We start from the raw sequence: 288,358 nt of genomic DNA on the forward strand, positions 1-288,358 counted from the left end.
GGAAGCAACAGGAATAAAGAAAGGATAAAGATTAAAGAGAAACAAGAACTCAATAGTGTGGATGCCCTATGAGGGCATCCACACAATAATAAAGTATAAAGAGAAACAGGAACTCAATGGTGTGGATGCCCTTTCAGGCATCCACACAATAAAGAGAAACAGGAACTCAATAGTGTGGATGCCTTTGAGGGCATCCACACAATAAAGAGAAACAGGAAAACAATAGTGTGGATGCCTTAAAGCATCCACACAATAATAAAGAATAAAGAAAAAAAGGAACTCAATAGTGTGGATGCCTTTGAAGGCATCCACACAATAAAGAATAAAGAGAAACAGGAAAACAATAGTGTGGATGCCTTAAAGCATCCACACAACTAGAAAAATTTGCATTTCCTGCGAAAATGCAGTGTGGATGCTTTAAAGCTGAAGCTGTCTGCAAAAACTAGCTGAAAAAGCTGAAAAGTTGCAGAAATTGTAAAAACTTTGCAGAAGCAAAAGAACTTTGCTAAAATGCAATAACTTAGCAGAACTGCAATATTTTAGAGGAAACATAATACTTGGCAGAAATACAATAGCATAGCAGAACTTTGCAGAAATATTGTAACTTACCAGAAACATGATAACTTCTCAAATATACAAGAATTTAGGAGAAATAGTATAAGATAACAGAAAGAATATATTTAGCCAAAAATACTTAAACATTACAGAAACACTATGATTTAGAAAAATAGTACAACATAGCAGAAATACTGTGATTTACCAGAGACACTGTGATGAACTATGAATATTGTAATTTTAAATTAATACTATGTTTTAGCACAAATACTATAATTTGACAGAAATACTATCATTTGGCAGAAATACTATGTTTCAGGCACAAATACTCTGGTTTAGCACAAATATTATAACATAGCAGAAATACAATTATATAGCAGAAATGCTATATTTAGAAAGAAAAATATAATATAGTAGAAATAATATGATTTAGCAGAAATACTGTAATCAGCACATATACTGTAACATGACAGAAATTCCTCCACTTAGTAGTAATACTATAACATAACACAAATGTTATGATTTGGCACAAAAACCATGATTTGGCAAAAATACTATGATTTAGCAGAAATACTATGATTGAGCAGAAGTACTAAGATGTAGTAAAAGTACTTTGATTTAACAGAAATACAATTATGGAGGAGTAATACTTTAAAATGGGAGAAATATTGATACACACACACATACACAGAGCCTAAGGGAACAGTATTTGTGCCATGGAGTGTTAACAAGAATGTGAGGTCCATATTAGAAAAGCTGGTAAAATCATAAAAGTTTGCAGAATTGTAATAAATGATGAATATGAATTACTGGTCTGTGATAGTGTATTAATTTGTAGGGAGAAAAAACATGTTGACCAAGGTGGAATTGAACCCACGACCTTTTGGTCTGCAGATCCCGTGTCATTACCAACTGCGCCACTGGGAAAGAGAGCACGGCGCCTGGAAAACAGGGTGATGAGCAGTCAGAATTAGATCGCGGTGAGAGGCGAAAAACGGCGTCTTTTGGTGTTACAAAATGTCGTGTAACTCAAAAACTAGGAGGACTAGAAACATAATGTACTGGGAGAATCAGCGGACATTGGTGTACTTTGACTGCGATTTTCATTGCTCTTTGTACAACCGTCGCTGAGATATGACGAGAGAAGAAACGGCAGAGCTCAGATATGATTGGCTGGCTGGGAAGCCGTGCAGGCCCTAATATGTAAATTTCAGGGCTAAGTGTCTGAGTCCTCACAGAGGATTGGGTGCCTGGGGACCTGGCAGTAATATATAGAAATAGTATGATTAAGCAGAAATACTATAATTTAGCAGAAATACTATAAAAAGCAGAAATACTATATTGTCACGGTATGGCATGGCAAACCGTGGGGGGTGTGGGGAAGGAGGACCCAGGCGCGGTGCTCTGTGTATAAACAGTGCGTTTATTTACAGTGTGTGGAAATAACAACAATAAATTCCCGTGCTTTCCCCAGACTCCCGTGTCGTGTCTTCTCCCAGTGTTTGTGCTCTCCGCTCCCGTGTCTCAGCACTCCCCGTGCTGGCTGCGGTCTGGCACTCACCCCTCTCCTGGGACACAATAGAAGCAGCCGTCAGGACACATACAATCGCGGGCATACACACACACTAACCAAGCACAACTGGATGAACTGACCGTGGAGTCTCACGTAATGATCCCCGCGTCGGTGGGAGCTCCAAGACTCTCTTAAGTAGCTTAAGGCTTAAGTAGCCAGAACAAAACAGCAAAAAACAACAACAACAACCCTCCCAGGTCACAGTCCCAAAGTCAGACGAGCGCATCCCGCAGCGGCGCAAAAAAAGCGCCGCTCTCCTGCTCGCCGCTCTCCTGCTCGCCGCTCTCCTCCGGCTGCGGCGCGGGCTCCTCCCGCTCGCCGATCTCCCCCGGCTGCGGCGCGGGCTCCTCCCGCTCGCCGAGCTCCCCCGGCTGCGGCGCGGGCTCCTCCCGCTCGCCGAGCTCCGGCGCGGGCTCCTCCTGCTCGCTGAGCTCCGGCGCGGGCTTCACCCGCTCGCCGAGCTCCGGCGCGGGCTCCACCCCCGCTCGCTTGAGTTCCCGCTCGGGCAGTGCGAGCTCCACCGGATCGCCGAGCTCCCGCTCGGGCAGTGCGAGCTCCGCCGGCTCGCCGAGCTCCCGCTCGGGCAGTGCGAGCTCCGCCGGCACGCCGAGCTCCTGCGGCAGCGACGCTGGCTCCACCGGCTCGCCGAGCTCCTGCTCGGGCAGTGCGAGCTCCTGCTCGGGCAGTGCGAGCTCCTCCGGCTCGCCGAGCTCCTGCTCGGGCGAGGCAGGTCCGGGTGGCGACGTAGCAGCCGGTGAAGAAGATGGCAGAAGGGTGACTGCAGGCGGATGAGATGACAGCGGTGCCACAGCTGCAGATGTTGAAGCAAGCGAGTGGTGTGGAGACCTCTGACCGAGGTGATGTTACCTGCGCTGTCGGCTCGTCCACTGCAGACACAAACACAGATGGTGAGGGAACTGGAAATTGTCCAGTACTACTCACCACAGCCGACTCTTGAGAAGTTCGTGGATTAGGCTGCGGTGAGGAAAGCCGGCGGCACGAACGTCGTTTCCCGTGTAGACGTCGGGGCCGGCATCTCAGGCTGTGAATCCACCAGCGGTCCGGGCCGGTGAGCAGCCTGAGGCAGGAGAGTGGAGGTGGAGGGTGGAAAGCAGGAAGTCCAGGACAACGGATTGAGGGAGTCCACCAGCCAGGGGAATTAACAAGCGTCTCCACATATGTACAAGCATAGAGCAAAAGGGGAAGCAACACCAAAAATACATAAGATATAACTAGTCCATAACTGCATTCATATATATTCATATATAGATATATATATCTGATATAAATAGATATATATATATATATATATATATATATATATATATATATATATATATCTATATATATATATATATATATATGAATATAAATATATATATATATATATGAATATATATATATATATATATATATATATATATATATATATATATATATATATATGAATATAAAATTCCCCACTTGGCCCTGTGGGCGGTTTATCCTTCAAGGTCCGGTCCTCTACCAGAGGCCTGGGAGCTTGAGGGTCCTGCGCAGTATCTTAGCCTTTCCTAGGACTGCGCTCTTCTGGACAGAGATCTCCGATGTTGTTCCCAGGATCTGCTGGGAGCCACTCGCCTAGCTTGGGAGTCACTGCACCTAGTGCTCCGATTACCACTGGGACCACCGTCACCTTCACCCTCCACATCCTCTCAAGCTCTTCTCTGAGCCCTTGGTATTTCTCCAGCTCTCTCGTGTTCCTTCTTCCTGATGTTGCTGTCATTCGGAACCGCTACATCGATCACTACGGCCGTCTTCTCACGTTTGTCTACTACCCACTATGTTCTGGTTGGTTAGCCACCACCATTTTGTCCATCTGTATCTTGAAGTCCCACAGGATCTTAGCTCGGTCATTCTCCATCACCCTTGGGGGTGTCTCCCATTTTGACCTCGGCCATATTCGGCACAGATGTTTCTGTATACTATGCTGGCCACTTGGTTATGGCGTTCCATGTATGCCCTGCCTGCTAGCATCTTGCACCCTGCTGTTATGTGCTGGATTGTCTCTGGGGCATCTTTACACAGCCTGCACCTGGGGTCCTGCCTGGTGTGATAGACCCCAGCCTTTATGGATATTGTGCTCAGAGCTTGTTCCTGTGCTCCATGATTAGTGCCTCTGTGCTGTCTTTCAGTCCAGCTTTGTCCAGCCACTGGTAGGATTTCTGGATATCAGCCACCTCCTCTATCTGCCGGTGGTACATACCGTGCAGGGGCCTGTCCTTCAATGATGGTTCCTCGCCTTCCTCCTCTTTCTTGGGTTTCTGCTGCCTCTCCCAGAGCCTGGTTCTGCTCTAGATTTCTTCCTGTTAAAAGGGTGTTTTTCCTTTCCACTGTTGCCAAAGTGCTTGCTCATAGGGGGTCATATGATTGTTGGGTTTTTCTCTGTATGTATTATTGTAGGGTCTACCTTACAATACAAAGCGCCTTGAGGTGAATGTTGTGATTTGGCGCTGTATAAATAAAACTGAATTGAATTGGTGTGGCTCAGGTGGTTGACAGGTCGTCTACCAACTGGAAGCTTGTGGATCAATCTCTGGCCTTGGGTTACAATCCTGAGTTTCTCCGAATGTGTCCATTGGCACGTCATTTAGCATGACAATGCTAAACAGTGTTTATGCATACATAAAGGGCTGTATGAATGTTTGTGTCACTGGCTTTGAGAGCTCAATTTGCGTATGTCATTGTTAACACCTTTAAACAAATACAGACTGCTTCATACATCTTGTTATTGAAAGAATAAATCCACCATCAAGTCATACAATAAGGAGACAGTGCAATACTAACAATGTGGAGCTTGAAATGAGCACAATAGGTCCACTTTAGTCCACAGATATTTTCTTTAACCATCTTATTTCAGTTTTGATCTTTCCGTTTTGCAGGGGTTCTTTGAGGATGAGGATGGAAAAGAATACATCTACAAGGAGCCAAAGTTCACTCCACTGTCTGAAATTTCCCAGAGGCTCCTGAAGCTATACTCTGACAAATTTGGCCAAGAAAAATGTCAAGATTATTCAGGACTCTGCAAGGTGTGATCACATTCTTGTATGTTTGGATGACAGTATGATAGTAAATGGTAGACCTTAGTAACTGTGCAATAATCTTGAGAAAACGTTATTGTAGGTTTGACGTACACATTGCATTCAGAGAATTCACAATGAATATATGAAGTTTTTTTAAAATTTTGGCTTCACATAGGAGACAAACCTCGTTCTCCTGCATGAATACATTTTCCCCTATTCATCCACTACAATGTACTTTGTTGCTGTTTATGCTATATCTCCTGGTAACCTAAGCCCCAAAGGCAACCCCCCCTCCCCTCTCCACCACTGTGAATGTTTGTATTCAAAGCCCATAACTATGACAACTGTTGATGAGCCTCAATCTGATTTTGGGTCACATACCACATGCTTAGGGTTACTTTTGAAGTGCTGAAATGACTAGACCCATCTTGCTTAAGAATTATATGAATTCTAAAAAGAAATCTCAATTTTTTAAAGTTAACCTTTTGATTTATTTTCAGCTTGCACTAACTTGACTTGTGAATGTTATTTTTTTTTTGCCAGTATAACCTGTAACCTCAAAAAAAATGAAGTTGTGTAGCTGCAAATACCTTTGTTAAAATGTTAACATGAGAACATACAAAGCCAGTTGGGAAGAAATCAAATGTAATATATACCTTTTATATGTCAACTGCTATTGGGAAATACCGTTACTGGTTGGTTAACACACTAATTTATTTTCATGTAAGCTTATATAAATATTATGGATTGAACACAAAAAAATATGTTGAAAAACTTCTTCTGCATCCACAGGTGAATCCGAAAGATCTGGACTCAAAGTACGCCTATATCCAGGTAACTCACGTCACGCCCTACCTCGACGAAAAGGAGCTGGAGGACAGGAGGACAGACTTTGAGAAGAGTCACAAGATCTGGCGCTTTGTGTTTGAAACACCGTTCACAATGTCAGGCAAAAAAGCAGGGCGGGGTGGAAGAGCAATGTAAACGGCGGACTGTTCTCACCAGTATGTCATACAATCATGGAAACTATTTGTAAATGTAGAGTAGATTAACCAAAGTTTAATTATATCTTCCTGATTGTCAGCTGTTATTGTTGATTACAATCGCCTGTGTCTCACTTTAGTGCAAATCACTTAAAAAATTATGTAGATGAATTTAGTTCTGTTTCATTAGTGTACCAGTAAGTTCAGCTCTTACTGTGCCTTATTAATAATTATGCTAACCGACTTGGCTATAGCGGAGACTCCGCTGTGGCCATTTACAGTGTTTAATATCCTGGTTACCAGCATTACTGCGGAATCTACTGTTCCTGTGTTCAAATCACATTTGTATGTTGCTGCTAAAAAACAGATATTTTTCTCTTCCAATCCTATGTTCACTCAGCCACCCACTGTTTCCCATACGTAAAGAAGCGTATAGCAGTCCATGTACCAACACCAAACTGACCTGAGCCCCATAGAAGTGGCCATAGATGAGATGAGTGCCAAGGTGAATGAGTTGCGACAGCTGTGCTCGGCCTCTGAAGTGGACATGATACGCCTGCAGCTCAAGCTCCAAGGCAGCATCAGTGTTCAGGTAGAGTCAAAATCACAAGGTTATAATCATTTTTACTTTATCATTAATTATTTTATTCCTTTAATCTAGAATTAACAGTCTTTGATTTTGATTTTTCAGGTAAATGCTGGTCCTCTTGCTTATGCCAAAGCCTTCCTAGACAGCAGCAGTGCCAAGAAATATCCAGACAACAAAGTCAAACAGCTCAAAGAGGTCTTTAGGTACTCACAGAAAACCTTCTTCCCACACACTATAACATGCCCAATATTACTATGATTACATTGTGCCTTAGTGAGCTTGGCTACAGAGGTTGGATGCTCGTCTTTCTGTATTGCATATTACTATTTTGCGCTTGTTGCTTTGCTTTGAGTTTTTTCATGCCTCTCTTTTCAGGCAGTTTGTGGACGCCTGCGGTCAAGCGCTTAGCGTTAATGAGCGGCTGATTAAAGAAGACCAGCAAGAGTATCATGATGAGATGAAAGCCAACTACAGGAATCTGACGAGGGAGCTGTCGAACATCATGCACGAACAGGTGGAAACACTGAAGAATGATGAATAATCACAGCATGTGATGGCTCTGAGATACCTCATAACTGCTAAATATTTTATTTATAAAGTTTTGTTCCGTGTGAAGAATCAAGTTGCACCTGGTCTGTCAGATTTTACTTGTATTCACATCTGCACGCTTCATCTACACTTATCTACACATATATTTTGTTATGAGGGTGTTTGTCAATGTGTAATTTTATATTTAATTGCATGACAAAAAGTCCTGTCCTGTGCTGCAGTTCTTTTACTCTAACCTTTACTAACCATGTTTCCTATCTCCTTTATTTATGCTGTCCTGAGCAGCTTGGATGGTAATAATGATTGTGTCATTGAATAAAGTAACTATTTACACTGTAAAAGATTTATAGACAGCAACTGACTAACAGCTTCATGGACATAGTATTTGCACCCAATTCTGCCTTCCCAAAGATGAAATGTAATGCCCTCTTGAATCAGCTTCATGTGTAGCCTGATATTTATGATTTTCCATGGATTAAGGAAAATTTTAAAAGACCATTCCTCACTAATTCCATCCCCCACCTCCTTTTAAACATAAAACAAACCAAACAGTATATTTTAAGCTTCCTAACAGTCCATTTCTTCCAGATAAACCCAGTGGATGATGGTCCAAGGAGCAATCTGTCTGCTTCTATGGGCATCTTCAACACCATCACTGGCACACCAACCAGTGCCAACCTACAGTACATGGCTCGACCACCATATTCTGACAGAGATATTTGACATCAAAATTGCTGCTCCATCACTACTAATGACTGTTCAAACTACCTGAAGGATCAGCTGAAAAACCTTCAAAGAATGTAACACTACCTAAAAACATAATTTGTTACCGTTTTTTCCTCCTATTTTATCTGATTTCAAAATTTTCCAGGTCATAACCTGAAAAATCAATTCAATGTTATTCTGTTTTATTTATATAGCGCCAAATCACTACAAGGTGCTTTATATTGTAAAGCAGAGACCATAAAATAATACAGAGGAAAAACCCAACCCCACTGAGCAAACACTTGGTGACAGTGGGAAGGAAAAACCTCTGACAAAACCAAGCTCAGGGAGGGGCACCCACCTGCTGCGACCATAAAGTGAAGTCACGTGTGCCCCCCATTATTCTTGTTTCCTATGGAGACTCCATTAAATACAGATGGTTTTCAAACCTTTACAACAATTGTAATATCATCATCTGTCTACATTTTCATGTGTTGTTTATTCTTTTCTGTGTTCTAAGAGGGTTAAACCACATGTAACTTAACAAGCATGTATTAGTACTTCAGTTTACAACATGGTCTTATCTTGTTCTTCTGTCCAGAGCCCAACCCAAAGGATACTATCATGGGGTTAAAACTACAGACAAGGAAGTTAAGTGTTTTTGTATTTGACTACTTGATCTGTTTTTAACTGTGGGGATCTCATTCACATAGTGTGTTTGTAAAAGAGTGTTTAAGACAGTGAGACATCAGTGCCGCTGTAACCATTCATACATTCCTATGGTGCACAGTATTCTTTCTTCATTTTCCCCCCATGTCTAGCTATAGCAGGAGCTTTTTTTGTAAAGTGCAGAAGCATCAGAGTTTATCTTTGATCTTTTCAAAGAATTATTCACTCTATTTTAGGCCATTGGGCATTTATAGAAACTATTTATAAAGCCAGATGAACCAAAATGTTTTAACCTATTTTCTGTAACAACATTATGTGCAATATTTTTTTTTACAGTTACCAAGTCTATCCCCTCTTGCCAAAGACATGAGAGAAAAAGACAATGCAATGCAAGCCAAGAGTGTAACAATTTGTAAGCTACCCCTTTGTTTCTTTGTCATGACGCCTTTTATTATCTGTGAATTCAAATTTAAAAAGAAACACAAGACTTTTACTAGATGATGATTCATCCATTCATTCATATGTTTAAGACAAATAAATAAAACATGTAATAATAATAATGCCTACTTCCTTGCTTTGCCTTTAATTGTTTTTTTATTGTATGAAAAAAAGATCAGTGCTGAAATACCACACTCCTGTATCTGCAGCATATCAAATTTCATCAAAGTTTACAGCTGTTAAGAAAATAATTACCTAAATAATTCCATCTGTATCTGATGTGATGACTTAGCACCAGTGTTGCTGGAACTCTTTTGCTGTCTGATTGCAAAGGTCACATCTGAGATATTTGCCAACAAGATGTTAAGGCTGTCACAACCTGTGTTTTGTCCTATCATGACTATTACTGAATAAAGAAGCAAAAAATGCAACAATGGTTCAACTTTATTCTAGACACACACACACACACACACACACACACACACACACACACACACACATATATATATATATATATATATATATATATATATATATATATATATATATATATATATATATACCCACCCCTATACTTCTATCTTGGGGATGTAACATCGCTCTACAGTTACAGTAGTTTTTCTACTCCGTTGTATTTTGGCTAGATAAGAAAACACTATATATTAACCATATTTGTGAAATTCTTTTGTTACAGCGGTGGAAGTAAGTGTTGTAGTCGGGTACTAATAAAATATAATTGAATTTCATAGGGTCATTACTTAAGCAATGAAACTGACACTTCTTATTTTCATGCCTTCACCCTTTAAATTTTCTTCCAGGTTTTTCCAGTGTGAAAGTGAATGGATGCCTGTGCTGCAGTTGGTGGCACGCTCATTGAAGAGTTCATAGTGAATTTAGGATGCGACTCTGGTAAAATCCACACTGCCCTGTAAAAGGCCAACTAATCCTACCTGTAATCACTACTATCCCCCATCCCCTCAACAACACTACCACCACACCAAAAAAACCCCCAAAAAAACCCCCGCCCCCCACAAAAACAACCTCTCATTTGTTTGCTGAACAAACTCCTCATGGTGTCATTCAGAGATTTGGGCAGCTGAGCATCATGTGTCTGCTGTGAGTCCTGCTAATGTTTCATGCTGTGTGTGATTGTCTTTAATGAAGTGCAGGGATTCATACTTCTTTGTCCTTTCTATATGCTTTTTGTTGTTTTTACTTTTATACAGAAATGGTAACTTTGTGCTTCTAATTTATTGTTTAGCAGGTTTGTAATATAACAAAACATCCTGTCCTGCAGTTTTAGCTAGCAGAATCATGGTCTGAATGCTTTGCTGTACCAAACATTTGCTTTGCCAAGAGGCGTGTTAATGACTCCTTATAGGGTCCACTTATTAGTCCTTTTTATTACGTTTATTTTAGTGTTATTCTATTGTTCACATTAGTATATGTGGTTGTACAATACCGGAGCTGACAGGAGAAGACAAAACTATCCAACTTTTGCATCTGTAATAAAGCGCACTGAAAAACAATGAGACACATGATGACAAAAATTGCTGTGTGCGAAGAGAGCGAAAGTGTCTGAGTGTTTGCCACAAAACATGCAGGATAATGAGGTTTAGAATCTCCAATCTTTCCACATGGAAGCTCTAGCACACCTGGCCCATCCATGTACTGAAGACCTGAGGTCACGCATCTCAATGTCAACCAAATACCTACCAGAAGGACGCTAGATACAAACTAGGGATCTGTGATTTCCCCCACAAAACAACATTAAAGCAAACTAGTTTAAAGCAATAGCAGGAAGTCAAGTGGCTACTGTAATGGCAGTAGAATCCAATCATTTTTAAGATACTTCATCAGCCCAAAGATAATTCACAGAATGAATAACATTCATGACAGTATCTTATTTATCTGATAATTTTACTGTTCTACACATACAAAGGGTAATTTATATCCCTGACCCATATGTAACTCTGTCTGTGAAGATGGATTTAAGAAATAAGTGTTTTCAGTTTTAAAATGACCTCATGTGGTTGGTTGCGGCTATAATAGACTGGTGACACAAGAGAACTCGGAGAGAAATAACAGTAAAACTAAATAGTTTGAGGGGATCACTGCCCATGGCTGCTATCCAAACAACCTACAGCTACTTATTGCTAAAGACAGTAAAGTGGAGAGTATGGCTAATGTTGCAGCCCAATAAGTGATTCCCTCAAACTGATCTTCTGTTTTAGTGTCGTTATTTTCCTTTGAGTTATTGATTCAGTCTCTAGTTAGCTAACATAAACTAATTTAAGGCTATGACCTGCAACTACAGGTTGCCACAGCAGTTTTTGGGCCTCCATCTTACCCTATCCTCTTGTACATCAAACCAAGCTACATGCCCTCTTCTACTGTATCTATTAACTTTCTCTTTGATTTTCTTCTTTTCCTCTTGGCAGCTTAGTCTGCAACATCCATCTCCTGATATACCACTATCTGTCCTCTGCAGCTCTTTCATTCATCTCCAAATCCTCCAAACCTAAGCTATGCCTCTTATTCATTTCTAATCCTGTCCGTCCCAGGAAAAAGGAGTCTTCAAAAAGTCTACCTGTTGCAGATTGAAACGTTTCAACTGTATTCCCTCTCTAGGTGGCAAACACCATCACCAGTTTAGAAATCGTGATAAAAACCTGTACACATGATCAATCAGACATTGACAGGTTGTCTTTGGTCTGCAAAAATGTGTAGCTGGGTGAATGCCTGGACAACGCTTTCCCAGCAGGTCACTGCATCATAATGACACAATCGCTTGTTATTTGCTCCACCTGTATTCACTTTACCTGCCTGTTTTAATGTTGTGGTTGATTGATGTGAAGCTAAACAGGGCTAATGAGGTTTTAAGAGAATGCAATGCCCGAATGTGCAGTTTCTAAGAACTAGTAGTGATAATGGAACCTGAAAGCAAAAAGGAAAAGCATTGTACAGTATTGTCCCCGTTATCAGCTGTTCTAACCGTGCCTCTTATTGCACCTGAGTTCTTTGAGTCATCAGATAATTAGGGGTTGGCACAGTCACTTGTGATAACAATGATGCTGAGAAGGGCAAATTGGGAGATGGTACTTGGTTTCACAGTCTAGCATCAGTGGGCGTCGCAGAATTGTTGATAGGAGGTTACATAAGGACCTGGTCATGTTGACTTAGTCTTAGTGTCGAGGATCTAGACAGGAGTCACTAGTCTCTCTCTGTCTTTTGTTCAAAGATTCAGTCAGAGAATTTGGGACCCAAGGTCGACACAGAGCACAGCAGCCATGGCAGGTGAGTCTCAATCTGGAGTATAGAGCTATGTGAGCGGGATTTCTTTATTTTTTTAAAGAAATATTTCCTGACACACAGATTATTCTTTTTTCCGTATTTGGTTTCTACTTTGTTTCCATAAGTATATAAGTTATATGGGACTTATGATAACTTCTTTCCGCAGTTGAAAAGATAACGAAGCCCAAGAAAAGAAGTGTAAGTTCAAGTTGCACCGCAGTTCATCCTTTTGTACTGACAATACACAGTGCTTTGATCTTGTTGCAATATCCGTGAGGATTAAACGCTGCAGACCTTCTCCTTTCCCCTTTAACAGGTCACAATCTTCGGCTACCCACTGAGCATCTTTTTCATCGTAGTTAATGAGTTCTGTGAGCGGTTTTCCTATTATGGGATGCGAAGTGAGTGGCTTCATTGGGTTCTGATGTTATTTTTCTTCACCTGAAAGTTGATTTAATCAAGTATTTACTGTATGCTGTTTAAGGATGTTTTTATGCTACTGTGCATGTATAACTTTCCACTAGATTTTTGACACTTATAATTACTTTATTTTTTTTACTTAACACGCAGAATGGATTTTTATAATGTAGAGTAAGCTTCAACTCAATTAACTTTTTCCTTTGTGCTCCCCCCTCTCCCTGCCTTCCTCTCTTCTTGCTGTCTGCAGCCGTGCTGGTGTTGTACTTCAAGTACTTCCTTAGGTGGGATGAAGACTTTGCCACCACCATCTACCACACATTTGTGGCTCTTTGCTACCTAACGCCCATCCTGGGAGCTATTGTGGCAGACTCATGGCTCGGGAAGTTCAAGTGAGCTTCTCAATAAAATCAAATCAATACATGAAAAGACACCAACCTATAATTTGCTTGTATTCAGTTTCAGTATTTGCATGAAGACTCAGTTTAAATGTTTAAAGTGTTTAACCTTGGAGTTTTGATCCTTGTCTATCTTACCTTTATCTGCTCAGTGCCTCACACATCCCTTGTCCTCTTTCCTCTGTGTAGGACGATTGTCTACCTGTCCATTGTTTATGCAGTGGGACAGGTCGTCATGGCTGTAAGTGCTATCCAGGACATCACAGATGCTAACAAGGATGGCACCCCTGACAACATGACCTTACACGTGTGAGCTAAACACACCCAGAAATGACTGGCATAATAGAAATGCACTGGATCCACACTGTCAGACAAATGAACATCTGTCTGTACTTTGTTTTGCCCCCAGAGCTTTGTCCATGCTGGGTCTCTTCCTTATTGCCTTGGGAACAGGAGGCATCAAACCCTGTGTGGCTGCTTTTGGAGGGGACCAGTTTGAAGATCATCAGGTCAGACGGTGCTCAAAGATACGTGTTACTTACTGCAGAGAGTGGAACTTGCCAGAAACACCTCTTTTTTTTCAAAGAGTCCAGGAGTTTTACACGTTCATTACAGACTGTATATAAAAGACGGACATAGCCACCTTGACGTGAATCTCAGTCTCGACATCTGTGACCATATATGTTATTATAAAACAACACGACAACCAAAACCACACACAAATTCATGCAGCAACAAAGAGATGTACTTTTACATGTAATTATACACACACCAAATATATACATGACAACATACACTGACTGTCCTTTGCACACAGCAGTTAAAGCTACACCTCCCTAAGTTATCAGCTGTACTCGGTCAGCACTTTGTTTATCTGTGTTTTTTCGTTCCTGCTAGCTTTTTATTAACTACTTGATCGCAAGCACAAGTGCCCCCGTAATTTTATTACACTCTTCAAGGCCGGGGACAAAGATTAATCCATAATGTTAATGACATGGCTAAATTATCTAAGGAAATAAGTGTGCAATATAATGCTGTGCCCCACAGGAGAAACAGAGAAGCACCTTTTTCTCCATCTTTTACCTGTCCATTAATGCTGGAAGTCTCATCTCCACTCTGATTACTCCCATTCTCAGAGGTAGAGCCACAACACTCAAACTGATCACAGAAAATAAAATATACCGCTGGGTCACAAACAGATTTTTGTGTCCTTACATCTTCAGCTCAGACATGTGGTATTCACATCCAGCAAGAGTGCTATCCGCTGGCCTTCGGTGTCCCTGCTGCGCTCATGGTGGTAGCTCTGAGTAAGGATTTTATTATAAAAAATTCTTGTTTGCTGTAATAAGCAAATTAATGCTTCTTTTCGATGACGTATCCTTCATTAAGTGTTGACAAATTGTAGCTAAGTAGTGAGTGCTTGTTACAGAAATTCTAACCAAGCCGCTAAAAAAACCTAGTAGTTACCATAAACTGTGTTTTCTAAGAAAGTTGCACCATAAAGAGATAACTAGTGAAACAATATTGTCATTTATAATTTCCTGTTACTTTTGTAACACCTGTATGTGTCGTGTGTGTGTGTGTTTGCAGTTGTGTTCATTGTTGGAAGTCCCATGTACAATAGGAACCCCCCGCAGGGCAACATCATTGTGAAAGTTTGCAAGTGCATCGGGGTAGGTGGTTCCAGTGTCTTTCTAGCTTAAAAGTGAATCCCATTTGAATCTCCTGCTGTACAGTTACAGTCATTATTTTGCAATTGTCTTTCTGCTGTTTGTAGTTTGCCGTCAAAAACCGTTTCAGGCATCGTTCTTCTCAGTATCCTAAGAGAGAACACTGGATGGACTGGGCTGAGGAGAAATATAATGTAAGTGGAGCACAGGCACATGCAAATACAAACAGCATGGCCGTAGATTTATCATTTTCTTATTTTTGGTGTAGAAACTCCTGATTGCTCAGGTGAAGATGGCATTGAAGGTGCTGTTCCTCTACATCCCTCTGCCTATGTTCTGGGCTCTCTTTGACCAGCAGGTATGTGTGCATGCGTGAGACTATGAATAACTAGCACCTGAATCCAGTGTTAGGAACATACTGTCTTGAGTGAATGAGTTACTTTTACCTTATAATATAGGTAAATCCCACATTTACCGTATTTTCCGAACTATAAGGCACACTTAAAACACTTTAATTTTCTCAAAAATCGACAGTGCACCTTATAATCCGGTGCGCCTTATGGTCTGAAAAATACGGTATATGGCCTTGAGATGGCTTAAAACTGAAATGAAGGATTGAAGCAAAATCCGGTGACAGGAAAAAAATGACAACTGTGTTTGTTTCACAGGGTTCAAGATGGACCTTCCAGGCGACCACAATGAACGGCAACTTTGCAAGTGTTATGTTTTAATGTTTTGATGCAAAAACCCAGTTAAATACAGGTATAACACCTTGTGACCTCAAACCACAGAAATGGATGATATTAATGAGACTCTGTTTCTCTTCTTTTCCCAATAGGGAGCGATTACAATCCAGCCTGATCAGATGCAGGTGAGATACTGGGCTTGATTACATCTGACTTTGACCTGATTAAATTAAGCATTTTTCATGCATGAAGAGCTGACAGCATTGGGAGAGTCTGGGATTGTCAACAAATCCTTGTAAGAATCAGCCAGTGGTTTAGATGATGGTGCTGGTTTAGCATAATGTCCTGAATGCATGATTGTGATATAAAGCAATGCTCAAAACCACACTGTGTGTGTGAACATGGCTTAAGCATCACTCTCTTCCCACCAGACTGTCAATCCTATCTTGATCCTGATTCTGGTGCCAGTCATGGACACTTTGATCTACCCTCTGATTTCCAAGTGCTTTAACTTCACGTGAGTGTTTTGTTCCGTCTTCATTTTGTTTAATCGATACCATTTTACATTCTAGAATGAAAACAAAATTCATATTTACTATCCATTAGTCATCTTATAATTTATATTAATGTATATTGTTATACTGTGTAAGAAAATAGTTGTTTGATGAATTAGCACAATTAATATTTTTTGTTAATATATATATTTTAGGGTCTTTATTTCTTTACAGTAACCTTTTAAATAATTGGTTCACATGGCAACTAATTAATGTACTACATCGTAGCTTGTTATCTTTATTTAATTATAATTTATTTTTTGTAATAAAAGAAAACAAAGCAAACTAACAAAAACAACTGTTTAATTAGTTGCATAAACAGTCTGTAGATTACATAACTGTAAACAAATCACATCACCAAATTATAAAATGTGTTCAAACTGTAGAAATCTTTAAATAAGCAATTACTTTAAGCCTTCAAAAAGACAAATAGAATAAAGTAAATGCCTCCTATAAAATAACTTCCTGTAAACACTGTTCCATGTGGCTGAATATAGGATAGTGATATAAAGAGGATATCAAGTGTGTGTGTTCTGCAGTCCTTTAAGGAGGATAACAGTGGGGATGTTCCTAGCTGCTCTCGCGTTTGTGGCTGCTGCCCTGCTCCAGATACAGATTGATGTGAGTGTAACACAAAAAAAAACCCCAAGCACACTTTTGGCAACTTATTAAACATGCATCGTATGATGCAAAATTCCATTTTTCTTTTAGGAAACCCTGCCTGACTTCCCATCAAGTACTGAAAGCCAAGTGAAGTTCATCAACATGGTTAACAGGGATCTACAGATTCAAGCTGATAACGAAACTATTTCCTTGAAAGGTTTTGGGGTATACTAGCCAACACAAGAAACTATTCCAGACACTATGAACAGATGCAAGTTTGAAAAATTTTCTGATATTGGCAATTGTTTTCTCTTACAGGCTAATGAGGATTATCTAACCTTTCATAACCAGTTTACACTGGTTCTGGAGTCTGGGCAACAAAATACCGTCAATTTGGCTAATGGCACTCGGAATACCATTGCTATCATTCAGGGATCCAAGCTTGGGTTTGAAAAGGTAAAAACACCTGGCCAACCCTGAAGCAAAGCTGGGAAAATTTTACTGTAAAATTCTTAATATTGGGAGCATGAACTTGGCCTTTTTTCCTCCAATCTCCTTGGTATAATTCCTAAAGATTTTTCAGATTAAAGCTCTTGCAGCCTTTACTTAACATGTAGACTTTCAAGGTAAAAGCACAGAGGAATGAAGCATTTTGTTGATGGAAGAATAACATATTTGTAAAAACTTACATGTACGTTGAGACAGCTGAGATGAAAACGATACAGTGAATGTGAGATGCTAAAATATTTTTTTTTTCTCCAGTTCGACGACATAACTTCAAAGCCAGAAAAGGGTGAAAATGCTATAAGGCAAGTGTTTTGTTGTTTTTGTTTTTTTAAAGTTACTCATACATTTTACATTACTGCCGGAGGTTTCTTCCTGTTAAAACAGTTTCCTTCCCACTGTTTTATCGTGTATGATGAGTTAGACCTTGGTATTAAATTCTTTTGTTTATAATTTGATCTTTTCTGTTTTTGAACTGTCCTTCCGCAGAGTTTTGAATGGTTTTGGCTCAGTTTTGAATGTAACCGTGCGTGACAAGGTGTTCAACTTTACCAGCAACATGTCAGAATATCTCAGTGTTTCACATGGAAAGTAAGACTGATTTCTCATTCATATGAAAATTCTATATGGTTATACTATACTGTTTTGACTGGTGGTTTTCTTTAATATGGCAGAGCTGAGTTCATGATCAAGGATAATAGAGAAAGCTGCGTCTACACTCAGGAGCTGGGCTTTGGCAGCTCTTATACACTGATCATCCCATCCACTTTCACATTTGGAGAAAGGGTAACATGTAAATCCACCCTGAGTCACATCATGGTTTCAGTGTTTGTTGGAAGCAGCTAATACATGCATACCTTTCTGTATGCTCCAGTGCTCAGAGAACATCAAGGCAGTGATGGACATGAAGCCTAACTCTGTGCACATGGCCTGGCAGATCATTCAGTATTTCCTCATGACTACAGGAGAGGTCGTCTTCTCTGTGACAGGCCTCGAGTTCTCCTACTCACAGGTAGAGGGTGCTCTCCTTAACTTTTCTCATTTGATAATAAGGTCTGTGCCAGCTGCCTAGAGAATGCAACATGCAACCCGAGGACTGATGATGTCATTCTTGATGTTACTTATAATTTGGGATACTGCTTTTTGCTATCCAGGCACCCAGCAACATGAAGTCTGTGCTGCAGGCTGGCTGGCTGTTAACCGTTGCCGTAGGTAACATCATTGTGCTTATTGTTGCTGAGGCTGCAACGCTAGAAGATCAGGTGAGTGGATGCATATGCATACTGTGCTCACTGACCTTGGGCAGGTTTATTTTAACTGATATAAATGTCTGAAAGTTGCTGTACTTGCGTTTCATGGACAAGAACAACACAGGTTGAGTTCAATAAGGTACACCAGAAGTACAGTGAAGAATTTCAGAACAACCTATGACTGGTGATGCAGTCTCTCACCCTTTATACCAAGCTCCAAATGAACACTTTTTTGTGTTTCTCTTCACCAGTGGGCCGAGTACATTCTCTTTGCCTCCTTGCTGGTGTTGGTGTGTATCACCTTTGCCATCATGGCCTATTTTTACACCTACACTGACCCAACCAAGATAGAGGCCCAGTTTGATGAAATGGAGCCTGAAGAGAAGGAGAAGAGGAAAAACTTCGACATGCCCAGGAAAGGCTCAGCTGAGAGCCACAAAGAGGACAGGGGGAGTTCTGATTCCAGCTCTGATGACGAGTGCACCAAACAGACAAAGATCTAAAGCAACTCCCTCACTATGGCTTTCCCCTCTCTTCTGCTGGATTTTGTCTTTCATGTCTCAGAGTGCCTGTGCCATTTTGGTCAATTTGTCAGAGAAATCAGCTCACAGTTGGACATGTAGCAGCTAGAGTGACCCGAGTGAAATGGCACTGAATAGCACAGAAGCTGATTATCCGCATATCAGCTCATATAATTAAAATCCATTCATAGGTTTGTCATCTATAGTTGAACTGTTGTAAATTTGACATGATTTATTTTGCACTGAGCTTTATTATCTTCAACTAATTTTGTCTTTCATGTTTTTACACATGCATAATTACAGAGAAATCATCCCAATATTTGTATTTATTTCAAAGTGCAGTGATGTATGTATTGTAATATGCTGTTGGTATTTTATACATAAACAATATTAACAGGAGATAATCTGACACCACACACAGCTTCCTCAGTAAGAAATCTTTGTTATTGAAAGTCTGAATTAATTTTGGGCTAGAAGAACACTGTCATGTTGTGGCTATTCAATGTTCCAATGCTCTGACACTAAACATCTATGTCAGCGGTGGTTTCTTCCACATATGCAATGACATCATTTAAAATCAGTGTCTACGTTCTTACAATTCTGTAACTGAATATGCCTTCAAATACAAATGATTGCAGCTAGTTTGATGACTGGGTGGATTTGTCTTTCAGTGCAAGAAGGTAGTGTTCACCATTCTTGCCCAAAGTGTTTACCACAAAAAAACATACAAGTTATTGTGATTACAATAAATCATACTCTTGAACTATTAGAAATGGTATATCATATCTGGGTAATTACTTGGTGCTAATTATTTAGCTTTAAAAAGAGGACACTGACTGTAGTAAATATAGCTCAGTTTGTCATTTCTCTGGTCTCACTGACATTTAATGTCAGTAAATAAAATACTGCCTCAGCCTCCTAGTAGATGCACTTGCCAGATCTGGTGATCAAGAACAAACCTATTGTTGCATTAACAGGTTTATGTTGTGTAGTGTCTCTACTGCAGTTTTAATTATCTTTCACTGTAGCTGTCGACCAACGTGCTCCAGTCACTGTGGCTATTTTGAGGCAGTTACTATCCCATACTGCCAGGAGCTCCCCTTCTGTGTTCTGGGAATTTTGAATAAGAACAGCACTTTTTCTTTCCTACCTAAAAACAAACAAGCAAATGTATACTTTACCATGCTGGGGAATTGCTTTAGCATCCTTTAGAAACACTTGTGAATGTGGCACAATGGTAGGGGAAGTGGAGTAACTAAATTCCTGTATGGTGTTGAAGGAGTTTCCAGTCTACAAACACCAACTCCTGAAAAGTAAATGTGGCCATTATGTTCTCAGTTAGATTAGATCTTTATTTCTCATGTCACTTTGAAAGCTTATAAGGAGCTTAAATTTAACTTGGGGATTCTCAAATGACACAAGCAAAGATTATATACAGTATTATAAACTGTCAGCTATGATAAAGGAGACCAAATGTACACATTTTGTTATTTTCGTAGCATATGTTTTTCTGTAAGTTACAGATTTTTTTTTGTTGTTGCCAGAGGCAGGTGCTGATATCCATAAAGCATTCCATATTTCCATACTCAACTCTTTGCAGTTATAAAAATATCACATATTTCTTAATTTCTTTCAGTCCCTGTGTTGACAAGTGCGTCTTGATGCAACTCACCAACATTATTGCTGCATTAGCACAGTAGTAAATTCTGGAACTCTTAAGTAAACATATATAGTAAAACATGGCTATTAGCAATTTTTTTTTTTTTTTTTTTACAGGTTTCTTTAAATACTTGACACACTTTCAAAGTGCAAAAAAACTGATCTGAAAATTAGAAAAAAAAGGTGCAAATCATACTACAAATATCTGGTGAAAGCATAAAAGAAGACATGGCACTTCTATAGCACGGTGTGGAGGTGAGAACAGAAATGTGTGAGGATAATAAAGATGGCATTGGATTCTGCAGCTTGGCTTGTGCTGATCAATAGTTTAATTTGGCCATGAGCAAAGTTTTGTGTGGATTGATTGCCTTCTTGGGGCCTTGCCATTTTTTCCTCATCTCCATGTTGAGTTTCTAAACACTGCTAAGGAGAAATTACAAGCCGAGGAATAATAATACTTCACATATCAGCATTCGATCACCCCTAAAGGTTCCTCTTTGTAATTGTCCTAACTTCATCTTGACCTACAAAATTTCAAGACTGACTTTAATTGTCTAAACGTAAGTACAGGTAGCAGTTTTCCTCCTGACTAAAGAAACAAAGGAAATTCTTCTGCCACTAAACAAAGTCAGCTTAGTAACAAAGTTAGTTTGATTCAGCAAGTGATTGAAATGTGAGACTGAAACCAAGTCACTTTGGAAAAAAACCCAAAAACACTGATGAATCTCACTCACTGATAAGTCAAAGAAAACTGTGATGTAATGCCAGAACACAGATTTGTGTGTATCTGTAAAGGCAAGGCATTTTCTGTTCTTACTGTTGGAGTAACTTTAAATATCTGCTTTTAAACATTATCAGTATCTACAAAATGCGCATGACCATTTTGTACACAGTGATTCAATTCCCGTAATGACAACTTGTATTCATGTACAGCATGGCCCCCCACCCCCCGCGCCATTGGAGGACAAATTCCACTTAAAGCACTTTACCTGAGGTTTCCTTATGAATGCTGCAATTTGCCTAAGCAGGGAGTCTTACTTACGTGAGAGAACACATGAACACGCAGTCACAGGTACACGCGCACGCACGCACACACAGCTTGCACACTAAGATAATAACCCTGCAGGTTCATCAAGCATGCTTTCAGAAGTTTGGGGGGATATGATTCCTACTTTGGGAGGGGGGGAGGGGTGGGGTGGCTGAAGTCTTGTTGTGGATTTTGGGGAGATTTTTTGGCTCCTTGTGGACTCTGCTGTGTGAGGCTGGAGGAGTCTCCTCGACACAGAGCCCAGCATCGCTGACATCACTCTGACTGAGTTTGTCCCATCAAAGCCTTTCCAGTGGGTCTTGCTGCCCCCTTAACTTCTCCTTATTACTGAATAAAAGAAGCTCTCCAGAGGTTCCTTCTTTTCCTCTGCTTTGGAGTTCAGTCATTTTTATAGGCCAGGTTAGCACCCCGCCTACACAAAGAGGTCACATGTGGTCAGCTGGTATTGAATGACATCACCCCTGACTTTGAACCCTCTGATCTGGCTGTGGTGTTGGATGGGGGGGTAGGGGCTTGGGAGAGCAGGGCTGGGACAGAACCAATCACTAAGTGGAGGAAGTGGATGTCTTGCTTGTGGAGAAACTGGAAGAAAGAAGAGACAAGTATAAAACAGATTAATGGCATCTTCTGCTTTGTACAGTTACTGACTTCTGAGCACTAAATCTGAGGGAAGCTGTTACCTCTGGAGCCTGTGCACCATGTGAGCAACCAATGAATCAGAGATGCCAGGGTAGGCCTCCTCAGCCAGCAGAATAGCCTCTTTCAGCTCATCCAGGACCAAGGGGTTCCCGTTCACCTGTTCCTGTCGTGCCTTCAGCTGGGAGGTAGAACACAGGGAAGGAGCCACACACTTTGTTAATCTAATGACACAAAGATACAATACAAAACTACACATCTAAGGAGCTAGAAATGGTTGAGCATTAATTTTGCACAACAGGAAGAAGTGGTGACATGTTGTTTATCTTTATATACCGCGTATGTTCTGAAAACGCAGTCACTCAAAATGTAAAAACAAAATAAAACTGCTTGTTTGATTGAGTTTAGTCAATTAATTTGAATGTTTAGATGAGTGAAACAGACAAAGGGAAATTACTCAATGGAAGCCCCGCTTGAAAACCATGGAAACGCAGCAAAGTTCATTTGGACAACACCAAAAACTATGTGAGCGAAAGAATGAGTCACACACAAATTACAGTTCCCAAAATATTCAGTGTGAAAAACAAGTCTCGTCTATAGTTTGCAGAAATCCACCACAGCTACACGAGTCAGACCGAGTGAGAAGTGATGGCTGTGGAGGAGAACAACTACTCAGCTGATCGTCCACATGAAGCTGCTTACCTCAGATAATGCAGGAGAGATAACAGTGGCCAGGCTCTGTGAATAAGGCCTCTTTGGAATGTCTTTTTTCTGTGTTAAAAGAAAATAAAGAAGTGCACTTACAGGGGATTAAAAAACAAAAAATTCTCAATTTCCCCAAATAAAATCACAACTTTTTATCACAGTAAAGTGCGCATAAGCTGCAGATACGCTACGTCAAAGTAGGAAAATGGAGCTGGCTAAGGAGCCAGATGAAGTGTCAAATTAAAAAATTTTAAAAACTAAACAAAAATCCATTCATGGCTGACCTGATCTGTTGTTCCTGACTGGCCATCCCCATTCTGCAGCTTCTTGGGGTCCTTCTCTCGGATGGTGAAGATCCAATCATCACTACCAAAGTCGTTCCCACCTGAGGCCTGGCCATCCTGCTCTCTGATTGGACAGATATTAAAGAGGATTTTGGACATTTATCAGGATGAGTGATAAAGTCATGCATGTTAAGTGCTTCCAGCTCATCAGAACAAAGCAGCACAGAGATGAATGCATTTTTTCGTTAATGAAAATTCACTTCACAGTTAAAGACATTTTGGACTTACGAGTCGGACTCGTCAGAACTGGATTCTGTGGTTCTAGACTGCTCTGCCTTCCACCTTTTGTACTTGTCCACCAGTTCGGTCAGGTAGGACGTCTTCTTCGCATGACGGACGATCAGTTTATGCTTCAGCAGCTCTTTGGCAGTTGGTCTCTGTAAAAACAAAGCTTTGAGATGAGCATGTGATGCAGTCTGAAAACTCTGTACAGGCAGCAAAACAAAACTTTTAATATTACTTACAAAACTGGGCTCTTTGTTGAGGCAGGCCTCGACAAATTCCTTGAGTGGTTTACTGTAGTTGCCCTCCAGTGTGGGCGGATTGTTCTTTGGGATGAGGAATAAAACCTTCATTGGATGGAGATCTGAATGGGGCGGCTCACCCTTTGCCAACTCGATAGCAGTGATGCCCAGAGACCAGATATCAGCCTGGAACACACAGAAGATAAACATAAGATAAACTAAATGTCAGAGTTCTTGTTATACCTTGGAGCAGGGCTCGCAAAATCGCTAGCCCGACGTCCCGGGGCTAGCAATATTTCCAGTCGGGCTACCAGAATCTATCTCAGCCCTGCCTGTCGGGCTATCATAGGAAGTAAAAATATATGTCAATGCCTTTGCTTTCTTTTGCAAATGTAGCTGAGTAATTATGTCATAGGCATCGATGAGCCTCTGTCAATATGTGCCATATTGAAATCGCGTTTGAATTTGTGCTCGTTTTTTACCTTATGTTTCACTTTGCGATCGCGCAAACTGTGTATAGAGAGTGGCAGTACTGATTGGTGAGTGATGATTAATTGCGCACCAATTCCTCTGCAATCCTGTTATCATTTGTAGCAGCGACAGGTAATAAACCAGTCCTCATCAAAGAACAGTGCTCTTTAATAAATGCAGCACATAACTTTAGATCGTAGAGGTAACAGGGAGACACATCGAGTTATCAGTTAGCCGTCTTAACTATATTCTAACTCTACAATTTCCCGACTGCACTTTCCTCTTATTTCACGACACCACCCTCTAGTGGTGCAATATGGTATAGTCAGACAGGACACAACATCACTCACTAGCTTACTTTTCAAACGTGGCAAGCTTAAACGTGCTAGAGGTTGATTGCGCAGAGAATTAAAAAAATAATAATAATAAATCGCTGGCATGTGTAAAAACAGATGGATTTACGCAGGTATTTTAGTTCTGCTGAGCCAAAAAAGACAGGTCAGGATGAAGAAGGGACAGGCAAAGAAAGGCTTACCACAAAGCGGAAAAGTTACGACAAATCAGACTACGAGGCAAAAAGAAAGCGCAGTTTTTTGGTTTCATGGACAAAAGAATTTCTGTGGCTGGAATATGACAAGGTAAATAACATGATGTTCTGCCGGGTGTGTCGTGAGTTTCCCTCGATTTCTGAGTCGACAAGCGCCTTTGTTACTGGGACCAGTAATTTTAGGAAAGACCCCATCAGAACTCATGAGAAATCTCTGCATCACAAGAAATGCATTGGTGCTCAGTCAGCAGCATCTGTCCCAGAACAAACACCAATCGCAAAAACCATACTAAAAATAAACCAAGCACAACAAGAAGTCCTGAAAAAGTTGTTTAGAACTGCGTACTACCACTGGCAAAATTTAGCAGTCTTTGCAAACTACAGAAAGCAAATGGCCTAGATCTTGGTTCCACTTACCTCAATGACCATGCTTGCAGAGAGTTTATTGGAGCAATAGCACAAACTTCAAGAGACCAGATTGAAAAGGAAATTCAAGAGAGCAGGTTCTTATCTATTCTTGCAGATGGCAGTACAGACACTGGTATAATAGAACAGGAGCTGGTTCACGTCAGGTATGTGAGGGATAATGGTGACATATCCACATACATGATCAAATGTCAGCCAGTCAAGAGTGCAAATGCTGAGGGATTTTAGAGGCTATTGATGAAGCAGTGAACACCATGGGTATCAGAGAAGACACATGGAAAAAGAAAGTAGTTTGTGCAAATTTTGATGGTGCTGCAGTGATGATGGTGAGAAAACAGGAGTAGCTGGGAGACTGAAACAGAGGATACCCCACATCATAACAATCCACTGTGTGGCACACAAACTAGGATAGCGTGAAAGGCTGTGAGTACCTGGTGAAATTTGAAGATACACTGAAAACTATCTTTAAGATGTACTACTATTCCCCAAAGAAGCGAAGAGAGCTGACAGAAATAAGTGAACTGCTAAATGAGAAGCTGGCACATTTCAGTGGCCTGAAGAGCACACAGTGGGTTCCAAGCCGACTGAGATGTCTAAAGGCTGTAAAAAAATTACACTCCCACTGTTGTTCATATGGAGAACATGGCAGAAGGAAGTGATGTCAAAGCCGAGGATGCAGCCAAGGCTAAGGAGGTGGTGCAGGAGATGAAGACTGAGAAATTTGTTCGCTTCCTGCATTTCATGTTGGACTACAGTACCATCTTATCCAAGTGCTGTACTGATTTTCAGCATGATAACCTGAACATCACACGAACAAATCAGTTAGTTGAGAGCACAACATCACGCTTACTCAGCCTAAAAACAAAACCAGGAGAATATCAGAAAACCTTGGACACAAAGTTCACAGCGAACCAGGATGGTAGCATTTGCTACTGTGGAACTCGAACATGGACAACAGATTTAAAAATCTCCATGAAAAGCCTCGCTCTTGTTTCAAGGTTTTTGACCCTTCCACTCTTCCCTACCCCAGAGAAGAACTAGCAAATTATGGGGATGAAGAGGTGGATTACCTTGTCACACATTTTGCCTGTTTGCTAGATGCAGAAGAGAAAGAGAAAATTCCACAAGAATGGATGGATCTAAAAATGTGGCTTGCAGAACGCCGGGGTCGCAAAGTAGATTGCTTGTACAGAGATCTCCTCTCTGAGAATCCAGAACACCTCTCTCATATCTTGTTGCTGGTGAAATTAATGCTGACACTTAGTCCATCAACAGCCATCTGCGAGAGAGGATTTTCTTGCATGAACCGAGTGAAGACAACACATCGTACCTCTCTACACCCTGAAACACTGAATGACTGCATGCAACTCTCCATTAATGGGGAAACACTTGAATCTTTTTGCCCTGACAAGTCGATTCGTTTCTGGATGTTTTCTGGAAAAGGTTCAAGACACCTGGATCATAAAACCCCGACAAGAACAAAGCGCAGTGAAATGGAGGGCAATGCACAGGAAGAGAAAGCTGATGAAGGAGATGCTATGCCCTCAACGTTGAGTGCCATTTTCTCATCCGTGACTTCAGTGGAAATTTCAGATTCAGGATCTGACACAGACTAATTCATGTTCTACACAGTTCTAACAAGTTCACAGAAATTTCTGTTTAATTAGAACCAGATATTTGAGTTGATTGTAATGTTTATACAGTTGTTGTAATTTGTGTTTTAAAAATGTTTTGATTGATGTTTTGTTTCCTTTAATATATTATACAATAAAAATAATATTTTTTATTCGGGCTACTTAAATTTATTTTGGGCTACCAAAAACCAAAGAGTGCCTGCCCGAAGGGCTACCAGGGATTTTGAAATTTTGTGAGCCCTGTTGGAGTGACTGACCGATGACTGTGGAGCTGTGGACATCCTTTACTTTGTGACAAAGAAGCTAAAAACAACTAAAAACAACTAAATTCCACAAAGCTAGATAAAGAAAAAGATCATTTGTGGTCAAGTAGTGAAAATAACAACTAAAAAAAGTTCATTTTAAGGCCACACATGTACTTTGTTATCCACTAAAAGACTAATTATAGACAACCAAGGCTCTTCTTCCGAGTTTATATGTGCCGGCTGGACGAACCATTACTGATGTCCTTTTGGTTACAAGTCACTCTGGTAACTCACATCTTTCCTCTGCTGCTCATAGGGAGCCAGCGCCCACTTCAGAAAGTTACTCCTGTTCTATGTGGCATTTACCATCCTTTTAAGAAACGCACAGAGCAGTCACCAACAACAATAATAATTAATAATCAATTACTTAACACCCATTTCCACAAACAGTTAATGGATGAAACGAAGGACCAGTTTGCAGGACTGTTATTCCATTTCTTAAGGAGATGACTTTCAGATACTGTTCATCTGCTGCAGAAAGTGGACATGAAATGCAGCACAATCTCAATGAAGTGGGCACCAGTTCGACATGGTAGCTGTCACTTTGAAAGCAGCTGAAAGCACATGTGCTGCTGCAGGCTGCTCTTCCTACGCTGTGTGCATCAGCCTAAGCTGACATAACTATAACACTATTACAACCACATGACTGGTAATGACGCTATTTTCATTGTCACCGGTCTTTCATAGTGTCTGTTAAAAAAATATATGTAATGGATTTATACTGACCATGTTTTCAATTGCTGTCGAGGAAAGCTTTTAGACAGCTCTATGTACAAGTTATTCACAGTTTTCTTTTTTGTGTCATTTTAGCATCGTGAAAACTTTGAAGTTTACATTTACAGCAGAGTGTAGCCTGAAAGATTGCCAGAGGAATGTAAGTCAACGTAGCTGTGTACACTATGTAACTGGTTCTGAACTCACCTTGGAATCATAGGCCGACTGTTTGATGACCTCAGGGGCCATCCAAAAGGGGGTGCCCACAAAAGTGTTGCGTTTGATCTGGGTGTCTGTGAGCTGCCCGGCAACACCAAAATCAGCCAACTTTACTTCTCCTTGCTCAGACAGCAGAACGTTGGCAGCTGCGGAAGGAACAAGAAGGATAGCTGATGTGATCCAGCCTTGCTACCGCTTCAGACAATTCTCTTAATGCCATTTATCTACATCACCAATTTCTATAATAAAGAGGGAACGGTCAGATAGCTTTCAGAGAACTGCTGCAATGTTCATCTCAAGTCTCAAGTGAACAACATCATAATGAAAGAAACTAAGTGGGTGTCAAAACCATGATATTTGTGTTCACTCCTGAAGCCCAAACAGCTGAAACATGTGTCCTCTAATTATAGCACTCAAAGTCAGTCGGCTACCTTTGATATCCCTGTGGATCTTTTTCTCAGAGTGCAGGTACTCCAGGCCCTTGAGGATCTCTCTTAGGATCGTGGCGATCTGGGTCTCATCCAGAGCTCCAGGCTCCATCTTTGGAAAAAAACCAAACAAACAAACAAAAACTATGAGCTGTGGATTTCAGCAGAGTTGTCTTCACGGAGATGACTGCTCATTTTCTGTGAGAAACATGTACAAACCAGAAATAACGACTGAGCACACATACTACTATAGCCAGCACATTTATATCCTTTACATGGTCTTGGGTCAGGTTGACATGTCTATACAGACATGTCACAGATACAAACACACAAATAATGTTACATTATTATAATCTGAGCACAGGGAAGTCTTCTACCCTCAACATGACCAAACGTTTTAGCTGTTAGAGGACTTTAGAGTTCATATTTGTTAATTGTATTCGAACAGAGACTAATTGCAATCAGTAAACATACATGTTTTCTCTACTGTTTGAAACTGAGATGAAGACAATAACTGTTAATAGTTCTATGTCAGACTAGGTTTTAAAACCCCAAATACATCCTCAGTCAGTGTGACCTGGGGAATACCAAATGGTCCTAAAGGTGAAGACAATACAGGTTTTGTGTACAGTGATAAACAGTGATAGTGACACTTGTGTTGTTTACTACTATTGCAATACAATGTTGTTTCAGTAGATGTACATTTTGAATTATGTAGTGTGCCATCAATCCCAGCAGTTCCTGGGAAAAAACAGACTCATTTTACTGCTTCTAAGCTCCAAGCGCTGATAAAATGTTGTTCAGTCTCATTAACACAAATTTACAGAAATTTTCTATGGACAACATACAACATTTTGACCCATATAAACACTGGGCTTGAGATGTGAACAAACACTGTCAATACTATATAAAGGAAAGAGTGTCAGAGGTTTTGTTTTGACAACCATTGTACTGGGTTGAGAGAACCACTTACCAAATCTAATGCTGAACCGCCACCTAAATATTCCATAATGATCCATAGCTTTGTGTCCTGGAATGGTAAACAGGAAGAATGAAAAGAGAAGACATTGAGTACTTTGGCATATTTGTGGGTGAAAGATATACAGTTGCTTTTTTTAAGTTTAGTTTACTTTTTGCATAGTGACAAGTATGTTACAGGATCCAGAGAACACACCACTGCATTTATAGCTTCAGCTAGTTTGCAATGATATTTAGATTCGGACCATAATGTGATACTTAGGCCATGTCCAAACATACGGGTATTTTTGAGAACAGAGAAAAAAAAATCCCGTCCACACGTAAACGCAAAAACGAAGGAAAACGCTGCTAGGAACATGCCATGGTGATATATTCCTAACCGTGTAGAAATGTTGGCCAATCAGAAGTATAGAAGCCTGGGTGGGAAAGAGTAAACAAAGATGGTGCATAGAACGGAGTCCTATGTATGGAGGGAGTGTAACTGTGTGTGTATATGTAAGCATTTAAACACTGCAGAGAGTAAAATTAACAGTAACAGTATTTTGTCTAAAGTCCGCCATTGTAAAAATTAATTTCACCAAAACAATAACGTGGCGCACAGTGTGACGTGAAAAAAGGCGCACACCTTTGACGCTGCGTTTTCTCTGTTTTTCTCGTCCACACGTAAATGCAAAAATGGAGTTTTAGAAAATATCCACCCTGGCCGGAGTTTTTAAAAATCTCTGTTTTCAGTGACCGAAAACGCAGTTTACATGTGGATGAAAGGTGCAAACGCATAGAAAAATCTGCATTTTCAAAAATACCCGGGTACGTGTGGACGTAGCCTTAGAATCCCCGTTGTCATGCACACACATACAAATGCAACTAAAAACACATCTCTGGTGGGTGTCTCGAGTCATTTTCAGGCTAATCCCCATTAAATTTTGGATTATTTGTTGGAAACGTGGGCAGCAGAAGGAAGTTCATTGTATATCTCATCAAATTTGCTCAATGTCAAGTTCGACTAAACATCTTGTGTTAATGCAGGAGGAACTTGGAATACATGTAATCAGGTACTTAAGTTGCACAGACACACATGTAAGAAGTAACTAAAGTCGACCTCAGTAAAGGCCTGGCAGAGCATCTCATGTGTTCCAGATTCCAGAATTCTCATTCCAGTAATAATGGTGGTCAAATGCTTATATACACCAAGCACGGGAATAAATATCGCTGTAATTTGGGTTTTTTAATGATTTGTTTGCCTGTTTTTTTTCCCCAGGCTGGACTGATTGTACAGCATACAGATTTAATGACTTTAAAAGAAACAAGATGACCAAAGCAGGGTCAAAAGTACACATGAAGGCTCAACGGTATATACACTCTCTTAAAATCATTTAAAACCACTTTTAATAACTGGTGCTATACCATTTGGTTAAATGTCTCTTAGCAAGCTGCACCTCAACTAGATGCTTTTGCAGAAAAGCTTTGATGTCCTCATTCTTCATTATTTAATCCATCTTGTGCGATGTACCAGCAGAACTGGCAGCAAAACAGCCTTAGCACGATGGTACTGTTACCATGCTTGACAGCTGGTACAGAGGCTTTAGGTTTGAAAGCCTCATCTCCACTCCTCTAATTATACCTCTTTTCATTGTAGACAAGCAGCTTAATCTTTGTCTTGTCTGAGACGAACACGAAAAACATATCTCCGGAAGGTATTTGTTTGTCCATGTGGACGACTATAAATTTCAGTCAAATCTAAAGATGTCGATTTTGGAGCAGGGCCTTTTTTCTTGATCTGCAACCTCTCAGACCACGGCGGTGTCAAACTCGCTTCACTGTGGGCAGTGAGGCTGGTGTTCCAGGAGTTTTCTTAACAGACTTGGTCTTTGTGTCATCCCTGAACATGGTAACCAAATTCCTCTCATCTGGAGCTGACTTTTTGAGTATTCCTCAAGATCAAACTGGTGAAAACATCTGAATAACTTGTACTTGTGTAGTTTCAGCTGATGGTTTCTGAATCTGCAGTTGTTTAGAAATGGCTCCAAGAGACCTCCCAACTTGTGTAAATCTACAATTATCCTTCTTAAGATCCTCACAGAGTTCCTTGAATTTTTCAAGACATTTTTTCTTATAAGAACTGGTCAATCTAATGAGTGCTGTCAAACAAATCCTTTTGATGCTGGCAAAGACAAATTACCAGTAGTCAATCATTTTCACTAACAAGACGTCAACAGGCCTTGACCATATCAAGTTAAAATACACTATAAAACCTTCAGGACTATTAATTAAAGTGGTTTTAAACCATTGAATTAAATGATTAAAGAGAGTGTATGTATAAACCTCCATGTACAGTTTTGACGCCAAGTGATGAGAAAATCCAAAATGGATTTAGATTTGACTTGTGCACATTAAAGCTGTATGTTGTATAATCATTCCACCCTGGCAAAACCCACCAAAAGAAATAACCCCCCCACAAAATATCATGACATTTATGCCCGTGACAAGCATATGTACACTTCTTACCATAATTGTATACAAATATTAAATGTTTTGCCAGCATGCACAGTCATCTTTGATTCTCTGAAAAGAGAATACTAAAGCTAAGTCTACAATTAAATCAGATCTTGACTGTTTGATGTCAAATCCACTGCAGTGGTGTAAAGAACCAAAATTAGACCAAATGTTTATAAATACGTATGAACCTGAAAGTATGCTGCTGATTGCAACCTTGCTTTTGTGTGAGAAACAAACATCACCTTCAGGTATGAGCCATAGTACTTGGTGATAAAGGGGCTGTCGCACTGGCTCAGCACAGTGATCTCTTGCTGGATGTCTTCGATCTCGTCCTCTGCTTCCTCTAGATCTATGATCTTGATGGCCACGACCTTCTGTGTACGGTTGTCGATGCCTTTGAATACCTCACCAAATGAACCCTTGCCAATGCGCTCAAGCTTGGTGAACAGCTCCTCTGGGTCCACTCTAGCATTCTGATGTTTGACAGGCAGGGGAAACAAAACAAAGGCGGAAAGGGAAGATGGATTGAAAAAACAAAACACAAAACAAACAAACAAAAAAACATAAAAGAAAGGAATGTTTAAAAAGAAATCAGTCTTGGGGAGCAAACAGGAAACACCAGCAGGGTGCCATTCTTACAGGACACATTAATTCACTCATTGCAACACCTTTTGTTTGTGTACACAAAAAGAAAGACACAGGAGAATGAAAGGGAAAAGTGTAAAAATTGGACAGCATGCAGGTTAAGAAAGCATTAAAAAAAAATCAAAAACAAACAAACAAAAAACAAAAACCCAAAATGTAAATGGAAGGCAACATTTTAGTCGAGCTACCCCTTTGGGGTTTACTGTGCGCTCATCATTTTCTTCATTAATTATTTTGAAACGAAACAAGCAAACAACAAAAGAACCCCCCCCCCCCAAAACATGTAGAAGAGAAAAATGATGACCAAATTAAACTTTCAAAAAGGGTGAGTTACTGTTCTCATGATTATTAGTAAATGAAACATTTTGGCTCTGCTTTGGACTCTCTAGACCTGAGGCAGCATGTATAAACACACACTAAAAATCTTAATACGCTGAGGACTTAAGTCTGACTGCAGTAAAAACATCTAAGATTATGTCTACAAAAAAGCCCTTCCTCAAGAAGTCAATCAACCCGTATGAGGCTTTCAAGGGGACTTGGAGATCAGGGCTACTTAACATGAATCATACATTCATGTCATTACTCATATATCATATACAGTATATAAGCATACAGCTACATACACTATATGGACAAACCTATTGGGCCACACCACTCTGAATTCAAATGTTTTCAGTCACATATGCACGGGTGTATACAAATCAAGCACCTAGCCAAGCAGCCTGCCTTTATAAACAGTTGTGAGAGAATGGCCTGTTCTAAAGAGCTCAATGAATTTGAGTGTGATTAACAGGATGATACCTTTGTAACACATTAGTTTGTGAAATATCTAGGCACGAAGAAATTTCACAATCAACTCTAAGAGCTATTATTAAAAGATGTAAGCCTTTAGGAACCACAGCAACTGATTGACAAAGTGACAGAGCATGTAATGTTGCACAGCAGGGTCGCCAAGTGCTGAGGCTTAGTTACTAACACTCTGCTGACTCAGTAAGTTCAACATCAGCACAAAAAATGTGCATTGGGAGCTTCTTGACATGGGTTGCCATGACTGAGCAGCTCGAGCAGTTGTAAGTGTAGGTGGTAGAGGGTGTGATATAGCTCATGATACAAGAAAATTTGTGTAATACTTTAAAAATACTTTCTATCTAGAATGTTGTATCTTGCAGCTTTTTAACCAGCTACTTAAAGTCCTGCTTTTCAAACATATAACCGCATCTGTAATGACTATCCATGGTTTGCTCTTACTATCATAGAAAGTGTACAAGCCAGTGCTCAGTGGAGTCATTTGTTTACATTTAGGTCACACGTCACCACCTGCTAGCATCTCCTCCTTCATAGCCTGGTTGCACTTAACACTGTTTCTGCCTCACGTGGTGAAACACATTTGTCATTTCCAGCTTTTGTGGTAACACTGTTCTTACATATTTTACAAAGTACTGTGCTTTGTTAGAGACAGTTTAAGTAGCTCCTTTTTAGGTACTAACCCGTTGTCAGAGACTGACACATGGTTCTCAGACAAGACCACAGTAGGGAATGTAAACGCATAGCATTACTATATTAATGATATCACCATATGACATATTTATCTCATGTAAAAATTTGTACAGGTATTTTTGTGATCATACACAGCTCTTGTACGTCTTATTTCCTTTGACAAGTTTTACATGCTGCCTGTTTAACACTGAGTAACTGCTTTTGCCTGATTTTAAACCGTTTGAGCAGTCACACAGAAAAGCTTAACACTCTGAAGTGCTTATGATGGAAAAACTGAAAGTGTGCTCAGTGAATTCACTGAAAACTGTATCGGTGGGGCCGGTGGATAGTAACACTGAGTGTATCTGAGTGGGGTATGAAAAAACCTTTAACACCACAGGAAGTGAACTAAAATTACTGAATTCTCAAGAGGCTGTTATGTGGGAAACACAGGACTAGGCACCAACAAAAAAACTTCCTTTTTTGACCTCTCTGAGCACAGGCAGGGTCAATGTGTCCATTTTGAGATTACTAAAATATGAAGCCACTGGTTTATACAAGGACCCTTCTGTCAAAGGGTGCCTTTAAATACAATTTTCCAAGGAAAAACCATTGACTCTGCGAGTAAAATGTGTTACAATTTCTCCAAATTGTGGACTGGCAGGCAACAACCATGATTTAGCATGCTTTAGTGTTGTGCAGACTCATATAACATAAATCTAACCTTTGTATACTTTCAGTATGAGTTACTATGTATTAACTGAGGTAGCCGTTGGCTAATCCCAAAAGCTTCTCTACTTCTGATATGCATCTTGTGTTTACTAACAAGCCTGCAAAGACAGCATAATCTGGTGCGTGAGGCAGTTTACATTAGGAACAGTTATCTGCTCTAGTCATCTGCCCAACACAAGCTCTACAGGCGCAGCAAGGATACGTGAGATGCAGGAAGAAAGTTCCAGCTTGCACGTCTCTGCACAACGGCGCATGAGAGCTCAATATTTCCTTCAAGTCATGACTGAAATATCCGAATTTTACCTCTTGCAATTCAAAATATGTGTCATTAAGTAGAAGACTTGTTGTCAGTGATACTAACAATGAAAACACATTGAGCAGAGAGGTTAATTAACTTACCCTCGACACACGCAAGTCTATGTGTTTTGGTAGCTTTTAGAGAATATGTACCTCCGATTTATTCTGCCCAGTTCACTAATAATGGCATGTCCTACCTCAAGCATGAGGCGAATTGACGCGATGTACCAGAGTACTTAAACGCTTCACTTCACTGAGCCGAGTGGGAGTACAAACTCACAGCAGGGAGGCAAACGATTTATATTCTGTTCTGACAGTCATCTCGACTACCTATTGCGGACAGACTCCACAGACATTTAACTTACCTGCATCCCCGGCAGGTTACCCTGAACGGGAGAATGGGCCATGGTGATGCTGACTGGTTCTGTAGTGCAGGGCTGAGGTCTGATCGGTTTCACTTGTGTTTACAGTCCCGGCTGTGGTGCCGTTAATGCCCCACAGCGCTCCTGCAGCACACCTAGCTACCCAGATCTGCTCAGAATACCCCCGGTTACTCTCAAACAGGACAATAAAATGTCCTTCCTGTACACGAACTAATGCACCTTTTCTGTATCCGAACAACCTAAGACACCCAAAACAGCTGAGCACGCTAACCAACGTTTGCTAACGCTAACTCTGAAGAAATCCGCAATGTTAGCTTACTAACCAGAAGGCTAAGTGTTAACTAGTGTGTTAAATTAAATTTCTCACTCGTAGAAGTAATACCGTTGGCGAAAAAATGATATCTGTAATAAAGTAGCAGCGACGACTGTGCATTTCAAATTTAACCTGATGTCACTTTCTCAAAGCGTATTCTCTAGCTAACGGTGTCGTCAGCTAGCTAACATGATTAGCGGGTTAGCTCCCTGGCCAACGCAGACGACCTGCCAAACGTTCCGTCAGCTTGGACTACAATTCGTCTGCATACGGCAAATGTCACCCACAGAACAGAAACTCTAAGCAACCCAGCTTATATCTTTGCACTAACTCGTCACCCGCTGCTCTACAGGTCTGGCATCCACAGCAAGGATAGTGTCACCAGTGTTTTTGTTTCCTCCCTCATTTTCGTCCTGTACTCTCGGCCATCTTGTCGGTGCCGTGACGCCTGACTGGGCGGATCCGGATCCGAATCAGCAGCAGCATCTTTACTTCTCTCCCACCTAGCAGGTGTTGATGGCAGCTGGATTGATCCTGGGCCTCCAGACTTTATTTGTCTTTTCTTTTTTGAATGACTGAGTGCGAGTTTAATACTAATAAAAAGGATCCATATTTAAACCACAGAATCTCATCTAAGAAGTTCTGTTTGGCCTGTTCTGGTAACACCGCTTTACGGCAAAGAACAAAAACTGTCATTAATTCATAAACGTAGCGTTTTTAAAAAAGACCAAATAGCAGTAGCTTGTCTTAAAATGCCTTAAAGTGCAAACATATTACTTATTTTAATGTTCCCATTAAGGCGTTACGTCAAAATTCAGACATGTTAAGTCCTAATAAGTTTTTTCGGCATTGAATGCATAATCTGTGTAATGACAAATATACTCACTATTCACTATTACTATTTATTCATCACGCGATCATATGTTAAGATAACGGTAAGATAAAAGTAATATGCCCCTTATTTGGAAGGATCACTGAATACGAGAAAAAATGAATATGTCGTCTTTTCAAGTACAAGTCTTGGAACAATCTTTCATTGTTTTTTTTCTTCTTAAATTATTATTTTCATTTAATCATTTATTATAAACAAAACCAGCTTGGTAGACCTGACCTTTTACTATGAAACTCAAAGTTTTCCATATTAATACATTTTATTTAAAACCGCCTTTCAAGACACCCAAGGACGCTTAATAGAATTAAAAACATAGTAGAAGATAAAATAAACAAACAATAAGTTTACAGTGAATATGCAGACGTGAACAGAACCGCTGTTTATTATATCTGGGGGAAGAGAGTTCCACATATTCCATATTCAACCTATATCAGCCTATAGAATTTATTTCATTTTCTGCCATATTTATGCATGATCAAACCCCATCATAGCCTAAAGAACTCATAATATCCCAAATAATAGATTTCGGTCTCAGACTGCAGGCTTGCTTACTTGTAGTTCAAAGAGTTGCAAAAGTTAAAATAAAAAGGCGGTGGCAATTTCCCCCCTGCTTCAAGCAAAAGTTTGACAAGGAATTCAAGAGTTGATGTGTTTGACCTTAGAAAGCACTTCACTGTAGCCTGATCATCATTAAATGCCACCATCAACTTAAATATTGATTACTTAGGTAAGTACTTAAGTACTGACGTTCATGCTATTGTCTAGTGTTACTCTTAAGTGAGATTAAACAGTTGCATTATGAATATAGGCTAAATCCAATTGCAACGGTTTTCTATGGCCACCAGAGGAGGGCACCCCGGTATAAACTTCACTGCAGCGGCATCCTGGTCAAACGTGAATTCCGGCACAGGCACAGCGTGGCGTGCTGCAGCTAGAAATAATGATGGAATGACCGGAGCATTTCTGTAGCCGGTGTGTAAGATGTTCTGGATAGTGGTGATGCGCATTTGACGTAATATTATGCGTTATATGTTTATATCTGAAATGAGAAGAAAATAATGACAATGACTGCGGCTGTTTTAGTGTGGAGGAGGCCTGTGTATGGCGCAGTGGTTGAGAAAATCCACATGGGTAACACCAAACAAGCAGACATTGCTCCATTGCTGTATTGATTGCTTTCGCGGTTAAACTAGATATTAATAACGCACGCAGTACAGTACAGTATTTAAACGTCACCCTACTGAAATACATTGAATGTTTTTTTCACAGATCCAATTGAAACAATAGACTGTTTGGCCGAACATAGTTATGCGTGTCTTAACGACTACAAATGACTATAAATATGTATTCACAAATGAATCCCTGTATGCTCACTCGCCTGTGTGCTCATCACCGCCGCGTCCAGGGGTGAGCGCGTGTAATGGGAAGCACTACCTCCCTCCTTCGTGCGTAAATTATGTAGGGCAGGACGGCAATGCTTTGCTACCTCCATTTGAACAATACGGTGAATACGAGGGAGAAAAGAGACATCAAATCAGCTACAACAAAAAGCCATCCTCGTTTTCGAGACGCATTTGACAGAGGCGGAGTAGCGCATCACGACTTGCCTGTTGTGAAGCCAAGGAGAAGAAAAGATGGACATCACGGATCAAGGAGCTCAAATGGAGCCGCTCTTGCCAACGGTAAAGCTAAATATTCACGTACTTGCAGTATTTGTGTTCAGTTCTTTAAAATTTAACTGATAAAATCATAATGGACTGTTGGTGCTCAGTGTTTACCCCCTTGGAATAAGACAGGCGCAAGCACGCGATAAATGAATGATTCATTTTCATTATAATCGTGCTTCAAAATGACCAATATTCGGACGCTTTGCCGGCTATATGACGCATGACTATATCACGACTAACATGGATGTTGCGCATCATATATAGGGAATGCAGTTCCCTTGTGCACTGCATGTATATCCAAGTAGAAGATGTTCATATCCTTAATATCCAAACGCCTTCACACAGGAGGCATTTGTGATGAGGCTAGTTATATTTCATGGGTTCTTTGCTGCTTGTGTAGAAATCATATGGGCTGGCTACCCCCTCGACCCAGTTTTCTTATCTATATGAAAATCTACCAAGCTGTTGCTTTAAGTACACATCATCTCAAGATGATACAGTGAGATGAGCATAAAGTGTTTGATCCTAGCAGTGAGGAGACAGAGACAGGAGAGACTGGATTTTTATGACTTGAAAATATCATATTCGGCAAATTGACTGTATCACGCAGGAATTTATGTGCAGTAATCATATTCTATCTCATGTGTAGGTGTTACAGTCAATACAGTTATAGACAGAGAGATGCAGCACAAATACAAAAAATTGACTGAGGAATACACGCAATTAACAAACCCAATGGCAGAGTTACACACAAACAAACACATGCAACACACTGAGACACTTGAAGGCACAGCCTGCTTCTGCGGTCAGCCTTTCCTCATTAGCATTCAGGTGAGACTGTGTGGAGAAAAAAAATGTCAGCTGCCTTGGAAGCACTGTCAGTGCCAGAGGAGATATGAAATATGCTGCTTTGTGCTCACCATTTAAAAAAAAGCACCAAATAGAGGCAAATCAATACTCTCATTGTTTGTTCTATTTGTGGCTGTGTTACATGAGGACTTAGTTTTCCGCAGCTTATGGTGTACAGTGAAGCCTGATGGGGCTGATGTGGTATGGGATGGGATGTTCCGTTTCCCCGCAGTGCCATTGCAGTGTAGTCGTTTCCCTGTCATTGTAGTTCATTGCTGTTTCCCCATCCCTCCTCCTACATAGCTCACAGCAAGTGTTGTCATGGTTTCACCAGGATGTGTATGAGTATGTGAGGTGTTAATATAGTGAGAATCTCAGGGACTTCTCAGCAAACGACGTGGCTATAAAAAAAAACAGTATAATTGTGTACCGTTCTAGTGTGTTACCAGGTTTCCAGGGTCATGCATGAGAGTAAGTTTAATTTACAACAGCAAGCGCTGCATTCAAATGCATTATTGGTTTTCAATGTCTGCTGCCTTCTAGTTGTTACACTCAAAGTTTACATGCTAAGGTATGTTTTTCACAGACCATTTTGGCTGACAGTAATGTTCTTGCGTGTCTTGTTTTTGTCCCATTAAGTGATTTCCTGATATATTTTTTTAATTGCAGGAACAAAGTTCCCAAGAAACTAAAGAAGTGGTGAGTAACACAGAATAATGCAAACTATATGATTTTCTTATTGTTTTGCATGGTCAGTGGACTGCTCCAACTCCTCAGTCATCAGTTGGTTTCTGATAAGAGGCAGGTACTGTAAGGGTATAGAGTCAGTCTGGTGTGGGATGGCTGTATAGCTCAGTAGGAAAAAAAAAGTAGTAGTGTTAGCAGCAAAAAAACTGCTGGGTACAATTCCAGCTAGATATAGAATAGATTTACACAACTGTCTAATATATTGTTTTCCCCTTTGTAAGTATTTCTTGTTTGCTTTGTTTTAGTCTTAATGAAAAAATAATCACATGCAAAAATTTGGATAAAAAAGCCCCCTAGTATTAAAAAGTTATTGAATGACATCAAGCAGGTGGCCAGGTAACATGCTGGATGTCTGCATAAGTTTCACTGTTATTTTTTATTTCAGCTATCTTGAATGGATAGTGATGATCAATCAACAACAAAACGTTAGCTGGGTGTACTAATGTTGATTTTGTGTTTGGTGTATGTGTAGAGTTTGCAGTTGAAATAAACGGTAAAGAGTTTTAGAAAAAGATTTTAAACCCTATATACTATAAGCCACTGTTATGCATACATGCATACACCACTCTATTCTCTGTATTTTAAGTCCTGTATTGAGCTCACATCCACACCACAAGCAACGGTGAGAAGAAAACTAGAGAAAACCCGCACAGACTCGGGGAGATCATCCAAACTGTGTTGTTCTTGCCATGAGGTGACAGTGCAAAGTGTTGAGTAGACTTCCAACTTAAGATTGAAAATTTTAGGAAATCTAAAGCTTGACAAAAAACAAATGTTAGAGAGAGCCCACCCCAAATATTGTGTTCTTTTGTGGGGGTGGAGGGAAGCCCTCATCTGCATAAGAAACTGTAAAAAAATAGCTCCACACTGCAAACGAATCTGTCTTACTAAGGCAGAATGAATGAATGAGTAGATATTATAAAATTGAATGCAGGCCTGCATTGCTTTACTGGTACTATTGTGCTTCTCAGAACAATAGGAAGTAATTAAAAGTAAATAATCAGATAGATTTACTGATGCCTTAGATGGTGTTCTCACATTCTTTGCTGTTAAAAAGCTGTTAATCTGCAATAATATAGCAGCTGTATTTGGTTCAGATCTTCAATTAGATTGCTTGCTAAACAGATGTTGACTATTTTTAGGTTGCAATAATCACACGTCACCTGCATTTGGCATCTACAATAGGTTAACATAAATAAATAATAACAGATAATCTATGTGAAGGCTTTCTATCTGTGAAATGCCTTTGAGAGTATGAGCCAAATATAGGAGTATGAGAAGAAAGTGCCCCTGTCTAAACTGACAGGGGCACTTTGATGACTTTCACATTACAAGATATTGTGAATAAATACAAATATTAGAACCCTGTTTTATTAAGTAATGACAACAGTAACTAAATTAAACTGCGATAGAATGGAAGATAAATCAAATTTATCATTCACACGTATATACAATAATTTCACATGGAAAGTAAAACTTTGGTAACATTAGAAATAGATAATGCTCAAATCTTAGTGTTTCATAACTCAAAACTTAATTTCAGAGCAAATTTATTAAATCATAGGGGCTTTTTTAAAAATTCTTTAACTAATAATGTCCGTATATACAATGCTGCTTTTGACAGGAGGCATCAGTCATCTTTAATTTAGTTCAGTTCAATTTTATTTATACAGCGCCAAATCACCAAAACAGTCGCCTTAAGGCACTTTATATTCTAAGGTAGACCCTACAATAATACATACAGAGAAAAACCCAACAGTAAGCACTTTGGCAACAGTGGGAAGGAAAAACTCTTTAACAGGAAGAAACCTCTTGCCTTTTAAGTAGTCTTTGGTGTGGCATCAGGGTGGCTCAAACACTTTGCGTATCTTTAGGAATTTCAAAAAGATAATATTTTCAGTTTAATTTCTTTAGTTTAGCAAAAAAAAAGTTTTAGTTTAGTTTCTTTAGTTTTAGTTTAGCAGAAGCATTCTTAATGACACTTAGATATGAAAATATCTAACTCTAGTGGCTGGAAATTAAATTGAGCAGAATGTGATGTGGGGATTAGAAGTGAATGAAATTCAATGAATGTTGCAACTGCGTCTGCTGAAGTTTTCACACACTGCTTCTTTATTTGGCTTAATTGTTAAATAAAAAACGAGATGGTATAATACATCATGTGTTGTTGTAATAAGGTTATATTTGGCTATAAGTGACCGTGTCTGTGATTGGCCAGTACTGGTTGACAGTATTGTAAAGCAGAGATGTATCATTGTTGTTGTCTTTGCACATACCGGTATTTATCTGTTTCTTTATAGATAAATATATTTATTTTCCTTTACCTATTATCAACTTGACTCCAATTCAAATGACCATTGTTTTGTTTTGGATGTGAACTTGACTGGCACAGCTCTAATTGCTGTACAACCCTGACATAACAGCAGGCTTTCTGCCAATTTGTTCAGTTTAAGCTGGAGAAGATCAGTGAGAACAGATGGAGGAAGCTTGCTGGAGTTGCCGGGGTTTGTTCTATTGAGAATGTTGTTATCTGTGTGAAATCTGTGCTCGACTTAGTGATCTAACTGTGCAAAACTGGCAGGCAGGGAGGAAGCCTCCCCACCTCAGCTAGCAGCCCAGACTGGCTGCACTCCTTTCCATGGTTAATTATAGCAGTGTCAGTGGAGAGGAGGATGATGAGAGCATGGAGGTAGGCAGAAGAAGAGGATGCAGAGCTGGTTGGAGAAGATGAGAGACAGATGGGTGGATGAGGAGAGGCAGGCTTATGGAAAATTAGATTGCATACTATAATTGTAATATGGCTGTCTGATCTTCACTTATAAATGTTTCAGTGATAAGTGCTTTTTCTGTTAATGAAATCCTTCAGAAGTATCAGCTGACACAAACCACAAAGGCAGCACTACTGTAATTTCACAGTGGTCTCCGGCAGCGCAGTAGGAATATTTGCTTGTTCCTTTAGGATCTGCTTTTAGCAGATCACAGTTTTGCTGACAATGGACTAGAGCCAGAGAACAGCTTCTTTGCCTCAGGTAGGTCATACATACACTACTGTGCATAATGAAACTGCAACGCTCCACCCTGCCTCTTACGTCCTCTGCTAGATGTATGTGTTGACCCATAACTGTGTGAAGCTTCTTTCTGAGGATAGTGTTTTTAGAGCCCATGCGACCTACGATTTAGGTAATAGAACAACAGAGCTTGGATGCTCAGCAGTAGAACTCTGCACAGCACAGCACTGGTGATGTCAGAGCGCTAATCTCTCTGGGGGGATTGGCGGATGGACGCTTGTCAGAAACATTTGATGTTACCCTGGATGAAAGGCGTCGGAGGCAGTGGAAGAGGCACAGGGAGAGCTGGCGCGGTGCTGAAGTCTCTGCTTTTGTTTTTATGTTGTGTTCGCTGAGCTTTTTGGAATAAGGTTGCTGCCTTTTTAAAGCATGGGAAGAGCAGCTGAAAAGAGTGGCTGAGAAGAGAGGCAAGGGTTTGACTGACATGCACAGACAAACAAGCTGTCTGCCTCTGTTATTCTCTCTGAGTCCTCTTACAACAGTCATAGTCATCCTGAGCTGAGTGGAGCTCAGGCCCTTAGCCTTAGCCTCTTATCTTACTATTGCCGCAAGCACAAGGAGAGTTAGCGGGCATCCTGCCCCAACATTTCAAGAGGTGCACCATGCTCTCAGTGGACCTCAATAAAGGATTTATTTATCAGGTAGGCTTCTTTGATGTTGTTTCTGAGTTTATTCAAAGCATTACTTGCAATTCAAGCAGTTAGCTCTCACTGAGTTAGTTGACTTTTGATTTGTATACCCTGTTGTTATAATATTGAAGATAACCAGTAACTTAAAAACAATATCTGGACTAAGGTGTTTATTTTTCCTACTGCATGTATAGTTAATAGCATGTTTGGTTCCTGTGGTGCAGAAAGGACCGGTTGTGCTGATGTGCACGCAAAAGGTCCTGAGGAGGCTGACAGATGTGGCTGCCATTCAGGGGAAAGACAGGAGCTTAAACCTGCTGTACTGACCCTAGTAATCTCTGATAGAGAAATGGGTGAACAAAAGCCAGGAATGCTGGATTTGTTTTAGCTGGAGTACTATGTCAGATATGTAGAGTTGCCTCTGTCTTTGTGTGTGTGTTTACAGAATGCTGAATGCTTTTACCACTGCTAGCTCAAATCCAAACAGCTTAAGTCTCAGCCTCATCCACACCTGATGCCCCTGGAACCCCTGTGTTTACAGCAAGCTAGAAAGCAGGAATGTTCCAAGTATTCCTTGCATATTTTTCCAAGGAAGGCTGCTGATGCTGAGCCTGCTGTCATTGCCACACTAACCATGGCCATCTGTAGGGATGAAAACCCTGACAACAGAAGCTGTTGGCCAATCGCAGTGCTTGTGCAGCCACTGATAATCCGTCTTGGCTAGCTACCACCTATACAATCACTCTATTTCACAACACATGTGGAAAGTTGACTAAAGCAGATTGAAAGTAAAGAGATTTACATTAACAGCCAGTTCGTGCTCCCAGCTGGCTAATATGATTTTTAGTACTCTCCTCTTGTCCTAGATCATAAGGTAAATTAATGTAAATTATCTCTACTGTTGTGAACATATCAGGAAAAATCCCTGAAGAATTCAGTAATGAGGTCACATACTACTTTCCAGAGAGTGATGTGGTAGTGTACACAGATTCCTGGAAATGAGCTTGTGAGAATCAATAGGATCTGATTTATTCTGGCCAAGAATGTGGAATATAAGCTCCCAGACATATCTAACACTGACATTTAAAGATATCTTCTTTGTTGTTTTGTAACTAGTTAAACCCTCAAAGATATTGTGATTGGAGTATCAGCTATGTTGCATTTGATGATTTTATTCCTGTTTCACCCTATGTTTTCATTTCTGTGTGCTGGTACACAGTTTACAATGTGAGGATGAAAATAATTTGCTTTTATTTTAATTAAGCAAACTGTTAAAATTCTAAATGCAGGAGGTACTGTATTGTGAACATTTAAAGGATTTCCATGAAAGTAATTTTCATCTTTCCAGTGTGGTGAAATTAGATGCTTGTCATGCTGAGGATTTTTTTTTTTTTGCTGTAGCTTTCACAATTCATTTTTCTTTTAAAAGTGGCTTCAATAAAAACATGGCTGAATTTCAACATTGAAAAATGTTAGCCACATCCCAGCTTAACTTCTTTATACCAAAAAGGTGATTGCATTTTCATAGAATTTGTGCAGAGAAACACATTTGAGATAACACAAGTCCAGGGTTTATGGTTCAAATAAAATTAGTATTCATCTATAAAATAATTAAAATCACAACGTTATCAATTAAGAGCACTGATTCATATTGTAGCTATAGTCTCACACACAGAAACTAATGCCTGTCGTAATGAGGACACATATGTTCCTTCTTTCAGTGTTACGTATGAACACAAAACTGACAACAAAAAGCAAAATTGAAAACCAACTCGGAGAGTTGACGATTGATACAGTTATTCTACTTTAGAAACATGCACATGTAGAAATGGAAGTTACAATGCTATAAGCCTGATTACTGCCTATTGGAGGCCAGGCTTTTGGCTGCTGGGTGACATTAGCATTTACTCTGCTTTAACATCACTCTGGGTTTTTTGCGAGCCTTGTGTTAGCATGCCGTCTGTTCAGATGCTTACAAAGAGCCAATGTTGTGTTAGCACTATAATGCAGTTGTTTCTGGATGTAGTTTGCACTCTTCTTCTTTTATGGAATGAAAATGAAATGAAATGTCCAAACCTAAACTCTGATATTTTCCTCCTTCCTGCACAAGAACGTTAATCAGCTGTTTGTAGATTAGCTGCTAAGAGAAAAATCCGCTAGCCACCTGTTGTGCAGATAACTTAAGAAACGTTGTTTTGCAGGTATGGCATAACTGTAACTGTAATGTGATTATGTCTTACTTTTGAACGTATTACACCAAAAATGGGTAAGAGGAAATGTTTAGCTGAAACAGTAAATGTGGGAAAGCACAGTTGTAAGAGTTGTGTTTTTGAAGCAGGATGTTCAGTTAGCATCCTTTGAGTTCAAACAGGTCACATTTTAGTGTTGGCTGGGTTATTTTTTAGACTCATAGCAAAGATACACAAACACTAAATGCCTTATCGATGATTAAAGCTGAAGTTTCAGTTGGTATCACTCAGTAGGTGAATGTGAAAGGAATATTGTTTTGTTTGTTTGACTTTATGCTAGAAATTATTTCAAAAATTCTTAAAAGATTCCATTTTTTTTTTTGCAAAGAAATGGTTTACTTAAAGAGTTTTAGTCAGGATTTAGAGTGCACCATAGCACAGAAACAGTATTAGTAAAGGTTATTAATCATCTTCCCGCTAGACCTCAGTGCAGCATTCGATGTAGCTGACCACAATATTTTACTAGAGAGAGTAAAACACACTGTTGGTATTTCAAGGATGTTTGTTGCAGTAGTCTGATTCTTATCTATCTGACTGATTTCAATTTGTGCATGTAAATGGAAACCTTTTTCCACACACAAGATTTAGCCAAACAGAGTTATGTGTTGGGAACAATACTTTCACATTATTCATACTTCTCTTAGGTAATATTATTAAAAAAAACAATGCCTACATTTTCATTGCTGACACCCAACTTTATTCATCAATGAAACAGGATGATACAAATCAACTAAACTACAGGCACATCTAAAAGACATGTCAGACTATAGGCCTGGATGACCTTGAATTTCTTGCTAAAAACGATCTAATACGCCTTCAGCTGATCCAGAACGTTGCAGCGAGAGTACTAAATGGGACTGAAACGAGAGCCCATATTTCTCCCTTATTAGCTTTTCTTCTCTGGCTCCATGTTGTAATCAGGTCCCACCTAATCTTAAAGACCCTCATACTACCTTCAATTCAATGCAGTTTTATTTTTGTAACGCTAGATCACAACAACAGTTGACTCAGGGTGCTTTATATTATAAGGTAAAGACAATACTACAGAGGAAACATAGAAAATCCCCAACAGTCAGATGACCTCCTTCGAGCAAGCACTTTGGCAACAGTGGGAAGGAAGAACTCAATTTTAACAGGAAAAATCCTCTGGCAGAACCAGACTCAGGTAAAGGCGGCCATCTGCTACCACCGACTGGGGGAAGAAGACAGGACAAACACATCTGGTGGAAGAAAGCCAGAGATTAATAATTACTAGTGATTAAATACAGAGTGGTGTAGAAGCACATAAACACTCAGTGCATCATGGGAATCCCCCAGCAACCTAGACCTTTTGCAGCATAACTATGGGAGGATTCAGGGTCATGTGATCCAGCTCTAACCTCATGCTTTATCACCTTATAATCCTAACAGAGCACTCTCTGACTGCAGGCTATGGTTCCTACAGGGTGCTGCTACCTCCCATTATCCAAAGTATAATGGGAGGTAGTAGCACCCACCAACGTCTCTAAACAAACACTTTTAAACAGCAATATGTTAGAAAAAATATATACTTACATCAGTCTTTATTGTTCATAGCTCCCAGAATAAAATAAATTCATGTACTCTCCTCCAATTCAACAGCTCAAATTTGTGGTCTCTCTCTCTCTTTGCCAATCTGCCAAATGAGCTAGTTATGTGCTAGCTCCATTGCTAGCATTAGATTGGGTCCTCATCCCAGAGAAAAACAATGATTAAAAATAAAGACATAAATCCAAGGATGAAACTTGTCTTCAACCCAATTGAATGAGCAAAGGTTCTGGGAACACAGACATTCTTGCATACACACTCACATGTTTGTACTAATTTACATTATATTATTATGACTCTGTCCTAATTTGTTTTGAGACACATTGCTGCCATCAAATTCAAAAAGGAGATAATACTTTAAAAGATTCATTTTCTGTATAACCATTCACTTTTCTGTTTTCTGTTGTAAATAAAACACAGATTTATGAGATTTGCATATCATTGTATCATCCGTCATCTGTCTTTACTGATATTTTACACAGTGTCCTCTAAAATAAGCTGCCTATTTATGTATTAAAGTGCAACTTTATAATGTTTTTTTCTAAACCACAATCTACTGTGGCCACAAGCAGGATATAATTTGTGAAACTGTGCACTGTTTCCAGATAATAAACTTTTATCCCCACTGGGAATGAAACATTATTTAGCAGAGGCAGGAACGTGTTGACCGGAGAGAGGGAAACCCATCCGACCCCCCCTAACGAATCCTGGCCACAAGTATCAGTTACAAGACAACAGCAAGAGCAATGTAGTGTTTCTGTGTGTTTTAATTACCTCTGGATTTTGGAGATTTTGGCCAGCTCTTCTTTACAGAGAAGTGGACCAAAATCCCTCCTGAGACGTGAGCAAACCTGTTGACCAACTATAAGAAACGTTTTACTGCTGTGCTTGCCACCAATAGTTTCTTCACCAAGTGCTAAGTGATGTTTCGCTTGGGGATCAAATACTTATTTCATTCAGTGTCATGCAAATCAATTTATAACAATTATGTAATTAGTTTTTGCTGATAATCTGATTCTCTCTCCATTAAAATGAAACTACAATAAAAACAAAGCAAACTTACAAATTTAGCAGGCGATCAAATAATTATTTCCCTCACTGTATGAGTGTAACTCTTCAAGGCTTTATTTTCCAACCTGGAAGTTATATCCATATTTTATATTGTTTATTAATAAAACACAGAGGCTCATTGTGCAAACTTTGCAGTTGTACAGGTCACTTGGTGGGGGAAACAAGCTTCTATCCAAACAATTGCAATGCAACTCAGACCGACTGCAGTCAATTTCAGACAGACTGGGGAACTGCTGTCTAATGCAAACAGATGGCCAACACATTGATATCAATCCGAGTTAGTCTGGAGTGCAACTCATCAGTTGCAAGGTTGCAGAGCCATTTTACTATTAAATTTCCATCCTACATCAACTATGCCACTATTTGTGGAGTAATTTCTCAATTTCTGGGTCAAATCTATGAGGTTCTGGCTGGGTGCTGAATGTAGACAGTAACAGATTTGTGGTTTTCATGGATTTATCACACATTGCATATAATTGCCAAATTGACGTGGATCAATCGTAAATTAATGAACACTGATAGTAGACTGTCCTATTGTAATTTGATCACTGTGCTTCTGCATCAGAGTTGGTCACACACCTTCTTTCCACCATAAATAAACCATTTCAAAGGCTACAAGATCACAAGTTTATTGAACAAAGTGGCAATAAGACCCCCATTGTTTGAAGTGTTTGAAGACCCCCATTGTGCCGTGGGTCTTCAAACACTGTTTTCCATAGTGTGATCGTACCATTAATGATTTGGTTCTGCAGACCCTGACTTTCTAGTTGTCCACTTGATATACTATAACCTCCTGAGAACCAGCCTATTCATTTATGTCCTCTGTAATGGACATTTGTTTTTGGTCTATATCTTTTGACTAATGAAGTCCTGATGTACTAAGAGAAGACATTTCTTCATTTCTTAATGAAGCTTTTATTGTGAATGCATGTTTTGAGCATAGCATAGATACCTATATATTGTAGTTGAACATAGACGTTCTAGCAACCTCCGGCCTTAATATAGAACAAAAATAAAGATAAATAAATCACAGCATGAGAAACTAAACCACAAACATAACTGAGAAAGAATATTTTTGGACAAGAACATCTATGCTTGTGAGGGAATGAGGGTTTTTTTTTGGTGTAAATCTACAGAACATACTGTAGATTGAATCAAAACAGATGAAGTACAAGTACACATTACAACCTTCCTCCTGAAGGTTGTAACGCTTGGCTTAACATCACTGCGCACATGCTTGCACATGAATACTTCACACTGTGAGGCATCAAAACCACCTCTCATGCTCTCTTTGTGTCCAGGCCTGATGGTTTTTGCATCTCTCCTCTTGTGTGCTGTTGTTTCTTCCTATTTTAACACTGCTTTGTGCCACATATCCAGTACAATTTGTTGATGCTATTTCTTTCACATATAATAACTAGTGCATCTAAAACTACAATAAAACTAATAAGCTGTACAGGGGGGAAAAAGCTACAAGGTGAACAGCTGTAGATATAATATCTGTTCAGGTTAAATTCAAGTGTCTCTGTTCATCATACCATATCTACCCCTCCTCCATTTCCTCTAGAGTCTTGATCACGTGAGTCCTGTCCCTGTTCCCCCTGAAGCCTCTGTCACTGACCAGCGCATTAACTGAGAACCAGCTGATTTAATTCTACCCACAGTGCAGGGCCCTCAATCACTGATCCCATGGTCAAAGACAAGGCTTTATCCTGCTGGCAGATTAATCTCAACCCAGATTGGTGAGCTGGGATGTAGCTGTGTGTGCTGGTCTGGGGTCAGTAACATACGCCAGAAATACCGTTGTCCAAAAATAGAAGCAGGGACCTGCAGGCAGGAGATTCTGGCTCATCTGTTATATTAAACAGAGTAAAGCTTTGTTTGGGACAGACCTGAAGAGGCATAAAGCTTAGAAAAAACCAAAAGTCCTCTATGATATTATTTATTACATCATTTATTCTGTGTGGAAATGAGGGAAAATACAGGAGTGAAGCAGTCAGGACAGTAGGGTGGAACTCATTGTTTCTAGTTATTATATTTCTCTCTGGTTTTCAGTAATTGGTAATGAATATAGATGTACGAACTCCTCAAAGCTTCCTGTGTTGAAAAACAAAACAGTTCAGAGGAATGGGAGAAAAGAAGTAAATAAACATACTCCAACAAAATACATGCGCCAGAAAAAAAAATGACATTTTGCCTCTATAATACTTTAGTTTACGGTGAGCTCAAGTTCAACTCAGTTAGTGAAAGGTGATCTTTCCAAAGGGCATAATTCCAAAAATCAGTCAGAAGTGGTTTGTCCAGGCTCACCTTTACAATTTTAAGCCATGTTATTTTTAGAGAGAAGGGGCTTTCTCATGGTAACCTTTTGAAACGAGCTATAATTATTTAGTCTTTTTCTAATTGCACTGTCTTTAACAGTTAACATGCCTAATTGCAGGCTGATCTTGTGGTGAATCTGTCAAATGACTTTAAATTAGGGTGCACAAACCCAGAACAAAGTTTTGGAGTCACCCTGTCAAATAAACCGGTTAAGTGACCTTTGCAGTACTACAGATTTACTGTGAGGAAGAGTCGAGAAAGATCTTGTCTTTCTTAATATTCTTTGCTATTAAGTGTCATGTAGAGTAGTTGTTCTGGCTCCTCTGAGTCCATCCTGAGTGGAGTTTCTCCATTGAAGAAGCTCTCCGTACACCTGTCTAGTAATCAAGTATGGAGTATACACGGCCGGAGTTTGCAAGATTTCTCTGACAAATCATGGTCGTCATAATTAATTCCATAATTAACCAAACTTGGATATCCACCTACTGCCCACAAACAATCTCTAAGTTTCCATTCACTCTTAACTATACGAATAACTAATAAAACTAATGACTATCACAGGTGGACCATATTCTCCTCTTCGACTCCTGGTAATTCTTTATCTCTTCTTTGACAGGGCTCCCATATGCAAACCTATAGTGCTGCTAAATCTCCCTGCCAACTGCTCTCTATCAGTAAACCATTCACTTCTTAACTATGACTACTTTAAACTTGCCAAGTGTTGCCTGGGTTTGCTCTTTGGATCCACCTTTTGGCAAAGCATGACACCAGAACTGTTACAAACATTCAGATCTTCACTGCAGCTTCTACCAAGAAAGAAAAGGACAGGAATTATATCAGTTTATTAGTGTTTCTGTACTTTTTCGCTCCTTGACATATACACACTTTGTCTTGAGTGACTCATATGTGTGACTGTAGATTGAGGTGCAGTACATGGAGTCTGTAGAGGGTTGATTCTGGGATGCATAGGCATAAATAGTGACAAAATGGAGACACTGAGGAAATGTCAGATTATCATTTACCATCTGCCACACTGTAAAAAAAATTGTAATATAAAAGTATGTTACTGTGTATTTTACAGTTTTGTACTGTTCTTCTAGAATATCATTAAATGCACATAAATAGACTGTGATTTCACATTTCAAATGTAAATCAACGTAAAATCACTGTAAATGTAATAAAGCAGCGGTTCCCAACCCCCGGGCCTTGGACCGGTATCAGTCCGTGAGTCGTTTGGTACCGGGCCGCGAGAGTTGAGGCTCAGGTGTGAAATGTATGGTTTTCAGGTTTTTTATCAGTCTTCAGCGTTATTTTGTTATCGTTTTTATCGTTAACTCGGTTTTCCTTGGTCTTTTCACATGTGTTATGAATAAATTCTCTTTTTTTCGGTACCAGTACTAGTTTTATTTTGTTGTATTTATCCGCGACACCTTAAAGGCCGGTCCATAAAAATATTGTCGGGCATAAACCGGTCCGTGGCACAAAAAAGGTTGGAGACCGCTGTAATAAAACATAATTTTCTTGTTTGTTAAATGTATCTGTCTGTACATATGCATATTTAGATTGTTAAAATACATTCACAAATGTATCATCATTTCACAAATATTTGTCCGTTATTTGAAAGATTGAACTGTTAAATTCAAATGTAATGCTATGGAAAAATATATAAAATGATTCGTATAAACTTTTTTCACATCAAATCATTATTATTATTGCTGCTATTTAGGGCGATTGTGGCTCAAGAGTTGGCAGTTCGTCTTGTAATCAGAAGGTTGCCGGTTCGAGCCCCGACTCTCGGTCGTTGTGTCCTTGGGCGAGACACTTCACCTATCACCTACTGGTGATGGCCAGAGGGGAATTATAAAGTAGAATTGTAAAGTGCTTTGAGGGTCTCAAAGAGCGCTATATGAATGCAATCCATTATTATTTAAACCAACTGTTAACTGTATATTTAAGTATTATTATTCATATTGCCGCATTCATTGACCTTGTTTATAGGTAATTTCATTGTTTAATCACATTAAAATGTTCCTAATTTAATGTTTAAAAGCACCTGAAAAAGGCAAAATCCCATGTAAAATTAGGGCAACAAACTGTATTGTCATTACTGAAAATAACCGTATTTTCATGGGAAAGTTATTTTCTGTTATTTTCTGGTATTATTTTGGCGCTCCAGCTGCTGGAATATTACTGTTTTTTTAGGATTTTTTTTTTAACGGTGCAGGGGAAATCTGGGGAAGGTAGCCTATAGGGACTTCATGATGAGTCCTCATTTGGGCCTGTGTGCATGTTATTGTTGCTGCTATTGTCCGTGTATACAGTTAGCTCACAATGGCAGACCTCAGCTGTCCACACACTCCTTGTGCAAGCAAGCGGATGTTGAGCCGCTAGTGCTCCATCTTGCATGTTCAGAGATTGATATTTGGGCTGAACTACAGTGTTTCTAATTTAATGGCTATAGTATACATATACCTGATATTCCTTATTAGAAGCAACATCTCTCAGACCCACTTGGACTGATTGCAATCGCTCTGAAACAGACTGGAGAAGGTCCACAATTCATTTTCCTCTAATAAACACAGACTGTAAACAGATTGTAGTCAGTCGGAGTCAGTTTGTAGTCTCCATTTAATACTGCAACACAGACACCAGAATGATTAAGGTTTCTGGCAGGTTATTTACTGTAAAATGTGCTAAATGTAACAATGAATAGTATGTTTTATACATGATAGTTGCTGCTAAATGGACCATTTTAATGAAAGAAAACTTCAGTTCACTCTCAAATCTTTAATGATATAACAGCTTGTGACTTAATATATGTACATATATTTAGGACTGTCTTTGAAATTGCCTAAATTGCCTCTCAAAATACAAAATGTAGATGAAATATTAATCCTAAAATGAAAATCATCTACGTTTACCATGCATCCTTACACTAGTGATGGGATTTCCAGCTCTTTTTAGAGATCCGGCTCTTTCGGTTCGGCTCACTAAAAAGAGCCGGCTCTTTTGGCTCCGAACTGGCTCTTCAGGTTGTTTTGTTGCTTTAATTAATTTATTATTAACAATAATATAAAATTATGCACAAAAGGAATTACTAACATAAAACAAAGTGGTTTTATTTATATATGTTTATATATAAATATATGTGGTGCCCCCTAGAGACAAAACACGTACAAACTCCAAAACACATTTCTAGCATGAACTGAACTTCCAAAGCAGAGCTACTAGATCACTTAAATTACACAATTGAAAGCATGTGTGTATTGTTTGTGTATTTATACACAGGCACTCATATATATTCAAATAATTTAAAAAAAAGTTAATTTACCTGTTACTACCACAACAAATCCCGTCATTGGTACTTGCTGGCTTGTGTAGCCACTTGGTAACAAAAGCTCAACACTGCGCCCTAGTGTCCTGGAGCACTTCTGTTGTCTTTTGTACGTGTTTTGAGTTTTTACGTGCTTCAGAGTTTTTACGTGCTTCGGAGTTTGTACGTGTTTTTACGTGTTTTGGAGTTTGTACGTGATTTGAAGTTTGTACGTGCTTTGTCTGTAGGGGCCACCGTAAATATACTTTTATTTATTCACTCCACATAAAATGTAATAAATAAATCATATAATACAAAAATCAACTATTCACATTTCAAATTTTAACTATTTAAATGTTCAGCTTTTTCCTTTTACAAATTTAAAGTGAAACAACACAAAACACTGCAAACCACAACACAATTAAATATAAATTATAATATGAAAATAAAAATAACATGCATATTCTCTGTCATATGGACCTGCATGAATAAACTTCCTGAATCCTTTATCATCTGCAATTGAAAATAGTTGTGGATGATTACTATACCTTTCTAATGTGACGTTGTTGTCCCTGGCTCTCTTTCTCTCTCTCTGGCTCTGTTCCTGTGCTACTGAGTGTAACTACCGCCCCTCCCCCCTCTGCCCAGCGTAAAGCACAAGGCTCGCGTGCGGAGTGAAGCGAAAAAAAAGTGCGAGAGAGAGGCTGAGAGAAGGAGAAAAACCCCCACATGACGGCTCGCGATAAGGAGCCGGCTCGCGTCGTTCACGTCAAAGACCGAGCCATTTCGTTCGCGAACGACCCATCACTACCTTACACTGAGGTCATTGCCAGCTATCTGTATTGTTAAGACTTTTGCTGAAGTGTTTGTACATACATTATTCATAGTGTGAAGTGGCTGTAGCTCAGGAGGTAGAGCATGCCATCTACTTATGGAAGGTTGCTGGTTCAATGCTTGGCTGTTCCAGTCTGCATGCCAAGTATCCTTGGGCAAGATACTAACCATTGGATGTCCATGAATGTTAGATAGAAAAGAAATATGGGTGTGAATGAGGCAAGTTGTATAAAGCAACTGTCTTAGTCTAAATGATTAACTTACTCTCCAGCCCTGTCTCCAGTTCAGTAACTTCAAATATATACTTCACATAGTTTTTTCCATGTCTAATTCATTAAAAGTTTTTCCTTGACCAGGGTGTAAAAACTGCCTTCCAGTCTGCAAAGATATTCTAACCATATAATGGTCAACATGGTGAGATATTTTGGAGCCAATGGGCAGCATTGCTGCCATTTTGAAATGTCCATGAAAAACTTCAAATTTTCTCTGTCAACAACTTATCATGCTATTGTCCTTTTCTTTGGTGTAGTTTATTGAATTAGATGAGTGAAGTCTGAAGCAACAAGGTATATTGGACGTTTATTTATTTAGCAAACAGGGGCCTCAGTGGCACGCAGAAGCCACAACAGCCTGAGGGCCCTAACAAAGAAAAATAGACCGAACACAAATTTCTTTACTTTTTGTGCTAAGTTTATTTTTTTAGTCAAATGCTATTGTGTGAAGACTACCAAAATGCTTGTTGATACTGAATAATTCGATGACTTGCACATTCATAGGGGACATCTAGTAAAACACATATGATCTAGGAGCTAAAGACAAGACTCCTAATAAAAAGAGAGAGACATAGAGTGATAAGACGCAGAGTCAGAGGTATAAGAGAAAGTGACAAGGAGATAGAAAATTTATTGCTACAACCACTTTTCTACTACTAGTAAGCCACAGAAGTTGTCTCCTTTTTTTTGTCTCCAGAGCAAATGTTAAAAACACCACATTCACATTTCAGTGTTTTCAGTGAATATTAAAAGCACAGTGAACACTCAAAAGTTATGCAGCCTGTTTTTTTATTTGTCAAGGTCAGAGCTATTTATAGAAGGGTGTTACCAGAAAAGCACTACTCTGTGTCCATTATCACCAGGCCTTGTTTCTTCCACTCTACACTGAGTGTGTGCTCTTGCTCCAGTTCCCAAGAAACTGGGCTTGGGGAAGGTGTGGGTGGGTTAGGGTTTACATGATTTAAAGTGTACACACAATAAGGCGATCTTCTTAAAGGTGTAACTGAAAATGGTGTACTCTGGCATTCCATAGATGAATGTGCTCCTTCTAAATTGCAATTGGCTGTCTGTTGTTGCCATGGTAACAGTGACTGGATGTCAGCTTTAATGCTGAGTTTTCCTGTGTGTTTATTTCAAGACACATCGTTTCACTAGGCTGATAGCAGGGGAGCCAGAGAATTGTTGCATTTAGGGCAACAGGGAAGTGCTACACCTGTGAATTTGTAGGAAGATAATATTAAAAATGTGCATGCTACATACAAATTGTTGGTTCTTATTTTTTTAATGCTGAGTAATCACCTTTGCCTCTGTGTGTCTCCTGTAGAGAACTGATGAAGAGGCAATAGTGGACCGCGGGGGCACACGCTCCATGCTCACCACCAATTTTGAGAAGGAAGAACTAGAAGGTAACATCACTAAGTGATACTGAACATTTGCTTGATACAGCAGAGGCCAAAATATTCAGATGTTTATTCCCAGGTGACTCAAAAACTGCTCACACCAACATTTTCCATAACACTGATCAATTATATCTGTCATTTTCATGTGTTATATAATATCAATGTAATATATAAAAGCTACATCATAGCAGTGTTAATCATAGCAGAGCCTAGGAACACCAGAAAAGCCCTATATAATATCAGTCCACTTGTCTAAGTCATTGCAAATGGATGTTGGATTTTGATGTGAGTGCTGCTGCATCAAAGAGCACAAGGTCTTTTCTCTGCACATCAGCATTTCAGATGACATAAAAGAGACAGAGGTGCAATTTCTGCACCAAACAGCATCCTGAATAGACAACAAAGTTCAAAGGGTTACAAAAGGGTTTCCTTTTTGTAAAAGGGGACTTAATTTTTGTTTAAAAAGAAAAACCTTAATAAATCCACAGGGAAATATCAGCAAATAAGAAAACGTCTTAAAAATGCACAAAGATCAGTACTCCATGACAATCATATAATGTAAGCAGACCAAACCTTGGGTTTAGTCCAAGAGGATCTGGAACAGGCTCTCTGTTATGATATGTTTAAAAGTCATTAACTTTATAGTGCTAAGTAGCATCGCATGTTAAGACAAAGACTAACCTGACTGAGTATGTTAACAACAATGAGAGAATTGACGAGATGTTGACTCACCAGTTTTAGTAATACAATTGTCCCCATATCTATTTTTGAATGTATTACCTTTATTATTTGACTTTTTTTTCTGCTCTTGCTCTTGACGAAGGCGGTCGCACTTTTCTCCTCCTCCTCTCCCTTAGCTTCCCTGCTTAGCCTCTTATGTCCTTGTCTAGTCTCGTGTTTTTTGTATTACTCTTCCCTGGAACACTCTCTCACAGTCTGTTCTCTAAAACCTAAAAGAGGAATTATGGATTTGATCAACTGGTCCCTAAATGCAATTGACACCCCTTTCTCAACGAGAAGTTTGGGCTCGGGTGAGCCTGAGTGCTGAAGATATCTACCTATTCGGAACCATGGTAACAGGGTTCTGGCTGATCGGAGCTGGCTTGGCCCTGACTTATCGAAGAATTAAGAAAGCGGAACCGGCTGTTCAAACCCCCACAAGGCTGCCCGCTGGGATTGGAACGATGGGAAGAGGCGTGAGTTTACGGCTGCCGTGAATACTCAGAATATTTCACTGCAGGTGCAGGGCAACCTGCACATGGCGAATAAAGCCTTGATTGATTAAAGGTAGTGAACATTACTTTATTGCTAAACCTGTCATTTTGCAATACAAGTGTAATTAAAAAAACCCAAAACAACCCTGATGTATTTACATGTTTAGTAAGATGACCAAAGACAATCTAAACTAGGTGAAAATGGGCAAAATAATGTGGGTACATGAAGTAATTTTAGAAAGCAGCATACAAGACAAAGGCCTGTTAGGAAGCAAACTGTGAAAATAAATGTACATTCATACCGAGAGCATTAAAGAGTTTTCTGTGCAATAGTCAAACAATAGAAAGCTTTGGTACACTCAAAAGATGAGTTATTACTGAAGCAGAATTGGTTTCCCGTCAGCATCCACAGAATTTTTGTTACCAGGCAACGTGGACCTAGGTAGCTGGCAGAAATGTCAGTCTTTTATTCTGACACTCTGTCAGTGAGGCAGTACTTTCATCTCAAGGACCCGTGTCTCTGGATGATGGTTTCCATAATTACTTTATTCTTGTCTGTTGCTGTGGTAACACAGACTCTTCAAAAAGCAGGAAAAGAAGATCCTCTGAAGTTATGTCACTGCATAACTCCTCCTCCTAGATTAGTTCTAGGAGAGTTAATTATGTGTATTACATCACTGTTAATAGATCCAATTCAAATACAAAATTGAACAATATCTCAATAGAAAGTATTCCTTTAATGTGTTAAGTATGACCCCTATTCTAAAAAATTGGAATGTTGTGTGAAATGTAAATAAAAAAATATGAAAAGAAAAATATGAGCTTGTTTTGAATTTAAATTTGAATTTGTTTGCAGCAACATGTTACAAAAATATTCTTTCAACAAGAGTCGTAAACATTTGGGAACTAAAGAGATCATCAGTTGGACCTTTTGAGGAGGAATGTTATCTCATTCCCGTCTGACATTCTAGGACTCTAGCTGCTCAACAGTCGTGGGTCTTCTGTCATATTTTTGAAAGGTCCGGACTGCAGGCAGGCAATTCAAATCCTGGGCGTCAACAATGAAGCTACGCTGTTGTAAAAGGTACAGCGTGCGGTTTAGCATTATCCCTCTGAAATATGTGAGGCCTTTCCTGAAAAAGATTTTGACTACACCAGAGAAGAGCGGTGACGTTTCTGGATCGTGTTCACATGTTACTTCTTCTTTGGATTACAAAGCTTGTGGATAACATGGAAAAGCGATTTCTAGAAGTGATCTTGAGTCTATGTAGATATTTCCATGACATAATCATGGCTTTGTTTAATGCAGTGCCGCTTTAGGCTGAGAAGATCATGAGCATCCAATATTGACTTATTAGAGTGTCCCTTACACGCAGAGACTTCTCTAGAGTCTCAGAATCTCTTGAGTATATGATATGCTCTATATGGTGACATAGTCACAGCCTTTGCTGTTGATGAGCATTATTCTGAAAGCTCTAGATTTTTATAGAGTGGTAAATCTCTTCCACTTTTACTTAAGAGAAGCTCAGTTAACTTAATTAGGTGCAAAATGTTCCTCCGGTTATTTCTTTATCACCACTTACTTTTTGTAATCTTTTGTTGCCCGGTCCCAACATTTTTGAGACATGATTGCTGACATTAAATTCAAAATCAGGATGATATAATTTCTCTAACTGTTCAAAGTCAAGGAGAAATTTCGCCACCACCTTCCCCTTTTTCACAAGGGAAACATGGTCTTTTGATAAGCTGATGTCCTCAGTAATCTCTTTCATCGCTCATTAGCTGTTGAGGATGGAGGATTCAGCACTGGGTATCTCCCCTGCAGCTGGATGTGAGATGTCTTCTCAAATGTATGCCTGATCGGTCTCTGTGAGTGGGGAGATCTAGAAGTGTTCGCTGTTGGTGACCACTTGGATGTGGTTGTTATGAGGAAAACTCTGACAACAGGTGCTTCATTGACTGGGTAGGGGGTATTTTCAAGAGAAGGACCATAAATGGCACTTGGCCCGAGTTGCTCCTTCAAACAAATATGTGGAGGACAGTTTTTCTGGCTTTGAGCTATTTCTTGCTGCTTCTGAAAATGTCTTGTTAAGGACGTCAATGCAACAGCAGTGGTGTATATAAACTGTCAGGGAGGCTTTCTCTCGGTGACATTACACAAGTTGGCTCAGAGCCTGATTATGTAGAGCAGCAAACAACTCCTCTCATTAAGTGTGACGCATGTTCCTGGTGTGTTGAACACTGGAGCGGATTTGCTCTCCAGAGGTTCTCTACTCTACAGGGAGTGGTGACTCAATCCCAAAATAGTTTACCAGCTGTGGGACAAGTTTGGTCAGGCGTCCGTAAATCTGTTTGCATCATGCAATGAATTATTTTCTCTAAGAAATGAGGGCGAGGACAAAAAATCTCACCTCACCCATGGCTGAATGTGCTGCTATATGTGTTTCTCCCTTTCAACCTCAGGGAGCAGTGACTGTCTCTGATTTTAATTGTTTCTCATTGACCCAACAGGCCATGGATGACCATCCATGGCCTGTTGGGTCAATGAGAAGCAATGAGCCTGTCTGCTCCACAACCAGCAGTGGCCACTGCCTTTGTGACTCAATCCCAAGAGGGTTGAGGGACTTAGCGTCACAGAGACATAGGCAGGTTTTTCATCCACATCCAATGCAGTTAGTTCTCGGGGCCTGGCATGTGAAAACTTGAATTTGAATGAGTCTGTTCTTCTTCTGTGGGTCATTGAGACCATTCAGAGTGCAACAGCTCTTTCCACATGTTCACTTTATGGTGTGTACCTTAGATATGGTGTTCAGATAGGAACATCATTCCTTATTAGTGCTCAGTTCCAAAGCTGTTATGCTCCCTTCAGGATTTGCTAGATAAGAGAATAGCATTTTCCACTCTTATGATGTATTTGGCTGCAATTTCAGCCTGTCATGTTGGCTTTGGTTCTGCACCAATTGGTCAGAATTCTCTGATAAGGAGGTTTATGAAGGGAGGCCACCAGCTGAGGTCTCCTGCCAAGCCTGTTTTTCCCTTGTGCGATTTACTGACAGTTTTAGAGGCACTTTTAGAGCTGCCTTTTGAGCCTTTAGAATGTCTTTACTTAAAGCAACTTTCACTCGAAACACTCCTATTGCTGTCTAGCTAAAATCTGATGCTTCTGTATCCTATGCCTGCCTTCGTGTCTAAGGATAGGGAGTCTACCTATAGCTGTCCCACACTGGAGCTTTTAACTTTTCATCTCCTGTTTTTTGCTGATGAGAGCCAGACGTGGCTTAATTCACTTTGCAGTGTCTGAGCTTAAAAATGTAACCAGAACTAAAGGGTTTAGGAAAAGCAACAAACTCCTTCCTGGGATCCTTCTTACAGAAGGAATCATGTGTCCCTCCAGTGGTTGCCACTCTGGAGTGCCAGGGACTGCAGCCTCCTGTGTACCTGCATGCACATTACACCAGGAGAATACCAAAGGCTAGGTCACGCACCTTTTTTAAGAGTGTTTCTGTTGGGGACATCCATACAACTGCTAGCTGGGCAACCCCACACACATGATTTAGGTTTTATTGCATTGATGTTACCGCACCCTTGTCACACTTAGCATGTTTACTATTATTAGCTGCATGCTGACTTTAGTCTTGTTGACTTTACTCTGCAATATTCTATATTGCATAAAATTTGGAGCAACACTGAAAGGAGTTCCCAGAAATACTTTATTTCATGTTTGATTAACATTTGATATGAAATTATAGCAAGCAGCTGCTTTAGGAAGTTACTGACATTAGGAATATATTCTGTAAATGTATATTTTACAGAATTTTGAATATAAATATATTTGAAATAATCAGCTATTTTAGCTATTTAAATAGTCTCCAGTTGGCATCAAAAACTGAGATATATATATATATATATATATATAAAGACTATCTCTAATCAAAGAAATATGGAGGCCTTCAAATAAATAATTTTTAAAAACTTTGCAATGTCAACAAGTACAAGAGGTTGCCACACATGACACGAATAAACTGAGAACATAAACTGTACTGCTTCTTCAGAGGCCAAGGCTGTTGTATGATAAGACTGCAAAACCCAGCAAAAGCCAATCAGAATTACTTTTGTCAGTAGTCACGTAATCCTACACATACATGAATACACACCCATGGACTTGAGGATGTGGACGCTAAAACACAGCATGTCACACAGCTGAGTGAATTCAGGCTGAGGCTGACTGAAAGCCAGTGAGATGTGGCAACAGAAGAAAAGAAACATCCTATGACATCAGCAGTAGTTTAGGCCTGGAGGACAAGTGCTATTTTTGTAAAGTCCTTCACTTGTGAGACTTGCTCATGAACTCTAAAGCTCTCTTGCTTTCCTGTTATGTGTTCCTCAGCTTCCTAGGTCCTGTCTGTTCATATATGAAATTTCCTGCATATGCACAGTCATTCTCTCCTCGGCTTCTGACATGCATAATTCAGTCAATGCTGAGAGCAGTTTGCATCTGCAATAGTACATGCTCTGTTAAGAAGATAGCCTAACTACAAATCTATTCTGACCTGTCGTTCATTTTCTCATCGTGTCCTCTGAGATCTAATTTTTTCTCTGGATTCCTATTGGTGCAGGGTGTGTACTCTGAAATGATCTGATGTTACTGTGCTCCTAGATGATTCATCTTTTGTCTTTTCATTGCTTAAATCTGATTAGTATGCTGTGATGAGATTAGGCATGTATCCAAGCAAGTGAAAACAATTCAAGGCAATCACTGGGATATTTTTATCTGAGAAAATATACAATATACAGTTTTTCTGATAATCAATCAGATATGTATAGGAAGTGTATTCACACTTCAACTGTACATTGCAAATATAATAATAAATAATCTTTCCTCCTATATTAAAAAATACACATATCCTGAGGATTTAAAATACTTGAGAGAACTTACTCATGCTAGCATTACTGGGAATTACTTGTACAGTTTTGGGGAATGTGTTGAAATGTATGACTGTGATGCACACAGTTTTCACATGAACACTAATTTCAAATGCATACTTTCACTTTAATTCAGCATGTATAGTGTTACAAACAAAGTGATATATTTAATGGTTGCTAATGATAAATTATTTATGAATGAAATAACCGTTTTTACAGTGGTATGCAAAATGAGTTTGATCTTTTCCTCTAAAGGTGAATGCCAACAAGATTGTTGTTTTTTCAGTAAAGTAGACATGTAAATTTGTACAAAAGTGCTAGTGCCTTTGATGGGTTGATGAAAACAGTATAACCTACCACCTTCCCTTGTGTCATCTTTCTGGTGAGAAAAAAATGACTTAAAGTGATGCTCCTTTGACGCACCCTATTTTGTGGCTCCCTAGCATCAAATTTCATGGGGTATATCCATTTGGTGTCACATTATGCCAGACAATGTGGCGCCTCATACGGTGGTGAAGCCAGATAAAGAGAACAGCGTGTGCAGAAGTATTGTCTGTGTCCGGACACAGAGCTGAGAGCCGGCAGGAAGGCAGCAGCGGCCAGGCAGCTCGATTGCAATAAAAGAGGAGAAAGTCATCTCGCATTATCTTCTCACTGACCCTGCGGATGCGCACGTACATACACATGGACATTAGAAAAAGGCCTTTGTGCTACATTGTACAATATCCTTTCACAATCTCCCTTTCATTATCTGTTCTGTATTTATTTGATGAAAGTAAGTAATTACAAAGATATTATAATGTCAAAATCATTTTAACTTGTGCAAAGATGGCCAAAGGCCCTATAGGTAGTAGTTCATTAAATAATGTCTTTGTGGTTTTTATCTAACAGACAGTGGGATTTACTTCTCTATATTACTGGGCAAGTTGACCATTGTTATTTTTATTTATGTACAAGCTACAAGCTATGATAGCTTGTTTTTTTTTTCTAGACCTGTTTTTGAAATATGATATAATAATATAATTTTGTTTATTAAACCAGCATTTGTGAGAGTTAAAAATATGCCAGTATGGGTTCTTTTTATATGCATAAAAATAGGCTAAAGTCTAAACTCAACACTGCAATTCTATATGTGATTTACTTCTACTTGGGAATGAAAGGTCTATAAGTTGAATTAGATGATGTGCATTGGCATATTTACCGTAACCAATGTACTCATTCAGCTGATGTCCTAACACCTGTAGCAACGTGTTCACCTGCAGAAAAAGGTTTAGGTAAAATAATATTTACAAGTTTTCCACAAAGTTTAGGCAAGGCAAGTTTATTTGTATAGCACAATTCAACAACAAGGTGATTCAAAGTGCTTTACAGAGACATTAGAAACAAAAACAAATAAAAAGCATCATTTAAAATTGATTAAAACAAGCAAACAAACAAACTAACTAATTAACAAACAAACAAACAAACAAAACAGTATATAAAATCAAAACAGATAAAATCAGAACAGTAGATAAAATCAGTAGTTAAAATGTAAGTTTTGAAATATAAGCTTAAGTGTGGATTTGGTGCTTTATTTAAATGCAGCTGAGAACAGGTGAGTCTTCAACCTGGATTTAAATAAACTGAGTGTTTCAGCTGATCTGAGGCTTTCTGGGAGTTTGTTCCAGATATAAGGAGCATAAAAGCTGAATGCAGCTTCTCCGTGTCTGGTTCTGACTCTGGGAACTGATAGAAAACTGGATCCAGATGACCTGAGGGATCTGGAAGGTTCATACTGGATCAGGAGGTCACTGATGTATTTTGGTCCTAAACCATTCAGAGCTTTAAAGTCTATCCTCTGACGGACAGGCAGCCAGTGTAAAGACCTCAGAGCTGGACTGATGTGGTCCACTTTTTTGGTCTTAGTGAGGACTCGAGCAGCAGAGTTCTGAATGAGCTGTAGTTGTCTGACTGATTTTTTAGGTAGACCTGTAAAGATGCTGTTACAGTAATCATGCCTACTAAAGATGAATGCATGGACTAGTTTTTCCAGGTCCTGTTGGGACATCAGATCTTTTATCCTTGATATATTCTTGAGGTGATAGTAAGCTGACTTTGTTATTGTCTTAATGTGTTTTTCTAAGTTTAGGTCTGCATCCATCACTACACCCACATTTCTTGCCTGGTTTGTGGTTTTTAGGTGTATAGACTGAAGTTCTCTGGTGACCTGTAATCGTTTTTCTTTGGCGCCAAAGACTATTACCTCAGTTTTGTTTTTGTTTAGCTGGAGAAAATTGTGGCACAACCAGTCATTAATTTCCTCAATGCATTTACCAAGAGCCTGTACAGGGCCTTGGTCTCCAGTTCTCCAGTCGTTTGAGTAATATGTTGTGGTCAACTGTATCAAATGCTGCACTGAGATCCAGTAAAACTAAGACTGACATTTTTCCACTGTCTGTATTCAGACATATGTCATTGAACACTTTGGTCAGAGCGGTTTCAGTGCTGTGGTTCTGTCTAAAACCTGACTGGAAGGCATCATAGCAGTTATTCTGTTTTAAGAAGTAATTGAGCTGTTGAGAAACTGCTTTTTCAATGATCTTACTTAAAAATGGGAGATTTGAGATCGGCCTGTAGTTGTTCATTTGTATCTTGTCAAGATTGTCCTTTTTCAGTATAGGTTTAATTACAGCAGTTTTTAGTGGTTCTGGAAACACACATGACATTAAAGAAAAGCTGACGATCTGTAACAGGTCTGACTCTAAAGTCTTTGAGACCTTTTTGAAAAAACTTGTTGGCAGGACATCTAAACAGCAAGAGGAGGAGTTCAGTTGACCTGAGATGTCCTCCAGGTCTTTGCTGTTAATCGGGTGAAACTGTTTCATGGTGTTTAAACTGTTTTTCGGTGGACACAGTACATATCCTGAATCTGCTGTTGATGTACCAATTGCTTGTCTAATCTTTTGGATTTTTTCTGTGAAGAATTTGGCAAAGTCATTGCAGGCCGTGGTCGAATGAGCTCAGCTGCCACTGACACAGGAGGGTTTCTTAGCCTGTCAACTGTAGAAAATAAGACCGGAGCATTATGACTGTTTTTGGTGATGATGTCAGAGAAGTAGGACCTTCTTGCACTCCTCAGTTGTAAATTATAATTGTGAAGTTTCTCTTTATAGATGTCGTAATGAAGCTGGAGGCTTGTTTTTCTCCATCTGCGCTCAGCTTTCCTACACTCTCTTTTTTCATTTTTCACCAGTGTGGAGTTTCTCCACACTGGTGCTTTACAGCAAAAGCTTTACAGCAAATGACTCAAAATACAGTGGCTAAAGGCTAAAGGATGTTTTCTTTTCACTGGAGTACCACAAGGATTGGTGCTCAGTCCCATTTTCTTTGTATTCTACACCAGGTCTTTTGGTTTATTTATCTGTATGGGTGACCTCTGTCACAGTTATCATGCTAATGATATTAGCTTTATTTCCACAGGAGGTACGTACCCCCAGTTGTGCCAGGGATCTAACAACATTGATAAAATTTCTGCCACGTTTAAACTATATAATAATTAGTTTACCCAGATGGTAAAAGTGTTTGGTTAGGCAGTTATAGAGTAATGTAAGACTGCACAATGTTTTATTTTGCATTTTGATTGTGAAAAGATAATACAGATTGTACATTAAAAAATTAATAACATTCACTGAAATAATCAGGACATTTCCTGATAAATAAAAGTGTCTCTAAGAATTTAACTTTTGGGCTTTTACTGAGCTACTTCTTAATCTTGCCACATCCCACATTGGCAGTATTCCTGCGTATGAGTCACTGGTTAGTGACTCACCGATTAGGTCTGTAAAATTTTAGATCAATGACACAGCTTCATCTTTTTCCATCTTTTCTCAAGGTCACCGCACTCTCTACATTGGGGTTCACGTTCCTCTAGGCAGGAGGTCGCACCGACGACATCGTCACCATGGACACAGACACAGGAAGAGGTCCAAAGAGAGGGATTCCACAGCTGAGGATGGAAGAGAATCCCCATCACACAGTAGGTTTTGGTTCTAAAATGCTGATTTAGGTTACACATTTTTACAGAACCTGGGTTATGTGCTTCTAATCCATGTCTTCCAGTGGGATTCAAATTCTTAATTTCTTTGGCTTTTTTCTTCTTTTCTGTGCTTGTCTTCCACCTATCAAACTTGCTGCAGCAGACACACCAGCTCAGAGGGTGCAGTTTCTGTTGGGGACTGAGGATGGCGATGAGGAACACATCCCCCACGCCCTGTTCACTGAGCTGGACGAAATCTGCCTCAGGGAGGGTGAGGATGCTGAATGGAAGGAGACAGCAAGGTACGCCTTTGTATTTTTTCTCCCCTGTTGTGCTTGAGACTTTGAATTGTTTCTATCTAAATAAAAGTTTATTAAATGCTGTGGCCAGACGACTATGAGTTAGCAATGTGATAAAACATAATGTACACATCAAAACTAAAAGGAAAATACAAGGCAAAATCGAGGATTTTTTTTGTTTTCTTTTGGTTGCAGGTGGCTTAAGTTTGAGGAAGACGTTGAGGATGGTGGTGAGCGGTGGAGTAAACCCTATGTAGCCACTCTGTCTCTACACAGTCTCTTTGAACTTCGCAGCTGCATCATGAATGGCACTGTGATGCTGGATATGAGGGCAAACTCACTGGAAGAGATTGCAGGTAAACACTAGATGAATTGATTTTTAAAAGGGTTTATGCGACCTTCCTGGCACAAAAACATGCAGCAGGCACATTTGTTCAAAATCTACATAATAAAAAAAACAACCCCAGCTAAAACCTCATCTTTAGACTCGTGTTTGGTTAACTTTTTGTTTTTATGTTGGCTTTTGTTGTGAAGCTCTTCGTGGTGTTTCTCTTGAAAGCTTCTTGGCTCAAGTACTTAATATACTCGAGCCAGTGTCAAGCTCTATTTTGGACCACACTTTGTCAGTCTCTGGTACAACAGTTTTCTCATGTTCCTTCTGTCTGATGTTGCTTGTCAGTTGGGATTTCCACACAGTTGCCCTCTTCTGCTCCTTGACAGCCACCTCTGTGTCTGGTTGCTGGTTCCTGTCTGGAAGTCCCACAGGAACTTTGTGCTGGTGTTCTCAGCCACTTTTGATGGCATGTCCCATTGGGACATGGGGATTTCTAATCCATATGCAGCAAAGATGTTCCTGTACAATATCCCAGTGACTTGGTTATGCCTCTCAGTATATGCTGTCCCAGCTTGCATATTACTTCCTGCTACTATGCCTGCACAGACTTCTGCTTCTGTGCTGTGCTTCATGCTAGCCTTTTCCATCCACCAATAGAATGTCTTGATGTCAGCCACTGCCACTATCCATGATTAAGTACCAAATCCACCCTTTCCTGATCCAGATGCTCCACATGCTCTAGGCTTAGCCTCACTTGCTCTTCTGACTGTCCCTCGTTTCAGAATTGTGTACCAAAGCTTTTGTTGCTCCACACCTCTCTGAAACTTACTACCACTTTACCTCTGTCAGCTAAACTCTATTACATAATTTAAATCTAATATCATAACCCACCTGTTCACAGCATATCAAATGTATTTTTTTTTAGCTGTTAATTGTGAAGACCAGTATAGTCTGTTCATTTGCTAAAGCACAGAGATCCAAAGTGTAATTAAATAAATATTGTCTTCTTTGAATGATTGTAGAAAAAAAAATGAAACCAAGAAAGAGACTATTGAGTGAGCTCCATTGATTCATATCAACAGAGAGAGCGGTGCACTGAGCTGCAAATTCATTAAATCATCTCAATAGAAACCGCCTGCTTGACTTGATCCTCACTCTAACAGTTTACCCACATTGTGCGCAAACAGAATGAAGGAGTATTTATACTGTACAATACTTGACTAGCTGGCACGTTCCATTTCACATTGACCATCACCTTTAAATCTACAGTAACCAAACACATCACAGTTCAGAGGTTACTCAGGATGAAGGATGAAGAAACTTTCCTTAATTTTAATTGTAGCCTATACTGCTGTAGATGCCATATGTTGTAATATAATGTTCATTCAGTGGTTTGACGTTTTGATGATCTGTTGATCTCATTCTCTTTGGGATATTTACACCAGCAGCACTACTCTGTTTTGGTCCTGGCAGATGGCCGCCCCTCCCTGAGCCTGGTTCTGCCGGAGGTTTCTTTCTATTTAAAAGGGAGTTTTTCCTTCCCACTGTTGCCAAAGTGCTTGCTCATAGGGGGTCATATTATTGTTGGGTTAATGTGTGTATTATTGTGGGGTCTACCACAACGACAAAGTGCTGCTGACGTTGTGAATTGACGCTGTATAAATAAAATTGAATGGAATTTTAGGATTTTTTCTACATTGATAAGATCATTGATTTGAGATTAGGAAATGGATTGTCTTCTTTTCAACCAACCAGATGCCAGGTTGCTGTATAACCATGATATGACCTCCAATTGAGTTTAAGTTGTTGTGTAGCAATTACACTCTTGTTTTTAGCAGGCCTGCATGGTACAGCTCCTCACTGTAGTCTGCTTACTGATCCAACTCTCAGTTCTCTCAAATTATTTTAATTTCTATTTGCCATTGGCTTTTATACATTTTATTTTGCAACTGCTTATTAATTTGTGATCTTTGCATCATTTCCTGTTTTTGTATATTAAGGTTAGGGTCTCTTAATTATTAAAATCACTGATTTAATGGGTTTTATTGGGGTGGAGTCCAGGTTAGCATGCACCATAATATGCCAGAAGAAGTTCATCCACAAGGACAATACAGAGGACCATTTGATCTGCTTCAAACTGTGTTTTAGATTTAGAGGTCTTCAAACTGAATGCTTTATCTGATTGTGGTAAAGACTGTTCTGCTGCACAAATCTATTGTATGTAACCTGGTTTGGTGCGATTAAATCAGGTCATTTTTTGTTGGAATAATCAGCTTAGTATTGCTGGCTGCCACGCAGCACCGGACACCAGCAGCCTTTGTGAATTCAACCATTTTAAGGGGTATTGCATTAAACACAATGGCGTTTGTGTGTTTTCTTCCCTAGACATGGTTCTAGATCAGTATGAGGCATCTGGCCCTGTAGGTGAAGATGCCAGGAGAAAGATCCGTGAGGCTCTTCTCAAACAACACCATCACCAAAACCACAAAAAACTGGCCAACCGCATCCCTATTGTACGCTCCTTTGCTGATATTGGCAAGAAGCAGTCTGAGCCTCACTCCATGGACAAGAATGGTGAGCACAGAACATGTACAGGACACCCACACATACACCTGTCTGTAGATGAGACTGCAAGCTTTTCTGTACTCTGTAATGTCCTCAGCTACTCACGTGTTGATGTTGTAAACAAATATATGCAGTATGTTTCTGTTTAATGCTATTATCCTTTGCATGACGATCCAATAATGATCCATCTCGACATGCTGTTTTACTGCTGTTTGATATCTCATTTTCTCCTCTTGTTTGTGTTTCTCCATGTTTGTGTATGTCTTTCTTCCTGTCTGCTGTATTTTGCATGCACGTGTGCATGCGTATATTTAACTTACTCAGTAAACGGCCTCTGTTATCACACTTTAAAATCTCCTAAATGTTCACCTGAAAAAACACTCCTGACGAGCACTTCACCCAGAAAGGCCTTTTCTTATAGGGCTTGTAGGCAGCGTGTTTCTTGTGTGTTATGCTTGTCCACTCCTTCTTCACCTTTGAGCTCCAGCAGGGGCTTTGATCACATGACTCCAGACATGGTCTTTGGTGAAAACAAAACCACATGTCTTAGTGTCCTTTAGGCAGTTGCACAAGGCTACTGCCCCATCTCACTGGAAGACACAGATCAGGAAATCTGCACGGGCAACAAGAGATCCTGTAGGCTGATTATAAAGTCTGTAGACAGTAGTAGTAGTATAAAAAGAACGTGCTAAGGATAGGAGAGTAACATTGTGATTGGTTGGATATGGCTGGTTAATAATCATGACAAAAAAGAAAAGCTCAACATTCTTCAGTTCAAGCAGTTTTCTCCCTGTGCAAGGCTCACTGTCAAAATGTTCTTCCAGCTTTTCTACTGTTGAGGCTTCAAAGTGAAGCAATATAAAGAGTTGAAATGTTTTCGTTGTTGCGTTTTGTGAGTTTTTCCACATCCGGGAAATAGACTTAATTGAACTGCAGAATCACAAAAGTTTCTATAATACTCTCCCCTCCTTGTCACTGTCATCTTTATGTTTCTTAAACAGAAACCATAAGATCTTGTAGAGCAACTCTAAAAAACAGTCAGTAATGACTAACTGCAGTACCTGCTCACTAGTCTTTATTTTGCTGCTTTTGGGGATCAGCTTTTATAAAGAAATATTTGAACATTTCTTTATAAAAGCTGGGAAATACACATGTGCTCCTTTTTGGCAACTGAATAAAACACGGACACTGCTTTTGAATAAATGATATGCTAAAATGATTCCTTTAAAGGAGGAGTTCAGCATAATATCATTGTTACTTCTGTCTGTTAAAAATGAGTCCAAAGCCCACAGGCTGTTATCTTCCCTTGTCGGAAAGGCTGGAAACAGTGAAACAACTTGGATTATAAATGTTACAAATTAATCTGTTAATTGTAGATTAAATAAATAATGTATAGCGCATTAATCGGTGGGCTTTATCAAAATGTAGTGATGGGAGTGTTGTAGGCCAGGAGCCAGCTGTAAGCCACACTAGTTTCCATATTAAAGCTACAGTTTCTTAGCTATAGTGTCGTATCGAACAGATATACATTTCATTGCTGGAACTCCTTTAAAAGCAGCACCATAGCACACTCTCTTAAAGAGTTGACATTCTGAGCAAGGCATATTTTTAGCTTTTTTCTTTAACTGTTTTCATTAACGCCCACAGTTGCAAGGTGAAATCTTTGACTTAAATAAAACAAAATGAATAAGGTGCTTTAAATGAGCACTGGTTAACTGATGCACATAAATCTGAACTGGAAGTTAAAGATTGCACCTTATTTTAAACTCTCTTTAAATGGTCTAGCAACAATTTATATATTGAGCTTTAACTCACCAGGTACACTCTGAAAATGGGTACAGTATTATTTGTTTCATCACTGGGGCTAAACCTTTTGTCCTCAATAAAGACTCAGCACCTACAACAAAAGGGACCAGTGCTGTAACCCCTTTTCAGAGAATGTAACTGTACCCTGTAGTCACTCCCTGGAAATCTCTGTCTTTGTGTGGGAAAGAGGTATTGGGATAGGATGAGCCCCTGTGAAAACTGATGTTGGTTTCCTGCTCTACCTGACAGGGCAAACAGTCTCACCTCAGTCCCAGCCAGCCAACAATGAGGGCAAACAGGACGTCAGCCGAGAAAACAGCACTGTTGACTTCAGCAAGGTTAGCTACCAGACCCACCACTGATCATGCTGTTTATCTACGGGCATTGATAGCTGGACACATAAGTAGTGCTGTATATTTAACCAAGCCTGGGTTACATATGAAATCACAACCTTCTTACCCTGGGAAACTGAGTGGAATTTAACAGGAGTACTTCTTTCTTCTCAGAGCCTGATTCTTGCTGTGTTGTTGATTCTCATTTATAAGACGTTCAGTACGACTGCATATACATCACTGTGTTTTTTCCTTAAAAAAAAGTAAAGCAGACCAATAAACATTTTTACTTTAGAATAATGTGGTGGTTTTCTTTTTCTTTTACAGATTGACCTCCACTTCATGAAGAAAATCCCACCTGGTGCTGAGGCATCCAATGTGCTGGTAGGGGAGCTGGAATTCCTAGAGCGCCCTGTGGTGGCCTTTGTCCGCCTAGCTCCTGCTGTACTGCTAAATGGCCTGGCTGAAGTTCCCATCACCACCAGGTAATAAACAAATTGTTGGCAAAGCCCTTAACTTGCCTCTGTCTCCTTCTTCCTTTATTCTGTGTGAAGGCTGGATAGATGAGCCGGTTAACCTTTGAATTTCTCATTAAAAAAGGATTTGACTTTTACCAAAAACCTTTTGTTCTTTGTCTTGTGCAGGTTTCTTTTCATCTTGCTTGGCCCTCTGGGGAAAGGTCCACAGTATCATGAAATCGGCCGGTCTATTGCTACACTGATGACTGATGAGGTGAGGCAAGAATCTGAAGGAAGTAGCAGGTGTTTAATGCTGTGTTTTAGGATATTTTTCCTCTTGCAGTGATTCTAGGCACAGTGAGATAAAACGCAAAAAAAGCTTTCTAGATTAAAGTGGAATTGCTTGTGTATGTGAAGTAATGTTTAATTTAATTATCATAAACATTATCTCCTTAGTTGATCAAATACAGTAGAGTAGGAACGCAAACTGCAATCAGGATAGTCCCAATTCTAAAAAGTTGGAATATTATGTAAAATGCAAATAAAAACAGAATGAAATGGTTTACAAATCTCATGAACCAATTTTTATTTTTTACAGTTAAAAAAATAGAAAACAAAAATTGCATAAACTACAACATTTTAACATCTTACTCTTTAATGAAAAATATTAGCTCATTTTTGATTGATATAAACAATACTGATGCGGTTCAGTTATAATACACTACCAGTAGAGGTAAAAACTAAAGACTACAGAATCAATTATTGTTTATTACTCATTTTTAAAGGCTTATCTTTGATACTGTGGTTTGATGCAATTATTACTTTGACCACAATAAGACTGAGTTAGAAATATTTGGAATATAGTATTTTTGATTTTGATGAAACACTTGGGCAGCAAAACCATCACTGTGCACACACTCACATACACACCAATGTATGCAAGAAGTGTCCCACTCATTAACTAATTTGTCAACCAAAGCAGTGTTCACAGTCCTAATTATAGCTTCTGTCAGCCCTGGCAGTGGTCAGTGAAAGAGCCGGTGAGCCACCTCCTCTAATTATCTTTCCAAATGCAGCGGTACAGGCTTCCGACAGTGCTGCCACTCCTATGAGTGTATTGGCCACAGTCAGCAGCAGCTCACTAAACAGAGCATGCTGCTGCATCTTACAAGCTCAGCCATTCTCTGTGAATCAAATTGGACGACTTATTGCAATTCCCACAGTAACTGATTTGAAAAAGGGTTACTTTTTATTTTGTTACACCATGTTATTTAAATGTGCTTCTCGGATGAGAGGTGAAACGTCTTCAAGCAACTTAAAGAAGTCCAGACGTTTTTCTTTGCAAACTCCTTTGACAACAAGTTCTAATGGTTCAGGTCTCAGACAATTCTTTGAAGAGTCTGATGTACATCAAAAATGTGTAAGTTCAGCCAGACTGAGGAAAAATGGCTGTGTGTTCTAAAACTTCAATTCGTCTAAACTGTATTGTGAGCATTTTGTGGGAAGCTTTATTCCAAACATTTTTTGTAACATTTTACAAATATGTTTATAATACACACATTTGTCTTTTGTATTTAGCTGTCATACTGTCATGCCTTTTAAGTCAAGGAATCACATATTTGATGGGCTGAGGCTCATCACTCTGTAGGAGAAGCTTTTTACATGGATAATTTTACAAAAGCATCCATCCATCCATCCATCCATCCATTTTCTAGAAAATCATGCATTGCAAGTTTAAGATGTCAAGATTAAAGTCATTGGAATGGAAAGTATTAACTAAAGCATCTTAAAGTTGTTCTCAGTAATGGAGTAAGTGTATTTTTCCAAATCTGCCTTAACACATACCATGATCCTTGGGTGGTTTCTTAGTTATTCTGGGTCAAATACTCACATTTGTATCCTGAACCTAGAAAAATCAACGTGAGATTTGCTTTCTGTTCTTATACGTGATATTAGTGTAGCTCGGGGAGTTGAGAAGCTTCAATAAATAAAGCCCAACTACCCACTTCAGGGTTGCTTTTTTATACCTGAGCCTGACCTTTGACTTATGTCAAAAAAGCAAGGAAAAACATCAACAACAAAAAGCCTTTGGGAATCAGTAAAGTATGACATGAAAATCTCGACAGGAGATTTCCCACAGTGTAGCTATGAGCTAATGTTACATGCCATCATCTGAGCCAGATGTTGTCTCTTTTTCCCCCCTTGTCTGTTGGCAGCAGTCCTTTGGGATGCATGAAAACAGAAGGCAGAGATGTTAACCTACATCATATATGGAAATGGATTGAATGTGTCACTATGATTTGCTTTCGTGCCAGTGCAAGCAAGAATTATACTGTTTTTCATATATTCTTTGGATAAAAAAAATAAACATTAGACAACAGAAATTGGAGCATGAATGTGTCTTATTCCTCTGTAGATTCACTTTGGATGCTGTTGTTGTGAATGAAGTTAGGTTATAAATAATAATTTGCTGACTGTATGGCTGGTATGCTATATGAGTTTACATTTCATTAGGTTATATTTAATCTGCCTCTTCGCAGATTTTCCATGATGTTGCTTACAAGGCCAAAGACAGGAATGACTTGGTGGCAGGCATTGACGAGTTTCTGGATCAGGTGACAGTGTTACCCCCAGGAGAGTGGGACCCCTCCATCAGAATAGAGCCCCCCAAAAATGTGCCCTCCCAGGTAAACAGTGAGTAAAAAAGACCGTTTTTTGGGACTTTAATCCGAGCACCTATGCAGTGTTTTAAAGTCTGTTTGCACATAATAATTTTTTTTTTCACAAATATCCGTGAGTCCCTTCTGTGACCTACTGCCTGACAAGAATTTTTAAACATCTGTGTTCTCCTCTAATCTCTACTGTGTTGTACTCTGCGCTTTGATGCGACTCCCCAGGGTTCTGTTCTCAATCCTCTCCAAAGCATTAGTTATTTCCCTTCATTAGGTAGGCATTAGTATTCTGGTCTACTCTGAAAAGAGAGAGGCCATCTTGAAGGGAAATTTTTTAGTCATACAGAAGAAACATTTTGAAAAAATACAGATGTTGTTTCAGGTATTGTTTTCCATTTCTCTTTTATCATTAGGCTCCTGCAGTGGATTAATGACAGACCACTGAGCAATTAGATTGTTATACTGATGAGCTCAGAATAGGATCCATAAGAATTTAATCATTTGACTTTTTAAAATTATATTGTACCAAATGCAGTCTATTTGGTGGAGATTTGATTCCATCTAAGAGTTATAGTGATGTGGGCAGCAGACAGCTGACTGACAGTGATCTTAAACACACAGGAAAAGCGGAAGATTCCCCCAGTTCCCAATGGAGTGACAGATCTTGGAGAGTCTGGGGAGCACGGAGGGCATGGTGGCCCAGAGCTCCAGCGCACTGGGAAGTAAGTGTCAGAGAGAAAGATCATGATTTGCTGTGTTTTGAGAGCCCTGATCTCTCAAAACTCCTTTTTGTGCCTGGAACCTTCCTGTCGCCTGTGAGCCTCCTTCAGTCCTCAAACTGTACATTTAGTTCTCTTAAGAGGCAGTGCCCTACTTGCCTATTATTGCTCATACATCAATTCCACACTGAGACCTTTTGTTTAGGTTGTAATTCTTTTGGTGTTGTAATGGTTGTAACCACCAAAAGAAAAATCTTCATCTGCTGTTTAAGAAGATTGGAAGCCTCCTGCACCTTTCTGCACTCCTTCCTGGATGTGTCCATCTTTCTGTAGTCCTTCCTGGATGTGTCCATCTTTCTGTATTCCTTCCTGGATGTGTCCATCTTTCTGTAGTCCTTCCTGGATGTGTCCATCTTTCTGCACTCCTTCCTGGATGTGTCCATCTTTCTGTAGTCCTTCCTGGATGTGTCCATCTTTCTGCACTCCTTCCTGGATGTGTCCATCTTACAATTTTGTCTTAGAGTGTGTTGGTGCACTTTTGGAAACCCTTATGTTTAGTAGAAATCCAACAACAAAAGGCCATTTGGGTTCAGGTTGGGCAGGCCAATCCTCCCAGTCACATCCTTGTAGGTCAAATCAGATGGGACACCTTCCATCTGTACAGTCGTTTGACGTATAAGCACTGATGCAAGGATTCAGGGAAGCAAACCTCTCATCCCCTGGAGATAAGACTAACATATAGGCACTGAATCCTGGAGAGGCCGACTGTACATAGCCAATACATTGGGCTCCTTCCTCACCAGAGCGATGTTTCATCTAACTAAAGCCAGTTTCAGCAATCAAGCCACCAAGGGCCCCACACTTTATTTATTTACCTTATTTTATTAATAGTTTTTTAATGCTCTCTGAAGTCTCAGCAATGAACACCTAATAATATAAGCATGAGATCTCAAAATATAAATTTAGTTTTTACTTTCATATGCCTTCAAAACTGTTTTTGAGATTAGATAAGGTTTAAAAAAGAGATTAAAAATGAAGAATATCATCTTGTTATCGCCCCAGAAAAAATCCCTGATGACAATAAATGGATTCTTGAACCCAAGCTTGAAAGAATAAAGTGAGAGTGCAGCACCCAGGAAGGGTTTAGCGGCAGAGGAGTGAGTGATGTACGTCTGCTTAGTTGCGGTATACTGCAGTACAGACTCTTATGCCAACTAAGATTGGCTGGAAACCCAGGCTCAGCTATCTGGCTGCTTAGCCTAAAATAAGAACAACAGCCAACCAACTTGCGCGCTTGCCACACCAACCACCTCCAGATTGTTCCCCACCATCCCAGTCCACAGCAGCAGTAGAGCCTGCTCATTGTGATTGAAAGTATACAAAGATAGAGCCATGAGTCAACACAATCACACATATGGATGCATGGAGGTACAGTAATTTTAGTGTGGGTGCCCTGAAAATAACTTGTTTAAAGGCATGTTGATGTTCTTATAAATCTTACAATATCTTACAATAAGATGTAAGATAAGTTGCTCTTTGTTACCTTGTGCGTATGTGCAGCTCTTTCATAAAATCCCTTTTTCTCCACAGGTTTTGTGGTGGGTTGATCTTGGATGTCAAAAGAAAGGCTTCTCACTACCTTTCTGACTACACAGACGCTGTCAGTCTGCAGTGTCTAGCCTCATTTCTCTTCCTCTACTGCGCCTGCATGTCCCCTGTGATCACCTTTGGAGGACTCTTGGGTGAGGCTACAGAGGGGCGTGTGGTAAGATCATTGTTATTTTTTTCCTCAAGCCTTTATAAACACCCCCCCACCCCCCCCCCCAAAGCATCTTTTTACATTCAAGAACAATATACACAATCATCTGCACACCACATCAAACTCAAAGCCTTTGAAACCAATAGATGAATGAAGGATTTGATCTCATCAAAAATTTTCTTTAAGCACCATCACCAGGTCAAAGCTCACATGTCCTCCTTTATTTAGTTTTATGACAAAAATGGTATTACCTTGAGAGACAGTTGGATCCTCCAGATCACATTCATGCATCTCCAGCTATGTGCTGGTAGCCCATAGTCAGATTGGATAAATGACCAGTTTATTGGTGCTTCCGGCCAAAAGCGCACAGCTACAGATGTTCTTTATATGCAGTGAGATGTATTTTTAACACATATCCAAAGCAGTTTCAAAACAGTTTCTAAAGATGACTTTACTGATGCTTCTGTGTAGCAAAGGCTTTTATTGGACACAGGCACTGACAAAGCTCTTTGGGTTTTTTTTGTCCCAGGCAAGCCTCACTTATGTTGTCTGACTTCCTGTTGGCTCCTTGCATGTGTGAACAGGATAAAGTTAGCATTATAGCTTATATGATAGTAAATGCTGATTTAAAGACTAGAACACTCCAAATACAACATGTGTTTGACTAAATGAATCAGAGCATTATTGCGTGTGTTTCCAGAGTGCTATCGAATCCTTATTCGGGGCTTCCATGACTGGAATAGCCTACTCTCTTTTTGCCGGGCAGCCTCTCACCATCCTGGGCAGCACAGGGCCTGTTCTTGTCTTTGAGAAGATCCTCTTTAAGTTCTGCAAGTAGGCTATTCACTACACCTTTGTGTTTTTTTTATACAATAATGTTTCTGTTTATTTGATAGGTGTGTGTGTTTTATGCTTCAGTTGAAATGTCATATTGAATTATGTATCCTGCTTTTCTGCCACTGCTATGTTTTTCTGTGTATTTTGTGCCCGTCAGGGAATACGGCCTCTCCTACCTCTCCCTGAGGACCTGTATTGGCCTGTGGACAGCCTTCTTCTGTCTGCTGCTGGTAGCCACGGATGCCAGCTCGCTTGTCTGTTACATCACACGCTTCACCGAGGAAGCTTTTGCTGCACTGATCTGCATTATCTTCATCTATGAGGCCCTGGAGAAGCTACTTCACCTGGGGGTGCATTACCCCATCAACAAGAACAACAACCTTCAGAAACTCACGTTGTACTCGTACGTACATTTTAGTTACAGCCCATGCACTGTGTGCTTTACTCAGCACATTTGCTCACATGTGCTCAAGTCTTTTGCTGTGTCAAGAAACGGCAGATGGTACAGCAATGTATCGGGCATGCTGTTCATTTTTTTCAGACATGGATTGTGCTTTATGATGAATAATCCCATGTTGAGTGTGTGTCAGGATGGATCATCGTGCTTTAAGCTGGCTAGTGGCTATGTCAAGCCAAAAGCTCCTTCTGTGAGTTTCTATTCTGGTGTAGTGGACAGCAGGGTAGGCTGACATTTAGTTTCAATAAATGCCAGCAGAATGAGTTAAGCTAAGAAAAATGTTACCAACAACTCCACACAGTGTTTTTACAACATATTATGAGTGAAACAAGCATTCAGTGAGGCTCAAGCATTTTAACCTTGAGAAACTCTAGTGTAACACTAACAATCACAAAAACATAACAAATCCAAGGAACCAATCACACCAAGTTTTAGACTTAGACTAGCTTGTCAGAGCCGGAAGTCCGGAAGAAAGTTTATTTAATGTGATGAATCATTTAAAAGATGAACCAGGTTCCAGGTATGAAAAGTGAAGCCATTTCAATTTCATTTGAAATTGAAATAGCTTCACTTTTAGGTTTCAGTTTTATTTTATTTATACAGCCCTAAATCACAACAACGGTCACGGTCACAAGGAACTTCATATTGTAAGGTAGATAAATGAATTTATGATACCTGTAAACACTTTTCTTGGTTTCTAGTTTCAGGTCTTTTAATAGAGAATGATATTCATTTTCTAACTTATGACCATGCGTTTTATATTAGGTCAAGGGTCAGTGGTGGAGGGCTGGGCAATAGGAGATAATTTGTGTATGCTTGGATGTGTACAGTTACATCTCAGCCATTTTAAGCTGTAAAAGTATTTATCCATTTGTTTTATCTTTAGCATTTCACTCATCTTCTAAAATAGAAAGACATTGATATTAATGTCCTATTCTACATTTGCTTTGCTATGTCATATAAAAGGGACTAAAGATTAATTTCATTCAACCCTTTAGTTGACTTTAAGGTCTAGAAAGGCTCTTTTTTTTCTTTAAGAACAAATCATGGCCTTCTCTGCTAGGTGGCGCCAGAACATATTAAATACAAATACACAAAATACACAGCCACCGCTAATGAACTGCAGATAGAGTATATTTATCTTGGCCTGTTGTGTTTACTCAAGAAAATTGAATGTATTTATCCCCCTCCTATAGATGTTCTTGTGTGGAACCTAGGGACCCCAGCAATGAGACTCTGCACTTCTGGGAGGAGAGAAACATCACTGCTTCCCAGGTCAACTGGACCATGCTGGAGGTCACGGTAAGAATAAAAATTATAGCAAAACACTTGCATACATGCATATATATGTATATGTCTGAAATAATGCCTGATGCAGAGGAGAAGAAAGGCCGGACCTAGACAGAAACTGCTCATTCAGCAATGAAACATAACACCACACATGTTGTGTTGTACTCAGCCCTTACTTTGTTACATAAACATAATAAGACTAGGCAGGGATTAGGATCATGTGGGCAGTATTTCATGGTATCTAGCTGTGCAAAATGAGGGTGTAGATACAGTGTAAGGAATGATGTCACTTATCAATCACGCTGGTGGCAGCGTGCTGCACCACTCCTACACATGTTAGATGTGGCAGTCAGGTGAGGCCTCTGCTGTATGCAAGTGATGAATCATGCACTACAGGGATAGTAAAGAAAATGAGCAGTCTGACTTTTGGTAGTCAGAATTTTCTAATTCATTAATGACACTGACATCCATCATTGCCATTACCCCCACTGTCACTCTAATCATTTTTTATTGGCATCATTATCCCTGCTTTCCTCCTTCTCCTGCTCACACCCTGTTTCTCACCACCACCGCCATCATCATCATCACCATCATCATCATCACTGTGTCCTCTGGGGTCAGTAGGAGTGCGAGATGTTGCATGGGGAGTTTGAGGGGAGCGCCTGTGGTCCCCATGGCCCGTACATCCCTGACGTCCTGTTCTGGTGCGTGGTCCTGTTCTTCTCCACTGTCCTTATGTCTGCTTTTCTCAAGGAGTTCAAGACAAGCCGGTACTTTCCAACCAAGGTACATATGTTTTATCCAATTAATTTTAAATGTCTGTATTTGGTAACTTATGCTGCCATCAGTTGGTTGTGTTAGGACACAGTATTTGTGGAGAACCTATGTTCAGTTTCTATGATTCATCAATGCGATGATGTGCATGTGTGGCCTGATGCTGCCACACTCATCTGTACTGTCCTGGCGCCACCTTGTGGTGACAAGTGCTGCACTGTAGTCTGGATAGACAGGGGTGCACATAAGTAGCCCGCAGGTGCGCATTCGCTGTCAAAATAAAAGACGCGCACCAGATAAGAAGTTGCAACGCTCGTTCGCATACATATAAAAGGCTGTTTTTGTCCGCTAGAGTGGGATTTTTACATATGCATATTCTGCACCACATCTCTGTGCGTTTATCATTTGTTTGAAGCCAGCTCACCTCCTGCACTTCTTTTGTGGTTCGGACTCCTTCTGACATTTCTTTGGAGGTGGAGGAACATCACAATAATTGCTTAAAGGAGCTTGCTTCTTCAACATCTTTAAGAGTCTGTCCTCCTCCAGAAAATCTTATGTACGCAAACGCGCGTTGCAACTTCATGTGGATTGAGGTCAGAAATTAGATGAAAGATCTGAACTCTGTAGTGATGGAGTTAATTAATGAATTCAATGTAAGAAAACAAGCCTTACCGACTGTCAAAACAGAACTTGAGCCATTATAATGAGACCCTTTAAAATATATAGACAAGAAGTAATGTTTCTCATTCTAGATAAAGCGAGACCACATGTTCCAAAAACAGCATAAACAGCATCTAGTTAGCACAGTATGTTGTACTGTTTTTGTAACATACTTCTGTCTAAAGATTGTGTGTCTTGTTTCCTTTAGGTGCGGGCCATCATCAGCGACTTTGCAGTCTTCATTACCATCCTCACTATGGTGTTAGTAGATTATGCCCTGGGTATCCCCTCACCTAAGTTACAGGTTCCTAACAAGTTCAAAGTAAGTCCACATGAATCTCACACAAGCTGCTGTTTATATCAAAATTGGACATTATGTTGGACATTTTTTCTGTGTTTCATAACATTTAAGCATGCAATTTTTTGCGCAAATCTTGCAGCGATACAGAGAGCACTGATCCCCCATTAGCTTCACTGTGGCTGAGGAGTAAAGACACATTAAAACATGTATAAAACAGTATAAGAATGTTTAGATTTAGATTTGGATTCAACAGCTATGTTAGCGGGCTGAATGGAAAAGTACAGCTGTGCATCATTAGCATAGCAAAGGTACAAGATGTCCTTGAAACTGTTCAGTAGATGACCCAGGGGTAACACAAGATAAAAAGTGAAATCAGAATTGGTACGAGGATTGTCTCCTGAGGGACCTCAAATATGAGGGGCAGATATGAGGACATACACCTGTTCCTATTCCTCCTTGCAAAAAGGAGCACCTCCAATTCTACAGCCATGTCCAGCTCTCCTAGACTAACTCCAGTCTCCTGGAATCTCATCCATTCTCTTGAGACTGTGCTGGGAGATACAATAAACCTTCTGACAATTGGTATTGGTGTGCCATCCGAGGGATTGGACTACCTGGGAACCTTTGTAGGATCCGGTATGTTACCAGTAATGACACTGATCCTGGCCAAATAGGAAACTAGTGTAAAAACATGCAGAAAATATATAATTTATATTAGCAGTGAACATCAAAGCTTCCTAATTAAATGTAATAATAGTCTAATAATAATGACTTAGAAGAGAAATTTAGAAATAAAGAGGAAATATGTATTTTGATTTATTAAAACGTTTCAAATTCTTTATGATTATGATTATTTTTAAATGTTCTTTTTGCCATTACCCTTAGCCAACCAGGGATGATCGTGGCTGGATTATCAACCCTGTGGGGCCCAACCCCTGGTGGACCACAATTATCACCTTCATCCCTGCTCTGCTCTGCACCATTCTCATCTTTATGGACCAGCAGATCACAGCCGTCATCATCAACAGGAAGGAACACAAACTAAAGGTATTTCATTGGATATGTTCACATTGGTGTGTGAAAGTGATTTTAAATGTGGTCAATACAATTAATTCCTACAAGCCCCAGTGCACTGTTTTTTAGTTTTCAAATCTTTGCTTTTCCTGAAGTGGGTAAGTAAGCTAAATCTAATATCTAAATCACACTTTCCTTGATCCAACCCTACAGAAAGGCTGTGGCTATCACCTGGACCTGTTTGTGGTGGGGGTGATGCTTGGCGTGTGCTCAGTAATGGGCTTGCCATGGTTCGTGGCTGCCACTGTGCTCTCCATCTCCCACGTGAATAGCCTGAAGCTGGAGTCAGAGTGCTCGGCCCCTGGAGAGCAGCCCAAGTTCTTGGGAATCCGAGAGCAGCGCTTCACTGGCCTTATGATCTTTACTCTGATGGGTTGTTCCGTCTTCATGACCTCCGTGCTGAAGGTAGGGGATAAACACCTATACTTATACTTATCAGAGATTTCTGGATCTCAAAAAGACTTTTTATTTCTTCAGTTCTTAATACTCTTAACAATATATATATAAAAAAAATAACAGATAATTTATCAAAGGACCTATTTTAAATAATATTTTTAGGCACTTTGCTACTAGCAACCTGTTACAAGAACACATAATGGTGCATAATTTTGTTGAGCCTATGAAACATTTCACCATTTGACTATTTGTTTGCATTAACAAAGGGACTCACAAAAATATTTTAGCAGAAAACTAGTTGCATCTCTAGTGTGTCCATAAAAAATATTTGAGGAAATTAGACAAGTGGACAGTGACAAGCCTAGAACAAACTACCTACTTCAAGTAAATAACGTCTGAAACTCGTGTCCTTAACAATCCCTTTCTGTTCACTTTAGTCATCTCTCCGTCCTTTTTTTTATCTCCTTTAAGTTTGTCATCTCTCCATGTTTATTTTTTGTGTTGTCTCTACTTTTTCTAATCACCTGCTTGTGTATATATTGTCTCAGTCTCCCTTTGTCTATTGTCAGAGCATCAGTCAACTTCCCCTTGTGTCGCCTAGTAGAGCTGGGCGATATGACCCAAAATTCATATCTCGATATTTTTTAGCTGGATGGCGATATAAGATATATATCTCGATATTTTTTTTAAAGCCACAAGGTAAGAACAAAAAGAGAGTTCTTAGTCAAAGCTGTGTCCCAGATGTCACACGGGCACTTATTAACATACAGCGTAGATGTACATGATAAAAACTACTCAAAAGTAAATTATGAGCATTTATTAAATAATAATGCTTCATAAATAAAAGAAAACTATGTTGTTTTTGTGCATAACAAAAAGCTCACAATTGTGCAGTCAAAATGTAAACTAAAAGACGCTGAGCATAGTAACAAAGAGACAGATTTCACAGCTGCTCTGTTCCCAACTTCTACTGTGTGACTGACAGCATTGAGTTTGAAATCCTCTTCGTAACCACGTCTCTTAACAGGTGCCATTTATGGTCCTTATACATAGTAGGGTAATATTACGTTGAAGCACAGTACATATCACTCCGCGAGGCTCCTCGGTAGCCGTAATGCTCCGACAATCCATCAAGCCGGTGCAGCACCGTAGCTTAGCAAACTCGTACTAAAACATTTTTTGACAGATCTGTGCGCTGTGTACCACATAAAATCGGTTCGCGGTCATCAAGCACAACCAGAATTCATACATAAGGCGCGCTGTCAACTTTTGAGAAAATGAAAGGATTTTAGGCCGTACATGGCGTTAGCGTGGTTAGCTCGTTAGCGTGGTTAGCTCGTTAACACGTTGACGCCGTCCAGCCCCACGCACGGGGCGATACGCTGTAACTCGTTAACGGAGATTTGCCGTGTCCATCTGGTCGCTGCCTGCAGGTGAAGCGATGGGGGAGGAGGGGGAGTTGTGTTCAGTGAAGGAGAGGCGAGGCCGAGTAACGTTGCGTAAAGACAAAAGTGGACGAAAGAGAGGCAAACTTGTGGCTCCACAACTATAATTATAACGTAACATAGACTATATCGATATAAAAGATATTGTCACATCTTATATCTCGTATAAAAATATATCGATATTTTTAAAAAAACTCGATATATCGCCCAGCCCTATCGCCTAGCTTTCTGTTAGCAAGAGTTTTTGGTTTCCTTTTGTATTTTATGTCTTACCTTTATTTTGTGCTTTGACCACCAGGCTAAATAAATTGCTTGCTTTTGTTTTTGTTTACTTCAGCTTGCCTCTGTGGGTCTGTGTTTGAGTCATCACATTCCTCAATATACTGTATGATCTGCGTACTCCGCAGACCATGACAGAATCAGTGGTTACTTTCATATCTGATTATACAGACTGAGTGGACAACCAACCTTGGCAAGGGGGCATTTAGCTCAACTCAGTGTTTGCTTTATTAACAAAAACAGGGCATTTATCCAATCACTTATGTGAACAGTTGTGTTTAGAGTGACACAAGTTATGTCTACAAAACAATGGTTAAGTTAGAATGAAATCACATCATACTTGGTAAGGAATTACAACCATATGATTGCATGGTTACATTTCTCTAGCATGCTCTTATAGAAATGTAGCCACAGTTGCAAAGTACAAAAAAATATCAGACTGGAGCAGCCAGGGATCAAACCACCAACCTTCTGATTAGTTGATGAGCTGCTCTACCTTCTGAACTACAGATAATAATGTCTAGCCAACAAAACAGGAGAAATGTTTTCTGTAACTGCTGACATGGATGAATAAGTTCACCATCTAACAGGAAAGACTTTAACAGTTCTAAGTTTTTACTCATACTGGAAATGCTTTTTTGTCTGTACGCAGTTTATTCCCATGCCTGTGTTATATGGCGTCTTTCTTTACATGGGGGCTTCCTCACTCAGAGGTATTCAGGTGAGGTGACCATGGTATTTTCTGTTGGAAGAAATAATCCAGAAAAGCTTTGAAGGAAAATTCTAATTTTTCCTTTGTATCTCTGCAGTTCTTTGACCGTCTGAAGCTGTTTGGCATGCCTGCCAAACATCAGCCAGACTTCATCTACCTTCGTCACGTCCCTTTGAGGAAGGTCCACCTTTTTACTATCATCCAGCTAAGCTGCTTGGTCCTCCTCTGGGTCATCAAGACCTCTAAAGCTGCCATTGTTTTCCCCATGATGGTAACCCAAGTGTGCTTGTATATGCACGAGTGTTTGTGCAGCTAATGAATATGATGGCTTGACGTCAGTCTGTTTCTCTTGTTCCAGGTCTTGGCCCTAGTGTTTATTCGTAAATTGCTGGACTTCATTTTCACCAAGAGAGAGCTGAGCTGGCTGGATGACCTGATGCCAGAGTGGAAGAAGAAGAAACTAGAAGATGCTGCACAAGAGGTGCAGTAAGAGAGCAGTATTTAGAGGACTTGGATGATCTTCAAATTTCTGCCACTGCAATAGATTTTTCTCTTCCCACAGGAGGAACACAGCATTATTGCAGAGGAGGAAGGCATTGTACAAGTGCCACTTGAGGGACACTACAAGTAAGTCTTTCGGATATTTAATTCTATTCTGTGTTTTGTGTTTTACCTAAGCTGTTTTGTTTGTCAACCAAAACTCACACATGCGGATATATGTGAGTTCATTCTTAGCTCTAGCTCAGACGTATGTGTGGTTTAAGTGCTTGTGCTACTTTAGTGAAAACCAATGAAATAATGTCCTTTTCTCTGTTTGTTTGAAGGAGTGACCCAGCCACAGTAAACATCACTGATGAGATGTCCAAAGGGTCCTTTGGGAATGTGTGGAAGAGTGTGAACCCTGCTGAGAGTGCTAAAAAGGAACAAAGTGCTAAAAGGTTAGCCACATATTTGCATTATTAAGACTTCCAGATCTCCCATACAACAGAGAGCTAATACTGGATGTTGATCCAGATCATAAGTAGGCTTCTTATCTTAAGGTTGTGAAAGCAGCAAGCACAGCTGTTTATTATTCAGGAATACTGACTTTTTCCAAGAAGCTGACAAGCTAGTATGTTTGTTTAGGAGCAGTCCTGCCCTTGTAGATTTCCCACTGAGCAGACTAACATAGAATTTCCTGCCTGCCTTTCTCATTTCATCCCACCCCTAAGCTCCCCTTCCTAACCTCTCAGAAGCTGATATCCCAAAGGTAAGCAGTTCAGAGGTGACCCCTTCAGCATGGAGAGTCTCATCCTAAGTGTTATTGCATGATGAACATGTGCTGCAAATTATGATTTGGGTGATGGAAGATGTTTGTGGATGTTATTCATTCATGTTTTCTTGATGTCAAATGTGACCTTGGCATGCTAATTACAAATAGTTAATAGCACTGGGTCTAATTTACTAGTCACTATAATCTGTGTTTTAAGGAAAGACTGCTGAACCTTTTTGAGATAAATTTGCATGCATGCATGCCACCGAAATTCTCTTTTTGTATCATTTTTGTTGGGTTTACATTTTCTTTCCCCCCCCATGCAGTTCCAAAAGCAACGAAAAGCGTCACAAACGGCGAAGGCATGACAAGAGCTTGGACAGGGAGACAAGTTTGTGATGACACATACTGGCAAAGCCACTGTGCTGTCAACCAGTAAATCAACAAGTATACCGTGCCACACTCAGCCACCTTTGTACTGTGCTACACTGTGTTTTTTCGTCATGTAAGTCTATGTGCAAGTCGGGTGAAACAAAGAAAATTTATTACAAACCGTATTAATGAGAGGAAACTGAGACACATCTGTGTTTTTCTTTTTCTGTGTATATCAGTGTTTAGTGATACCAGCAACCGAAGGATGCCAGAATTATGACACCTGCAGTAACTGCTGTGTCTATGGGCCAATTACGGAAAAATTTTAAAGAATTTTTAAACTTTATTTTATTTGTATTTTGTATGTTTTTATATTTTTCCAACAGCTACAAGTTATCCTTTTAACAAGGTTACAGCGAACCACTAAAGAACTGATTCTATGTGGAACATTGTTTACTCCACGACATTCTCCGTGGAGCATTTAATGCCGCTGTTGTATTTAGCGCCTCATAATAGACTGAAAAAAGTAGATATTTGCCAATATAAATCTGTAGTACTGATATCTAAAAGAGTTGGCTATATAGCAAATCTAGTAATTTTTTGGACGCATTAAATATACATTTTATATATTAAATATATCTAAATGTTTTTGTGACAGTGAAAACTCATCATTTCCCAGTCTTTTCCATTCCTATCAGGTATAAATGTCTCCTTCTCCACCAGTATGAAGCATTTCCCAAGAAACTCCCCAGACATTTGACTTTGAAATTTGTTTCTGAGAGTCACATGAAGTGACTGACCTAAAGAGATTGCTAAATATGAAGCTAAATCCAGCAGCTAGTTAACTTAGCTTAGCATAGACAGCGTAAATGGTGAAATAGCTTCCATTGCTTTGTTTAAAAGTAACCAAGAAAACAATTGCAAACAGGCACTTTATATCTTACTTCTTAATTCCCTTATTGCAGCTTCCCTCCGACAGAAGACAGAGATGATCGGTATTCCGTTTACCGGCTGTTTATAAAGAACAGTAAAACAGGCTACTGTGGGCCGTAGCCAACGCCAAAAAAGCAGGGAAAACGCTCTCTCTGGAATCAAAACAAAAAACCCTGGGCTCTCCTCCTGAACTTGCGCTCCTTTCTTCCGCATACACACAACACACACTCTCTAACTCCCACCCCCCAAACACTCTCAGCCAACCACAAGAATGTTCTCTTACAGACTCTCTGTCATAGGTAGCTGATATAATTGACAGGCTTAACAGCCTCTAGACTATTAAACCTTCAAGGACAATCAGTAAATCACACGGCTGCAGGTGTGTAACAACTATGCCATAACTGAGTGGCAATTCTGAACATAATAACACCGATTACACATCAAACTAACTTGTAATCCAGTCCTTTACAATATGAAGTGTAAAAATAACATTTTTGATTGGTGTCACTATTACTTGCTAGTGATTGCGCCATATTAATCACTCACTGGAATAGACATATCTATCATTTAATCTGACTCTCAGAAACAAAGCAATTAAATTAAACAAATAAAGTATTTTCGGATTTATTTTAGTGAGATTATTATTTTTGGGGGTAGGGTGGGAGGAGAACCTTTTGGGAAATTAGATTTAGCATGGTAACATAGATTGGGAAATTTTGGTATGTATCGACTTTTTTCCCTCAAATTGGACAATGATGAACTCTTGAGCGACTGTACAGTAAAGCACCATGTTTTCCCACTTGCATTCTCTTCGTTATCTTGTCAGTAAGTGTCATCCATGGACATGTAATCTCCTCTCCAAATGACCCTCGGTGTGCTAATATCTGAAGCTAATTATTTCTTTAAAAAACAAACAAACACCTGCATGCTGGTGAAACACTGACTGTCTTGCTGCAGGACTATGGTTCTAGAAATGCAATAATACCTTTTTTTCTGGGAAGGGCAACATGTAATAACAGTAAAGAGTCTTAACAATGTATAATACATAGAATATTTTATTCATGTAAAATGTTACTTATATATTACTAGCATTAAGTCAGTGTTCGATTGAAATTTTTCTTGTAGATGTTATTTTCCCATTGTCTAACTGATGGTTCTTAGATGATTTGATTAGAGAAACTAATAATGGGTCAAAATAATAACTGTATCAAATACTTTGACCACTTCTGTGTGGAATTCTGCCTTAAAATTGGTAGTAATAGTTGTGCACTTTCTGTTAGATAATTTAAGTCACCTGTATAAACAATCAGTTCATTCTTCAATCGTTTAATGAGAATGAGAGAGAGAGAGAGAGAGTAAATAAAGATATTAAACTGCAGGACTGTTTATATTTTCTGTGTTGTATTATACTTATTTTATTTATATTATACTTATTTAATTTTAATTAATTAACCTGAGATTCACTTTCTGTTTTCAGCTTGGTGTTCATGCCGAAATACTAAAGGAAAAATTGTATGTGTGTCCTCATTAGGACAGAAATTTGTATTGGTGTGTTGGGAATGGAGCCTGAGGTTTATATAGCTAACTGGTAAATGTGTGACACTGAGTTTCAGGTCATTTTGGAGAAAGTAATATAACAGGTAGTTATATTACAAGTGGTTACATTGCAAAAAATTACTCTCTCCTGGGAGTAATTAATAAAATACTGTATACTACTTATTTACTAGAGCAGTGTTTCCCAAACACTGTGCCACAGCACATAAGTGTGCCGTTGAAGATTATCTGGTTCCACCTGATTAGTACTCTAAGCGACGTGAGTAACGGGCAGAACAATTGCATTCTCTTCCACTAGAGGGCACTAATTAAATGGGTTGCCAACTGCCAGTAAAACAGAAGAAGGCGAAGAAGAAGTCATGCTGCGAGATGACGCAGCGCCCAATAAAAATAGATAAATATTTCAAAAGAAAAAGTCAGTTCCTGGAGAAAACTCCGACCCAGATGAAGGCCCTAGCACGAGGTCACGTGGTCAGAAGAAAGCAAAAAAGATATACTGGGGACAAACGGAATCAATTACACTACACCTGTTGCGTGGGAAAACAATATCAACATGCTTTTTGTGACATTTTTGTTTGGTGTTGTGCCGTGTGATTTTTCTAATGTGAAATATGTGCCGTGGCTCCGAAAAGTTGACAAACACTGTACTAGACATGTAATGATTATTGGGTAATACAGTAGGCTACTTTTTTTTTTTTTTGGGGGGGGGGGGGGGAGGATATGTCTTTACCTGTATGACATACATAATTTTACATGAATGAATGCGAAAGTTTTATGTTTGTTGCATTTTTCTACTGAAAACAAACCTTCCCTCTGGTGAGCAGGTTTTTTCACAAAGGGCTTAAACTTATCTAAATGAAGAAATTCAGTTCAAGACACCTGAGATTGATCATAAATCAGGACACATACACATGAGAGTTACAGTGAAAGGAGACAATATCCACTGCAAGTTTAGAATATTTAAAGGACACACAGGCTACACACACAGTGACATTAAACTGCTCTGTGTCCACATATGAAGAATACAAATGCACTGTGAAATGACTCTATAACAATGACAATGGCGTGTGGATATCACAGTCTACCTGCTCAGCTAGTGTGACCTTTACAACATCTGATCATATTTACACATCCAACAATTGTTGGAGATTTTGAAGTGCAAAGTGACACATGGTGGAAAAGGTGGACGGTGGATGTTTTTCCCATTGACTGACTTGGAGAGTGGCCTAAAAAAGTAAATAACAGCACTAGTCACTTTTGAACAGATTTAAGCACCTGCTCCGATCAAAGTTTAGTGTTGGATTATTTAGACCTTGATCAGATCAATAACATTGAACAAATACATTTATTTCATTACATGACAAGCTTATTGTCATCTGTGAAGTCAGTGAAAACAGTTGTTCAGTAAAGTTACAGTCATGACCACAACCATACCCAAGTATATTACTTTAACCAGGACTAATGAACTTTCCCTGAACCTGCAAAAGTTTTTGGACCTTAGGTGTTTTTTTTAACCACAAGGGTGTATAGACAAAATACAACAATAGGAAACCCAACAACAGTGTTTTCAGTTTGGAATTATATTGGATATTATATTATTTAGATTTATATATTATATTTTATATTATATTTTCTGTTCTGTCTTTTTTGGCTTGTTCTCCTTTATTTACAGTTTTATTTTTGTTGCCTGCACTTTCTTTTTGACAACTTTATTTATAATTTTCCAATATGACAAAAGTGCAGAAAAATATAACTCGAATTGCGATTACAAACACTGCCATTGTGAAACTGGTTACGCCACGCAGTGGCAAACCAGTTGGATGCAGGAAAATGTGTAATCTATGAGCACATACAAAAAAAAAAGTACTATTACGTGAACAAGGCAAAAAACAAACAAACGAACGAACAGAAAAAAAACAAAACAAACAAAAATAGAATAGATAGCTATTGTGTGTGTGTATGGATAATAGCAAACACTGAAATACATTTTTTGGACTCACCAATGAATTTTGTTCACTCAAATTTAGCTTTTCTTTGCTCAAAATAAATTTCTCCTCAAAATGCAACACTTGCACCTGCACATTTTTTTTTACGTGCGCTCAGAATAGTGGCAGAAAAATAACACCATATTTTTTCGCTCAGCCGAGCCTCTCTGTTGCTGTTTTGAGCAGCCCGTGTCAGTCACCTCTTTCACATGTCACTCACTCATCCGCTCATGCACTGCGGTCTCATAAGGAAACTCAGTTTTTTGATATAAAGTTTTCCCTTCTTCCTGAATACAAATATTTTTTAAAGTATTTGTTCGAAATAAGTATTAGTAAAAAAACACGTTATTTGTGCCTGTCCAAATACTGTATTCGGGTTTGGCTCCACCCCAAATTTGACCACAGTTAATTTGCATGAATGTTGATTTTCGATGTGCTGCTTGGATATGATGCTTAGCAATAGTGGTGACTCTTAAAGCTAGTCAGTGAGAACCCGGTGAGAATCGATAACAAATTTGAAACTGGTAATGGCTTCAGCACCCCTGCACCTTCCCCACATGGATGTTAAAGGTGAGTAAGCAGCACACTCAAGGACATTTAAATCTGTTAACAGTATTGTCCTATGTCCGTTTCTCCATCTTTGACCTCAGGAGCACCATGTTTTTGGCCTGAAAGGGTGACATACAGTAAAGACAACCCTGCGCTACCAATAGATTACTACCTATTGCTTGCGTGACATGTGTGATAAATAAATAATAAATTCATGGTAACAGAAGTGGTAAAGGTATTAAGTCTGTGAAAGAACAGTCAAAAATCTGTCTTAACACATTAATAATGGTGAAGACAAAAACATTATTTGGAATTTGATTATTAAGCTGTTAGCTAAACAAGCCCCCCATAATATGAGCAATCCACTTACCAGTCACTTCAGTCACTGTTCCACACTTTGCTGGAACAGTGTTACAATCCATGTTACCTTCCGAACTGCCTTAATTCCTTGTGATTGAAAAGATTCCTCAGGGTGTTTGGTCCATATTGACACGGTATGGTGGAAGCAGCCATAAGAAGATGACTACATTGTGGCCACAAAAAGATGAACACAGTACTCAGGTTGGCTCTGGCAGTTGAGTGATCCTAAATTTGTACCAAGGGACACAAAGTGGCAAAGACACTATGGATTCATACTTTCATGTTTATGTCTAATTCTGACACTACCATCCAAACGTTAGAGCAGATCAATCAAGATTCATTAGACCAGTCAATGTTTTTTCCAATCTTTGTTGTCCAATTTTGGCGAGCCCATGTAAAATTTAGCCTTTGTATCCTGTTTTAATTGACCAGAGTAGCACCGGGTGTGGTCCCCAAACCCAGTTCTGAGGCTGGGTTTGGGGATGTTCTGCATTGTTACATTGTGTTTTGATATTTGAGCTACTGTTCTCTTTTAATTCCAACAGTTTTTACAGACACAATTATCCTTATACTTTCTTTACATATTAAGATTTTGTAGTGAGTGCAAAATGTACAGCTTTTACGAGCTCACACAAATCAAGCATTATTACAGATTAAACCACTTCTTCATGGCTTTCATTGTGCTGACTGTTTTTCTATTCATTTTTTAAAAATGGTTTTGCAGGTTGGACTGTTCCTTGGAAAAAATAAGCTCTCTAGATGTGTCATTTTATGTTCTAGTTCAGTATTATAAGAATTACAATACTGTGATAATTAGTTTAATTACTTAAATACTTTTAAAGTGTTTTTGTCTGAATATTTTTTATATAATTTTACTTAATTAAGCTTTAAATACAAATGTTTCACAGCATTTACCGGTGCATGTTTACATGAATAAAGAATCCAGATCCTTCCTCAACCACATACATTTCTATGAAGTTCATCTTTGTAATATAAAACAGGACTGAAGCTGAAAAAACAGTGACTGAAAACTTTATTTTGCAGAGCAGAATATTAATATAATGACAATCATAAGCTAGATGTGCTTTCCATAGGCCTACCTGAGATTGAGCGTTTTTGTGTTCATGTTAAAAATATAGAAAATAATTTAAAATTGTAAAATTGAATTTCTTCTTTTGTGTAATGTAAATTATACGGAAGAGTATTTTATATGTTTTGTGTCTTTGCCTTACATTCACAAAAAGTAAAAAAAGAAAAACTTAAATATAGTTTTGACAATACATCATGCAAAGCAGAATGGCTTTCAATTCCTCCTGTGTATGGCTTTGTTTGCAGCATGCAGGGAGTGACCTGGAGCAGACTCTCATTCATCTGCTTGTCTTTTCTTACTGAAAAGAAAGAAAATTACAATCACAGCAATGCTCAGTCAATAAAAAAGACCTCTAACCTCTAGCATTTGCCGAATCAGCCATGATGATTTGATGTTACCTTTCCCCTGAAGGCTTGGAGGTCATGACCCAGAGTAAATATTCCTTGGCAGCCATGGAATCCAGTACCTTGTTCACATCGCTGGTGAAGCTTCCATCTACGTGCCTCTTGCTGAATGTTTCACCCCATCTTTCCATTTCAGATCTGAGTGTGTACACAGGCACACAATGTAAACACTGCCCCCTAATGGTCAGTAACCCCACAGTATGGAAACCTGACAATTTAGCTGTAAAATTTGATCTGCACTGGAGAAATCATCAGTTTTTCACATGATTATTTTCATCATAAGTGAAAAGATTGTTCTGGTGTAATCATTTCCTAACTGCTTCATTGTCTCTTTGCATGGTTCATGTCTCATTGCACAGTGTGAGTAAGATACAATCAACACAGTGGAAAAGTTCAAGTGATTTATTTTGGCACAATCACAAGAAACACTAAGGGAAAAAAAGCAGTGGAAAGGGGGAAAATGGTTGAAGAAGCAAGAAGAATCAGCTGATTAGGTCGAGTTCTCTGTTTTGCTCTCCCCATCATGGTGGAATCAGACACAAGCAGGCCATTTTAGAAGGTTTGGGTATTGTAGGAGGAGATGCACATGAAGAAAAGGAGGGCGGCCTACTCTCTTCGGACTTGTCCAGACTTGAGGTTGGCAACAAAGTCTTTGATTGCCTGGTCTTTGAGGAAGGAGCTTACATCACTGGTGAAGGTGCCATCTGCATGTCGCTTCTCGGCAACACTAAAAAACACAGACACAGACCACTTGATATATGTCTTTTTTATACTATAATATGGAACATATGAGTCAATTATAAAGGCGCTTTCTTATTTGAGGTACCTTATATTTACACTCTAGTGCTTTTAAATGTAAGATTTTACATTTACAAGTATAAAAGATCAACTCACTAAAGACTGGCTCTGAATTCCTCACAAAATGTGTGGCTTGCTGGGCACATGTGTCAGATGCTTTGGAAATAAGCTGTTTAAGGCCTAAGGAGGCCAATGGACAGGCAAATAGAGAAATACTTGTTTTATTATTATTCTTATGACCCCTCTGATTTATCTGCAGAGGCTTTAGAAGGGCCAGGCCCCTGGTTTGAGAGCCAAAATGCATATAAATACATGAGATGTTAGGCTGCTTTTCTTGCATACCCACAATCCTTTACTGCTGCTACTTTAAGCACTATGTTGTGTTACGTGTTTCACTTGTACAATTGAACACTACTCTGCTAGTATCCTTAGCTACTTTAAAAGATCAGTTCTAGTGTCTTTTATCACAAATTTAGAGTGTTTTCACACTGACCCGCTCCTCTTGTTGTTCATCAGCCACCGAACAAAGTCCTGTGCTTTCCTGTCCTCCAGATATTTACTGTAGTCATTTGAGAAAGTTCCCTCTGAATGTCTCTTCATGCTCGACAACTCCACAAGCTCGTCATTTAATGTGTTGTCTGATTCAAAACTGCAAGGGAGAGCAAAGTAGGTACCACTGAAGTGTTTTCCATAGCATATCATATCTCTACATAAATATATAAATCTCTAGGAACACTAGAAGTATAAAAAAGAGAAGTAAAAGAAAGGGGAACCGAAAGGAAACACTTGATTCTTAAACTTAGCATTGTCATATATAGTACATGTATCCTTTGTCCTTCCCTTTAATCCTACATTATGTATCACTTGTTTCAGGTCACACTAAAAAGTTAATCAACCATAGGTTCTATGTGTCAGTATCAGGTCATGTAGGAATTTACAGTACAATAAAAACAGTTTTTAATTGCATTTCAGCATAATCTTTAAAGCTTTTTCTTGTTTTTTAATTCAGTTGGAGAGACTTTTTCTCATATGCAAAATAAATGAATAATCAGGCATCATTAAAGCCCTTATAGTACCTTTTTATTCTAACAGTGCATGTCACTCTCAGACAGCAGACTTATTTGTGGTTCCTAGTGTTTTTAAAAGAGAACCTTTCTTTTTGACGTATTTTATAGTTGACCTAGCTCTGAATTATGTTTCAATAGGCTCAGGATACTGGGGAGCTTCCCATAATGCACTAAGCATTTCTTTTCCCTCTCTGTTTTTTTATACACCACTACTCTACTGTTTAATCACTGTAGGGTCTTTACCTTACAGTATAACTGTTGTTGTGAATCTGTGCTATATAGATAAAATTGAATGGAATTGTTCTTGTGATTTAGTCACGAGAGTAACACAAGGGTGCTAAAAACAGCTTTATCTTAAAGAAGCATTTCATTGTACCTTAAGCTGTCATCAGCATCATGCAGAGGAACCTGCCAACTGCTCTGGACAAAGCCGAGGACCAGGAGGATGCCAGCCAGGGAGTGAATGCTTTTCATGGTGGTGACCTGTAACAGGGGACAACACACACAAAAAAGAAATAAAACATTCAACCAAACAAAGAAACATTTCCCCCACCCAGAAAAAAAAACAAGAAAAAAGAACTTGACGGCTAAAAGTAAAATACCTTCTCCACTGCAACAAGATACAACTCACCTTTTCTTCTTTCTTTCCAAACACCTGCTGTTAGTTCCACTGCTTATTGCTGGTGTCTGCATCTAACCACCCTCTCTCACTTTGCAGCCTTATATATTGAAAGAAGAGCTGCATAGGTGGGTCTTTTTCCCACTCATAGAGTAACAGTTCCACCTATTACTCTAAACCTATTAGACACACCCATTACACACGGGGCCTGTTGACTGAATAGATGAGCCGACCGTTTGCTCATGAAGTCAAGCGTGATGCCAGCTGGTCCTTCAGTGTTAAGGTCAAACAACCGCAGTTCATCCTGTCAAACAGAAAGTTGGGGAGATGCTTTTAATGTGCTACTGTGTCATTGTGATCGGAAGCAATATTTGTGGCGTCATAACTGGATGGAAGTTGTCGAGTCTTCCGTTCAGAATCAAAAGATCGGAAATCTCTCTCCCCCCATTTTTTGCATCAGTTGCCGTTATCTCTGTTTAACCAAGCTGACTATTCAATAATAAATACACACATACAGGTGGGTGATGCTACATGACTGTCACACATAGACCAGATATTTAATTTGCTGGAAATTAAGGTTTATCAGTACAGGATCAGGGCTGGAACCTTTCACTTTGACACTAAATTTTACTGACTTTTTTTGTGACATTGAATATTGATCATGAAATAACACAAATAACATCCAGAAATATTATTCAGGTGCTGGATTTAAACATAAGCTTAGTGACAGCCCTCTTGCCCATATTTAGATTTTCCTGGTGCTGTGGATCCACGGCTGGATCAGGAGGGGTCAAGGAATCCCAAAGAGGCGATGAATGCACAACACTACTCAACTGGGTCTATATAATGGAGGAGAAAATCAACAAGACTGCCTTCATATAGTGTTACAGATTTTTACAAAAGGACAAGAAAACTTCAGGTATTACTATTTCATCACCGGGACCTTTCCCCCCAAGAGTTACGATACTACATGGAACCAACTGTTTGATATGACACATATTTAAATCAGATGTCTTTGACAAAAAACTCCCACTAACCCAGGTACACTAGTTTTCACCTGAGCTACACCCAACCCACTAATGACACCATACTTTAAATACCCCTTAAAATTGAAAGAGAAGCAAGAAGATATTTTTTTCCTCATTGTTAATTATTTATTACATTAGAAAAACTCCATTAACAGTTTTACAAATGTCATAAAACTGTATCAAATCACTTTGATGTGTCTATGCTTAATACAATGCTGTAGAAATTTTAGATGTCCAAGTAGTTCAGGTTCACTAAAACATTCCATTACACTCAGTTCCCATTTCATTCTTTGCATTATTATACTTTTTCTGCTGGCTATGAAATAACCTTTTACAGTTTTTTCTGATTGCTTGAGCACATTTTTTGTAACTATTGGCTATTTTTGCAAAACTCTACACACAAATAAGAAAACCTGTCACCCAATTATCAAAACATTGTAGTTCTCTTGCAAAAGCGAACACAGCTAGATTAACTCTTCACACCTTCGTAAAAATGGTGTTTTCGTATCAAACAGTACACACAAGCCATCATCTACTAAGCACACAATGCGCCAACTGCACACTGATGGTATGAATACAAAACACATCTGGCTTTTGCTTTCTCTGTGTACAGATGTCAATTGAACATTCTGCCTCTGCCCCCAACATCTGGACGTCTAGCAATTCTGTAAAGTAACAATTTCAGTATTTTTGCATGTATGGTACTGTTGTGTTTCTCATTAGAGTATGGCAGTGCTACAAAGTACTTACCGATTCTCATTTCGAAATGTCCTAATGATGCTTGCTACAGTGTAGCGGCTCAGTTTAGGCTGAACCCGTTGGCCATCTTCCCTCAGGGTCATCCCATGGTTGATGACATGGTCCACTATTGTAGCCCTGATGTCATCAGTTATTCTGTTTCTTACTCTTCTTACCCTTCCTCTTTCCCCTCCTCGTCCTCTTCTTGCTCCTCTTTGTCCTCTTCCTCTAACTTCCTCTAACCCTCTTGCTTCTTCACCTCCACGTCCTCTTCCTCCAACTTCTTCACCTCCACGTCCTCTCCCTCGGCCTCCTCTGATTCTCACTCTTCTCACTCTTACTGCTCCTTCCATTGTACTCCACATAGACAGCTTACCTGTGGCCTGTTTATAGTGCTTAGGCTGATTGCAAAGTGGACTAATTATCTAAAACAGTTTTCACATCTGAAAGTGTGCCAGACAGTTGGCAAAATAGTGTTAATGATAGCCATACATGTGTATAATTTTGCTAGGAGTGTGTTGGAAATTTGGTAATTGAGTGTAAGCAGTGAGTTGTGCCTACAGTTTTGCAAAGTGTGTGTTACAAAATTGCAAACTGAGTGCAAAGCAGTGTTTGTGCTTTTAGTTTTGCAAACTCAGTGAGTGGTTTTGCTATAAGTGTTAATAGTTTTAGGAATTGTGCTATAAGAATCACAGTTAGGGTTTAAGCATTCAGAAAAAACTGTAAACAATAAATGTACACTTAATACATTTCTAGAAAAATAATTTTTTCACATATATGTTTTACAAGGAACCATATCAGCTTTAATTCTTAAAGAGACAGATATTTTTAAAATAACATATTACACACTTTTTGACTTACCATTATTTTATTAAATTACAACGTATCAGATTGTTTTTTGTACCCGATGAAGGTCAGTTGGACTGAAACGCTGTGGTTTAATAAAATAACACAGAGCAAGACGTTTTTTGTTAATTCAGAGCTTTTTTAAACTAAATGAACATATCTAAAACAAGCTCTCATAGACACAGAATAATATTAGAACTGGGACAGTTTTGCACCCATTAATTTTCCAATACTAAATGAGTTTACATGTATTTTTTTGCATATCTTTATTCATAGAAAATAAAAACAGATTTTGGTTTTATGCAAAGCACCTGAGTAGAAAGTGAGTCATGTGGGTATAGACATGTTGATTGGCAGCGCCAGCGAGCCCATGATCCTTGTCTGTGTACCACTGAAAGAAGAAAGCATTATATGTATGACTGTTTCATGACATTGGTCCCACAATTGTCTGTTGCATTTACCAAGTTGCTCACCATGGCCTCAAAGTCCACCTGTTCCTCAACCAGAGCTTCTGAAATCTCTGCTGCCTGCTGGAAATGGACATTGTCTAGAAAAACAAACCGAACAATAAGGCAGGGTTCTGTTGAAAGGTAACATAGTGGTATGATCATGGCCATTACTTTTGTCAGTGCTGATCAAGTTGCAAGTGTTGGATCTATTTATTTTACATCAGTCTGTATGAATTTGTTGATAATGATAAGTGCTGGTATACTAATGGATTTTCTGCAACAATATTGGCATTAGACCAAAGACTCAATTTAAAAAAGATGAAAAAAGTGTGCTTTACCAACCACATGTAGAAATTCAAACTAGTTTAGAACATTTCAGTTTAGTTTTCCATAACCACATTAATTTCGTTGCACTTTTCCAACGTCAGGAGATGGCTATGAGGAATGCATCTAAAACCTCCTGTTTGAAAAGGCAGGGCTGCAAATGTATTCTGTCACAGCGAATGAAAAATAAACTCTTACACTTATTGTTATTAAGTTTTAGGCTTATGTTGCCCCCCAAAATTATAAAATAATAAACAGACACAAACATAGAGGCCTTGTGTTGCTCACCATCGGCTGTTCCATGAACAAGAAGATACTGCACTGAATGGAAGTTCCTGGCCCTGGCAGTTACTGTTGTGTTCTGCACACAGTGAGATTTAATTTTTATGCGTCAACAAAGACAATCGCACAGCTGAAAATAAAGGACAGAGAACTTGATATTCCTGGCTGTGAAACTTACATCGTAACCTTCAGAATTCTGTGAAGGCAATATCATGTAACGCTCTGTGTAGATGGAATCTGGTACAAATAGACAGATAGTTGCAGATGTTATTATTTCATATCATTAATGGGATTGTAAAAAGTGACAGCAAAAGAAATACCATAAAAGCGCCATTTGGAGACTGGAGCAACTGCCATTCCACACTTGAAAACTCCACTGCCAGATCCCAAGACCATTGATGTGACATATCCTCCGTAGGACTGTTGAATATAAAAAACTCATTACTGCAGATCATGTCTTATGTACATGCCAAACACATTGACTTGTGAGTGAAACATTAACTTGCACTAAAACATTCTCAATGTGTTTAACCTTCGTGGCGTTTTTGTTTAACACAAAGTCTTCACTACTTACCCATCCCCAAATAGCAACTCTGTCTTTGTCAATGAATCCCATTTTGATGAATTCCCTTGAAAAAAAAAGAGATATGAATTTAATATGGTCATTGCCTGCTGATCATTGCCATCATTGACTCGTGATATTTCCGCTACACTAAGTTTCTCTCTAAATGGGAGTCGCAGAAACAAGTAAAATCCAGTTTTATCAAACTTGCTGGAGCAAAGAAGGAACCTGTTTGTTTGAGATGCACTGACTTGTCTAAACTCCTCCTCACTTTCCTTACCTGGCTGCTGTTATCTGATCTTCCACCTCTTTGGTTCCCAGGCTTTTGTAAATTTCATACATTAACTTGTCGCCCTGGTAACCACTCCCTCTTCCGTCAAAGCTAGCAACAATGATTTTCTCAGTGCTTGCCAGGTAGGTGGACCAGTTTACTCTGTAGACGTAGTTTACTTTCTGACTGCATGGACCTGCGTACCTGGAACATCAAGCACATTCAGAATGAGTTTTTTGGCCCTACTTTAAAAAGTCTTTTTGTTTTATTTTTTAAATGAACTCTTACACATCAATCAGTAAAGGGTACTTCTTGGACTCATCAAAGCCTGGAGGCAAAATCATCTGGTACCAGAGATCTGTCAAAAATATGAACATAAAAAGAGTAGTAGGTATAAGACATGTAGTAAAATAAATCATGCAACAATGTACAAATAATAATTTCATGCTGGTCAGAATTGAACCCATGGTACTGCATTTCAGCCATGGAACATTAGGATGCCTGCTCAACCAGAGAGCTACATTATTTTTCATAATTGTTTTTTTTTCATGACAGTTTTCCAATGGGCCACCTTCAGGGAAGGTTTACCTGCTTAAACCTTATATCATGCAAGCTGATGTCCTCTATGTTGACTGGTATTTGGACATCCACTGCTTTTTATTCAAAATGCCAAATTATTCTTTTTGTTTTTCGTTTCCAAATTTTGCTAATGGCAGCTCATATTTAAAACATGCCTGTCTCTTCCAATAATAAATATAAACACGTATTAGTGAATGTCATTAATATAAAAGATATTGCATATATCAGTGCCAGTATCTACCTATTGATCCATTCTCTTCTGTTTATACTCAGCAGAGTTGCAGTGGGGGCTAGAGTCTATCCCAGCTACCATAGGGTGACCCTCGACAGATTGCCAGTCTGTTGCAGGGCTAACCCATGCAAACACAGAGAGAACATACAAACTCCACATAGAAATGCCCTGGGCAGATTGTGGCCTCGGGATCTTCTGGTTGTGAAGCAACAGTGCTAACCACTGCTACTACTATGAATGCTACTACGCATGTAACCCTAGTGGAAGGGGTTACACAAAGAGGATGTGGGACCCATGGAATCTTTGATACCCAGCATCCAAACTGACGGCGAAACAACTAGTAGCTCGGTGTTCCAGCATTCGGAAGAAGGAACTGCTATCACAGCTGGAGATCATTGAGGTACAACAGAAATGCTATGGCAAGGGGGAGCCAAGATGATACGTGATATTATCACCCCCACCTGAGATTGGGTACCAAGCCCCAAATATGATGGAACAAAGGGCGTTGAGTGCGAGAGCAGCTGACCTGAAATGTAAGATCATGGTGAAACTGGAAACCTGGACCCTTCCTAGCCAGTTACCAAGACTATGTGAAGTACGTCCTTGAAGGTCTACTAAAAGATGTGAATGCAGCAACAATCCCTACTGCAACCATCAACGAAACCAACCAGCTGATATACACCATGAAACGAGTGATCATGGAGATCCATGGCTACACTGTAAAAAAATTGTAATATAAGATTATTTTACTGTGTATTTTACAGTTTTGTACTGTTTTTCTAGAATATCATTAAATTTACATTAATAGACTGTCATGTAACATTTCAAATGTAAAACAACATAAAATCACTGTAAATGTAATAAAACATAATTTTCTTGTTTGTTAAATGTATCTGTCTGTACATATGCATATTTAGATTGTTAAAATACATTCACAAATGTATCATCATTTCACAAATATTTGTCTGTTATTTGAAAGATTGAACTGTTAAATTCAAATGTAATGCTATGGAAAAATATATAAAATGATTCTTATAAACTTTTTTTTTACATCAAATAATGTTATTTAGGGCGATTGTGGCTCAAGAGTTGGCAGTTCGTCTTGTAATCAGAAGGTTGCCGGTTCGAGCCCCGGCTCAGACAGTCTCGGTCGTTGTGTCCTTGGGCGAGACACTTCACCTACCACCTACTGGTGATGGCCAGAGGGCCCGATGGCGCAATATGGCAGCCTCGCTTCTGTCAGTCTGTCCCAGGGCAGCTGTGGCTTGCCTCCACCAGTGTGTGAATGTGAGAGTGACTGAATAGTAGAATTGTAAAGCACTTTGCGGGTCTCGAAAAGTGCTATATAAATGCAATCCATTATTATTATTATTTAAACCAACTGTTAACTGTATATTTCTGTACATTTAAGTATTATTATTCACATTTCCGCATTCATTGACCTTGTTTATAGGTAATTTCATTGTTTAATCACATTAAAATGTTCCTAATTTAATGTTTAAAAGCACTTGAAAAAGGCAAAATCCAATGTAAAATTAGGGCAACAAACTGTATTGTCATTACTGAAAATAACCCTATTTTTATGAGAAAGTTATTTTCTGTTATTTTATGGTATTATTTTGGCGCTCCAGCTGCCGGAATATTACTGTTTATTCAGGATTTTTTTTACAGTGTACAAGATGATGGAGAAGGACACTAGAGGCCAAGATCACGGTAGCACGGAGGTGCGATGAAGAAAGGGTTGCTTAATAAATATAGCAGGCTGCCCCTACCTGAGGCCATGGAAACTACCAAGCAAAGACTCACAGACACTTGAAGAGATGCTGGCCAAAGGAGGCAATAGAAGCCACTGACATCAAGATCAGGAAGCTCGCAACCATGCCTGGAGGGTTTCACCCCAAGTCCAGCACCCTAAGGCTGTACGCTAAGTGGAAGGAAGGAGGTTGGGGACAAGTGAGTGTCATTACCACAGTCCAGAATGAAACAATGAACATCCACATCAGGAAGATGGCTCGAACCGACTGCATGCTCAGTGAATACCTCAGGTAGCAGAAACCCAAGAAAGAGGAGCAAGAGGAAGACCCATCACGTAAGGAGAAGCCCCTGCATGGTATGTACCAGCGGCAGATAGAGGAGGTGGCTGACATCCAGAAATCCTACTAGTGGCTGTACCACTGCCAAAGCTGGACTGAAAGACAGCACAGAGGCACTAATCATGGAGCACAAGAACAAGCTCTGAGCACAAGATCCATAGAGGCTGGGGTCTATCACACCAGGCAAGACCCCAGGTGCAGGCTGTGTAAAGATGCTCCTGAGACAATCCAGCACATAACAGCAGGGTGCAAGATGCTAGCAGTCAGGGGATAGATGGAACACCATAACCAAGTGGCCGGCACAGTATACAGAAACATCTGTGCAGAATATGGCCTGGCCTGGAAGCCCCGAGGTCAAAATAGGAGACGCCCCCTAGGGTGGTGGAGAATGACCAAACTAAGATCCTGTGGGACAAGATACAGATGGACAAAATGGCGGTGGCTAACCAACTGGACATAGTAGTGGTGGACAAGCAGAGGAAGACGACTGTAGTGATAGAGCTAGCGATACAGAATGACAGCAACATCAGGAAGAAGGAAGATGAGAAGCTGGAGAAGTACCAAGGGCTCAGAGAAGAGCTTGAAAAGATGTGCAGGGTGAAGGTAACAGTGTTAATTGGAGCGCTTGGTGCAGTGACCCCCAAAGCTAGGCAAGTGGCTCCAGCAGATCCCAGGATCAACATCTGAGATCTGTTTCTGCCAACATCAAAAAAAAAAAAAAAAAATATATATATATATATACGACATTTGTAATTGACCAAGATACTCTAATGAAAGGGATTTTAAGAATTTTATCTCATGTTTAAAAACATCTACAGTGTAGTGGGGTTGAGGTTTAAAATGGGCACAGCCAACTGCATATGGTTCAAGATTATGCTTATCCGTTGCCATTGACGAAATATTCTGGCAATCTAATTGTGTAAAAAAAACAAAAGCTTTCTGCAGGGTCGTTGTTTATTATTGCTATTGGATTATCATTAGAGAGTATAGTCAAAAATGTTATCAGCTCAAAATGAAACTGATGGGAAAAGTCTTAAAGGAAAAATTATCATTTCTGCATTCACTTACTGTATTCGCCCAATTTGATGGTGCCTTGACGCATGGTTGGCATTTGAATACCAGAAATCATGCTCACAAATTCCTTGTTGTCTTCCAAAACGTTTTGCTCTACAAATGTACAAATGCAAGAAAGTTATTGGAATACTTTTTTTTCTGGACTGCAGAACCAGTTGCATACTGTAACTTACCTCTGTTGTTTATGTTATCCATGAGAGAATAGAAAGGAGTGCCAGGACCTTTGAGTAAGGAATATGATGATATAATTAACTCAAATTATCTAAAAACACTAGAGAGAATAAGAGGTAGGTTTTTACGAATCAGAAAGAGAATAAAACTGACCACTGCAGCTCATGCGGTAATAGGAGGCATTGTGGCTGAAGTAAGCGGAGTTATACCGACAGTTTTCACGTAGATTACACGTCAGACACTTGGTTTCTTGTTGTTTCCTCCTAAAACACATAAAAATGCCCACATAGCAATTCTTATTGAATTTCTTAATGAAAGATAAAGGATAAAACATAAAAATCAATATTCTTACTTGTAAACGTTTCTTCCTCCTGGCTTGCCACCCTCTTCATTACTTGAAAAATATCTGAGGAGTAATCGGTAAGAATGAGTGAGGCAGGAGTATTAAGAATGTAGCAAAGTAGGAATAAAGCTTGAAGGACACTAGTATGGAGACTTTGGAATTCTTAATTATAATCAGTGGCAATCAGACAATACCAAAACCTACATGGCCCCATGTAAAAAAGTGATTGACGTCTAAACCTAATAATTGGTTTGGCCACCCTTATCAGCAAAAACTGCAATCAAGCATTTGTGATAATTGGCAGTTAGTCTTTTACAGCACTGTGGAGGAAATTTGGCCCACTCATCTTTTTAGAATTGTTGTAATTCAGCCACATTAGAGGGTTTTCAGATATGAACCACCTTTTTAAGGTCACGCCACAGCATGTCAATCTGAGTCAGGTCAGGACTTTGACTAGGCCACTCCAAAGTCTTCATTTAGTTTTTCCTTCAGAGGCGAACTTGCTGGTGTGTTTTGGATCATCAAGATGATTTTTTTTTTTTCCAAAATTGACACGAGCCTTTATCTTCCTTTTTCCTAGCAGCGGTTTTTGTCTCAGAACTCTGCAGTCTTTCGTATGGTGGAGTCACAAACACTGATTGTACCTTTATTAAGTTAGGCCTGTGGTTATTTGGATATTTTTCTGGGGTCTTTTGTGACCTCTTGGCTCAGTCACCGCTGTGCTCTTAGGATAATTTTGGTTGGCCAGCCACTCCTGGAAAGGTTCTCCGCTGTCCCATGTTTTTGCCATTTGTGGATAATGGGTCTCACTGTTGTTTTGCTAGAGTCCCACAGCTTTAGAAATGGCTTTATAACCTTTCCAGACTGAGAGATTTGTTTCTCATTTGTTCCTGAATTTTCTTGGATGGCAGCATGATGTCTGGCTTTTGATGATCTTTTGTCCAATTCCTTTTTGTCAGGCAGGTCCTGTTTATGTGATTTCTTGATTGAGAACAGGTGTGACAGTAATCACACCTGTGTGTGGCTAGAGAAATTGAATTGAGCTATGCAAAGATGTGATACACCACAGTTAATTTATGTTATAACAGAGGGGGCTAACCACTTTTTCACATAGGGCCATTTATATTTTGTCTACGGAGTCCTGCACTTGGGTTCTCACTCTGCCTGCGACAGATAGCTGATGACCAAAAACAAAATTTGAAGACACCGTGTGCATCTATTACATTAACTGCAAGCAATTAAATGGATAGATTGGGGATGTCAAACTCATTTTACATTGCAGGCCACATACAGCTCACTTTAATCTTAAGTAAGCCAGACCAATTAAACTACATGATAAATTAGCAAAATTACAGACAAGGTTGTGGGTAAAAACAGCAACTTTTCAGATATATAAATGTTTGTTATTTAATTGTTGGTGGTGGCGGCAGTATTGGTACTGGTTAGGTGGTGGGGAAGGGGAGGTCTGTATCAATAGGAAATGCTGCAAAACTTGTGAAAAGACAGTTAAAACTTCAGTGCACTCTTTTAAAATTTCTAAAGCTTTTCAGTGGGCCGGATTTAGTCTGTGGCAGGTCAATTCTGGCCCCCGGGCCTTATGTTTGACAACCCTGTAGGAGATGATTTGACTTACACACTATCTGTTGTGACTTTCAGAATGTCAATAACTTCCCATTCTCCAGAAGTGATGGCTGTAGCCTTGCCCTGCATGAATACAGAATATGTGTGGGTGGTTAACATGTCACAAAAAATGATTCATAAAGATTCATAAAAGATATTGTGCAAGACAAAAGAAAGACTAGCCAGCAAAAATATTTCAGTACTCATACACCCACCCCAACCACATGATGGATGTGCTTGTATTGCTGGGTGTCACTCATGAGCAGGTAATAGCTGTTCTTATCTGTGGCAAAAACTGGTTCTGATGGAGAGAACTAAAGAACAAGCGTGTTATTATTTATTATTTAATGCCTTTTCTGTGCAATTCATTCAAGTCAGCACACATTTAATTTTAATATTAATTTTATTTCAGTACCCTGAAATAAATGGTTGTAAGCAAATGTTATCCAACAGTCAGTAGGGAACTATTTTCTGCAGTGGATTAATACACATACAGTGTTCTACTGAGTGTTTCTGCAGCACTGTCTGTTGACAGTGAATTAGTCAGAACAACAGCGTGACTCACTTTGATGTAAGCACAATACTCATCATTGTGGGAGTGAGTCTTTCCATGGAGTGTATTACATTAAAACATTTACATATTTAATACCTATTTAACATTTAACAGTGTAGTGACCATACCCGTCCAATCCAGCCAGTGCTTGCCACCTCCAGATGCTGTGAAAAGATGTTAAAACTTGTGTTTATTGTCGTTCTAAACTACAGTTTATAGTACAACACACCAGCCTTATCGGCTCAGCAGCTTTAAACCCAGAGAACACAAAGAGACATTGTGACTGGGAACTGAATTTTGAAACTCTTTAGCCAACAAATTAGGAAAATCTCTAAATGGCAGGGTTGCTCGTTCACATTTTTACATAAATGGAAATAATTAGCAGCCCTTTAGCTAAGTGGAATGCCACAAGAAACTCTGCTGCTCCAAGTTAACACTTTTGACTAGCTTTTGTCACGGTTTATATGAAGATATTCCAGAATAGATTTTTAGATCTTTAAAAGTTTATTTTATCCACAGGCATGAATGTATTACACTGCAGCATTTCCATACATGACTGTATTTAGTATATAAGCCTGGACTACAGAAAATATTTTTGGACTAGATTTTTTCCTTATAAGACTAGGGATATAGGATGGAAGATGCATTCCAGATCATATTCTACTTCAGTTGTGCAAATTTCCAGTGGATTTGACATACATAACCATTGAGCTCTAAGTTATTTAGAGTAAATCTAGGGATATATTGAACAAATAGTCTTTTGTCCATACTTTAGATAAAAAGATCAATTTTTTATGTGATTTAACATGAAGCATGTCAAAAAACTCTAGTCTCAGTCAGAAAAATCTTAGTGCTTTTCACAAAGTTATGGACTCAAAGGTAGGAAAAAGTACTGGTTTATACATTTTTGTTTTACCTCATAAGTATTCCATGTGAATCCATTAAAGCTGTAGATCTGAAGGATGAGATGGTTTTGTACTCTCTTTAGCCACTGGACAGCTAGACGCTCATCACTCACCCAGGTTACAGTAGACAAGTAGTGCTCACTGATGTGAAACAAAAAGAACAGTTAAAGTTCAACATTTTGTTTTTGGATATTTGTGGAAGAAATGATATATTGGAAAGTGTTAGATTACACTGAGCCAAATGAGTCTGGAACAACAATTTCAGAGATTTTTGTTGCATTGTCAGTGTCCACGACAAATAGCTTCACTGTGGGATTGGGAGTTCCTGGCTGCAAAGACAAAAGCATATAATATAATAGACAAAAGCCAACACTGATTACTGATGTATGTCTTCAACAAAACAGCAAATGTGCTACCTTTGGATATGGAATAGAAACAGTGCTGGGGTACTGGTTTTCACCATACCACGAGTATTCAATAGTGTGGACTACAGTGTCGTTAAACTCAGCGTAAGCCAAGTTCTTTCCTCCAGGTGACCACCAGAGACCTTGGTTGGATGAGAACATTTCCTCTGGAACGATGAACGTATGAAGCTGTGTTAGAAGATCTTTTACAGCTTATGGTGTAGTAAAGCAGCATGGTTTCATGTTGTCACAGTACGATAGATCGATATGTGTTTGGGGTTTTTTATACTTCATGAAATGTGACTGTAGAAACACAAACATTCTTCTAAATGAATGGGAACATTTGAGGCCTACTGCTGTCTTAGAAAATCTAAGACAGAAGAGAAATGACTGATATTATAGTGTAAAAATATTTTTTTAAAGTACAGACATATTAGGAAAACATCCTTTGTATGCATTCTACTGTACAGTAATTAGTCAAAATCATCAATTACATTATAATAAAATATCTGTCATGAAACGCTGTGTGGCAGGCAGGAGTAGGACCCAAGATGCAGGCACTCAGACTCGAAGGATGAACTCAAAAAACTCAGCTTTATTTGCTGACAGGGGAAAGCATACAAAACTGAACTGGGAAATATAAGCTTACACTTGACGGAGAGGCACACGAGGAAACACACAGTTTGAGGGATGACGCAACACTGACTCAGAGAAACACAGGGTTTAAATACACTGGGAAGTAACGAGGGGAATGAGACAGACAGCTCCCATGCACAGCTGGGAGAAATCAGGACTGACGAGACAAGCAAAGCAGGACGCATTCACATAAGACACGGACCTTCAAAGTAAAACAGGAAGTATGACACAGAGACACGAACCTGACACGGTGGAGACAGCAACTAAGAAACACAGAGACATAAACCATAAGGCAGAGGACTCTAAGAACCGAAAGACACAGAGGGAAACTCAAACATGCAGACACAGACTTACACAGAACAGAGGGGACACAGAGAAACATGAAGGGCAAGGGATCGAAACTAGAAACCATAGAATAACTCACACAAGTACAATAATACAAAAATCACAAAGAACTAAACATGCTGGGTCAGGAGACCCAGGACCCTGACAATATCATTCAAACCAGAAGGGCACTCGGTCTAAGACCATACCACTACAGTGCTCAAAGACCAGCATTGCTCCTTTGTCCTTGCTCTGCATTTCCATTTCATTAATAATTAAAAAAGTTTGACAATAAAAAAAAACAGAGACTGTTCACCTACAAAGTAAAAATCTCTCCTTTTGAAATGTGTTGGTCTCAGCAGTAAGGCACAACTTTTACTTTAAAGATGAATGTTCTACATTTCTGGTCTTTGTTATAGTTTAATAATGCACTGAACGTAAATGAGTCATATATCTTCCACTTACCCTCATAAACCCAGTCTGGGATTCCATTTAAAATCTTATTTTCCTCGCCATTGAATGTGACTTGTTGTGATGTAGAGTTGGGGCTGGTCTTTATATACACATTATTGTTCCAAACAAAGGCCTAGAAAAACAAATAAACAAAAGTCAAGAGACAAAACTCAAATATCTATCTATCTCTCTCTCTCTCTATATATAGCAAAGATTGTATGTGTTTCGTCATTAGGACAGAAATGTGTAATAATAATGTATACTTTATTGATCCCCGTGGGGAAATTTCTCTCTGCATTTAACCCATTCACTCAGTGAAGCAGTGGGGAGCCATTGGGCGCCCGGGAAACAGTGTGTAGGGACGGTACCTTGCTCAGGGGTATCTCAGGGTAGCTGTTCAGGGGAATCGAACCCCCGGCTTTCCGATCATGGGAACACCACTCTACCTACTACCTACTGCACCACTATTTCTGAGGCTGCTTGAGCTGTGGCTGCAAGTTGGTTGGTGTTTGTCATGGTGGTAAACCCCAAACTTGAAGGTGGACACTGAAGGTGAAGGGAACCATCAAGCTAACAAAGGAGTTCTATCTGGTTTGGCTAGCCTATGGGAGGCAGCTGATGGATATCAGCAGGCCAAGCAGAATGGAACTTGGGCAGTGGCTGAAGCAAAAACTCCAGTGTGGGAGAAGTTTGGTAAGGCCATGGAAAAAAACTTTTGGTCTGCCACAAAACGATTCTGGCAAAGTGTCAGGCGACTTAGGAGGGGAAAGCAGTGCTCTACTCATATGGTGTATAGCGCAGGTGGGGTGCTCTTGACATCAACTGATGATAATGGTGATTCTAACCCTTTGCTACAAGCCATTTGGTCCTTGGTGAGAGCTCGGTCTGCATCGCTGGCAATAATTGCTGGCATGAACTTGTTTGCAGCGGATGTTGGACTCTGCCAGAACTTCCCATTGTCACCGATTCTGTTTGTAATTTTTATGGGCAGAATATCTAGGCTGAGCCAAGAGGTGGGAAGCTTTTACTTTATTGGTTTCAGAATTTCAACTCTGCTTTTTGCAGATGATGTGGCTTCATTGGGTGGTGTACTCCAGCTCACACTACAGTGGTTCACAGCCAAGTGTGAAGCGGCAGGAATGACAATCAGCACCTCCAAGTCTGACGCCATGGTCTTCAGAAAAGACATCCCTGACCCACCACATAAAGTATCTCGAGGCTTGTTCATGCTTTAGGGAAGAGGGCAGTGAGAGACTGACAGACAGATTGGGGCCAGTGATGCAGGTACTGCACGAGTCTGTTGTGGTGAAACGAGAGCTCAAAATGGATGGATGGGAGGACTTCGAAAAGGTTGTATATGATAATCTTTTACCCACTTCAAAACAGCAGTGTCATTCAAAATTAAGCCTGCAATCATCTGTCTTTCCCCGAACTTACCAGTTTGTTCCCTTCAGGGGCCCAGGCAAAGTACTGGACTTTATCAGGAATGTCAGAGGGTGTGATAAATGTGCTGAAACAGATTTAAGCATACATTTTACGAGGTGCCTGTAACTGGAGTTGTGAATTATGTCGGTGATATAAATATATATTTAAATAGAGGAAGCCAAAACCTTCTTTGTAGTTGAAAAAAAAAGTTACTCACTCTGACTCCCGGTCATAAAGTGAATATGAAGCTGTAAATGAATGTCTCCACAGCTAATGGGACAAAAACAAAGTAAGGTAGTTTATCATTTAAAAACTTTGAATATAAATCAGTTTAGAAATGAATCAGATGTGAATAAAGGTACTTTACCTTGGAGTAGTTGCTCATGAATGCAACGTATCGGCGGTCAGCTGACAGCTGGTAATCATAGGCATTTTTGTCCATCTGTTTGTTGAACAGAGAGATTGTAACCATGTCATAGACACCTCCTCAAAGTCTTGCATACAAACAACACAGCATCTGTATGGAAGCTGTGTGCTATAAGCTTTAAAAGAAGGCTATGGATGCACATGAGAAGGATGTCTTACAAATCTGTCTTTGCTCAAGAAGTCTGATATCTTGTCTGTTGCGACGTCATAGAGGAACACTGAGCCTTCTGACGTATGCAGATATTCATGATCTATGGTGGAAGATGAGAAAGATGAAAGCACACCCTTAAATATTCTACTTACAAGGGAAAATGTGTGTTAAAGAAGAGAGTTACTAAATGATAACATTTTTAATTTCTGTATTCAGTCTGGTTTCTGTTTTTTTTTCAGAGGTTTTTTTTTTAAAACGATCTTTTATTGGGTACTATGGCAGATTTATGAAGTTGAACAACTGATTACCGTAATAAAAGGCAGTTGACACAGTCATATAGATGACAATCTCAATATGGACCAAAGTTTTCTCATGATTGTTAAATTGAAAAAACTGCTACTACTACTTTATGGAAATGAACTTTAACTTGCTGTAGTGCTCTAATCTAGCTATAGCTACTACTTGATTTATTCACATGCTACAGTTATGCTTAAACATGCCCAAATGTATGGGTTAGAATTAGGGTTAGACCCTATGGTGGGTTAGCTCTGAGAGGGTTAAAACCACTGGTACCAAAATCATAGTGGCACCAGATTTAGCACCAGGGGTTAGTTATCCACTGGGAACATGAATGCAAAAGTATGAAAAAGTACTTGTGATCCATGTAGATGCATGGCCAAAACCAGCTTGATATTTCAGAGAAAAAGGTGCTGTTCTGGTTTCAGAACAAGTGAATTAGGCAGGTCAGAGCTGTCCTTATTAATATTACTGCATTCTAGGTTATTTGGTTCCATATACTGGGTGACTAAATACGTGCCAATAATTTCATGTGCCTCAGTGAGTCAGTAACACAAAGTGGATTTTTGGAGATATAAATTATCCTGTCTGATAACATTTTTACAGTCCGGGAGACAATAACTCAGTGTCATCATGCCCCACACGTTCTTTCTTTTTAAATACAGGTTAATTACATCACCCACCAGAAATCCACCTCATGTTGTAGGATTTGGGTTTCAGTGAGTTGTTGAAGACGTCCTCAAGGGTGAAAGATCTAATGCTGGCCTCGTCGTTCTTTTCTGAAACACGTATTTGGAAAAGTTAGGAGCTGCCAAGCACTTGAAGATCACGTGTTACAGATATAATATCTACCCCCCCCCCCCCCCCAACACACACACACACACACACTCACATTATGATGATCAGCAATGAGATAAGCTAAGAGCTGTAGAGGCTGTAACTGATAACGGCAAGTGGGATGTCGCTTACGTTAATGTGCAATAATGGAAATTGTCAAAGTGTGTACAGAATGGGTTTGGATTTAAAGGTATGCATATGGGGAGTCAGAGAAACGTCATTGCGACTTTAATCACACTTATAAATGTGACTTCGCTCGTTTCTTAGATGGCAACGTGACTCCTGATGAGCTAAATGTTTTCTTTCAGTGTTTTTAGAGAAGTGTTAAGTGACAACGGTCCAAACAACGCGCAATGACGCGCTTAAAATACTTTCTGACAAACGTGTTTAACAGTAAAGCAGAGATGACGCCAGTGTGTGAAGCATTTAATAACAAAGACTCACCATTAAGAAATATAGCCGTGGGGACCGCTATCAAAACGACGACCACAGCTGCCCCAAAAATTCCGAGGAGCACCTTGGCAATGGAAACCTGTTCGAAGGGACAAAAGTCAGAAAGTGCAAACGGTTCCGTGTGAAGCATTCCATACGCATAACAACGACGTGTGAGTATTAACAAACCACCACCAACCATTGTTTCTGGCCGTAAAGTGAAGTATACAACCGATATCGCTCCGAATCACAACTTCATCGATCCAGTGCCACACGCGCAGAGAGCAACAAAGTTATGTGACACATTGGTTTGTTGTTAAATATTATCTCAGCTCAAGTTTCAAAGGTGAGACAGAAAATGTCCAGCGGAGTAAAGCGGTTTTATGATGCACAACAGTTTTGAGGAAGTATGTGCTGTTATCCAGTTGTTCCCCAGCTGTTCTATTCAGAAAATTGTTCCTCTCATTCAGCATGTGGAGCAAAATGCCATTTCACTTAAATATAAGAACACATATCGTGTCTGTAAGCACTTTTTGTTTTGTTCAAGGCTGCAATTATCAGTTTAGTCTGTTAGTCTTTTTTGCAATTGCCTGAAATGACAAAATTAAGATCTTGTTTGATTAGTTATTTTCCTGTTCATACAGAAAGAGAAAATTATGCTTGTTAGACAGGGAATTTTGCCAGGAAAAAGGAAAAAAACGGATTAACGGTTTCCAACTATGACTAAACAGAGTGTAGAAATAAATATTAAATAACGTCATTTTACCTCTCAGGACCTGGCGTCCACATATGTGGACATCACATTTTGCGTTGTCTAGACCAAAATACTAAATTTTGCTCTACAAGGGCCCAATATCCACATACGAGGACAGTATACTACCACTGTTCTATCGAAATTTAAAACGAATGTCCTCATATGTGGATATCATTTTTACCAGAAACAAAAATCAGGTAAAAAGATAATACTTTGTTTTTACATTCATCAGGTCCCAATCAGCCCAAATAGCAAAGAGAAATTAAAAATGCATGCCATGAAAGAGTTAGGAGGTTAAAGAAAACGGATTATTTTCATATATTATGAACTACAAAAGATGATCACATAGCACCCAGTATATATTAATTCCTGCAATTGTGTTATTAAATACGATTTAATACTGTGAAGGCTATTAAAAAAAAAGAAGCTTAAGCCAAACTGTACTTGAGCATCCTTATTATGTGCCAAAATCTATTAAAAATATTTCACTGCTTTGATAGCCAGATAGTCACCATTGCTATCACTGGCTATGCTGTGGCTAACTCAGTCAAGCTAAGTTGTAGCATTATATATGCAGTGTCATTATAGTGTCCTGAGAGTTCATTCATAAAAATCAAACAAACACAAGCTATTCATATTGAACCACCATCCTGTATGACAAGGAATAACTTTTTGTTAGCTCTCATATTGCACTGCATATGCTGTCCACCACTTTACATGACTGTCAAAATTATGTCTTAGATGCATCCACCATATAAGAAGTTATAAAGAAAGTGATTTTACATTCTCTGCTCAGATGTATTGTATGTACACACACACACACATACACGTATATATATATATATATATTTTTTTTTTTTTCAGTCAGTGTGACTCTCAGAAATGCAAGTTTAGGGTTTTTTTTTAGACATTATTTCCACTGACTGTGCAAGTCTTCCTCTTTGCACATGACACTGACCAGTCTGAAAATGCTAAGAGCCCATTAAAGGCTTAACAAATATAAAGCTGTGCCTTTATGAGGAATAGACATCATATTCTGCACTTATTTCCCTCAAACCGGACATCCTCAGCAAACAAATAGACAGTGGATGTCTTCCCTAATGCAGCATGGCTTGTTTGAAGAGTGTTACTTCACAGATGCCTCCATTTAGCTGACACTCAGCCTGACTAAAATCGTTTATAGGTGTCACTTTATACACATTTAGTCTTATTGGACAGATATAGCTTTAACGTATGAAGGCAGAGAGTGAGGAAAGAAAACATGGCAGATATAGAGCAAAGTTTGAACCGCTGGTCATCTGAATCTATGTACAGTTGTGTACTGGTGGATTTATAATCTAATGCAGGATTTTGATACATGGAAATATTGCAATGTGTTGACATAACGACCATTTTTCAGTTTAAAGAAAAGTGAATAAAAACAGAGAAAACAGGAAGTCTTTAATGTAAGATAAACACTGTCACAGAGTCAGATTATTTTTTCAACTCTCTTTCAACTCTGCACTGTGTTAAATAAAAATTTGTTATATAGCGCATGAGACATTTCTTTGGAGGGTGATTGTGCTTGACTGCAACCAGCCTTCTAATAAAAGTGTGCCGTCTCAGGGATAAATTGAGAAGCTGGGCCTTGACTTAAACAGATTCTTTGCTTCAGGTTGAATAGCCTTGAAATTTGGGAGTTGTTTGGAGGAACTGTGAGGATATCACCGCTGTTGGAAATAAGCCAGTGAACATTCTGTAAACATCCTCACAGCACTGACGTATCAACTTAATAGCAGCAGCTCATTTAAAAACCATTTCCACCACTCACACACAGATACTTCAGATTATACACTACAATTACTAATGTTGTTTTGAAATACCAATTTGTATTTCAGTTTGAAGCTATAAACACTATAAGTGGATAAAGGACCGGGTACTGATAAACTGATAGATCATATAAATGTTTTACTGCTGTAAGTCCTGTAACTAATTGTATTTTGATTTTTTTTGTGCACAACGCAGATTTTCTGTGTGCAGAGACCGTGCCAGCAGTGCGCAATTGCGCACACGCGCAGCTTAGAGGGAACATTGCATGTGAGTTAGTAGTGTAGTGTAGGGAGCCGTTGACATGTCTGGAAGTTCTCCAGGGCCTGGTAATGAACTAATCATTTGATTCAGGTATGTTGACCCAGGTTGATATCTAAAACCTGCAGGACACCGGCACTAGAGGCCTGGGGTTGGACACTCCTGGTTTAGAGCATCAATAAGCTCTCTCTAAAGGACAGAAAGACCTCATGCCAACCTCTTGGAGTATCATTCTGACAGTTTAGTCAGAAACATGCACAAGTAGCCTAGTGGAGGTAAATTTGTAGGGCTCTGCTAGTGCTGCTCTTGTTCTTCTTCACACAAAGGACAAAATACTGGTCCGAGTGTTGAGTTGATGCTTGCCTTAGCCTATTTACACTCTTAAGACTGTGCAGTGAGATGCAGCAAACCTTCTAGTACCAGCATTTATTGATGTGCTGTACTGGAAATACTGGACTACCTCTGAACCTAAATGGGCAATAGTGACAATGACACTGGCAAAAAGCAAAACTGGAGAAATGTCAGTCAGAAAGGCCTCTCCAATGGCACAATATTGTCATGTTCAATTGCACCAAAGGAAGTGATGTAATTTTACAGCGAATTGTTGTAGAATGTCACTTTGGTAATTTAGTTAAAAAAAACTTGAGCAACTATATTCACGTGAATAACTGAACACAACATAACATTATGAAATGACAGATAGATTGTGCAGTTTGAAGCACCAGTATAACGGTTTTATCCACTGCCATGTTTCTTTATTTGAACTATATTTGGAGAATCACACTAAAACATAACTGAAAAGTAAAATACAGTTAATAATAGCATAAAACCAAGTTAAGACCCAATAAAATATAATGAAAGGAAACAAAAAATAAAAATAAAAAACAGTATCAATAAGAGTTTCCACAGAAAGACTTAACAAAAAAGTTATCATTTGGTTCTGAGCTTGTGATTGAAGACAGCGAGGAGCAGTATTTTTTTAAAGATAAATTGAGATAAATAGTCTGGAGCTGTTGAGCTGATGTGGCATTGTTGGAGCAGACAGAACCTGATCACTGTAGAAGGTTCCATGATTCCAGATTCTGACAGTCAGACACCTGATTGTTACAATCTGGAAACACTGCAGAGAGGATTGGCTAGTTTTTCATGGGCACAACCAATGACTGTATGGGCACAACCCACAAATGCATTTTCCTCACAAGTATGCCAGGAATTCCAACAGTAATAAATTTATTGCTAAGAAACACTGTTACAACAAAGAAATAAGTGACCAAACAGAAATTCCCTTTTTATGCTAGGTGTGTGTGTGTGTGTGTGTGTGTGTAGACAGAGAGACATTATTCTTTCAAATCTGTGCATCTAGATTTTATCACAGCATAATTACCTTCATAGCAGCCAGTGTGTGTCCTCGATGACCTACAGCACTCTCAGACACTCACTGATTTCGGTGTTTGGCTCTGAGTGTTGGTATTTCCCTGTTATGATAAAGTGGGACCTCCCACCCCAGATGTTGGTTCTGTTAAGATACCACTCCACACTAAGCCATGGACATAACATACAGGAAGTGATGTCTTTTGCACTGTCTTTTGCTCTCACAGTTCTCTAGCAGCCTCAGATATTTTGCTTTTCATTTGAACTTCTTTTACTGAAGTTTTACTGAAGAATGAAATGCCGTGAAGGCTGCTCACTTTTACAGATGTGAATTCTCATCTTCTATTTGTTGATATTTTCAGCTTCCTGTCTTGATTAGATACACATATTCTTATGATAGCGTTTTAGGTAAAGCTACTTTTGACTCCTCCCTTACTCAAAAGGGATCGCGACAGTAGGTAGCTATACATAAATAATTTGGCAGGTTATTTATGCTGGATCAGCAGACAATTAAGAATAAATAAATAAATAAATACATTTTTAAACTTAATTTAAACGTATCTTAATGTGCATTTTTCTTACTTGTAATTTTATGTGTTTCGTTTTTATTTAAAGACCTTTAAATTCCTGAAATTATGAAAATAAATAGTATATAGCGCTTCTTTATTACACGAGCAGAACCAAGGTTTCCACAGCACAACCTAGTGGTGAATGACAACATTGCAGGAGAGCAAAGCTAAGAGCATTTTGGCGGTCCTTTTAAAAATCCCCTGTGCTCTTCTGTCATTGGCTAGTTGCACTGTCTGTCAAGGCACTTCCGACAACTCTCGGCAGCTCGGATGTGATGCACTGCTCTTTTGACTTCGGAAGTTACAGCGTTGTTACAGTGTAGCTCGTATCAAACCACACTGACATTATATAGGTATTAAACTTGTCAGAGGTCTTTCCTTTTCACCAAATGGCTTATCCAGGATACGGCGGAGTGAGTAAACTGTACTAAACACTGTTAAACGAGCTACAGTAGCTAGCAGGAGGGTTAGCTGTTGCTGGAGGCTCTTGAATATTTTTCGTTAAGTTGTGACTGTAGAGGTGCTGCATTTGTTCCTGTACTCCTGTAGTAATTATTAATGTGGTGACTTTTCACCTACTGTAACTCAGGAGCTATATTGGCGTCCACTGTTGATTGTAAATGAATTTTTATACCCCGAAAAAATGTCTTCCGGGATGAAAAATCTCTCAGCTGTGTATATGAAAAAGGGCTTGGCATAGAGTAACCTATGAAATTACAGCAAGTACGATTGTCTGTGCTAAAGACTTTCTTTATGTCCGTACACTGTATTTAAACAAGCACCGCAGAGTATTTGAAAATGTAGCGTATTGACAGCACTTTGTGTAGGGCACACAGGGCAACAGGTTATAATTGTTTTGTGGTATGAAACAAATCAGCACTCTGATCAGTGTTTTACATACCAGTACTAATCTTCTCTCTATTTTCTGTCTCAGTATGGGGGCCAAATGCCAGGCATGCCACCTCAAGGAATGCCAGGAGGGCCCATGAGAGGTCCCATGCCTGGGAACATGGGGGGTCCGATGGGAGGTGGGCCACCTCAAGGAGGATATGGACAGTATGGAAGCTATCCAGGAACATTTGGTGCCCAACCCCCACCTGCAAATGACCCAATGTGGGGATACTTTACAGCCATAGCAGGCCAGGTGAGTTTGGATGCATGCAGAAACATGTCAGTCATAGTCTTTAAGAAAGTCACATTTTCCCAGCAGCTTTGATTTCATTTTCATATTTCTGGTCAAAAACGAGACAAGCTCTGTCAGCAGATGTTCAAGATGTCATAAGTGTCAGGAGCTCAGATGAAGCAGTAAAGGAGCTCTGACTTAACTTGAGTTCCCTCTGTCATCAATGCATAGATAATGCACAAAATCTTGGCTGCTGGCCTCCAGTTCGAAACGGTGTGAGCACAAAGTTTTACTTGATAGTGTGTGCGCTCAGCTGAGAGGTTGTGGCTTGCTGAGACGAGAGCAGAAAGTTGTTTAGTTTTCGAGAAAAAACTGCATTAGAAACATTACAAAACAGCAGTGTACATGCACTTGCACAATGATGTTTGCAGTTATTGCACTCAAACTATTTTTGTTTAGTGGTTTTTATTCTGGGGTATTATTTCCTGTGGGATGAAACTGTTTTTGAACCTACTGGTTTTCATCTTCAGAGACTTCACACAGCTGCCTGAGGCCGACAGGTCGAACATTCTCTGATATCTGTTGATCTGTGGTCATTATATTTTTCATATTTGTCGCATACTGTAGTCTACCAAAATCTCATGGTTAAATGAGTTTTATTTAAAGTATCAAGGTTAACGGTGGATTATTTTAATTTAACTTTTTTTTTTCATCTTCACTTTCAGTACCGTCTGTCACATCTTCTTCCTTTCTTTACTTTCTGCTACACAGACAAGACCCTCTGCAAGAATGAATCATATAGGACTAATATTAGTCTCTTAACCTGCCTACATACCATTTTCAACCTTTTTGGTGCTAAGGCATATCAGAGGTCAAATGTAAAGTTTTGATAATTATTAAAGTTTAAATAAGTGTCCAAACAGGCAGAGAGAGAATATGAAAACTATACAGAAAGGCCCCAGTTATGGTTTGAACTGTCTTGCTATGCGGTGACAGAGCAAACCTCTACATCACCATGCCACCCTGCATAAGTGGTTGAAGAAACAAGTCACAGATAGTTAATAATTCGGAGAGTCAACTCTTACATGTCACCTCATTCACTCCTTCAAGCAATTCTAGTTAAAATCTGTTAGTATCACCCTGTCTTTCTCTGGTATCCCAGTCAGTGTTTGTTATAAGCTAATGTAAGCTGCAAGGCTTAAAGAGTGAGTGCCAGTAAAATTTGTACTGGTCTATAAACCTTCCATCCGTTATGGATGCAAATAGAAGTAAACGCAAAATAGAAGTAAACGCACAAAATAATCAAGCTATTGGTAGCATTCATTTAAACTGGTTGGTTTCCTGGCACAGGTTCGGGTCTTAAGTATAGTTTTTTCAATAGTGTTGAGTTTGGGTGTTTGGGAAGGCCATTCAGAAGCTCAATGTTAGGCAGCTTTAACTCTTACAGAGCCAATTTTGTTGTGTGTTTGGGATGATTGTCCTGTTTAAACACCTAATTGTGTCCAAGTTTCAACTGTTTAGCTGTTGATTTGAGGTGATGTTGAAGAATTTGGAGGTAGCTCTGACAGATCTAGAGGAGGTCTGTGTGGATGAGTGGGCCAAATCCCTGTTGCAGTGTGTGCAAACCTGGTCAAGAACTACAGGAAACGTTTGACCTCTGTAATCGCAAATAAAGGCTTCTGTACCAAATATTAACACTGATTTTCTCAGGTGTTCAAATACTTATGTGCACCAGTGCAATACAAATAAATTCTTTAAAAATCATACAATGTGATTTCCTGATTTTTTTTTAAATGCTGTCTCTCACACTGGGGAATGCACCTACAATGTGAATTTCAGACCCCTCCATGATTTCTAAGAGGGAGAACTTGCAAAATTGCAGAGTGTTCAAATACTTATGTTCCTCACTGTATACAGCATAAAGAATGAGCATCATGGTACAACCATCATGATTGACAGTTGATAGTGTTAGGTTTGAAGTCTCACCTTTACATCTCTTGTCATTGTGGCCTAATAGTGCAGTCTTTGTTTTCAGGATCAGGATCAGGATCACTTATATTGGAATCTGCATCTGTTTAGAAATGGAAAGGTCCAAGAGACCTTTCCAACTTGTGTAAATCAACAATTCTTCTTAGGTCTTCACTGAGTTCCATGCACTTTCCTATTCTTTGAGGTATTGGCCAATCCAATGAGGGCTGCCAAAATTGTTTTTAAAACTGTCAAATAAATTCTAAAATAAATCTGTTGGGAAAGAGAAATTACCAGTTGTAATTAATAGGCCTTGGCTTTGTCACATTAGGAAACCATCCAATTCCTAATGCAGAACCATCCGCACCACTTCTTACAATTTTAAGTGAAAAAATATGTGACTTCCTGCTCTGTACAGGACGGTGAGATTGATGCAGAGGAACTCCAGAGATGTCTGACTCAAGCTGGTTTTACTGGCAGCTACAGTCGTAAGTTTACTGCTTTCTCTTTAACTAAAGAGGTCGATGCTTGAATTATGCTTTTACACAATTTCTGTTTTAATTTTGAAGGGCAGTTTATATCTCCAATATTGAGCTAAAAGTTCCAGCTAAGTGGGCCCTTTAAATATTTGTTGCTGAGAGCAATTTTTACTGAGAAACTGAGGAATTTTCACTGTCACAGCTTGGATTTTATAAAATGTACACTTTTTTTGTGAAGTCTTGTTTGTGGACTGTTCACTGCATATCATTAATACGCACCTATGTTTATGTGTATTTAAAAGGGACAGAGAATTAATTAGCAATTAATATGCCAGGTCTTTCCTGGCAGGTTCATGACATATAAAATTAATCAACAAAAGCAAACATTCAGACACATGTGAGCAATAAGTATGAGCAAAAAGGACAAAAATACGTAAGCGACTTTCCGTGAGATTACTTCACATCATGAAACCTGCTGGATTGACCAACAGTAATAACTTTCTAAAGCCGTCCTCTGGCCCGCCCCCTTCGGGCAGCTCTCACATGGTTATACATGTAGTTCCACACACTGCTGAGCTCCAAGAGAGAAGTGAAAGGTTCAAACAATTATTGAAACACCCCAGAGTTAAGAGGAAGGATGAGGTTAACACACGTTGCAAGAATAACTGCTCATGTGAAAGTTTGGTCATAAATTTTTTTTTTTTTTTTTACAAAGTCACGTTTATGAAAACCTTCTGTTGGCTCTAATATTTGATTTAGAAGATGCTGAAGCTGTACAGTTCTGCCATTTTTGGAGTATGACGTGTTGCATTTGATCTTCATAGCCACTGGTCTATTGCTCACTGGACTGTTGACTGTCTGTTATAAAGAAGGTAGTGAATGACAGATGAGTGATTTTGGACACAGCTACTGTCACTGTAGTGATTGGTTAACAGGTTTAAAATAGTGATTCAGTAAGTAAATTATCTGCAGCAGTTTTTGTTGTGAGCTAACAAGTAATCTATCACCACCAGCTTTTTCACAAGAGCAAATATTAGTTTAAAGCTTTATTGAGAAACCTTGTAGGAGTCATTCGATTTGGAGTCACATGGAACTTCTTTTAGGAGCTTCCTAAATCCAGACCTTATCTTGGGATGCTTTGAGTATGGTATTAGCTCTGAAAGTTGCTTTCAACCACCAGGCAGTACTTTTGTGTTAACTTTAAAATGAAAATAAAAATGTTGCCTCAAGTAATTTCTAACATGTGTATTATCTTTACAGCCTTCAGCCTGGACACATGCAGGATCATGATTGCAATGCTAGATGTATCCTTTTTTGTACAGTATCTTTGGTCTAAGTAGCTGCAATATGCTGCTCGTCATATCCTAATCAAACTTTTCAGGTAAAATTCCTCAGGTATATAGCAGGCGTGACTCAACCTTTGCTTTGTTATAGCAATTACTGTCCTCATATCTGCACTTAAATCTTAACCAACCTGTCACCAGAGAGACTTGACAGGCAAGATGGGTTTCAATGAGTTTAAGGAGCTGTTTTCAGCTCTCAACGGCTGGAAGCAAAACTTCATGATGTTTGACCGGGATCGAAGTGGAACTGTAGAACCTCACGAGATGACTCAGGCTATCAACGCCATGGGTGAGAGTCCTAACATTTCAGCATCAGATACTTAATGGCTAATATCATCTTTAATTTAGTGACACTTAATTAGACCTAATAATATGTGACTGGGTTTTACTGGAGTTACCACTTGGCCCTCACAGTGAGAAGGTTCTGGGCTCCAGGCTTCAGGCTTCTCTGCTTGGAGTCTGCATGTTCTCCCTGTGCCAGTGTAGGTTTATCGGGGTACTCTGACTTCCTTGGGCAGTGCAAAGACAGGCATGTAAGGTTAATTTTCGTTTCTAAATTGGCCATATTTATGAATGTAAAGCGGATAAAGCTTTTAAACTGTATAGAATAAAGTACAGGCAATATGACTTATAAAGCCACAGAATAATGCTATAAACAGACGATTCCATAACAGCAGGCCTTAATCTTGAGTCACAGTACTACGAAATGCTGGTGATAATGGTTTTCATCATTATTAAATCTTTCAATTATTGTAAAAAAATCTATTTATCTATATCTATCTATCTGTCTATGAAGTGCTTTGCAGCTTTCTTGCAAAAGACAGCAGTGAAGCACTTGCTTCCACTATGATGAAAGAATAAAATATTGAACTTTATTTTGCTCATAGGAGCGTTCTTTTGATTTCAAATCTAGTAAATTATTTCACAGTGACACAACTTTTGACCAGCAGATTGACGGGAATGATGAGCCTGATATTGTCCCCCCCCTTTTTTTTTAAGGCTACCGCATCAGCCCACAGGCCCTGAATGCTATTCTCAAGCGATACAACAAAGGGGGCAGGGTCTTCTTCGATGACTATGTGGCCTGCTGTGTGAAACTCCGAGCTCTCACAGGTATGAGAAGACAGACGAGGTTGTTCAGTGATCACTGAACAGTGACATGTTCAGTGGTCAGCCATTGCAAACGCAGACATGGCTTTCATTTCACCTGTATTCCCCTGCTGTTCGCTGTAGTGTGCTGCAATGTTCTACTTTGCTCCATCCTTACGTCTGAGTCACGAAGCAGCAAGAAATTCGTTTTATTGAAATCGTGACCCTGATCTTACTCTGCCTGTTACAGACAACTTCAGGCAGAGAGATGTCATGCAGCAGGGATCTGTCACCTTCCAATATGATGATGTAAGTATTTTTCTATGTCCGGTGTTCCAATTTAGCTCTGCCCGAATCTGCTCAGATCACCTGGTTGTTGTGTTTGTGGTGTTCCAAACACCTGTGTTACCCATGCAGGAAAAAAAAGATTTCTCCAGTCTTACTCTATTTTATTTTATTTATTTATTTTCCTGTCCTAATCACCAGTCATGGCCATACCACAGTCCAAGTTAAGCCCTTTGCAGACATGAATAGGCAGGATTTGGCCAGCATTCTAGACATTTTTCATCGGTTGTGAGTTTGGTGCACTATTCTTACATTAGCACAACGTAAACTTAACAGTAGAAAGTTACAAGGTTAAAGATCCATTTAAACCTGATCTCAGTATATCTGACTTGCTTTTTCATATGCACTTCTTTCAAGCAACGTGTAGAAAACTTAAGAACTACCCTTTATCGCTCCGGAGCTTTTCCGTTGCACTGACAGGGCTCCGAGAAACTATCATAGAGGTTTTGTCCTTCCACACCTGTACACCCACGGTGTGAAATGTTCTCAGCATGACAAACAAAAGCACGCTGTGCAGAGGGCCCAGGACGTGATTGCAAGCTGTGGGATCCTGCAGCAGTTGGGGGTTTGCTAGCATCTCGCTTTAAAAAGCATTTCCTGTTGAGTTGCCGTGGATGACCACATTTACCACTCTTCTCCCTCTTGTTGACAGTTTATCCTGTGCACAATGGCCATCTAAGTGCTGTCGTCTGTCCCAAACCACGAGGGCAAGCTGTTCGTGTGCCAATCAGAACCTAATTCTGGATTATTGTCTCACAGGAATGCAAGGGAAGGCCAGTATACTAAGACTGTGCAGCAACAGAAAATTCACCCACTGCTTGTAATGCTTACTATAATGCATTAATTGTGTATTTTACACAGAGATGTGCTGAAGATGTACACACATATTATAAATCAGCATTGAAGGGCAATATTTTAAAGCCTGTAATAGAAATGTTTGTCTTTCAAAATAAATCTTTAAGTTTATTAAAAAAATGTAATCTCATAAAATCTGCATGTAGTGGCTTTAAAGGGTTTCATCATAAACACCTTTTTGGATTTGGACTTCAAAAATACATTTTTTATTTAGGATGATTTTCAAGAGATTTTATTCAATAATCAAACACCTGTTTTAACAGAAATTGTAAGATATGCTAACAACGTATCGCTATTAAAAAGATGCTCTGATGTGCCATTAGACTTTCTGAATGTACGCTCCGAACACCTTTTGTTGGACTTACAGGAAGTGCATCACGAGTCACGATTGATTGTTGTTATGTTCATTTGCTTTTTATATTAAATGTTTGACAGTAATGGATTTTGTCAGCTGCTGTTTTCTCATTTGCCCAATCTGATGTATACCTCTGTTTTATACAATTTACAAAACCAGATGCATGTAAATTAAATTTACCAAGCAGTCAGTGATGTTCAAAAATGTTCATGTGTTTGAGATTTTCCAGCTGGGAATGTTTCAGCTTTTCACCTTCGTCCATTGACAGCATTTTTGGAAAATCAGAATAACGACTTTTAATCAGTAAGCATTCTGTTTATTTATTTATACAACTGCGAATCCCCGCCCCCCAAGTCTATTTACACAATATACTTTATTTCTTTAAATATAGTTAACAGAAACATTCAAATTAGCTGTTAAGTGTTGCATTGTATAAAATACAGTGGCAAACATTTAAAAAAATGCATAAAAACAATTGTGAACAGCACTAGATTTAAAAAGTGACATATCGAGTACAGCAAGTTTTCTAATCTCTGTGCAAAAGTCTGCAAATCCCAAGAAAGTTTATTAGATGCCTCTTCAGGTGTTGGACATGTCAAGTTTTGTTCTACACATGTGCTTGAGAAAGAAAGCTTATCCAAAAAAAGCAGGAAACATTTGTATCGTCCTGTAAAGATCTTTAATCTCACCCATGTTAATTGTGTATTATCTCACCACTTGGTTCTTCTGGAAGGATAAATCTGATTTCATCATTTCTCTCATATCTCACCAAGCTTTTGATCATGTCTACATGTATTATTGAGTGGTTTGGAGTCAAAGGATCAAATGCAAGCCAGGCTCTCTTCAGAGAACAGCGAAGTTCTGGGTTTGAACTTGTTTGTTTCAATATACCAAATTATCAGAGGGAAAGGTCCAAGTAAAAACTGTGGGGAAAAAAAATCATCAAATCAATGTGCAAAAAATCAAGACAAACTCTGTGCAACACATCGCCTTCAGTGTTGCCCATCTCTGCTTGCTACATTGAGAGGCTACGCATGACATTAATCATCATCATCATCATCCCAGCAGTAGTCCACAGCATTCCAACCGAGAGCAGGGCTTTTGGAAACAAACAAGGTACATAGAAAAATAATGGCAAATTAATACTTTGTTTTAGAAAAATAGATGTAACTGTTATTTCCAAGTCTCTGCGGATGAGTCGTGTGCTGTAATTACAGATCAATACGTGTCACGCAGACCTTTTTATAATTGTTTCAAGTGCAGTCTCCATGCAATACACGAGCTTGTGCTGGACTTTATGTAGTTAGAAAACTAAAAGGACTAATTCTCATCATGCAGTCTAATCTAAAATGGTTTGGTACATTTACATTTGTGGATAAGCAGATTTTTGGTGTGTTGGACTGATGTTTGTAAAGGCTAGAGCAGGCAAATAAAGCTAAGGCCGTTTGGAGGCTGAGCTCTGTCCTCAGCATAAAATACATAAAATAAACCATGTGTAAGATGATTGTTTAATCATCATGCTTTGTTAACGTTCATATAGGCAATGTTATTTTAGGAGTATAATGGAAGACGTAAAGCATGCAACTGAATGAAACTAGCCTCCAGCAATTCCTTCCAGCTTTCAAGAGAATTTGGGACGCTGGTTCCTGTCAAGCAGTCTCATTCTCAAACACTTGAAGGACTTTTATGTCAAGGAAATCAGTTTAGGAGTTTTAATTATTTCTAAAACATTCATTTTCTGTGACAAAATTACAAATGGAGCTCTTCGTTTGAAAGAATAATACCAAGTTAAGATGAATTTGAATAGGTGTAAACGCAAAGTCCACTTTATCTGATGTATCCAGATACAGATAATTCATAAGAAATCATGTACGTGTGCACAAAAACTGAAATGTGTACACATATTCTCACATATTCTTTTCTTCTTGTATGAACCGGGCATGTGTATTAGGAAAATTACCTTCTTTAACCATGAATGGATTTAGCCAATCCTGTTACTGATCTTTTGTATACAAAAACTCTGGAACTTGTGTGAAACACACACTTGTGGGAACTGTGTTCTGTTGGCCTCAGTTCTACAATCAGAAACAGATCAGCAGAAGCTAGAGCTCTGTATGTGTAAAGCAAAGGGCAGCAGGTGCAAGGGTTAAAAAAAAAAAAGAATACCAAGGCATCAATAAGGTCCTCCAATAAGCCCCATCCTTATGTATAACCACTACACACTATTATTGTTATTTATAGCTCCCACATCAAAAGCATTTACCAGATTTAGTGTGGCTCAGTCACACTAGAGTGTAAATAGGGCAACAACCTTGGTTGCCCTGTGATTGCACTGAATCGTGAAGCACCTTCAAGCTTCAAATAGGGCAGCGACCCATCTCCAAACAGGAAACGTGGACTGATCCTCTCACACAAATTGGCAAAGGTTTGCATATAATTGCTAAGTTAGGAATAAAGTCGGACTACAAACATGTTGCAATGAGGCAACGTGTCAATATGAGCAACTCTCCTGTGATGAGTCTCTGCAACAGCCCACTCGACTCAACTGGTTGCTGCTAGTTGTATAGTGATTATATTCCTGTATCAGAGCCTTTCATTTTGCAGTTATTCTGCTATATTACAAAAACAATTTATGGAGGAATTTCTGTTTTATATACATAAGGTTCTGGCTGGACTCTGAATCTACATAGCTAATGTGAATTTCTATTTACTTTCTGTGCATGTAGATGCTATCAGATTAGCAGTTTTGACTAATTCCTCACAGATAACTGCAGTAGTGTTCACAGACCTGGTCCCTATCTTCGAAACAACTATTTCAGAGGCAATAAGATCCTAAGGTTGCAGTAATTTTGGTCATACCACAATCTCCACCCACTGTTTTCTACAGTGTGATAATAATTAAATAATAAGAAATTTAAGCTCCGAGACACTTTCTTTTGTTTTATTTCCTTCACATTATTACCGATCTCCACGTCAGCAAGTCAAGCCTGACTTACTCTGAGAAAAACGTGTACGCATGTTCTGAAGTGTGTTTGACTCATCCTTTGTCCAGCTTTTTCATGCATATTCATGGTTTATATATTTGGCTACTGGTAAAAGTTGGATTTGTGTGTGTGTGTGTGTGTGTTTTAAATGGACTAGCTTAATAAGCTACAGGAATTATTGTTGGTGAATTATCCTGAAAAGACTGGAAAAAATAATACATTTTGTGAACTTTCTGTCACAAACAGCCATCAAAGATTCATGCTGACTTTTGTCAGTGTCTCGTTGATCACTACCAAAATAGAATAGGACAACCAGAATAGGACAACAACTGTGATGGTTTACAGAAAAAAAACTTGTTCAAACAGCCTTGACATAAATGTCCTTCGTGTTTTTGACTTCCTCACGGTGTTAATCATCTTCATGTTGTGGTCTTAATTTTTGTTTGTTTCTAATAATTAAAGTGAGCTAAAATGTGTGAAGCTTTACATCAGGTTTGCTCTATACAAGTAAATTCATCCACAGCACAAACGCTATGTTCTTCAGCTCATAGATAATTATTTCCAGAATGTATTTAACTCTAGAAACATACCAGAAAATCCACTGTGGCTCCTCATTGTTACATCATTATTGCTTTCAAAGACTGACAAAGTTGTCATTGTGCTATGGGACATCCAAGCAGCCTCTACAAACTCTAATATTACATCCTGTAATAGGGGCTGAATAACTGGTTTTTCATATGTCATGGCAATGTGGTGTACATTAGGCACGCTAAACATACAGACAGCTCTCCTTGCCAATATGTGACTGCACCAATTTATTTGGAACTTGAAAGCTGTGGAGTGAAATATAAACTTAGCACAAAAAGTAAGGAAGTTTGTGTTTGGCTAATTGTATCAGTGATTGTTTATTTCCCCTTAAATGGTGCCACATTTGTAAGGAAATGCATTTGTGGGTTGAGCAGCAAAGTTAAGTATGTGGTTGCTTGCCAAACAGCTTATTCTGTGACCAACACACCCACTTTGGCTGACTTGGGTCAAATGGTGGTTGTAAAATGGGACACCAGCGCACAGCACTGTGCTACCAAGCTGGTGACTAGGATGAGGAGGAGGTGGAAGGCGAGGCCCCTGTTTTATAATGAACAAATTGTCAATATTTCTTGTTTCTTCGCACTTCAGTCATTTAATTCAATAAACAACACCAAACAAGTCAATAGATAAGCTGGTTTGGCGTGTTTTTCATAGTTTCAACTAGAGATGGCACGATACCACTTTTTTATGTCCGATACCGATACCGATATCATAAATTTGGATATCTGCCGATACCGATATGAATCCGATATAGTGTGTTTTTTAATCAGTAAAACTGTTTTTTTAATATCTTGCTGCATTTTGCATAAGTTCATACTCAAGTTAAAAAACAACAACAACACTAAAGCTATTCTGTTATACCTGTATGTAAAACACACTGCACCCAAAATATTTCATAGATCAGCAACACTGATCAATCTAATAAAGTTAAACCTACCCCATCCTCCCTATTCTGGTATTTTAAAGAGTACTTAGCAGAAATATTAAGCAACCTAACTAATAGGGTTGCAAACTCCCAGCAAAAGAAAATAGGGAACCACCCTCCTCCTCATGATGCTTAATCAATGTAATCAACTTTAATTTGATGCAGGGTGAAAAAAATTCACAGAAATAAATTATTTTTCAAGAATAATTAAATAGATTCAACATCTTTCTTCAACAGAATTGCAGACTGCACAGATGGTACCTTCCCAAAGGAAAAAGTACTACTACTAAAAAGTACTAGGGTATATTAGACTTAACAGTTACTATATACAGTAATGGACTTCTATACATTTTACATCAGATTAAAACTTTGGGTGTAAGATTCAGATAATTATTAAATAATTAAAAGCTAGATATTTTAAATGAGAATAAGAAAGAAAAGTATGTCTTTGTGCCCCCTTTTGCCTGTTCATTCCCTATCGGCCCCCCTGGCTAAACTTTGCTAGATCCGCCCCTGCACAGTTACCAGCCGTCAGCTGCGTAGAAAATGATCCTGGTGTAGAAAGTAATATTAAATTCTAACAACAGCTTATCAAGCTTAATAGTGCTGCTGTTGTTCAGCCGCTGGTTTCCTCTTTCTGGTGAGAAATGGGCCAAAAACAAAAAAGAGAGACTGACTCGTGACAGAAAAGCCGATCAGCTGATCATTAAGCAGTTTCACGATTGAAGTAACAGCAGGAGAGAGAGAGAGAGAGAGAAGAGGCAGTTGCTCTATATATCGGTTGTTAAGCTTAACGCGGGAATGCTTTACATTCAGAGATGAACTTACACACTTGCTTTACTTCTCTCTGAGATAACTTCCTCGGAGATGAAATGTTTGCTAGCAGGCTACAAATACACACAGCCGCTCTATCACGTGACCACACTGCTCCGGCTCGCCATGTCGCCAAGTTTTGTGAGGTGCTTTTTTGATATTTAATGGATCGGATTACATTTTTTATTTCTCTCCGATATCCGATCCAGTAATTTAGGTCAGTATCGGACCGATACCGATACGTAATATCGGATCGGTCCATCTCTAGTTTCAACCCACTTACTCAACACTGCTGCTCAACCCACAAATGCATTTTCCTTACAAATGTGGCACTATTTAAAGGGAAATAAACAAGCGTTCCAACAGTATAACATTTATTAGCAAGAAGGATTATTACAACAAAGAAATAATTGACCAAACACAAATTTCCATACTTTTTGTGGTAAGTTTAGAAATGCCTTGGAAAGAGTTTCAAGTAGCTTTGTTCCCTGTGAGGAGGGAAGAGTGATGGAAAATGAGAGTGGAAAGCTACAGTCTGTGTTCAGTCTGTGAGCGTGCTGAGGCCACCCCTGAATGAATGGTGGTTTGCACTGTGTGTGAGGAACATGCAACAGAAGACAACATGAGAAAAAAAAAATCATGCATATCTTTTCGGAAGAGCACATTAGGTGCCTTGAGTTGCTGGCAGTGTTCTATTTCAACTATGTACATGGTAGATGATGACTTTACACGTGGTAGTAATATAGTGTATAAATACCTCTGTATAAATGGATTTTATACATCTAAATTGGAGCACAGGGCAGGGACGGAGGAGGGAGCTAGGGGTTTTTCTCAAAAGGAATGGAAGAAAGTCTACAGTTTCTTTTAACCTTTGCATATTTAGTCTCTTTCTTAAACCCTGAGTCAAGCTTTAGAAATAACCTTCAGTCATTGTCGAAGGGTTTGGAGTGGGGGGTGGGGGCTACTTCCCTGGAAGCCCCGGGTCGGAGACTGGCCTGTGGAGTCCCAACATTCCTGAGCTGCTGGGGACATCTGGTAGAGAGGCTTGCCGGCTTGATGGGAAATTCAGTGGATGTTGGTGGTGCTGCTGCTCTGCTGAGTCTAGGATGTCTCTCTGCTCAGTGTTGGTGTTATTCTCAAGCAGTCCACCTAAGTCCCCATTGGGATGAGTCTCTGCATGGAGAAGGACTGGGGAGGTTTCTTTGGATGTGTTCAGGGCTCTCTCTGAGCCGGGGCTCTGGGGATGGAACAGTACAGTGGAAATCCACAGAAATTAAAGAAAGACTACACACAGCAAGCGACTTCTATCACATGATATAAACCCCTGACAGCCGGTCAACGTAGGAGTGGTTTTTGGTAGTTCTTTCCAAGGCTTTATCTCACTTACTTTCTTATTAGTTTTGATAAATAATAAATAATAAAAATTAAATTAAATTTAAATTTTACTGTGAATTTTGTCCTTCCATATAGGTGCTCTATTTCAACACTGCTTTCATAAATATCCACCTATAATACAAAACCTATAATAACAGGAGATGAAAAATTGTATTTGCTGTCCAGTAGCCTCTGTATTTATATGCCACTACTGCATGCCATTAACTTTTTCTACTCTCTGTATTTCGTTCTGTTTGTTGTCTTTCTGCTCCTGTTTTCTCTCTCTTGTTTTTTTACGTCACCTGATGGCTGCCCTCTCCTGAACCTGGTCCTCCTGGGTGGTTTATCCTGTTTAAAAAAAAAAAAGAAAAAAAAAGGAATTCTTCCTCCCCACCATCACCAGTGCTTTGCTCATAGGACACACAAGGGCAAAATGTGGCTTGAGGTTCAGAACTGGCACATGGAGCTTCCTAATCAGGCTCCTGATGTCCTAAAACTAAAAACTAAAAAACAAACAAAACAAAAACAAAAATAACCAGTTAGTAGATCTCATGGCGAATGACTGAAATGAGTCCATCCTGCTCGATTTAAACAAGAAAGTCCAATAGTGCAAAAAAGTCAATGTGGCCTTTTGAAAAAAACGCTTCTGATGCTCGTCACAGGAGATTGCTGGTTCATAAGGATAGTATTAATAAATCTTATAACATTTCAGGCTATTTACCTTCAAATGTAAAAGGACCGTGAACTGTGAACTGCTGCCACAAATAAATCAAACTGGATTTAATGGAATAAAAGATCAATATTTAATATTAATATAAAGGGCAAACACCATGGCAAGCTGCTCCAACTTTACAACAGCAGTACGCTGAGTGATGACGGGCAAAATCCACTGCTGTTCTCTGATTTGTGTAATGCAGAGCTCCATCACAGCTAACCAGTTTGCTCTACTATGCTCCAAAATAACTCCTAACTGATGTTTTCCTTGCTGACCTGTGATGGAGGGACCGCAACATGAACAGCAGGTTTTGTACTGTGTAATCTTTGCTTTAAGTAAACATTAAGTAAATGTAGAGGAAATGACCCCTTTAAGCTCTTTTTGGTAAGGTAGTTGCTATTTGGTTTGACTTTTGGTAACTGTTATTTAATTATATAATAATTACAAAAAAAACAAACAACAACAACACAAAAACTATGATTGGAATTCATCAACAAGAATCTTAAGATTATACAGATTTGAAATTTACCACAAAAACGGAGCCAAAGCTATTGTAAAACAGTGTGACCACCAGCTGAAAATCGTGGCAGTGTTAGGGAAAATCTGCGTTTCCACTCATTAGGCTTTTGCTGTACCTGCGGCTGGGCTGGAGCAGGGCTCACATCGAGGGCAGACACCAGCTGGATCCTGACGGCTGGCCTCTGGTACTCTGGGCTGGAGGTGACGGTGCTATAAGCTGGAGGACCGGCTGCTGTTTGCCTCTGAAGGAGCTGCAGGATAGCCTGGATGTCTGCAGTCATCTGGGACTCAAGTCTGATGGCCACAAAACATGAAATAAACTGAAAAGCAGCATGACAGTGGTTCCATTTTGGATGCTGTAGATCTTTGTGTTTCATTAGAGAAAACACATCTGAAGGAAATATATTAGCAGAACAAAAGTTCACTTCAACAAAGTAACAATGAGCCTTGATAGTTGATTGTTTACATCAGGGGTGGGGAACTCCAGGCCTCAAGGGCCGGTGTCCTGCAGGTTTTTAGATGTGTCCTTGATCCAACCCAGCTGATTTAAATGGCGAAATTACCTCCTTGACATGTCTTGAAGTTCTCCAGAGGCCTGATAATGAACTAATCGCTTGAATCAGTTGTGTTGATCCAGGGTGATATCTAAAACCTGTGGGGACACCGGCTCTTGAGGCCTGGAGTTCCCCCATTTTTGATGCTCGACATCAGGGGTGTCAAACTCCAGTCCTCGAGGGCCAGAGTCCTGAAACTTTTGAATGTGTCCCTGCTGCAACACACCTGAATAAAATTAATAGGTAATTAGCAAGACTCTATAGAAAGTGGTAACCCCTAACTCTACCTAAGTAAATTTAAATAAATGTAAGTAAATGTAAATGTTTGGAAAAATGTACTTCTAAAAGCGTCTGGACTTCTTTAAGTTACTTGAAGACGTTTCACCTCTCATCCGAGAAGCTTCTTCAGTTCTAAGGTCAAATGGTGGAGAGTCCCAGATTTAAACCCAGTGGGAGTTTCCCCCACTGGGTTTAAATCTTCTTTCCAAGCTCCTTAGACTGCGATGACCTGGATGACTGAGAACCTTCACAGATGTACTTCTAAAAGTACTTTTATTGCACCATGTTCATTCACTCATAAGCTGCTGTAACATGAATCAAATGGTTCTATAGAACTCTCAATCAAGACTGATTTCCATACTGATGACAAACAGGTGATGAGTTCCTGCTTGATAGTTCTGAGTACACCAGTCAAAAACTTTGATCCGAACAAATGAACAGCTGTTATTTCTAGGAGAAGTCTTCTGGTAATGGCTACTCGCTGTTGCTGTGACAGCAAGGAAGACCATTAAAGGTAATCATTACTACACAACATACGGTTACATTGTCACCTTGTTCTCTGAGTGAGAGACTATCTCTCCACTCTGTTACATATTCCATATGTGGGGTTTATACCCCACATATGGAATATGTAACGGCGTGGAGAGATAGTCTTGATATGATAGAGAACTAAAGTACTCTTACTAAATCCCCAACGTCTGCAGTAATTGTATCAGTAGTGCAGTTTACTACCAGGATTTTAAAAAATGTATTTGTGTAAATTTCAACTGTTTTGCAGAGCGTACGTTATGCAGTGTGTGGACTGTTATACAATGAATATGCAGACAGAAAAAGCACACCACAGTGTAGTGCAGTACCATGGATGGAACACTAGAGGGAGCTTTAAAGCTTCCTTCATATATAGGGACAATCAAGAGTTTCCCCGTAGTATGATCCTGCTCAAATGCAGAGCCTTCAGGAAGATGGGGAATTCTCAAAGGTGTGACCGAACACATGTAGTGTGTGCATGTATTGATGCATTAAAGATTTCACCAGCAATAAATAAGGAAAGATAATTCAAATATTCTGAGTTGTGTGCTAAAGATATTCGCTAGTAAAAAGTATAGTAATTCCCTCTAAAATGAAGTGGAAATGTGAAGTAGTAGATAATGAAGAAGTGCTCCCAGTGCTCAGTTCCCTCACTGTTGTGCCAATTTTGAACCTGATTCTGTGATATCTGCACTTGAAAGTATGAAATCCTCTATAAAAATGAACTGTTTTTCATTTCTCCTGGAGATCTCTGCATCACCTTATGCACCAAGTTACATCATGAGCCACAGGGTGTTAGGTGATGAATCACCTCTTTTCCTCCTGCTTACACACTCCTTTTCTGTCCTTCGGTGTAAAATAAAGAGAGTCAGTAAACACAGCGAGCAAAACAGAAGCTTTCCAGCACATTGGTACTTTGTCAGGTGAGTGGGGTTTTTTTCACCCAGAGGACAGAGTGGATTCTGCTGTGAGGGTAAATGAGGGTTGGTGGTGCGGTGGCCAAGCCTGCCCATCAACTCAATCAGCATAAATGGCTGAAAGGTATTCAGCAGTGATGAGACCAGCATTTCTACCGAGAGGCAGTGAGCAGAATATTGAAGAAACTCAAGTAGTTCCTCCCTTCAATTCATTACTTCATGTGAGATTTGTGAGACAGTTGCTAACAAATGCCATCTCCTTCAATTGGCAACTTTACTGTGACTTCCACAAACCAAACCTCGTAGGATGACGTCGAAACCCTTGCAATTTGTCTGTATCTTGTGGCTCTGTGCTATAAATAGACAATCGCTAACTGTCTTCCTCCCCCTCATCTGTATCAGTGCACCAGCCCAGAATCACACCAGCTGCTCACATGGTCCACTCTCTGCATTAACACAGCTGCAGTGGGTGTCTGGCCTAAAATGTGTCTGCAAGTTTTAGCCAATTATAGGCAGAATTATGGGATTCACATGGCTAACTCTCAAAGAAGCTGCTGAAAAATACAAAGCCTATTATAGGAAATTGAGTCAAACATGATCCCGGAGGTGTCTTTAGTAATCCAAAGGTTAAGTGCCTGAAAAATCCTGAAATAGCATTCCACTGATTTAGCTCCTGTAACATTGACTAGTGATAGTAAATCTGATTGGCCAGTAGTACTGACCAATAGATTAGTTTAAGTTTCAACCAAAACTGTTCAAAATGTGAAAAAAGCCTGAAAGTTTACATATTGGTGCATTTTTCTTTGTTCCTTTATTTAAAAACAGGGCATCCGTGATTTGGCAGTTGCTCCCCGGAAAAATGATGGGTTATAGTTTTTATGGGATTAACTGAGAAAGCTAGCTTTCTGGTATAAAAATGAGCTATGAGTGGTTTCAACAATGCAAAAAAAGTAGAAGTGATCAAAATGCGTGGTCTACATAGGAAGAGAAATGGAGAAGGGGGTCATCTTGAAGGAAAAGTATGTGAATAATGTGACCATGAAGAGGGTTGCAGACAGAATCATGAGTTTGAACCCAGAAATTTAAGGGTTGATGCTGAATGTTGTCAGTGTCACAGTTGAATATGTCAGTTAGAAGAAGGAATTCTAGAGTAAGTTGGATGAAGCAGTAGAGACTGTTCCCATGGGCGAAAGAGTGGTGATTGGAGTGGACGTCAATAGACATGTAGATGAAAGGAACAGAGGTGATGAGGGCATGTTGTATAGTGAGAAATCGAGAAAGACAGATGGTAGTGGATTTTGTGAAATGGACAGAAATGGCTGTAAACACAAAGGGAGGAACATAGGGTGACCTAAGAGTGAAGGAAGTTAAACACAGGTCGATTACATCTTATGCAGAAGGGGAATCTGAAATAGAAGACTGCAAAGTTATGTCAGACGGTAGTCTATAGGATAATACTGTATATTAAGAAGAGGAAGCAAGTACAAGTAAAGCTGAGGATGAAAGAATCGTATGCACAGTTCAGGGAGAGAGACCTGCTCTGGGTTGTAGGGAAGTGTTACCGATGAGTGGGAAAGTACAGCTAAAGTACACCAAACAGCTGCCAAGAAGCTGTTTGGTGTACTTGGTGGGGAAATGGAGAAGTGCAGGAATGTATTCAAAGAAGTAGGTTAGCTAACAATAAGTTGAGTAGGCACTAATGAAGGCGAAAAGGACTTTTACTGACTGGCTAGGCAGAGCGCTTGAGTTGGAAAGGATGTGCAGCATGTTTGGGTGATTAATGATAAATGAAATGAAAAAAAAAAATACTTATGCTATATATACTTATATATGTAGATAGTAACGTGTTTAAGACTGACATCATGTTCCATTCTGCTCAGCAGACTTTTGCAGGGACGTTCAGCTTCAGCTCCAGCATTGACTGATAAACTGGTCTTTTCCTGCTGCTGTTGCTATATCGCATTTAGATATTCACTATTGAGTTTAGCCGCTAAAGTTGCCTGAAGCCTCTGTATCAACGTAATCCCGAGTGTGTTGACGATACAAAGAGCATTTGCAGTCTTTTGGTTTGACATGACCAACAAGCAGTTTCAAAACCCTTCCCCTTTGCCCTTGCGCACCTGTTGAGGTGCTGCTGCAGCAAGTCTAGACGTTGCTCCACCTCTCCATAGGTGAGCTCTGTGTCACTGTCATCCTCCCTGGCTGGTGTTTCCTGGCAGTGAGCCGACTCCTCCGCAGCCTCACCGGGATGCTGATGCACCCATTCGTCAGGGTGGAGCTCTGGAGGGAAAGACATGCAAGCAGAGATGAATACGCATACACACGCGTGCACAAGAAACGATCTGTGTTATTAGAATGGTTTCTCAGGGAAAGCACTGTATGTGCTGTGCCCTCTCATCATTTAGCTTTACTGGGCTCTGAGCAGCTTACCACCTTCTGATTCCTGACATTTACACTAGAGAGGAAAACACCCATCTGACCCCGGCTTGCATCACAACCTCAGTGGGATTTTCCTGCCTCTCTTTTGGGTTTCTGCTAGAGATTAAATTGACATTTCCTGTGCATTTCTCTCGCCAGTTTGTAAGAATCAATATCACTCTGCTCTCCAGAAGAAATCCTCTTACAGCTGTAACATCTGAATTATGGGATATTATCAAACCAACACGCTGACACAGATTTCCCACGTCAGTGTGGAATCCTGCTGAGTTTGACTTGCAGTTAAAATGCAGGAGCGCCCTGTGTGTGTGTTTATACTAAACCAATTTATGGAGGATTTAAGGTGACTGCAGCTGACTACTGAGAGTGCAGATCAAATGAAGTCAGATGCAGCTGTTTATGTGGAAGCTGCATCTGCATTGAAATGCATAGGAGGATTCTGTATAGGTTTGCAGTGCCTTTACAGCCGGTACAGTCCTATTAACAACATTCACATTAACAACATGTTTCCAACAGATCCTTCAGTTTGGCCCAAACCTACAGTCACAAGGGGTGTCCCCAGCCAAGTGCTGGATAAAATCCTCTTACATTTTATTACTGAGTTGGTTTTAGATTTCAACATGACACATAATCCTTTTTGGGATTTTTTAATAGATGTGACAATCCTCCCCTCAGGCTTTTTTAACTGGGGTTTGTTTGAATTCTTGAAAATGAACTTCTAAGTTAATTACTTATTCTGGTGTCAACCTTTACAGGGGAAAAACAGATTTACAGGAAACTGTGTATTTGAACAATGTCAGTAATTTCCCAGATGTTTCTTTAGTGTTTTATCCACTTGGTTTTTGTTAGAAAAAAACATTTATTTGAATGACAGGAAAGAAATAAAGACTAATCTCTTGTTACTTGATGGAGAGATAAAAAAAAAACTCCTCTTCATTTGTAGGAACAAATACATCTGACATGTCTGTCACCTTTGTATTCCTGGTTCTGTGCGTTGTCTCCAGCCTGTGTACTGGAAGCACTGTTCAACCCAAGGCCCAGGGCGTGGTCCCTTACCACTGGGTAGCCCAGCACACCAGAACACAAGGGCCTCTGCTCCTCTTCTTCCTCCCTGCCTTCCTCTTCCTCCTCATCCTCCTCATCCTCTCCCTCCTCAGCAGACTCTCTCTTCTTCTCAGCTGCCGAGGAAGCATAAATCTGCCTCGTCTGCTTTGTGTTGCAGTAGGTGACCGCAGTCTCCTTGTTGTCCTGGTTGTGGGAGCCTACGGGCACAAAGTGCAGTCAGGAAACCTGCTGGGGGAACACTGACTTCCTCTGGGGATGTGGGGGTTGCCTTTGTTATCTGACAACAGTAGCACGTGTCTTGCTTTGGGATTAAAGTGAGGACAAACAATGTTAAAGCACAATCTAGCCTGTTAATGTTGTGCATTATATCATAATGTGTTCCAAATGTGTGTTTACAAGGCAAGCTTGTTCAGCAGTAATGAATGGAATGAAAAGCTCCTGTTCACTAAACTGAAGTGAGGTCTAAATCTTCACACCTGATGGATGCAGGCAAGATATGCCAGCTGCTAGACTGTGAAACGGACCATTAGCTACTTTCTCTGTCCCTACTTGTGTTATACTGTGAGATGGTGACACCAGTGACAGAGGACTCGTAACCATGGTGACCAATTAGATTTTTCCCTGAATCGAAGCTAAACCCCAGGTAGCTGCTGTATGAAGGCTCTGTCGTCAAGTCCCAAGATTCCTGGCTGTTAGAAGTCAAACGGCAACAGATCCCCCTGTGCGGGCCACTCCTGCTCAAACACACGGAGTGATGTTGTCTGGAAGCTGCCCTGCCATCAGAGATCAGGGAGTCTGCTGTATTTACCTACATAATATACAGGCCCTGAGGGGCTGTATCAAAGGTGGCTCTGAAAATCAGGGATGACTGCAAAAAGTCCAGCACACTGGACCATTGTTAATGTTTCAACTCAGCATTGATGCGATCACACTTTCAATTTCATGACTTTACAACAGTAAGTGAGACTTCAAGTGGTCACATTAAAGGTTGGCGTGTTAAAGAAACGGTCCACAAATCAGCAGATATAATCATGCATTATTACACTATAAACTACTGCAACGAACATGGTTTTTCAGAGGATATTACAGACCAGTTAGCTTGGTTAGCTAAGGTAAACTACATAATTTATATAACTGCTCTGTATGAAAAAGTATCAGATAAAAATAATAAACTATATTATGATATTCTGATACATTTAAAGGACAGCAGGGGACTAGAAACAGATTTAATTTCTTAAATTCAATTCAATTCAATTTATACAGCACCAAATCACAACAACAGTCGCTTCAAGGCACTTTATATTGTAAGGTAGACCCTGCAATAATACATACAGAGAAAAACCCAACAATCATATATCCCCTATGAGCAAGCACTGGCGACAGTGGGAAAGAAAAACTCCCTTTTAACAGGAAGAAACCTCCAGCAGAACCAGGCTCAGGGAGGGGCGGGGCCATCTGCTGCGACCGACTGGGTGAGAAATTAAATTAAAGATATTCCACCTCATGTACGAAGTACTGAATGATGATGAAGCATTATATTTTTAAAATCTCTTAGTATCAACTGTTACCAGCAGAGCTCTTCACTCTCATACTGCAGACTTGTTTGTGTATTTTATTTTACAGTCGACTAGGAGGCAGCGCCTTCAGCTACTGGATCTCTTTTCTGTGAAACTAGCTCCCAGTTTGGATTTAAGAGACAGACATACTCCCTACTTTTCATATTAAGCTTTAAACTCTTCTTTTTCCTACAGGTTATGAGTAAGTCTGGATCTGGATATCCAAACAATTTATGCTACTATAGGCTCTGCTGGGAGATGCACTGAGCACTTATCTATTCTCACCTCCCCCCATTCTCCCCATTTGTTGTTTGTAGCCTCTCTGTGCTCTTCTTTCCGCTCATCTCTTCCCCCTCACTCCAACCAGTCAACATATGGCTGCACCTCCCTGAGCCTGGTTCAGCCAGAGGCCTCTTCCTGTTAAAATGGTCTGTCAGATTGTTGAGGTTCTCTTTTTGTATGTTGTTGCCAGTGACAGTGACAAAAGATGGATTAATTAATGTAGTTTAATGAAATTGTTTAGACTTCTCTGTATTTTAAATTCTGTCATGTGTGAGCTTCAGAAAAGTACAAAACAAGTCCAGCTTGTCAGTGCCGAGCACTTTCACAATGCATTAACAGTGCCGCAGCAAATAGGAAGGTTCAGAGAATCGCTTTCAGTTTGTATGATTGAGCATGACTGCACAAAGAAACCTAATATAACCCAGCCTAACTGTAAGCAAACATTCTTTATTAAAGTATCTTTTCTGAAAATAAGCTTTTTTTATTTTATAAACCTCCCCTTTTATTAACATTGAGGCTGTCATTGCACTTGAGTCAGCACACATTCATGAGAAGGGGATAGGAATGAGGAAGCGCAGCTTTGGCAAGTTAAATGGAGCATCAGTGGGCTTCAGTGTAACTCAAACACCACTTAGAGGCATCGTTGCATAGACCTGTTTATTTAAAATACTGTCCTGAGAATCAAAAATGTTTGTAGGAAAAACCGAATTCGCAGCTACGGTCACCATGACTTCCTACAGAGTGCACGGTGTGCCAAAAGGCCACCGTGTGATAACTAAATGTTGAATTCTTGAAGACATTCAACACATCCAAAGCACTGAAAAACACATCACCCAAAATTCATTCTCATTAGCGCTCATGAGTTTCTGACCTGACACAGGGAGGTCACATGCTTTGCTAAGACATCAGGCAACTCTGATTTGCCTGCTGTCTTCCTTTTAAGGCACAGTTTCCATACTGTTATTTGGTTAAGTGATCAGATTGGATTTGTGTGTCTACATGTCACCCGACTATCTGAATGAGTTGCTATGGTAACAGTGTAATAAGTAAGCAGCTCTGCATGTGTACCTTGTCCTTTGCGTCCTTTGTTTTGTGTGACAAAAGACGCTTTGTAAACTGACTTTAGCATCCACACTGACACACTTCTCTAGAAATGTCCAAATGTGGTTTCAATCCACTTAAAAAAAATGCTGGAATCTTTCTGGATACAATATAGATGTGCTAAAAATAGGTCTGAGAAAGGCTTCACACTCAGCTCCACCTAGGCTCTGTGCACAGGTACATGTATAGGAAAATGACTTCATTTGAATGTGAGTCTCTGTGATAGGTGCAGATATGTGAAACATCAGTCACAGAAAAAAAAAACATGTAATAAGGCTAAACAGAGAGTGTAACAGTGGTTTTGGAGATCATTTCTCTCAAATTATGCTGACAATTCAATACCCAAACTTTGGTCATTTAGTCATAAGATCCATAATTGCAGCTGCTGTTGCTCGGATGAAAGGCTCACTGTTAATTATTAATAAAAGCTACTTTCAGATGCTCCCTTACTCACAAGGGTCACCTCAGCAGGTAGTTCCATATTTGATTTGGTAGATTTACATGCTGTGTGTCTCTCTTTTACACAAGTCCAAACAGATCTGTGTCTAAAACAGTGAAAATAATTTGCAGACTTTAGACTTACAGTTTAAAGTGATTGTCAGATTTTATATGTAAAATTTATGACTAAGTTTTCAGAAGTTGATCAAATGAAAGTAAATAAATTAAAACTGAGAGAATGTTCATATTACTCTGTCATTAATCTGAAAATCCCCGGTGAGGAAGGACAGGGCAGGAGTACTAGGAAAACTCTGTTTTAACAGGAAGACTTCCAGCATAGCCAGGCTCAGGCAGGTGCTGTCACCTGCTGAGGCCAGGTGAGTCATAGGAGAAAGACAAGATGAACAAAGAGCAACCACCAACAACAACAAGCAGGTAACAAGACAAAACAAACACACACAATCTTCTGGAAGTCCAAGCCTATAGCCCAGGGGTGTCAAACTCCAGTCCTCCAGGTCCAGTGTCCTGCAGGTTTTAGATCTCACCCTGGGTCAACACACCTGAATCATTTAAACCAGTCCTCTGGAGAACTTCAAGATACGTTGAGGAGGTAATTTAGCCATTTAAGTCAGCTGTGTTGGATCAAGGACACATCTAAAACCTGAATAACTAAAAATGGTTCAGGCACCTGATCCAATCCTAATTATACGCTTTATGACACTGTCTGTCTCCTGAACCCAAACTGGGAGCCGTTTCCACAGAGGAGACAACTTGTAGTTGAAGGCTCTGCCTCCTCTTCTACTTTTAGAAACTGCGGGAACCACAAGTAAGCCGTGCAGGCGTATTGAAGAGTGCTCTGTAAGGATAACATGGTACTATGAGGTGTTTAAGATAGAGGGCCTGAAAGATCAGATGGATTCTATGAGGATTTTAAATGGGTTTTCTGGATTTTACAAAAAGCAAAGGAAGACTAGCTAATGTGGACTTTCTGTGCAGAACCATTTCAAATTTTTTCAATATTCTGCATTTTAAAGTTGTTACTAGAGACTTGTTACATGGTCAGGAATGACTTTTAGGCACTGCTCCTTATAACTTACCTTACTGGAGGCCAAGATAATGCCATCCATGGTATGTATCAGTTTTGGCAGTATGTTTCTGAGGAATATTTAAATGAGGGTGCAGCAGGTCTGAGGTGTTAGCTGGCTGAATAAATGGCACTGCTATGGTAACAGTAAACAGTAAACAGCATGTGTGCTGGTTATTCAGATACAAAATAAACAGGGTTTCCCATTTAAAACCACCAACAGTAGTGCTTTTGTGCATCACGCTGACCTGTGGAGGATTTCCTTCTGTATGAGACCCGTTTTCGACACTTGGAGTCATCCATGTTAGAATCAGTTTCTTGTGAGTAGGTCACCTATAAAGAGATGATGTATGATCAGACTGAACCAGTGTAAAAAGTCTGTGTCATATCTTGTGTCACTCGCCTCTGTTGTTCTAGAAGTAAAAATGTTAGAAGCACAAAAATTGTGTTGGTGGTAAAACAACAAGCTTCCTTAACTAAGCAATATAAACTCCTGCCTGTCTTGTTGGAACACCATGTCTCTGCTGTTTTTGTTGTAATCCTAGCACGCTCTTCTCATGTGTCTTCTCTGCTCTGCGTCCCTCTCTGCTTTCCAGTTCTCTAAATAAATAACCAAAGGTCAACACAAAGTGCACTCCCAGCTCTCTTTTTAAAAGATAAAACTAGCTCATTTGGATTCACACACACACGATGCTTCTCTCTCACTTAACGCGTTATTACAACCTCCCACATCATGTCTTCTGTCCAGTGATTAGTACTCGCTCATTCTTGTCTTCCAGCAAATGAGCGATTACAGAAATTTCTTTAAAATAGAACTGAATATGAAAGCCTATAATCGGTGGGGCCAGCCTTATTTAAGTTACCTTTGCATTTTCATCACGGAGGTCAAACGTGAGCTCCAGGTTAGTGAAGAAGTGGTCCGCGAATTCTGGATACATGTCCAGCACCTCCAGAATGTCCTCCCTCTGAATGGTTTGCAGGTCACAATAACTTAGCGCCCGCACGTCTGCGCAGGATTTCCCCGGCTTTGCGTACAGGTGTATCATTTCTCCGAAGATGTCATTTTTGCCTAAAGAAGAAACAAGTGGGGAGGTTGACAGAGGAAGTGCCTTCTCATGAATGTGTGCTGACTTTCAGCTAATGAAGGACATTTATTTTTGGCAGAAGAAATTAAATTAAAGTTACTGGAGAACATATAGCATATATAACTAAATAAGCAGTGTTTTGCAGACTGGGGAACCTCTGCCTAAGAAACTCTCCCTCTGATGCTTTTCTTATAACCAAACATGTTACTGAGCTACAAATTAAGCTAATTAGATGCAAAATGTTCCTCCACCTGTTTTTCTTAAAATGATAACGATAAAACTTTGTTTCATATTGACTAAAATATGGATTTATGAGATTTTATTTACCTTTTGTCTTATTTTTGTGTTGATCTACTTCCCTCGCAGAGAATGTGCTGACTTACATGTGATGGCCCTTGCTTATCCTAACCCTATTGTGTCATGTGCTTTCTCTAGACCTTATTGGCTGTGTGAAAAGAGCCCTTAATGAAAAACAAGCGTATAAAAGGCTCAGCAGGCTACACCTGCCCACAGCTGAGATGAGAGAAACAGGGAGACCAGATGAGATTTGCTGTGATTAAATCTGGAAGCTGTTGATAGCAGAATGCGGCTTCTGTCATCAAGCACTACATCACACCACGCTGACAACCACACAAAATTTCTCTACTCTCTTTTCTTCCTCTGTCACTTCACATTCTTTGTCTTCTATTGCTATTCTCTTCTCTCTAACCTGCCCACTCGCTCATCCCTCCCCATTTCTTTTGTCATTTGTCTCTATCTGAAAGAAATTGTGCCCTCTTTTTTCCATTAACACATATTCTCTGTTACCCTCATCCCACTATATGTACTCCCCCACTGTGTTCTGTCCTCTCCCTTCATCTTGAGCATGCCTGTGAGGGAGCAGTAATCAGAATTTTCTTTGAAGTTAAAACAACATACCCGATAGGGAGCTCAGCTGCCAGCTCAGCCTTATTATAGCACAACTGAGCCATCTTCATTTAGCTGGCCCACCTGCATCTACACTAATGGAGGTGTACTCAGGCAAGTCCAACCAGACTGGACTGACAGGACTATCAGTCATACTCTTTTGAGGTTCCTTTTAAAGTGTTTTTGAGCTGGCTCATCAGCTGGATTCACATGTTATTCACTAATTAAGAACATTTAGATGTTTGCATACTTGGATGCTGAATTGTTGCCAGCGAGTTTTCTGCACTGTGAAAGCTCATGCTGGCTATAATAACACTAGAATTCATCAAACCCTCAGACATGAGAGTATGATTTGAAGAAAAATTTTTTTTTCTGTTGCTGAAAGCCAATCAAAAGCAAAACAAAATTATACTTTTGCTCTTTGGTTAAACTTAGACAAGACAAGAAGTTTGACATCCATCTATATAAACCTATAATCAGCAGGTGGTTGATGGAAAAGAGAAAAAGCCACTAACTTAAAGCATATACTGTATAGCTGCTTTTAAAGTTAATGTTTGTTAATGTGAATGCAATTCATATCTAACGTAAATCTTTAGATGAGTAATGCAGACCCACCCAGGATGGCCACCACAACGTCATCCTTTAGGATTTCAATGGAGCCACGGGAAACAAAGTAGAGTGCTGTAAGTACATCTCCACTGTGGACTAGCGTGTCTCCAGGGGGCGCATGGGTCGTCTTAAACCTCATGGCCAAGGCCCGAAGGCAGCCCTTGGTGGCTCCGCGAAATGCTTTACAGCCCTGGAGGAGATTCTTGTTGAGGTGGAGGCAGATATCCGCCTGTAGGCACTCTGGAAAACCCTTCAGGACCTGAGTCAAAGCACACATGTGTATGGTCAGACGTATTGAGAAAGTATATTATGTAAGCTGTGATGGTTCTTTTTTCTTATATTTTATGACTTTGGGTTTGGGGTGAAGCAGTAGGTCGAATTGACTTAATTTCCAGAGAAATTTAATACAGTTGCCATTTGTGCTCTTTCCTTCTTCTCAAAACCCTGCAGTAGAAATAGTCTGCAATGTCTTTTTACTGTTTTAGTGAGCCTCTGAGGAGCTTAAAATAAGAGGTAAACAGAACATTTAGAGACTGTAAAGCTGTAGATAAATGAAATCACAAAGTCAAAACACAGATTTGACATTTAAGTCTTCTCTTTGTTTCTTAAAAATAAATAATAAAAATAAAATAAAAATACTGAACCAATAAAATGTGAAGCATTCCTACACATTTACCATTACAATTAGCATTTCTAGTGACATCACATTCAACTTCTGTTAAAAGGAAGTTTTTCTTTTCCACAGTCACCAGGTGTTTGGTTAAAACACTGCTGGGGTTTTTCTCTCGATTGTAAGGTATTTACCTCACAGTAAAAAGTGACCTGAGGCGATTATTTTTGAACTAAAATTAAAACTTATTTTGCACTTACCGTTTAAAGACATAACCCCCCCCCCCCCCCCCCCCAAAAAAAAAAAAAAACAAAACAAAAAAACAGTGACCACTGACAAAAAACTAAAAATCCCAGGACAACTTGAACTGACTGTTAACAAGGGTACATTTTCATAGACTGAAAGGCTTGAAAATGAGCTTTGAGTTCACTGGACATCACAAAGGCATTTCTTCTTTTTTGTCATTTAGACAATGACACAAGCACAGCAAAAGAAATGTTGCCTGAACAGGATTTCTGGCTCTGACATGCTGTTTGTACATTTGGAAAGGAAAGATTGAACAACATTTGGCAAGCGCAGGTGCCGCCGCGGAGCGTGCAGCCAAGCCTCCCACAGTGGGAGGGAAACCTGGCAGTGCCCAGCGAGGCTGTGCCCACTCTCACAGGCATGATTCACTCACTCTCTCTGGTACCAGATGAATATCATGGGGTTGTGTTTGGATACACAGATTTCATGCAAAAGGAACTTCAAGACAGGCCACATGCAAGTCTACCAATGATAGACGATTACTGGGGCCTGTGAGAAACATGAAGAATTACGTGTGTGTTCCTTAATAAAGGCATGCACAAGTCGATAAAATATATGTGGTATGGTTTCACCACGGTTGTGTACAAAATAGCTATATGTCCATATATGCACAGTAAATTGTGTAACACCCTGATGAACAGAACACGTCCATTAATTACATGCATGTCTGGGGCACTAATAAAACCTTGACATGGTGTATTTGATGGTCTCGTGGAGAAACTAACAACGCATTACACTACTAATGTCAGACACAGCTAGGTGAAGCTCTAAGACTGAGGAGCATCTGTATAAACATTGTGTTAGCACATGTACCTCCTGCTCTTACCAGAGTGGTGGGGTCATTCCATTTGACATGAGGCAGACATGGAAAAGACAAACTTATATAAGTACCATGAACAGTTCATGATGACAAAAGCCTGAGTTACTGTATGCACACACAGTAACAGTGGCTTTCATTCACTTGGTTATGGCTAAACATTGCACAGGATAATGAAAGCATTGCACTATGCCAATGACATAGCAAGATAGTTTCACGCTGATGTGGTAAGAGCGTTTTTCAGAACAAGATAGTTGAAACGCAGCAGAAATGGGGTTCAAAACTTCAAACTCACAGAAATGAAATTGAAAAAGGGGGAGAAGAAGTAGCAGAGAGAAAAACCCAACAGCAATCCCAGTTTTGTTATAGTTGCCTACCCGTGCAAACACCATCCCTCTCGTACCATATTCATGTCGATGCCGTTAGTGTATGTCCAAGCGTGTTGGAAGTACTCCTCCAGCCTCTGCCTCAGTGGGTTTGGGATCTGGTGGAAGCGGATGAATTCTTTGACCCGCAGCATCTGGAGGTGATACCTGGCTGTACCTGAATACAACCTCTGGATGATGGCGGACACATTTCCAAAGATGCTGGCGTACATTAGAGCTGGGAGAGAAGCCATAGAGGTGACCTTTGAGTACAGATGGGTTCATCTCTTCATATACATAACACCTACCTTGGGAGTTGCTGCTACTGCCAGAAATGCACAAACTGACATCCTGAATGTGGACTGTGAATCCTTTATGTTCCAATTATGCTATATCAGCAGGTTTTAACAGTGCATTTATTTATATTAAAAAAATACATTGGATCTTTCATGTAAAATGAAAACAGTACTAGTTTCAGTGTTTGGCTTTATGTCTTTCCTAACTGTCTGTATGTGCTGTCATTCAGTTATCACTCACATCCAATGAGCATAACACATATGGAAAAGATCTTCTCAGAGTTGGTGTTGGGGGAAACGTTCCCAAAGCCCACGCTGGTCAGACTGCTGAAGGTGAAGTAGAGTGCTGTGACATACTTATCTTTGATGGAAGGACCTGAGCTTGGGTCACTGTAGTTGTATTTTTTCCCTGTAAAATGCAACATAATCATTTTTCTATCCTACTTTTAAATTCAGCTTTAAAATAGAGAACTAAGGGAAGGAACTATCATCAACAGACATTACCTATTGACACCCCCAGGTTGTCCAGCCAGCCAATTTTATGCTCCAGGTAAGGCTTCTCCACATTTCCAATTGCGTACCAGATGCAGGCCAACCAGTGTGCAATGAGGGCAAAGATGCACATGAGCAGCATGAGGACAGCAGCACCATACTCTGAGTAACGGTCCAGCTTACGGGCCACTCGTACAAGCCGTAGGAGACGGGCCGTCTTTAGCAGACCGATCAGAGTGGTAGTCTGGAAAACAGAGGAGTGCACGCTCACTTAAATCTATGTGTTTTAAATACTCTATATGTACATGGTACAATGTGCTAAAATATGTGATACAGGGTGTGATGGTAGTTTACTCATGTCCTTATTCTACTGGGTGATAAATCTGGGGATGTGCAGGTATTCAGGGATTTCAAAAAAATCCTACTATTTAAAACTTCCTTTTTTTTTTTCTTTTAGGCTCACGCAACACAAATAGAGGTCCTGAACATTTGTAATGTTTAGTTATTTATTTAATCTCCAACAGGGACCAGTTCCCTGTTGGAAACAGGGAACTTGCAAATTGATAAATTATACAACACTCAAAACATGGCTAAAAGGCGTTTCTCTCGTCTCTTTTTATTTATCAGGGGTTATAAATGAAAGTCTTGAAAAACTAATAATGGCTAATAATATCGGTCTGCAAATAAATCATTTGGGCTCTAATAGTTATTGGTCCATCAGTGATTAGGTTCACTCACTGTTTAGTTAAGCCTATAAGTGATTCTGACCAGTGTGTAATCTTTAGCTACTGCGTTTTTCCTTCCAACATTTGTGAAAATATTCAGCATCCCCACAAAGCAAAGTCAAAATTCAAAAGTTAAAAAAGGGATCACAGGTCTGATCAAAACACATGTGGGATGGCAAACTTCAAGTATGTCACATCTTTGCAAGCAAAGAGAACTCATTATTTGTCTACCATTTGTTTAGGGTTGGGTTTATGAGAATGTTCGGCTCATTATTACCGACTCAAAAACATATGGTGTAGCTTTTTGCAACATACAGTATTAGATCATTCGTGCTGGTATAAGCAGATCTTTCAAGGTCTCAGCATCCCTTGGTGTCAGCACAACTTCCCTGCCTCAAGCTCTACAAATCATAAAATGTCAGTAAGTATCTGGCTTCTTAACTGGCATGCCAAAAAAGCGTATGACAGAAAGGAGGTTGCTTTGGTGATTCATCTGTTGGCAGATGAAAAAAACCCAACAACTTTTCAATAACTGCATATGATGATGGCAAAATTAGCTTAAAAAAACAAAAAAATATCAGCAGCTTGGAACCTCCATCAAAGTCTCAAAGCCAGTGTGCCAATGTGTCCCCATTTTTGACACAATGAATACAGTGTGTAACGTGAGAGTGGAGCGGCTATTAGTGTGGAGCAATCTGTAAACACAGTACAAGAAAATGCTAATAGGTCCAACCACTCCCTATCACACCTGGCAATTATCTTAATATCCTTAAAGAAGCACAAACCTTAGTAACTGTGCTTCGTCACTTCTGTGCTTGCCTATTGTTTTATTACCTCTTGTGCAGGTGAAAGCAAATACGACACTGATTATTCAAAGCACTAAAAGTAAGAAGGCGGCTTGTTGTTTGTTGTTTTGTTTTGAAAGCAAATGACTGATGAGAAAGAGTGCGTCTACATCATGGTGAGGAAGAGTGCTGTAGCTGCTTCTGATGGGTCCATTAAAGAGCCTCCATTCTTCCAATCTCACCCCTAAATCACAGCCATCTGTCATTGCAGTGTTCCCTTTCAGTGACAACACAGTGAACAGTGAATGAATCTTGTATAGAAACAGATGAGCTTCAAATTATCCAGCGTGCAAGTGACTCCGAGTCACCTGCACAGATGACACAGTGCATGCTGTATGATGTGTAAAATTGATTAAAATCTTAAAGTAAGTTGAATGCATTTGGGGCTAAGAGTGAAGCTAAAGCTAACATTAGGAACAAACTATATGAAAAATACCCAGAAAATATCCCTCTGGTCATCTTCCACTGTGGCTTTGCAGGCTCCCCTGGCCACTTTTAAAACCCAAGAGTCAACCAAGGGTGGGATATAACTTTCTGTCTTCAAAGTGGTCACATTCTTTCTATCTGACAAGAGCTCTGCACGGTACAGAACAAGCCAATAATCACCCAAATGTTTCCCTTCTTCATGTGATCTATAAAGAGAACATATTATCCACAACTATAGTACTGTCTGAGTGAACAGTTGCAGAAAAATTTCAAGTACAAATCTGTCTGTTCTTCCTGTGTGCACAAGCGAGACTGAGGGGGCTGCCTGTTACAACGAATCTGCCTCCTTTCTCTTTGTTTAGTGCAGCTGTTGTTGCAGGTTTTACAGCATAATGGAGTTGGAGTGCATTTTTCTACAGTCTGCTTTAACCAAAGGGAAAACAATGCACATTTACCCTCTGAATGGAGACAGAATATGAAGCTGGGAAGCAATCCATTACACACGCCTCACTTGATTTGCATGAAAATATTCACAGGACATCTGTTATAGAAAAGAGGATTTGCTTGTGTTGTTCACTTCACCTTAAAGGGTTAATTTAATATTTGTAATCATAAATGTCTCTTTCAGAAGGGCAGATACAGTAACATGATCAACTTTGTGGAACTGTCATGAAGTAGCTAGACACACTGGAAGCACAGTGTTTATGTAAATTTACTACCAGGCACAGAAGAGATGTATGTAACCACCCACGCACCCTGACATTTTGGCTTTGTTCCGAGTTTACAGTGGTCTGCCCAGAATTTCAGGTAAATGACATTTGAATTGTGGTTTAGGTTCACTTTTTTCCTCCATAGTTTGCAAATGTGTCAAATGTGGGCACTATATCCATGTGAATGTGGACATAATATGCAAACTATCTGATCTTATCACAACAGGACATTGATATGAAAATGATGGAGGAGTTGAAACAAGTCCTGCAGGCAAAAATCAAAGCCACATCATTTTCTTTTGTGTGCCAGCTTGCAGCCAAGTCCAATCAAAGCAGGATATCACCCAGGAATATGCACCCAATAAAATCAGCAGAAAAGACCCAACAAAACTGGAAACCACATCTGACACATTGTCAGATGTGGTTTCCAGGCAACAAAAGTGCATGAAATTAAGGCTAAAAATAGTTCCTGTTTCTGCACAGTCAGCTAAAATAACACACCTTAAAGACCAGAGCTAAAAATGTACATGGATGTGTTATTTTCAGCTTCTCTTGATTGGAGGCGGTAAAAATACAACTTTTTTTTTTTTGTCTCATCCTGACACTGTGTGCTGTGGACGCAAATTGTAAGTAGAACACATCCTGTCACTGCACAAGTCATTTGGCTGTATGATGAGGACGTATGTTGTGCTGTGGTGTCGCTCAGCTGTCTGCTCTTTTTTCCTTGCCCGCCACTCACTGGTGGCCTGTAGCCATGTACTTCCTCAAAGAAACACACACCTAATGGTAAATAAAGACTTGGCAAACCAGTAGGCTGACATCAGATCAGGACCTTGCTCTTAATACACACCTTAATCCTGGATATATCCTGATTTTATGCGTGTTTTTGAAGGTATTGCTTTGCGTATCGTGGAACCTGGAATTTTCACACATTGCAATGGACTGCATTGCCAGATTTGCTCCTGGATTGATTTGAACATGTAAGGAAGGGGCTGGGAATCAGACCCGCTCTAGAAACAAGAGAAATGCATGTGTTTGGGGCAGTAAAGGATTGGAATATTGTATTTTCTTTAAAATGTTTTCTTACTATTAAATATTAAATGAACCTTGATGTATGTAATTTTATTTTGGAGTGAAAATAATTAAAAAATGTTTCATTTAAACAGATTTTTTTTGTATATTCTCATGCTAGTAATTATGTCCTCTGCTGCTCCCCGTTCTCAGCAGCGGGAGTTTGCTATGCCATCTCCCTCAGACGTACAGTTGCTTGCAAGCAGAGCTGTTGGGCAGGCCCAGACCTTTTTAAAAGATTTGGATGGCCTGGGGCCGTAGAGTCTGTCTCTGATGAAAAGAGAACGGAGGGAAGCAGATGCGAAAACGAAGTGTCAGATTGGTTTGGGAGTCTAAGCGTTCAAGATAACATCTCAAAAAAAGACTGCCCAAAGTGTAGCCTGATGACACAGGGGTAACTAAGGCAGGACAGATGCTCAGCAGCTTCATGTTGTAAAAAAAAGAGTTCTTTTCAATTTAGGTTTCACAAAGCTATTTCAGGTAAAAATGACCCCCCCCCCCCCTACTCATTAATCTACTGATTAAGTTTATTTAAATGTGTTCTGTACTTATTTAAATGTGACTCTGCACAAAGAGTCAATCTGTATCTAAGAGGACAGAGAGGATATTAAGTACAGCATTTTTAAAAATTCCTTTGGACTTCTCTATCCCCAACCAACCCCGGCAGATGGCCGCCCCTCCCTGAGCCTGGTTCTGCTGGAGGTTTCTTCCTGTTAAAAGGGAGTTTTTCCTTCCCACTGTCCCCAAAGTGCTTGCTCATAGGGGTCATATGATTGTTGGGTTTTTCTCTGTAGTATGTAGGGTAGGGTCTGCCTTACAATATAAAACACCTTGAGGCGACTGTTGTTGTTATTTGGAGCTGTATAAATAAACTGAACTGAATTGAATTGAATTGGAAGAATGTGTGTTGAGAGATGGACGGAGTACTTTAAGAAGCTGCTGAATTATGCAAATGAGTAGGAGAGGAAGTTGGAGGAAAGTTAGTGAATCTGGAAGTGCAGAGGATTAGTAAGGAGGAAATTAGCAGGTTAAAGAGCATAAAGGCAGCTAGTCCAGATAACATACTTGTGGGGCAGTGAACTGTTTAACTAGAGCATGTAATACAATCTTGTACCGATTTACAAGAATGAGGGTGATGTAAGAACTGCAGATGGATAAAGCTGATGAGTCATGAAGCAATGAGAATGAGTTGTAGAAGCTAGGTTAAGAAGAGGGGCGACGATCAATGTGTAATGTGTATGGGCTCATGTTGAGATGGGGTTAGGGTTAGGTACAACAGACGTGATGATTGCTTTGAGAGTATTGATGGAGAAGCATGGAGAAGATCAGAAGGAGCTGCACTGTCTTTGTGGATCTAGAGGAAACGTAACAGGAAGGTATGCTCTGGAGAGAAGATGAATGAAAGTCAGTAGAAGAAGTTAGAAATGAGTGAAATCAGAGAGACGGACTCATGGACATATTGAAGGATATGCAGAGGGTTGTGTGAAATAGGAGGATACTAGGGATAGGGCAAGATGAAAGCCAGTGAGCTGCTGTGGTGACCCCTAAAGGGAAGAAGAAGAAGGACCATACATACTATTGTTACTGCTGAACTGTAATGACCTCAATCACCTGAACGACATTCACCTCAAGATGAACTGAGATACTAGTGACCATAGTGTGTAGTGGTTAACACATTTGCCTAACAGGTAAAAGATCCCTGGTTGGAGACTGGGAGAGGACACAAATAGGGTTGGATGAACCCACCAATGTTATCTCGTGTTCTAAAAGACCTTTAGAGTGAGTTGTGATTTATTCTGTGCGTTCAAGTGCTTTTCTTGTAAGGCAGTCAGATACTCGGTCATCACTGTCGTCATCTCCAACTCTGCCTGGTTGATAACTGACTGATAAATGAAATAAATCCTCACCTCATCAGATCCTGAGCCAAAGATGAGCAAGTCAAAAGGGATGGCAGCCACCATGTCTATGAGGAACCAGCCTTTAAAGTAGTGGATGGCGATCTTGGCTGGGTGGCTGACCACCTCCTCATTGGTGTTGACGTAAGTCGTCCTAAAATTTATAAGGATGTCCACTATAAACATAATGTCAACTATCAGATCAACCACATTGAGGGGCGAGCAGGAATAGCCACACTCCCGTCTCCTCTGCTCCTCAATGTCATTGAGGAGGAAGGCAGCAGAGTAGGGGGTGAAAATGGCCGTGTAGATGACCAGCAGCAGGATCAGCCAGTCCCAAACTGCTTTGAATGGACTGTAGTGAAGAATGGTCCACTTATCCATCCGTGGTGTCTGGAGTTTGTATTCAGGAAGCACATCGGCGCCCAGAGAAAGAACCTAGTGAAAAACAAAGAGAACTTTTACAATTTTACTGCCATTAACATTTGCTATCTGTGTTCAAATACACACACATTTTGGGAAATAAAAGTGTAATACGGTGCTTTTTCTTGCAGATTCTTTGCAAATTTGTTTTTATTGAGGACTTCACTGATTGCCTTTGCAGTGCCTGGGAGAAGCTTTCAATTTCTATTTCTGTCTTACGACACCATCAGCAATATTTTCAGAGTAAAGGGTCAGGTGAAAGGATTAAAATTTTAACTACATGGACATTTCAAAGAGTCTGTAAGAAGATTTGCATCACAGGAAATACAGGATGAGCATTGTTTTTGATTAAGAGTCAGATCTTCTTCTTATTTGCCACTTTGAGTCTCTACTTTGTGAAGGTGCAACAAATCTAAGAAGTGCATGCACTTACCAATCTTAAATATGCTCTGTTGTTTGAGAAAATTAGTTAAATACAAGAAAATTTGAAAATATTTACACTAAGCGTTTGCATGTCTGCTCTCTTACATTGCTGGGCATGCTAGTAAGTGGAATTGCATACAGTCATGGTGATAAGAAAGCACAAGTTTAAATATCAGTACATATTAAAAATCAACTTGTCCTTAGCAGCTCTTAAAGTAAGGTAAATATAAAGTTAGATGAATAATTATTAAGCTAAAATGAAGAAGCAGTGTGCGAAAAATTATAGTACACAATGTCCACAGTTTGGACTGAGAAGAAAGACGGTTTGGAGTAAAGGAGGCCATTTACGTCCACTGTGACAAACCATCGAGGTGACCTCTACAGCTCATATGACGGTGGGGTCGGGTGATGCCTTGTAATGTTAGAGGTTTCACACCTTTGTTCTGGAGGGGGTAATGTCCCTGCCTTTTTTCACATCTTGGTTCATGTGATAACCCGCATGATTAATAGTGGGTCATTGACCCTCAGCACCACCCCCAAGGCGTTGGTGTACGGCAAGGGTAGGCAACTCGAGGCCATGAGGGCCGGTGTCCTGCAGGTTATAGATGTGTCCTTGATCCAACACAGCTGATTTAAATGGTTAAATGACGTCCTCAACATGTCTTGAAGTTCTCCAGAGGCCTGGTAATGAACTAGTTGTTTGATTCAGGTGTGTTGACCCAGGGTGATATCTAAAACCTACAAGACGCCCTTGAGGCCTGGAGTTGCCCACCCCTGGTCTGAGGGTTAAGGGTTAATTTCCTGGGACTCTCCATCAGTTGTTTTAAAACTGAAGAAGCCTCTGATGACAGGAGGAATATCTCCACTATCCTAAAGAAGTCACTGTGGCTCAAGTTTTTAAAAAGTTTAGTTTTAATTAAGTTTGAAATCAAATTTGCTATGAAAAAGACAAACAGGCTATGAGAAACAGAAGCAAACAGACGAAGGTGCATGTGATCTGTCAACCCCACATGAAAAAAACAAAACAAAACTCCTGATTCTCCAGCATCTGTGGGAGAGTGCCAAGAAATTAGACTGTAAGTGATAACATCCTAGCAATGACATGCCATATTTTATGAAAGAAAATTTAGGATAAGATGAGATAAGGAATACTGGAATATGTTTAAATGAAGGTTAAAACCTACATCAATGTTACAGAGCACATGGAAAACAAATGGCCACAAACCTCATTGAACTAAAGTAATGATGTAAACAGGTAACTGCTGCTAAAGGTGGTTCTACAAGATACTGAATCATGGGGTGTACTTAGTTTTATTTTGGCTTTGATATCATAAAGACAACATGTAATCAGTCATCAATTGTTCATCTGAAATTTTAAGACCTGATAAGGACTTTTTTAATAATGCCCTTATACTTAAAGCTGTGGAATTAACAAAATGTATATTTTCTTTAGATTAGGTCAAATAAAATTCAAAAGAAAAGATTTATCGCTGTGTGAATAATGCAGCTGTACATCATATAGATTCAGATGTAATGCACTTCACCATTATCTGTCATCCACAATAACATCTTGCACATTACTTTAGGCATGATTTCCAATAAATAAATGCTTCTCCAGTGCCTGTTTACAGAAACTCTTAAAATTGAAGCTTCAGTTGAGGGAGTGATACCTTTTATTATGATTATTTGTAAGATAAGAATATTGTTTATAAGAACAGAAACTGAACATATCAAACCAAAATAAAATGACGATGCATCAACTGCATATGGAAAAATAAGAGCATGCATAAATGTCAAAATGTATCATCAAGACTGGAGGTATAATCCATTCCGGCAAGCCTGAATGTCAACATAATTATCTCTGTTATTGCAGTCACCATATACTACAGAACCTAATAGCTTTTAACATGAATATTAAAGCAGCGTCATGGGACTTTTCGGATAAGAGTCTCAGTGACTTGGAGGTAATTATAGGTGCAGGCAGGGGTACAGCTATTCATCTGAGTGTTCAACACTTCAATAGCTACAAATTTTCATTTTCACTGCTGATTATGGCAGAGGGGGTAGGTTTGATGGGTGGGTGTGCAGGTAAATTGCATGCACTACAAAGGCAAAGATACAATTATGCTGTGATGTATGTGAGTGAGCACGAAACAGAGAATGAGAATGAAACAAGAAGGGAGGGCCTTAAGTGACTTTATTTTGGCATTCATCATATTTTTCATCGCTCCTCTATCGGTGCCCTGTCACCCCTCTATTCTAACCATTGTAACTGGGGAGGTAGGACCGGAGAACAGAAGGATGACGTATAGCACAATGTGGCGTGGTATTAATAATTGAATTGGTTATTAAAACCCCATCCCTCTGTGTGATGAGGAGGGTCAAACGCTTTTACCCTCTGATATGGGATAACCTTTGAAATCAATCAGAAACCAAAGGACAGTCAAAGGGAATGCGCTCTAATATTCCTCAAGCTGCCACTTCATTAAAGCTGGATGCTTAAAGTGATGGTCTTAACTCAGAGTTTAATTACTGTTGACTTTGAAATAACACCTTAGATTCCCATTCTTGTAAAATGATTTCTGTTAGGAAGGAGTATAAATGTTGAGAAAAGCTGACACTTGCTGTACCAAGGACGATTGTGGCCCGATCGCTCACATGATCCCACAACCTGCTGGTAATCCTGAGAAAGTTGGTTGATTTGTCAGAGTGACAGTTCTAGATCAAAGTGTTGTAGACATCTGTTTCTAAATTAATGATCCCATCTTAATTATTTAACCTGGTTACAGTAGCCATGTGCACTTGGTCAAATGAACTCTTTCTTGCTGGTTAATGGAAAGCGCATTCTGTGTGTGTCTCGGTCTCAAGCACAAATAAACATTAACCTTTCCCACAGTGCACACTGAGATATCATTTATCAGTGCATAGACTGTTATTTGACTCAAGATTCCACCTCAGATAACCGCAAGAAGTATAAACTGCTAAGATGCGGTCATTTGAGCCTCATATGGGGATGAGTTCGATATAACGATATATATCGGATGACGATATAAAAACGTCTGTCGTTTCATTTTACACTATCGTTTGTTTCGTGGTGTCGCAAAATAAACCGTTTACGGCAATATTTTTTCATCGTTTTGATGGTCACTGTAGTGGCTATATTAATTTCTTAAAGTTATCTCTTTCTCTTATATTTTATATAACCACACTACTGACGGACAAGCGCCTGTTTTTATGCGTTGTGGTTAGCAACAACTACGGAGCCCCGCTGGGGACATGGGAGAAAAAAAAATTAAGACGGACTTTTGCGAGATCTCGCAAAACAAACTTGGGACCTCGCAAAACTTTTGCGAGATCTCGCAAAAGTTTCATACATCTCCGAAAACGTCGGAGCACTTTTGCAAATATGTGATGTCTTGTAAACCGAGCAGATATCTGACATTTACACAACTACATTCACGCCTCAAAATATCTTAAAAGTGTATATTGTGACCCAGAAAGAGTAATATTACAACTAAGTAGCTGCTACCATTGTTGGAATTCAACTTTTGCATGAAAAAAGTTTTGCAAGATCCCGAGTTTGTTTTGCGAGATCTCGCAAAAGTCCGTCTTAATTTTTTTTTTCTCCCATGTCCCCTGCGGGGCTCCGTAAACAACAACAGTAACACCATCGCCTGTCCGCTTGTTTATGTTCCACATAAACCTTTCACAATAAAGCTCAGGATCCTGTTGAGACTTTTCAAAATAAACTGAATCAAGTGAAAGAGCAGATTATTTACAGATGAGAATTAAAAAAGACGTCAGGTGCTAAAAAATAAACCTTAGACTCAAACGTTAGAACAGGCTTTTCCCCGCAGCACGCCGTGTAATAAATACTCACAAAGAAAACGGCGCCTTTACAACTTATGTCTAAAAATGTATCGTTTCATGCATCGGTTAAAACACTCGACTCCAGCTACATGACGCGCAGCTGGAAACACTTCCCGCAAGACGAGCTGCCCGAGATTCACAGAATTTACAGAAAATGTTACATTTTTGTGATTTATATCGTTATCTGGACGATAGAATTCTTATATCGGATATGAGATTTTGGTCATATCGCACAGCCCTAGCCACACGTGCACTGAGAAGTTCAAAATGTAATAAACAGCCTGTGAGGTGCAAGTCTGCTTTCCTTTTTAGCTGATCAGTTTCCTGGGTGAAGCCACCATCTGGCTGCAGTACCTGTGAGGCGGCCAAGGCCAACAGAGAGTGTATCTGTTCAGATGCTTTAATTATAACTTCAAATAAACTCTGATGAGTTTAAAGTTGCTTTCAAGACATCTTCTGTCACTTGGTTGTCAAAGTCAGGTGTCCAGAAACCCGCTTACCAATCTAAGCTGTAAAGGAAAGTGATAGGATAGGAAAAGTATATTTTACAGTTATATTCTAGGAATTATGAAGCTTCTTGATGCTTTCACCACTCTCATACAGTAGCTCTTCTGAGGTGTTGTATTCTACCACATGTTACCCAAGTCAATTAAAACCATATTAAGCCCTCTCTGACTTTGCACTTGTGTGAGAGGACAGTGTGCCATGCAGTGGTCCCTCTGCCTCTGGCGTCAGTGTAAGGCCTGCAGCCGAAATTGGCTTTGAGCGCAAACAGGGGTCAGTTTCTGTGTCCTCTATCTGTTACACCATTAATTGGCAAAATGCAAAACTGAGACCTAATCAGTAGTTTCAAGCAGCACTGGCCTACTCCTAGGACTACATGAACTTATAGTTCCATGCCTCTCAGTCCTGGCAGGAAAGGTGAGAATGACCTCTTACACTTTTCGTAACTCTAGAAATATAGCCTGAGCTCTGGATGCTGTCTGACAGCTGTAAGAGAACACTTGGCTATCCACCGTGAGCTACAGACACCTCCAATGCTTTACGTATCAGATCCCTTGAATTTCAGTTAATCATCCTGATGCTGACTGAGGGCATTTGGGAGTGTGCATGCAATCTGCTGATAAAGTGCTCAATCTGTCCAAGTCTGATTTGTGATGATCATAAATGATAATATGATGAATGTTATATTAGAATTCTAATATCTCACTGTTCTCCAGTCTGCACAGACTTTATTAGTAAAATCATTACAAATAAATACAGACTAAGGGCCCAACAAGACGTTTCAGTCTATTCCTGATTTTTTTGAGTAGTCCTATTTATGTTGTTATTCTTATTGCAGTGCTGCCTCTGTTTGTGTGGGTGATACATTTGTTTTTATTTTATGTAGGCAAAAACCTTGAAATTACTACTTGTTTCTTCAAGAATGAAAACAGTGATGTAGTATGTTTTATTCCCTTCGCACTGTCTATAACAGTTTGAAGACCCAAATTCACGAGTCCTCAGATGACCAAACACATAGCAAGCACTGTTTAACTGAGGTTGGATAATTCCGAAGGAACAAGGTGATCCAAAAACTAAAACTGGCCTGAGCAATATATGAAAACCACACAGTGGAAAAGCACTGGCATCAAAGGCAGGGGGATGAACACAGCCAGAGAACATACGTAATCAGACAGACTGTCAACTATCAATAGGAATACAGGACTATAAATAAATAGAAAGAATAGAAACTCACAAGGCACAAGTGAAAAAATGAGGCTGACAGGATGTAAATCCAAAGAAAAATTTTTGTTGCGTTTGCAGGTTTTTCTCACAGGTAGTATTATTATTATTTTAAGGATCCAACAGATCATTTTATGCCTGTAATTCTAAATTACAGGCCCTCAATTTTTCTCCCCATTCACAAACTTGAAACTGGCTCACGTCCTTACCTGTGTGACTTTGTCTGTGACATTGTGAGTGCGATCTTTGACTTTTGGGGCGATGATAGTTTTCTCAGAGGATGGAGGGGAGGGGCACTTCTTATCATTGTTTGCCTCTGAGAAGTTGAGCGTGATCAGGGGAATCTTGTTGATGGTGGAGTACTTGTTGAGGTTGGAGTCGGAAGTTGAGCCAAGCAGGCTTGATTTGATTTGGCTGAGTGGTCCTGAAAAAAAGAGCACGGCAGAGGGTGGGTGTTATTATTAGAAGATGCCGTATCTTGTTTTATAGCTGGGCTCTTGTTGATCTGTTATGCACTGTCAGTCGTGTTTATTTAGAAGTAGTTGTGACATGGGTAGTGAGCATGGAGTGATTCCTAGTTTTGGAGTGACTTCAACAACAACACAATACCGAGAATACAAAAGATGCTGAAATATAAACTGTACAGCCTTTCAGAGCCTCTCATTAAAACATAATGAACAACACTGTTGGTGAATAAACAGAATGATTTAATGTGCAATCAGAGAGTGCAAGTTCCCATAGTTTGCCAAATCTAGTGCAGTGAACTCACTGTATAGATAAAATTATGTAGTATGATCAGTGAACACTTTGTAAGTAGAACACAATCATATTAAAAACGGATCTGTGCGATAGCGCTACACAAACTGACATGTGGCCCAATGAGAGTGAGAAAAGTGAAAACAAGAAGTTTGCTAATTCAGCTGCGTGAACCAGCAGAGGAAGGATACACTGCCCACCCCACAAAGCACAGTGATTGAGAGTCAAGGACAGAGAAACAGACAGTTGAGGATGAAAGATTGCATGCGCAGCTTCAGTACATGCCACAGTCAGGATACATCAAAGCCGTCATAAAAAAACAACTGAAAAGAAAAAAGCTGAAGCCATACCCCCAGCCATCCAGGAGCGAGATACTAGCCAACCAGGAGAGAGAAGAAATAGGAGGTAAAGGAGAAAGTGGGATTATGGAAAGGTGTTTGGGACGTTGGGTCAGTAGTCTCGGGTAAAAGCATATCAATAATGTGGCATTACTAGTAAATAGAGCTTGACAGGGGCTCTATCAGTAAACCTTTAGAGGATTAAAAAGGGCAGACTATGATGCTAATGTTGCTATTAATGTGTATTCCATTTGATTACAAAGAGCATATGACTTTTAAAGAACCTGGTTGAATATGTACTGCACTATGCATTCAACATAGCACTGCAACAGTTCAATTAAGCATGTAAACAGTCAGGTTTCTTTCCATTCACAAAGACAAGATCCAGAGCTTGCACACAAGAAAGCAAAGGTTAAAGACAGTAGGAGGCATGATTTCTTAAGCATTAATTTATCCTCTTCAATGAACAACAAGCAGGAGAGAAGTTTAACGTGTTGCTTCCATGCAAGCATGTGCAGACTGTGTTTTCTTTTTAGTGAGCACTTACAGAGGCTGGTTAGGTTTAGGCAGGTCGTGTAGTCACTTAGTGTCTTTCGAGGCCAAAGAACTTACAAACACAGTCATCTGCTGAGGCATTTGCATACAACATGAACCTTTTGTGGGAAAACTCATGCAACAAGCAGGCTTTGACATGTACACGTGTATCATTAGACATGCCGCTATTCACGATCTGAAAATGCAGCAGGTTGCCGTTAGTTACCTTTGATATTGCGACCATTATCTGTGAAGGTGGCAACAGAGTGGGGGAGAAGACAGAAAAAGGGGAGTGGAGGTGAGAGAAGAATTTGTGGGTGTCTATGATGATAAATCGGGGTTGCCGTTAATGACCCGCTACTGTCCCTGTGAACAGTGCATTACAGGGAAGTAGATGTATTAAATGTATCTAAATAGGAATTATAGGCAATTGGAGGAGACTGATTGAGCTGCAGGAAACAGGACCAGTATGGGTCACTTCTACCCTCAACCAAATCAGGACCAAAAGGTGGAAGATCAATACCACAGATTATAGATGTGACCATCTACTGAGGATTCACTAGAACCCCACATAGCTGATATTTTACGACCACAGGGATTAGTCTTAGTAATTAATTAGATCTGTAAATAAAATATCAATTACATTTGTTTCTTTCTTATATCACATCAATTCAACAAATCAATAAACAAGACATCATCAACCAGTGCTGTGCACTTTGCAGTTTAATGTAAACTAATGTAAACTTTGTTTACCAGTTTAAAGCATTTAAAATAAATACAAAGTGATTATTAAGTAATACCATATATACAGTTCAGCAACTGTTGATGCATATCTGAAAATGTATAAAAGGACACTCTTACCTTCACTGGCATGCCGGTCCCTGAACACCATCTTAGAGTTGGACCCAAAGCCTTGCATGTCATGTACTGAAGAGGCCCTGCGAATACTGCACATACTCTCTCTGGAGGCAGTTGGAGTAAGGCCTGGGATTGATGGAGCTGCAATAAGCGTGTCCTCCTGGCTCTGGTTTTGTGTCTGAGCAACGGCCTGGTCCGGGTACATCCGGTCCCAGGGGCCTTTAGGCGACGAGTGGTCCAAAGGCCCAGACACAGGGGTTGAGCAGTGGCTGGGGCCAATGAGGGCACGGGTGTCGTTGGCGTAAGAGGGACTGCAGCTCTCTCGAGTGGTGGGAAGTTGGTAGTCGCGTGTTGCTACTGAGCCGTCACTGTACCGAGGAGAGTCTACCATGACGGCATCAGGGTCTTCCTGGGGCAGAGACTGCTTGCTGATTCCCAGGAGAGGTAAGGCCGGGAGACGGAAACGAAAGAATCTCCCTTTCCCTGACAGAAAACGAGAGAAAAATCAATAAGAACAAGTGGTCGCACTGCCTCTGTTTCTCCTATATTGTTCCACACTTATGCCCCCATGATAATATTTTTTTATAATAAGAATAAGAATAACAACACTGACAAAGTGTCTCAATTCTGATTAGCACATGTTTTTATACAGTGCCAAATCACAACAACAGTTGCCTCAAGATTCTTTATATTGAAGTTAAAGATTTTTATTTTTATTCTGAAACACAAAACTGGTATACCCCAGTCCCCTTCGAAGCCTTCCCTGAAACCGCAGCTCAATTAATGTCCAAGCCATTCACCTTTATCTACTAAAACACTGTCAAACCTCAAATGAGGACGTGGGCCCTGTGAGTGAAGTAAGACTTAAATTTCCAGCATATCAAATTTCACTTGCTGAGTAATCCTCATCTTTAAAAATAATCTCTCATCTGCTTCCCCGCTCCTCTCTTTCATACATCTGCACTCATCTTTCAGTGTTGTATATTTACAACAACTGTACATTTAGCTTGCAGACACTATTTGTGAGACGCTGCACAGAAACAATTTGTTTCTGCTAGCCAAATGTGTACATATTTATTAAATCTGTTGAAAAAAATCCATTTGAAATTACTTGACACTTAAAAAACCTTACTCAATTTAATCGTGATGCTGAGTGCCATGACAAAAACTTTATTTACATCTACACCATGAACGCAGCATAGCAAAAGATGTGTTCAAGGTGTAAGCACGGTGCGGGATTTCATTTTCTTATTACTGAGCAAGAGGTAAACCCAGTCTAGCTATGGACAGAATGGGGACTGTCCATTCAATCATGTCTATTATCCACCTGATCAAAGGTAAAGTAAAAAAAAACGTTTTAAAAAAGTAAAGTAATTTGAGTTTTTCTTCAGGAGTGACAAAAATAGCCCAGAAAATATGAGTATTGTTGCAAATTTTATCTCTAACCTTTAGCTTCTATTAATGGATTGGAACAAAATATTCTTGCATAGATTTGTTTCTGTCAAGCAGGGAACGCCTGAGGACAATTGATATCGCATTTAATGTACAGTGGGGCAAAAAAGTATTTAGTCAGCCACCGATTGTGCAAGTTCCCCCACTTAAAATGATGACAGAGGTCAGTAATTTGCACCAGAGGTACACTTCAACTGTGAGAGACAGAATGTGAAAAAAAAATCCATGAATTCACATGGTAGGATTTGTAAAGAATTTATTCGTAAATCAGGGTGGAAAATAAGTATTTGGTCACCTCAAACAAGGAAAATCCCTGGCTCTCAAAGACCTGTAACGTCTTCTGTAAGAAGCTTTTCTGTCCCCCACTCATTACCTGTATGAATGGCACCTGTTTGACCTCATCATCTGTATAAAAGACACCTGTCCACAGCCTCAACCAGTCAGACTCCAAACTCTGCCATGGCCAAGACCAAAGAGCTTTCGAAGGACACCAGGAAAAGAATTGTAGACCTGCACCAGACTGGGAAGAGTGAATCTACAATAGGCAAGCAGCTTGGTGTGAAAAAATCAACTGTGGGAGCAATCATCAGAAAATGGAAGACATACAAGACCACTGATAATCTCCCTCGATCTGGGGCTCCACGCAAGATCTCATCCCGTGGGGTCAAAATGATCATGAGAACGGTGAGCAAAGATCCCAGAACCACACGGGGGGACCTGGTGAATGACCTGCAGAGAGCTGGGACCAAAGTAACAAAGGTCACCATCAGTAACACACTACAACGGCAGGGAATCAAATCCCGCAGTGCCAGACGTGTTCCGCTGCTGAAGCCAGTGCATGTCCAGGCCCGTCTGAAGTTTGCCAGAGAGCACATGGATGATACAGCAGAGGATTGGGAGAATGTCATGTGGTCAGATGAAACCAAAGTAGAACTTTTTGGTATAAACTCAACTCGTCGTGTTTGGAGGAAGAAGAATACTGAGTTGCATCCCAAGAACACCATACCTACTGTGAAGCATGGGGGTGGAAACATCATGCTATGGGGCTGTTTTTCTGCCAAGGGGACAGGACGACTGATCCATGTTAAGGACAGAATGAATGGGGCCAAGTATCGTGAGATTTTGAGCCAAAACCTCCTTCCATCAGTGAGAACTTTGAAGATGAAACGAGGCTGGGTCTTCCAACATGACAATGATCCAAAACACACCGCCCGGGCAACAAAGGAGTGGCTCCGTAAGAAGCATTTGAAAGTCCTGGAGTGGCCTAGCCAGTCTCTAGACCTCAACCCCATAGAAAATCTGTGGCGGGAGTTGAAAGTCCGTGTTGCTCGGCGACAGCCCCAAAACATCACTGCTCTTGAGAAGATCTGCATGGAGGAATGGGCCAAAATACCAGCTACTGTGTGTGCAAACCTGGTAAAGACCTATAGTAAACGTTTGACCTCTGTTATTGCCAACAAAGGTTATGTTACAAAGTATTGAGTTGTATTTTTGTTATTGACCAAATACTTATTTTCCACCCTGATTTACGAATAAATTCTTTACAAATCCTACCATGTGAATTCATGGATTTTTTTTTCACATTCTGTCTCTCACAGTTGAAGTGTACCTCTGGTGCAAATTACTGACCTCTGTCATCATTTTAAGTGGGGGAACTTGCACAATCGGTGGCTGACTAAATACTTTTTTGCCCCACTGTAACTGATTCACTCAATTAGTGTGAAGACTATTTGACTGTAGTCACACCCAAATAGCATAAAAACAGAGAATACAGTGGATTTTAATGAACCCCTGAGAGACACAACCCCCTGTGACCTTGCGGTGTGTTTTCACGGTGTGTTTATAAGAAAACGTGCTTACATTCTTCAGCATCCCTGGTGATACCTCGCATTTGTTTGCCAGCATCACTGAAAAGCCTACCAACACAGCTTTCTTAAAAAGACCCTGGCAGATCAACACAAGTGCCTGCTCTGCCTCAGGCACAAGTTCAGGCTTCAGTTTCCTTCAATTATTCATAAGGGAGCACATTTGTGGAAATACTATAGTGTGATGTATAGAAGAGTCAGTCTTATAGGAGATTACAGAGAGTGCTTTAATGAGTGACTGATAGCTTCTGGGGAGATGGTAAAAAGTCATATTTCTGACCGTATTGAAACATACGGCAGTTCTGAGGGATGATAGTATAACAATATAAGTTTACTGTAACGCTCCCCACCCCAAAGACACACACCATTCACACACACATTTACTTGGGTTGTACACTATATGCAAACACCATAAGACAGATGCTCAGACTTACAGGTTTTCACATACTGTATGCACTGCAAAGTCACCTGAACATATGCTATCCATATCACAATACTCTCTCAGCCTTTAGTCTTACTGCCATGGCGACACAGTGAAAATCAGTAAACACATCACATTATCATGTCTCCTTTGTATATTTTCTGCAGACAGCTACATTGTATACAGCATACCGACATATGCAAATAGCGGAAATGGTAAGGATGTATTCAGAAAAGTAGAATTAATGTTTGAGTGTTAGCAGGGAGCAGCCCGTCGCTTTATCTACCTCACTGCTTTTTCTACTGGGGTGAGACTGACAGGGAGGAGAGAGAAAAACTAATTTTAGACACAATGCCAATGTCTGTTTGGGTCAGTGTGGTGTGTTTAAATTAAGTCTGAAGCCAGAAGTGATCATCGGCATTTCATTTGAGATTCAGAGCTGGATTGGAAACTCAAATCTGGGATACCGTTCATATTCATCAGGATGAAAACAGGTTGAATCGGCTTTCTTTCTTTGAAAAGCGATTGTGAACAAAAGTCTGTTTCGTGAGAGCTCAGTTCTCTTTTTCTAATCACACCACTGTAATATTACAATACTAACATGTTAGACAATTAATTGTGAAGCATTTCACAATTTTAAGGGCCAACATTGACTGCTAAAAGTGACACGTTACGAAAATAATGAACAATATTACTTGCCTCCAATTATTGTGCATGGAGGATAAGTGGACAATGTATGCCACAGCTCCTTAAATTAGTTCATAATTCAGTCACACAGTCAGCGTGTGGTGAGAAAAGTGCATGTACATTTAACTGTGGCACTGAAAGAGCCAAACGTTTCATGGATATGTTGCCCTTTTGTGACTGCTGTTACTGCATGTACTGTATGCATCTCTTCCCTCTTTACCCCTCCTGTTCGCTCCCTGCAAAATCTCACTGGCAGCTTTACACAACCAGTACAGTGGCCCTTGTTGCTATGATACCAGATAGTAATATTTGCACTGAATATTAATTGGGTCTTCAGATCCCCATGTTGAGGAGTGAAACATCTTGCTGTAATGTGAGCATCATTCAGAGATTACGTTAGAAGCAGAAAGAGAACAACGACCCTCCATGCTGTGGTAAACGCAGGACAAAAACAATGGTGTGTCTTTTTGTCTCTGTCTTTTGTTCTTGAGCTTTTGCTGACATTACATAAAAAAGAGAGTTGTACAGCAGTTAATGTGTTTGCTAAGTGATTTGAAAGCAGATTTCTTTCACCTTAAGAGTTGTTTTCCTAGATTTTGTGAGATCATTATTCTCCTTATATTTTTAGGTTAAAGAACATGACCATTGTTGTAGTATGTTAGACAAATGTTCCAGTATATTTTTGGGGATTAAAAGAATGTGACCATCTTTGGGTTCTGTTAGACAGGTGGGCGCCACCATTTATCTGCTGTGAATGTTTTACACTGTTTTCTTGTCATGTCAGACTGCTTAAATCATTTTCTGAGAATGTTGTGTGCAAAAGACCTTGTGCCGATAACAAGAAGAAACAAACCACATTCTGTGCCCCCACCCTTGTAGGAGGTAGAAAGACAGGGAGCCGAGGTCATAACTTAGGCGCCACGACAGATAAGAGAGTGTGAATGTTTAGGTTTACGACCAGGTGGGGGCCAGTGGAAAGTATAAAAAGCTGTGTAACACGTCACCATTTTGAGACTTGCTGTGACCCTCTTCAGGCATCTCTCCCCATCCGGATGGTTTTTATGCTCATTGTGTGAAAATTGTATGGAAATAAAGGATTGTTGATTGAGCATTTATACACCGAGTATTGTCCTTCCTTCAGCCCAAAGATTCAAAGAACTGGGAAAATTCAACAACTTGGTGCCGGTGACCCGGATCTTTGGTGTGCTGAGGAGGGGCAGATTTGGCCTGTGGTGAGATCGTGGGGCGAGGCGAACAGAGGACGGTCCAAACATAAAAAGGTAAGCACAGCCTGTTGTATTATAAATACCAAATGTGCATATTGGGCTTTCCAAATTAATCTGTTCGCTGAGTTACACGTATTTTCACATTAAATTGTCGGTGTCTGGTTTTCGGCGCAAGATACTAACAACATAAGTTGAGGCTGAATTCAAGTGTTATAATTTTCTAGCAAGATACTAATAATATTCTACGTTGAGACTAGAAATCAAGTGTGTTATAGGAACTGGCTCTAGCAAGATACTAATCATATTCTACGTTGAGACTAGGGTGCAGCCCACTTTTACCCTACATAATTAATTTTGTCTATGACTGGCTTCTGTTGCAAGAAATGTGGAAAAACTTTCAAAAAGCGGCCAAAGTGTAGTATCTGAAATAGAGGTGAAATAGAATCTGGCTTGTGGTGCGCTTGCATTTTTCAAAGGTGAGCTCAGAGGTTTCTGTGTGTGTTTCTGCTGATGAGACGCGCTTGCTGTGTTTCTGTGTATTACTGCTGATGAGACGCAATTGCTGTGTTTCTGTGTGAAATATAAACATGGTGACAGTGACGGTTGATGTGTGAATGGGAGGACATTAGTGCAAAGACACATTTTAGGATCAAAGGTTGATGCCTAGTGGACCTGTGGAAATTGGTTTTGTTATCGGGTGGCTGTAGCTCAGGAGGTAGAGCAGGTCACCTACTGATCGGAAGGTCGGTGGTTTGATCCCTGGCTCCTCCAGTCTGCATGTCAAGTATCCTTGGGCAAGATACTAACCCCAACTTGCTCTCCGATGCATCCATCGGAGTATGAATGTGTATGAATGTCGTTAGAAAGCACTAAGTATAGATAAAGTGCTTGTGAAAATGGGTGTGATTGGGTGAATGAGGCATGTTGTATAGAGCGCTTTGAGTACTCCGGGAGAGTAGAAAAGCGCTATATAAGAATCAGTCCATTTACCATTTACCATTCATGGTGTTGGCAACCCCCCTGCCTGTGGATGCGCAGTCAGGTCCAGCGGCGTCTGGTTTGCTGAGGTGGTGACTTGGGGACTGAGGACTCCCGCATAGCCACAGAATAATATTGAAAACGTTTGTGTAATCACGGGTTTACATTTTATTCTGGATTAGAACATAGAACAAGACACATTTTGCGAACAAAGGTTGAGTTCTAAGAATAGTCAGAGAAATAAGGTTAAATAAGGTTAAAAAGGTTAAAAAGGTTGAAAAAGGTTGTATTCCTCGTTTCAGTGGTTGAAATTGTTGTTTGCCTGTCCCCTGACGAGTGTTAAATTAAATAAAGAGGGTATTTGGAGCCACATAGAGATAGACGGGCTGAATTGGGTGTATTACTCTGTGGTGTAAAAAAAATTAAAAAAAAATAAAAAAAGGAGAGAGAGAAAGATAGGACGGTGTAGTTTGTGTGAAAGCGCCGTTAGAGTCGGCGTCTCGTCTGAAGTACGGGAGTCAATTAAAGTAACGGGATAATTTGTGTATAAAAGTGTGTTTGTGTTGTGCAGAAATTGCGGCAGGAGGTCGTGTCGTGAATTGTTGCAAATTGTGAAGTCATTTTGGAGGGTTTAAAGGTGTGTAGTGGTGTGAAAATGTTGGGTTCTAAGTCTAACATAGAAAAAGGAGGTGTGCAGGGTGAGTGGAAAACTTTTGAGAAGCAGAGAGAGGAGTTGCTGAGGGCGCTGCAGGTCATGCGACCTGGGAGTGCGCCAGAGAAAATATTAGAGGTTGCAGCTGTGGCAAAGGAGAGTAAGGAGTTGTGTGATAAAGAAGGAGTGATTGTAAATATAAGACGTCTTTGTAATATAATAGAGAGTTGAGTGTGAAACGAGGCTGTGTGTGACGACAGCGCGCTGCGAGCTAGTTTAGACGGTGTGTGAACATGCAAATGAGGTGGCTGCTGTGAAGCCCACAGAGGACTTACTGTTTAGCGTGTTATTGAGTTTTATAAGTATGATTTGCAAATAATGATACATGCCTGTAATTAAAACGCCGATTTTGTTGATTATAATATTATAAATACAGTTTTTGAATGACTGCGGTGAATGTTTGATGTTTGCCTGGGTTTTGATATAGGAGAGATGGCTTGGCGGCTGCTGGGGGTGAGTGTCGGTGGCCGGAAATCTGCATGCCCATAAAAGGCAACTGCCTGACTGTGTGAACTATGCACCGAGAGAGAGAGAGTAAAATCTAGGCAGATGAACTAAATGGATGTTGTAAGAAAAATAGTAAATGAATGCTTTAGTCTCTTAATACAGGTGGATTTCTCTCAACCTGGAGACCTGAGTACAGCAGCAAAAGGATAGATTAACAAAATTGGGACGACAGACAGGCCAAGCTCTGGCTCAAAATTTTACAGCTTGACCTCTCACTTTGTCCTCACCCTGAAAAGAAGCTTAAAGGACATCTTCTCCTCCAGTTATCGGTTACCATCACTGAAAATTTTCAGGCAAGTTTTTCACTGAATTGTTTTTGGCACCATGTGTCCCTGAATCTCACAAGCAAGCTCTAATTCCTGGCTGAAAACATGGAATGCTGTTATTTAAGGTGGGAAATCAAAATTTGGGAAACAAAATTAAAAACACACACAATTAGAGAAATGCCTTGTTGGAGAAAAAGTTAAAATAACCCACCTACAAACGCACATACACGCAATGAAGAAACAGCTTACACTCATGAACACGTGAAGATTTTCCAGCAAGGTTAAAGCAGCAAAACTTAACATACACCTGATGTTAAATGATAAAGTCTATCCACTACTAACAAATAAACTCTCTGGGTTGCAGGACAACAACTCGACTTCAAAAAGAAAGACACTGGTATGATAAACCAGTGATGAAATAATAAATTTAGTGGTTAAAAGAGTCAAATTGTGACATGTTTTCTTCTGATGGATTAATACAAGTGATTACTGAATGAAATAAAATTCCTTTTTTGAGTTATTAAACATGATCTTAAGAATTTTAACGTGTACCTGTGTTGTCATGTCAACTTGGTGGGTTAGGAGTTGATTATATAGTGAGAAAAAACAAAAAACAGAAGGCTGACACAGGGCCTGGCCCCTCTCTGAATAACACAGCCAAAACAACATCATTTTCCTGTTCGTCTGTTTTTGTTTTGGTTTTGTTTTTTTCTCTTTATGCTTGATTACAGGCTGCTTTGTCGGCCCGGAAAGCCGAGGCTGACCTGGACTCCTGCTCTCCCCTCTACCATCTTTGCTCTCCCTTCTACCATCTTTGATGTGACCCTGACCAAATGCTACAGCAGCTGGACCCACAACAACAGCCTGAGAATGGTAAATGGACTGGTTCTTATATAGCACTTTTCTACTCTGTCCGAGCACTCAAAGCGCTTTATACAGCTAATTCATTCACCCAATCACACAAGCACTTCTAAGCTTAAGTGCTAAGTATCTAACATTCATACTCCGATGGATGCATCGGAGAGCAACATGGGGTTAGTATCTTGCCCAAGGATATTTGGCATGCAGACTGGAGCAGCCTGGGATTGAACCACTGACCTTCTGGTTAGAGGCTGATCCGCTCTGCCACCTGAGCTACAGCCACCCAGAATGTCAACAGTGCTGCAGGAAAGAGATCTCATGCAGCGGAGACGGAGAATGTTAAATCCAAGGCCCGTTTCACTACACGGGGGAGATTTCCAGACAGCTTCAGCTGACAGAGCTGTGACAAGACGCCTATTAAGCCCGGATGAAAAGTGAGGCCGAGCAAAAGAATGCTGACCTTAACAACTCTGCATTAAAACTGTGCAGGACAGTGATGGACCAACACGGATGATTGGGCAGCAAAAAGGGCGTGCCAGAGACACGAGGAGTAACTGAGGTCAGGAGGCACCTCAGATTGGACAAAAGCAGCAGAAGAACATAAGCTGAAGGCACAGGTGTCGGGGCTCAGCCAGGAGCTGACCTCTGAGAAGAGCCGCACAGCAGAGCTGCAGAAGCAAAAAGGGTCAAGTTAAGGAGGAGCTGGACAAGGAGAAGATGCAGGACACTGGAGAAAAGGACTGCCTCAATTGGGGCCAGAACCAGTATGGACAGAACTTTGGGCAGCAGCACCAATGGACGCAAACGGACTGAAAAGGGGGAGGCAGGACCCCAGGGCACGGGCTTCAGGCCATGGTTTACCCAGAACACCAGAACAGGAAAGTGATGAACACAAACAAACACACACACAAACACACACATCTACATACACTGACTCAGAATTAAGAGAAACACACATATGAACACATATGCACTCGTTGATTGACTGAGAAATGACACACACACGCACACAAATCGAAATGCTGATTCAATTCACTGAGAAGTGATCCACACACACACACATACACACACACATACACATGTTTGTGCAATGAAGAGTGATACACACACGCTGTTGCAATGAAGAATGCTTTACTAACAAATGCTATGCTGATACACAAAATGCTGCACACAAACGTCCAAATACAGAATTTGTTACAACAACAAGAAGCCATTGATTGTTTATTGGTTAAATGCATTTCATGTCACCCAGAGGGCATTTGTGCAGATTTAGGGGACAGGGTCTAGAGCAGTTTGGTTATGAAAACAATGTCTGTGAGTGATGTCTGTTTATGGCTCAAGGCCTCGACTGAATTGTTTACTGTGCTTCACACAGCCTGATAAGGAGCAGTGGTACAGAGTGAAAATGATGAATTAACGGTGTGAGCCTTATTTCAGAGCGCCACATTTTTGTGATTGAGATTTAATTGAAGGAGGAACACACTGAAAATAAAAAAAGAAAGAAAATAAAAAAAGAAAAGGGGGCCAGCCCTTGGATTTACGTAAGTATCCCAGGTGTATTTAACACAATTGCCTCAGGCTTTAAAGATCTGTACAGAACTCAACAGGAAATCATAGTTTCCCTGTATTTCCTACATTGTTGGCATGCTGGTGAGTGCTGTTGCTTCACAGTAAGAAGGTCCTGGGTGCAAGTCCACAGTCTGGCTAGTTTGCAGTGGTTTCTCTCTGGGTATTCTGGTTTCCTGCCACAGTGAAAAGTCATGCAGCTGTTAGAGCTAGGTTAATTGATGATTCTAAATTAGCCGTGAATGTAAGTGTAAATGATTGTTTGTTTCTAGGTGATAGACTGGTGACCTGTTCGGGGTGCACCCTGCCTCGTAACCTATCACTTTCTGGTGAAGTTTTGGTTGATTTTGGGTTTTGCTTAACACTAGGTTGATTTTATCAGTGAGGTTTGGATTGTTTTCTTTCTCTAAGAGAGAGAAAGATGGTTTTATGCTTGGACATGTTTCCAACGGGCCCCAGTATTTGTTATTGTATGAGTATTTTATTGGTTACGTTTGTTTTTGCTTTTGTTACAGTGCACTGAAATAAGAACATCTGAGAGGAGTGATCCACCGGTGGTGATATTTTGGTATTTTGTGAGTTCCTGATTTAACAAATCAGCTCTTTAATCCAGGCCTGAGAGAGTGAACTTTAAAGCGCTATAAAACATTCTTACTGAAAACAGTCGCAAAGTATTTTTCTCCACATTAAAATGGGCTCTGGAGAAAGCCACTTATTGGGGACAATTAGAAAATGAGAGTCCCTGCCTAAAAAGGATTCAGCGAGGTAATCCGACCTAAAGTTCTTCTTTTTCTTTTTGAAATGACGTCATTTTGCTGAGGGTGGAAATCAAATGCGGCGATGGTTTCCACTATCAGCAAAGAAAGAAAGAATGGATGAATGAATGAATGAATGGAAATAAAAACAAACTGACTGACTGGTAAAAGTGACAAGACTTGACCACGACTCAAAGTTAACCTCCACCTAGACAGGCCAAAAGGGTGGATGAATTTATGTGTTTCTTTTTACAGGAGCAGAAAGATGACAGCAACATCCGAGGTTGCGTGATGATTTAACCTTTTAAATGCCACTTTCTGTGTTTGTGAATCTACCAGGGGTGTGTTATTCATGGGCTTGTGTTGCTCACAGAGATTACTGTGAGAAAGTGTGTATACATCTGCGCAGCGCTAACATTTACATTTTCTTCTCTACAGCATTACAGTTCTTCATGTGGTTTGATGATATGATTTATGACAGAACAATTGGTTGATGTTTGTTTCTCTACTACAGGATTGATGATGCTGTTACACTGTGTTGTTGGGAAAATGTTGAAGGTTACTTTGACGATGTGAATAACGTGAGAAATTTCCTGTGTTGAAACCAGTGTCATTGCTTTTACAGCAGGCTTAATTTTATGGCCTTTTACGGCACCTCTGGAACCTATCGACCTGTGCCTGACCACCAGGATTGTCTATGTGTGCTTCTAATGTCTGTTTTTTCTAAGAGTGGATGTGGAGGATTCAGCAGAAAACAGACAAGTGACATGAGGAAACAAATAAGATGCAGTGTTTATGGAATAGTTGAATATGAGCTCATTAGCTGGCCACTACTGAGCTCATAGTGATAAAATGGGTGGAGTGACATTGTTTAAGGGAAGTCACAGATTAAATTGTGGAATGAACTGGGATGATTCATGATTTCGGACAAATTATGGCAATAATAGTGATTAATGATTGGAGAAAACCTGCACATGATACTTGTCTTTTATGCTGAATACTTTATCACTCTTATGATCTACAGTTGGTTTCAAATGTGAAGTTTGATTTAACAGATTTGTCTTCCAGGATACAGGCTCCAGGTGGAGCTGGGAGGTGAATAGGCTGAACATGTAACTGGTGATTAATGTTTTTACACAGGGTTACAGGTTGGAGTATGGCTGCTCCAAGTGGGAAACCCTGGAGATTGTTTTAAAGAGAATGTGCAACATTCTTGTACATGTCTCATTGGGGAGTTGACACATGGTGGAAGCCATGTGGGGAGAGGAGTGTTATTTTTAATCTGTAGATGTCGTGAGGTGCCATGACGAGAAGGAGTGGCTGAGAGGATCGTCCACAAGATGGGAGCTGAGGCCAGGAGAGAGGCTTCAGGAGGATCAGAGATCATCTTCAGCACAGCAGAGATCCCACAGAGAACTGTGCTACTGAGCTTCCAGGAGATCAAGAGGAGACTTCCCACAGCAAGATTTTAAATAAAATGAGAGATTCATCGTTGACATTGAGGAAGACAACTAAGGTGTACGACGTGCTCTGCCTTAAATCTTCAGCAGCGTTGGACGTGACAACTCGAGGGATGGAGAGAGCGTGCCAAGCTCTAAAAGTGACAGCGCAGAGGAAGTCCAGCGATGGAATTGTGTTTCTGTGTGAAGCACAAATACTAGGAGACTGGGAAAGAGTTGACACCACATTGCAACCCTAGAGTGTATGTTGTAAGTGATCTCTCTAAAGAGAGATCAAAGGGGGAATTGTGAGATCATTATTCTCCTTATATTTTTAGGTTAAAGAACATGACCATTGTTGTAGTATGTTAGACAAATGTTCCAGTATATTTTTGGGGATTAAAAGAATGTGACCATCTTTGGGTTCTGTTAGACAGGTGGGCGCCACCATTTATCTGCTGTGAATGTTTTACACTGTTTTCTTGTCATGTCAGACTGCTTAAATCATTTTCTGAGAATGTTGTGTGCAAAAGACCTTGTGCTGATAACAAGAAGAAACAGACCACATTCTGTGCCCCCACCCTTGTAGGAGGTAGAAAGACAGGGAGCCGAGGTCATAACTTAGGCGCCACGACAGATAAGAGAGTGTGAATGTTTAGGTTTACGACCAGGTGGGGGCCAGTGGAAAGTATAAAAAGCTGTGTAACACGTCACCATTTTGAGACTTGCTGTGACCCTCTTCAGGCATCTCTCCCCATCCGGATGGTTTATGCTCATTGTGTGAAAATTGTATGGAAATAAAGGATTGTTGATTGAGCATTTATACACCGAGTATTGTCCTTCCTTCAGCCCAAAGATTCAAAGAACTGGGAGAATTTAACAAAAACAATGGTGTGTCTTTTTGTCTCTGTCTTTTTTTCTTGAGCTTTTGCTGACATTACATAAAAAAGAGAGTTGTACAGCAGTTAATGTGTTTGCTAAGTGATTTGAAAGCAGATTTCTTTCACCTTAAGAGTTGTTTTCCTAGATTTCCAGCACAGCCCTACAAACTCACATGCTCTAGAGCAGGGGTCTAGTATTTAGCTGAAGTGTATTTTTTGTATTAGTTCCTTTTAAACTTGTAGTTCTAAATTGGAAGATTGTTGTGATATTGAAATATAAAAATAAAATTATTTGTCGCTCAAAATAAGCGTCACACTGGCGGAAGCATCTTTCTTGTAGTCGTCATTCTTACACAACAACAGTGTGTTTGTTTTGATTTGTAGACCCCGAAAATGGCGCCACGCTCCCACAATGCATTGCAGCATGACGTCAACTCCAAAGCCCTATACCCGCCAATATAAACAATATATACAGTGTTATCTTCATTTTAGATGTCAAAAAGTATTTGCGGCTCCCAGTGTTTTCTTTTGCGTGGAAACCGGGTCCAAATGGCTCTTTGGGTGTTAAAGGTTGCTGACCCCTGCTCTAGAGGAAACATTTGTATTTCTGCTGGGTCCCAACTTTGCTCTCTGCTTATTTATTACAGAGGAAATTAGGGTGTGATTGCAATGTGCCTGAGTTAATAGTCAAGAGCTTTATTTTATTTATTTATTTCAGTCAGGCAGTTGCCATCGGTGTGTGAAAATATACCTGAGAATAATAATCAGTAAAGGTCCCTGGCTGAACCTTTACTGTACTCACAGAACTTTCTTTCTGTGAGTACAAAACTTCACAGAAAGAAAGTTCCCCTTGGGTGGGCTTCCTCTGGGTACTCAGAGTTCCTTCCGCAGTCCAAAGACATATGTTATATTCACTGGTCACTCTAAATTGGCTACAGATATAAAGTACACAAATTACTTAAACTGTGTGGACAAGGGTAGAAAAACGAGTAAAGAGGGAAACACTGAAAGCAAAGAAATCCTGAATAAACTGAAAAGCCATTTCCCCAACAGGAATTTGATGAATCTTTCCTCCTGAGGAAAAAGATAGATCATAAATAATTTCCCCCAGCTGCTCTTCACTTCCTAGGCTCATCACCACATTCCCAATGCACAGAAGCCAGTGTGGTTGGTTACAGAAAACTATAGTGCGACTAAATGCTAAAGACAACACATAGTGCCATCAATCCACTAAATCTGCAATTCCTTGCTCGTTTTTTCCTGAAACCTATTCTGAACCTCCTGTTGTTCTACAGTTATAAACACATCATGTGGTTAGTTTAGATGCTGAGCTGTAGTGGAGAGCTCAAAATAAATAGTGTCTAACGTGAAAATCTGGTGTCTAATGTAGAGATAGTAAGGAGACAAGCAGAAACCATTGTAACCTTTCAGCAGCATCATTTTTCTAACTTGAGATGCCTAGCATAGACAGAATATTTAGAAGAAGAACTGATATAGGCCTGGGCAAAGTAAGATAAGAGGTGAGACAATTTTAGAGCTACTTTATTGTTCTAATACATCACAAGCAGACAATCTCACATTATAGGAATGAAGGTACCAACAGTCTTAAACGACAACAAAACTGTGTGATGCCTTGCTTCGCCTTATAACTTACAAAGTGTTACGCAGGTTCTGTGAAGATGAATATAATAGTTTTGGTTGTCAGGGTTACAACAAATGACTTTTTGTACACTGCAGTGAAGAGCACCAGGCACACCAAATCCACACACTACCTTCTCCAAATCGCCCTACATGTCTTCACCACCTACACTCATGTGAAAATGAAACACCTTTAATCTTGATTTTGGAATTAAATACAGTATCTGTTTGTTATTCTTTAAAGCTTTTATCTATGTGACTTCATCAGCTCTGCATGTGTTTATACAAATCCTCAACAAACAGTGAGGAGCCTGCAGCAAAGCGCATGTCCAGGTTTGACTGCATTGTCGAATTGTTTTGTTTCTTTCATTAGCAGCCGATGCAACCATCAGCTTCTTAGACCTGGTTTTATTTGTAACACAGCACAATAATCGGGGTTTGCCATTTGCCATCATGGTAGTTTGGTTCAAAGTTATTTCTTGTTGTCTGAGAGAATTTAAATAAAAGCTGACTCTACAGTGATCAACCCTAATTGATCCAAACATCACTACAGTCGTCACTACGCTTACTACCTACTGGTTTTTGAAAGCAGTTAGCACAGTAAACAGCAAGCATCTTTTCTTCTACAGTCATTGGTCTTCTCCAGTTCTGACCACTGCAATTTACAGAAGGCCTTACATGTATTTGAATAAAATATTAGTGTTATACCCACAGATAATATTCCTTTGAAATTCTGGGCATTTACAGTCACCCATAAGACAAAAATTACAAATTATTAACCATTCTCTAATTTTGATATCTGCTCTTTTGAACCTACTGACTATAAAATAGGCCTCTGGTTCAAAAGTATAAGAAGCTCCAATGGTGATGTAAAGAACACAAACCTTTAGGCACACACATACTTATTTGACCTGGATAACATTTTAGATTTGTCACACACAACTTAATTTGAACTGCATCTGTCAAATTTGTAGTGATCACATATTTTATTTTCAATGTTCTGGTTTTAATAGTGTCAGATCTCAATATACTGACAACATTTTCAACTATTCTGCTTCTTATCTTCCAAGTGATGCTCAGTCCTGGAGGAATTCCCTACTATTGCAACAATACTTATGAATTCATAAGAAACACAATACACAGCATAGTGAAATGAACCATTTTGCGCACATTTCTGTGTGCATTTTGTGGATCTGTTAGTGGCTCTTCTCAGCTACACCAAAGCAATCCAAGACGGTTGCAGAATGTATGACTCATCACTGGTTGACAGAGGGCAATTGATAAGCAGTGCCTAATGCATTCCTCAGATAGAGTCTAGATAATGCAATGCATGCATCATCTCCTCAGTAACAAGCAGTGTAAGGCTATTAATTAGAATAGTAACACTGTATGTCTCACAGTCTTAAATTACATATTTAGCAGTTTTCTCATGCAAAATTCTGCAAAATTATTCATAATTTGTGAACATGACACAGGTTTCTAGAGTTTCTAGAGTTAAATGAATAAATAAACGAAGCACAAAGAGACCTATCCAGCATCGGGCCTTGACCCTATAAGCAAATCTGAACTATATCTGTGGAGGCACTCACTTAGCTATTCAGACTGGAAACAGAGCTGGGAGAACTGCTATAGTGTTCAGACTGGGCCTTAGAAAAGTGAAACATGAGGGCCTTATCAGTCACATGCACAACAGCCAAACATGACCCCCTGCCCACACACACACACACACACGCACACAAAAGCTTGACTATAGCCTAAGCAAGCACACTGTCATAGTATCATACATAAACATGTATATAAACTGTATGTAAAGAACATGCATTCACACGCCACATGAAGCAAGGCAGTCTGTTCGAGTCCTCGTTCAATTACACTAATCTGAGGTGACCTTTGGTCTTCACAATGCTGCTTTATATGTCACAGACAGAAAATGGGGAAAGTGAAAAACTTTAAAAAAAGACAAGGCATCAAGAACACGTTCAAGAGCACAGCTGGGGAATGACATTATCCACTATTACACCGACAGCTCTGGGAAACTAAGGGACCCACAGCACTGCTCCAGTAGTTCATCAGGCCATCCTGAGCTATAATTGGTCCAGACCTTTGAAATGATAGCAGGCTAACACATCAGTGTCTGCTAAACGCTTGTGTCAACATGCCAAAGGAGCCGCCTAGCTGGGAATTTCAGCAGCTGCCCTCGTGATTACTGCTGCTAGTACAGTTGCAAGATTAAAAAAGAAAGTGAAAATGTAGCAGTCAATATGGGGATAAAAGTACCCCAGAGGTGTTTTTGCAGTAGTCAAGAGTACATGCAAAGATTAGCTTAACATGTCTGGAAAAACAGAAATAAGTGCACCTGAAAAGGGAATGACAAAGAAATACATAAAGAAGAATATAGACTGTACAGAGAAATAAATAGACAATCAGGGAATCAAGTGTAAAAATGCTGAAGTAGCCAAATAAAAGTATAACTAAGATGATTACAGTGTTTTGGTTCTGCGTCTGTGTCTGAGCTTTTTAACTTTCTCGTTATTTAAATATTCTATTTGGTCCCTGATTGGTCTAATGTGTTTGTGCTCATTGTAAACAGTTTGTGTTTTTGTTCATCTTCTTTTTTTCTTTGTAAACTACATCCACAAATACTCAATAAAAATATTTTGAATAATGTGTTCATGCAGTGTTCTTGAGTCTGTTCTCCATGCCCTGCTGTTCATCCTTCCCACTGTTCCCCAGCTCTGTTGTTTCCTAGCCTTAGTGTGTTTTCCGTTTTCTTTGTACTTTTTCATTTTTATTCAAATGTGTCATTAGCTTTCAACAAGTTGCTCACTTTTTGTTTATTTCAGTCTGACTGTCTTTGCATCTGGTATTTGGGTCCTCATACTCCACTCTGCATGACATACAATTTTATGTCCTTCCGCGCTTTGTGTTTACGTCTTTGTGCAGAATCTGTGTACCTGCTCTCATTTACTGTTTTAGCTGTTTGGTGGTTCTTGAAATTTTGTGAGGTTTAACCTGAGATTCTGGCGTTTCGGGCAAAATAAATTAATATTAAAAAATCGATTCAGGATTTTAATGAATCGATATCATGTTATCCAAGCCAGAATCGATTTTAATTGATAAATCGATTATCAAAACCCACCCCTAGTCTTGTAGGAATGGGATCTTTTTTTCTGTCTGCAGAAGCCACTGAGAATGTTTAGCTGCTTATAACATCGTTCAGCATGACAGGTTTGGTCGTGCATCAGTCAAGGTCTGGGGAGCCATAACCATGGTGGCATGCACAGACTTCTACAGGCTAGGCAATGAATTCTGACTACCATTAGGTAAATCCCTGCGCCAGAGCTAGGTTGCACCTCAGATTGCCCAGGAACAGCATTGCCCTGGACCAGATCTGGAAGGAGATCCCTTAGTACACCATGTATTGTCTCACAAGTGGCATGCAATTGACAGGCATGCGTCACGGGGCCTCGGTGTGGTAGATTTATGGTGGACCCAACTGCAGGACAAATAATACAAAACACAAAACAAAAGAATCTAGAAAACTCAGATAACAAAAAACATGGAACAAGAAGTAGAGAGCATGAGGGAAGTATGATGACAACGTGACAAAGAACTGTGGACTTAAATACACACATCAGAAAATGAGGCAAAGTGGAGACACCTGGTGAACACAACTGAACTGAAACTAACTAATGAGACAGCAGGAAGGAAAACTGAACATAACAGAGACAAGATGAGGTACTTTAAAAAAAAAAGAGAGAGAGGAAACAACACATATGAACTTGACAAAAAGTTAAATAGACAGCGATATAACTGGCTTAGGAGAAAAAACTAACATGACGCAACTAAATGACGAGTCTAGACAACAACACATGACTGTTTTTATTTACTCTGATTTTGTGTATAATTGTGACTAGATAAAGACCAGGCCACAAATATGAAATTATTGCAGGCAACAATAAAAAAGCAGCAAGTTATACTAAAGTGAAATATCAATTATAGCAGACAGCAGCATGTGCAACGTTAAGATTATAGTAGGTCTCTAGTATATTTATGTATTTCTAATATATGTCCACCTTTATACGTGTATTATTTTTAACACTATATTTACTTAATGGTACAAACACAACCAGATTTGGGGAATGAATAAAAGCTCCGACCAAATGTCACAGACGGTCGTCTAGCACCGGCCCACTCCTGCCTGGGGCCTTGCATGTTTTTACTCACATTGGTCAGCTTTAGAAGGTGAGGTATGGTTTAGTCTCTCCAGCGAGTCACTGCTGCCTTCATCCAGGATGTAATCAAAGTTCAGGATGAACATCATGACCACACCCTCCTCGTTCTTCACAGGGATGATATGGGTGGCACAGAGGAAGTTTGAACCTAAGCAAAAGGAAATCACAGTTAGAAAGAGTTTTCTATTTGATTGACTTAGCATGTGAGCCAGTGGCAGATACAGAATCTCAAAATTATGAGGCCCAATCAATCTTTGTAATTTTTCAGTCTGAAGCAAAATGGAAAACCTGATTTAAACCCCGACATAGCAGGTTTCTAGACATTTTGACCCTGGAGTTTTCCATTAACACCCTTTGACATTCAGGCATCTTATTCCAGATAAAGCTGCTCACACAGGCAGGTCTGGCAGAAAAATGAGGGTGAAAAGGTCAACAAGGCCTTTGAGAGGAAACCCACTGGAGCTCAATGATTTTATACATACAGACATGCGGCAAGTGTCCTTCACAGTTCAGTACAGTTGAAACATTGCAAATAGCTTACCTCAAACCTAACATTAGCAGATTATTTAAATAATGTATCCCCTTGAATAATGAATAATTTCTTCTTCATGTAACAACCATAAATATTTTCACAGCAGTTCTCCTGGATGTGAGGCCCAATTACTAGAGTTGGCAATGGCTTCACAGTGGGAGGTAATTTAATACAACCCTGCTAGCTGCTAATGCCTCACATCTAAATGTTCCTAATTGATCAAATAGGAAAGAGGTGAACAAAAATAAAGCAGATATAGGAGACAAAATTGTAGACCATTCCTACCAGCTGACTTGTCCTAGCTTCAGAAAAAAACCCCAAATAAACAGAAAATATGATTGTTACATTTTTATATTTAGGTTTGATTCTGTCTTTAATCCTACTTCTAGGCTTAAATAGTAATTGAAGTGTTGCCAACAGTAAAGCTGTAGTACAGGAGCAATGAACAAAAATGAGATGCATGTTTATGTTTTAACTAATAAACATAGACATTGTTGGAAGATGCTCTCTCACACACTAGACTTGAAATCCTGGTATCACTATTAGGCTATTTATAGCTCACCCAGCAGGCACCCAGCCCAGAGCGTTTCTTTTCTGGGGGAGCATAGATGCACTGCTGCTCAAACACCCTAAACTGCGATTCTTACTCTGCCTGCAAAAGAATTGTGGATTACCACTCACTTTCTTATATCAGGTTCTCAAATGCTACTGTGCAGCTTTGTAAACCAAAGTAGTTCACAAGGCCTGGCTTTGATTTATGCTTTAGGAAGTCCAGATTCTGCAGGGCTAAGCAATGTCCAGGGCCTAACAGTATATCAGTGTCACCATGGGTGGGTTGAACTATTCATTTAAATCTGGGGCGGGGGGGGGACCGTGCTTCCTGTGACTACAGTGTCAACACTGTAGCACTGTAGCTTACAGATAATACAGAACATAAAGTCACAGCAGATGGTTGCCTCTTCTTCACCCTAGATCTGCCTACTCACTCACAGGGAATGACCATATTGCTAGTGTTCTGTATTCGTATAGCACTTTACTTAGTTCCTAAGGACCCCAAAGCGCTTTACACTACATTCAGTCATCCACCCATTCACACACTGGTGATGGTAAGCTACATTGTAGCCACAGCTGCCCTGGGGCGCACTGGCAGAGGCGAGGCTGTCGGACACTGGCGCCACCGGGCCCTCTGACCACCACCAGTAGGCAACGGGTGAAGTGTCTTGCCCAAGGACACAACAACCGAGACTGTCAGAGCCGGGGCTCGAACCGGCAACCTTCCGATTACAAGACAAACTGCCAACTCTTGAGCCACGATTGCCCCAGAAGAGTTACCAATATGGCTACCAAGTGGTAAGTCATGCTTCTAGAAGGACTTTGACGTTAGCTAGAGGGATTAAATCCTGACCTACACAAATATACACACATTATTAGTGGAATATTTTGGATAGGAAAAGAGTGCATCCAGATATTATTGTGTACTTGCCTCATACTGACAGATTCAGTTATTTACCCCAACTTACAAATATGAACTTCAATCAATGACTTTGATTTTAGCTTTCATCTCAGCTCAGATATGTTTGTCATTATAAAAATACAAATGCATCTGTTGTTTTTATCTCTTTAAGCACAAGGAGTAGCACTGACAGTGATAAGCATCCTATAATTTGACTCACTTTGTTTGCAAATTAAAATCTTCTCCGTCTGTCTCCATGGAAACAACTGAGCGCTCCAAAGAAAGTTAAACTCGGTGCACCATTCTGTCATCAGTACAAAGTGACTTCAAGATGTTTTTCAAATGATTATCTTTATTCATCTTTCCGTTTCCACTGAAAACACAAACACCACCCAGCCACCTATCATTACATTTTTTCAGTTGTAGTGTTAAGAAGTGTCTGAAGTTGTACAAATGCACATTTGCATAGACTAACCAAACATGCAAAACAAATCACATGCATGCACACAGATGCCCTCACATGTGCACAACCATACAGTGCTGTGCAGAAGTCTCAAAGCATTCTATCCATCAACGAACAAAATCCAATAAAACTTGCTAAATATTATGTGATGTAGGTATAACCATCACTCAAGACCATGACAAAAACATCTTATTCATTTCAAAGTCAGTCTATGGCATAGCAACAAAATCCCAGCACGTGGTAAGTCAAAGAATTATCTTCAAACACAAGGCGAACAAAGAGCCCCACACTAAACACACCATGCAGAGATTATATCAAGAGACAAAAGACAGTGAGCCAGTCTAAAATCCAGAGACCTGTGGCACATTTTCCAAGATTGAAAAACTGCACGTGTACCCAGGAGAACTGGAGATGCTCACATCAAATATAGATAGTTATGATTTCATTTTTATGTGATTAGTTGACTATACTATATTATTTTTTAACATACAGTACTTTCCAGTACTTGTAGTAAATTCGTTCACAGTACAGTACAGAGCAGTCTATAAAAGTAGTGCTTGCAGGGACAAAACCCCAGCCTTGAAATGCAATCTATGTGTGTACGTGTATGAGGGACTCTAAAAATAAGCTGCTTGGAATCCATAGGCATTTATAATTCATAAGTGTCAAGTATTATATTCTAGAAAACATAATGGTGACAATGACTTTTTTAGGCAACATAAGAATGAGAATGGGTTTAAAGCTGTGTGTATGAAGAAGAATAGAAGAAAAAGAAAGTGATGGGAATTTTATAAAAACGTAAAGTTTGTTAAAAAAATCTATATTTTGTTTATTGTAATAATTTTTCATGTGATCTCATGTCATATACTTAGCAATGGCTCAATTCAAATACAGTTGAATATGAAAAAGACAATGGGGTAGAGAAGTGCTTATAGTTTCTAAAACATACGGGGGCACAAGGACACTGTGATCTTTTTGTCATTACTTCAGTTGAGGCATGTGTTACTCGGAGCGGGGTGTCCAGTTTTAATATGGGTTTAGTATTAGTTTTAAACCTGCATAAAAATAATAATTCTACATGGACTTCTTTTCCCTCTATCTCTCTGGTCATTACTCCCTTACTCCTTCATGTCTCTTAAATCCAGACTCCTTTTTTTTCTGTTGGTTTATTCCCCTTAGTCTTTATTTGCCTGCTCTCGTTCTCTGCCCCTGTCTCTGCATGTCTTTCTTCCTGAGAAGAAAGAGAGCTGCCCAGGTTCTCTGCAGGAAGGCCACCTGACGCGTTATAAATGGACAGATCAGAAAGATTCCCGACACTGCTGCTGATGCAAATTTCTGCCCATCTGCCTGTGTATCCTGCCTCAGAGGAGTGTGACAGGCAAGATACACATACATGCATGCACACACTCACACAAACAGAAATAACATTTACATTTCTTGCGCGCACACTGGCAGTGAGACAGCCAACCACACAAGCATGCGCACAAAAACGCTAATGAGGTCCACAGATCTCGGCTCAGCACACTCTGAAACAGCCACAGACAGACACTGGCTCACACACATAAACACACACAGTCACTCACACACAGCCTGCCGGCAGCATTAATTAGCAGAATGTTCTCTGTCCAACTAAATCTAATACGCAGGCAATGGAGCTCCTTTACATGGTGCAGTGTAATGAGAGAGCACACCTTTGAAAGGCACTAAAACAACTTTAGTCAGAGAGTCTCTGACCTGAATATTTATAAGGACAAGCAAAGCAAACATAGTTAAATATCTCCATTTAATAGATCGGGTGCCATCTCTACTGCTTTAACAACAGATTTAGAATTGAAAAAAAATACCCTTCAAACTTAAAGAAAGTGTGTGACTCAGCATCAGCCCTCCCATGACACAAATTTACAGTCATGGATGGATGAAGTGAAACAGAAACACAATCTGTTCTTTTCTAGTCTCTAATCCTCAGAGAATGGTGGATGGAGGAAAGTGCTGACACACAGTTCATGTAAGTGGCAAAGAATCTCAAACTTTGGCAAGGTGAAAGTGATCTAATGCGCACAAAACTGCCTATCCTCCCCATAAACAAGATTCTTCAGCCAAACCCGGAGGGAATTCTATATATATAAGCAGCCTGATAAGGCTACTGCTTTGCTAGTGTTGAAACTGCTTGGTGTGTCAAGGTCAAGCCTTAAGCTTGAGAGGAAACGTGGGTCTTATTCATTGAAACATTTTCCACTCAACTTCATTTCCTCGCTGACAGGGTGCAGTTAGGAAGCTACCTGGATTAACAGAGCTACCTAGTAATCTTTTGCTAGACAGATGGCTCGGCAGGATGGCAGCACAGTGTGTTACCAAGTGTATATGCAGAATACGCCAAATCACAGCATGCTCTTTAATGTTTTCAGACCAAAGCCACATTGTATAGCATTATCATTTTTGAACATAACTACTCTGGTACAGTGGGGAGTCAGTGTCCATTCTGATAAAAACACAAGATTAAAAAAAAAAAGGTAGTTCCAGTCATGCAAAGTCACCTCCATGCCAGTTTTTGTACTTGATGTCTCTCCAGTAATCTAGATGACTGGTCCAAGCAAAGACATTACTATGAAATTAACACAACTATGCATGAGATAAAACCGGCATTCATCTCAAACACAGTGGATAAAAGTTGATATTCTGCATAACAGACACGTTATAGACACCTTTTAGTACACAAGACTTCCCGGGAACCTTAATTTGACCTCAAGGTTTGGACTAACAACAGGAACACTAATGGAACTAAGGACAAAGTTCAGATGAGGGTAGTGTCTTATATTGCACTGATACACCAATGACCAACAATTCCAACAATGTCCTTTCATTACAGAGCTATCCAATACATGTCTCTGTTCAACACAGTTCTCTCAGTCTGTGCCTCACTGCCGTGATTCTCTTTCTCAACTTATATTAATTACACCATCAAAGGTTGTGCCAGTTCAAGCTCATTTTAAGCTTGAAGGATCACTGCTCTGCTCTGCTGAAGGGCATTACCTCCAGCCGAGCAGAGCTTTGAAATATCCTTCAAGAAGCTTGGAGCTCTTTTCCTGAAGCCTACTTAAAGAAATTACAAGAAAGCTTACGTAAGATATTTCAGGGTCTATTGAAGAATAAAGGTGGGTGTCACAAATTATTGACTTTCATAATCTTATTAGAATTGTGCAAATTCTTTTTTTCTTATATATTGTATTTCGATGCACGTTTCAATTAATAGTTTCCCATTTTCATAGCAAATCATTAAGAAATTAGGGATATCTCAAGACTTTTTCATAGTATTTTATAGTGTAGAATTTTTTGTTTTATAGTGTAAAAGACCTGGTACTTTAATTATATTTAGTGCTGTACAGGACATGAGATGTCATTGTATTAATTTCACCAATTAAAGAAATTTACTGATTTCTTCAATTTTGGTTTCAAAAAGGAAGAGAGTTGGCAGCTCATTGGTAAATGACTTGTCAGCCAAGCAGGCACTGGAGTTATCTTAATCCTTAATGTTTTCTTGGCTGTTTATCTTAGCCTGCCGAGGAAATAACCTGAGTAACCTGTAGGAGTGTTAACCCACTACTGAAATGGTAACTGTTCAGTTAAACCCTGGTTGAAAAGTTATAGTTCCAAAAAACCAAGATGGCAATGGCCAAAACACAAAACCCAAGGCTCAACAGAGGTCAACAGAATCTGCAAACTGGAAATGAAAACCATTTGGCTTCAAAGTGAAAGTGTCTTTTGAAACATGCTGGCTGCAGGCACAAGTTTTACTTTAAAGAATTGAACTTTTTCAAATTCTTCTTCTACTCAGCTAATAATTAGTGAGTATTTGCAGACCAACATAAAAAACCATAGGCAGCTATGGCAACTGGCTAGTAGCCAATGTAGTCAAACAACATCTTATTTTCCACAAGCAAAGTTTCAAGATAAAGTAGTCCTCTTAGGCTACGTCCACACTAACCCGGATAGATTTGAAAACTGTGTTTTCGTCTGAAAATACTCTGCATCCACACTAGCGTTTTCAGTCGTTTTCACAGAGTTGTGCGTCCACATTGAAACGGCCGAAAATGCTTACGTTCCAGTCCTGCGCATGCGCAAAAGCGAGTGAGAATTAAATAATTTGAAGAGAAGCTATCTGGAGCATGTACAAACTGATATTAATCTTTTTTAGGGCTGTCAAAATTGAGAGCAATCAAAACAACTGCTGTATAATGCACTCTGCTATCTTTAATACACATGACTGCATCACATGACTTAAATGCGTCATCGTTTTAGAAAGTCTGCGTTTTCGAGTGTCCATAAAAGCATAAAAGCCGGTACTTGTTTTCATCTTATTTTAGACGAAAGGAATTAAATAGCTGTACTATTAGGTTGCTGTGGGAAATGTCACAGTTTTGCAATTCCTACTACATAGTTACACCACTTAAGTCCTTGAGTTCGTCATTTGTTTGTAAAATGAAAGTAACTGATAACTACATTGGTAGTTATCCGGTTCTGATGGAAATTTCTTCCTGTTAAAAGGGAGTTTTTCCTTCACACTGTCGCCAAAGTGCTAACCCATAGGGGGTCATATCATTGTTGGGTTTTTCTCTGTATGTATTATTGTAGGGTCTGCTTTGCAATATAAAGCGCTGTGAGGCGACTGTTGTTGTGATTTGGCGCTGTATTGTTTTTATCATATTGTAAGGTGGACCCTACAATAATAGGGTTAGGTTTTCCTGTTGCATAAAGCAATTTCGGCTATCTCTAGTTGTCATTTAGATGGCCTCATATGATTCTAGAATACTTTGGTATACAGAGCATTTGATTGAAAATTCAGTGACTGCATGGAATCCAGATCCTATGGCTCCATACAAGCCCAAATCATCAATGGTCAGAAAACCAAACACATCTTCACCACTGCGCTTGGCACTGGTGGAGGTGTGTTTGGTTTTCTCCAAAAATGGCATTGCGTGTGATGGCCAAACATGGTTTCATACATGCAAAGGACATTGTTCCAGAAGTCTTGTTATTTGTTCAGATACAACTTTGCACGCCTGCTGCCATGTTCAATTTAGAGTCAAGAGGCCTTTTCCTTTCTCCCCTTCTAAACAACCCATACTTGTTCAGTCATTTTCTAATTGTCTTCTTCTTCTTCTACTATAGGGGTTACCACAGTGGATCTTTTACCTTGATCTCACCCTATACCTAGCATCCTCTATCACACCAGTGGTACAGTACAGTGGTACAGTGATTTTCCTCTTTCCTCCTGCCTGTCAGCTCCATATTCAACATCCTTTTTCAGATGTAGTCACCGTCCTTCCTCTGCATATGCCCATACATTGTCTCTTTAACTTTGTCAGATTTTTCCGTCTTTTTCTAATTGCCCTGTCATAAAATGTAATATTCACATATAACTGAAGCCTGTAGAAACTGAGATGTGGCTCTAGGGTTGTTTGCAACTCCTTGAGCATTGCTCATTCTGAACAAGGGTGATGCGCAAAGCTGTAGTAAAAAGTGTTGATGGAGATGTACAGAGAAGGTCAAAAAGAGGTGCTCTGTCTTTGTGGCTCTAGAGAAAATTAATAATAGGGTGCAAAGAGATGAGCTGTGGCTGTGCTTGAGAAAGTCAGGAGTGGCAAAGAAGTATGTGAGGCTGGTACAGGACATGCATCAAGACACTGAGATATGGTGGGATGGGATTACATCAGAGAGCTGCCCTTCTTGTTCGCAATGATGATGGATAGGTTGACAGATACAATCAGACAGGATTCTCAGTGGATTATGATATTTACCAATGACATTGTGATCTATAGTGAAAGTAGGGCGCAGACGAGAGCCTGGATAGGTGGAGGTTTGCTCTGGAGAGAAAAGGAATGAAAACCAGTGGAAGCACGACAGAATATGTGTATGTGAATAAGATATGGGACAGGTGGAAAGGTAAACATAGAAAGAGCAGAGATAGTGAAGGCAGATGAGTTTAAATACCTGGGGTCAACCATACAAACCAATGGAGAGTGCAGAGGTGAAGGAGAAAGTGCAGGCAGGGTAAAGCAGGCTGATATGAGTGTCAGTGGTGATTTGTGAGAAAAGGATAGCAGCAAGAGTAAAAGAGAAGATTTACAAGATGATAGTGAGACCTAATATGACATATGGATTGGCGACAGTAGCACTAACAAAAGACAGGAGGCTCGGTTGGAGGTGACAGAGCTGAAGATTATGATTGACACTGGGAATGACCAAAATTGACAAGATCAATTTATTCAAATGAATAAAAGAAGGATATGAAGAGGGTTGGTGTGATAAACAATTTGCATAGCTGAACAAAATCTTTTCATGACTTCATGAACTTCTTCACAAATAAATTTTTTATCATTAGAGAAAAAATTACCAATAATCATCCCACAGATGTAATATTATCTACAGCTACTCTTAGTTTCATTGATGTTAAGTTAGACTCTTTTTCTCCAATTGATCTTTCTGAGTTAACTTCAATAATTACTTCCTCCAAACCATCAACGTGTCTTTTAGACCCCATTCCTACAAAACTGCTCAAAGAAGTCCTGCCATTGATTAATTCTTCGATCTTATATATGATCAACCTATCTCTAATAATCGGCTATGTACCACAGGCCTTCAAGCTGGCTGCAGTTAAACCTTTACTCAAAAAGTCATCTCTAGACCCAGCAGTCTTAGCTAATTATAGGCCAATCTCCAACCTTCCTTTCATATCAAAAATCCTTGAAAGAGTAGTTGTCAAACAGCTAACAGATCATCTGCAGAGGAATGGTTTATTTGAAGAGTTTCAGTCAGGTTTCAGAGTTCATCACAGCACAGAAACAGCTTTAGTGAAGGTTACAAATGATCTTCTTATGGCCTCTGACAGTGGACTCATCTCTGTGCTTGTCCTTCTTGACCTTAGTGCAGCATTCGATACTGTTGACCATAATATTCTATTAGAGCGATTAGAACATGCTGTAGGTATTACAGGTATTGCACTGCAGTGGTTTGTATCATATCTATCTAATAGACTCCAATTTGTGCATGTAAATGGAGAGTCCTCTTCACACACTGAGGTTAATTATGGAGTTCCACAGGGTTCAGTGCTAGGACCAATTCTGTTTACATTATACATGCTTCCCCTAGGCAGCATCATTAGAAGACATAGCATACATTTTCACTGCTATGCAGATGACACCCAGCTCTATCTGTCCATGAAGCCAGATAACACACACCAATTAGTTAAACTGCAGGAATGTCTTAAAGACATAAAGACTTGGATGGCCACTAACTTTCTGCTTCTTAACTCAGATAAAACTGAGGTCATTGTACTCGGCGCTGAAAATCTTAGAAATATGGTATCTAACCAGATTCTTACTCTGGATGGCATTACCTTGGCCTCCAGTAACACTGTGAGGAACCTTGGAGTCATTTTTGACCAGGATATGTCCTTCAACGCACATATTAAACAAATATGTAAGACTGCGTTCTTCCATTTGCGCAACATCTCTAAAATTAGAAATATCCTGTCTCAGAGTGACGCTGAAAAACTAGTTCATGCATTTATTACTTCCAGGCTGGACTACTGCAATTCATTATTATCAGGATGTCCAAAAAACTCACTGAAAAGCCTTCAGTTAATCCAAAATGCTGCAGCAAGAGTACTGACGGGGACTAGAAAGAGAGAGCATATTTCTCCTGTTTTGGCTTCCCTTCATTGGCTTCCTGTTAAATCCAGAATTGAATTCAAAATCCTGCTCCTCACATACAAGGTCTTAAATAATCAGGCCCCATCTTATCTTAATGACCTTGTAGCACCATATCACCCTATTAGAGCACTTCGCTCTCGCTCTGCAGGCCTACTTGTTGTTCCTAGAGTATTTAAAAGTAGAATGGGAGGGAGAGCCTTCAGTTTTCAGGCCCCTCTTCTGTGGAACCAGCTTCCAGTTTGGATTCGGAAGACAGACACTATCTCTACTTTTAAGATTAGGCTTCAAACTTTCCTTTTTGCTAAAGCATATAGTTAGGGCTGGACCAGGTGACGCTGAATCCTCCCTTAGTTATGCTGCAATAGATGTAGGCTGCCGGGGGATTCCCATGATGCATTGAGTTTTTCCTTTCCAGTCACCTTTCTCACTCACTATGTATTAACAGACCTCTCTGTATTGAATCGTATCTGTTATTAATCTCTGTCTCTCTTCCACAGCATGTCTTTATCCTGTCTTCCTTCTCTCACCCCAACCGGTCGCAGCAGATGGCCGCCCCTCCCTGAGCCTGGTTCTGCCGGAGGTTTCTTCCTGTTAAAAGGGAGTTTTTCCTTCCCACTGTCGCCAAAGTGCTGCTCATAGGGGTCATATGATTGTTGGGCTTTTCTCTGTATCTATGAAGCGCCTTGAGGCGACATTTGTTGTGATTTGGCGCTATATAAATAAAATTGAATTGAATTGAATTGAATTGAACAAAATCCTGGTATCTTTATTATTAAAAAAACAACAACAATCCTTCGTAAAAAACCAAATTAGTTAGGTAATAGAAATTGCTGAATGTGACTGTGTACCTGACAGTTGCACAGCAGGAGGAGTTCCAGTTTCAGGATGCTGGAAATTTCATTCCATTTCCACTATCAATAATTAAAAGAATGCAGCTGAACGTACACTCATTCACAGTGGAAAGGTAACTAAAGTTCAACACACGCATACATTAATCTCTGCAGTTTGATCAAGTTCTTCTTCTTGCTGTCTCTCTCATACACGGATACACACACACAGTTGTTTAACATCTGTTAACTGGTTATATCTGACAGTTATATGGGAATCTTGACAGCCCTCACTCGGAGAAATCTCTGCCAGCACCATTTAAGTGAAAATCATTTTAAATGGAAAACTCTACTTTTTGCCTTGGTTTGATAGACACGGTGTGTATGTGTGGGTGTATGCAGTTATGTTTGTATGTGAGCACAAATGAGTGATACTAATGTGAGCTGAGCCTCGAGCAGCTCTGGTGTTACACTACCTCAGGGGTTACAGTGACACCTCCCTCCTTGTTTCCACGCTCTATGTCTCTGTAAAACGCTCAACTGTGAGCTTCTTCAGTTCGCCACAACTAATTGTCATCAAATCAAGTTATCCAGGTCACTCTTTAACCCTGTCTCAGCAAGTTAGTATGTGTTGGAGTCGATCACTGTTGCAGCAGTAGTGTCTTTTATTCAGAAAGTGAGAAAAGCAACATGGGTGTAGGAATGACGGCGACCTGTGTAAACTGCAAAGTGCACAAATTCTCATTTACAGTAACAGACAAGCCACTCAATCTGATGACTCTACTCAAAAACAGAAGATGGGTGAAAAGATGCTGTGATTCCATTAAAGTATTAAAGCTAAATGATTATAAATGAGAAAGATTAAAAAAACAAGCTTATGCTTCTGGAAATGTAACCAGCGCTTCCCACCCCTCTCCCGTTTTCCTTTTTCCACTGAGAACATTTAGATGTACTCGGAACTGTGTACGTGTATGTCTGCTATCTATTCCAGAATTGAATGTCATCAATAGCAGCACAGGGCCTGGTGGTTTGAGAAACTGTCTCGTAGCACAGAGGTCACTTGTCAAATCAAGAGAAGTGCCTCAACATCTATATGAATAACAGGTACACAGTACACATGTACACATTATTTATAACTGCAGAAATATCCTCTGTTATTATTCATAGAAGAAAATTATTTCCATTTATCCCCTGCCAGCGGTAAGCCAATGACAGTCTTGGAACATAATTAAAATCTAATGTAATGGCATATCATAAATATATTCCTGGAAATTAGCAATGGAGTCATAACATCTCCTCTTGAACAGAGATGTGGGTGTTAAACATTGTGATCACAATGACAGAGTACAGCCTTGTTAGCATGAGGCACAATGACTTTCAACAGGACCTGATAATGGTAGGAAGACAGTGAGTTATACTAAAAGTAAAATTTGAATCAGAGGGTCAATGCATTCTGTGTCAGCATTTATATAAGAGACACTCCATTATGAGTTTAAATCACACAGTATAAAAGCCAAACTGCAGACTGAAGCAGATAAACTTTATTCCAAATCTGAGTCATGATGCAGAACTGGATCTGCAAAAGGCAACTTAATTGCCTTTTGTGTGCCTGATTGTGGTGCAGATTCATTCAAGGTCTTATTTTATGAGCCCCTCCTCAAAATGTAAACCAGCAGTGTTTACCATGCATACATAACTATTACAATATAGTGGTGCAAGGAGTCAGCTGACTCCTGCTTTGCCATTTTCAGTAAACAAGTTTGCCTTTCTGTTCCTCTTTAAGTGTCAGGGAAACAGAGTTACTAAACAGTAAACAACAAAAAATTAGGAGCTCAGTGCCAAAGTTACAGTAGTTAGTTTTTATGTCTTTACTTTATCTTTCCAAACTCAGTGCTACTGCACCATCTTGGACAGACAGATGGTTTTTGTAGCTGATATGACAAGCGCTTCAGATGCTACCAAAAAAGGGACAACATCAAGCATGACAAAATTAAAGCATCCGCCTGTGCTGCTATGTTTCTGTCACTGCTGATCAGAGATGGAGCTGAAAATTACCCACAACTGCAGAGTCATTCAGGGTTTATTACAAAAACTAGTTGCTGTATTTTAGCATCAGTCGGATCTTTTATCTGATATTTCCTTGGTATTGTTTCTATCCTTGGATCGGGAAAACTTGGCTTACTGCTATTGACAGATTTGATACTAAAATTCCATTATGATGTGTGAGGGTTTAAAAAAGGACCCAAATTCAGAATCCGGAGGACAAAGACAGGATGACAGCTAAATACAAAAGACACTTACAAAAGTAACTTATCTTCCACAGCATGTCTTTGTCCTCCCCTCACAAAAACTGGTCACGACAGATGGACGTCCCTCTCCCTGCCTGGTTCTGCTGGAGATTTCTTCCTGTTAAAAGGGAGTTTTTCCTTCCCATTGTCGCCAAAGCACTTCATCAAACGGGTTTTTCACTGTTTTCTTTGTATTATTGTAGGGCCTTTACTTTACAACATACAGCATCTTGAGGCCACTGCTACTGTGATTTGGCACTATATATAAAAAGAATTACTGAATGCACAAACAACTGATGAGTGACTTTTAAATTTGTGGATATCCTGTGTTTATGTGGTGTATGGGTTACTGTTTACAGTATTATTACAGCACGAGAGTTTGACTGAATGTGTACTGTGTACGTGAACCTATGAAGAATACCTTGAAGAGCCAGTTAATGATTGTACAGTTAGGGCAGGGCGATATGGCCTAAAATTCATAACGCAATATAATTTCAAGCATGTGCGGTAACGATATATATCGCGATATATTCTTTTGTTCTGTATAAGGTATTTTCCACACTATAAGGCACACTTAAAATCCTTTAATTTTCTCAAAAATAGAGAGTGTGCCTTATGTATGAATTCTGGTTGTGCTTACTGACCTCGAACCCGATTTGGGCGTGCAGAAATCTGTTAAAAAATGTTTTAGTACAACTTTGGTAAGCTGCACTGCTTGATGGATTGTCAGAGCATTACGGCTGCCGTAGTGAGGAGCTTCGCGGAGTAATCTGGGTCCAAAACTCCGTCCCTTCAGGTCCCAAAGTCAAACCAACACTGAGAGTAAAAAATGGTCTAAATTATTTAATCTTTAATAAAATCATCAGCGTTGCTGCTTTACCAGGTGTAACAATTAAGTTTAACATCCAGGCATCCATGAAAACAGAAGTTATTAAATTTAATGGAGTTAGAAGTTAGCAGGAAGTTAGCTCGCTAGTTTCCACGTGACATACTATGTTCTGACTGAGAGATTTTTGAAACTAATTAAAACGTACAGCTCTGCTACCACTTCCGACATAAATGAAGAGAGAAAACTAAACAGCAGTGACGTTTGCAGGGTTACTGAAGTTGGACTACCTAATGTTGTGCTACGTGATTGCTAGAGACACAGCTATGTTAGCATAACATTAGCACAGTGAAGCTGGAGGATGAATGCCAACTTTTTTCCACTCGATAAATGTCATTAATGAATCAATGTTACGGAAGTGGAGGAAGCGCAGTTTTTGGCTTTCCCCATATTTCAAAAGTGCTTCATCTCTTTGCTATGACTGTTGGCATATTTTGCAGATGATAATGGTTGTAGCCGCTGCGATGCTTTCGACCAAAACAGGAGCAGCTTGATGACATCGTCAACATGCGCTATCGCGATAGAGCGGTATAGTCAAAATCTCTATCGTTGGCCAAATTTATATCGTTTCTATCGTTTCTATCGCCCACCCCTATGTTCAGTCACTTTTTTCTTTTAGCCAGTTCATAACCAAATATTGGTTTGACTTTGTCAGACAATTAAAAATAGCGTTCACACAATATAGTAATGCAACATTTGCTAGAAAACATACAACAATATCTTATGAGGACTTCTAAGACTAAAATTTAAAAAAAGACCCAATAATTTATTTTTTAGCGACATTTAGCATTGGAACAATCTGAACAGCATTGGTCATGCTTAACTGTCTAGCAAGAGCCAAAAAAATAAGAAACAACAAAGACAAAATACACAGTACCAACCTGGATGTAAATAAGAAAGACATGCATGATGAAGAGACCTCAAATAGACGAAGTTTGGGAAATGTCAGACTTGAACTACTGCGGTCTAACACCTTGATAATGTCAGATGTCAGGTTTTGTTGACATTTGTACAGTTGTGATGATACATGCCACTAGCTTTAGGCTGTCCCCCTGCCTCTAAGGGTTTGTTGATTGAATCCCCATCAAAGTGGTCCTCCAAGGGTAGCAGAATACAGATCCATGGCATTTAGTGATAGGTTGCAAAAATGCGTCAATTCATGGAAGCAAGTGATTGTTGTGGGGCTGGGATTGTGTCTTGGGGTCTTTGTTGTGTTTTTCAAGTTGTTCCTGCTTTCTGTTATGTGGGAGATGCAGTTGAATTTCAATGTCCAGGTGTGAGGGAACATAAGATCCAAATTAAGGCCAGGACATGAGGTTTTTCAGAATATTTCATTGTTTCCCTTCCCTGATTGTTGCAACAATCCAAACAGCACAAAATCCAGTGAATGAAAAACTATAACAGTGACAAAAAATGAATGGCTGTTCATTCACAGATTTGCTCTTTGCATATTCATCTCTGAATGAAAGAAAATCTGGGATCAGGTCTGAAATATTGTTCATGAGAAATATGAACGATTAAGTGGAGGGGGCAGGGTTAAATTGGCAGACCCACACTGGGTGATTCTTCCGTGCAGTCAGCATTCATAGAGCCAACCTGTTATCTCCTGGACATCAGATGAATGAACGGCATCTCTGCACATGGAGCTGCTGGACAGGAGATGTGAGCCCCTTAATAAAACAAGAATGAGCAGAGACTTGTGGGGAGGGGGAGGAAAGCCAAGTGTTTGAGCCTGAATGGGTTGGGGGAGGGGCCGTCAGACTGTTTACTGTCTGTTTGCGGTAATACTATCACATAAATGCAGTGAGTGTGGGCTTAATCCAAAGATACAACACCAGACTGACCTACATTTATTCACTGGCACTGTGAAGCCCTGGCTTTGTAATAGATTTCATTCATACCAGTTAATTAACTAGTATGTGTGACTGATATCATAAAATTCTATATGTGGGAAAATGACAAAGCTGTTGACATGTCCAGAGCAGCGTGTATAGCTTTCTGCTAAAAGTTTGATTTATGAAAGTAATTCTTCTCTTTGAAAGAATCCAAAAATGTCAATACCTTAATGGATATCAATGAAATAAAACAGTGAAACAAAATAGAAACAATGGAAGGATATTAACTCCTTTGCAACCTCCTAACAACTAAAGAAAAAAGATCAGATTTCTTTCTTTTTTAAATATTGTGTTGATTTTATTCTGTAGATATTAATGTCTACAACTATATGTGTAGCATTGTACTTCATCTGACATGTCAGTGAGAAGAAAAAAATGGTGTCTGCTGCTGCAGTGAAGAATGATCTAACAGGAGCACAATGGAGGGGAGGGATGGTGAAGGAATACGTTATTGATCCGAATGATCTTGTTACACACTAAGTGAAAGGTTTCATGAATTTTAATACAAATAAGAAGACAGAAAGACAGCAAATCATTTATCTGTCTGAGGCCATGCTATTTTCTGCAAAAGATGACTGAAAGAAGAGCAGATCTTTTCATCTTTGTTGACAAAGGCTGCATTTTGGACCTTTATCTTAGCAAAGTGCTGGTGCTCAGTAGTGCCTCACAGAGATACTAGTGTGACATTGGGCAAGTGATACTCAGCTTATCAACCTAGTCAGGTCTGTCATGGGGGACAACTGTCCAGCTATTCATTGAAATATGGTTTGAAGATGTTACACCTATATGTACCATCATATAAATGCTTTCCAGGGCAACAAAGTTAGCATTTTGCAAGTTAAATTTTTGCAGCTTCTGCTACAACACAAATCTATCTATGTCACTTTAGACTGAGAGTGGTAGCTTTGCTCATTACACTGCTCCCTAGCTGGGCCCTGTAAAGTGATAAGAGTGAGCTGGACAGCTTTATTCAGTCGCACAAAATCAGTTTTCTAAGCAGATCCTTTGTTTTATTTTGTATGGGTTCATTCAATGTTGAACATGAGAACAGCTCACTCTGTTTTTAGCGCAGTCGAGTGAAAATAATGTTCTGTATCTGCATAAAGAGGTAACACTTTGCTTCCAGTGAGACAGACAAAGGGTGTTGGATACAGAACTAAGGCCATCAATTATTTAAGCAGCTCTCAAGCAACTGGACTGAATTCAAGGGGGCGTTCCCACAGTGGAAGAAGCCATCTGATATTCAGCTGCACTTGATTTCTTTCCATCTCTGACACCTCCATTTACTCTCTCTGCCAGCCGCCCCAACCACACACACATTTCGATAAGGATGAATGCTCCTTTCTTCATCCCAGCTCTCCGTCTTTCAGTTATGCGCCTTATTTTGTCTTTTGTTGTCCCTTTTTTCTCCCCTGCATCTTCTTTTATTCTCTCTGCATTTCCTTCTTTTTAGCTCGCACTGTTTCCCTTCATACACATGTCATTCACAGAGACAGGCTGCCCACTGTATGCGCTCAAACACAGCTGAACCCGAGAACATGACGGAGAATGCAGGTGAAACAGAATAAGAGCTTATCTTGTTTGCACAGCAATGGATCTGCAAGAATTGGTTTTATGGAGTGTGGTTTCCATTCAAGACTCACACCATTGAATAACCTGACTCACCTCATCATCAGTCATCCTGTCCAGTTTCCATAGCCTCATTGGCTATTTGCACATTGTGAGTTATTCATAAAAAATTCCCACAATGTGGTGCACTTGTATCAGCAGCACCTTTAAAAAAACACCTTCAAGTCATCTCATTCTTGTACAAATTAGTTAGCCCCAAGTCCCTGCAATACCATGTTTGTATATCCATGGCAATCTGGTTTAGATACTAACCTAAGTGATTCAGGCGCTAACTGGGCAGATGTGTGGATGACACTTGTTTGGTTTACATATGGTGTTAAACTGTATTCTGTAACCTGTAACATTAAGTGTTTTGTGCATGCCCAAATATTAGCCCTTTATGTAGGTGATGTTTGCTGAAAGATAAAGAAGAATAAATATTATTTCCACTGTGTTGTTTTGCTCCTGATGGATCGTTTCCCTACATTCTCTTAATTTTCTCTTAGAAGCACATTTAACAAAATATTACCAACACTAAGGTTTTATAGGATAGTACACCTAATGTTGTTGGATTTCAACTCTTGGACAAAACATGTCATTTTACTGTGTCAACTTGGGTCTAGAAATTCTAATTGTAATTTTTTTAATCAATAGGGAACATGAACATGATGCTGCAATACAAAAAATGGACTGATAGGAGAGGCAGGCTAATTTTCTAATTTATAAACAAACATCAGTTAGTTGAGTAGTAATAACCAGACAACCGTGATAACAGGTCCCAGCAGACCCACTGAGAGCGCAAGCATCTAGTAACCAAAAGAATGCAGTGTAAGCACAGGTTTCATTCAATTCAAAAGTAGCATGGCAACTTGAATCAACAAGAGGCAGCTGCACATGAAACTGAGACACAAACGCACACAGCACCAGCTGTTGTAACCACTTCTGGACACCAGGATTTGCAAAGGCAACAACCGTCTAATCCAGATGGGCTCTTGTACCACAATTTGGCACCAATCGATTTAGTGTGAATCTGTCCTCTGTACTAATTCAGTTAGTTTCCTAAAAAGTACTAGATTCTGTCCCAAGCCCTAGAAGTATGACCTGAAGTATGTACAGAAGCAGACAGAACAATACATATCCGCCTGCATGTCAATGATGTTAATGTTACAGTGCTTTGTTCATAAAACTTGCAGAACAACTTTTTCCCCTCTTACATGCTTTGCCATAGTTTAAGTATTGTATATGTATTACTGCTGAGAAAAGATATACAGCTGATCTTGCACTCACAGCTATGTTCACACAATCACTTACACACAATAATATATATTCACTCACATGCACCAAGCCAGAATGCAATCAACCAATTAGGAAATACGAACTATTAGGCACATCTCAGATGTGTACTATTGATCAGATAAGGACTCAGAAACAACATTAGTTTTGTAACTGAGCCTTTAAAAGCCAAAAGGAAAGAAAAGAAAACACCCACTTTTAACACTCCATTTATGAATAACATTCAGATCCACGATAGGACTAAAAATATCCATTAAACGTTCTAAAAGCATAATTTAAAATGTAGTTTCTACCAATGCTAAATACTAAAAGTTTTTAGCAGGTCCTAAAATAATTCTGTTTGCAAAATTTGGACAGATTGTTAGCAAATCTGACCCAACATGAATAACAGACTGAAAATAACTATGATTTTAACCTTATAATGTCACCTATTTTGTTGACATTATGGCTTTTTAAGCAGCGACAACAAATGTTCATCACAATCTAAAGTTCCCACATTTATCCATGGCATTTGAAGGCTGGAAAAGCTCTAATCTCAGCGAACATCACTGAAGCACAACCAGCTTTAATCTATTTAGAGTGTGACATTTTCACTCTCATTTGCTATTTGCAAGTGAGAGCTGTTAGCATGTGCTGAGCTTATGGATTTCTAGATACACAAAGGACCCTGAGAGTCGGCATTTTTAGCATGGGAAGCAAGGCGCTGTAAATGCTCGGAACAGAGACGCAAATAGAGCGAGTGTTGCTGAGTAAATATGTGCTGCTGAGATTAGAACTGTTTATATTTACTCTGACTTTTTTTTAAAACTGTCATTAAGACACTAACATTTAAATACTTGATCTTTAACTCAGGTAATTTATTTATACACTGGATACATTCATTAGCAAATATAAGCCTGCAGAGTAATAATGAGTGCTGACAGGAACATCAGCTGTAGCTACCTCCTGTGGTGCATTGTTCAATGCCAGAGCTGAAACAGATAGTATTTTAAAACAGGAACTGTTTTACTGTATGCTTGTGTTTCAGGTGGCAACAGATGTTCCAAAGACAATTTTGTAGCATTACCATTTAAATGGGCCATGCAACTATATTTAACAAAATCCTGCCAGAAAAGAATGAGCCCTGCATCTGTATTCCTTAAAAGATTAAAGTGCAAGACTCTTTGTACCATTGTCAAAATAATTGTCAGAACAATTATTGGCTAATTTCTTTCAATCTTTTAATTATTTTTGTGTGAATTGCCTGTATTTAACACACTTTACATATTAAACTCATGAAATACATTACCGAATGCATATTTTGTCTTACTACTGCGTATCTTCAATGCACTATTTACAATTACTTTCCCTGGCAGTTGGAAACAATTTCCACTTTAATGACAGAAGTCAGATGCACTGAAAGGAAAAAGGACCAGTGGTCCAGTGAATGCACAAATCATAAAGCATTAACAATGTGCCAGAGATTGTGCTGATGAGCAGAATCTCCTTCATGGACTGTAAAGGGCATTGGGCAATGTGCTTATATCGACCTAGGATCCTAGGATTAAAAAGAGGATTGGCTTGAGGAAACTCCTACAGAGCACTACAATGAGATCTGCTGCAATGACATTTCTCCTAAAATCCTAATACAGAAGACAATAGAAACAGAGGCGTAAGGCTCTCTGACTGCTGGCTGTTACATCTAAATCTATTCTCATAAATGTATAAATCTGGGAGTTGCTAAACCTGATTTTTCTGGATTTTTTTCACTGCAGCACCGCTCAAGACAGCTGGCACATTTTTTAAAAGAAATTCTAATTGTTGTCCATTACTGACAAACAACTTCAGTTACATGACTTTATCCATTGTTAGACTGTATCAAAGACATATTATTGTGTAAAGACACAATAATAATGTATTTTTTACAAATGGAGCTGCCTGCTTCAGCACATTTGTATTAACAGTGTGATAACAAAAATGTTTTGCAGTCAAAGATTATAAATGGTTAAACATATCTGCAAACATACCAGATTACATAAAAAGCTAAAAATATATTTATATAAATTCAAACGAAAAGATGATTTACATGTATGAATACATGTACCCATACTTGCTTATCCTAATACGAGCAGCATGTTTAACAGCAGTCTGCCAAGTTGAAACAGGTGTATGACCTTCCCTGGAGAAACTCTGACTCAGGTAAGAGGAAAACACAGTGGTAATTAGGAACCAGGATACAGAATAGTAATAAGGCCTTTCCCTTGCTGTAGGGCCCAACAGTCTAAATCCAATGAACATTGTTATTAATAACAAACTGTCCAATTTCAGTTTAGATCTCCTGTGGATGGACCAACAGAGGGCGGATGTTTGGCCACGACTGATTTGCACTCTCCAATACATTGTTTTCAGAGATCAATGCAACATGCAGGTGTAATCGTTAATACTGTTTGCCCAGCAGATCAATGGACGCTGAACATCCAGCTTGTCTTAGCTGACAAACTGGCCTAGAGGAGCATTAGACTCCTAATGGTCAGTTACTTTAATCCTTTAAGTATTAAAAGAAAATTCCATTACGAAAGAATGTTACCAATTTAAAATGTGCCACAATGGACATGCAAAGAAGAGTAGAATAGTGAATAGTGTGGCTGTCTCATAAAATCTTTCCAACTGGTAAACGTCTGGACGGACAGACAACTCAAAATATTTGCAGTTTGTTAATCACACCCCAGCTAATTTTGGTGACAGTGGCAACAATAATGTAAGTCATATTGCTGATGCCAGGGAAGCTCGTTCAGGATCAGCATCTGCCGCAACCGTTTGGGATGAAAGAAGGAAGACAGGACTTTTAACTATGAATCCTCTATGTCACAGGTGTCAAACTCCAGGCCTCGAGGGCCGGTGTCCTGCAGGTTTTAGATGTGTCCTTGATCCAACACAGCTGATTTAAATGGCTTAATGACCTCCTCAACATGTCTTGAAGTTCTCCAGAAGCCTGGTAATGAACTAATCCTGTGATTCAGGTGTGTTGACCCTGGGTGTTATCTAAAACCTGCAGGACACCGGCCCTCAAGGCCTGGAGTTCAACACCCATACTCTATGTAGTTCATGCTAGGTGTTCAATAACTCACATTTATTACACAAAAAGGGTGCAGAAATTCTCTGACACAAAAATAAAGTTCTCATGCAATCACTCAAATAACTGAAATGGACTTTATGGTTTCAGAATGTAAAATATAATTATAAATATAATATAGAACAAAACCATTTAGATAAGCAAAGGGAAAATGTAGCATTACTGATGCAACATTTACAAAAAGCTCAGCAAGGCCAATATAACACAAAGCTAGATTTTATATTGAAAGCTGTTACAGGTTCAGGCTGTAGCACAACACTTTGCTTAAAAACATGGGCTGACATCTCCTCTCTGCCTATTCCCTCAAGCATTTTTCTCTATCTTTATCACTTTCTTTTAACCTCTGACCACAAACATCTATGTCTTTGTGACTGCTCCATAAGCTGCTTTTGACCTAATCTACATCACCTTCTTTTGGTCTGGATTTTCTTATACATTACATACACAATCATACTCACACAAACAAACAAAAAAAAGCTCAGTCTTTGAAGCATGCGTCATCCTGATTGAACCACAGCGCCGATTACACATCAAGTGTCAAAACAAATCCTCCTGACAGGATGTTGTTTCACTGTCCCTGAAAAAAATGTCATTTCAAAAGCAGAGATATAACACCATTTGGAAAAGCTGCATTTAAATCAAAATACCCCCCCCCCCCCCCCCCCATTTTGAATTTGAATACATGGGAACAAATGACTGAAAAAGCTGCAGAAGTACAATCAATTTCAGGATTTCAACTACAGCGCCTGAAGTTCAAAGCTTTTCACAGAAACGCAAGATCAACTTAAATGTGTAAACAAACTCGAGAAGTGCAGGCATGTTAATTGGTAACTGCCTCATTGAAGATGACCTGAGGCAAAGTTAAAAACTGCCCTATGGTCTCGCCAGTCCACATTTAAAAAGTATTTTTGAAACCTAAACATCTGCACAGACTCCTTTGGATGTTAAAGTATGGTCCCATTCAAAGTATAATGTAATTGAAGACAGCCTTTTTAGCTTTTGTTTTTCCAGACAAAAGCCAAAAAGTGTTGTTTAATAAACGATAGATTTTGTCCATTTTGATTAGATTTTGTTGAAGCAAGTCAAAATAGTACTCTTGTATGGTCCCCACGTCCTTGTATGCATGCCTGACAACGTTAGGGCATGCTTCCAGTGAGACGATAGATTGTGTTCTGGGGGATCCAGATACGGACTAGGGCATCCCTGAGCCCCGGGACAATCTGAGGTGCAACCTGGCGGTGTTGGATGGACCCAAACATAATGCCCCAGAGGGGTTGTATTGGCATTAGGTCAGGTAAGTGTGGAGGCCAGTCAGTGGTATCAGTTCCTTCATCCTCCAAGAACTGCCTGCATACTCTCATCACATGAAGCCAGATATTCTTGTTCACCAGGAAGAACCCGGGACCAGCATGGGGTTGGAAATGGGTCCAAGGACTTCATCCTGATACCTAATGGCAGTTAGGGTGCTGTTGCTGAACCTGTTGAGGTCCGTGTGTCTCTCCGTGTATGTGCCTCCTTAAACCATCACTGACCCGTCACCGTCACTGAACAATGTTACAGGCCGTATATTCTCCACTGCTTCTCCAGATCCTTTCACATCTGTCACATGTGCTCATAGCAAACCTGCTCTCAACTGTGAAAATACAAGATGCCAGTTGTGAACTTGCCAATTGTTATATTCTGTGGCAAATGCCAGTCAGAGAGTGAGCACAGGATGCACTAGAGGATGTTGGGCCCTCAGGCCACCTTTCGTGAACTCTGTTTCTGATTGTTTGGTCAGAGACATTCATGCTAGGGGCCTGCTGGAGATCATTTTGTAGGGCTCCGGCAGTGCTCATTCTGTTCCGAAGCAGATACTGGCCCTACAGGTCGTTGGTCATTACATATTGATACAAGTATTATTACTTGATGTTGTAGCCAACTCCTAAAAGTCATAAGAAATGCTGTAAAATGATCCCTGAGCTCAAGACAAAAAAATAAACAATTCCTAAAACACACAACCACATGGGGATCCTCCCTACAAAGTTCTTACAAAACTATTAATACTTGATTGAATCACAGTGCAGTTTTACTGGTCCTTAAGTGTTACACAAGGAGACTTAATCATCTGAATACATATGCCATGGTTAGAGGACAGCACACGAACTCTCCCTGAACCAGCACAGTTGATGTGAATCAAACAGTTGAACTTTCACTTTGGAGCTAACTTTGTATTTCATCAAAACTATCCCAGCTGTCAAGTCATGAATTAGCATATGCATGCTACATCATCTTAATCATAGATGAGTGATACAGATCCCATCAGTTACAGACAACTGCCACGCCTATGGAGGCTTACACTGGAAAATGTAAAGTAGCAGAATGAAGAGTGACATATGTGTTCAGTAAACTGAGGAGAAACCGAGAGATGGCAAGAACAGAAAGAGAGAAACCGCACGCTTGACTATCTTCACATTGGTCTTATGGGAGCTGAGCTACATCCTTCCCAGAGTGTCCTATCCGGCGAAGGCTAATGAACACCCTTTCCCAGTAATTCAGTGCATGCATCATTTCAAAACTGGACATCATGGGAGACAAAACTTTAACAGTTGCTCTTTTCCCCCCTCAGGGTTCTAAATGGGTGCACTTGGTGATTTGCTGCTGCAAAATGCTCCAGCTAGAGCTGACTCAGAACTAAAAATTACACACTAAATGTACCTACACTGGCAGATGTTGTACAAGTCACCCTTCACGTATTTTTTCTTCATCTACAGGCTTTCCTTGCAGATAGCAGCACAAAATCTATTCAAATTCAAACACTGTAACACTAGATTTAAAAACTGTATTTATTTTAAGCAATTTCTTTACATCGAAAGGTATAACAGGGATCACAACATAAATTCAAAATATAAGCAGCTTTCCACCCAGTGTGGATTTTAATGTCAGACTATTGCAGCAGCCTTATGTCAAGTTCTGCATGTGCCACCTGAACCTTGCAACACTCACCATCCTTGCGGTGGTAGGTGATCTCCACTTTGCGCTCCTCGGACCCCAGCAGTGCCTGGGCCACCTGGGCCACAGCGTGCCGACTGGTGAACTGGCCATGCAAGAAGTCACAAGTGCATGGCTTCTGCATTACATCCGGCCTGGAAAAGCCCGTCATCTCGCAGAAACCATCATTACAGTAGATAATAGCGCAGTTCTGCACCCGGGCATTGGCTATGATGAATTTCTTATCTGTGACGAGGCAGAGAAGAAATTGGGGGAGAAAGAGTGTTACCGTGTTTATAGATGTAATTTTAAACTATTTGCACATAAATAAGAATATGACAAAGTATAACAAATGTTTTATTTAACTAATACAAGTGGGTGTATTGGTTTGCATGGGATTATCCAGAATTACAGTCCTGAATGCTACTCAGCTGACTGAATAAAATTATGAAACTTCACATGTAGGTGGGATTGCTCTAGACAATAAGCACGTTCAGTAAATCCTTAGTAGGCTTAAATACTCCACTTTCTATTAACGAGGTGGCGTTAAATTTGACATTTTTTTTAAAACAACAATGTGGAGAGACAACTGATGCACATTTTTGAGTTGTAAAAACCAGATTTGAGGCATAACTGAAACCCATTTTTAAAAGCGTAATTAGCTAAATTCATATATGGGGGATACAATCTGTAATTAATTACGTTAATCCTTTAATCCGTGTATATCACATGCAGCATTTTGAACTACATTTCCCACCGGAGCAGGAAAAAATGAGAAGCACACCAGAACTAAACAAACCTGGTGCGCGATAACACAGTATGGTAATTGACTCATAATGACTTTCATGGACTTCTGGCATTAACATCAATGGGTTAGCCATCCAAAGCCTTGCTGGTGTATAAAAGAAGGCCTATTCCTAACAATAACTGATCTCGAGGAGCAGCGGGACAGACACAAAAGACAAGCAGCACACCACAGTGCACCCACACAGTACCTGACACCCAGGAAATCTACTTACTTTGTCCTTCGAATTTCCGAATAATTACTCCCAAAAATGTGTTTTGTGGCGCAACATGACCCCTCCGGACAGGCATGGTTCCCCTTCCAAAAATAATAATAATGATGGAAGAAAAAAAATCTTTGTCTGTCCAAGTGCGAGCACACCGGTCCCCACAAAAATGTCTTCCGTAAAGTTATAAAGCGGGTGTCAACCGCAGCCAGAGGGGCTCCCCGTATTCTTTGTCATCAGTCAGTCATCCTCGTAAAAAAAAAAAAAAAAAAAAAGCCCCAACCAACCGCTTTCCGGTTTTCTTACCCAAGCCCCAATGTTTCCCTTATTTCAACTCCGACGTGTTCCCCGTTGAGCGCATCGCAGAGGCTTCCCTGCGCTTCTCGCCGACGTGAAGCTAGAAAGAAAGAAAGAATCGGCAAACCGCAGTTTAAACATTTCACCGTCGCTCCTCGAAAGCACTGCGCGCTTTTTGTGTCGGCGCGTGAGCAGAAGGCGCGCGTGCGTGCGTGCGTGCGAGCGAGCAGGGGTCTATTGTTGTGAAGGGAAGACGGATGGTCTCTGAGGCCAATGGCTGAGAGGCGCAGCACCGACACTGCGAAGGGAGAACCCACAAGGATGCGCAGACAAAGCAGCAAACGTAGAGATGTTAGAGGCGAGGCGGAGAAGTAACGGATTACTGTAACACCTTCCAGTGTGGTTAGACGCATCATTTCATGAGTAGGCTTTAGTTAAGTTAGCACAGAGTAAACACAGCTCGTACTTTTAGCTGATACACGCCTAAAGGCGAATTATTATCGACATTTTCAATATTCAGTTTTCCTTTTTATCTGTCTTATCACAGCTGCTACATTTATTGTAGACTTTATGAGCGCAAGCTAGCTTAACTTTGCCTGCTTGAATAAAAAACAAAACAAAAACGGATTTTTACTGAAATGACTTACCTTATTTTGGTTTGCAACATGACATCGAGTGAGGAAATACGTTTTGACATAGAATCATTTTTTTCTTTGTTACTTTTTCTGAGTCGCAAGCCCGACAGCGGCAGTGGGAGGCTGAGATCAGGGCAGCCGATGTAGGTGTATTTTATTCAAAGAGAGCGCTTGGCCACCACATATCTCCCCTTTCCGCTTTTCCTGTAAAACACCGTTTGCATCCAAAATGGAGCAAGGATCCACTGGCACTGCCTCGGCCAGGCGCTGGCCATGGTGCTGCTGTTGCAGCGTCTCACATTTCCCCCCGCTGCTGGTTTCAGTAACTTTTTTTGAAAAGATTCAGCCTTTGTTGCTGTCTTGTAACGAACGCAATACACTGTAAAAAAATAACGAAAAAACAACAATAAAAAAGATAATAGTTCCCATTCGAGCAGTCTACACTTAGTTGCTGTAAACTCTCCTTAGAATGCAACAGCTTACTTGAGGTCAAGTAATTACTCTGTCTTCCAAAATTGTGCATTTTGGCAGAGATTTAATAGTATATTCTGCACATTAGCGGTACTTTCATATGACTGAATGTTTTATTATTGAACTATTATTTGTTTACCATTAACAGCATTTTTCTAGCTTGTTGGGTGTGTTTTTTTCATTAAAAAATAGCTACTTATCTTTTCAATGCCATTTTTACATTCAAATACACAAAGAAGATAACAAATAACAGTAGACTGAAATAAAAAAACATAAATTAGAGTGACTTTAGCTAGCATTTCATGTTATTTACATGCAAATTAGGGCTCAGGTGATAGAACGGGCCATTTAGTAATCTACTAATACCGCTAATGAAGGTCAGCAGTTTGATCCCTAGCTCTTCCAGTCTGCAGGCTTCCAGTGTTCCTAAATTGCACCCAGTGTATCCATTACAATCGTCTGGGCGCATAGTGAAAAAGCAATTAAAGGCATGGAATTAAAGTGCTGCATGAATTTGTGTGGTATGAGTGAATGAATGTGGCATATAGTGTTTAAAGTGCTTTGTAGTGCTCAGTAAAAAATAGTTAAGAGACATTTAAATAGTAATCTATCACATATGAACTGGTAACACGTTTATATCAGTTGTTCTATAAATGACATTTATTAGGTCATATACGTGCAATCTTAATCTACAAACCCATAGCTATAAAATTAAAGTAGCATTTATTGTATAAATGTGCTTTCAACCACAATTATCTGTATTTCTTTTGGAGAATTTGCACTAGATCACCTACTGATCATTTAATAAACTACACCAACATGAGCTAGCAGGTTATCTATACCGGGGGTCTTAAAATGCTCTTGTTTCCTTTTATTATCTTTTCCCCCTTGGTCCACTTTCCTTGCAGATTCAATTTATTCTCTATGTCTCCTTCAGTGTTCCACTCAGACACGCACAGGCAAATAAGCACTCCCATACTCTAGTGGAACATCTGTCCTGCTCCATTGAGAAAATGATTCACAATTCAACAGACATGGTGGGGAGGGGAGTTGCAGAGACTGCAGACCATGTTGCTTTTGCAGTCTTTTATTTCTCTCTTATTCCCCTACTCCTCCCTCAGTCTGTGTCTGTCACAGAGCGAGCAAAACTCTCCCTTCACTGAAACAGTGAAGGTAAGGCCTACCCCTGCCATAGTCACAATCCCATTTAAAGAAAATGCAGTGTTTGTTAGTTTGTATTCCAGCTCTTAACGTGCTCAATGAAATGACAAAACAAAATTTACATAAAAATCTGAGGGCCTTTTTTATTCCTGTTTCCTTCTAGATGATCACCATCTTCTTCTTTTGACTGGTCCCTTTAGGTGTTGTCACAGTGGATTATCTGCCTCCATCTCACTCTGTCCCAGGAACATCATGCAATCAAAAAATCAAAAATAGGTATTCCCCAACAAATTGTGTGGGGTTTCTGAAAGTACCTAAGAGTTACTGTGATTTCCAATTCATACAGGTCTAGTGACTGGTCAGTGTACCCCTGGTAATGGCATAGGGAAAGGTCTTGTATCTGTTTAAAAAAAAAGATGTGCATAACATTTTTAATCAATTTCAATCATTTTATCGTAAAATGAATTGAATTAAAAGTTTAAAATTGAAAATGAGATTATGATGGCTGCAGATACTGGTGTTTGCTCTTTAATAGCATTAGCTCAGCTTTTAAAACAGTGGATCAGAGATAGGTTACAGCATCTAGTTTTTCCATCAGAGGATTATTGCCTACCACTTGGAGAGTAGCTGGTGAGTTTCTGCAGACAAGTCAGCATCTTCATGAAAGTTACAGATGACTGCAACAAATCTGCTAGAACAAGGAGGTTTTTGGCACAACACCACAACTGTGGGGCTCTGGCCCTGTGTGAGTGAAACCTTACATAGGTAAAAGGGTGAACTGCTACTTTATCAGTTAATACTAGCAAGCTTGGTTTGCATGCTGCTTTCAAAAACTGTGGTTGCAATGCAGACACAACAACTCGGCCATTTAGTGCTAAATAACTGAGTAATAACATGGGGACATTTGACTCAAACATTTAACACAAATGTTTTGAATAGTCGCTCCCACACAATAAGTTAGCTTCAGGGATCACCCGAAATCTTGTAAAGCATCGTGTAAACCTTGCTTTACAAGGAAGGATCCAGGCCTAACTACGTGTTTTATCAAAAGGGAATGTTTTAAGCCTGATCTTGAAAGTAGAGATGGTGTTTGCTTCCAGAATACAAACTGGAAGCAGATTCTATTATTTTGTGGGGATTTCAGCCCGCATTGTCTGTAGTGGGTGTTGACCTCATTCTAGGCCAGGGGTGTCCAACTCCAGGCCTCGAGGGCTTGAGGGTGTCCCCCAGGTTTTAGATGTGTCCTTGATCTAACACAGCTGATTTAAATGGCTAAATTACCTCCTCAACATGTCTTGAAGTTCTCCAGAGGCCTGGTAATGAACTAATCATGTGATTCAGGTGTGTTGACCCAGGGTGAGATCTAAAACCTGCAGGACACCGGCACTTGAGGCCTGGAGTGGGACACTCCTGTTCAAGGCAATGATTTTGCATGCAGTTGTGTTTGGGCAAACGTGTCATCATCAAACGTGGTCGCTTTTCAGCTCAGATCAGGTAGAAAGTGTAGTCTGTCCTTACACTTACCTGGCCTGTGCTGTTACTCAGGCAATGAGTAGAATGAGTCCAAAGGGGCTGAGTGGGGTCAAATCTTTTGTACCAGTGGTTCTTGATTATGCATTATCTGTGTCCTATGGTGAGTTAAGGAATGAGCTGACCCGTCTCTGAAACAGCTGTTTCAGACTGTGCTCTATGCTGGGGGAGGTGAGAAGTCTTGTTAATGGATATTTACTTTGTATTTTTATATTTATTTTATTTATTTTTTTTTTTGGAGCTTCAGTTTTTCAGCTAGTGATTCTATAGAATCATGCTCATGATGAGTCAGGACACCACGGTTTCTGTAAAATGTATGGTAAGATTTGGCGGCACTTTTTCTGGCCATGTGTGAAGAAAGACACCTCTGTGGGACTTGTCAGCTGACTGGAAAGGCAAATATGGTTATTAAACCTGGTACCCTCTAGCGATTTAAGCTATTAGTCAGCTGTTTTAGTATTTGCTCATTGACTATGTGAGTCCTCTGTCCCATGCAAAGTCTGGTGGCATGAACTTTTGAGTGTAATAATATGTAGTTAAGGCCATGAAAAAGTTCATTAGGCATTCTTAGGGTTATTCAGAGTGATCGGGGATCCAATTCTTCATCATACTTGTTGGCCTGAGTTTTGAAACTGTTGGGGGTCAGGAGTAATCAGTCACCACCTTTTTATCCACAGAGTTAAGGTGTTTTGGAGTGTTTTCACTAAATGACTGGGAAGAGGCCCTGCTGTGCTTGCTTTTAGCTGTGGGAGCAGGCACGTGCAGAGGGGGGGCTAGAGGGGCTTGAGCACCCGCCCCTTTCCTGATGGGTGCCCAAAGTGCCCTTTTGTTGAGGCAACTTTTAAAAAAAAAAAAAAGTATTTATTTTTTTTAATGTATGTGTGCGTGTCTGTGCCCCTCAACAATAATATTTAACTATTAATCACAGTTTTGCTAAATAAAAGGATCTGGCTTGCATCAGTCACATGATCACATTTAACCAATGATCGCCCTTGACGGCAGAACGCGCTGGTTACGAGCCGGGAACGAGCTCACAAAGAGCACGCGCATTTTTTGCGGTCCGGAGCTGTAGGAGAAACAAGTTAACTCAGAGACACAGACTGATGCGACAAAGCCAGTAAGTAGGTGTACAGCGTACACTGTAGTGTATAGCACACAGGAGTATTAGCTTATTATGTACACGTTGGTATGTTGAAACAAACGAGCGTGCTGCTTGTGCAACAGCGTGACAAACATTACCTGTCCTTTTATTAACTGCACAAGTAGTGCTGGTCATAGCTGCTGGCTACCTGTGTAAGGCTGTCATGGGTCTGTAGCTCTGTCACCGTTTTAGGGAACATATTTAGTTTTAAAGTAAGTTTCTGGGCTTTTCCTGCCTTTCTGGGGGGATTATATTTCACTAAAAAACAATCTAATATGCATGTCCACATAATTATGCCTTATTATAATATATTAAAAAACACACGCTGTATTTTAAAGAACATACATTAAGAAGCAGATTATATTAGATTTATATTTTAAATAAGACAAATTTTTGTTTTTTACAGCAGTAAAACAAATGGAATCATCATAAATACATTATTTCATATTTATTACTTCTCCCTCCTCATTGCTTTATTATTGTAGCTCTAGTAATAAATAATAATGTAAGGATTCTGGATCAGCACCATGATGCCCATAGTATATACAGTATTCTAAAGAAGGTCTAAAATGTCACTGTGTGTGCATGTGTTTGTTTTATTTAGATGGATTTAAAAAAAAAATATTACTCATGATATAACAATGTCCAGACATGGCTGGTAAGGACATGAGGAGGAAACAGTAGGAGCTGTGTGAGGCTACTAAAGGCAGTGCTATAACATTTTTCTGTCATCATTAAGTGCAAGAGTTGTTAGGTGTGGATAATTAGATTATAGTTTATTGCAATAGCAAGTTGTGCCTTGTTCTCAGATAGACAGCAAGTGGAGAGTGATATATGAAATGATGGGATGGAAGGAAGAAGAGAAGCAAAGAGTGTTTCACAGGCACAGCCTAAATTATTTCTCACAGTTTTTTGTTGCCTTATGGTTCCAAGTGCTGTCACCAATCTTTGCATTTTGTTATTATCTCATGACACTTGTTTAATCAGCTACCATCTCTCCTATGGACTTTTAATGTCTACAGTCTCAGATCAACACAGCCCTGCCCTTCCCATATTAGATTCTTGATGAATGTGTGTTGTTGTTATTCAGCCTGGTTCAATGTGCCCCTTTTTAACTTTGAGCACCCGCCCCTTTAAGCCTCTCTGCACGGCCCTGTGTGGGAGTGATGATGTAGGAAAGCCCAAGTTTTAGCCCAAATGATCTGGTGTTTGGCCATGCCGTCAGGGATCCATTGTCTGTGTTTAAGATGGGTAGAATGAGACAGATACTCAAACAAATTTAAATGACTATGTGAATGGGTTTAAGCACTGGTTAAATATTGCAGGTGAGCTAGCAAGGGAAACACTGGCTGCGTCCCAGCCTAAAATGAAAGAGAGATATGATTCCTGAGTTTATTCCTGGTGACAAAGTCTTAGCTCTTGGCCCACTTGTTCGTTCACCTTTCCAATTTGTTAATTTGTTAAGACTTTATTATGAGCAGTCTCCTGGTTTGTCTTATCCAGTGTTGGGGAGTAACGGAATACATGTACCGCCGTTACGTATTTAAAATACAAAATATGAGTAACTGTATTCCGTTACAGTTACCGTTTAAAAAGGTGGTATTTAGAATACAGTTACTTTGTTGAAATAAATGGATTACACGGCGGTACTTCCCTGTTTCATATTGTGGCGGGTCAGGACTGTTTGGGTTTTGTTTGACAGCTACGTTCTGTTGTTCCAGGCGGCAGCGTTGCGGTTGCCATGGTTACAGGGCGACGCTCTCGCTCTGCGTGTTTCCTGGGTGAGAGAGGCCTTTTTGTTGTTGTTGTGCTAAGCTAATAGGCAGAATGCAGAATGTATCATCATGGGCAGTGTAGTCCGTGCTGCAGGGAGAATGGACTGCCATACACGTTATGTGTCTGTGAGCGCCAGGTGGGAGAAAAAGCAGAGTCGAAAAGTACGAGTTGTCATCGAGCAAAAACGGGAGCTGGAAGCATGTAAATATAATAATAACCACTGCAGCCAAGAGTGCCTGACGAGCCCAGTTGTAAGTAAGCTATTAAAACTCGACTGTACGCTTTGTTCGTGTTTTCCTCCAAAACAATAAGCTCCCTTGGAGCAGCCTTTCAACGCCTCTCTCTGTCTCTCGCAAGCAAAGTTGACCCAGACAACAAAGTAAAGCTAGTTTTCAGCTACGAGCCGACACAGAACCCACCGTATTAGCCAGAGGTCCCTTTACTACGGTTCGGAGCCGCGGACCTTCAGTAATAGTAATAAATCACAGCAATAGTACATTCATGTAGTTGTAAAATGCATGATAATATGTTAATTAATCCAAAGTATTCCGTTATGTTACTCTCATTGAGTAATGTAACTTGTCAAGAAGGAGGTGTAGTTGTCAGTCCCGTTTTGGTATTCAAGTGAATTCAAGCCATCTCAAGTGAATGTACCAATGCTGTTCTTGTTCTAGATGAGGAGTTGCTGTCTGAATACCTGAAGAATTCAGAGACCCTTAGGAATTTAAGGTGTCTTCTGGTCCATTTATCAGAAACTCAGGCCTGGGAGTTTGAAGAACCCATTCTCCACCCAGCCCTGTTGCACAGAGTGTGTGGAGCATGACACTGAAGTAGCCTTTTTGCCAGTATTATTATAGTTTCTCCTAGAAGGCATGAATGTCTAGATACTGAGGCAGACTACATGCTTAAGCGCAGTATTTTGGTGCCTTCGTCAATGAGTTTGACATCGAATTTAACTGAAGGGTTAGCACCAACAAATGTCCAGGTTCTGTTCTGATTTTCCAAGGGTTGAGAGTGTCACAAATTCAGACTCTTGTCCTTTACCCCACATGGCATACTGTGTAGACCAGGTTGGTCCTGCCAGTTTGAAGTGTTAAAAGATTACTGACAGATTCCCTTGTCGAAAAGAGCACAGGAAGTGGCATTTATTTCTATGTACAGTGGGGCAAAAAAAGTATTTAGTCAGCCACCGATTGTGCAAGTTCCCCCACTTAAAATGATGACAGAGGTCAGTAATTTGCACCAGAGGTACACTTCAACTGTGAGAGACAGAATGTGAAAAACAAATCCATGAATTCACATGGTAGGATTTGTAAAGAATTTATTCGTAAATCAGGGTGGAAAATAAGTATTTGGTCACCTCAAACAAGGAAAATCCCTGGCTCTCACAGACCTGTAACGTCTTCTGTAAGAAGCTTTTCTGTCCCCCACTCGTTACCTGTATGAATGGCACCTGTTTGACCTCATCATCTCTATAAAAGACACCTGTCCACAGCCTCAACCAGTCAGACTCCAAACTCCGCCATGGCCAAGACCAAAGAGCTTTAGAAGGACACCAGGAAAAGAATTGTAGACCTGCACCAGACTGGGAAGAGTGAATCTACAATAGGCAAGCAGCTTGGTGTGAAAAAATCAACTGTGGGAGCAATCATCAGAAAATGGAAGACATACAAGACCACTGATAATCTCCCTCGATCTGGGGCTCCACGCAAGATCTCATCCCGTGGGGTCAAAATGATCATGAGAACGGTGAGCAAAGATCCCAGAACCACACGGGGGGACCTGGTGAATGACCTGCAGAGAGCTGGGACCAAAGTAACAAAGGTCACCATCAGTAACACACTACAACGGCAGGGAATCAAATCCCGCAGTGCCAGACGTGTTCCGCTGCTGAAGCCAGTGCATGTCCAGGCCCGTCTGAAGTTTGCCAGAGAGCACATGGATGATACAGCAGAGGATTGGGAGAATGTCATGTGGTCAGATGAAACCAAAGTAGAACTTTTTGGTATAAACTCAACTCGTCGTGTTTGGAGGAAGAAGAATACTGAGTTGCATCCCAAGAACACCATACCTACTGTGAAGCATGGGGGTGGAAACATCATGCTATGGGGCTGTTTTTCTGCCAAGGGGACAGGACGACTGATCCATGTTAAGGACAGAATGAATGGGGCCAAGTATCGTGAGATTTTGAGCCAAAACCTCCTTCCATCAGTGAGAACTTTGAAGATGAAACGAGGCTGGGTCTTCCAACATGACAATGATCCAAAACACACCGCCCGGGCAACAAAGGAGTGGCTCCGTAAGAAGCATTTGAAAGTCCTGGAGTGGCCTAGCCAGTCTCCAGACCTCAACCCCATAGAAAATCTGTGGCGGGAGTTGAAAGTCCGTGTTGCTCGGCGACAGCCCCAAAACATCACTGCTCTTGAGAAGATCTGCATGGAGGAATGGGCCAAAATACCAGCTACTGTGTGTGCAAACCTGGTAAAGACCTATAGTAAACGTTTGACCTCTGTTATTGCCAACAAAGGTTATGTTACAAAGTATTGAGTTGTATTTTTGTTATTGACCAAATACTTATTTTCCACCCTGATTTACGAATAAATTCTTTACAAATCCTACCATGTGAATTCATGGATTTATTTTTCACATTCTGTCTCTCACAGTTGAAGTGTACCTCTGGTGCAAATTACTGACCTCTGTCATCATTTTAAGTGGGGGAACTTGCACAATCGGTGGCTGACTAAATACTTTTTTGCCCCACTGTATCTATGAAGCGCCTTGAGGCGACATTTGTTGTGATTTGGCGCTATATAAATAAAATTGAATTGAATTGAATTTATTTCCTCCATCTTGGCTGTATTCCTATAAAGTAATGCCATTTGATTTGAGAAATGCATCAGCCACGTTTCAGCACCTTATGAGTCATGTTATGGCTGGGTTGACAAGTTGTGCAGTATATTTAGATGATTTGGTGGTCTATAGTGACTTGGTTTACTCACATGCAGAGGTTTAGAGTAGGGATGCACTGATACCGATACCGATACTGGTATCGGGTATCGGCCTCGATACCACATTTTCTAAAGTACTCGTACTCGTTAAAAGTCCCCCGATACCGGGGACTGATACCACGGTCTGAGACCTGTCATGTTTGAGCAGCATGTAAGGGGTTAATCACAGGCGCCGAGTGCCCGCCCCCAGGCCCCGGCTGCAGCTCAGAGCTGAGAGAAGGGCAGGCGAGACAAGTCAGCCGTGTGGAACTATTTCAAAGTGAACGAAGACACTAAAACAAAGGCGGACTGCAAATTGTGCTCAGCGAAATTGTCCAGAGGAGGCTCAAAAGGTAGCGCTTTTAACACAAGTAATTTAATCAAGCACCAAAATCCCAACACAACAACGAGTACAAAGAGTTTACCCATGCTTCTTTACCCATGCTTATTAGCACAGAGGAGCATAGCTGATGCTATAGCAGTGGGACGGAAAATAGTTGGGCATTTTAAACACTCCGCCTTAGCCTACTCCCGCCTCGAGGACATTCAGGGACAGCTCAACCAGCCAATAAAGAGACTGTAGCAGGACGTACAGACGCACGTATTACATGCTCCAGTCCCTCATTGAGCAAAAGCGAGTGCTGGGCGTGTCCGAGCACGAACTCCCTGATTATCTCACCGCTCACCAATGGGCTCTTATGGAGACGACTGTTGCCATCCTCGCCCCCTTTGAGGAACTAACTAAAAAAGTGAGCAGCTACGACGCACTAGCCTCTGATGTCATCCCAGCTGTGACTGTGCTAGTGAGACTTCTAAACAGAGAAACAGACGAGCAAATTTAAAATTACATTTTGTTTTTTTATAATTATTTATTCTGTAATATGTTGCATACAACATGCTTTTCATTTTAAATAAATGTTCTTAATTCCAAACCAGTCCCTTGTTGTTGTTTTTTTTTTTGTTAAATTATAGGACTAAAGCTGTTACCTGTAAATTTAAATCATGTTTTTATTAAGTACTCGGTATCGGCGAGTACTGAAATGCAAGTACTCGTACTCGTACTCGTTTCCAAAAAAGTGGTATCGGTGCATCCCTAGTTTAGAGTGCTGTTTGACTGCTTGTCAGAGAAAAAGCTGAATGTGAATTTACTTGGGCAACTGTGACGTACTTGTGCTGAGGGCTGGGGCAGGGGTGTGTTGCTCCTGTGCAGGTCAAAGTAGTGGCTAGTTGAGCAGTTTCCACAACAAAGGAATGGTGGGATATTATCTCGGCTTCTGAAAAAATGTCTCCACCATGGTTGTGCCACTCACTAGCCTGGCCAAGATTCCGTTTATGTGGTCATTTGATTTCCAAGAAGCTTTTGAGCTTCTAAATTTTGAGCTAAGTCTCTGTTGTGCTCAGCACCTGTTTGACCATCTTTTGGTTTTACAGGTAGTTGCAAGTTCATGTGGGGGCAGGAGCTGTATTAATACAGGCAAATGAGCAGGGAGTTGACAGTCCAGTCAGTTTCTTTTTAAAGGACAAAGCAAACTTTGATTAGTATGTTTCATTGTTTATTCTTTCTTTAGGGGACAGAGATCCTATGGAGGACTGCGGTCTTAAGGGGGTGGTGTGATGACCCATGGCGCCTGGTTTTCTTTTCCAGCTTGTTGGTGTGGCAGGTCTCGTTTGTAGGCACTGGAGAGCTGGTGTAGCTCGTTTCCATCAGTAGCACTGGCAACAACTGGGACTTTTGTGTCAGTGTACTATAAAAGCCCTCAGAGCTGGGTGTGGTGACTGTCTTCCCTGAGAAACTTTTTTAGATTTTGGTTTGAGGTTTTTGTACCAAACAACATTACATTCACCATTTATTCTCTCATGCACTCACCTACACCACTTATTATACTGATGCACACATGCCAAGGTTAGATTATTTAACTGTGGAAGTAGAGTCATACTTAGAGCTTTCAGGAGATACGATGGAGGATGGGCAGACATAGTACATACCAGATTTTGAGGAGCCAGTGCAAAATTGGCATAATAATGACAACACAAATCCATTATGGATTGCCGGTGTCTGCCATACAAGACACCTGCCTATGAAAGGAATCTTCTTTCCATGGTAGCTTTTTAGGAGTTTATTTCTTTCCCACTTCTCAGAGACATCAAGATAATTTGTTACTTTGATGGCCTATCTAGTCTTGAATAATCTATTTCAACTTACTGAATTTTGGCTAGAACTACAAACCAGTTAACTCAGATACTATCTAACCATAGATGTGCTGAATGTTTCACTTCCAGAATTTTGTCAGTTTTAATGCTACGTCCGGTGATAAGCATCTCCCTCTTGTTTGTGTTCTGATTATTTTTCTCTAAAACCTGATTACTTGTTCCTGTTTGATGTAATTAGGGGAACACCCATTTGGTGGTTGCAGCAATGTTGTGCTGTGTTCATCTTTCATGGTAAAAAAGAATTTCAACCCAATTTCAGTATACCATAATGTTACTTTCCATTCAGAGATGAGCACCACCGTATGTTTTGTGAGCACTGACATGTTTTATAATTCTATAATCCAGTTGCTGGATTCTATGATCGATTTTCTGTTTGATGTAATCAGAGGATCACCCAGTTGATGTTTGTGGGCAGCATTATCAGCCCAGTTTCAGCATGATTGAAATTGAATTGATAAAGACAGGAGAGGTATGGTTTAATGCATTTTTAGCATTAATCTAATTGCATAAATTGACAGCTGGTGTGTGTGTGTGTGTGTGTGTGTGTGTGTGTGTGTGTGTGTGTGTGTGTGTGAGAGAGAGAAAGAGAGAGAGAGAGAGAGAGAGAGAGAGGGAGAGAATTCAAGGTTCCCATTTCCCGTTCTAGATATCTTAATTTACAAAACTTAAGAGCCCCACATTCTTATTATTATTGGCGGTAGGTGCCTTGTCTCTGTACCTGCTCCTTCCTGCTCTGATGTCTGGCCCTCTACAGAAAGACTGACTCCCATAATCCTGAATAAAATCAGTAAAATCATAAAATCTGCCACATTCTGGTCCCTAATTCCTGAAGTATGGACATTGGTTGAAAATGCAAGGTTGTAAGTCCTGCTCATGACTACGAAAGTCTTTTTGTTTTTTTTGTTTTTTTACAAGGAGTAAAATTCCTGTACATTTCTGAAATCCTAATACATCAGTTTTAAGTTTAAGTAACTTAGCAGTCATATATCTCTGGGAATTTGAAACCACCAGAACTCTTTGTTGGACTGAATGCCCTGGCATTTTCAGTGATCAGGTGATCAGATGATGATCATATGATCAGTTCACCATCATCAATATGATCATATTGATGATGGTTATTATATGTCAGAAAAGTCAATTTATTTATAAATTTTATTGCTATGTTAATCTTTTCACTGATAATGATACGGTAACTGTTAGCAAGCATATTAAATGCCTCCCCACAGACAATTGAGACCTGAGAATTTCAATTGGCATTTCATTCAATGAGTTTGAGTATGACCGGTACTCTTTCCTGTAGTGAGGAGCTTGAACAAGGAGTAAGACAATGCTCTACTCATACACAAAAAGATGTGAGTGGGGAGACTTTAACTTAGGCTTGACTCCATTAACAACAAACATCCACCCTCTTGAGCCTCCCAGAGCATGAGAAGATAATGAATTCTCATCTATAGACAAACTTTTTCATTAATAGAAAAATCACATCATTTTCCCCTTCACTGTTAGAAGTAAATTATTTTAAAGCAGCTTTGTCATGGAAAAATTAGGGATGCTGTCCACCTTTAAATAGCCCCCTTTCACTTTATGTGTCACCAGATTGAAAGGTTAGGGTCTACACGGGGTTTATTTTCCATCTTTTGTGAGTCTAAGAAAGCTGACATGGGTTAATTACATGGACCACCAAGAAATTGGCAGTAATTTCCCCTGATGGTAGTAAAGGATCTCTATTACTATGAGATGTTTTTTTTTAAACCTCATCCCATAAGCTCTAGCTGCTGTAGCTGGTTCAGCAGTTATTAAATTAACCCAGAGCATCCTAATCCACTCAGTGTATGAACATTTATTTGTAAAGAATGCCACTCTACTTTGTCTCGATCCTTCCATTGGATATTATTACACAACAAGAAGAAGCAACACGTTTTGGGTTCTACACGTTCTTTATTACATTACATTCTTCTTCCTCTTCTTCTTTCAGCAGCCCCCTTTAAGAGGGTTCCCACAGTGGATCTTCCTCCATCTCCACCCTATTTCTTGCAACCTATTCTGTCACCCCAACCCTTTGCATGTCCTTCTTCACTACTACTCTAACCTGGCAGCTCCACAGTCAGCATCCTTTGCACACTATATCCACTATTCCTCCCCTAACAAGAAGAAGAAAATAAGCTGTTCGGAAATTTAAAAAATGAGATGCACATGTGTTAACAAGAATATCTGCTACGGGTTTTTTGAAACATCAATCTGATGTTAGGGGGACTTGGGAAGGAGACATTAGAGAAAATGGCTGGGCTTTGGCAGCATTCTTTAATGCACAGAACTTGCAATACTATAGTATTTATGTATGTATGTGCAGATGTATATACGTGCATTTATTTGTCTGGGGTTTTTTTGTTTCCCTTTTTTTTTCTTTTTGTTGTATAAAAATGTTTCTAAATAAAAAGTATCAAAATAATATCTGCTCATGTTTTATAATAGTTGTTCTAGAAAAGATTACAGAAAAATTGTTGCCTTTATTTGATTGCATTGTTGCCCTAAGTTAATTATATTAAAGAAGAAATAGATATAGTGAATGCAATTGAATAATAAAACCTTTTAAACGCTAAGGTGGCCTGTGCACACTTATGTTTTTGAGATAAATGCTAAAATTAGATGTAAACATTGGAAAAGAAGTTTGGGGAACCTCCTAAATGTTTGGAAGCGCACGAATGACTGAACCAGATGTAATCCAGCAGTTGTCAGGACACTGGACAAACGATGCAGCACAGGGAAAGCTGGCCAAAGAGACATCTTGGATGCACAAAGAAAGAGTGTATGAGTATTTATCTATCTGCATTGTGACTAAACTACAATAATTCAAAAAATGGACACAATTTGACATTTCCAAGTTAAAAAATGTTGTTGTCAAGCTAAACAAAGACCTATTTTGATAATAGATGATATTATTAATGTTAAATCAATGCCACTGATGAGGATATAATTGGGACAGTCCTATTTGTGTTTTCTTCTGTGAGAAAAAACATTCTCCTTTGTGTTAATCTCCCATCAAAACTTGCATCAAAATATAGCCTCCTACTGCCGCCACTGGAGCTTAGGCCTGACTATCAGCTCAGTTGGCCCATTCATTTGTAGCTTAATCTTTTCAGTATGTGGAGCAATTTAGATCGGGCAGCTAGGCCTTGGCCCCTAATCCACAGATCACTCCAGGGCAAATGACTGCCGACATCCAAGAATGACCCTATCTCTTCCTATTCTCTTGTGATTTACCTCTGCCCATTTTTGTTTTTGTTGGCTCTTCTCTGTTCTGGCTGGCAGCCAGGTGAAGACATGGGGACAGTCAGAAAAATCCAAAGCAAATTAATTCAGACACAGTAAAGCAGAATAGAAGAATGCATGGCAGTAAGGTTAAGTAGGTAATAAAGCATTGCATTGATTTTTGCTATGATCACCCATCCACCTTTTGTCACAGACTTTTTCCACAGCTGGCCCCATGCACAGATACATTTCTCACCTTTCCTCGCTACTATCTTGCTATCATTTGGTGACTGTGCAGTCCACCTTAGAGGTTCATGGGAAATACATACTTAGGATGTAGTGTGGGCATTACAACGATAACCCACATGTCACTCTTGATACCCCTGACAGCTCTCTATAAACCCACAGTTTTGTCTTCTGTCAGTGTCACCATCCTAACTAAATGCCTGTGATTGCACAGCTCATTGCCAAAGAGAGGTGTCATCCCAGAGATTTATCACCCTACACATGACCCAGTCTCCTTGGTAGGCCACTTGAGGTTCCAAAGTGGACTGACTGTGACTCAGAGCTGTATATATATATATATCCATTTGTGAGTGTAATGCTGTGGCTGTCCTTGTAAGAGCAGATTTGAGTTTGAGGCAATTTTCATAAAAAGAAATGATTTTAGCGTGCTTTGACTGCACTTTATGGACTCATTGCCTGGTTCACCTGAGATCCCAGGGGCAGAGATTTGTGCCTCAAAGCTGTGAGAGTACAGACACCACATTTTAGATTGCAGTCATTTTGTTTTTCACCCATAAAACCATTCAAACAAACAATACTACTGGCTTTCTTTGTTTTGTGCCTCTGTTTGTTTCATGTTGTTTGATTAACTTTTTTTCTGTATAAAGCATTATGTTAGCAAAATAAAAAAGACAAAGGCAAAGCACCCCATAGAAAAAAGGGCCTGGGTTTAAATCCACTGACCAGCTGGGGGCTTTCTACGTGGCTTTTGCATGTTTTGCACCAGATGACTGCCCCTCCCTGAGACCTGGTTCTGCTAGATGTTTCTTGATGATTGATGAGGAACAACACAAATGCTACAGCAAGGGGTGCCAGGACCTCAGGTCAGGAGGGAGATATCATCATCCCAATCCAAGATTGAGTCTACTAGAAGATGTGAATGCACCACAGGCCTTCAAGATGGCAGCAGTTTAGCCATTACTTAAAAAGCCATCTCTTGACCCAGCGGTCTAAGCTAATTATAGGCCAATCTCCAACCTTCCTTTCATATCAAAAATCCTTGAAAGAGTAGTTGTCAAACAGCTAACAGATCATCTGCAGAGGAATGGTTTATTTGAAGAGTTTCAGTCAGGTTTCAGAGTTCATCACAGCACAGAAACAGCTTTAGTGAAGGTTACAAATGATCTTCTTATGGCCTCTGACAGTGGACTCGTCTCTGTGCTTGTCCTGCTTGACCTCAGTGCAGCGTTGGATGCTGTTGACCATAATATCCTATTAGAGTGATTAGAGCATGCTGCAGGTATTACAGGTACTGCACTGCAGTGGTTTGTATCATATCTATCTAATAGACTCCAATTTGTTCATGTAAATGGAGAGTCCTCTTCATACACTGAGGTTAATTATGGAGTTCCACAGGGTTCAGTGCTAGGACCAATTCTGTTCACATTATACATGCTTCCCTTAGGCAGTATCATCAGAAGACATATTCACATTTTCACTGCTATGCAGATGACACCCAGCTCTATCTATCTATGAAGCCAGACACACACCAATTAGTTAAACTACAGGAATGTCTTTTTTTTTTTGCTAGGATGATTGACTGATAAATACCTAACTGCTGTATGTTAATGTCTGTCTGTCTCTTCAAAAAGTATGCTGTAAAACGTGATATGCCTTAGATCTTTGTAGATAAATAATAATTAAGTTCATAAATGGGAAGGATTAATTATTTACAGTCCATCATTAACACAGATCCCGATTCAAGTCTCAGATCAGCTTCTTGTGCCAATTCTTAGAACCAAATCCACGAGCATGGCAATTTTGTTACTGCTTTTTGAATTTTTTGCCCTATAATGACGTCTGCTTTTGTAGTCATTTGTGAAATAACGAATATTTTCTTGTTCTTAGGCTTATCCTGTAAACACTCACTCATCCTACATGTATGGGTGAATTAAATGAAGCAGTGACTGCTGTTACAATTAGTGACAACTGCATCCATTTATGATTGTAGCTGTTAACTCAAAAGACACGACGTCGTACTCTCATTCACAGCGCTTTATTCGTTCCGCCATTTCACATACGAACAACAACAATACTTTTTGCGGGCAACAGTACTCTCGCGATAAAACAGAAAATAACAAGTTAACAATTTCCCTCTTTCTTTAAAAAAAATAAAATAAAAATTAAATAATAGTATAAACACACCGCTGTAAACATTTGTATACATATATGTATATTTTTATATAAACAAAAAAACATTTCAAAAGTGCTTTGCTTTACTTAAAGCATACTATCATTGCACACAATAAACAATGGTGCATTTTAATGCAAAGACAACTTTGTAAACAAAGGATTACAGTATCCAGAGTCCTTCATCTAGCGCCTTTAGAAGGGTTAACGGTGAAACTCCCTTTTTTGTCAGACAATCAGCAAGTTGGGATTTTGAATCTGACCAACAAACCTGTCTGATTTTCTTGGCTTGTATGAGCTCTTTAATGCTGCTCATTTCTAGCCTCAGTCTCTTCTCTGTAACCTGCTTAGTAGATTTTAGTGCATCAAACAAGGAATGATTGTCAGTCACCATCAGTCACTGACCACGCGTCTGATTTTTTTAGACTGCCAGAAGAGAGGACAAAACTTTCCTCCTTTACCCATAAGGAGGATTAATGCCCCTCCTTGAGTACCCCCATCAGGAAGGTTGCCAAATGAAGCATCACTGAAAACAACCAATGTCAGATCCTCACTGTTACCCAAGTTCTGAAACTTAAGAGTCACTTTCTCTGCCTTAAGTTTACGGATAACTTTGTTCACTTCATGAATAGACTGTACAGTTGCATCTTTGATATTAGATCCAAGGCTACATGTGTCAAACATAACATCAGGCCTCGTTTGTTTGGCAACCCACAAAATCTGTCCTATTTGTGACCTGAGTTGCTCACGTTCTGTTTCACTTAAGGAAGCCTCCCTCTGTACAGCCCGTGCTGCTTGTAACTGAACCGGTTGTAGGTTGTCAATGTAAAGTTGTTGATGCACCTCTATTACATCATTAACTGTACAAATGTCCATACCAACATAAGAAAAGCTGCCATGTTCTTCACGGCCCACAAGGAAGGTAGATTTCAGTACAGGAATGATATGAGTTGCAAAGTGACTTGAACCAGCCCAAAGGAAATCATCAGCGTGACATGCAAGCACTCCTGTAACCTCAGATTGTTCATTCTGCCAATAGAACACTGCAGGATCAACCTGTGATATTTTACCACCGGTTTTGAGCATAATGTCTTTGACTTTATTGTACCAATAAAGTGAAGCATCTGCAAGTCCATAAACACACTTTTTCAGTTTCCATAGAACATTGTCCTTGCCAGCTTCAGGTGGGGGACGAAGATAAATGTCTCTTGACAGTTCCATTCCCTGCAAGAAGGCAGATTTAATGTCCATTGAATTGACTCTCCACTTGTTTTGACATATCACAGCTAGCACCAGTCTGAGGGACTCAGACGCACATGTTGGAGAGTCTTTCTGTAGTTCTTTAGTATTTACCTCTTCAAACCCCCGTGCCACAAGTCGAGCCTTTGGAACAACACCATCAGTAGTTTCTTTGAGTGTACAGACCCATCTAGTAGACACACATTTTTGACCCAGGTCTTTCACTTCATCAAACACACCATTACTTTGCCAGCTCTCAATCTCCTGCTGCTTAGCAGAATCAAAGAAAATATCTTTTGTTATGAGTACATCTGCATCTCTGTTTTCAGCTTCAGTGCAAAGACCATCAACAAGTGACATGTCTACAGCTTTCTTTTCACCTTCACTACCATCATGCTCAAGATATTGCACATTGTACCAGTTTTTGTATTGCCCTCTTGCTTTTCCCGCTCTGCCTAGCACTCTGGCTGTGTGTTGAACACCGTTGTCTCTGTTGGTAAAAGTGATCAGCTGTCCTGATCTTAACGTTACATTTGCAGAGACATGATCAGTGGGTGTAGAGGGCTCATTTGCAGTTTGTGTGACAGACCTGTTTTCTGTAGCGTTTGTGACAGACATGTTTTCTGTAGTGTTAGTTTCTCTGTCAATAGTGATGTCTTCTTCCTCACTAATACTCTGTTCACCATCAGGTGTGTTAGTGTCATCATTTTCAACTGCGTCTTTGTTGTCATCATCAGTAATACTGTGTGGTATTTGTTTATCTCCAGTCTGTGAATCCACTTTACTCAACCTTGACTGGTGTACTCTTACAAGAGTCCCCCCATGTCTTACAAATACAACAGTTCCATCCTGCCCAATAACTACACTTGGACCCTTCCACTCTGTACAGTCGACTCGTTTGTAGTAAACTTTATCTCCTGCCTCATATTTGTCATCTGTAGGCCCAAGTTGTTTGCTCTCCTGATCCTTTCTGAACACTCTGCCTCAGTAAATGCTTTCCTGGAAGCATGTAATGCTGATATATGTTCAGCTACTCTTGCACTTACAGTTGTGCCCTCTAAGGCAGGTGGCTTATCCATCAACACAGAAGGAAGGTTGGGGTTTTGGCCAAACACAAGTTGATGTGGATTATAACCATGTACATTAAGCATACTGTTTTTTGCCATAAGGGCCCAGTCTAGCGCAGTGTGCCAGTCACATCCTCGTTCCTTTTTTACCTTCAGGAGGATTTCTGTAAGTGTCATGTTATGTCTCTCCAGTAGTCCGTTGCTCCAGGGACTATACCCCGCCGTTGTTTTTACCTCAATGTTGAAGTTTTCAGCCATGTCCCGAATCTCTGTGTTGTTGAACTCTCCGCCGTTGTCTGTGTAGAGCCGTCTGGGGGCACCGTGAATGCTTATCCAGGTGTGAATGAAGGAGTTGACGATCTCTGGAGCTTTCTTTGTCTTTACAATGCTGCCGGCACTGAAATGTGTGAAGTGGTCGATGATGTGAAGGTACCACACATTGGGCTCCAGCTCATGTAGATCCATCGCTACTGTCTCATTATACTCAGAAGCCAGGGGTAGACCAACAGCAGGTCTCGGCTTGGTTTTGCAATATTTCTGACAAATGTCACAGTCACAAACTATCTCTTGTAGAATAACTGCACATTGTTTATCTGTATTGCCAGAGCTTTGGATGAGCCTCAATAACCTCTCTGCAGATGCATGACCAAACTGCTTATGAAGCTTCACAAGGACTTTCTGTTTCTCTTTTGTAGACATTTCAGCAGTTACCATGAGAACTTCATTTTCATTGCAGCTTTCTGTAGTATTTTCATCTCTAATGTCCACACAATAGTGTCCCGAACTAGTGAGCTCTAGGGGAACAGGCTGCTTGAACATGACAACACTGTCCTTCTCCATGTCTAGAACAGTCCCTGCTTTCTTGAGAGACGTTTTGCTCAGTAGTAGTGGAATGTCAACAGGAACTACTTCACTTTCAATGTCACATTTTGTTTGTCCAATTTTGGCTGGAAGTTTCACTTTTCTGCTGGAATACACTACAATACCATCCCCAAAGCGAAATGGTCTGGAGCTGGGGGTTTCTGATTGCAACAACTTGTTTACTTGGCCTTGGCTGAGGTCACACATGTAACTATCTAGCCACTTCTGACCACAAACTGTACGTGTACATGCAGTATCAATAATGGCTGACCCCAGTCAGGAAGATTTCAGAGTCTGTCATTGAGGCTTTAGTGTACAAAGTAATGTTACACTCCTCCACTTTCCCATCTTCAGTTAGCTTTACTTGGTCACCATTACGATGAGGACAGTCTTTCGCCCAGTGGTAAGTGCTCTGACAAATAGCACATCTTGTTCGCTTGCCAAACTTGTCAAGTGGGTTGGTACCTTGTAGTGGTTGTCGCTGTCCACTCCGCGACGAAGTACCGTTGTTTCGTTTGTATTTGGGACCTCTTTGTTCCGTAAGGAAAACTGCATCTTGGTTCAGTTGAATTCCGCTGAAAACTCCGGTTACTTTCCCTCCGAAAATCCGTTTCAGTGCAGACTTCATAGAGGCAAACGTTAAGTCCGTGCACGCTGTCAGTGCAAGCTGTCGACTTTTCTCATCAAGACAAGCTGTATCTAGAAGCTTAAATGCTAGCACAGCGTCAGGCAGCGTCATGTTGTACTTTTTCATCCGGTTATAACGCTGTTCAAAGTCTATAATGTAGTCTGCCATGGACACGCTGTGGTTCTTTGCAATGGAGTCAAAACACGAGTAGGCTGCATAAGCGCGGTCTTTCTCTTCTCTCTGAAACACCGCGTCAAGTTTTGCAAGTAGTATTTCCATACCGTCATCTTTGTCCAAATCTTCCGCGGGTATCTCCATGGCCGTTTCTCTGGCTCTTCCCTCGAGCCCCAGCGCCACCGCGAGTGCCTGTTTCTTTTTATCCAGCTCCGTAACTCGTCTCCAGATATTGACTTCATTCTTCCAGCACTCGTATGGCCTGGCTTCATCAAGCTTTGGTGGTACTTTGTAATTGGAAACCATCCTCTGCTACCAATGTTAACTCAAAAGACATGACGTCGTACTCTCATTCACAGCGCTTTATTCGTTCCGCCATTTCACATACGAACAATACTTTTTGCGGGCAACAGTACTCTCGCGATAAAACAGAAAATAACAAGTTAACAGTAGCTGGATACTTCCCAGCTGCAGAATTGCAAACAAGTCACATTAGTCATCTTAATGGCAACAATAGTGGGCTGGTATTTGCACTGGAGAAATGATATTGGAACAAAGTCATATAAAAATATCACTCACTTGGCAGCAGAACTACATTGGACAACATTTACTTTCAAATATAGCCTACTTTCAGTAAAGAAACAAGAATTAATTCAGAAATATGAACTTTTGGCTGCCAGTTTAGCTCACAGGGTGAGGAGGCGACCATATGCTGTAAGGCTCAATGCAGCGGCCTGGATTTAACTCTGACCTGAGGTCCTTTGCTGTTTGTCTTCCCTCACTTTCTCTCCCCGCTTTCCTGTCCTCTCTTCTCTATGCTATCAAGTAAAGGCAAAAAGAAGTGTGAAATTATACAGCAGTCTTACCCTGGTTTCACTTTGTACTCAACATTGAAAACAAAATTATTCATGTCTATGCAGCTTAGAAAGTGCTTTTCTTAAAATTAGATGTATAGATGCATTACAGATAGAATGGGGATAGTCAGCTGTGTACAATTTGTGCCTATATGTCTGGGAAATTAAAATACAGATCATTGTGCAGCTCAGCACAATGCATATGACATAGTAACAAAATTAGACCAGCGGCATGATGTTTTGTGATTAATGTTGACAGAACAAACAGAGGCTGAGGTATTTTTAGACTTTGTTTACAAGCTAAATTACTTTTCTAATTTTTTACATTTCCTTTTCCCCCCATTATTATTAGGTTCATAATTTGGTGGACAGACAGCTTTTTTAATAGATTTGGCTCTAGTACACATTTTAAATGGACTTTAAATAAAAAAAATGTGATTGAAGTGCAGACTTCAATTAAAACTTTAATTCAAGGTGATTAGCAAAAAAATAGTACATTAACTGTTTGGGAATTACAGACATCATCTGTTTAGCCAATTTAATTAAAAACTTACACATAACATCTTTTTTCATAGTGTAATCTTTATGTTCTGGGTGCTGCTCACGTGATGGTGATGAATGGTAAATGGCGCTTTACTTAGTCCCTATGGTCCCCATAGCGCTTTACACTACATTCAGTCATCCACCCATTCACACACTGGTGATGGCAAGCTACATTGTAGCCACAGCTGCCCTGGGGCGCACTGACAGAGGCTGTCGGACACTGGCGCCACCGGACCCTCTGACTACCACCAGTGGGCAATGGGTGAAGTGTCTTGCCCAAGGACACAACGGCCGAGACTGTTGGAGCCGGGGCTCGAACCGGCAACCTTCTGATTATGAGACAAACTGCCTACTCTTGAACCACGATCGATGAGGAAGCGTAGCTCTAAACAGAAAGCCCGGTCCACCACTAACCCATTTATGTTTCTAACTGTTTTCCACGCTCGGCAACACACCCACTGAGGAACAAACTCTGGTAATTGTCAATTCTGTTTTGAGACGTGTAAATTTAGAGACACCAGCAACCATAGTCAACTGTCTTCCAGGGGACAGAACAGGTGACATTGAGGGAAATTTATAACTGCTGGCTAAGGGTAAACATAAATTCCATAAAAAATTATATTTCACGTCAGGAGTAATGACACTTGGTTATGCCAGTTGGAGAGCACTAAAATTAATATTTAATCAGTGTGCAACTTTGCCAAAACAATGTGGGACTCTGCATTTTTCTCTGTTCCCCTCCCCAACTAGATCAGGAGTGACATGTTTAGCTGCATGCAGAACTCTTAAATGTGCACCTTAAAGCAGATGATCTGTAAGCTGGAGAGGAAATGGCATCTCACTAATTTAGAAGTTCATTATTTAGCCTGAAAAAATAGTTTGCTGCTTTACAAAAACATCTAGAACATCTTACTATTCATGACTGATAGAAAAAAATATGAACAACCCTAGGTTTCTCTTCAGTACTGTAGCCAAGCTGACAAAAAGTCAGAGCTCTGTTGAGCCAACCAATCCCTAAGGTACTCTTCACACACTAAGGTTACCAATTATGTTTACAGGCAGTATCATGAGAAGGCATAGCATACATTTTCACTGCTATGCAGATGACACCCAAATTTATCTATCCATCAAAACACATGATAACACACACCAATTAGTTAAACTGCAGGAATGTCTTAAAGACATAAAGACCTTGACAGCCTCAAGGCATTACCTTGGCCTCCAATAAATTTTTGACCTGGATATGTCCTTCAGTGCACATATTAAACAAATATGTAGGACTGCTTTCTTTCATTTGTGCAACATCTCTAAAATTAGAAACATCCTGTTTTAGAATGATGCTGAAAAACTAGTTCATGCATTTATTACTTCTAGGCTGGACTACTGTAATTCATTATTATCAGGATGTCCTAAAAACTCCTCGAAAAGCCTTCAGTTGATCGAAAATTAGAGCACTTCGCTCTCGCACTGCCGGCTTACTTGAGTATTTAAAAGTAGAATGGGAGGCAGAGCCTTCAGTTTTCAGGCCCCTCTTCTGTGGAACCAGCTTCCAGTTTGGATTCAGGAGACAGACACTATCTCTAATTTTAAGATTAGGCTTAAAAGTTACCTTTTTGCTAAAGCATATGGTTGGGGCTGGACCAGGTGACCCTGAATCCTCCCTTCCTGAGTGAAAAAAAGTGACTGAAGAAGAAACACTCAATGCATCATGGGGATCCCCCAGCAGCCTAGGCCTATTGCAGCATAATTATGTGTTTATAAACCTCTCCACATTCAGTTGCTAGTTATTATCAATCCCTGTCTTTCTTTCACACAGTGTCTTTGTCCTGCTTTTCATCCCTCACCCAAACCCATGGTGGCAGATGGCCGCGTCTTCCTGAACCTGGTGCTGCTGGAGGTTTCTTCCTGCTTCAAGGGAGTTTTTTCTTCCCACTGTCACCAAAGTGCCAAAGCAATTGCTCATATGGGGTCATAAGATTGTTGGGGTTTTCTCTGTTTTCTTTGACAAAAGACCATATGAAATTCAAAATCTTCAAAAAAAGAAAATAAAAACAGTATAAACTTTAAAAAATATTGAGAATTCCACACTTAACAATCTGAATCCAAAGTACAATTTGACTACAGCACATAGTTTCTGGATCAACGGCAGCAGCTGAGAACTTCAGAAATTACATATGTTCATCATTATCAAACCAATAGTTTGAAACTAATAGACAAGAATGTGTTTGTGTGACACATACATAAGGGTGTGTGTGTGTGTGTGTTTCTTTAATCTTACTATTTCTGATATACTGGAATTTGTTCTGAAAATGCATCTGTGGATATTTGTCTGTGTGTTGTCAGTCTTGTCACTGAATAATGGTTTCAGATGGCCCAACCATTGAGAGGTTATCCCTCTGGAGACCCCCGTGCGATGACTCTATCCCTCCTGTTCATTACTGCACTGCTGTCAAAACCTCTGGCAGCACTTCAGCTGACCGAAGGCACCCCACCTCCTCCATTCCTTCTTTCACCTCCAGTGTGACTCTTGCTTGCTCTCACTTTCTGTCAGCTCCAGTCGGTCTGACAGATCAGGAGGTAAGGTTGCCATGGCAACTTATCCATCCATGGATTGTTCCCTACTACCACAAACTCTTTGGAATACAGAAAAACAGAAACATATGCCAAGACAAAATAAACTTCAGTAAATTCCTTGTTTAAGCTGAACTATAGGAACAGACGTGTCGCTGTCAGATTTTCCATCATGCTTCCTTTGTTGGCAAAGTATTATAGGCTAGCAATAATGAAATTCTGCAGGGAAGAAGTGACATCTTCAGGTTTTTAGGCTATAGACGAGAGGAAGGGAAGGATTGTTTCCAGTGTTGTCAGTGTGTGACAGCACACACATGCACAGATAATCAAATGTTCATGCAAAACTACTGACATATATTACAGGCAGATCAGTTTTAGACATCTCCGAGGGAGAGACTTTCACTAAAAGCAGAGATACTACATCAGCCAAACCATTTATATTATTCACATTATTCTCTGCTCTTGGCATTCAGGTTTGATCCCTGCTCTTTGGTAACTGAGGTTCGTCATGTCCCCAGAACAGGACTTTTAAATTTCGAAGAAAATATGGCTCTTGGCTGATCAAACAGCCATAAGTTGCCAGGTGATGTTATTCATTTACACAGTAATACATTTATGGCCGTGAACAGCTTTCAAAGGACAGACAGTGCTGCCAGGTATATTAAAAGCGCTGTGATCACCACATCACTTTGGTTTAGACATGAGAGGACAAGTGTACGTGCACTGGAGTTAACTCTATCAATTTACCACAACACGCTTTGGGAGTCAAGACACTCCTCCCCACAGTCCAAACTAAAACAGATAAGTTTGTGTTTGTTTTTCTGCCAACATACCAATTCACCTGGGGTGCCTAAAAAGTTCCTAAATCTGGAGAGTTTCCCTTTGGAAAATATTTGCATTAGCCAGGACTAATTACACACAGGTTCAGCTCTCGTTCAGCTAAATCAAATTTTTAAGTTCTCACAGTGAATATTTTAGCTTTAGCTCAGACGCATGAACACTTGTAAAGTGTTACACTGGTCACAGTGTAAAAAGAGTAAAGAAAAAACAACATTTACACCAGGTTTTAGTTCATTAAAGTTAAATAATTAAAATCAATTAATCAGAACTGTCAGCAACTGATGGTGTCGAGCAATAAGTGGAGCTCATTCATCACACACACACACACACACACACACACACACACACACACACATGTATATATATATATATATATATTTCAAGCTCGGGTCCTCTACCAGAGGCCTGGGAGCTTGAGGGTCCTGCGCAGTATCTTAGCTATATATATATATATATATATATATATATATATATATATATATATATATTTCATAAAACAAAGCATTTCATAAAACAAACAGATAAGTCTCTATCGCCCTCTTTTGGTGATGTCATTTAAACACACATCAAAAGTTGTATGGAGCGCTGAAACACAGTTTGCCATGGCATCCACAAATGCAGGTTAAGGCTTTATCATGCAAAGAAGGAACAATAGAAGTCCATCCATCTTCTCTGTTTCAAAGCTAATTTAAAATGGGCTGGAGGAAGAAGAAAACTATTCTGTAGTCAGATGAAATAAAATTAGAAATTATTTTTGGAAAAGAGTAAGTTAAAAAGGGACCATCTGGAATTTTATCAGGACTCATATCAGGTCTGCATTTGCAGTCATTTAGACATATTTTTTTTAATACCTAATAATATATAGGTATAGGTAGGTAGATTTAGGCTGCCATAGCCTGTAGAGGTCTGCATGGATAAGCCTCACCAGACCATCACTGATCCACCACCAAACTGGTCGTGCTTAATGATGTGACAGACAGCATAATGTTCTCTATGAATCTCCAAAACCTTTTAGTTCGCTAGTGGTAGATTTTCCAATTCTGGTATTCACTGCAAATGTCATTCAGGTTTCACGGTGCCAGGCAGATAGCACAGATCTACTAGAGGACATCAGGCCCTCAGACCACCCTCATGAAGACTGTTTCTGATTGGTGAGAGACATTCACACCAGTGCTAGAGGCCATTTTGTAGAGCCCTGGCAATGATCATCCTGTTCCTGCTTGCATAAAAGGAGAAGATACCCGTTCTTCCGAGGACCTTAAGGTCCTTTGTCCAGTGTGAGATGACACACTCAGTTGGACTTTTTGTGGTGCAGACTGCGGTCAGCCTGGCAAGTGAGAGTTCCTCTCCAGCCTGTGAAGAGAGCCTAATGTGAGTTTACACACTCAGTGCTTTCTAAAGTTTGTGTATGTAGACTATAAATATATTTATATATGATAAATTCACATCCATTTAACTGCTACAGCCAATAGCAATGGTTTTAATGCTCATTCCCTTTTATGAATTTAGCAAAGTAAAGTTCAGCACACGTTTTTTCCTGAGCCTAAAGAGTACTGTTCTAGAAGCACACTCAACACTAGCATTCAGTGACTTGAACAGGACTAATTTCACTAATTGGAATCATTTATGAGTCTTGTTTTCAGGGGAGAACACAATAAGCTGTAATGAGGACCGTTTGAAAGGAGACCCATGACTTTCATGCTGTCTAGAAGGGCAGGCTGAATACACAATCACAGGTGTAGGCTGACCCTCACTGTAAGGTCATGACTGAGCTTGGTTTCATGATATGACTTGTGTCTCGATCAATCATTTAGCACATCTTGTCAACTTAAACCTGGTGTTGACCTGGGCTCTCAGCCAGCGTTGCCGAGTATCACTCGCTCTCATTAACTCTATAACAACTAAAGTAAGAGCAGAAGTGGAATGAAACTGGAGGAGCGAACTTTACCAACTGAGAGTATAATCCCTGCTCGTTTGGCAGTCTATCTCTCTCTTTCTTCATCTTCTCAATTACAGAGCTCATGTGTGTCCAAGTGTCTGCATCACAGACCCCAACCAGGACTCAATATAAGAGAAGCTTTGTCACGTCTGAACCACTTAGAGGATGAGGAATAGCCTCAGCTCCCTTAAGACATAGCATTCGACTGAGAATAAGATCTGGGAGCAGGCCTGTTTAGCCACAAGTAGCATCTCCACCTCTTCAACCCGGATTCCCAAGAGCCTCTTAAAAGATGTTGCACAGTTTTCTCTCTCTTAAAAACAGCTGAGTTTAGCATGTAGCAGTGGCTGGCAATTGTTGGGAATATATTTTATATTTCTATCACCAGCTGCTGTAAAAAGAAACCACAGCACAACAGCAGATATCACACAAAGGAGTGCATTTTAGTAAAATGCTAACTGTGTATTTACCACACAGCACAAAATATAAACAATCCCTGTCAACATAATTTCCCCCAGAGTCAGTCATTATATCTGGTTATTTGTAACAGCAGCCATAGTAGGAGTTAAATTTGGCAAATTTTTGGTCCTTGAATTTACTCCTTGAATTTACTCAGATGGGAATTCTAAGAGAGGATCTTTCCTAACAAGTTTATCCTGCTGTTATGCCAAAGCGCAGTTGCCTGCCAAGAAGTGATTTCTAGTCTTATAGTGTTATAAATGACTTGTTGGCCAATAACCTGTCAAACAAATCTCATGAATGATTTCATGTTATTTAGAGCCAAAAGAAACATTCCTATTACACGTTAGAAGCTATGAATAGTTTTAGGCAATGTCACTTTTCTATCCTTTGTTTATCCAGTACTTGTTCTTTTATCTCATTGGGATTAAAAACATGTCTTTCAAGAGACCTGAGCAAGCAAAATATTAGAAATATTAGTCTTTTTGGCCACTGATCACTTTTTGACGCAACACTTATTTTCTGATGTTGCCTCTCATTTCAAAAGAGAAGTGGTAGATGCTATCAGGAGTAAACAGTTGTCACCCAGCGCCTTGAACAGTTGTTTAATATTTTACAATCAATCCATGCTAAACTACCATCTGCTCCTTCCACAGGCTCCTCCACTCCTGCTCAGTCAGCTGTTCCAGTATCCACGACAACCTCGACAACCTCTTGCTCTTGGAGCTATTTGGTGGGGGGTAGGTTGCTGTGGTGTTTTATTGCTCCACTGCTGGGGTGGAAGGGGTTCTGTTCTGCATTTGGAGCTAAGGTACATCTAAGCTCTGGGATTGCAGAAAAAGATTGAATAAGGAGTTGGAGACTGCCATTCATTGTGTCATTGCCACTTCATTCTGGAGTTGACAGTTGTGCTGACAATGCCCATAACACATTGATGTCCTTTTGCTACTGGGCTGTTCAATTTGATGCCATTTTCAGAGGTGCAGGCACACCTGGGAACAGACTAAGTTTGCCTTAATTCCACTGCTGACTACAACTGTTGCTTGGCTAACCAAGGCACTTTCTATTGTAAGGTAGAGATGCTACAATAATACAGAGAAACCCCCCAACAATCAGATGATCTTGCAGGGATGGGAATCGAGAACTGGTTCTTGGAGAGTACTGGTTCCTAGTAGTCCAATTCCTCAGAATTATTAGTTTGCTTGCCTATCGATTAGGCTAATTGGTTCTTGCACTCACGCTACATTTAGCTGGTTTCAGTTTATTTGTCTGAGGAGGGAAATCGTGGCACAGTTGCTCAAAAAAAAAAAAAAAAAAAAAAAAGAGATTGCGATGGTAAAGTGCATCCAGGCCAGAAACAACTGCATAATGCTGCTAAGACAACTTTGGCTCATTGCAACTACCTGCACAGCTCTCTTGCACAGCATGTGGAGAAACATGCTAATGCTTTGCTAGCCCAGAGCCCAGAGTGATGTTAAAGCTCACTGTATGCTGACCCCAGTCCAGCAGCCAGACCCTGTTCATGTTTCTACAGTAGAATCACTGTGCCATCACTTTAAAAGTCTCTTTGTGCTGGTTTTCATCTTTGGTTTGTGCTGTCGGCTTTGTGTTCTACTTGTGTAATACTAAGAGAAAGATCGTGTGTTTCATCATTAGGATAGGGATCTGTGTTTGTGCGTAGGACTGTAGCCCGACTGTAGCGCTTTATATCACTGAATGGTTATTATGACACAATGCTCTCAGGTCATTTCACCGAGTAACACGAAAGTAATGTAATGAGTAGTATAACAAATTAATATCTCCTGGGAGTAATAATGTACTGCATTACTTTTAAGAAAACGTACTCTGTTTAATATGTGTAACACTGATCACAACAAAGAGGGGAAATACTGCCAACATGAACAAACATTTGATGAATTTCAAAATGTAATGTCTAAATTCTTATCAGTTCCCATCAGTACCTATGAGCAAGTGCTTTGGCAATAGTGGGAAGAAGAAACTCCCTTTTAACCAGAATAACCTCAGGGAGGAGCGGCCGTCAGCTGCAAGTGGTTGAGGATGAGCGGGGGAAGAAAAACAGTCTTCAATCCCAACACTTCCTTTCTCCATGAGAATTCATCACACATTTTATGTATAACAGAAAGAAAAAACCTTTCCAGCCCACTGTGACCTCAATCACCCTCATCTTGATGTTTTGTCATCAGACAGGCATACCCCTGCTAAATGGCATCACAATGTACCAAATGAACATCAGGTTCTCTTCCGTAACATCTCAAACTAGTGACCGAGTCAATAAACTCATAACGAAAGTTGTTAAGGCACATCTTTAATTATTGGTTTCACCTTTGGACCCTCTATCTTTTATTAATAGTTTCTGCACTCAAAAAAATAACTCTTTGAATAAACATGAACATGCTTTATTTTAGCGTTATGCAATTCTTTTATTCCAACTTAATGTACTTGAGTTGGACCAACTTAATTAATTAATTGTGAATCAACTTATTTACTGCAGTTGAGTCCAACTTAAGTTGACTGAATTGATCCAACCCATGCAAATTACGTTAGTCTGATAAAGATACTTAAGGCTAATAGAAAGCCATTCATTAATGTGGAAATCCTTTCCATGATTATTGTAAGTTTATTTAAAGAGTTATTTTTTGGAGTGTTCAACAAAGACTAGAGTCTGGTTAACATAAAAAGCTGATGGATTCATCCATCCGGTGGTGGGGTGCAGGGGCCTATTCCAGATGTGATAGTAAGGTGTGTCTATCACAGAGAGACAGATTACACTCACATTCACGGGTAATTTAGAAAGAACCTAACCCTGATAACTGCATGATTTTTGACTGTGATAGGAAACCCAGGGCCCAGAGAGAACACACACAAACTCAGCCAGCCTGTAGATTTGAACCCAGGACTTTTGCAGTGTTAGGTAACAGTGCTAACCACTGTGCCAACGAGCTGTCAATCCAGGCTTAAAAAAAAGTAGGAAAGGTATGATTACAAGGCATGACAAAGAATTTTCTTCACATTTTTGTCCTTGACAGGTTAAGCGACGAAAAGCGAAACCTCTCCAAAGAGTAATCAGTACAGAGACAGAAGTAAAGTGTCACACATAGTTCTTACAATTTAAGTTCTGTACATGGCAGTGGTGAATGTGATGGGGACTACACATAAACTGTCAGGGTCTGGGACCGGTCTGGGTTCTTTCCTCCTGCTCCTGCTCCCTCTCACTCGCCTTTTGCTGTTTCCCTACCCTCAGGTGGAAATGGCTTTAGTGACACACAAATTCTTCAGGTTCTTTGTTTATCACGTGTAGTTGAAAGTGGTTGTGGTAATCAGGTTCTCTTTCTGGTAGAAATTCCTAGTGTTTTCCCTGCGCTAACAATGTGTTTCTCTTTGCCTCTCAGGAACCTATCAGAAATAACCTACCTACAATTCCAAGTCCTGTCCTCAAAAGGGGGAATTCATTCAATGAATTAACTTACAATTTGAAGCTCACCTTCCTGCTCTCTGGGACTTCCAGTGTTAATCACCAACCTCTCCTCAACTTTTGGAAAACTCTTGACCAGTCAATCATACCACTAACAACTTTGTGAAGGATCAAAGTCAAAAGCAAAATTATCAAAATCATTAACACTCAACATAATTCTGGCAACAAGCAGGAATCTATATCTCCCCTTTGACCTTTGGTCACTAAAGTAATTTATTTTTATTACTGCCCTCTGCCAACGCAAAGAAGAGAAACAGAACTGATTGATTTAAGTACATCTATTTTAATTACACGACTGTACACATTCATCCTCAACTGAATATAGATGATCATCAAGGACCATGTTCACCTAATCTCAGCCTCTAACACAGTATGTTGAATTTTATCAGTGAATGGTCAGTATATTGCAATGAGTAGCATTTAATCATTTACTGCACCTACAGTACTTATATGTAGTCAAATGTGTGATAAAAACACCCTGAATGCTGTTATAGGGTGGCTGTTTTCAGGTGGTAGAGCAGGGCACTTAATAACTGGAAGATTGGTGGTTCAATTCCTGTCTGCTTCAGTCTGCATACCCAACATCGTTGGGCAAGGTAGAAAGCCTGTGTTCCATCTCACATTGGAGTATGAATGTTCGATAGAAAGCACTTATAAAAAAAGTGCTCAGGTGAATGAGGCAAGTTGTATAAAGTACTTTGAGTACAAATGCCCTATTTAAGAACCAGTCCATTTTCCATATACAGTAAATGATGTGGAAATAATTTGCAGAGTTGATAAAAGTTGACAAAAACCTCTGCTGATATTTTGGCTCATGTCAACATATTTTTCAGACATCAAAGTACACCCTCATGCAGCTAAATTGTCCATTTTTTCTAGCCTATAAATTCCAATCTAAATTCACTGTTTGAGCTCAGTTTTGGTCTGAAACTCCCAAGAACAGCACCTGGCTCAGTAATAATTTAGTCTGATGATTGGCAAATAGCTTACTGTCTTAGCTGCTTGCTAAGACTGAAAGTAAGAGAAATGTTAATATTACACGAACTGTGCTGTGTGCCGCAGGATCAACACGCTCTTCCCCGTGCAAGTCTCCTCACATAGTTCAACCTTATATGGGCTATAGGTTTACTGACACTAATACCTCTGGATTATATTGAAACACCAGCGGCGTAATGATCTCAGGAAGAATGCTTATTGTACCACACTTTGTAGCATCTCTATTTTCAGAGACGGCTCGATTCAAAGGCACATAGAGCTTACCTGTCAGTCAGACTCACACAAGAACGATTTCTTTCAGCTGACCTGAGGTAGCAGGAGTCACTTTCAAGTAAATGGAGCAGGAACTGTACTGGAGCAGCTGGTGAAAGGCAACCCAATCTGTTCTCTGGCTGGCCATGTGGTGTTGTTTGGGTTTCCTTGGGAATCTCATAATGAGGCTATAGTTAATGAGAAAAACCTTTAGGGAAGACATTTTAGTAGTTGAACAGCTTAATGTACTTAGGTTTAGGTTTGCAGGTTTAACTCCTGCTTTCTATTGTACAAATTGGAAAATCTATACAAACTATAAATGGGATATTAATCAGATATTTTCAGTTCCATAGTTTAGTTTTTTAATATTGTATATTGTGTACACTACTAGGGTGAAATCTAGAATGGACAAGCCTCCTTTTTAATCAAATTATAGATGCTAGTTATGCAGAGTACAGCAGAATTTTTAACCCATTGTAGGACTGCCACAGTCTGTTATATCCTGCATATCAGAAATGCACCTTTTCTTTTTTGCACCACATGTCTAAGTTTAAAATGATCGACATTGTCACGAATCATTAGAAATGATGAAATGTGTTGATAAAAGCAAAAATAGAACAGAGCATAGAACAGTGCAGGAAACACTGAATACATCAAAGGCATGTAAAACCATGTCAAAACAAACATATTGCATCTAATATTAGCACAACACTACAACTCATGTCTTAACATTTGCTTCTTTTAGTAAATATTCATCTTTCACAAACAGATTCCTTCCCGTATCCATGTTATGTAAGCTGCAAGTAAATATGAATTACATGGGTTTTAAACCTGACGTTGCTCATAGTGTTCAGTGCCAGTAGGTGGCAGTGTTTTTATATAAATGGTCAATCCACACAATTAATGATTCCATCTCTTAACAGGCAAAACCACTTTTATTTTCATTAATTTGTTACAAAAAATAAATATTTTAACAAATGAAATAATTTTATTCCCATCAGAATTTAAATTGAAAAAAAAAAGAAATAAATAAAATACATGTTCTATGCGCTGTTGAAATGAATTCCTCACATTGTTTTAAACATACTAATAGCATCATTTAAAATAAATGCAAAAATGTGTAATTCCCTGTTACTAACATGTACACTACTTCTTATTTAATTGACACTCAATTATGAAAAGTAAGCTGAGATTTTTCACACTTACAATTATCTGTATTTACATTATTTTTCATTATTTATATATAGTTTTTGGCTATATTTCTGTTACCACATTGTGCTTTGAATCATTTGGTAACATCCATTTTATAATAGCATCATATAGTCATTTTTTTTTAGTTTCTTCTTCGTGACACTGTCTAGTGAATAAATTTAGATATTCATAATTCAGGCACATTGAATTATGAATATAATTCATATCACTAAATGCAGCATACTTAAAAGTAGTTTATAGGTGGATTTCAGTGTTTTTTTTTTTTTTTTAATGTTTAAATGTTCCAGTTTTGACATCAGTCATGTTCCAATTGCACATTGGATTAAACTGGCTCCAGGCTAGTTGTGACGTCACAAGTCCTGTAAGTAAGTCAAGGTTTTAAACCCAGTCTGACTTGTTGATGTAAGAACATTACTGTACTTTAGAGAAAAAAAACATCAAGTAACACAGATATTACGATGACATTCAAAATGTAGAAGAGGATTGATGATGATGTGCCATTTATTAAGAAATTAACTTTTTTTTTGCATCAACTGTGCAATCACATTATTAAAATGATTATTATTATTGCCATGTGATTTACCTTTCATATATTGGATAAGTGAAGATCAGCTTTAATCTGATTGTTGGCAACAAAATATTATCAAATGATTTCCTATTTAAGTTGGTATTTAGTTTAAGGTGCTTTTTTAAATTACATTAATTTTCATGTTTTTGAAGCTGTGAATACATAAACATTCAATGTGCAAAGTGGATATGAGTGGCAGAAAATTAAATACAGATGGAGTAAGCAGTTACAGAGCCATTGTTCGTTCGTTCTATCTATCTATCTATCTATCTATCTATCTATCTATCTATCTATCTATCTATCTATCTATCTATCTATCTATCTATCTATCTATCTGTGCTAACACATTTAACACCTTCATTTACTGATTGGCTCATAAATACAGAAAACATAATATTTAATATCAATAGTGAATGAATTGATCACAAAACTACTTTCAGTAACCAAGCAGTCATCATTTCCCCCACAGAGCAAACATAAAACAAGGATTTTTCCAGATCCTTGTTGTTAATGTTTATTTGGTAAACAGTTTTAATTTGGAATATTTTGGAGTAATATGATAAAACAGTATAACTATGTTTAGGATAGATTAGTGTACATTATGTAAAGAAAACAATTCATGTTCCTATAATTGTTCTTGTAATTCAACAATTCATCTTCCTACAAATACAAATTTTGGATGAATAAATTAAATTTGTTAAATTTGTTCACTGAGAAAAATTTATGATTTTAGTACTTGTTTTTAAAACGTCCTACATTTATTTGATATAAAGCATATCAAACTATCACTGTCAGTTGTTGTCTTTTTTCTTGTCTTTGTTTCTTTGTTTTTAGAGCATGGAGCTTGGTTATTGCACACTGAGCACCTGCAGCATAAAGAACTAGCTGTCTTAGTTCTCCAACAATTGTCTTTTCTGGCTACCAGCATCTATCCATATGTTTATAAACAATTTTTAAAACCAAGGGCTTTATATGTATGTATAATAATAATAATAATGGATTGCATTTATAGAGCGCTTTTCAGGGCCCTCAATTCCACCATTCATTCACACTGGTGGAGACAAGCTACAGTTGTAGCCACAGCTGCCCTTTGGCAGAAGCGATGCTGCCACATCGGCCCCTCTGGCCATCACCAGTAGGCGGTAGGTGAAGTGTCTTGCCCAGGGACACAACGGCAGAGACTGTCCAAGCCGGGGCTCGAAACGGCAACCTTCCGGTTACAAGACGAACTGCCAACTTTTTGAGCCACGATCGCCCCACGATTTATCTCCACCTAAAAAAGATAACCTGTAATTCCCAACTTGACATTAACTTATCTCCAGATGAGACTGCTACAGTTTCTTTTTTTTTAAGACTGATGTTCTGCTATACAGAATTAATTGAACAGTTAACTGTTCAGTGTAGTATTCTCATAATCTGCTGTGTAGTCCTCTTTACCCACCACCAGCCCCACCCTGACAGTGACTTACAGTGACCTGCAGTGCTTCATTTATCCATGCCAAATGATCCTATTTTAAATATTGAAAAGGCCTTTCTCTACCACAACTAATGTCTTACCCAGCACGTCCACTAGGTGATGATGAAGCTCAGGAGACAAGACTCCACAAATAAGGCTGTTTCATTTGTGTTATATATAATACAGAAAAAAAATCAGGCCTGATCCCTCTTCCTGTGTGATTAAGGAGTGGATGAAATAAGGAGCTGTTAATACTAGAGGCAAATTATACCTTTTTAATTCCTCCTTAAACTGTAGTCTGGTGTAAGGAAAAGGCCAATGAATTTAGCAGTGGTTACATTTGAATTATAAGGCAGGATGAATGTTCATGAAGAATATTTAATCAGATGAATTTGGTTTAAAGTTGAGATTTTACAGTGCAAATATGCATATTTCACATTGTCCCATTCAAAGATGCCATTAAACCTTTTTTTTAACCTAATGGTGTGAAATCATCACTATCAAGTAACGTATAATTATCATCACATTAATGATGACCCTTCCACATCTTTCTTGATGGTATGGTGGTAGGTGCATTTTCAAGAATCGTCATATTTGTGCTGATTGCAGCGTCTTTGTATTTGCATTATGTGCCAGGGAAAGCAAGAACCTACAGGTGGGCTTCCTCTCCCAGAGCGCGGGAGTGAAGTAGGAAGTAAGGTAACTAAATCAATATCATGTGAATTATTAAGAGCTTCCTCCTCTGTCACGCAAGGTGGATCTCAAGCTCAGAGATTTTCTCTCGCTCTTGCTCTCCTTCCTTCTCTTGTTTTCTTTCTCTCTTCCTTCATTTCCCCTTGTAAGTTTCTTCTTTAAATAATGCTGTATGCTCTGTACGACACATGCGTATGACTACACCATTTACACACACGTGCACGCTCACAGACTGGTCTTTAAGTTCACCCTTGTTGGAGTGCTCATTAGTCAGTGCAGTGATGCAGAGTAGCCCTGTCATTAACTGAGAGCTCTCTGTCCTCCACTCCCTTCCCTCTGTTTTGTTCTCCTTCCTCTACTAAGGATTTGTCTTCATTTTATCTTGGACACCAGGGGCATTCCAGAGATCTACATGACAAAGATCTGCCTAATCCCACTGAAGTCTAAATACCCTCTGCAGACAGTCTTTATTAGCAGAATTGAGATCAGGTATCCTAATTGCCTTTGCCATACATGTCACTTGTTACTGCCGAAGTCAAAACTGTTAAGGCAAAGAGTTTGTTCCACTCTGCCTTTGTTTTCTTCCTTTGGATGGTCAAAAAAAAAATCACATAATTATCTGTTATGATACAAATTTTTTCACCCTTCACATGCTGGTTACACCAGACATTGTTTAGTCTGGTAATGAACATATTTGGAAAACTACATTTACACAAAGACGTTATAAGAGAGTGACATGAGAAAATCTCAGATTGAAATCTTTGGGAATTAATAAAGTATTCTCATTCTTAGTCTGTTTCTGGTGGAAAATAGCAAAGAGGGTAGTAGAAGTAACTTCATCAAACTGTTTAAACATTGCTTTTCTAATATTAGATTTGACTGTGGATTCTATGCATGTCCTAAACTATGCTCACTATCAACTTCATTAGTAACACGTACAGGTGTGGACTTCTTTTGCCTTTAGAGCTTTCTTAATTTTTCAATGCACAGAATTAAAAAGGCCCAGGAAATATTGCTCAGAGATGTTGATTTATATTGAGGTGATAACAACTACAAACTCATGATGCGAATCTTCCATTCCACCACATTACAAAGGTGCTGTAGTTGAGTCCTGTTAAAGACCAGTTTGAGTTTATCATAGCTTGGTGACATAGCACTTTATCTGCTAGAAGCAGCCACTGTAAGATGGGTACATTGTGGTGTACACATCTTCCAATAGCATCTACTGATGATTGCTAACCATGTCCCATGGCTAGCAATAATACTCCGGTAGGCTGTGATGTTTTATGATTATGATTATGATTTAGATTTGGTATTAAAGGACCCAAAATGTGCAACATCCATCTACACCATCATCACCAGGAGCCTCAACTGTTGTTACAGGGTAAAAATGATCCATGCATGTTGTTTATGCCAAATTCAGAAATCAAGACTCACCAGACCAAGCTTCTTCTGCTGCTCATTGGATCTCACAGTCCCATTCTCCTGATATGTTCTTTCAAAAACATAAGATAGCAAGGCTGAAGATGCTAGCAACAGGACTTCGCTAAACCACGTGTAACATGTGTGGTAGCTCCTTCTATATTTTCAGTAAAGTTTACGCTTCAAGCTAGCATCTACTCATTATTGCAGATAAATAACAGTTCACAAAATAAGGATTATCCCCCAGAATGCAATTTTTTATTTGCCTCCAGAAACTAGCAGTGTTTTCTGATGATTGTAAAAACACAATATGCATGTAATCTATCCAAGAAAATAATGTTAGGGCTTTGGAATAACTCTACAATCTCATTATTCAAATGAGTGAATTTATCAGCAGCCTTAACATGTTTTGATGTAGTTGGAAATGCACTCTTTTTAAAGAAATAGATAAACTTACTATATGGAATCAATTTCTTGCTTGAGTGGAGACCCTGGAACCGCTTCACACGACCTCAACATTTATTATTGTATATTCAAGCTTGCATTGAAAGAGCTGTGTACAGGTATATAGGTATTACATTATTCATTATTACAATTTCATTTTTGAAATGCTGAATACAGTTCCCTGTCCCGGTGTGAAGTGTAACAATGAGATGGGTGATAACTGTTGGGGAAATTTTATAGCTAAGAGTGCTGTAGTACCATTTTCAAACCTCTTTCCTTTTGTCATGGTTTGATTTAAAGTGGACCTGTGCTTTAATTGTGATTACAGATATAATTGTGCATGCTTGCATTAAACATAGGCAAAGTTTCAAATAATGAGTTCAGCATATTTCACATATTTCACGTAATCACCAAAAGCCCAGATTTCCAATTGCTTCAAGCACCAGAGATTCCAAAGACCGTAATACGCTCATTTCAGTTATGGCTATGAGCTAAAGACCCAGTATAAGATACAGTGGTGTGAAAAAGAGTTTCCTATTTTTTTTTTGTGTGTTTGTCACACTGTTGCAGACCATCAGACAATTTTAAATATGCAATATGTAGTTTCTAAATGAATGTGTTTACTATTGAGGGGGAAAAATCCATTTATTCTATTCTCTATGTTTTCTACGACTTGTGAAAATACTCTGTGGACTGAAGAGAAAAAAGTGGAACTTGGAAAGTGTGTATGTCCCATTATATGTGGCATAAAAAATAACAACATTTCAGAAGAGGAACATCATACCAACAGTAAAATAAGGTGGTGGTAGTGTGTTGGCCTGGGGTTGTTTTGCTGCCTCAGCACCTGGAATGGAACCATGAACTCTGGTGTCGAGCAAAACATCCTGAACAAGAATGTCCAGCCATCTGTTCGTGACCTGAAGATGAAGTGTATTTGGATTCCACAGAAGGACAATGATCACAAACACACCAGCTAGTCCACCTCTGAATAGCTTATGAAAAACAAAATGAAGAGTGGCCTAGTCAAAGTCCTGACCTCAATCCGATTGAGATGCTGTGGCATGACCTTAAAAAGGTGACTGATGCTCAAAAACCCCGTGGCTGAATTACAACAATTCTGCAAATTTGGCCAAAATTCCTCCACAGCGCTGTAAACGTCTCATTGCCAGTTATTGCAAACGTAATCAACTGCAGTTGTTGCTGCTAATGGTGGCCCAACCAGTCAATAGGTTTAGGAGGCAATCACTTTTTCATGCAGGGCCATGTAGGTTTGGATTTTTGGTGCAAGTATACCATCAACACTGACATAAATACAAGAAAACGGCCTTTGAATAGCTGTCCACTGTAGTGACCACCATGCGTGACAGGGTTAAATGTGACAAACATATTAAAAGAACAGGAAATCAGGAAGGGGACAAACACTTTTTTTACACCTGTAAATTAAATTTTCAAACTGTAAATGAATAATGAAATGTAAATATACTCCCATAGATTTAGATTTATTTCAAGAATATGGAGCTAAATCAAATAACTGTTTGAATCAGCTGAACAGTCATCAGAGCAAATCTTTTTAGTTGACAATTAAGCTGCTTAAAGATACTTAAATGTCTGACTGCGTTCAACACTGTCAGTTAATACAATTTTGTCAAAGCCCTTGTGTGGCTCATTTACACATAAGGTGAACATTGCCATCTCTAACCCGAGGCACTGGTTTATAGCATTAATAAGATTTGTCATTTTTTTAATGCGCAGGATTTTCCCTCTCTATGGCCTTTTCCTAACCAAGTAAACTGTAGTGCCCAACCCTAACCATGCAACCTTTTCTTGCCAAAAGTAAAAAACAAGCATCAAATATGATTCAGTTCAATTCTATTTTATTTATACAGTGCCAATTCATAACAAGTCACCTCAAGATGCTTTATATTGTCAGGTAGATCCTACAATAATACATACAGAAAAAGTCCAACAATCATATGACGCCCTATGAGCAAACACTTTGGCGACAGTGGGAAGGAAAAATTCCCTTTCAACTGGAAGGGGCTCTAATGGGATGTATAAGATACAGTGATATGAAAAAGTGTTTCACCCCATGTTTGTCACACTTAAATGTTTCAGATCATCAGACACATTTAAATATTGGACAAAGACAACAAGTATACACAAAATGCAAACTTCCATGCCCCCCACCCCCTATTATAAATGAACTGTGGTGTATCACATCTTTGGAAGGCTAAGTTCTTCCAAAGACCTGACTGATAAATTTAAAACTTATGACACGACTACCAAACCTTGTAATGAGGATTTTTTTAATGTATCTAAAATGGGAACCACTCAGCAGCCAGCCATGCCACGCCCATTGATACACTGATGCCAAAGGACAACTTCTGTATAAGAAAGTGATGCAGGTGACATCTGGAAACTAAATTTTATTGGACACTAGGGAATATGAGGTTAGAATATCTTGAATACACTCATATAAAGGTTTAAATGTGATTAATAAAAATGAGCCTGTAATAGATTAAACGAAACATGATCTTCTTCCTTACATAAATTTAAAAGTAAGAGGAATGAAGTTCTGGCTACATTTGCTGATTTTTCTTATTCCCACAGACATCTGACCTTGAGATATTTCCAGCGCTGCTATGATGTTTTAGTGTCAGGCCTTCACAATCAAAGACTAATGGCCTCTTTCATCATCTTTCCAGCAACATTCAGCAATCATACACTGAGAAATACATACACTAGAATGGAAGACATTAGTTACTGAATGTGATTATTGTATTATATTTTATTATATGTGTGGTCCAGATCTAAATTGTAGGTAATATGTTTCTTGATTATCATGAACACACACACACACACACACACACACACACACACACACACACACACACACACACACACACACACACACACCTTTATGGGCAAAAAAGGGAGAACATAAGCATAGCATCAACAGTGGGACAAAGAGAGATGCAGGGCTACACGTACAGAAAAGTTAGGAGGACATAGGAGGAAACAATTCATGGCAGGTGAAAACATATAATGATGAGACACTGAAGGCTAACGCCATTGTGAAGGCTCACGCACATAGGTGAACACAGAGGGGGACACTCGGATAATAATTCAAGAAAGCCAAACACGCTAATAACAGAAATAAACAAAGATGAGATTACTGTAGCTTAAAGAGGTTTCCTACTTTTTTCCATATGGATATGGCCTCTTCATCATTATGGTTACAACAATAACTTCTTTGTGAGGGAAAGAGAAGAGTGCTGGTTATGGGTCACTTCTCTACTCGCTCATCTCTTGTAAAGGAGAATTTTAGGAATGAAACATTTTGCATGGTTAGATCAGTTTCCGGGTCACATTGAGGAGGAATGGCATAGACTCTGCTTCTAGTCTATTAGATAGTCGTAATAGTATAGACTTTTAGTAAAGTCTGTAAACCTCCTTTCACTTGTATGGACGCTGTTAGGTGTGGGAGAGACAAAAGAACAAAACGTAACAAAAACAAAGGTTACGTTCAAGCTCTCAATGGCACCAAAACAATTGAGCACAACTATTTCTCTGTTGAGGAGGAGAACGATACTGATGCTAGAGCTCAAAAATCACAACAGCTATTTTTTAATTTGGCTAAAGCTTCGAGGGAAATAAGGATGCTAGAAAGAAAGTGTACTTTATTGATCCCAGTGGGGAAATTCCTCTCTGCATTTAACCCATTCACTCAGTGAAGCAGTGGGCAGCCATTGGGCACCCAGGGAGCAGTGTGTAGGGACGGTAACTTGCTCAGGGGTACCTCAGGGTAGCTATTCAGGGGAATCAAACCCCCAACCTTCCAACCATGGGGTCACCGCTCTACCTACTGAGCTATCCCTGCTCCAGTTTTGTGGAGGAGAAGATGCTATCATTATCACTGCACTATACAATGAGATAAACTTAATGCACTGTAAATGTGAAGTAGGCTCTGGTTATATAACTCTCTGGTTATATAACCAACAAACACATCTAAATTTAAAGTGGCGTGTATGGCGTGTAAAGTGTAAAGTGGCGTGTACTGCACTGTAATTTAATATAGTAGGTTACCTATAAATTGCACTTTTAAAAGTAAAAATAATCATCAACAATAAAAGAAAAAGGTAAACATGACTTCCTAATTTCAAACCATCTGATAGACCGATGACTTCATTATAATGACCAAACACTGTTTCAAGAACAGCTACTTAGTGTGTTCTAAAAACGTGACTCGAAATAATGAATTTATCGGTGAACTTATCATGTAACATATAGACACACTGTGAAAAAAATTAAGTCAACATCAAGTGATGATGAGCTAATCCTAATGTTTCTAAATGTGATAAGCAAGAAACAGAGATCGGTTTCATCCAATTCGCAAGAAAAGGCAGCAGCAGGAAAAAGTTTGAAGCCATATCATGTTATTAAGTTATCATTTCTATATTCAGTACCAGTTCACGTTTTGAGCTACAGTGCACTTGTGGCCAAATGCAGTAGCCTGATTGGTCAGATTTATTTATTTGTATCAAAAAAATGGATGTTCGAAAAAATAAAATGTTGCAAATCCATCCAGTGAAATTAGCAGTTGGTGTGAATGGCTGCATTATGAATAGAGTCCAAAAAATATTTTTAATGCAAAGGATATTTACATGGATTTCCAATGGTCTGTAAAGGCCTTTACTTGGTAATATGGGTATAGTCATGTCTTGTAGTCAAGTTTGTGCCTGATAACACAGGGCAGCTTCAGAGGTCCTATAGAATCCATGTGGCACACGGAGGATGAACAGCAGGGCAGGGTATAAGGTCGAGCTGGTCATAATGTTTTGGCTCATTAGTGGATTCCAGCAAAATAGAAACCTACCCAGTTCTACCCAGTACAAAAAAAGAGAAAGAAAATTACATGATCACCACAAACAGATTTATTCTCTCACATTGGGCACCCTGGGAGAGAATAAATCTACAACCTGAGACTGGCGTGTCACACAGAAGGATGGGATACACTCATGCAGTAGTATCAGTCTTCTTCTATTTCTCCTGCTGCTGTTTCTTATCGTGGAATTGGTGTCTTGTTTACAGACACCATCAGTTAAGCACAACATTCTCTAATATCTGTTCAGCTAATGACTGGGTTGTAAAACCTATCAATCTGCAGGAAATACAGGCACCCGGGGAGATGTTGAGGAATGAAACTGTTAAGACTAAACTGTAAAGTTGTTAGAAAACATGCCAGGTAAATTTCCCAACAGGCATTCTTTAACAAGTATGAGTTTCAATTCCTAGCAAAACCATATTTACCAGAATGTGGGCTATTTCTGTCGAATAAACACTCATCACATTCAACCTGCTGTGTTACCAGCTAGCCATCAACAATGCAATTAATGAACACAATGATGATAGCGCCAGGAGGACATTCCTCATTGCTCATCGTGCATTCCGCGCTGCATGCTATTACAAATGACCAAACACTCCATATAATAGCACATCATTTAGCCGACGTCCTTCGCTGGCTTTGCTCCCCACATACTCCAGACTGGCCATCAAAATCTCTCTGATAGAGCACATTAATTACACCCATCCAGAGACAGCTATGATTACAATTTCACACGTTTGAATGGACTACAGCCATTTGCAACAAAACTGCAGAGGCAGAGCAATGACTTTAGTGCGGGGGGGGGGGGGGGGGGGGGGGGGGGGGGGGGGGGGGGTGGAAGTGGGGAGGGTTATTCGTAATTCTCCGATGAGAGCAGCGGATGCAGGATGCGTGGATGCATGGATGCTGACAGTTTTGGCGTTCGAGCAATGTTCTGTAATCTCATGCAAATAGACCTGAATCTCTATCTTAACACATCTTCATTAGCCAGTTCACAAGTGTCTGCAGCATAGATTGAGGGACAATGGAGGGTGGAAGTTAATGCGTAGTAGGCTGTCTCTGTTTTCATATTGGACAACTTTAATTAAGCGATAGATTAAGTTTTGAAGGGATGGTTTAATGCACTGAATCCCATGAGTGCTCTAATAAACAGCAGAATAGAACCAGTCAGTGGATCTCTAATGGGGCTGAAAATAGACACAGACATCTATATTTCTGCAAGTAAGTCACTTATTTAAATAGAGATGTTATATTTAATAATTAAAGGGGTTTGCATACAAACAGTATATATGTACTCGATGGAGTTTCTAAGGTCTCTAATAGACACATTTAATGTGAGCCACAGAATTGTGTGCTTTACATGTTTTTGTCCACAGTAAACAAAGTGAATTTAGAACAGAGAAAGGCAGCTGTTATCAGTGAAAGTAGAAAGTTAGATTTAAAAAGAGCCAAGTGAAAAGCTGGGTGAGTTTAATTTAATTACTAAAGCAAAACTTTAAGACATTTAAGCTATGCATGCTTACATGTCTATTTACACATTATACTAATACACTGTTAATCTAACATTAAAATAGTGTAACTTTGTTGGCCCTATTCACACGTCTAACATGACCTTGAATTGTAGGCTGGATGTGTAATAATTGTTGATAGGAATTCTGTTTGTGGCAGCACATGTGATAATCATTCTCTACAGTAAAGAGTATGCACTGTTTATTTTTTTCCTTTCTTGTGTCTGGAATCGTTTTGACCTGTAATCCCCAAGATTATAGTGGCTAAACTGCCCACTGTGTGTTTTCATGCTCTTTATCAACTCCTAGCATGCTAGGCTGAGATGACTGCTGGCCTCTGGGTGCCCTTAACCTGACATTCAGGGATCACAGAGGTAGCTCACTGTGCGTGCGTGTGCACACGTGCACGTGCCTGCATGAGCACAGGCGTCTCCAATGCCCTTGGGTCAGAGACCAACCCCTAGGAGGTAACAGTGGGTCAGGGGGCACAGCAATTAGGAAGCAGTTGGAACCATTAATTAGCTGATATATCACCTATACTTTTGTTTATATAGACTGTGTACTGGAAATAACCTCTGGAAAACTTTTCCTCCTCATCATATCCCTGTTAGGCTTAATTCATAAACATTATTACCGCTCATACTTTTAGTCCTCCACCTTAACTAACCCAAAAGCTAGACAATATGATGCAGCAGTCATAGAAATGATAATGGCAGGGAATAGCAAATAAGTAAGTGAACCTCAAAGATGATGTCTGGCATTGAGAAAGACTCTTGTGCCCCGTCTTCGGGCAACATGTCTCCCGAATTCACATCAAGATTTTTTTTCCTTTCTGAGGGTTTCACCTGTGATCCGAGCCTGCCTTGAGCAGTTTGATTTTCCTCTCTGTGCCTCCAAGCCAGACTGTGAACTTTCAAAGGCTGTGAGTGAAGTCGTGGTGAAAATTCAGAGAGGGGGTAAGCTAAGCCTGTGAGCTCCAGAGCTGTGCAGCTGAAAGGGATGCTGGATGGGAGGATGCTGCAGTTGTTTTAGAAACCATAGAAATGCGGGTAGTAATGGGGATTGACAAGGCCACCCACGTGAGGGAAAGACAGTGTGCTAAGACAGACATGAGCGGATGCGTGAGAAGAAAATGATGCGCACAAGTGTGATTGTGTGAGAAGACCCTTTCAGAGAAATGCCATCAAACGCCCCGTGTGTGGTATGTTGGGGTGATATCCTTGTGAGCAACACACAGCCAACACTTCAGTTCAGTGATAAGGCTTTTCCTGCCATTGCTGCACCTCTCTAACCCACAACCAAAGGATAAGCGAGAACACAGCAGAGCTCCTCAGGAGCAGCAGAGGCCATTTTGCCAAGCCGGCGAGTGATTGACAGGGGCTGACGATAAAGGGAGAGAGGAGGGGCGTTGAAGGATAGCGGCGTAGGTGATGGAGTGCTCATAGGGAAGAGCAGCTATTGAATCCTCTTTTTAATCTGTCTGTCAAGGTTATTGAAAGTGCTGTCTTCGTTATTGCATGGCAGCCTTGGACTTGGATGGACCGTAAGTATAAGAGCGTGCCATGTTCTGGCAAGCAAATAAACAAGCTGTAAGCAAATACATACAGACCAATAAATGTACAGAATATAAAAGCAAATAAAAGCAATAGAGGCTAATATGCATGGCTGAATTTGTAAATGTTCCCAAGTGGACAGATCTCATCCAGACCTGCTCTCTCACTTTGAGGTGCACTCTCATCCAACCAACGGCTATTCTTTTTGCCCTCAGTCAAAATCCACCCCCCCAAACCACCACTATGCTGCTGTTTGAGCTCCGGTTAGACCGAGGGGGCTCCACTCCAAACTGGACCCCTTTTTCAATCGATGTTCATCAGCAGGGCTAGCAATAAGTTGTCAATGGGATTCTCATTAGAATTCAAGTATGCTTTTGAATAATATTGTATAGTACTGAATCACACTGACAGATGACTGGGTGAGTGGCAGTTGAGAGCTAGTCATGGAGTGAATTTTAATCAAAAGAGGCGATAGTGTCAGGCTGAAATTGATGTGTCTGTATCAAACCACTTATACTGCATGTTCCTGTTTTGTTGAATAATCTTTAGAAGAACAGGGTTTACATAACTTATCGTACCCTCACAGTAGTTTGAAAGGTTAAGACTTTCATTATTCTATACGTTTTTTGTATTGTTGATCTATCTAAAATATCTCCTCTTAGTTTCTACTCGAGATGTAAATTTTTGACAGTGTGTCAATCATAAAGTATATGAAGTTTTACATGGTTAAGGTTCCCTGCTGTGCTTAGAGCGCTAATACTGGATTTTTGTTCATGGTTTCAGGTTTTCATGAGATATTAGGGACTTGGAGGCTGGTTGTAGCTTGTAACCACAATAAAAATAAATCAGAACACATTAAATATTTAAGAGGGTAATGATTTGAAAGCAGAGGAATCATAAAGTCACAGGAACCAACAAACAAACAAAAAAATTCACACACTTGAAAAGCAGCAAAATCCAAAATACTATGTGTGTGACAGACGTCTGAGGCAGCTTCCCGCAATGGTGACGCTATCCGGTCTTTAAGTCTGACAACATTATCCATTTCCGGGTCTAAACTTCAGGTCCCAAAGTCAAACGAACACTGAGGCGTCACTGAGAGTTAAAACTGTCTAAATTCTTTCATCTTTAATAAAATGATCAGCGTTGCTGCTTTACCAGGTATAACAATTAAGTTTAACATCCAGGCATCCATGAAAACAGAATTTATGAAATTTCACAGAGTTAGAAGTTAGCAGGGAATTAGCTCGCTAGTTTCCACCTAAACATGACATACCATATTCTGACTGAAGGATTTCTGAAAAATTAAAATGTACAGCTCTGCTATTACTTCAGACATAAATGAAGACAGGAAACTAAACAGCAGTGACTTTTGTAGGTTTACTGAAGTTGGGCTAGCTGGTATATAATGATGTGCTATGTGGTGGCTAGCTACGCAGCTATGCATAATATAAACACAGTGAAGGTGGAGGACGAACGCAAACTTTTTTCCACTCGATGAAAGTTAACGCAAGGGTTCCCGATGGTTAGGGACAAATGTAATAGGGCAGGATCCTGTAAATGGACCAAACTTTAGTCGGGAGAACAACTGAGATAATGCATCCACAATAAGAGGTCAGTGCTGCATGGGCTGGGCTGTAGTTACATCGTAAGGTTTTAAAAAGTGAGAGAGGCTGACAGTGATCACTGACTTTTTTAAGGGGCTTGTTCAGATTAAATAGAACAAGATACAAAACATTAAAACATTATAAAAACACAATAGTCTTAATAAATGCAGAGTAGTTTGGACCCAGAAGCAGGGTCCATATGTCATCACTTAAAGACTGGATAGAAGAACTATTGACTAGAAAGAGGTGTTTTAACCTGCTCCAGAGCAGGTAAGGTTTACAGCATAAGTTGCCATGGTAATGTTCTCTAGTACAAACTGAACAACCTTCATATTTGTGAAAACCCAGGATTAGCGCTGAAGCTAACTGGATAAGTCTAAATCCTGCTTCATAGTACTGAGGGGTGTATTGCGAAGGGAGATTAATGGCTTAGTGAGCTATGTGAAACTTAAAAGTCAGAGCTTTCTGTGTCACTACAGTGGTTCTCTTGTTACCTGGCTAAATCACCATGGTAACTTATGCTGAACACATAACCTGGTTGAAAGCAGGTTATAATATAATAGTTATGGATACACTAGTTTGAGAGCAAACTATTGTTGTTGATTTTCATGTTATCGTTGATGGATTAATACTTTATGGCCAATTTAGTGTGTGTGCATGAGTGCAGGATGGTGTGTAATTGTATATTTGATACACACACACGCTACTTAGCAGTTATACACATTATACAAAATAACATAACAACCCTTGTGTTTAAGGACATATTTATATAATGTTAGCTTGGAGTGGAAAATAAACTTTGTTGTAAGAAAAATGATCCCCACGTTCATCCGTAACATCCTGAGATGTGTGAAATGCATGACCAACCAAATGGAACTAAATGTAATTAAGATGTACTCAAGGTTAATTTGGTCAGTAATGGTAATACGTACGTATGGGGTAGCCCTTTTCTAAATACCAGTCCATTCAATCTGTGTTATTAAAAGCCAACGGTAAAATGAGACCAAGCATATACACATTAAAAATAATTAGTTTGTTCTGTATGTTTTCCTCCAGAGAAAAATGAGTGTAACTAAGGTAGGGTTTTAATGTTTATTATCAGTTCTCTTTTCTTCACTCATGCATGTTTTTTCCTCACAATTCCCTTTCCTCGTCATTCTGCGTGGAGCGCGTTATTCATGCGCTTTGGTTCAAATCGATTGGATGTCATCCACTCATTTGAGCTCCTTTCAAATTACAAATAAAAGACAGCCTTTTTAAACAGAGCTACTTGAAAACAGGGATCTATCCAAGAGAAATAACCTTCTATTCTCTTACCCATTTCATTAGAAAACTTGCCCTCATACAGAACAACTTTCATATGGCAAAAGTATTGCTTTGTTATCACTGCAAGGCTAGCTTCTATCAACAAACTAGCCTGAAATTACCAAATAATCCATCAAGAGCCACTGCCTTTCAGAGAGCTCTGCCTTGTATCAAAGGCTTACCTTGCCTTGTATTCAAATTTTCCTGCATTATTTGATTATTCCATTCTTTAGAATATTAAATACGAAATATTTATTCTGGTGCAGTTAAATCAGTTATTTACTCAGGGGAAGCCAGTAATTTTGCTGTCCCTGAACCATCCATGGCCATGAAGAAAGACATGACAAAGGGAGCCAGATATGAATACACTCTTACTCTATACATCTCTTTAATCTGTCCTTTAGTAATATAATTTATTAATCTGCTCTTGACTGTTTAGAAATTATAATATTAAGCGCACATGCATGGGGATGTTTGCTTAAAAGAGAGATTTTTATGACCATAACATTATCAGCTACAGTTTACACCCCAGCCACAATTAAAAGGCTGGTTTGTGTGTGTAGGTGTGTGTGTGTGTGTGTGTGTGTGTGTGTGTGTGTGTGTGTGTACACAGCCAAGCACTGGTGTGAATACAGTATGTGTGAGCACAGTCACAACATATGCTGGAGCCAGTTGGGAATAGTTTTCCCCAGAGAGTAGTCCACACAGCCCTCTAGTCAGTGCCTCAAATTAGTGGGAGCAGCAGCATAGCTTTGCCTCATCCACTTTAATAGCATTTTAACTGTTATTGGAGCTCTTATATATGAGCATTCAGTGATGCTGGTCATGCCGGCACGCCTATGAAAAGGACAGTGCCACAATAGCCTCCAACTGAACTATGACGGGCCAATTAATGAGCCTTCATTGGGAAACAGTCGTTACACAGGTCACCTAAGAAGTGTAATTAGAATGCATTGTAGATTCCTATTTTTATTGAGAGCGTTAAATTGAAAGAGGGAGCGCAATCAATGGCAAGTCGTTATAACTATGTGGGCTGATAGATTTGGGTGAAAAGTAAAAAAAAAAGGTGACTGTTTATGAGATGCAAAGCAGCTCACACGCAAGAGTGAGCACACACACACACAAACACACATAAATGTCGCCCACGAGGCTTGATAGATGTGTCACAGTGGGGATGTGAATGGGAGCCAATTACATTTATAATGTCAAACGTGGTGCAGAAATTAGCTCCAGTATTATTATGTGAAAGCTAATTGCAAGGAAATGCTAAAATGATTTAAATCACCAGGGCTATTTCAAGACACTAAGACATTCTGAAGATAGCAGCAGCACTAACAATTTGTACAACCCATTTTATAATTACATTTAATAGGTTGTCTTATCAGTACTCTAAAAGTGGATTCGGATTATCACAGGGTGGACCAGACCGACAGCACAAAATTGTATTTTTTTTTTCAGTGATGAGTGCTGCCCATTCTGCTCATAGAAGGGAGAGAGATAATATTCTGGGGGTTAAAGTCTTGGATTGCCTCTTCAAAAGGCAAAGTGGAGCAGAACATCACTGGCGAGGCCATGCTTTGTATTTTCGAGAAGGCAGACCGGAAGGTCTACTATTGGCATTCACCGCCACTTAACTTCCCACCGCAATAGATTTCCTACAGTATGCAAAGACACATGCAGAGCATGTTGCCCAGCCGTCCACAGAATTGACCCCATCCAGCGGCACTGACCTCACCATTGTTGGCGCTCTCAGCATTCAGATTGTATGCTAATAAGGGCGGTGAATGGAGGAAAGGGGAGCAGCAGACACGCTCTGTTATTAAGCATACGCAACACTTGAGTCGCTGTTGCTTATTAATGTTCAGGGTCCAACACTTTAGCAGCATTATGAATTGTTGTCGGGAATGTTGGAATGCCGCTCCAGAGGAGTATAATAATGTTCGAACATTATAAAAAATGTCAAAAGGAATGAAAGTCGTCTTTAAGGAAAAGCTTGACTGTTGTATATAAAAGTTTTTCCACTTAAATAATTGTTCATAGTGCAGATCAGTTTGAAGGATACGCATGTTAAACTAGAGCAGTTCACTTTCTCCAGGTTAGCTGTACGTTTGTTAGGTACACAGTTTAAACTGTGGCTTGGACTCACGAAATGAGCTACTAGAGCTGCTGAATTACAGCAAAGACCAGCTGGCGAATAAAGGACAAATGATCAGGAAAGTTTGAAAGGAACCTGGAGGGGATGTAGATATGTATTCTGTAAGCGTGGCCCCTGCAGGCTTAGGGCTCTCTGTCCACAGCACCTGAAAGCCTTATCCACAGGTGTATAATCAGCAACATAAGCAATAGACCCCTTTACCCTAAGACCACATCATCCATAGGCCAGCCGCACAGACCCAGGGTGCTGCTTGGAGCTTAGAGGGAGATTAAGTTGTGGATTTCATGAAGGAGGAAATGTATCATTCATAAAGCAACATTTCCTAATCGTGTATGATATCTAAAGCATGTCTTAAACATTTAACCTGTGGCTCGCGTTACACATATTCCAAACATATTCACTATAAAAAGCCATATTTGAATCTTACCTCGTTGCTTTGGTGAGATGTGTCACAGCTATATGGACCCTTGGTTTCATTCAAACGTTAGCTGCCAGGCACATGACTGTGAATTACAACAATCTGGGCATCAGTAAAATGTGCTCTGATCTCAGTTACAGGGATTTTTATGTTTTATTTATGTTTTTATGGAACACGCATTTACAGTACAAAACATCATAAAACCATCTTCAAGTGTCACCTATGTAGATGCTCTGGTGAGAAGGAGCAGCAGGGATTTTGGTGGGGAAAACCAAGGGCTGGAAATGTGTTGGCCTAATCAAGCTGTATGTGCAGTTAATTCTATGATCCATCATGCGCTTACACGCATGGGCACATGGTGAATGATTGTGCTCATGTACACACACACACACACCCAACAGATAGAGCTCTGCATGTGAAGCATCTCTGTCTCTCTACCTCACTGTGAGTCATTAGCCATTCCAGACGCAGGGTGATCAGCAGAGCCAGCCTGGCCTGAGACAATTAGAGACCCCAGAGGTGGCTGCACATCACAATGAGCCCTGCGGCCATGATTAAAACATCAGCTGCTTTCTATGCAACGCTGACGGGAAGAGAAAGAAAGGGAGGGAAGAGATCACAAAAAAGATGAAGGAATTGAGAGTTTAGCTCTATCAGCTGTCTATGTTAATGGTTAAAAGAGTGGTTTGTTCATTTTATAAGCTCAAAAACGAGGGGTGGGTCTTCATTTATTTTTCTTATATATACATGCTTAATATCCCCCTACCCTCATTTACCACCACAAATATACCGCACCAGTTTTCGATTATTACACCTGTTTCTATAATGACCTCGTTCTTTAAGAGATGTGAAAATTCATAGAGCTCAAACCCACAGACACACTTGCATAAGACTACAACAGCCAGTGGATTACCACTGCTGCAATGGTGCTATCTTCTTTGACATTTGTGGCTTTGATATGTATCTCAGTGAAGGCAGATTTAGAAAAATCCTTCAAGTGCTTCATTGAGCTGAGGTGCACACCATTCAAAAAGCTTGCAGACAACCAAAATAACTGGAACAACAGATGAAATAAGGCCAGTGCTTTAAAGCACCCACATCGTGACAACAAAGGCAAATAAAGCTATATTTAATACCAGTTATTGACATTCTTAATTCCTTTAAAGGTCCTTAAAGTAAAGAAAAGTTTGATGTATTTATTCGTTTTGCTGTCTTTTCACCTAATTACATTTCAAAATATAAGTTGAGAAATATGCTTATGTGGAGAAATGATCAAGGTAAACTGAGCTTACTACTTGTGACAGCTACCTCAACAGTGGTCACTGTCACATAACATTACAACACATTTTTCTATGTTTTTTTTTATTTTATTTTGATACCTAACTGAGTGCAGGTGGAAAGGAGCAGTAAATCATTTCTAAATTGTCTTTTGTCGATATAGAAGTGGATAGTGTTAAGTGCTTTGAGTGCTTTGAAAAGTCCTGTATAAGAACCTGTCATGGCACTGGGTCTGTGACCCAGTGTTTTTGTATTTGGACTCTTTGGATTCTGGTCTATTTAATATTCTAAGATTTAATGTATATCCCTGGTTCTGGTTCTTTTAGTTGTTTTTCCTGCTTTGTGTTATATTTGTAGTTTCTGGTCTTTAGGTTTTGTTTTGTGGGTTCCATGTTGCATGCTTTGTCAGCCTTGTCTTCATGTTTGCTTAACTGTTGTTTTCACGTTACCTTTCAGTCTCCCCATCCAGTCTTGTTTCCATGTCTGTTTCTCCACCACACCCAATCTGAGTTTCAAGCCTGTGTCTTAGTCTTTGTGTTATCATACCACCTGTTTTATGTTGACAGTCTCTCGTCCTGTGTTCATTGTGTTCAGTTTTGCTTCCTTGTTGTTCTGTTAGTCATGATTGGTTCCAGCAAATTATGGCGTGATGAAGCTCCGTGAATGAGTTGAATCTTTCCAGCCACATGAAGCCCCGTTTAACAGCTCATTTGGAAGTGCTGACATCTGATGGCCATTCGATACACAGCCCTTCTGTGATAATACATGTGGGCTACATACAAGTGGATATGTAAACATAATGATGTATCAAATGCAGTTACCCATATGAGGTCCTGTATAATATAAATAAATATAAATATATATTATCTGTCTGAGGCAAAGATCTGTGCTCAGCAGCCTCCTGGTCAGCCTCCCAGAGCTACAGAGCTCCACCGTCTGCACCGCTGGCCACCCGCCAGCCTTCTGAACTGCTAGTTCTTTTATTTTGGACTGTTGTGCTCCTGTTGCTTATGATCCAAAAAACAGCAGGATGTTGTTCTCGTGTTTTGTCATCTGGTCATTAGGTTCTATTTCCATGCCTCCCCTATGTTCCACATTCCATGTTTTGTCAGCACTGTCTTAGTCTTAAGCTGTGTCCCAAAACGTCGGCTGCATCCTTCGGAAGCCGTATTTGAAGGCCGACTACGTCACAGCCAGGCGACGAAGGCTGTCCCAATTCGTTGACTCCTTCAAATGCGGCCGACAAATGCTACTCGGGTTAAACATGATATATAAGTCACTTGGATAACTTAAAAATGCAATTGTTTTTCTTTTTTCGGTGTTGTATTTGTTCCGGAGTAAATAGGTTTGGCTGAGATCAAAGTTATTAGATTAGATTAGATTAGATTAAATAAAACTTTATTAATCCATCGGGTGGGTTCCTCTGGGAATTTTTCACACACCTGAATAAACGTCAAACAGAAAACTGGTTAAACAGAAGTGTGAGATGGTCGAGAATTTATGCCAGTGTCCTGTTATATTTTAGATAGCAAGGAGCAGACGACTAAGTTTATTAAACTCCAGCGAGACAGCAGTGACGCAAATCTGAGGGCTAGACTGTCCCATTTCACAGCCTCGCACTTCCGGCCTTCTCGGTCTTTGAAGGACCCGGCCCACGTAGACCGCGAAGGCCGGGTCCTCCGAAGGATGGCCTACGTTTTGGGACACAGCTTTAGTCTCTGTGTTATCGTACTTCCTGTTTTATTTTGACAGTCTCTTGTCTTGTGTTCAGTTTTGCTTCCCCTGTCCTGTTAGTCTGTATTAGTTCCAGCTGTGTCCCCTCCTGTTTCCACACCTCTCATTATCCTGTGATAAGTGTTCCTGTGCTCATGATGCGTCATCCCGGTTTGCTGTGTGTTTCCTCGTGCTCCTCTTTTCCGTCGCAACTCCTCTTAGTTTCTGGGTTTTTTAATCTTGTATTTCTTTGTGTTACAGAGTGTCGTGTTGCAGCTAATAATGCTGCCTACCGTACTTTTCCCCTTTTGTGTCCGAGTCCTTCATTTGGGTCCCACCTCTGCCTGCTACACAGCACAACATGACAGAACCAGTCCCTTTATCATTTACATTGGTTTAATGATTCAGAAGACACACACACAAAAATTTGGTTCCAACAATTCCCACAATTCAACTCACTTAGACTGGATTTCACGTCCATTCTGCTTGCATTAAAAACATAACATGGACCTTGAAAAAAATATTCTTTTGCGTTTGCTTATGTATTCACTCCGTGCAAAATAGGGAATGTTTGATGATCCTGGGAGTGTCAAAATATATAAATAAATAATAAATAAATTAAGTTTGAATGTGTTGAATGTGACTGTAGTTTCTTTTAAAATTTTTAAAGCTATTGTGATATTATGATATTATGGTTACTGTGAATTTTTCAGGGAACTATTACAGTGTACAGAAAATATAACATTGTTACATCCATAGCGGTGACATTGACCTTCAGTTAATATTGTTGGGTTCAGCTATTCAGCATTCCAAATATTTATTTATGAATCCACTATTATCAGCCACCTATTGGCTCCAGTCAATGGGCACCGAAGCCATTCACTAGTATTCCCACTGATCTCCCCTTATATCCCCAGTCCTTGCTACCTTGGCCGACCCTCAACTCCCCCACCACCCAGCTTCCGCCTATTGATTGCTACCGTGCCACCCTTCTCTGTCGCCCCTCAAGAGTCTGAACGTCCTCTGATCTGAAGCGACACCACCACTTACCCAAAGCAGCAGTCCTCCCAGAAAAGGCTGAGCTATCCCAGAGTCCCTGTGGTGGGCAGCCCTCTGTCCCTCTGTTCTTATGGTTCAGTCACCATTGAGCAAAACCACATGGGAGCTCCACTCCTGTGCCGGCCTCACCCACAGTGGTTCCACTGAAATCCCTAAACACCAACTGTGCATTGATTTGCTCATGTCTCTCTCTCTTTTTTTTGCCTGCATATCATGAAATAAGAGAGATTACTCAACTGTGCAAAAAATTAGAGTTTTCATGCAATTCACTTTTTCAACACCTTGAAAAAACAATAAGATATTCCTAATTAGACAGCCGTTTTCTGATTAAACTCAAATGAAGGAAAAATAACGCTTGTCTAATGCAACGCCTTATCTAACGGGTTCAAGTTGTGTTGCTGATGCTGTCTCATTGCATTTGAGATGTTGCTGCATTCCCTTCCTGTTCTGACACATGCTATAACGGCTAATTAAATGTGATGGCTGATATTATTCAATTCGGAAACAGTCGTACCTCAAAGAGCAAAGAAAATTACAAAATTGATTTGATGACAGCTAAATTGCAAGAGAAGGCCTTGATTTAACCAGCCAATGTAAATGAGTCTAATTTAGAATCGTGTAATGTGGCCAGGAGAACGTGGCGGAAAATGATCAGGCTGGCCAGTCACAGATATTAAAATGAATTATATCTAATCGGAATTTTAGTCACGCTACATTAACTAATAGAAAGTTATTAACATTTCAAGAGTGTGGGGAGGGGAAAAAAAGCTTTTGCCTGCAAAATTAACAGTGGCTGGGCTGACCCGTGGGCCTGCCGATGTGAACACTGTAATGACAGCATAATGGCATATTTACATTTAAAACCTCGCTGGCTAATATTCCGATTCCGAATTAGACGTGAAGTCGAGGAATATTTGGTTTGGCCTTCTGGCCTTTCTGCCGAGGGTTTCTCCGATTTCAATAGTAAAGTCTAACTTTTAATTTCTTACGCCATTTCTGCCTAATCTCTTTATTTTTATGCACCCTCCTGTTTGGTTATAGTATGTCTTTTATCTGGCATGTTACGGGAAAGTGCCAACTCCTTCTCTTGTTGCCTTTATTCCTGCTTTCATCCTTTCATAAGAGTATATCTATAGAAATATTGTGTTTCTCTACCTGTGTCATCTTTGTTCCCTCTCTCGTGACGAGCCCAGCATGTCTTTAGGCTAGAAGGCCATCCCTGACAGCTATTTTACCTCTGGCAACTGAGTTTTGTATTTTAAGTGTTTTACTTTTATATTAATTTTCTTTGCTCACCAATATCACTTCAGTCTCTTGTGCGTCTTCAATCCGCCTGGTTTTTTAAGTTCAAGGACTGCTAAGAACACAGAGGAGTGCTTAAAGATGCAGCTTTTGAGGCTGTTGATACCTGCCAGGTTTTGCTAATTTTCAAAGGACAGTGAATATCCATAATGAAACGGCGCCCACTAGTCAGCCAAGGACAACTTAGGCATTCAAAGATGTTTCATCACTTATCACACACACTGCCCACTAAGCCATTAGTATTCACAACACATTAGAAGTTTCATGGACATCATACAAGCCTATTCAGATGAACTCAAAGCATAGTCAATCCTTAATAAAGGCATCAAAATCTTTCAGTATTCACAAAGTTTGTTTTCATGACTGGGAGGTTATTCAAATTCCAGTGTTTTTCAGTAAGTGAATAGAACAATTTACAAGCACACAATGTGTATATGTGTCTGCATATGTGTGTGTATCTCCACGTGTGTGTCTGTTATTGTTTCTGGGTTTCGCCAGAGTTGGGCTGACCTCTGGCTCGACACGTTCAGCGCCAGACATCACCGGTCCTCTGCTCTCCTCATTTCCACTCCTCCGCTCGTCTGCAACAACTCTGTTCATCCACAGCAAGCGATGAAATTTTTACACTGAACAGACTGTCTTTTTTTTTTATAATTTAGCATGGCACGGGGATGAGCTGGAGTAGAATAGCTAGTGCGGCGTAGTGATGTGGGTTTAATGTTTGATAAAAAAAAATAAAGAGAGAACATCATTCAGCAAGGTTTGTCATTGCGGATTTAAAAGCACTCTGGTTTCAGAAAGGGTTAGCTTGAATGCGTGCATCTGTGTTTGCATGAGGGAGAGATACATGAGGAGAGACAATACTGGGTTCATGCATGTCAGGGTCCAATCGTAAAATGTTCCCTGTGCAAAATGTACGATGGTATTTGAGAAAAACATGAACGCTCGCTTCTCTGTGTCCTTTTAGGTTGACACTTTTAGCTTTTGACATTCATATGGTACTCGTGTGTGTGTGTGTGTGTACCTTGTTCGTGGCAGTGGTGGACTGTTTAAAAGGGGAAAAAAAAAGCAACAAAGAGCATCTTGGGCTCTGACGTCCAGCCAGCAGACCTTCCTCTCAGCCCACCATCTGGTCCCCAGGTCAACCCCCCCCACCACCAAACACACACACCGTTCTTGGTGCCTGTGAGCTTAGTAGCTGCTTTAGAATGCACTGATGTGTGAAGCACTAAGAGAGCAAGCTTGGATTTTCTGTCTACTACAACTTCCCCCAGCAGCCACTTTTAAACACCTCTTTTAAAACAGGAAATTCTACTGCCCGGCCAGTTTTCACACTTTAATGCAGAAACAACTCGCACTAACCTTGAAAGCAACCATTTGACTTTATTTTAGTCCTGACCAAAAAAACCAAAAACCCAAGAGACAAAGAGATCAGCAGCATCTTCGAGGGTCTGGATAATATTACTCCCTTAAGGCCCTGATTTCTTGGCAAGTTTCCAATCACGAATTTGCAATAATGTTTCATTTAAAGTACCAGTTTACCGCCTTTTTGTGCAGTACCCGAATCACTACATCAGAAAGTTTTGCGTATCAAGGTGTTTTTTTTATACTAGATGTAGCCATTAATGAAGCTGATAAAGTTTTAAGACATATATTTAACAAAAGTATAACTTATTTTTCCAACCTTTTTTGGCTTTTTATTTTAAATTTTTTGAAATTTGCTTTTTTAAAAAAAAAAAAAAAAAATTCAATAGTGCTTCTGTGCATATGTTTGTTTGTTTTTTAATGCTCCAAATACCACTGAAATTAAATGGCTTCATACTCATTGAGATAGGGGCATCAAAGTAACCACTCGTAGACATAGATGGGAGTGGTTGCATTTACCATGCTGTTTAACACTAAAATAGGGATTGTGATCTCATAAGTTTGGAGATATTTTGTTTTCAGAAACACATTTTTAGCCTGTGGCTTGATAACACGTGTCTTCATGTTCCAATTCAATTGGTTAACAGAGTTCTTGAGAACCAACAACTCATTCTCTTCCACTTATCCTTGTCAGGGTCACAGGGGGGGCTGTAGCTCATCCAGTCTAACAGAGAGACAGACAGCCATTCACACCTATTTGTCAATTTAGAATTGCCAATTAACCTATCCCCACTAACTTCAGTCAGAGTATCCGGGAGAACATGCAAACTCCACACGGAAAGGCCCCGGCCAGGTGGTGGAATCGAATGCAGGACCTTCTTGCTGGGAGGCAACAGTGCTAATGCCCGTGCTACTACAGCAACTAAAATCACAAATGTAAAGTTCATGGTGTCACTAAAGGAGAAGTTAAAGAGTCATCATTAGAAATGACCACATATTGTGTGGGATGTAAAAATTCACCAATGATAAAATGATAAATGGACTGGATCTTATATAGCGCTTTTCTACTCTAGCTGAGCACTCAAAATGCTTACCTACAAGTCAGGATGGATCCATACTTTTATGTTGTTTCCAAATACTGACCGTAGCAACTGAATGTTGCAGCCCAAATCAAGATCAAAGATCTGCCGACATTTTTCTAATCTATTGTCCATTTTTGAGGAGCCAAAATTGTCGCTGATCGCTGTGGTCCTCTGATGCTCTATCCCATCTGCTTCAAGGGTTGACCTGGAAACAGAAATGGCCTTTTGCATAGTTTGGTTTTCACAAATGACTATTTGAGTTGCATTTCTATCAGCTCAGTCTGGCCATTCTTGGCATTTTTTGTGCCAAGAGAAGTGATTGTTTTCTCTTTTTCAGAGCATTCACTATAAATCCTGGAGACGGTTATCTGGGGAAAACCCTGGTAGATCAGCAGCTTTTGAAATACTCAAACCAGCCTGGCACCCACAACCATGCCATGTTCAGAGTCACTTAAATCCCTTCTGTTCCCCATTCTGATGCTCGGTTTGAACTTTAGCAAGTTTTCTTGACCATGTCTCCTTGCTGAATTGAGTTGCTGTTGATTAAATATATGCATTAACAAGCAGCTAAACAGGTATACCTAATAAAGGGGCAGTGAATATAATTTCTTTTTAGTGTGTTACATGCATTATCTAGCGCACGTCACAAAGTAGCAGAAACCCTGTATAATTACCGTAAGAACCATACCTCATGCTTTGTGTGAGACAGCTGACGAGTAAAAAATAGCTACTTGTCATTGAAAGGACAAGACCTGACTATGACTATGAATCAGTACTATTGGTTACGTGATTGCAGAATGCGTATGCTATGCTATGTGTTAAATGCTCTTATATTTTGCTACAGTTGTCAAGCCAGCAGAGGACAGTGAAACTGCAGTAATGTTAAGTGTTAAATATGTGCTTCACTGTGTCCTTCAAGCAACTGCCTGCATCAGTCTAAACTTACCAGCAAACACCTCTGAGATCTTCAAAGTAAATGTGTGTTTTTGTGCAGTCTCCAAGGTATGCCAAGCAATTTAATTGTTGTTTTCTTGATTTTCACGTTTTCAGACTGCATCGAAGACTCTCCAATAATTTTCTTTTACTACCTACCGAGTTAGTTTGATGTATGCACTATGCTGGTCTTGCTTTATATAATTAGGCTCACGGTGATGGTCAGTTAAGGGTCTGCATGAAAAAGACTAAGAGAAACTCAACGAGAGTGCAGACATCTGCTGATCTTGTTTTTTATGTTTATGTATGGAGATATGCATCATAGAGACAGCATGCTTGTATGTGTTGAATTGGAGATCTGCATCTATGTACGTTAGTACATGTACATGTGGATAAAAACAAAACAAAACAAAACAAACTAAAAAAAAAAATTCTCCCCCTACCACTTTACAAATGAAATCAGTGCTGTGAGGCGGTGGATTAATATCATAAGGAAGGCCAGAGTGGGCCATTAGAGTGGTGTAATGTTGCTCTGGGGCCTCCTGATGGATGGCCATCGGCGCTACGGCCCTATTTGCACACAGTCACCTCTGTGGTAGCTGCTATTAGCAGGACATGGGAGGTAAGGGCTAAGGGATGGTGGTGAGGTTGCTGTACCAAGGTTTTATTATTAGAGAGGTGTATGTGTTTGTTTTCCACTGTATGTGCCGGTGTGAGTATGCGAGTGTGTTCAGATTTGTGTATTTGTGAGCATGTGTTACTGCAATTATGAATGAGTGTGCGCGCGCATGTGTGTGTGTGCTTCGACTCTTTAACAGACAGATGTTGCGCTCCCCACTCTCCACTCTATCTAACGTGTCTGTCTCTCTCAGTGGACGGCGGTAGTAGGCAGCAAACACACTCAGTGTAATTAAGACAAATTAGCCCGGATGGCAGCTTTCAATAACACCAACATATGTTAGGAGGTTTTTACAGAAGAATACAATCAAAATCATCATTAGCTAATCAATTATAGAAAACAGAGTCAAATTTTCCACCTTGAAGCTCTTGTGGATTAATAAGATGCATTTATATTTTAAATAGGTTTATCTTATCCCTCTCTCCTTCGTGCTACTTTCATAACTCTTTCTTTCTTTTTTTATTTGGCTGAAAAACGGCAAATTGGAATCAGAAAGCCTTTATTGTCATCATACTTGGCAATACAATTTAATTAGGAGTTTTATGCCTATGTGCTGCTTTAAAATAAATAAACATGTACAAGCATAAAGTGCAATATAAATTTTACAGATAAAATGACACATGTTAAGTTCATGTTTTGGTGCATGGTAGGAAACAAACAACTACTAACAGCCCTGACAGTATAAAATGTCGACGTCTGTGGTTGTAAAAACACTTCTGATCTTATAGAAGTCTTCGGGAAAATAACTTTCTGGCTTGACTTCTGATTCTTCTGATTGCCTAATGAGTTTTCAGCCAAGTTGTTAGGTAGTGTCAGACCCACCCGGTGAAGACTCCCAATGTGATTATTCAAAACAGGAATTCAGATATCACTGAATAACATCCTGGTACCTAGATCCATCTTTCATACTGTCTATGATTAAAACACTATAGTTGCCTATGCCGCCTCCATACTTGCCTTCCGGTTACCAACTTTCTTAGAAACAACACGTTTCCAAACATCGAATACACAATCCTGCTTAATTAGACATAGGGTTTTAAAAAGCTCAGCAATAGCTTTTCATAACTGCACAATAACATTCCTAACTAAAACTGCAGTCAGTTTACAGTGTTGCAAGTTGTTTTTGTTGTTGTTTAAAAACGCAAATCCTCCCATAAAATGCTGATTGTATAAAGTGGAGGTGCACAGTACATACTGTAATGTTAAATGACTGACTCAGTTAGCTAAACTTACTGGAGGCCTTAATTCTCTTCATGTCAGCGCTCCTTTGTGCTTTCTTTTTTGCCATTTTCTCTGATTATCTTGACTTTTACCCCCTCCCCACGTTTTCACTTTCGAAACCTTTTGTTCATATATGCAGCTTACAGTACTACGAACAGTTAACAGTAAGTTCTGAACAATGGGTGCTTGATTTCAGACAAAAGCAGCTCATCATTTGTATTTGACCCTTGTGAAATGAAATGAAACAAATACATTGTATCATGTTGTCACTAGGTAAACTAATAACTAGTTGTTTGAAAGCTCTTGTTTAATAGATACTGTAATCCTAGAAGAGTAAAACTAAACAGTTTCATCCCTTAAGATTCTTTTAAATTTGCTCAAATTCACCTCTTTTTCCTCTTAGTGCCCCTTTTTTCAATGCTCTCTATCTCTCTTTGTTTCTTTTGCCTCATTCTCTCTCCTTATTCTCTATCTCTCTGTCTTGCTCTATCACTCTCTATGTCACTCGCCTTCTCCTCACATCTCTCTCCATCTCCCGCAACATTTCAAGAGAATGAATTACTTTGGGTTTGTCACTTGGCCCTGGCCGAGAATTCATTTTTGTGGGTCAAGTGTTTCAAACTGTCATTTTTGACAGGAACCTTCTCATATAATAACTACATGGATGGACCTTGACTTGGGGTGTTTTAGTTTCTCTCTCACCCTCTCTCACTCACTCACTTTCGTCTCTCTCTCTCTCTCTCTCTCTCTTCTCCTCATATGCATTCCAAAAAGATCTCATTGTTGGTGCCAAAAGAAGGACCTGGAGAGACGGGGAACGTGGAGAGTGTTGAGTCTTGAAAAACGTGATGTCGGAGAGATCAGTGCCAGTATTTAACTACGGCAAGGTCTACAACATAAGTAAGTCATGGAAGAAAAGGAAAGTGCATAAAAACATTATCCTCACATGTGTGAAGTCAAGTAAAGATGGAATTGAATGAATTTAAAGCCTGTGTGTGTGTGTGTGTGTGTGTGTGTGTGTGCGTGTGTGTGTGTGCGTGTGTGTGTGCGTGTGTGTGTGTGTGTGTTGGTGTGTGTGTGTGTGTGTGTTTAGACATCTTTGTGAGGACAGAAAATTGGAAGTTTATTATACTTGTGGGGACCAACAGTCACTTATTGAGACAATATACCTGTCCCCACAAGATTGAAGGCACTTTGAGGCTCAAAATGTGGTTTTAGTGTCAGGGTTACAGTTAGGTTATGGTTAGGGTTAGGCTAAGGGTTAAGATTAGGCATTCATCTTTGATGGTTAGGGTTAGGGTAAGTGGCTAGGGAAAGCATTATGTCATATAGATGTCCTCACTAAGATATGAAAATTTGTGTGTGTGTGTATGTGTGTGTGCGTAGGTGTTTGGGTGTGTGTGTGTGTGTGTTTGCTGGGGACAGCAGGGCTTCAATGGCATTGGACTTGAGCAGACAATCTATTTACAGTGTGCTCAGGGGAGCTTATAAACAAATGTTGAGTAATTTCAGCCAGGAGTAATTACCCTTGCTGCTGACAAGGAGAGTGTGTTAGCACTCCCCTTCACCCTCTGCCCTGTCCAGAAGGCTCCAAGCTTATGTGCAAACACACACACATGCACACACACACACATGCACACACAGAAACTTGCACAGATATGCACATTAGAACTTCCTTGCACATGTGTGGCGTTGTTGCAGCAGTTAACATGGAAAGCACCCACTCAGGCTCTTGGTTTATCCACCTGCATTCTTAGAAAAAGTACTTTTATTTTCCACTCTTGAGCCTGAATATTTCAAATTAATAAATTGTGAACTATATGCTCACATTAAGCAAGGCCAATATTTCAACCAGTAAGGTCAAGTATGTAAAAGTAATTCCAGTTACTGTATTTCCACAAAAAAATTCTATATATAAGCATCATAATTTTTGCTGCTACGAATTTGTGTCATTTCCACTGAAGAACAAGAAGTCATTTAATGCAGTAGATTTCAAGCTTTCTTTAGATTCCTTTACACTGGCTACCACAGTGCTTTGAGAATCACAAAAATGGGCTTGTATTTGACATTTCTTTCCCTAGAATTACAATTCTCAAAGTCTGTGCTAATAAGACAGGGAAAGAAAACACAATTGCACATTTTATACATCTGCAATTTATGTTACTATACAACATAGTGGCATTTTGTCAGGACAAGCAAGGAAAGCAGTGCTTAAATTTTCAAATCTAAAAGCAGACAGAAATTAATGTCCATATACCATAGTTTTGGATTGTTTGCCACATTTACATTTTCAGAACAAATTACAACAAAGCTAACCCATGTAAATACTAAATGCAATTTTTGAATGATGATTTTCTTTATCGAGCGGAAATAAAATATCTGATTGTACCACCTTTGGCAGCAAGAACTACAATCAAGCATTTGCATGATCTGGCATAAGTATTTCATGTAGTTGTGAAGATTTTCACAGAATTGTTTTGATTCAGCCAAAATAGAGGGTTTTTGAAGATGTCTGGCCTGTTTAAAGGTCATGCCAAACCAACTAAATTGGATTTCAATCCTGACTCTGACTCGGCCAAAACCTTGTTTTTTGAGCAATTCAGTCATTGACTTGCTGGTGTGTTTTGTATCATTGTACTGCTGCATAACCAGTGTCCCTAAGCTTTTAAGCTTTAAGCTTGTCCCTAAGACATTTTCTTTCTGGATTTTCTGATAGAGAAGCAAATTTAAAGTTCCATTAATCATTGCAAGTCATCCAGGTACGAAAGCAGGAGACCCATACCATATTTGACTGTTGGCATGATGCTCTTTTTATGAAATTCTGTGTTAGTTCGTGTGTTAGACATAACAGTCCACAGACTTTTTTCCCAGGTCATGGTGATCATCAAGATGTTTTGTAGCAGATGTGGGATGATCCTTCGTATTCTTTTTGGTCAGCAGTGGTTTTTACCTTGGAACTCTCCCTTCAGTGCAAGTTTTGCCAAGCCTCTTTCTCGTTGTTGAATCATAAAAACAGATCTTAACTGAGGCTTCCAAATCTTTAGAAGTTTTGGGTTCTTTTGTGACCTCTTGGATGAGTCATTGAGGTGCTCTCTGAGTAATTTTGATTGGCCAGACATTCCTAGGTTCACATCAGGTTTTGCCCTGCATCACTTTGTAAGAGAGAGGTTCAATTTTTGTGACTTCTTGATTCTTGCTTGATGATTTGAAACATGTAAGTATAACAAAAATACCAAAAAGTAAGAAATCAAGAAGGGGACAAGTGCTTTTTCAAAGCACTGTATGTATGTTGAAACATCTATCCTAATTGGGCTCAGGATAAATATGTTTAATGAGCATGAAAATTATGTGAATAAATCCTATAAAGTCACCAGATTTGACCAAATTCCCATCCAAAATCGCACATGGTAAAATTTGGATGGCCATGTAACTGTGGAAATTCACTGGGTGTCTTAACATTTCTGTGACACTTGGATCACTGGGATGCACTGACACAGCCAACAGTTCTGGGATGCTTCTGAAATGCACTGCAGTGGCTCTAGTGAAATCACAAGCACTGTCTTAGATGTGAATGATTGACTCAGGCGGTCCCATTGTGGTTGCAACATGACAGCTGGAGTGCTCTCTACCAATCATTAAAAACTCAAATTAAGAATATTTTATTGCAGCCATTCGGCAGCATTCCAGAGTTTGGGATAATCAATGCAAAGGTACGTTTTTGTGGTGGTGCATGGTGGCCCAACACTTGACTAAGACACACTACTTGTTTATTCCTTGTATTTAGCACTTTCCTGCTTCAATGGACACTTCATGTTAGCTTAAGAAAAAGATGACTCAAATTCAGATGAAATTCCTTATATTAGAAAATTAAAATATTGGAAGCTAACTTCTCATCTGAGAAATGTTATTCCACAGGATACAAAGGAGATAAAAGAAATAAGAGTAATTTAGCTTTGTACAAAAATATATTAAACTAAATTCCTTTGTTAACACACAGTCCCTAGGTTTATGAAATTTAATATTTTGCCTGCAGACCTCTGTTCAATATGATTTATTTGAGAAAACCTTTACATACTATGAACACATCCACTTGCTTTTGTTGATTAGAATTCTGCAGGCCTGGTCATCAGGCCAACAGATCATGTTATTGAATAAAAAAATTAAAAAAAGCAATCAAAGTCACATTCATTGTTCTATTGTTTTACATTTTAATCATTTGAAAGACTTACTTAAAGGATTGAAATGTAACTAGCAAACAGGCAAATTAATTTTCACCTTAACCTTTGAAAGTCAAGCAGGCCAGATACAGGCTTTATCCTGTCTGATCAATTACAAACTCTCAGCTCGCATGGAATGGATTCCCATGCAGATTGAGCTGGATCAATCTGCATTCCTCATCAATCGATGCAACAGCTTTTCCAGACCTTTGAGAGACAATGTATGATTAGGAGATAAGAAGATAATGACTGGAGGAATAACACACAGTCAAAACCGACAATTTTGAATCAGAATGGGGCAAATATAACCAGTTCTGAGTCAAGAAAAGGAAATACACCACATGGAGAAAAGGTACTTCTGGTATTCAGCGTTTAAAATTCCAATCACTGGAGCTTTAAGGGCAATAGAGGAAGTCTTTTCCTCCTTCATCCGTTTCTCTACTCCCCCAACCTTTGATTCCCTTTTGATGTGAGAAAGGTGACTGCTTAGGTTTGGTCTCACAACAACTGAGTGTCACTTGTATTCTGGTGTAACAATTAAGCACAGTGTTGTGTGAAATAAATTGAGCCAAACCCAGTCGTGAAAATCATAAAAAAATATTGCTGTGTGTAAGTTCAATTCAATTTAATTTATACAGCGCCAAATCACAACAACACTTTATATTGTAAGGTAGACCCTACAATAATACATACAGAGAAAAACCCAACAATTGTATGACCCCCTATTAGCAAGCACTTTGGCGACAGTGAGAAGGAAAAACTCCCTTTTAACAGGAAGAAACCTCCAGCAGAACCAGGCTCAGGGAGGGGCGGGGCAATCTGCAGCGACCGGTTGGGGAGAGAGAAGGAAGTGGTCAATTTTTGGTTTGGTCAAATCAGTTGTAATAAATGATGCTTTTTCCAGGATTTCTAAATTTGACGCCTTTCCACAAGGACATGCTAAAATTAGGATTACAACCAACATTTTTATGTTTTGTTTTTTAATACCCTCACAAAGCAGTTGCTATGGTTCTGTATACATTTTTAGCAATGGAAACAAAATTTAACTGAGAAGTGGGAACTGCAGGATATTCAATCAGTGTTAGATAATCACAATAATAAAGTTCCATTTTGGTCCAGTACAAGTCTTGAGAAATATATATGGGTAATTCAAGGCCATTTCACATATATATTTAATGTAATAATTGATTATATCAGCTTTAACAATATTTTCCTGATATCAATAATATCTGTCTCAAAACTTTTTTCTTTGAGACAGATGCTTACCTAACAAATAGTTAAAGCATCCATATAGGTATCAAACATCGTTGACTGCCTACTAATGATTGCCTACTGACATATTTATTTATTCATTTTCAGTGTTAACAATTGAATATGGAAAATAGCTTCACCAGTGTGTGTGTGTATACATGTGTGTGTGTGTGTGTGTATATATATATATATATATATATATATAACTGAAAATGACACACCAGTCATATATATATATATATGTATGTATATATATATATGTATATATATATATGTATGTATATATATATATATATGTATATATATATATATGTATGTATATATATATATATATAAATATAAATATATATATATTTATATTTATATATATATATATATATATATATATATATATATATATATATATATATATGACTGGTGTGTCACTGTACAGTGTAAAGCTTTGTTCGTGGCAGCAAACCTACATCCTTTACCTCTGCTGGGAATGAAAGTGGAGGTTATTGGAAGGAAAGTCACATTTTCACATTCCACTGAACCATTTCAATGTCAGACTTCTCTGCTGCATCCTTCACTTTATATATGGTGGAGAAATACATTCTATGTTTTTTGCTTTCCACTTATAGAATGCATCATTTGCATTTTAACACACTCTGCTCAATTGACATATCCAGCAGACGTGCACATTTGTGAGACTCTGCATGTATATACTGCACCAGTATATTTTGCTGTAAAATACAATCTGTACTTCTTTGTCCTGTCTTTGAACATTTTTTTTCTCCAGCTGATATAATATGCTGGGAGGGTGGTGGGCTACATTAGGTGCCATTGTGTTGCTTTGGCTGCGGACTGCAAGAAGTTGTGCTTGGCATGAGGCCCAGAAGCAAGGTGAGGACAAACACTCCCAACAAACACTCAATGACGTCCACAAATTTATAGACACAGCTACAGATTATGCATTGTTAGTCTGTGTGTGCGTGTTAGTTTGTGTGGGTGGTTGGGTGGGTCGGTAGTAGGGATGAGTGTTGTGACACCTGTGAGCATGTGTTCACAGGTGTGCAGGAGTGTGCAGGAGTGTGTGCACACATGTCTGAGCAGGTCCACCTTTCGTCTGAGCTGAGATTTGGAAAGGCTTCACTTTGCACAGGCTCCTTAATTCTCCCTTAATTCATTTGTGCTCCAGATTCACTTGGCTGCTGGGATAACCTGGGAATGATAATGAAGCGGGAGGGGAAAAAAGAGATAGAATGGGGCAGAGAGAAAGACAGAGAGAGAGAGAGTGAGGGACGTGAAAACATCACAGCACAAGGAACCTCCTTCAGTTCCCCCTTTGAATGTGTTCAGAATGGATTTAGGGCTTTTCACTGAGTCTTTTAAGAGAAGATGAATCTTATTAGTGTTGATTGCTAGTCATAGGATGCTTTCTGCCTCGGGAAACCACTTAACTTAACCCTTTCACAGATGCCCACAGACTGCAACATTAGTGGGGTTGGGGTTTGATAGCATTTTATCAAATATGACTCCATGTGTCAATTCCTTTCAAATGCCTTATCTAATGTATTATAATTAGGTACCACACATGGATGTTGGCAGTGTGTAACACCTCAGATTTTATACATTATTATATTATTAACTACCTCATGTAAATACTTGATGCCTTAGTTTAAAGATTTTACTCGTCAAATCAAATTAATTCATAAAGCACATTTAAAGACAATGTGCTGTACAAAAGATGGAATATAATACATAAAAAATAAGTAAAATACATGTTAGTAAATGTTAAACAGATACAGTCATGGCTAAAAAAAACACAGAAGACACAATAAACAAATGAGACAGACTTAACTAAAACAGTAATAATAATAGAATAAAAAAATAATTTTTAAGTCTAGTTTTAAAAGACTCACTGCACGGAGCAGATTTGACTGTTAGAGGAATGCTCTTCCACAGTTTGAGGGCCAAGACAGAGAACACCTCTGAGTTTAAATCTAGAGTGGGGGGCAGTGGAGGGACTGGGAAGCAAAGTAGGAAATCTAAGAAGGAGCCACACCATAAAGGGCTTTACAGACAAACCTGAAGATCTTGAAATCAATTCTAAACCTCATGGGACGGACAGGATTGACTGTAAAATAAGTACATAAAGTAAATAAGATCATGGATAACAATTTTCAGATCTATCACGGAAAGAAAAGGCAGGATTTTTAGTATAGCGTATAACTAAGTATAACTAAAATTTCATAGTATGATGAAGCATTCGGAGGTCCTGTTTGAAACTAAGGGGCTGAGCCCAACTCCTGAAAAACAACCCCCATAATTCTGCCTCCAATAAACTTTATGTTTGTCACAATGCAGTCAGATAAGTACTGTTCTCTTGCATCAGATTGCCAGACAAAGAAGCATAATTTGTCATTCAAGTCCTGTCCAGTGGTGGTATGCTTTACATCACAGCATCTGACGCTTTGAATTAGACTTGGCAATGTAAAGATTGAATGCAACTGCTTGGCCATGGAAACCCATTCCATGAAGCTCTCTGCACACTATTCTTGAGGTAATCCGAAGTCCACGTGAAACTGGGAGGTCTGTAGCGTCTGACTCCCCAGAAAGTTGGTGACCTCTGCACAATATGCAACTCAGCATCTTCTGACATTGTTCTGTGATTTTACATGGCCTACTACTAGCTGAGTTGCTGTTGTTCCCAACCGCTTCCATTTGGCTATATTACAACTAAGATCTGACTATGGAATATTTGGGCATGAGGAACTTTCACAACTGGACTGGACTTATAATAACAATCTGCAATTCACTGAACTCCTGAGGGTGTGACCTGTTCTTTTACAAATGTTTGTAGAAGCAGTCTGCATGCTTATGTGCTTGATTTTAGGAACTTGTGGCCACAGAAGTGATCGAAATACCTGAATTTAGTGATTTGGATGGGCGAGTGAATACTTTTGGTAGTATAGGGTAAGTTGGCTGCTGTTGGGTAAGGTCTTGGTCTCGGTACAAGGAGTGGCAGTGAATGAGTTGACAAGTCAGATCCATCTTTCTCAAGATGAAACCGGTAGAGAGAGAGTTTGGTGGTCACAAACTTTGACAACTCATACATCATTCTTCAAAATGTTGAATGAAAAGCAACAGGGGCAGCAGGCGGTGGCAGGCAGCCAGACACAGAGACCGGCCATCATCTGGTGGCTATCTCATTAGGATGTTTGTTCGTTTAAAATCAACGAAAATCAAGCTGTGCCACAGACTGTGTTGAATGACAAAAACACCCTATCCAGCAGGACTGGACTGAAACAAAAGTTCAGGCCAGGAATTTGACATCATCCCAGAACACTGTTGACTCAGATAACAAAGTGTCAATTTTATAGGCTAACCGTTTGCGTTGTTTGGGGATTGTGACTTCCAATTGTTGGATATTGCTTCATTTTACCACTGTCATTCCTCTTTTTTTTAAAGAGGCACAGGCAGCTGTTTTCTGCTTTAAAGGCAAAACTTATTTTCATATGTGTTGGTATAGGAAAAATCCACATACATTTAAACAAAACAATTTATCTATTATCCATCCACCGACTCATATTCATATGCCAGTGTCAATGCAGTTCCATTAGCCTGGAGTTCAGGGGTGGAAGAACACTGAACTGCCAGACCTGCAATTAACTGACAGCCTCCACCTGCTGAGGTAACATTGATTAGTCTAGAGCTCGTATAGCTATGAAAGACCTGATATACATATCATCAGCATTGTAGTTTATCCATAACTTAACTGACTTGATATGAGTACAACTGAGAAGAGATGGCATAGAATGCACTCTTTATGTCTAATATGGACCAAAAATTAGATTCATTTATTTCACTTGCACTCTTTAATTATGTTGGTTGGTATTTTATGAAAATATAGATTCTCTGTCTCAGTATTTTCCATTTCTTTAAATCTTTAAATTGATTTGATCTTAAATACAAAGCAATTAATTTGAATTTAAAAGTCAATTATTTTGGGATGAATGTCCTGTCTAACAGCAAATCACCCAGAATTTTTAGGCTTTGCTTAATTGAGCTATATGCATGTCTTGGATAAATAAGTATTCCAAATTGGTTCACTTACCTCTCTGTAACTAATTGATCTTGCCTGAAACAATGGCACTAATAGAGTAGTCCCAGCAGGACACAGGCTTCCCCTCCAGGAAAGCAAATGCAAAATGCTGCCACTAATTGAAATCATTTCGATTAATATGAAGCCTAATCGAGGCTAACAATGTAGCATCACAACGGGTCATGCAGTTAGAATGTATTCCTGTTCGCTCTGTCTCTTTACTGTTTTGAACCTGCACCTCTGTGTTTTGACAGTCTCGCCCTCCTCAATGCACAAAGCAACAATTCATCCTGTAGAGAAGAATGAGCAGACGGGGCGGGGGAGCTCGGAACAGGGCCGATCGATAAGCAGAGTCGGAGCTGTGATTTATTTACCGTTGTGTGTTATGTTGAGGCGAGAGGAGGGAGAAGAAAAGCCTTCTGATATGGCCACGGGCAGCCATCATAATGGGGCCCTCTCAATCTTCAGTGAGTTGCTTGTTGCATTGTCAGACAGGTTTCCGCCGCTGTTCAAAAGCGGTATCCGATCAAACCCATGAGACGCGAGCGACCAGACAGATGATTACTCACTGTAAACGATCCAGGAGGGGAAAAAAAGAGAAATAACTACAGCGGATATTGATGACTCAATAGACTCAATGACAGACGATTCCATTTGTGTCTAGATAAAGTGTTGACTGTCTTGGATCAATCATAATACAGGCCTGTTATTGAGCATAAAAACCATGTTTAATATCATTAAATCCAGATCAAGCTTTTCCCTCCCTCTGCCTCCTCCTCTGGCTTTCCCTTTCCTCCTTTCCTAGAAGCTTACACATATCTGGCAGCCTGCCTTCTACAGTACAACCATGTGAGCACGAGACGTGGGGGATGGGGATATTAGTTGTGTTGTTGGTGGTGAAGGCGGAGGAGGGTGTGTTGTTCGTTTGTGTGTGTGTGTGTGTGTGTGTGTGTGTGTGAGGGGGGGGGGGGGCATGGGTGCACAAGGAGAGATGGGAGAAAAAAAGAAACCTCCGAGGCAATCATTTCTGGAAGAGTGGTGGCAGTCAGTTTGGGTGTATGTGTTCTCTCTCTCCCTCCCCCCCCGTCTCTCTTATTTATTTATTTTGTAATTTCAGACAGTTCAGACATGGCCAACACTCAGCTAAGGCCAATAACAGTTTATAGACTGCTAATGTCATCACATTTTGATAAACTTCTCAATCTGAAGTGACCTTGTGGTGCATGCTCACCTCTGTTCTGCATCTTCTCTATACTCCCCCTCATTTCTGAGCAGGTCGCCAATAGCAGGGGTTATTTGTGTTTATTGCTGAGATTTGAGTATGAAAACTATGCTTTTTACATAACAGCCTGCTTTTCTATAGTAATGAGGAATATAGGTTCTTAGATAGCCTGTCAGATATAGTGAAGATGAAAACAATGCAGAGAAGCTGTTTTGTGTGGTAACTTAAGCAAATAAATTATAACTGAAGGTGTGTGTGTTAACTGTTTTCTTTTTCCAAATTTCCAAATTCACTGTTTTTTTTTTATATTTGTTAGTAAGTAACTTTTGTCCACTTCTTTTTAAAATTGATTTTGTATTTACTGTTTAAGCCATGTGAGTGACTCAAAGATAGCTTACTTTTCAAATCATGTATATTACATTATATATACATTATATTCAATTCAATTCAATTTTATTTATACAGCACCAAATCACAACAATAGTCACCTCAAGGCGCTTCATATTGTAAGGTAGACCCTACAATAATACATACAGAGAAAAACCCAACAATCATATGACCCCCTATGAGCAAGCACTTTGGCGACAGTGGGAAGGAAAAACTCCCTTTTAACAGGAAGAAACCTCCAGCAGAACCAGGCTCAGGGAGGGGCGGGGCCATCTGCTGCGACCGGTTGGGGAGAGAGAAGGAAGACAGGATAAAGACATGCTGTGGAAGAGAGACAGAGGTTAATAACATATGATTCAATGCAGAGAGGTCTATTAATACATAGTGAGTGAAGAAGAAACACCCAGTGCATCATGGGAATCCCCCGGCAGCCTATGCGTATTGCAGCATAACTAAGGGAGGATTCAGGGTCACCTGATCCAGCCCTAACTATATGCTTTAGCAAAAAGGAAGGTTTTAAGCCTAATCTTAAAAGTAGAGATAGTGTCTGTCTCCTGAATCCAAACTGGAAGCTGGTTCCACAGAAGAGGGGCCTGAAAACTGAAGGCTCTCCCTCCCATTCTACTTTTAAATACTCTAGGAACAACAAGTAGGCCTGCAGTGCGAGGGCAAAGTGCCCTAATGGGGTGATATGGTACTATAAGGTCATTAAGATAAGATGGGGCCTGATTATTTAAGACCTTGTATGTGAGGAGCAGGATTTTGAATTCAATTCTGGATTTAACAGGAAGCCAAAACAGGAAAAATATAGGAGGAATATAAGAATATAGGAGAAATATGCTCTCTCTTTCTAGTCCTGTAAGTACTCTTCCTGCAGCATTTTGTATTATAATTATTACATTATTATATATATATTATATTACTTATATGTTTTATATGTAGTATCTTACACCTCTATAATTCTGTATGAGTAAAAATTCATATAGAAGATAGATCTAATCCTCAGACTGTTGGATGGTTTGCAGTTGCCCTGTGTTTTAGGGGTTTGCACTCCATCATCACATATGTTGAGCCAGCAGTTCTTAAATCCTACAACTTGTAGAAAAAGATTCCTTTTACAAAGAAAACAAGGAAGTTTAAACAGTGTGCTACAAAAGCTTGAAATAGATAGCTAAATGAAATACTGTTCAAATATTTTCTTAAATATTCTTAGTGAACAATGAAAACTACTAAAAGTAAGTCAAATTAGAGCATATATGGTTTTTAAAAAAGGGCTGAAAAGGTTAGTTTGCTGTTAAAGCTCATGGATAATTATTCAAATATGTAGCTAGAAATTAAACTTATGCAGAAGCTCAAGGAAATAAGAAATAAGGAAGATCTGCAGTCACTCATCTGGCTGCTTTCCTGCATTAAGGATTTACATGATTAATGCTTTCTTAGCTGTCAACTGACATCACTACTTTAGTCCTAACATCTTCTCACCTGCGTTGTTTGAGCCAATCAGCCTCTGCTTTACATGGTTGAAATCTTTTGCTCTGTCATTTTCCCTTTAGACTCTGTTTCATGCAACCCACCTCTTCCCCATCTCCCCATCAGCCCTATTGAAACCTCAGTCTTCATCTTCGCTACCACCAGCTTCTAGACTGGGGAGGGTGGTGTCCTAAGTCCTATCACCACTGGAATTCCTTTTTTAAATCTCCAAATACATTAATCCCTCTATCACAATAAATCATGTTTACTTCTTCCAAGTGATCTCTCCTTATTGAACTAATGCATAAATGGTTACCTTAATGGATCAACTGTTTAAAAAATATGAAAGTTTTTGTTTGTCATTTGGAATGACTTCTTATTTCTTCTGTGATTGCTAAGACTTGGGACAGCAATTCTTTAAAAAAAAAAAAAGTCTGATTGCCCAAGTTAAATAGGTTAATTAGGCTGATTGCCTAAGTTATGGTTAATTATCGCCAATGACAAATTTGACCTTACTGGGTTACTGAGATCTTATACCATGCTAAAAGTAATCAAAGGGGAGGTAAAACAAAAATGAAAAAAACAGACAAACAGGTAAATTGTTAAAATTTTTAACTAAAAGTGTCAAATTAACCTAATAACCTAATAGTAATGAAACAAACAGTGATAAAAGTCATATTAAGTTCATAGATGAAACTAGCTTTTAAGTAGCTTAAAAATGATAAAAAGCTAATGGAAATCCACTAAACCAATGTGTGTAAACCAGGAAACGATGTGATAAACCTGTGGAAAAACCCTGGATTGACACTCAGCTCATCAGTCAGACCTTGTCCTTGCAAGCCCCCACGTTCCCTGTCATCTTTTCCCCATCCATCCAACCACCCTCACTGCTGGAGGCCTTTGCCCTGGGGCCCATCTGACTGGCAACTGTTGATTTGGATCTCTCCATCACTTGCAAGATAAAAGAAGGATTCAGGATTTATCCAGCTTCTCTCTCCACTCCTTCCTTCCCTCTAGTCGCCACCACAAACACAATTCCCAGGCACCAGGTTTCCACAGGCCCTCCTAATGAAGTCATTCCCACTACTCGTGATTCGGTGAGATTGCCACCACAACCATACCGCTCCCACTGTTGCTGCCGCCATGATCTCCTCTTTTCCCCTCACACACCTCAGGTTTCCCATCCCCCATTCCCAATGAGTGAACTCATGTGGAAACAGCAAGTGGTTATATGTATTTTCTTGGTCCATTCCTTCCCTGCATGCATGTCTCTGTGTGTTTGTACATTTATGACGTGTTTGTGTGTATGTGTACATATATGGTCTTAACTAAGCTAACATAACCTGAGTGCTACTAATTGGATGTTTCCAACAGCAGTTATGCATGATGTGGTATTATGGCCA

At 39.7% G+C, this 288,358-nt stretch overlaps 9 protein-coding genes and 2 long non-coding RNA genes across 20 annotated transcripts; 4 read left to right on the plus strand and 7 right to left on the minus strand.

Moving 5' to 3' along the window:
• Positions 1-1,894: 1,894 nt before the first annotated feature.
• LOC146491926 (uncharacterized) lies at positions 1,895-3,375 on the minus strand. Its single transcript, XR_014872199.1, has 2 exons — positions 3,305-3,375; positions 1,895-2,120 (listed from the first exon to the last, which is right to left on the minus strand). It is a non-coding gene; the product is annotated as an uncharacterized LOC146491926 (long non-coding RNA).
• Positions 3,376-5,797: 2,422 nt separating this feature from the next.
• On the plus strand, positions 5,798-9,557 carry LOC146491927 (dedicator of cytokinesis protein 9-like). The gene is given in 7 exon segments (XM_085150261.1): positions 5,798-6,141; positions 6,143-6,194; positions 6,574-6,614; positions 6,616-6,765; positions 6,865-6,965; positions 7,138-7,276; positions 7,900-9,557. Coding segments are annotated over 7 exon segments (906 nt in total). The 5' UTR covers positions 5,798-5,853; the 3' UTR covers positions 8,035-9,557.
• A 398-nt stretch (positions 9,558-9,955) lies between these two features.
• Positions 9,956-23,789, plus strand: slc15a1b (solute carrier family 15 member 1b). Its single transcript, XM_085150259.1, has 23 exons — positions 9,956-12,420; positions 12,584-12,615; positions 12,734-12,818; positions 13,085-13,226; positions 13,422-13,541; positions 13,642-13,741; positions 14,280-14,370; positions 14,456-14,539; positions 14,823-14,905; positions 15,010-15,096; positions 15,171-15,260; positions 15,571-15,619; positions 15,745-15,773; positions 16,020-16,105; positions 16,682-16,763; positions 16,854-16,970; positions 17,064-17,201; positions 17,508-17,554; positions 17,739-17,840; positions 17,924-18,035; positions 18,124-18,261; positions 18,404-18,511; positions 18,751-23,789. Exons 1-23 carry the CDS (start codon positions 12,414-12,416, stop codon positions 19,000-19,002), a joined length of 2,181 nt encoding a protein of 726 aa, XP_085006385.1. The 5' UTR covers positions 9,956-12,413; the 3' UTR covers positions 19,003-23,789.
• stk24b (serine/threonine kinase 24b (STE20 homolog, yeast)) lies at positions 19,252-36,439 on the minus strand. Its single transcript, XM_085150260.1, has 11 exons — positions 35,610-36,439; positions 32,337-32,567; positions 29,594-29,650; positions 28,624-28,732; positions 28,181-28,338; positions 23,877-24,062; positions 23,641-23,789; positions 23,353-23,476; positions 23,066-23,134; positions 22,408-22,544; positions 19,252-22,309 (listed from the first exon to the last, which is right to left on the minus strand). The coding sequence occupies exons 1-11, from the start codon at positions 35,649-35,651 to the stop codon at positions 22,273-22,275; spliced, it is 1,299 nt and encodes a 432-aa protein (XP_085006386.1). The 5' UTR covers positions 35,652-36,439; the 3' UTR covers positions 19,252-22,272.
• Positions 36,440-37,795: 1,356 nt separating this feature from the next.
• Positions 37,796-90,075, plus strand: LOC146491930 (sodium-driven chloride bicarbonate exchanger-like). 4 transcript variants are annotated; one of them, XM_085150254.1, is made up of 27 exons: positions 37,797-38,514; positions 40,018-40,047; positions 56,744-56,825; positions 66,828-66,971; positions 67,132-67,273; positions 67,466-67,626; positions 69,990-70,178; positions 72,225-72,313; positions 72,635-72,792; positions 72,952-73,039; positions 75,306-75,452; positions 76,059-76,159; positions 77,747-77,921; positions 78,616-78,749; positions 78,910-79,155; positions 80,406-80,511; positions 81,124-81,285; positions 82,142-82,255; positions 83,120-83,281; positions 83,462-83,713; positions 86,081-86,149; positions 86,238-86,411; positions 86,499-86,621; positions 86,703-86,767; positions 86,965-87,078; positions 87,352-87,389; positions 87,719-90,075. In XM_085150254.1, the coding sequence occupies exons 1-26, from the start codon at positions 38,467-38,469 to the stop codon at positions 87,362-87,364; spliced, it is 3,288 nt and encodes a 1,095-aa protein (XP_085006380.1). In that variant the 5' UTR covers positions 37,797-38,466; the 3' UTR covers positions 87,365-87,389; positions 87,719-90,075. The 4 variants fall into 4 exon arrangements, with proteins under 4 accessions (XP_085006377.1, XP_085006378.1, XP_085006380.1 ...); XM_085150251.1 differs by lacking the exon at positions 87,352-87,389 and having other exon boundaries at positions 37,796-38,514; XM_085150252.1 differs by lacking the exon at positions 87,352-87,389 and having other exon boundaries at positions 37,796-38,514; positions 67,135-67,273.
• On the minus strand, positions 77,748-86,085 carry LOC146491931 (uncharacterized). Its single transcript, XR_014872219.1, has 2 exons — positions 85,370-86,085; positions 77,748-84,301 (listed from the first exon to the last, which is right to left on the minus strand). It is a non-coding gene; the product is annotated as an uncharacterized LOC146491931 (long non-coding RNA).
• A 4,951-nt stretch (positions 90,076-95,026) lies between the features above and the next one.
• On the minus strand, positions 95,027-97,320 carry LOC146491932 (glucagon-1-like). Its single transcript, XM_085150262.1, has 4 exons — positions 97,136-97,320; positions 96,881-96,987; positions 95,931-96,086; positions 95,027-95,366 (listed from the first exon to the last, which is right to left on the minus strand). The coding sequence occupies exons 2-4, from the start codon at positions 96,976-96,978 to the stop codon at positions 95,246-95,248; spliced, it is 375 nt and encodes a 124-aa protein (XP_085006388.1). The 5' UTR covers positions 96,979-96,987; positions 97,136-97,320; the 3' UTR covers positions 95,027-95,245.
• Positions 97,321-99,603: 2,283 nt separating this feature from the next.
• LOC146491933 (dipeptidyl peptidase 4-like) lies at positions 99,604-115,139 on the minus strand. 3 transcript variants are annotated; one of them, XM_085150258.1, is made up of 26 exons: positions 114,778-115,139; positions 114,581-114,678; positions 113,993-114,069; positions 113,021-113,112; positions 112,803-112,877; positions 112,653-112,705; positions 112,448-112,520; positions 111,023-111,143; positions 109,610-109,764; positions 109,425-109,522; positions 109,205-109,334; positions 108,417-108,452; positions 107,951-108,049; positions 107,749-107,819; positions 106,125-106,178; positions 105,926-106,035; positions 105,775-105,822; positions 105,596-105,694; positions 101,912-101,981; positions 101,633-101,827; positions 101,365-101,419; positions 101,111-101,210; positions 100,969-101,027; positions 100,797-100,869; positions 100,209-100,282; positions 99,604-100,126 (listed from the first exon to the last, which is right to left on the minus strand). In XM_085150258.1, the coding sequence occupies exons 1-26, from the start codon at positions 114,778-114,780 to the stop codon at positions 100,034-100,036; spliced, it is 2,211 nt and encodes a 736-aa protein (XP_085006384.1). In that variant the 5' UTR covers positions 114,781-115,139; the 3' UTR covers positions 99,604-100,033. The 3 variants fall into 3 exon arrangements, with proteins under 3 accessions (XP_085006384.1, XP_085006383.1, XP_085006382.1); XM_085150257.1 differs by having other exon boundaries at positions 99,605-100,126; positions 113,993-114,088; positions 114,591-114,678; positions 114,778-115,134; XM_085150256.1 differs by lacking the exon at positions 114,778-115,139 and having other exon boundaries at positions 99,605-100,126; positions 113,993-114,088; positions 114,591-114,765.
• A 4,443-nt stretch (positions 115,140-119,582) lies between these two features.
• On the plus strand, positions 119,583-148,550 carry LOC146491934 (grancalcin-like). The gene is made up of 8 exons (XM_085150598.1): positions 119,583-119,752; positions 120,274-120,483; positions 122,849-122,918; positions 124,170-124,213; positions 124,394-124,541; positions 125,252-125,365; positions 125,592-125,650; positions 126,339-148,550. The coding sequence occupies exons 1-8, from the start codon at positions 119,729-119,731 to the stop codon at positions 126,363-126,365; spliced, it is 696 nt and encodes a 231-aa protein (XP_085006724.1). The 5' UTR covers positions 119,583-119,728; the 3' UTR covers positions 126,366-148,550.
• On the minus strand, positions 132,474-211,514 carry LOC146491935 (voltage-gated inwardly rectifying potassium channel KCNH7-like). 5 transcript variants are annotated; one of them, XM_085150593.1, is made up of 18 exons: positions 210,684-211,513; positions 209,680-209,910; positions 184,621-184,776; positions 165,143-165,622; positions 164,508-164,528; positions 163,760-163,783; positions 162,863-163,077; positions 156,225-156,650; positions 150,553-150,784; positions 150,290-150,457; positions 149,791-149,990; positions 147,661-147,913; positions 145,918-146,123; positions 145,303-145,387; positions 140,500-140,790; positions 139,213-139,372; positions 134,931-135,108; positions 132,474-133,443 (listed from the first exon to the last, which is right to left on the minus strand). In XM_085150593.1, the coding sequence occupies exons 1-18, from the start codon at positions 210,757-210,759 to the stop codon at positions 133,168-133,170; spliced, it is 3,678 nt and encodes a 1,225-aa protein (XP_085006719.1). In that variant the 5' UTR covers positions 210,760-211,513; the 3' UTR covers positions 132,474-133,167. The 5 variants fall into 5 exon arrangements, with proteins under 5 accessions (XP_085006719.1, XP_085006720.1, XP_085006721.1 ...); XM_085150594.1 differs by having other exon boundaries at positions 147,661-147,904; positions 210,684-211,512; XM_085150597.1 differs by lacking the exon at positions 132,474-133,443 and adding an exon at positions 133,824-134,083 and having other exon boundaries at positions 210,684-211,514.
• Positions 211,515-228,955: 17,441 nt separating this feature from the next.
• On the minus strand, positions 228,956-231,985 carry LOC146491936 (uncharacterized). The gene is made up of 2 exons (XM_085149873.1): positions 230,667-231,985; positions 228,956-230,039 (listed from the first exon to the last, which is right to left on the minus strand). The coding sequence occupies exons 1-2, from the start codon at positions 231,919-231,921 to the stop codon at positions 230,008-230,010; spliced, it is 1,287 nt and encodes a 428-aa protein (XP_085005999.1). The 5' UTR covers positions 231,922-231,985; the 3' UTR covers positions 228,956-230,007.
• Between the last annotated feature and the right edge of the window lie 56,373 nt (positions 231,986-288,358).

This window comes from Neolamprologus multifasciatus, chromosome 23 (assembly GCF_963576455.1).
Source record: "Neolamprologus multifasciatus chromosome 23, fNeoMul1.2, whole genome shotgun sequence".
NCBI classification, from domain to species: Eukaryota; Metazoa; Chordata; class Actinopteri; order Cichliformes; family Cichlidae; genus Neolamprologus; species Neolamprologus multifasciatus.

Excerpts from the sequence above, each read along its gene's own strand:
- slc15a1b (XM_085150259.1), top strand. Across the intron at positions 14,906-15,009 it reads AAGTTTGCAAGTGCATCGGG|TTTGCCGTCAAAAACCGTTT; the intron begins GTAGGTGGTTCC and ends TGCTGTTTGTAG. Across the intron at positions 17,841-17,923 it reads CTCAGTGTTTCACATGGAAA|AGCTGAGTTCATGATCAAGG; the intron begins GTAAGACTGATT and ends TTAATATGGCAG.
- stk24b (XM_085150260.1), bottom strand. The coding sequence starts at position 35,651 with ATGGCCCATTCTCCCGTTCAGGGTAACCTGCCGGGGATGCAG. Across the intron at positions 28,733-29,593 it reads GCGGTTCAGCATTAGATTTG|ATGGAGCCTGGAGCTCTGGA; the intron begins GTAAGTGGTTCT and ends TTTTTTCCAAAG. Across the intron at positions 22,545-23,065 it reads TCTCTCCTGCATTATCTGAG|CTGAAGGCACGACAGGAACA; the intron begins GTAAGCAGCTTC and ends TCTACCTCCCAG.
- LOC146491930 (XM_085150251.1), top strand. The coding sequence starts at position 38,467 with ATGGACATCACGGATCAAGGAGCTCAAATGGAGCCGCTCTTGCCAACG. Across the intron at positions 72,314-72,634 it reads GCACTGTTGACTTCAGCAAG|ATTGACCTCCACTTCATGAA; the intron begins GTTAGCTACCAG and ends TTTCTTTTACAG. Across the intron at positions 81,286-82,141 it reads GCCGGTACTTTCCAACCAAG|GTGCGGGCCATCATCAGCGA; the intron begins GTACATATGTTT and ends TGTTTCCTTTAG.
- LOC146491932 (XM_085150262.1), bottom strand. The coding sequence starts at position 96,978 with ATGAAAAGCATTCACTCCCTGGCTGGCATCCTCCTGGTCCTCGGCTTT. Across the intron at positions 96,087-96,880 it reads GATGCTGATGACAGCTTAAG|TTTTGAATCAGACAACACAT; the intron begins GTACAATGAAAT and ends TCTCCCTTGCAG. Across the intron at positions 95,367-95,930 it reads ATGAACAACAAGAGGAGCGG|TGTTGCCGAGAAGCGACATG; the intron begins GTCAGTGTGAAA and ends TGTGTTTTTTAG.
- LOC146491933 (XM_085150256.1), bottom strand. The coding sequence starts at position 114,729 with ATGCTTCACACGGAACCGTTTGCACTTTCTGACTTTTGTCCCTTCGAA. Across the intron at positions 114,089-114,590 it reads CACGGCTATATTTCTTAATG|AAAAGAACGACGAGGCCAGC; the intron begins GTGAGTCTTTGT and ends TACGTGTTTCAG. Across the intron at positions 101,982-105,595 it reads CATCAAATTGGGCGAATACA|ATCTCTGGTACCAGATGATT; the intron begins GTAAGTGAATGC and ends TATTTTTGACAG.
- LOC146491934 (XM_085150598.1), top strand. The coding sequence starts at position 119,729 with ATGGCTTATCCAGGATACGGCGGA. Across the intron at positions 119,753-120,273 it reads CTTATCCAGGATACGGCGGA|TATGGGGGCCAAATGCCAGG; the intron begins GTGAGTAAACTG and ends TTTCTGTCTCAG. Across the intron at positions 120,484-122,848 it reads TTACAGCCATAGCAGGCCAG|GACGGTGAGATTGATGCAGA; the intron begins GTGAGTTTGGAT and ends TGCTCTGTACAG.
- LOC146491935 (XM_085150593.1), bottom strand. The coding sequence starts at position 210,759 with ATGCCTGTCCGGAGGGGTCATGTTGCGCCACAAAACACATTTTTGGGA. Across the intron at positions 163,784-164,507 it reads TAATGGTCGCAATATCAAAG|TATCTCGCTCCTGGATGGCT; the intron begins GTAACTAACGGC and ends CTGGTTGGCTAG. Across the intron at positions 135,109-139,212 it reads CTGCAGCAGCACCTCAACAG|ACTTGAGTCCCAGATGACTG; the intron begins GTGCGCAAGGGC and ends TGTGGCCATCAG.
- LOC146491936 (XM_085149873.1), bottom strand. The coding sequence starts at position 231,921 with ATGTGTGACCTCAGCCAAGGCCAAGTAAACAAGTTGTTGCAATCAGAA. Across the intron at positions 230,040-230,666 it reads AAACGAGTCGACTGTACAGA|CTGGCAAAGTAATGGTGTGT; the intron begins GTGGAAGGGTCC and ends GGAGATTGAGAG.